Source organism: Zalophus californianus, chromosome 5 (assembly GCF_009762305.2).
Source record: "Zalophus californianus isolate mZalCal1 chromosome 5, mZalCal1.pri.v2, whole genome shotgun sequence".
In the NCBI taxonomy this organism is placed as follows: Eukaryota; Metazoa; Chordata; class Mammalia; order Carnivora; family Otariidae; genus Zalophus; species Zalophus californianus.
Window position 1 is genome coordinate 47,154,146 of NC_045599.1, and position 288,358 is coordinate 47,442,503.

The 288,358-nt window shown below is 39.1% G+C and overlaps 1 long non-coding RNA gene across 1 annotated transcript; it reads left to right on the top strand.

Annotated features, from left to right (window-relative positions):
• The first annotated feature begins 24,496 nt into the window (after positions 1 to 24,496).
• Positions 24,497 to 144,631, top strand: LOC113929567. The gene is made up of 6 exons (XR_003522242.1): positions 24,497 to 24,667; positions 62,897 to 63,080; positions 63,524 to 63,635; positions 131,622 to 131,770; positions 144,013 to 144,092; positions 144,500 to 144,631. It is a non-coding gene; the product is annotated as an uncharacterized LOC113929567 (long non-coding RNA).
• Positions 144,632 to 288,358: the final 143,727 nt, after the last annotated feature.

A 288,358-nucleotide genomic window follows, 5' to 3' on the forward strand; every position in this document is an offset into this window, starting at 1 on the left:
GAAGAAACTTGGAAAAATAGTCGTAATTTGAAATCCATAAAATCTTTGTGAAATCTTCATTGTCTGAGTCAGATTTGACCTGGTGCTTTTTATGCCTGATTTACAAGGGTGTAACAGATACGGCAGGGTTAAAAATACTACCTAACATTTTACCTGCCCAATGACTTCCATATTCTTTTAAGACAGGTTTCCAAAAAAGTCATGAATATGGGGCACAGGGCCCTGGCTTTTGCAATCCCAAGATATCATTATTCCATTTCTCTTATCCTAAGATTTAGAACTTAGCCAAAATGACCCAGAAAAAGCCATTAAAATATTGGATTTGCTAATGAAACATCTTTCTCCCATCATAGTTTTTATCATAATGAGATGATATGCGCTGGTCCCGTAGTAATTGATAGGGCCATCTGATTAAGTATGGCAGACTGAATGCAGTACGTTTATCTTGGCTACTTCCCACAATCTCATGAGAAGGGCAATAAAAGAGTAAGTATAAACTCACAAGGGCCCAAGAACAGAAAAGGAGAAGAGGAGAGCAAGTAGGCATTGTCAAAATTTTAGAATTGCCAGAATATGGAAACAGCCTATGTGTACATTAATGGGTGGACACACACACACACACACACACACACACACACACACACACAGGAACCTTATTCAGCCATAAAAAAGGAAATCCTGCCATTCATGACATGTATGACATTTGAGGACATTATGCTAGGTGAACTAAGCCAGACAGAGAGACAAATACTGTATGCTCTCATTTGTGTGTTAAATCTAAAAAAGTTGAACTTATAGAACCAGAGAGTAGAACTGTGGTCCTCTGGGGCAAGGGACAGGGTGGAGGGAGGATAGGGAGATGTTGGTCAAAGGGTACAAGCTTTCAGTTATAAGACGAAGAAGCTCCAGGGATCTAATGCACATCAGGGTGACTATAGTTGTTAATACTGTGTTGTATACTTGCAATTTGCCGAGATGTTAAGTGATCTCATACCACACACACACATACACACACGCACGCACACGTACGCATGCACGCAGCCATGTGAGGTAATGGATGTATTCATTAACTTGATTGTGATAGGCATTCACAATGTACACATGTATCAGATCACATTGTATACCTTAAGTATATACATTTTTTATCTGTCACAACTTGATAAAGTTGGAAAAATAGCAAGGCCAGAAAAAATTTTTAGAGCTGTGACTGTCCAACATAGCAGCCATTAACACATGTGGCTCTTTACATCTAAGTTAATTAAAATTAAATACAATTTAAACAATTTGGTCATCTAGTTTCATTAGCTGTGTTTGAACTTCTCAGTAGCTACATGTGGTTACCATATAGGACAGCACAAGATATAGAACATTTCCATCATGGTAGAAAATTCTGTTGGACAGTGCTGTTTAGAGATGGAAATTAGATGAATGAACAGGAACTGAGTCAGGTTTCAGGTTTCTTTGTGCTAAATGCCTGCATGAGGGTAGTTGAATGGTGGCTCCTCAAAAGATATGTCTATGTCCTAATTCGCAGGACATGTGAATACAGCCTCACTGGAGAATGTACCTTTGCAGATGCAGTAAGTAAAGGATCGTGAGATGAAATCATCCTAGATGACTGGGTGGACCCTTAATCTAAGGACAAGTGTCCTTGTCAGGGAACGCAGAATGCTATGTGAAAATGGAGTAGAAATTGGTATTGGGGGCTACGGGTGAAGAAATGCCTGGAGCCCCCAGGGGCTAGAAGAGGCAAGGGAGGATTCCCCTCCACGCCTCCCCCTCCCGGCACCCCAGAGCCTTCAGAGGCCATCTTGCCAACATCTCAACTTTGGATTTCTGGCCTTCAAATCTGTGAGGGAATAAATTGCTGTTGTTTTAAGCCACGGAGTTTCTGATGACTTTTTACAACAGCTGTAGGAAAGTCATACATGGGGGAAGTTAGGAAGACTGTTTCCTAAATGAAGAGTTTGAACTAGAAAGGCTCCAGATGGGGAAAAACGAGGCATGTCTGAGGGCAGGACACTGTGCCTTCCTGTGAGTGTCTGAGAATAAGACTTTCATCCCAAAGGGGGAATTTCTTGGCAGAGATAATGGTATCTCACAGACGATAGGGGTGTTGGCTTAGACACGAAGGGTTTTACATGGGGCAGGTACCCCAAACTGTGGCTACTATAAATTCCCCCCCCACCCCAACCCCCATCAGTATGAGGATTATCATGTCTGTCTTGTTCCCCAGGCCAGAGGGATAGCTGCTGTTTTCTCAGCTGTGGATCGAGGAGCCCACCGGCCTCACCTCCTGAGCATGTTTATTTCTCTCTGTGGAATTCTACAGAAATTTTGCATTGTACCTGATGCCTTCTTTGCACCCTGCTTTGGTCTCACCTGTTTATCCAGCCTCTTCACTCCTGATGGGTTTCTTCCCTCCCTCTGCACGGAACACAAAGATTACCAGGCCGATCCCAAGGAGCCCCTCTTAGCTCGCAGGGGACACGCATGGTGGCCTGTTGAACTTTCTCCCTTCTTAAGGCCTCGTGGCCCTTCAGAACTCCTGGTTCTTCTAGGGAGGATCTTGTAGGGGAGGATCTGAGTTTTATGAGCCCCCAAGACTTTATAATTTCAGGAGCATTGTTTGAGAAAAGGAATTCAAACTTGCAAATACAAAGTATGAAAATCGAGTTTTACTTAGAACATAAAAAGAAATTATATCAAAGTACTGTTATAAAAAACCTTGTAAGTAGCATAAGCATAGAAAAATCAGAAAAATAGCTTATATTTTAAAAATGTATTACCTCTTAATAAATATTATCAATATTGTTGTTTTCAACATCTTGAGGCTATATACCCTTTGATATCTTCTTCCTGTGACATTAATTTTATGATGTCTTTTCTACAGAGAGAATGGGCAGATCATTCAGTCTTTTTTCTAGCATATTGCTTTTAAGTTTTTCTGTTATTGATGATTAAGAGAAGTTTGTTTTTAGCTTCACAGCTCACTGATAATATACATTTTTAGTACTGTTGTCAAATGTTGGAAACTAAAATGAACCATTATAAGTATACTTGCTATTTAATATGTTATCATTTTTACTCTATCAATACAGGAATAGTATAGATTCTATATAGTATGTTTCCCAACAAAACATGGGAAAAAAAGGATGTTATAATTTCATAAATTGCCTTATTGAATATATTCCTAATAAGAGAAAAATTCCTTTGGGCCAGGTGTCAAAATTCCTATTAGCCACGAGAACCCAATCTTCTGTTTTATAATTTTTTAGATACTATGATTGGAAAAATTTTCCTCTTTCAGCTTCTTGCAGTCCTTATTTCTCCTTCCTTATCCACATACTTCTAGCCCTGTGTGCTCTAGGACCCATTTATATAGTAATCCAACCTCTGGTCCCTCATCTTCATGCTCCATTGCTGAGGGGGTCAGCAGAATGGCGGTAGGACTGTCCTTCCTAGAAGCTATTCCTAAACTGCATAACTATATCCCATTAAATTTAGCTAAATGCGTTTCCAACTCAACTTCCTCTCTTAGCTGGATCCCAAGATAACTGCAGCCACTTCAACACTCCTCTACTGCAGAGGGTTGATTAAGACTGTGGTTTCTTTCTACTCCACCATCTGAATGAGGAAGACGTGGGAGTGGAGAAGAATCGTGGTCCTCATCAACCCATACAATTCAAATATTTCGTTTTTGCCAATTTTACAGGAACATATAGTCATGTGACATTGCCAGCCTACCTTCCAGGGCCGTGGTGGGGCCAAGGCCAGCGAGGACCTTGAAACTTCAGACTCATTAGCCTGCCAGCAAATCTGCTTCTGCTAAAGCTAAGTGCTTTCTTGTGTCCCTGCAGGACCAGTATTTACAGACCAAATGATTTTATCCACTTCTTGGGAGAACTAGCATAAGTCAAAGGATTGTAAGTACAATGACCCAAGAGAGACATTCTCTTCTTAGAATCTGTTCCTCCAACTGACAAAAATGAAGTTCATACTTTACATCCTCTTTCAAACTGGATGAATGGCACAGTTTTGACTTTAAAGAAAACTTAAGAATGAAAAACTTAGCGGCTTTAATTAATCACATTTCCAAATCCTGCCCTGGCCCTTAGATCTATCTTTCCAAACATCATCTGGTTCCAATTCTTTTTTTTTTAAGATTTTATTTATTTATTTGAGAGAGAGAGCACGCAAGTGTGAGTGGGAAGAGGAATAGAGGAAGAGGGACAAGCAGACTCCGTGCTGAGCATGGCGCCAGGCACTGGGCTCGATCCCATGACCCTGACTGAGATCATGACCTGACCTGAAATCAAGAGTCGGACGTGTAACCGACTGAGTCACCCAGGCATCCCTATCTGGCTCTAATTCTACCATATTTCTTTTCACCTAACATGCTTACTCCCATTATTCTTGACCACATAGTTCTGTTTTTTGTCTCGAAGTGTGGTGTAAGGCTGCATGGTTGATTTTAAACCAATTACCAACAATCAAAGAATATCCTGCCATGCTTTTGCTATGTGTATCAATAGACAGAGGAATGCATTACTGGACAGAGACTATCAACAAGGTTTGCTATCTTATCTCATCAGAAAATGGTCATTTTGTTGGATCAAGTGAGCTTTCTGGTGCCACCCAGGCCCCAGATTTCATGATTCTGTGAATCCAAGGGGCGATGCAAGCCTGTGGTTCCAATTTACACATCTGTTATCGAGGCTTATGGAAATCTCACTCTTTGGGCCCTTCTGGTTCAGGATTTTAGCTGTACTTAGCATGGGGGGCACAAATAGAAGAATACCTCTTCTTTCTTTTCTATTTTTTTTAAAGATTTATTTATTTATTTTAAAGAGGGAGTGCGCATGAGTTGGGGGAGGGGCAAAGGGAGAGGGAGAGAGAGAATCTCAAGCAGACGCCCTGCTGAGCAGGGAGCCTGATGCGGGGCTCAGTCTTGCAAACCTGAGTCATGACCTGAGCCAAAATCAAGAGTCAGATGCTTAACTAACTGAGCCAGCCCGGCACCCAGCCACCATCTCTTCTTTTTAAAATTTTTATTTATTTTTTATTTTTTTTTAAGATTTTATTTATTCATTTGAGAGAGTGAGCGCATACGAGCAGGGCAGACAGGCAGAGGGAGAGGCAGAGGGAGAAGCAGGCCCCCGCTGAGCCGGGAACCAGACGTGGGACTCGATCCCAGGACCCTGGAATCATGACCTGAGCCGAAGGCAGACGCTCAACCAACTGAACTACCCAGGTGCGCCTCTTCTTTTTTTTTAAATGAAGAAGATAACTGTCCTCTGTGGTGGGCCTCTGTGACCACCTTGGGGTGGATAAGAAGACCAAACAGCCCCTCCTTGTGCTCCAGAAGGTAGTTAAACTCAGGTGCCAAGAGAGGCAAAGAAAAAGGAAGTCTTGGAAGTTTCTGAGAGTGAAAGCCCACTGACTGTTCCCTTGAGGTGCGATATGAAGTAAGTCACCAATACCCTGGGGCTCAGAATGTAGTGGGGGTTGTTGGGAGAAATAAATGAGAAGTTACTAGTCCAAGCTCATATTTATTCTTTTAAGTTTCAGTTCGGATATGAGGAAGATTGAGAAACTGAAAGTTTGTGGGGCTGTTGGATTAAAGTTATGTGTACATATATCTATGTATATATAAATGTATGAACATATGTGTACATATGTCTACACACACATACACATACATACATACAGATATGTAGTTATCTCTGGGCCCCAAGTAATTATACAATGTCAAGAAGAAAAACAATTCAAATAATGGCCACTCGCAGTCTTTTCTCTGTGACCTGGAGAATAGAGAATATCGATAACATCTGGCAGTGAAAATCCCTTTTACCTTCTGGTGCCACCAGAAATGCTGGGTTCTTTGGACACAGCATGGATTTGGGTCCCTGACGTGTCTCCTGTGCTCTGAAGGTTCTCTTTGCCCCTTATGAGCTTGGAGCATCTGCTGGTCTCTCAACCTATAAGAGATTTTAGTTAAACTTTGATTTCCCCACCGTGAGCCAACACAAGCACAGGAGGAACTGGGCTCTCTTAGGTTATTTTTGTTTTTGTTCTGACCTTGAAATTGTTTTTTTTTTAATTATATTTAAATGTGCACATCAATTACCTGGAATCAGTGAAAAGGTTTCCTTGAGAATTTTGAGATTTTACAGTCACTGCTGAGTTCTGATTTAACACATTCCCTTTTATTTCACAGAAAAGCCCCTGTCAGATTTTGTGCTAGAAAGTTCTTTGACTGTAGCTGCCTGAGAGCATTTTTTTTCTTAGGGGAAAAGGTGCTTTGTTATAGAGTGGAAGGACTTCATTATAATGTTGTCATCACTTTTAAAAATTACTTTAAATTTCAGTATATTTTCCCTTTTGTATTCCTATAATTTCTGGCTATGATTTATAAAAAATGATTTGTTTTCTGATGCGACAAAGTTTTCATAGGTAATTAAAAGTCCTCTCCAGATAGGGAGACCACCAGCAAGATTAACAAATTATGTAACTTCTTTAAGTTTTATAATATTCACAGCAGAGCACATGTGTTTCATATGCAGATAGAGCAACCTTTTGTATTTACTGGGCCCAGGAAATAAGGATGTTAGTGGATAATGACTTTCATTCTAACACTGAGAGAGATGAGACATTTCTATTAAAACTAGCTTGGAGCAAATCCTTCTATTAGAGCCTTTTTAGTCTTGTTTCTCAGTGTTCCACATTGCTTTTATAATTAGTTTCAAACTTAATCCTATGAAATTTGGCAGGAAAAAGAAAGAAGGACTTATTGAAAACTCAAATTTGCAACTGGATGCGTTTTAAGCTATTTAGCACAGACTTTTGATAACATACCAAGTCAGAGATGCCCAAATGAAGAAAGAAAGGGTTTTATAGTCCCGTTATAGATGTGTAATTATAGTAGCTTTCCCTTCAGAGGTAGATTGATAATCTGGAAGCTAGGAGGTTGTCCTTAAGAATAGAGAAAATGTCTGTGGGTGCACACTGAACTACATTTATTCTTTAGTATAAAAATCCTTAATGGACTATACCATGAGAAGAGGTAGCCTATCGCAGAGAAATGGTTAATAGTCTTAATATACACATAAAGAGTTGCTACCAATCAATAAAACAGGAATGCTCCATTAAGAAACCATGGCTTGATGGATGTCACTATTTGATATGTAAAGGAAGAAAGATACATGGTTAATAAACATAATGAACGATAGTCAGTTTTATTAGTAATCAACAAATGAAAATGAAAACAAAGTAAGATGTCACTTGGACTGTTAGATATGAAGAGATGGGATTGAAAATCCCCCATGTTAGTGAAAAGCAGCGAGAACCAAACATTTAGCCCATGAGCAGGACACTCGCAATGTCTGTAAACTTCTTGGAGGGCAGTGTGATGTGCATACAAGAAAATCTTTCTGAAACTTCCTTGATAGTCTTACTCCGCAATCCCATTTCTAGATTAAACTCAAAAAAATAACAAGACAAGTCTGAGAGTGTTAATGATGGCTTTTGAAACAACTGAAATTCCTCTTAAGACATAGGTTAAATGTATCGTAGGACACTAAGAGAAGTGAATGGGCAGCCACCAGAAAGAGTCGTTTGTACCCTGCTGGGAACAGGTTCTCCTTGAGTCTCTTGAACTTCTGCATGTTTTGAGAGCAGAAACATGGACTGCTTTTACTCCAGACTCTCTTTTCGTGTATGTTTGCATAACGAACAGCCTTGGAAAATAGGAATCTCTTCCTTTGAGTGTAAAGAACACACATGCCCAGTATAAAAGATTCAGATTCATAAAGTTAAAGGTTATTCTCTTGGATTACAACCCAGAGTGTGTCCAGCTCTCATCTAGCTCTCTTTACAATACTTGCAGGAGATGGGGATCGAGGAACTGGTATAAGAAAGTGCTGACACTCTCTCTGGCTGTTGCCGGTTTTACGAGAGTAATAGTCTTATCTCTGACCCAGGAGTCTTGTGTCTTTATGAAACTCTTCCATGTTAACTTGTTAGCTTGTAGTGTAAAAGGTCAGACCCTTTACAGTTCTTAACCTATACTTTTTCCTAATTAAAACTTTCCTGATTTATTTTTACCAGTGCCTTTATTGTTTTGTAGCTCTTTTTAATTATTTGTTAAGTCCAGTATAGTTAACATACTATATTAGTGTTATATTAGTTTCAGGTGTACAGTGTTATGATTCGACATTTTTATATATTACTCGGTGCTCATCATGATAGTGTACCCTTAATCCCCATCACCTATTTCACCCATCCCCCCCACCCACCTCCCCTCCAGTAACCACCAGTTTGTTCTCTACAGTTAAGAGCTTGTTTTTTGGTTTATCTCTCTCTCCCCAACTTTGTTCATTTGTTTATTTCTTAAATTCACATATGAGTGAATCATATGGGATTTGTCTTTCTCTGACTGACTTGTTCTGCTTAACGTTATACTTTCTAGCTACATCCATATTGTTGCAAATGGCAAGATTTTACTCTTTTAATGGCTCATAATATTGAATTGTGTATATATATCATATCTTCTTTATACATTCATCTATTGATGGACACTTGGGCTACTTCCCTAATTTGGCTATTAATGCTGCTATAAACATAGGGGTGCATGTATGCACTTTTGAATTTTTGAATTAGTGTTTTTGTATTCTATGGGTAAGTACCTGGTAGTGTAATTACTGGATCATATGGTAGTTCTATTTTCAATTTTTTGAGGAAATTCTATACTGTTTTCCATACTGGTTGCACCCGTTTACATTCCAACCAACAGTGCATGAGGGTTCCTGTTTCCCCGCATCCTAGCCAACACTTGTTGGTTTTGTGTTTTTGATTTTAGCTGTTCTGACAGGTGTGAGGGGACATCTCATTGTGGTTTTAATTTGTATTTCCTTATTTTTACCAGTGCTTTTTAAAAAATTTAAAGTAATATACAATGAGGGGTATAAAGATGAAAAACTAGAAATTATTACCAAGACCTCTTTCTCGAAGTACATACTATTCTGTAACTTGTTTTTTCACGAATCCATGAAGAAAAGATTTCTTTAAAGGTACAAATCACTCACAAAAAACTCTAGGCTCTCAGCTAAACTTATCCAAAGATGAAATTTTTGTTAAATACTGAGAAAGCTCTTAGGATAGCCATCTTTTTAATGGGTATCTACGATTCCTTTGTAGGGAGGCTTATAATTATAATTATAATTATTATAATTATCTAACCAGACTCCCATTGATACTCCCAGTTTTTTACTAATTCAAACGATAGATACCTTGGTGGATTGATAGGATATACTTATAAGTGAAAATAAGAACATTCTCACCCTTGTTGAAATGTTTTGACCACAGTGATCAGTTGGGAGCCACAGGCTCATTTCACAGTATTTGGTCAAAAATGTTTCTGGAGAACAAAACAAAAAGCTATAAGTGTGTGTAGTGTGTCTCATTTTGAATACACGAATAAAGAAAAGTTTGAAGGGAAGTTACTAAAATGTTAGCAGTGGTTAATTGTGAATTGTGGGAATAGCATTGACCTTTATTTTCTCTTTATAATCTTTCATATTTTCTGATTTTTTGCGCTGAGCATGAATTACTTTATTTTTCATTTTTTATTTCTATTTTTTTAAATATTTTGTTTATTTATTTGAGAGAGAGAGAGAGAGAGCACAAGCAGGGAAGGGGGGCAGAGGGAGAAGCAGACTTCCCACTGATGAGGGAGCCCTCTGCGGGGCTCGATCCCAGGACCCTGGGATCATGACCTGAGCCAAAGGCAGTTGCTTAACTGACTGAGCCACCCAGGTTCCCCATGAATTACTTTTTTTTATCAGGAGGGTAATAAAATAATACTAAAATTAAGGGCCAAGAGGCAAAAAGGCTGGGGTGAAAAATTAGGATAACACAAGACATCAAAAGATATGAATTAAAAATTTTGTGTCAGAGACATTTAAATAAAGTTCCAGTTTTATTTAGAATTGTTTGATGCAAACTTAACATTTCTTAAATCCAAAGGAAAGAAATGCTTCCCAGTAAAGATGTAGGCCTTTGTAAAAAACAGACATTTATTCTTTTATTTATTCTCATGCATGCTTAGCTTTTTCTTCTCTATATTTATTAATCAACTATATTTCCTATTTCCAGGACTCTGTGTCTAGTCCTGCTTTTGATGCTCTATCAGGTGTAATATCAAGAATATGCTTTATGTACTATGAAATAATAATATGCTTTACAGTGGTTTTACCTAGGAATTTCTCTCAGTGAGTGGTTGAAGGCTTTATTTCTCTTCAGTTTTATTATGTTAAGAATCATTTTATTGCTCAGTAGTCCGTGTACTAGAAGTGTGTGGATATGGGAAAGGATGCACGCATACAATTAAGAGTCATCAATTTAGTCACATACTGATCAAATGAGTGTCTTGCAGAGAAATTACAGTGACATAATATGTTAGCTGCCCATTTTTGGAAAGAACGTGTATGTGTGCATTAGATGATTTATCGATGAACAGATAGCTAATGGTTTAAATACAGTTTAGTCCCTTAGCTAGCAGTTCACGTGGAAACGCTAAAGTCCATAGTGGCAGGACTGAATGTGCACTTCCTGTGGTTAGTGGTCATTGGATTTAGACCATCCCACTTAGCCTCTATAATGGCGAGGTCGTTCCTATTAATACTCTTTCCTTTTTGTACCCTCTTTCCACTGTCCATTCTAAGGGATGCTGCATCTGCTATTTGTTTGGTCCAGAGTCTCATAGAGATAGTGTTGATGACTCTTCGACTGCTTTTGTAACATCTCTGACCTAGTAGCCTGGAAAGAATATATCCTTTCAGCTCAGAGAAATTCCTGGTAGGCCAGGAAGCATTTAAATTTATTGAAGGAGACTTTGAGCTCCTGCTGCGGGACGGCCGTTAATTTCTAAGTTTGGGGTGAGACTTTAAGTGCTGACATTAAGCTTGACAGCATAGTTGGTGCCATTGGGTCATGTTTTGGTCTCCTCAAAGCCTGTGGCTGACTTAAAAATAAATCATTAGAGACATACCATTAAATTTTATGAACTATGAATGTGCTTAATAGTCCACTGTAACAAAATGCTCTAAGTTTCTTCACAGGCCATTGTTTTTACTTGAGGCCACGCACACATTGCCAATACCACTGATGATGTAAAGGGTGATTATTCCAATGAGATGATAGCATGGAGGGGACCTTTATTTTATTTATTTTTTTAAAATTTTATTTTATTTTACTTTATTATGTTATGTTAGTTGCCATCATTAGTTTTTTTTTATTACGTTATATTAATCACCAGACATTACATCATTAGTTTTTGATGTAGGGATCCATGATTCATTGTTTGCGTATAACACCCAGTGCTCCATGCAGTACGTGCCCTCCTTAATACCCATCACCAAGCTAACCCATCCCCCCACCCCCTCCCCTCTAGAACGCTCAGTTTGTTTCTCAGAGTCCATGGTCTCTTATGGTTCGTCTCTCCCTCAAATTTCCCCCCCTTCATTTTTCCTTTCCTTCTCCTAATGTCCTAGCATGGAGGGGAACTTTAAAGCATTTGATTGTGTTTGACCTCATGGAAAAGTAAGGTTGAAACTTTGGTGGTATTACAGAGAGTGTTTATTAGTTCTAATGACAACTTGAGGTTTTGGTCAGTGTCTAATTAAAACTACTTCTGACTGTATATAGGCTATGGTTTATGAAAATTGTGATGAACCTGCTGAATTTTATCCACATTTTTTAAAAAAGTAATTCCAGTACAACTCTAATTTTCTCTAAAAGAGGATAACTCGTTTCCTAATTTTTTTATACTTATTATGCACAAGGTGACATAGGTTGTTATTTTATAAAGTTTCTGACAAAATGGCAAGGGATCCCTTGTGGTGGTTAGCAGTTGAGTAAGCCCACTTTTTAAGCTGCTGGACACGGATTCAGGTACTACACAGATCCTTTGAAACTTTATTTCCAAAATGAAATTAATATCACAGTTGTTGATTATTTTAAGTAAGGTAATGCCACAAAAGCAATCTTATAACTATGTGCACATGAAAATTCACTGCTGTTGTGATTTTCACTGATATTTCTATAGCACATGATAATTGCTTATACTATTCTAAGAGGCATAGGGATGGACATAGGATCTCCAGGCATCAAATCATTTTACAAAGAACCTTAATATGGTCTCTTTGTCCACTGGAAGCAGTGTAGATGAGGAATCCCCAAGGCCTAAGACTTTGGTATTGTTAAAAGAGCAGCCCCACTTTCTTTCTTTTTTCTTTTCCTTTTTGTTTGTTCTTTCTCATTAGTTTAAAAAAATACCTCTTACCAACCTTCCTTCTTTATCAAGACTGTGCGTGTGGCCAGGTAACTTTGTGTTAAGACCCTTTGACCATAGACCACTGGAAATATTTCTGCAGTCAAAAAAGTTTAAATCTAATAGTTTATTTCAGTAGGGAAGCATGCACATTATGGGTGACCCTGGGTGTCTCAAAAAGGAGTTAGGGAATCCTTGTAGGGTTTAGGAGACTAGAGTTAGCCATACAGTGGTCTCGGTGAGGACTGGTCAGAGTTGGTAAAATAGGTGAGTCCGTGCTCGTATCTGGGAATGTGTGGTCTGAATGAGATGCTGGTAGCGTGTCTGAATTGAGACTGTCTTTCGTGCCTCAGTCTGGTTCAGTTTATCTATTTCATGAGTCATGGTACAATTTTGCGTGTGATGCATTCTGTTTCTCTTTTCACTTACCCTCTTCTGGTCTTTCTTAAGCCTAAGCTGAAGGAGAGGCAGTGATTTTGGGGACACAGTCAAACCAGATCTGCACTGTCATCCTCAGCCTGCTGATCACAAATATGTACAGAGAACGTTTTCCAAGGTTGAACTAGAATTAGTCCCTCCTATCTCTTTAGGTGCAGGATGAGCTACTGAATCGCCTGATAGGACAGTGACTGCACAACAGCATTGAATACTCTGGAGACCACACAGTTGACATCTAGAAACAGGGAAACCTAAGACAAGAATTATTACTGGAGTTCAGGGCGCCTGGGTGGCTCAGTCGTTAAGTGTCTGCCTTCGGCCTCAGGTCATGATCCCAAGGCCCTGGGATCGAGCCCTGCATGGGGCTCCCTGCTCCGCGGGAAGCCTGCTGCTCCCTCTCCCACTCCCCCTGCTCCTGTTCCCTCTCTTGCTGTGTCTCTCTCTGTCAAATAAACAAATACAATCTTCATTAAAAAAAAAAAGATTTATTACTAGAGTTCAAAGCATGCCCCTATGTTCTCTAAGGTTCTGATATTCCCTTAAGCTGGTTATGGATTGTGTAGCTTTGTCAGTGTCTGCATAATTACTGTTTTGTGAGGGTTGAGGTCCTTGAGATGATCATGATTAAAAATAGAACTCTCTACTAACAATTTGTAATGCTGGACAAGCCTAGAGGCAAGAAAATAGCCAAGAAAATAAGGAACAAAACCACGAAAGGAGTGTATAACAATCAGTGGTTTCTGCCTCTGGAGAGGTGAGGTTTGGGAGGGAGAGGATGGAGGCCATCTGCCTCACAAAGTCTTCAGTTTCAGGACTGAGAAGCTCTGGAAATCATCAGTCAGTCACATCTGACTTTTTGTGCTCATGTCAGTGGTACCTGCCAATTATTTCTCTCTAGGGTCACTAGTCCAGGTTGCCTTGTACACTTCTTTACTAAGGTTCTTTCAGTGTTTATTCTAGAAGCTTCAGTTCCTGAGTTTAAGCTTATGGTAGGGGCTTTTAGGTGAATATAAGAAAAAAACAGATACCCTTTTGGATGATATGGTTACATGACTCTGGTTAAATTTTTATAATAACAATATTGGAGTGGGGAGGAGTGGAATTCTATATTAAATAATAAAACATAATTAGTATTTACCTAATAAAAATAGATAATTATTCACTGATCTTCCTAGATTTAGAACATGATCAGGACTATGAAAATCTTGACAAATCCCCAGGCCTTTACTTTATCCCCTGAAAATATACTGTGAATGTTTCCAGTTGACAAGCATGTTTTCACATACAGGCAAAAATATTTTGTATGAAGTTGTTGTAATAATCAGCCTTGTATATGGACATGAGGATGTTTCTATCTGAAAAGTACATGATTATGGAAACATATTTATATTAACTAACTTTCCCTGTATATCATTAACCTTGGAAGGCTGAACTTTTAATTGACACTCTTAAAGAAAATAAAATTGATGGCGGAGCATATGTTAGGATGACTTATCACCTGTTTGAGTAAACTTGGGACACTGTGTAGCGACTATATAGTCTTAGAAGAAGAATCTAACTTTTAACCCAAACTATTTCTTTGTTCTTTTTTTTTTTTTTTAAAGATTTTACTTATTTATTTGACAGAGAGAGACACAGCGAGAGAGGGAACACAAGCAGGGGGAATGGAAGAGGGAGAAGCAGGCTTCCCGCCGAGCAGGGAGCCCGATGCGGGGCTCGATCCCAGGACCCTGGGATCATGACCTGAGCCAAAGGGAGACGCTTAACGACTGAGCCACCCAGGCGCCCCTCTTTGTTCTTTTTTTTTTTATTTCCTAAGGATTCTAGTTAGACACCCTCACAAGCTTCGTGAGGTTCATATCCACATTACTTTTAAAATGTAAAATGTGGATTTATATTTGTTTTGATTGAAAAATACTATCAAAAATTTACGTATTATTGCTAGTTTTGAATAGAGGCTTCATATCTTGATCCTAATAGTTTTAAAAGCTGACTTCTCGTTCTATTTCTTCATTCCTTAGGAGCTGTCCAAGTCCCGGTGTTTGTTATTTGCTACTCAAGTGACACTTTTAGCAGAATGAAAGTTTTGTTCCTATAATAGCATGGAAGCATTTCGGAAATAAGTTCAATTTCATAGTGGTATTTATTTGACAGTGGGAGACCATCACTGGACTGCAGGCTCACATCTGTCTATTACCTTCTAATTAACCTGACATATGTTTCCCAGGGCATAATCTTCTCTATACCATTGGTCTCCCAACTTTTAAATTGTGCCTCCCATCAGCAAAATATTTTGAAACTGTTTCTCTCTAAAATGTGTGTGCGTATTACTTTTTCTCCAGTTGCACACATGTACTATTGTCATTGTGCATATTAAATATTAAGAGTCTAACTTCTAATTTTTGAGATAAAAATATAAACAGAATTTCTGTTTTTTTTTTTTTTTTAAAGATTTTACTTATTTATTTGACAGAGACACAGTGAGAGAGGGAACACAAGTAGGGGGAGTGGGAGAGGGAGAAGCAGGCTTCCCGCGGAGCAGGGAGCCCCATGCGGGGCTCGATCCCAGGACCCTGAGATCATGACCTGAGCCAAAGGCAGATGCTTAACGATTGAGCCACCCAGGTGCCCCCAGAACTTTTTATTTAAAAAAAAATTCTGGATGGACCTAGAGAGTATAATGCTGAGTGAAATAAGTCAGAGCAAGACAAATACCTTATGATTTCTCTCATTTGTGGAATTTAAGAAACAAAACAAGTGAGCAAATGAAGAAAAAGACAAAAAAACTAGCCTTTTAAAATTTATTTTTATTTTTTTAAAGATTTTATTTATTTGACAGAGAGAGACAGCTAGAGAGGGAACACAAGCAGGGGAAGCGGGAGAGGGAGACAGAAGCAGGCTCCCTGCTGAGCAGGGAGCCCAACGCGGGACTTGATCCCAGGACCCCGGGATCCTGGGAAGCTCTGGAAATCATCAGTCAGTCACATCTGACTTTTTGTGCTCATGTCAGTGGTACCTGATGCCCAACGACTGAGCCACCCAGGCGCCCAAAACCAGACTTTTAAATACCAAGAACAAACTGGTGGTTGCCGGGGGAGGTGGATTGGGGGTGGGGTGTGCCTGGATGAAACAGGTGAAGGGGATTAAGATTACACTTCATTATATTGAACACCTGAAACTAATATAACACTGCATCTTAACTATACCTGAGTAAAACAAAAACAGAACATTCTCTGGGGGTATGTAGTCCCATTTGGCAAACCGCAGTCTTATATTTCTGATGTTTAATAATTTTTCTGCTCTCCTATTTCTTCAGGCTCCATTGCACTTCCATTATTTGAACACTGTGGAGCAATGACTTTCACCTGAGGGGGGAATCTGAGAGGAGATGCCTGGAAGCTGTAATTTGAAAAGGCCCATTGGTGATCTTGAGGCAACCTCCCTGTGCCATGATACTTGTGTCATGAAAATGTTAACTGGTGGGAACAACATAGCCTCAGAATTCTTGACCCAAGTAAGACAATGGCATGACTTGTAATTTTTGTCATGCAGAGTGTATTTGGATTGATATGATAGCAAAACAGAGACACAGAATAGTAGCACAAGTATTTGGCAGCATAGTGAAAAGCAAAACTCTCACGAATTTTTTAATCAAAGTAGTGTTTTCCGTCTGGATGTGTTCAAAGTAGTGGTCACTGTGCAATGCCATATGTATTTGTGTCCTGTTGTGAGTCAGGAGTTTTCTTGAAAAGTTGCAAGTAAGCTAACTTGTTTTGTAGGTGGAATCATTTTTTAAATGTGCTAGGAGAATCTATGACTTAAGGGATTTTATGAAGAATCTCGTTTTGTGATATAAATAGTTACTTGCTTTTTGGGGAGGTAGAAATCCAGAGGCCATGTGTCCTTGCCTGTTAAGTTTCTGTAGCATAGAAAGATAAGGTGTTGGCATGGAGCTGATCACCAGAGACTCAAACTTTCATATTATACATGTCAATTAGAATGACTAATTGAAGCAAAGATTCAGATAATTCACACCAAATTCCCACTTTTTGTTTGAAATATATTGAGATGAATTGTTACTAAAAAAAAATCTCCAGTCTCTTCTTTCATTTCTTGACCACACTATCAGCAATATGAGCAATATTTCTGAGAGGATGTTCTTAAAACAGTCCCAAGAGAAAGTCCTAAGAAAAAGTTCTGTGGTCAAATAAGTTTGGGAAGTGCTTCCTACTTGTCCCTTCTTTCGGAGAGTCACCATGTATTAAAGATTATGAAAAGTCCTGCAGCAAAGAACACTTTAGAACTTAGTGTAACACAGTGTTTCTTCAACTTCTTTGGCAGGAGACCCTTTATTTGCATAAAATTTAACTTAGTGCAAAATTGGTTTTCTTTCAATTTAAAATTTATTATTATTATTTTTGAGAGAGAGAGAGAGAGAGAGAGAGCAGGAAGGGGCAGAGGCAGAGGGAGAGGGAAAGGGAATCTTAAGCAGGCTCCATGCCCAGAGCAGAGCCTGACAAGGAGCTCGATCTCAGAACCCTGAGATTACAACCTGAGCCAAAATCAAGAGTTGGCTGCTTAACCAACTGAACCACTCAGGTGCCCCAAGTTGGTTTTCTTTCAAATACACTTTGGGAAATGTGTATTTCAGGGTTTGAAATAATTTGGTTTATTAAGGGAGCTTGGTCAGAGGAGTTAGTCAGTATCATCCTATCTTCGAAATCCTACCTGTGTTTCCAGGAAGAAGAGGTTTAATGGGCTCCAGTCCCTTTAGGAATCTTTACTGGAAACTCATTTGGGTGCAGAAGTTTTACGGGTGCTCACAGATCCAGACATGCTTAATGAAATTCTAGATAAAATATACAGTGAATGATGGCTGAGTAATAGTCCATTGTATATATATACCACATCTTTTTAATCCATTTATCTGTTGATGAATATTGAGGAGGACACAGGATGTAGTGAGCACTGGGTGTTCCATGCAACTGATGAAATCACTGAACTCTACCTCTGAAACTAATAATGTACTATATGTAAATTAATTGAATTTAAGTAAAATTTAAAAAAGTAAATAAAAATGTACAGTGAATGATCCACACCTTATCCAAAACCTTAGTTAAACTTCTGATTCCCATTAGCCTCTAGAAAACCAGAATCTATGACCCAAACCATAATTAATCTAAGTGTAATGACACACAAAAGCATATTCATTCTTTCTTTTTTTCTTTAGTTTTTCTTTCCTTTACCAGCAAAGAATTTTAAACTGTGGCCCCAGCACTTAACTATGTGTATTTTGAATTGCGTAAGTGTGGAGAATAATGTGAATCATCAGCAGGATGATTCATTAGAATATTTTTATGAGAACTTTAAAAACATCTATAATAGAACTCTTTGACTTATTCTTTTGTCATCTATTGCTTAGAGTAATTCAGGATCATAATCAAATTAAAATAACAGAAATCATATTCTATAACCTATACTATGACTCTGGTATCAACCTCTCCACTTGTTACTGAGGACAGTGAGGTTTAGAAAAGACTAAGTAGCTGCCTAATTTCACATAGTAGTCGCCTTGGGAGGGAAGCCCATATATTTGCACAGCCAGTCGAGTTTTTCTACTCAACAATTTAGTTCTCTGCTGTTACGTTTTCAGTTTTGATTAATAGACATATTTGTTGCTACTTAAGATTTGATTGTCACATTTGGCTTGATGTTCTTGATGGCCTTCCAGTGGAGTGCCCTGGGCACTCACAAAGCTACCAGTGCCCAGCAGCTCATGCAAATGAGTGTGGGGGGCTGGGTGACAGAACAGGGTGTGGGGGGGACTGTGGCAAATTTGAAAGTCTACCCCCCCTTGAAAGAGAGTTCACTTCCTTGTCTCCACTGGGCATGCTGGCCTGGCATTGCCAAGTCTCTGAAATCTTTAAGGGGAGCCAGACATCTAGATTTTATGTGAAATCTCTCTTAAGTGTTGACAAATTAAAAAAAAAATTTTTTCTTTTAAACTCTGTAAGCCAAACAAAACACATCTATCAGATGGATTCAGCTCCTGACTGCCCATTTGTGACATGGGCTTTTTAAAAATTTGTATTTTTTAATATACATTGTGAGGAAGGAGTGAACGAGTAAGGGAAGTCAGCTTCGTTCACTTAGACTGTCACTGCTCACTCTTCCTCAAGCCAGGAAAGTCTGAGAAAAGCTGGAGATCTCCCCTGTGGGTTTCCAGGCTGCTTTAGTGTGGGCTATTTTGGGATTACTGTCTTCCTGCAGAACTGTCTGAGATGAGGGGGACTTCCTTGTGATTAGTTGCTCACCATCAAGCACGTACTTGGTCTCTGAGCACTGCCCACACTCCACTACTTGGCTGTGAGCATTGTTCACTATTTTTGCTGCTCTTCATGCCTGGCCTCTCCCTGGGGAATTGTACTTTCAGCTAATGATGATAATTGAAGTCAGTACCATTTGCAAACCTTCCAGACCAAAGGCTTCAGAAGGGCAAGGTTGTTGTTTCAAACTAGATTTCTTTTTGTTTCAGTCATCTATGGATTTTATTGATTTGGTTTCCTGTCTGTGCAAACACAGAAAATTGAAAACTAATTTGATTGAATTTTCCCAGGGGCAATCTCATGTGTATTTCATTTAGTTTAATTTAAAGTTTTTGAATTTTCATCAAATCTGGCACAAAGAGAATATGTCACTGTTATATACCCCCCACAAAAAGAAAGCACCATTGTGAGATTTTTCTCTGTTGTAAAATTCAGATCTTTGGTGTATGTCTGATGAAATTCCATCTAGTTAGTTTAACATGCACTATGGCCAAGAGATTCTTTTATTGTATCAGTATAATGGTTTGAACATTCTTGATCCTTGGAAGTGTGATGGAAAGGCAGAAAAGGTATGCTATGAAGAAGGTTCAAAAACTCTAGAATTAGAAACTGTTATTTGCTGGGCACTTGCTATTTGCCAGGCACTGTGCAGAGCACTTTACAGTCATTTTACGTGATCTCATTTAATCCATTAAGCTGCAAGGAAGATCAGTCACACTTTCAAGATGAGAAAACTGAGGGGCTTCCAAGTAGCTCAGTCAGTTAAGCGTCTGCCTTCAGCTCAGGTCATGATCCCAGGGTCCTGGGATCGAGCCCCACATCTGGCTCCCTGCTCAGTGAGGAGTCTGCTTCTCCCTCAGCACACTCCCCCATGTGCTCACTCTCTCTCAAGCTCTTGAGCTCTCTCTCTTTTAAATAAATAAATAAAATCTGTTAGAAAAAAAAAGATGAGAAAACTAAGTCTCGTAAAGGTTTAATACCTTGCTCCAGTCCTATGGCTAATCAGTGGTAGAAGTTAGATTCAAAATCAGGTTTATTTGATCCCCAAGTGCCACCATGTCATCTTCCTCAAAGAAAGGATTTTATCCACTGCTTCAGGAGCCACACATTAGAGTATGTGAAGCAAAAAGAACTAGTTAAAGTGATATGTGAAGATGACTTTGGCACTTGAGATGACATACGATATCGAGCAGCAGAGCTGTGGTCATAATTAGTGGGGCATGAAAGCCATATGCTTCCTAGGACTGAGGGACAAATAGGTTCTGGGAATGCTGACAAGGGCAACAAACTCATCTTGCTTGACCAGTGATGTGTTGGTGTATAATATGTGAGAATATTATGCCTTCTCCAGTCTAGGATGCTAATGTTGAATGATCATTGGAGGAAACTATGTCAAGTTTGTCATAAAGTTGAATATTGATTTGCATCATGTTTTGCATGAGTTCAGTGCCTCCTTAGCATTTCAGTATATGAATCCTCCTTAATTTATTTAACCAGTTTACTATTTACAGATCCTAAGAATTTAATACCTATATATTTTTTTCTCCAACAAGTTGTTGCTGTAACTAATCATCTTCCTTTGAACTTCGCCATCTATAGCCCCCCATTTAGATTCTAGAGTTTGGTACTACATCAGTCACGGTACACAGCATTGGGAAAAAAAAGGCTAAGTCTAAATGAATATCTCATCTTCAGCTTTCAAGATTTTCTGTGATGTGATGTTCCATGTAAGTACACGGCTGATTAACAAGATAGGAGGCAAGATCTGTGGTTGAAACTATTCCAGGTACTGCTTGTGCTCCCACACAAATTTATGCCTGGCCTGATGCCAAGATTGTTTGCTTCCATGCATCTAGACAGACTGCTGGAATTAATATAACTGGAAAATAGACAAGAATCAAGTTATTGTCTTGATACTTCTCCCTTTTGAGGCAGTTATTAAGTCACAGCTTTATCATTCTTCACTGGTCCAGTGTTTGCCATCTGTTGGCTGTTAAAACACTCATAGATTTTCAAGGCTATGGAAGGACAATCTGTATCTGTTTTCTTAATTGGATGTATTTAACTTTCAAAAGACATTAACAAAGCCATATTGAATAGATATTTTAGGGACATCTGGGTGCCTCAGTTAAGCATCCAGCTGTTGATTTCGACTCAGGTCATGAGCTTAGGGTTGTGCGATCCAGCCCCATGTCGAGCTCTGTGCTAAGCATGGAGCCTGCTTAAGATTCTCTCTTTCCCTCTCCCTTTCCCCTCCTCCCCTTGCTCATCTTTTCTTTTTCACACACACACACAGAAATATTTTGTGGCTGCTAATTTTTAATTTTTTTTGTGAATAGTTACTAACATAAGTAGCTAGCAAGATAAAGGGAACAAAGAGTTTAATATTACAGCCTTGGAATAAATTCCAGACAACCAGGAATGCTCTTATGTGATGAAGTTACTGGAGTTATTGTCATGTCAGCCTTTACCTCGTGATGAGGTATTAGTGTAGTTACTGTGATAACTTAAGTTTGCAGTAAATAATTTAAATGTTATAGAAGGGTGTCGTAGAATGCAAATACACCTTCACCCCCTTTGAGCACTCTTTGGAGGCAACTCTGTGTATTGAAAGATTTTTCTTTTCTAGCAACTTTCTGTGACTTTAGAACACCTAGTCACTTTATTATGTATGTTCCATATATTTGTTAAATATAACTATGGACAATGATTTTATAAAGATCTATCCTTTTTTTACAAATGAGATCATAATATTCTCATTTGTCCTCTAATTTGCTTTTCACTAAAAAGTACCACTTTAACATATTTTTCTATTATTATTATTATTATGGGATGGCCAATAAGTATAATCAGAGTTCTTTGTCCTTCAGAATATCTAGGTAGGGAAAGATGGGTCAGGAGTGTGATTGGACTTTGACTGGTCAGGAGTGTGATTGGTCAGGTGTGTGGTTGGACAGACCTCTGGACAACACTGTGCTCTTACTTCCTGGTAGATTGTGGGCTCAGCTGTAGTTAAACAGCTTCAATCCAGTTCTTAGCACATGTTATCTCTGTGATCTTGAGAAAGTTACCTAACCTTCTTGTGCCTCCATTTGTTTTCATTGTAAAGTGGGGTAATAATAGTACCTATTTCCTTGGTCATGAGAATTAAATAATATTGTAAAGTAGCATAATATCTGACACATAACAAGTGTTCAAGAAATATGAGGGCAGAGGACCGTAGGGGAAGGGAGGGAAAACTGAATGGGAAGTCATCTGAGAGGGAGAAAAACCATGGGAGACTCTTAGCTATAGGAAACAAACTGGGAATTTCTGGAGGGGAGGTGGGTGGGGAGATGGGGTAACCGGGGGATGGGTGTGAAGGAGGGCACACAATGTGATGAACACTGGGTGTTATGCGCAACTGATGAATTATTGAACACTACATCTGAAACTGATGATGTGCTGTAAGTTGGCTAATTGAATTTAAATAAAGAAATATTAGGTATTATTGTTATTATTGAGTCTGAGGTGTGTTTTAGCTTTGTATATGATTTCTGAGAATTTAAATGTGAAATTACTTTCTGTGCATATTAATATGGGTAATTTAAAGCACCTGCCTTAATGGGCCACTTAGTTTTTAAAAAGATCTTTAAAAATTAAGTGAGGTTAGCCCTCACATGCCAATCAAATTTGAAAAGGTTCATTTTCATGCAAATAAACCATTAACTTACAAATAAGTGGGATAAAAATTTTGTTTTATTTTATGTATTCAAAAAAATGGGGAGAAATTGAACAGGCTTTTTAGAAGACTAAAAATCTAAAAGAGAAAAATTTTATCTATGAAGAAAACTTGAAGTTGCTGAGATTTGTGAACTTAGTTAATGAAAGTATAAGGGATGACAATGGCTATTTTCAAAACAATAAACTATATTAGAGAAAATATACCTGGAAAATGGAGTCAGATTGTCCCACTGGAGAGACATAAGGAGGAAGTGAATGTGCAGTGGATATAACAGTAGATGAGACTATGAGGAAAAGTTGGGGAGTCCCTGGAATTCTTTTGGGCATATTTGGGCATGTTTTTATATACACATGCGCACATGCACACACGCCACAGAACATTAGCTCATGCCCTATATCTTCCAGTTGTCCCTCCAGACCCTCTCCACCTCTCCCTTGCCCTCTGCTTTCCAGAGGGGCCGGTGGCAGCAGTAGTAAGAGATTAGGGGTGGGATGACCCTGAGGTTGACCCTGAGGCCCTAGTTCCCTCCCTGTCTGCATTTATCTGCTGATTGTAGTTGGTGTGGTTGCTGTTCTCCATGGCACATCTTGTTTATTTCCATGGGGTATTTCTGTAATGATTTTGTCAATTTATTCATTGGCTCATTGTCTGTTTGCTTCATTAGAATCCAAGTTCCAAGGAAGGGACCAGATATATGTGTTCACCCCAATATCTATAGGCTAGCGTAGTACTGGTTCAAAGCAGGTGCCCAGTGACCAATTATTGCATAAATGCATGCAAATGCACAGAATTTTTTTTTAGTGATCTATTATTCTCCATCCTTAATCTTTTTGATATTGCTGATTACCTGTGCTCTCTCCAACTAGACTGTAAGCTCTCAGAGGACAGATAGTTTGTGCTAAAATGAAAATAAACAACAACCCCCCCACCAAACCTCCATACTGCCTAGGATTACATAGAACAAATACAAATGTACTTGTTGATTGGTTGATTAATAGCACATGCTAAATTATTAGAATCACTAGTTAATTAATTTAAAAAGATTTAAATGAACCCTTTGTTTCATGCCAGGGATGGTTTTAGGCTCCCTGGATATATCACTGAACAAAGTGAAGATCTTTGTCCTCACAGAGGGAGACAGGCAATATACATAAACATAAAAAATAACCAAGAATAGGTAGTATGTTAGGAGATAGTAAGTACAGTGGAAAAATTAAAAAACAGTACAGCCTGCTAGAGAAGATGGGGGTGGGTGGGTGCTGGGATGGTGGACAGCAGGTTGTGACAATAAAAAAGATGACTAGGGAAGGTCTTCTTGGGAAGATGACATTTGAGCAAAAAACATGAAGAAAGTGAGGGAGTTGAGCAGACTAACATATGCGGGAAGAGTTTTCCAAGCCATTTGAACAGCCACTGCAGTGCTGTAAGACAGGGGTATATTCAAGGAGCAGCAAGGAACCCACTGACTGGAACAAAGTGGGTGAGGGCCAGAGTAGCAGAAAAAGAAGTCTGTGAAGTAAGGGGAGGGACCTGCAGGTCATTGTGAACATCAGAACTTTCACTCTGAGTACCTGGGGAGATTTGCAGAGTTTTGAGCAGCATTGTGACATGATCTGACTTCAGTTTTAGAATGAAAGGGGCAAGTGTGGAGGTAGGTAAACCAGTCAGGGAGCCATGGTAGTAATGTAGTAGAGAAATATGGCAGCTCAGCCTGGGTGATGGCAGGTGGTGAGGTGTATCAGACTCTGGGCATGTTCTGAAGGTTTCTGTAGCTGCTTAACAACAAAGTTTAGCATATATTTCATCACCAAAGTGGGCAGGAGGTAAAGAGTAAGAAAGCATCTTCAGGTAGGTGTTTGTGGGCAGCAACTGAGACTAGCTCCTAAAAATGAGAACAGAGTGACTGCTTGGGGAAGGGGTAACTGAAGAGATAGGCCCAAAGCGAAAGTTTATTTGTTAAATAAACTGTGGGCAACTCTTTCTCTGACGTGTTGTACTTTTCAGGGTAAAACTTTTGATGAACACTTGGCGGAGAAAAGATGTGCAGCCGGACAGCAGTTATCTATCTTTTCCTTTTGGGGGGAAATACGCAAGTAAATATAATACTTTTTAACTTGATTTTTTTTGAGATTTTTGTTTATTTCAGAGAGAGAGAGATAGAGAGAGTGTGAGCGCACGCACGTGAGTGGGGGTGGGACAGAGGGAGAAGCAGATTCCCTGCTGAGCAAGGAGTCCAACATAGGGCTCCATCCCAGGACGCCTAGATCATGACCTGAGCTGAAGGCAGACACTTAACTGACTGAACCACCCAGGCGCCCCTTAACTTCCTTGATTTTTTTTTGAAATTTTATTATGTTATGTTAATCACCATACGTACATCATTAGTTTTTGATGTAGTGTTCCATGATTTATTGTTTGCGTTTAACACACAGTGCTCCATTTAATACGTGCCCTCTTTAATACCCGTTACCAGGCTAACCCATCCCCCCACCCCCCTCCCCTCTAGAACCCTCAGTTTGTTTCTCAGAGTCCATAGTCTCTCATGGTTTGTCTCCCCCTCCGATATCCCCCCCTTCATTTTTCCCTTCCTACTATCTTCTTTTTTTTAAACATATAATGTATTATTTGTTTCAGAGGTACAGGTCTGTGATTCAACAGTCTTACACAATTCACAGCAATCACCATAGCACATACCCTCCCCAATGTCTATCACCCAGCCACCCCCTGCCTCCCACCCCCCACCACTCCAGCAACCTTCAGTTTGTTTCCTGAGATTAAGAATTCCTCATATCAGTGAGATCATAAGATACATGTCTTTCTCTGATTGACTTATTTCACTCAGCATAATACCCTCCAGTTCCATACACGTCTTTGCAAATGGTAAGATTTCATTCCTTTTGATGGCTGCATAATATTTCATTGTGTATATATACCACAACTTCTTTATCCATTCATCTGTTGATGGACATCTTGCCTCTTTCCATAGTTTGGCTATTGTGGACATTGCTGCTATAAACATTGGGGTGCAATTACCCCTTTGGATCCCTACATTTGTAACTTTGGGGTAAATACCCAGTAGTGCAATTGCTGGATCATATGGTAGCTCTATTTTCAACTGTTTGAGGAACCTCCATACCGTTTTCCAGAGTGATTGCACCAACTTGCATTCCCACCAACAGTGTAGGAGGGTTCCCCTTTCTCCGCATCCCCGCCAACATCTGTCATTTCCTGACTTGTTAATTTTAGCCATTCTGACGGGTGTGAGGTGGTATCTCATTGAGGTTTTGATTTGGATTTCCCTGATGCCGAGCGATGTTGAGCACTTTTTCATGTGTCTGTTGGCCATTTGGATGTCTTCTTTGGAAAAATGTCTGTTTAAGTCTTCTGCCTATTTCTTGATTGGATTATTTGTTCTTTGGGTGTTGAGTTTGATAAGTTCTTTATAGACTTTGGATACTAGCCCTTTATCTGATATGTCATTTGCAAATATCTTCTCCCATTCTGTTGGTTGTCTTTTGGTTTTGTGGACTGTTTCTTTTGCTGTGCAAAAGCTTTTTATCTTGATGAAATCCCAATAGTTCATTTTTGCCCTCGCTTCCCTTGCCTTTGGCGGTGTTTCTAGGAAGAAGTTGCTGCAGCTGAGTTCGAAGAGGTTGCTGCCTGTGTTCTCCTTTAGGATTTTGATAGACTCCTGTCTCACATTGAGGTCTTTCAACCATTTTGAGTCTATTTTTGTGTGTGGTGTAAGGAAATGGTCCAGTTTCATTCTCCTGCATGTGGCTGTCCAATGGTGTTGGGAAAACTGGACAGCCACTTACTTGATTTTTAAATGGGTGAATGGCATCTAGGTAATCTAAGGTTTCCCAAATTTAAGCAGTTCAATGAACAATGATTTTTTTTTAAACTTCCATTTGAATATTCAAGTTTTAGAATTAGAATTTGAAATTCAAAATGGCTAGTGTTGATTTTTGTTTGGAAAATGGAAATATGGGTAGTATATTGTTCAGTCTACAACATTATAATATGACATAATTTATATGTTGATTTTATTGAAAAGTTTAACAGTGATTTCTTGGTATAGTACTGAAAAACTGAAGGTTGGATTTGGCACTGTTCACCAGTGGATGCTTTCATTTTCAAGGCTGAATTGTTGCATTAAAATAAGATGTATAACAGAAATAGTTACCTATCCTAGTAATTTTTGCATCAAGAGGCACTGTTAGGAAAGTATTTGTTGTGAGGAGATACAAACTACACTTAAAGAAAAATTCATCCATTTTACATCCATTTATTGCATGAGGGTCTACCAGATGCCAAGGTCTAGGCATGAGGGATCCATCAGAGAGCAAAATAACATTTCTGCCTCATGGAACTGACATTTCAGGGAAGGAGACAAGAAAACATTTTTTTTATAATGCCAGACAGTAAATTAAATGTGCAGTAAAATAAAGCATGCAAATACATGGAGAGTATACAGTGGAGAGGGTGCTCAAGGAAGGGGGTGCACTAAAACAGAGGCCTGAATGAAGTAGAGCTGTGAGCCACGCAGATGTCCAGGACATAAGCATCCTGGGAATAGGGAACGCCAAGGGCAAAGTGCTGCGTTGGAGGGTTATACCTCTCAGTGATAAACCCAAGGTCTGCCTGCCACTGCATGTGGGACCATAGTTCCGGTCTACTGCTTGCGTCAGACAGACAGCTGCACGTTCCTTGCGGAGCACAGGTGGCTGTTGGGATGGCTGGTGACTCTGCTTCCGGGCAGGTGCTCTTGGACTCAAAAATATTGGTCTCCTCTGTGACTGGCCGCCCTCTGCTCTGTCATCACTTTTTGATGGCATCTCTTTTAAATGAATCTGTCTGCTCACAATGATGATTGTTTTAGGTCCTCAACTATTCATACCTAAACTGTAACCCAGCGTATTTATTTTCAATCCTCTGGCCTTCCAAGGGATTGTAAGGAAGGTCATTCTGTTTTTCTAGTTGGTCTTCTAGAGCCATGAAGAACAAACTTGTGCTTTTTTTTTAAAAAAAAAGTTGTTTGTTTTTTAAACAGGGCAATTCAAGTGTTTGGAGGGGACAGCTCTTGTATAATGCCTATTGGTATTGTGTTTTCCAGCCTGAGTCATAAGACCTGCTGAGTCTCAGCGTGAAAGGGTGAAATCTCCCACAATCTGAAAATTGTGCTTCCTTGATAGGAACACTATACTTTTCATTGCTAAAGCCAAAACTTGCATCATATTTTTTATCTGTAGCCTCTTGCTAATTCATATGTAGATTGGAAGCAAATAAGGCTCAATCTTGCTCAAAAGATAGGTTAAATTCAGATTGTGCCATACATTAGTTATGTGTCTTTAGGCAAATTACACTTAACCTCTCAGAGCCTAAATTTTCTTAACATATTCTAATTTATTTCTTAGTTAGTTGTCATACATAAAAAAGTATGAGAGTTTTAGGAGGTATTGAGTAATGTTAGCTCCTTTCTAGTTATACCGGAGTCCATTCTTTAGGGTCAAGTTCTCCTGTCATTTAGTGTCTGAAAAGAAAAAAGCTAAAGTCAATCCGACTCTCTCATTATGTATGTACTGCCCACTGACCTGGAGAAGCTAGACCTGGCACACCATAGACCCTCACTAAATGCATATTCTTTGAATGATTTTATGGGATTTTATCTCAGGGAGGAAAGGTTGATTACTGTAGGTTGGCCTCTGAGACCCATGGGTGGGCGATCTCTTAGTCTGCAGAGTTGGCTTTGTCTGCTTATTGTTCTCACAGTTATGAAGGATTGGCAAGATGATCAAATGTCATAGTAAATTAGAAATAAAAGGTTGCTGCTTGCACGGCTGTTAAGTCAGCCTGGCCGCTGAGAGCCATTTAGTGCCTTGGAATGGGTAATTTGTTAAATGACACATAAGAAAGTTGGAAGAATTAATGTTCCTCTCCAAAGAGCAATTTTACTCCTTTTTTTTTTTAAATTCATTCAACCTAAATATTTATTCAGAGCTTTGGGTTCCTATAAGAGAGAAGCTATAAAAAAACAATACAATCATCTTCTCTTTACTTTCTTATTTAGAACCATAAGACCTGAGGAAGAAACATAATATGCAGAATGGATACTGGCACACCTAGAGGAGTTTCTGTAGATAATAGAAGCTTGCCAAACTGAATATGAGAAATCAGAGATGACATGTACACCATTGGGAGTATCTGAATTTGCATAGAACTTTGTCAGATGCGTGACAGTTAAACCTGTTGCACTTTTTGTAATCAAGAGCAATAAGTATGGCTGCCAGGGTGAATTTTAGTGCTGGTTCCCTGAAAGACTGGAATTCTTCCAGGTGGGTGGGGTGTAGTTTCTAACATGAGGTGTAGAGTCCTTCCCATCAGAAAGAGAGTTCTTGTATCTTTGCATCTCTTCTCACCCACACCAGTGTAGAATGTCTACGTTGGATCATCTGAGAACATTCAGTTGACAAAGAGCCTGAAGAGGAAGAATCTGTGGGTTTTTGCAGGCTTCTCAGACCTGTCCAGACTCTTTGGCTACAAGAAAAGTATTAGTACAAATCACAAAAGCTTGCAACCAAAATAATTCAGCAATAAGACGCCCAGTGACTGAAACAAATTTGGGCAACTTAAAAGGGCAAACTTTTCAATTAATACAGAGTAAAGCCTCCTTAACTCATTAGGAATTGGTCAGGCTTGTGAGACTCTAGTGAATATACATGAAGGGCAATACTCTGAGATCCAAAGTGAGGTTCAAGGCAAATTACATGAGATATAGTATATTTACCACTGTGGTTATTGAACCAACCCAGCATACAATGCTCACCCATTCAGCTGTTTCAATGTTTTGCCAGCCTGCATTGACAATCTTGTCCATGAGGTCATGAAAGAATAATCTGTGAAGCTTTGCCATCAAATGGATTTTTTCCCCAGGGGAGTCCAGTTTTCACTTCTCTTTTATTGGCATCAGTCCTTAGTCTAATAATGGCCTCAGGTAATAAGTGGGGTTTACAAGGACCATGCTCCTTGACCTAGAGGTCCTCAGGCACCATTATAGTGACCATTTATTTTGATCCTCGAACTAGATACATGGTCTAGTGACTGAGGGTCATATGGTTATTTGGTTTTCCTGGAATAAACCTACCCTGGATGCACTGCCTGGACACCATTGGCTTGGGTAAGCCAAGAGTGCTGGCTATCTTCAACATTTCAGTGAGTGCATGCTGCTGATTACATCAAGATAGACCAGTGGGCACCTAACCAATCTCTCCCCATGGAATGTTTGTCATCCCTATCCTCCCTTTCTTCTTCAGTTCCAGGCTGCATGGATGAAGAGCAAGCAGGGCAGAGCTAATTCTGCTCATCTTGGGCTTATCCACGTGCCAAATCCTGGCTTCTCGGACACATCCCTCTGATTGTTCCAACTCCTTTATCGTTTCCAATTTGGCATCTCTTTAATGAATATCTATTTGGAAACAACCAGAAAGTACACACAAGCCTTGAGTCAAGGTTTGTCAACTTTGGTGTGGTGATTGATGGAGGAAGGAACACTATCAGAAGGGGAGCGTTGAGGAGTGAGAGTAGCTGACGGTAGGTAGGAGGCGACTCTGCAGGTGGGAGAGTGGGGCTGAGTTTTTAGGTGGTGGCATTGGTGGCCATCGACAGCTTCTTTTGGGACAGGCCTCATACTGTAGTCAGACACCATGTCTTTTTTAGAAGGGTGGCAGCTCTTGACTCATTCTAAATTACAGGCATCCCTGATTTTTATGCCAAAAGACACTTTCTCCAGTATGCAGCAGGAAGGCCAGATGGCCCTGTCACTGCTAATCAGTGGCTCACGGGCCCTGGAGAGCATGCTGAGGACTCTGGCTTTAGCTAATTAACACAAGCTCCAACTCAGAAGCAAGAATTAAGCAATCAACTCCTTTTTCTAATTCTTAAACATTTTGGAAAGGTGCCCATGATTAGCTTGGTCTGAAAAGCCTCAAAATAGAGAAAAAAAAAAAAAAAAAAAAAAACAAACCCCAACACTTGGGCTAAGCAAGAAATGAAAGGAAAACTCCCCTTATGAGCTTGGAAAGAGAGCTTAAATGAGATACCTAATTAGGGCACAATCAATAAAACCAGATAGAGTCAAATCCATAGTACTTTTTTGTAGGGGGAATGTTTATTTCTACTGATAGAGATTGTGTTAGGTTTTAAGAGCTAGGTGGAATCTGATAGTCTATGATTAAGTTGCACCTTAATATTTGATACAATATTTGAGGAAAAGAAAAGCACTATTATTCAATTGCATCTTTTTTTAAAAAAGATTTCTTTATTTTTTAGAGAGAGAGAGCGCGTGTGAGTGGGAGGAGGAGCAGAGGGAGAGGGAGAGAATCTTAAACAGACTCCCTGCTGAGTGTGAAGCCTGACATGGGACTCGATCTCATGACCCTGAGATCATGACCTGAGCTGAAATCAAGAGTCAGACGCTTAACTGAGTCACCTAAGCACCCCTTTTTAAATGATGTAAATATGATTTTTTAAAAAAATTATTGAGAGCTTCATAAAGACATTTTTCCTTTCCCTACCATCCTTTTTATGTGTATTATTTTTACGTACACAGCATCTAATAGAGTGATTGGCACATAGTGAATACCTAAAAATGTCTGTTGAGAAGAATGAATGGCAGATTTGGAACACAACTCTGTGGTGTTATTGCTGTTGCCTGGCTATTGCATGGGAAACTATCAAGCTGTTTATTAGTTTGTTTGCTAAACAAATAATTGTTGGTCTCTTACTATGGGCCTGTGTCATAGGTTCTAGGGATATAGCAGTGAATAAAACAGACAAAATTTCCTGTCTTCTGGTAGCTGACAGGCTACTATCTTCAGTTAGCATGAATCTTTAAATTTGTGAAGATGATTGATATTGATATGACATTTCTTCTACTATGATATCTTTCTTCCAATTGGATAGTAATATGATGATTAAGCACAAAAACATACCAACAACATTTTAGACTCACAACCAAGGGAGTGCAGCTTCCTCATTTTCTTGTTGTCTTGCTCTACTCCCATTACTCTACCCATAGGGTGGAGCCCTTTGCAAAAGGGAGTGGCTTCTGCTTCCCAGATCGGTGTTCCTTTCAGGCATGAGGCCTGTAGGTAGAGAGCAGTGAGACAATGTGGATCTGTAACCTCTGCTGGCTTGGAGGGAGTCAGTTGGAGAGAAAAAATAGGTTTGCAATATCCAAAGGTCTCTTGGGAGTGCATGCTCAAACTCACTCTTGTTTTATACATAACTCTAATCCTTTCCTTTATCATGCAGCCTTTGTCAACAGCATAACTTTCTGACAAAATGCTCCAAGGCTTTTTCTTAGAGTGGTGCAAACTCTAGGCTTGTGCTGTCAAATATTGTCACCACTAGCTGCATATAGTTATTGACACTTGAAATGTGTTTAGTGTGATCGAGGAATGGAATTTTAAATTTTGGATTTTAATGAATTTAAACTGACAATTCAGTTTTGGAAATTTTTGTGAATATTTGGAACAATATGGTATTCTGGGAATCTATTTTTTCAACTGTTAATTTTATGAAATCTAAATACATGAGTATTTAGTGTCCGAATTAAGATGCCTTGTGTGGGTAAAATACAGACTAGATTTCAAAGACTTAGTACAGAAAAGGTAAATTACCTCATAAATAACTTAAAAACTATTGATTTCATATTTCAATGATGATACTTTAGATAAATTCAATGACAGAAAATATCTTAAAAATAAATTTCTCTCTTTTTTCTTTTTAAACATGTATCAGAAAATATAAAACCACATATGTGGTTTGCATTATATTTTTCTTAGAGTGACTCTCGACGAAGTGTTTCTTCTCTACCATTTATTTGATATTTCCTCATTGTAAAGTAGTTACTATAAGATGCGGGTGACTGAAGTCACTACCCCGGGGGAGCCAGGAGTGGCCTGCCTGGTGTCAATCTCACTGAGGTGTGAACTCTGCTTTGTTAAGCTCCCAGCAAGGTCTTCCTCATCTTCCCAGTCAAAAGAATTCTGTTGGCTGTCTCTCTTTCCTCTCCTTTCCATTCTTCTCCCTCTATTCTTTCTAGCTCTACTGACTTGCACTTTCTTCCTAAATAATTTTTTTTTTAAAGATCTTACCCATTCGCTTGAGAGAGACAGAGAGAGCACAAGTGGTGGGGAGGGGCAGAGGGAGAAGGAGAAGCAGACTCCCTGCTGAGCAGGGAGCCCAACATGGGACTTGATCTCAGGACTCCAGGATTCCAGGGCCCCAGGATCATGACCTGAGCTGAAGGCAGATGCTCAACTGACTGAGCCACCCAGGTACCCCTCCCTAAATACTTTAGCTCATATTATTTCAGCTGCCTAACTTTGACATCTTTTCCCCTTCCTATGTATCATAGATTTCTCCTTTGAAATCTTCCCCGGATCAATGCAGACTATGTGTTGATAAGTTTCTACTTGTTTGATAAGCAAAACATGCATTCAGTCATACTAGTTTGCCAGATCTGCCATAACCAAATACCACAGACTGGATGGCTTAAAAAACAGTTTATTGTTGCACAACAGTTAATTTTTTCAGAGTCCTTCAGATCAGAAGTCCAAGATCAAGGTGTTGCTAGGATTTATGATACTTTTCTCCTTGGCTAGCAGGTGGCTGCCTTCTTTCTGTGTCTTCATGTGACCTCTCCGTGGTGGTCATGTGAATTTCCTCTTCTTAGAAGGACACTAGTCAGTGTGGATTAGAGCTCACCTAATGGGCTTATTTTAACTTAATCATTGCTTTAAAGGCCCTCTCCAAATATAGTTATATTAGGTATTGAAGGTTAGGACTTCAACATATGAATTTGGGAGGGGACAAATTTAGCCTCTAACATATTTCAATTATATTATATTATACTAAGTTATTTTTAAAAAGTGAAAAGAAATAAGCTAGGACTTGACATTGAACTATGGCACTTAGCATTAGGATTTTATTTGATCAAAGATGGTTTCTGCTCATCCTCATTTTTAACTCAGAGAACCAAATGGTTTGACTCAGAGATGAAATAAATGGACAGTATTTTATTAAAAGGTTGAGGAAATGTGCCTTAGAAACAACTAGAATAAGTAGTTTGGCAAGGAATGGGACCCCACCTCTCAGGTCAAGCTCTCAGCAAATCTGAAAGCAAGACATTTTCTAGAATTATTTTCAGCTAAGTAGTGAGATGGTTTAGAGCAGTTACTTTTACTGGAAGGATCCTGTCAGTTATAAAGTGCAGAGCGTTTATTAGGGGTCCACATGAAAATAAGTGTTGAAAGAAGATCTCAATTACTCAAACAGTCTATTTTGAGAATGAAAATGTAAACATCAAAGCAAATTACTTGTTGGTAATTTCCTTTCCTGCTTTGGTCATTAGCCAGCATTATTCATAATTTATTTGTGAGTGAGTCTGTGTGTATAGATATTTGTTGCCCTTCATCTGTTTAAAGTGACAATTTAAATGAGACTGCTAGTTGTATGTCTTTACAGTAAAAAGATTTATTTTTATTTCTTGGAAAACGTACCCAATTTCAGTTAAGGCTCTTCAATTCTGAGTTGGATATGTGGTTCATTCTGCAGATTTGAACCAAAGGTACTGGTTTGCTTTGCCAAGTGTTTGTACTAGAGAGGCCAGTCATTTCACCTTAGTTCCTACACTCCTTCTTAAAAGACAGTCTGTGCCCCCACATCCTGGTGAGTGGGCCGTAGATCAAGTAATTGCTGTCCCCACTCTCCCATAAGAGAAAATTGGGTCAGGGATGGACAAAATAAATGAATCAGAGTCTTCTCCCTGGAAATTAGGAACTGGACTCAGAGATTGTAATCTCTGCGGATATCTGAGCTGAAGAAGGACAGAGGGAGATGGGGAGAGCGAAGAAACAGGCAGAGCTGAAAGACCATGTGGTTCCTGAAAGATGAGTAACTTGTTTCTAACTTCCTATTCCCCATACTGGTTTTCTGGAAGCTTGGTTTTACTTTCTGGGCTTGGGATTTATTAGATATTTCTTCATCCAGCCAGTAATGCCTCTTGTTTACTTAGGATGACTTGCCCTTTCTAACAGATTTCATAAAGGTAATTAAAGCAATAAATAGTTTCGCCAAGAGCGTACGCTCCTGTGTGTGTATCAACTGTAGAATTTTTGGTACTTAAAGTTGAGTTCAGAGGACTGATGTTTGCATTGAGTTATCCTTTTCAGGATGTGTGAGTGATAAATAAAACCATTAATGACCATTAAATCAATAAACAGACACATGTTGGTTATTATTTACTACCCACTGTGTGCTGGATGCTATGATCATATTTCAGATGCACTACATTCCTCCATCTCAACAAAACCAGGCGAGGTCAGTGCCATGATGATCTCCACTGCAGAGGTGAGGGAATGGAGGAAAAGCCTGTGTTCTCCCTGCTCCCTTCCTGTTGAACATGGCCCCTGGTGATTATTGTCTCCTGGTAGTCACACCCTTACATAGAATCAGGGCTAGTCTGTGTGACCAATATACTATAACAGAAGCGGGACGATAACTTCTGAGATGAGGTCATAAAGTGAATTGCAGTGTTTATCATGTTCTCTTGGGTTGCTTGCTCTGGGGGAAGCCAGTCGCCGTATTGTGAGGATGCTCACATTGCTCTGTGAAGAGGCTCCCATAGAAAAACTGAGGCCTCCCACCAACAGCCAGGACCAGCTCATTAGCCATACCAGTTAGCCTCTTTGGAAGTAGAGCCTCCATTTCCAGGAAAGCTTTGCGATGACTCCGGCTGCAGCCGACACCTGACTGTGATGTGATGTCCAGGGGGCCCTGAGCTGGAAATGCCCAGTCAAGCTGCTCCTGGATTCCTGGCCCGTTGGAACTGTGAGGAACAATAAATGTTTAGTGTTATTTTAAGCCTTTAGGTTTTGGACTCATCTGTTGTACTGTAGTAGGCAAATAATATAGTTTGTAGTTTGTAAACTTGATTGCAACTTTTTTGTGGGTAAAAAAATGTGGCCACCTCTGTCCTTTGTTTCTCATTTCATTTGAAGCTCAGCACCTGGTACATGCTTATTCAAGGGAATTCATAAGCATGGCTTTGGAAAATGCAGCTGAATAAGAGAGTGAGGGGTTGTCAAGTTTAGCCACCAGTTAACATGGTACTGCTCTGGGGCTGGTTATGTATTATGTGAAAATAGGTACAGACAAAACACCTTTTCATTTCTGAGGATCCAAGGAAGGTGTTGAATGATAGTAATTAAAAACGTACATGAAGTTAATGAAACTGCAAAGGAATGTCTAGAAATGCCCTGATTACTAAGTGAAAAGGAGCCTATATTTTGCCTGATTGCGATAAGCGATTCCCTGATTATGGGAAAGCCTGGGTGAAAGCAAACTTCTCACCCACCAGAGAAGGGGAGAGGGGGATTCAGCTGACAGGGTGTGAGCAGCAGATTCAAATAATTCTAATTTTGGTCCAAATGGTAGACTCTTCAGAAGACAAGCTGGATCTTTACTTCCCATCATTTATTAAAATAAATTTTACACATTGGCCAAATTCTTAGATAAGAATGCGATCTCCAGATAAGGAAGAACTTTCTCAAACTAACGACTCAATGGGAGAAGAATACTGATTTGAATAATAAAAATTTAAACTCTGTAAACTGAAAGCAAACGAAAAGACGAAGGGGAGAAGTATTTTTAGCACGTATCATAGAGGGTTACTATTCTTATAATAAGAGGCTTTACAAATCATAAGAGATTCTGAAGAACACTTAACACCACAAAAACTACAGAAAACCAATCGTACTTTTAAGAAATAAAAAAAAGTTATTTTTGTTAAAGAGTTATAAAACATTACTTGAAAATTATTTTAGCCAAGACAATTATGCTGTGGTAAGGTATGTTAGTAAATTTGATTAATTTTTGCGGTGAAATATTTATATTTAAGTCGCTCTTAAGTTTATTTACATGCATTTTACAATTAAATGTTTGACTTATCATAGAGCTTATCAGAGAGCATCTATCTGGTGCCATTGATTCTAACTCCCTCAGGAACACCTTTCCATGTTTCCTCCTTTGTGTGACAGTGCCATCCTGCCACAGGACCCATACCCTAGATGCTGTCATCCCCTGTGGTTGTCGAAAAGAAATCAAAGATCCAGGTGAGGGCTATGCTGGGGTTTCCGAGTGGATATCAGACAAACTTGTTCTGATCTTGTTCAAGTCTCTCAAGTTGCCCAAGAAAGAAGCCAGCCTTTCCACGATAAACCACATGACCTTGGGGGGACATCTGGGCTAACCAGGGCCTTCCCAGGAGTCAGGACAGAGACAGGTGAGCTTGTGTGGAAGTCTAAACTGATTCCGGATAATTAACTGACAAATTCCTCCTGAAGCTGGTTCACCAGTAGCAGGTGTTGCCCAGGGGCCAGACATGGGTCAGTATTGCAGGGACCTGGAGTCTTGCATCTTTCTAGTTCCCATGCCCTGTTTGGTACTAACCATGCACTCCCCATCAGAACACCACTTCAAACACAGGCTCTCAAGGTTTCTGAAAGTTGAAGGCAGAAGTTGATTTTCTTCCCTGCAGCAGGTTCCTCACCATCATAGCTGCTTCGTGTTGGAAGGCATGTGCATGAAGGGGGACGTCAGGCAGTGTGGCGAGAGAGGGTGGGACACTTGAGCCCCAGGAGCCCCGGGATGAGTCAGCTGAGCTTGGGCTTCCATGCCTCTGAGTCTTGGCTTGGTCGCATTTCCCTCCGGCTGACGTGTCCTCTGGAGCATTCTATGGAAACCACCAGGTGGAACAAAGTCCTTGGGAAATGTCTCTTTAACTGTGAATGTTTATAGTTGATAGGAAAAGCAGCTGTGAGAAAGCAGAATAAGGACTATTAACTCCCGTGCCCATCCCAAGCACTGGGGACCACGCTGGTGTCTGCTGGGGCTGGGGCCCTAATGTGCAGTGCTGAGGAAAGAGAAGGAAAATAGAAAGGCAGTGGCAGTGGGATAGAATCCCTCTGACTCTGAGGGCTTCTGTGCTTAATGAAGAACTTACTGAATTGGCTTCTGAGTCTCAGGATGGAGAGATGGAGGGAGATATGAAGACCCGGGCCACATTTACACAGAATTGCTTAGCACTTCCCCTGCCCTACTTGAACCATCATTTTATGAGGAATAGGTGATGCTCAGGGATTGAGGAAAGGGCAGAGCCAGCTATAGGATGCTCTTTTGGGGCCTTGGAGACTGTAGGAATTTACTGTCTGGTTGAGTCTCTGTCTTGCTCTCTGTCCTCCTGTGCCTGTTTATTTCCTTCAACCTGTTTCATTTCCTTTAATATAAGATCCTTGTTTTCTACCCTATCTATGAAAGCCTTAAGAAATCTAAAATTAGGGACACCTGGATGGCTCAGTAGGTTGAGCGGCTCTTTGTTTCCGCTTGGGTCATGATCTTAGGGCCATGAGATGGAGCCCTGTTGGGTCTGTGCTCATGGGGAGTCTGTTTGACACACACTCTCTCTCCCTCTGTCCCTCCCCCTGCTTGCATGCATGTGCTCTCTCAAATAAATAAAATATTTAAAAAAAATAAAAAAAACTGAATCTGAAAAGCAAAATGAGTCTTCAATACTTGAGAAAAAGTTGGTTGATGTGAGAAATATTCACTGAAATGGGTGTGCTAAGGGCTGCACAAATTGCAAACATTAAACAATTCTGGTTTTATGGCCAGAAACTTCCAGTGGAACATAGAGATCTCTAGCGAATGGTGAGTGCCAGAAGAGGGCACCACTGCGCTGCTCCGGGAGCATAAGGAAAGGCTGTGGCTGGGAACCTGGGTAGGCTTCATGGAAGAGGTGGGGAATTGACTTGGGCTTGTCAACTGGAAATATGGGGAGTTAACCTTCTGTGATAGGTCATCCTTCGTTATGAGGTGATTTCCTCTTCTGGCAGTGAGGTCGAATCTAGAATTTAAAGCCATAGTAAATGCTCTTTTTTTTTTTTTAAGATTTTCTTTTTAAGTAAACTCCTACACCTAACATGGAGCTCGAATTCACAACCTGGAGATCAGGAGTTGCGTGCTCTACTGACTGAGCCAGCCAGGTGCCCCAGGAAATGCCCTTTTATCCAGGATCTATACCAAACAACAAACAACATCTTCTCCTATACCCAAAATCCTCATGTATTTGTTTTCTTCCTATAGCATTTAATCATGTATGTAGTGTTCATAGTATGATACGTTGAGGCCAACAAGATCCTACAGGGCCTTCAGAATCAAAGGAGATTAAAAAAAATGTTAAAACAGTTTGCCAGTATAATGTAATCTTACTCTGATTAGTCATGGTTGAATATGGGGTGAGTATATGAATGGATGCCTTCCCAAACATTCTTGATAAATGGACTTTACTAAAATAGATCATAAATGGACTCTAAATGTGAGGAGTTTTCTACTTCAAATAGTTCTGCTCTCCAAGCCTGATTCCATGAAAAAGTGTGAAGAAGATTGTCTTCTTCACCTTTTTACTTCATTAAGACATTTAACAAACATTTGTTCTGTGCTAGGTGCTAGGGAGTACATCGGCAAATAAGACAAAATCCTTTTTTGACAGAGGCCCAGGGAAGTCAGATATGAAAGGAAGTATCTAAAAGTTGTGTTCACTACAAAATTCAGTTGAGAATCAAGTAAAATGAAAGGATATAAACAATATTAAAGATTGGGCTCAATTTGTTATTATTTTTGCAGGTTTAAATACCAAGGAATCCTGACAGTATTTACAATGGAGATGGGTCAAATTCAGACACGAACTGGGGGACCCTAAAGTCATGATGTGTTGTCAGCTCACAGGGAGTGTGAGTTCAGCCCACCCTTAGTTGGGGGGGCAGGCTTTGGGCACTGATGATCTGGGCGGACTCCCGTCCAGCCACAGAACAGCACAGGTCAAGCACTTTCATATTTTTTTACAAGTACATCATCGTGTTTTTCCCCAGCCATCCTTTTGTTGGTGGGGCAACTCTTTATTGGTTCTCAGCTCTATGCACGGGGCCTAATGGCAACTCCAACTTCTCTGAGTCCTGAGTTCCCTTCCTGTTTTTGGCATATCTGCACATGGTAGTTTTGTTTAGTTTTGTTTTGTTATCACTGTTTTGCTTTTAAGCCCAGCTATCTCTTTTTAAAGCGATGTTCTTGTAGCCAAGCATGCCTGTGTGTGGAGTCTCGGACACTCAATGTTTGCCATCTTGGCTGGAAGCCCCCACCTGATGCTTTTGGCACTGAGGGTTCTCATTCAAGTAAACTGGACTCTGATAATTTGACATTTTGTTCTGATAATCTCTACAAGGTTCCCAATTAATAACCCAAACCACAGATTGGCATTTTATTTCCTATAATTTTCTTCAAGTGCCAAGGTAGCAGGGGTTCCATAGAGTATGAGACCCTAAACTGTGTTCATGCTAGGGTTCAGACATTTTTTGCCATCCCAGATTTGATGCTTGGAGGATGAGTTTCTCAGGGATCTATCTGCAGGAATGTCCATCTCATGGCAAGAGAATAGAGGAGTTCAAGCTGGGGTCAGGGATGACAGACTGGCCTCAGGGGGGCTGGGCAATTCTGAGCATCACTCATATTGTCTACCCTGGGTCAAAGCAAAAACAGGCTGGGAGTGAAATCTGAAAATGCTGTTAGGAAGAAATTGCTGTAAGATGTTAGGTTCACAAGGAAACATTGTTTGGGGACATAGGTGACAGAATACACTACATGCGTGGGGAAGAAAGCTCCTTTGTGCTTTGGTGAAGAAAACGGAAGGACCTGGTCCCACCATGGGCCTCAGTGCAGTGGCCTCTATGTCTTCCTGTCGGCCTCCTGAGCAGCCTCTGCAGGGAACGGTCTGGGCACTGGCTTCCCCCTGAGGCCCTGGAGGAGAGAGGGGAGAGGAGATGAAGAAAATGTGGACATGGATGGGCACCTGCACACCCACACGGTCCACAGTTTTTGAGATGAAAGCATGAGGTGTCAGGGAAGGTGGTCGTGGCAGTGTGAAAAGGCCCCTCAGAAGCTGACTAGTGCGGTGATCCGGGACTCTTGTGGCCTGGGCAAGCATAAGGGTAGGCGGCAGGAGGGTGAAGACCATAAATGCTTCAGAACATGTTAGAAGGTGACTGTCTACACAAAGGAATTAAACTCACCTCCGCTTGTTCAGCCTTCCACAGATGAGCTTCACTTGTGATTTCTTTTCTCCCCTCTTAACTTTATTTTCTAAATGATTTGGGCTGTATATTATTATCATCTCTTTCCATCCTCAAAATAAGGCTTGCTTATTATCTTGATCTGGCATGCCTTCCAATAACACTATTTCCAAGTTAGCATATCATCATGGGGATACATCTCTCATGACAGATTGGTAGGAGCTTTAATGTAGGCAAACACTTACGAGTGAATAGAAGTTTTCTTAAAGCAAATTCCCTGCTTATGCAAAGTGGAAAAGTGCCTTTCAGTGGAAGAGATACATGCTTAATGCAGAATATGTTTCTAATGGAATCATACCTTACACGAGTTTTTCCAGTGGATGTTCTTCACATATTTAGAAAATGTGGCAAGATGTCTTGAAAAAAATCTGTGTAATCAGTATCCTAACTGTAAAAATTCTAGGAAGAAACCTTGGAAACTAGAATTAGAACATTGATGGAGATAGGAAAGTGTTGATGATTGTGGTTCAGTTGGGTAACCATTTATCTTCGGCACCCGCCTCGAGAGTCAGGTTGGATAAGACTATGGCCATCTGTCCTGATGTCTTCTTGAGCCATCTGAGAGCTTGGTCTTCCAATACCCTCATTCCTTTAATGACTGACTATGGACACTTTATCTGTGAATTTATCTAAACATGTGGATTTAAACATCTCATATGGATCCTCATTCCATCATGATCTTGAACCAATTATTTCATCTTCCACAATGGCATGGGAGGTACTCAGTACTTATTAGGTCCTGTAGCAGCCAGATTTTTATTAAAAGAATTCTGTTTAGCAAATACCTGCAAAATCACAGTAGCATGCAAAAATAAGTATTTATTTCTCACTCATGGGTCTGTGGGTGTCTCTGCTTTAGGTTGTGGGTCAAGTTCATATTTGCTCTATGCAAAGTTATTCTGGGACCATAATGGAGGGGCAGAAGGTTCCTGGGACACATTTTTCACTTGGTGGTGGTGAGAAACTTTAAAGGGATGAGGAGGTACATGCTATGCCCGGGAAGGTCTCTGTTCCCATTCCATCGGCCAAAGCAAATCCCATGACCAAAGCTAGAATCGTCGGGACAGAGAATACTGTCTCCATGGAAATGGGAGGTGGGGAGGAGTAAACATTTGCTAAATAAAACTTGAATATACCACACTTCCCTTCTTGCTCTTTTAAAGCTTTTAAACAATATATGAGTGGCTTGTTCTAAATCCAGTTCTAAGCCTGCCGTAAACATAGTAGATTCTTTAGAAAGCAGTGCTTCCTTTGTACTGTTGTAAAATTAAATCTCTCTTAAGGTGGATGGTATTTTGTTCACTTCCTTTGTGATGCCAGTCTGATCATTTTGGTTGGTAATTGCAATATTTGTTCGGTTTAATCTGGACCAGCTGGCCTGGTTATTGGCTGAGCATTATACCTATCCTGTCCCATATGGTAACCACAAACTCCAGGTAGCTATTTACATTTAGACGAAATTCAAAAATTTAGTTCCTCAATCACACTAGCCACATTTCAAGCGTTCAGTAGCTACACGTGGCTAGTGACTACCATGTTGGGTAGTCCATCATCACAGAAAGTTCGGTATAGCACTGGGTTGGATACCATAATTATAACTATAAGAGCCTTCATTTATCTAGCACTAACCATGTGCCAAGTGCTCTGCCATATGTGCTCTATGCCTCATTTAAGGTTGTCTTTGCAACCGTCTTGTGAGGTCAGTACTATTTTTTTCTCATTTTTCTAATAAGGAAGCTGATGCTTAGTGATGTTAAATACAGGAGCATGCTTGCCAATGGGTGACTGGCAGTGTCATACCTGTTTGACTAAAGATCTGCCTCTGATTCTCTAGCAACCTCTTTTTCCAATTTTAGGCTGTCTCAAGAACAAATGTCCTGATGTCCTCACACAGGGATGGTAGGGGCTGGCTACTTAGTTCCTAGTCTGGGACAAGGGGCAGGGGGCAGGCAGGACCTGGCTGATCAGATAGTACAGTAGTGGTCTCCTTCACCCACAGTTGGTCCGAGGAGCCAAAGAAAGTGGGGTTGTAGTTGATCCAACAGTTCCCAGAAAGATCTGCTACTTCTTCAAACAAAGCAGTTCATGATTCTGCCCGATTTTGCCCCAATAACTCCTGCAGAGTTAACTTATCTGTGCTCTTTACCGCTGAGGGGCTTTAGCAGGAGAAGTTGAGAACATGTGAGAAGCATCTGAACACTATGGTGTCCCTGGCCATCTCCTCATTACTGTGGTCCTAGTGAGTTCTCAGAGACAGTAGATTACTTAGTACTAATGATGAGTAGCTGGGAGCTGTCGTTGAGGGACCAGAGTTCAGATTCTGCCTGTGACATGGGGCCGTGAGCAGGTTATACATCTTTTTTGCTCCACTTTTCTTTTCTTCTTTCTTTCTTTCTCTCTCTTTCTTTCTTTCTTTCTTTCTTTCTTTCTTTCTTTCTTTCTTTCTTTCTTTCTTTCTTTCTTTCTTTCTCTCTTTCTCTCTTTCTCTCTCTCTCTTTCTTTCTTTCTCTCTTTCTCTCTTTCTTTCTCTCTTTCTTTCTTTCTCTCTTTCCTTTCTCTCTTTTTCTGTCTTTCTTTCTCTCTTTCTTTCTCTTTCTCTCTTTCTCTCTTTCTTTCTCTCTCTCTTTCTTTCTCTCTCTCTTTCTCTTTCTTTTCTTTTCTTTTTCTTTTTCTTTTCTTTCTTTCTGCAAATGGAGTTGAAATGGCATCCCTCAGCATTGTTGTCAGGGCTAAATGGATTCCATAGCACACCAGGCACCTTTATGGTAGGAACGAATTGACACATACAAGCTAAATGTTAGGGCCACCCTACTCCTGATATGTTATACAATCTGAAGACCTAAAGCAAAGAGAGTTCACGGCCCATCACGTTCACTTAATAACTGTTTCAAACCTTTTAATCTGAAACATTGTTTATGTTCAGCTAAGGTTATGTTCAACACTGATGTTGCCCTTGTAAATAATTTTTAAAGAAGATTTATTTATTTATTTGAGAGAGAAAAAGAGTGAGTGCAGGGGAGGGGGAGAGGGAGAGAGAGAGTCTTAAGCAGGTGCGGGTCACAATCTCATGACCCTGAGATCATGACCTGAGTCAGAACTAAGAGTCAGAAGCTTAACCAACTGAGCCACCCAGACACCCCTAATATTGCCCTTCTATAGCCACACCAACTTGCCTCACACCCTCACCCCTTCCTTAAGCCTTGACCACCACTAAATTTCTGTAATTTTATCTTTCCAAGAATGTTATACAGGGGCAATCTGTTCTGGTGTAAGAAACAAGCTAGTTACGGTACTAAAGAAAAATGGATATTGCTGATCTCTTTTATTACTTCTCCAGGAGGAAAGAACCTTTGTTACTCAGATACATCCAGTAGTGGACTGATAATTGTTTAATGGAAGTGATGGGCTCAGAGGAAAAAGCCCTGGAGAAGCCTGACATTGTCGCTGGATTCCCACTGGGAGGGGTGCAGTTACTGTCAGAAGACAATGGAACAGAGTAAATGGAAGGAGAGATTCTTCTGGGGCAAGGGCTTGGGGGATATTTAGGAGTTTGTAGAAATGAGAAACAGAGCACCTGCCATGAATAAGCAAAATTGAGAGAAGAGATGGCGAAAGGGAATTTTCAAAATTGGTGTATGTTATAGATGGAGAACTCCTTTGGTCATTTCAATAAAGCTATAGTTAGTTGTTTTTTTTTTTTTAATTTGTTTTTAACTGTCCAGACAATTCTTTCCTTGAGTGCAAGAGCATATACTAAGAATGGCCATGAAGTGGCTAAGCGGCTGAACTTTATACAAGAAAACTGACATTTGACATAAATAATAGTTTCAGTAGGAAAAGGTGATTTAAAGCTAGAGACTTACAGTAACAAAATTAGATTTCTTGTTGCAATTCAAGAAAATGATTGTATGGCTATCAGTGCTGAGCTTATTGAGCATTTACGTCTCGAATTTGCTCCCTGGGACTGACCTTTGTTTTCCTTCTCCAACTGCACTGTTACTGCACATTCTTGCCACTGTCACCTTCTTCGTCCACTACTGTGACTTGCAAGCTGATTTGCAAGCGCCACAGATCTTGCGTCTATTCTTCATGAGAAGTTTAAATTACAGCAGTGATTGGTAAAATGCAGGCTACTTGTATTATACTTCAATTGCATCTGGGAAACTTTTGATGTAGGAGAAATACCTGTATTGTGAAGAAAAAAGAGTTCTATGGTTCAGTATTCGGCACTTCTGCCTGCTCCCGTATATAGCCCATTCTGTGGGCTGCCTTTTTGCTCTGTTTATGGTGTATTTCAATGCACAAAAGTTGTTTATTTTGATGAAGTCCAGTTTATTTTTCTCTTTTGGCTTTGATGGGATATTGCTCAGTTTTTTCTTCAGGTTAGAATTAAGCTGGTTTTTTAAATGATTCATTGAATCGTCAAGTGTTCATATCTTTCTTTAGATGTGGAGCCTGACTACTTTTCCTTCTAGAAGCATTGTTACCTGGTTTGGTGTGTGAAAGAACTCTGATTAGAGGCTTATTACAGTATCTAGGAAAAAATAGTTATAAAACATCTTAATAGCATATATATATGCTATTGTATGTATATGTTTTTTACATACATGTATATGCTATTGTATGTGTCTATGTGTGTGTGTGTATGCATTGAGACTAATCAAGTTAAATATTCCTAAAAGTTAAAAGCATGGCTTTCCCCTAGGAAGTAATAACCACCATATAATCAAAATTTCATGTGTGGTATTATGAATATTCTATTACCTATGAAATGTATAGGCAAAATATATTTGACTAGACTAAGGCTTATATCTGCCTCTTTCATTTTTCTCTGTCATTTCGGTAAAAGGTTTACTATAGAAGTAATATTAAATTAAAAAAACCCAAACCTCTATGAGCCATTTTCAGTGATAGGCAGGGATTTCTTTTGGATGATTTGTCACAACTACTTTGAAAATATTTTCAGAAAACTTACCTGTGGGCTTAAATGAAATGAGGGCCTCCTTTATTGCTCTTGTGCAACCCCAAGCAGAAAGATCCTAATTGGTTTAAAAAATTATTCTGGCATCACACTCTGCTCATCTGCAGGGAGGGCAAGTGCTATGTCCTGATTAGCACCCTGTGGTCGAGTGTTAATGACTCTGAAAAAGTACTTACTGTGATCATGGGAAGCATCCAATCTCTGAATCTTATTGAAATTCTCCAGCAGGTGAATCCTGCTTAGGAAGTCTCCTGACTAAAACAGGCACAGAAAGTTGGATTAATCAGACGCCTGGTATCTTTTAGTAAAGGTCAGATTTACACCTGTGGAGGTTTATGCATCCTGTATTTAAATGAGTACAAGATGCATAAACCTCCCAAATGAGTCCTGTTTCCCTTTCAGTGTAGGGGTCAGGGCTGAGGGTGTGAGACACCAGTTTGACTGACAAAAACCATGGAAACACAGTTACTCAACATTATACAAGATAGAAGACCCAGACTCCAGGCACAAGGGCAGGAGCCATAAGACCTACAAGGACTGAAAGAACAGAAAGTTCCTGTAGAAATTCAATGCTGCAATAGCTTTTAACTGGCTTTCCCTTTTCTATCCCAAGGCTGACATTTTATGGTTCAGGTTCTTATTATTTCTTGATGATACAGTTTGGATAAGCTTTCACATGGTTTCTACCCTTCTCTCCTTTCTTGGATGCATCACGCCTCTCGAATCGAATTGGTCTTCCCCAAGTGAATAACCAGTTGAGCTGTCCCACTGCTCCTCATAACTTCCCAGATTAATCATTTATCTATGTTCTTTAGCTTGGCTTGAAGGACTTCTACTTTCACATTTCACACTATTTTTATAGTCTTCTATCTCCTTATCCTTTTATAATTACTTTAAGTGACATCTGAATGGCTGGTTTCTGAATATGCCCTGTGCGTTCCCTCTTCTGATTAATTTCTATTACTCTTTGCCCCTCTTCAGTCAAAAACCTACTCATTATTTAAGTCTTCTCAACTGCTATCTCCACTGAAGATAAATTCCCTTCTTTGGACGTTCTTTGTCTTTTTTGAATCAGTACTCTTGACTTCTTTTGTAGTACTTTTTTCATTTTATTTCCTGTGAAAATGATTGACTTACTTTCTCATATACCCTAATTAAGCCAGGGCTGTTTCATTTATGATAATCTACAAGTAGAACTCCTAGGACCTAAGAGCTTTGTTAAAGTTTTTTTTTTTTTTTTTTTTTTTTTTAAAGAACTTTAAAAATATACATCTGGGCCCACCCCGCTGCATCATCCCAGGGTGGCTGAACTCTGTACATGAGCGCTGGCATCTTGTGCGCATGAACCTGCTGACATAGGTGAACATGGGACTGATGAGCCGTCCTCCAGGACAGGGAGTTGGGATGGGGAAGGCTGGGTCTCTTAGGACAGATTGTTGCTCCATGAAAGGTGGGTGATCAGGGAGCTCATTGACATGGAGATCTCCTACCTGCACAAGCTCAGGCTCCGTCCCTCAGATGGCAGGAGCCACCTGCAACAGCTGCCCCAGGGAGATATGGATGTCCTGTTCTCAAATACAGAAGATACCCAGGTGAACAACACATTTCTTCATGATCTGCAAGAGACGGCCTCCAGGGAAGAGGAATAAACACACCTAATTGATGCTATTATCTCATTTTACAGTTGAAGAAACTAAGGCACAGAGAGAGAGAGAGAGAGGAAGTAACTTGCTCAAGGTCAAGGCGGCTAATGGTAGAGCCTGGATTTGAATTCGGGCCCTCCGCTTGGGGAGCCAGTGCTCTTAGCTGCTGCACTGGACAGCTTCCAAGTAGTAGAAAATGGGATTAAAGCCTGCATATTGTATGTTCTTTATTCCCTTGAAAATATAGTTCCTTATTCAAACAAAACAAACAAGAGAAAACAAAAACATCAGAAAGGAAGAAATTAAACCTAGAAACTATTCGGTTGTAAAGATGAATGGTAAGCAAAGAAATTCCTGAACATGTAGGTACTCTAAATATTTACTAAAAAAAACTAATAATGATAACTAATTTGGAGTGTTTAAAAAAGAAAGTTGAATAAAAATATTAGACATTTAAACACATGGAAGATGGATTCTAAGGTCCTTGTATGGTTCAGGAGGAGGGTAGAAATACAGATGAAAATTCAAGTACTTATGTTAAAAATTGAAGTATAACCACTGGAAGCAGGGAAATCAAATGATTACTTCTAACCAGTGAACAGAAGAAAAAGGAGTGGAGGGGTGCCTTGGTGGTGTAGTGGGTTAGGTGAACGACTGTTGGTTTTGGCTCAGGTCATGATCTCAGGGTGGTGCGACTGAGCCCTGTGTGGAGCTCTGCGCTCAGTGCAGAGTCTGCTTGAAATTCTCTTTCTCTGCCTCTTTCCCTGCTTGTGTGATCTCTCTCTTTCCCTAAAATAAATAAATATTTTAAAAAAAGAAAAGAAAAAGAAGTGGAGAATATTTGATTGGTCCAAAGAAGGGAAGAAAGAAGAACAAAAAAGTACTTCCCTCTGCAATTAAAAAATGTTAAATAGAACACATAAAATAAAATGTTAAGAGTAACTAAAAATATATTAGTGAGTTGGCTAAAAATACATAATCCCACTATGTTCATTTTATTCCTATTGCATAGCATATCAAAAATAAAATGTCATAAAAATATTGAAAAGCTATACAAGGCAAATATTAACACAAACTAATGCAAGGGAAGTTGGAATGGCCAAATTAATATCAGTCAAACGAGGTGTTAGGGCAAAAAAAAGTATTAATAGGAATAGAGAGTCATTCTATAATGCTGAAAGAAACAATTCATTATGAAGATATAATAATCTTCTGCTTTTAAGTTCTTAACATATTTCTAAATTATCTAAGTTAAAATTGCAAAGAATCACAAAACTAAAATGATAATTCTATGACAATAATGGAAACTTTTAGTAAATCTCTAATGGTAAGTCACCTAGAGAAGAAAATAAGAATTAAAAAAATTGAGTGTGACTTCCTGGTCAAATTCTGAGCCCTCAAATTAGAAAAGACATCTTTAAAAGCTTATCTAAAATATTTACAAAAAGTGATCATGTTCTAGGCTTTAATACAAGTCCCTACAAATATAATTCATGGTATTATATAGACCACAATCTTTTTTTTTTTTTTTTAAGATTTCACCCATTCATTTGACAGAGAGAGAGAGAGCACGCACAAGCTGGGGTAGCGGGAGAGGGAGAAGCAGGCTCCCCACTGAGCAGGGAGCCCGATGCGGGGCTTGATCCCAGGACTCTGGGATTGAGACCTGAGCTGAAGGCAGACACCCAACCCACTGAGCCACCCAGGTGCCCCTAGATCACAATCTTTGACAAAATGCAGAAAATAAAAAATTGATAACAGAAGAATAGACAGATAAATGAATGGAACAGAATAAAGAGTACAGGAATAGACTCACATAAATAGAGTCAACTGATATTTGACAAAGGAGCAAAGGAAACACAATGGAGAAAATATATTATCTTCAACAAATGGTGCTGGAACAAGTGGACATCACATGCCAAAAAAAAAAAAAGAATCTTTAGAAGATAACATAGGAGAAAGTGTAGATGACTTGAGTGTGGTGATGACTTTGAGGTTCAAAACCAAAGGCATGATTCATGAAAGAAATGATTGACAAGCTGGACTTCCTCAAAATTAAAAACTTCTGCTCTGCAGAAGAAACTGTTAAGAAAAGGAGAATACGAGCTACAGACTGGGAGCAAATATTTGCAAAAACATACTGGTAAAGGACTATTACGTGAAATAGCCGAAGAATTCTTGAAATACAATGATAAGAAAACAATGGACCAAAGACCTGAATAGATACTTCACCAGAGAAGATACACAGATGACAAAATAAGCTCATGAAAAGGTACTCCACACTAAACTGAATTTCAAATTAAAATAACAGTGAGATAACACTAGACATGTATTAGAATGGCCCAAATCCAGAATGCTGACAACACCAAACACTGACAAGGAAGTGAAACAATAGCAAGTCTCAGACATTGCCGATGGGAATGCAAAATGGTACAACCACTTTGGAAGACAGTTTAGCAATTTCTTACAAGACTCAACATACCTTTACCTTATAATCCAGCATTCATATTCCTTGGCATTTGCCTAAGGGAGTTGAAAACTTCTGTCCACACAAAAACCTGTTCATAGAAGATGTTCACAGAAGCTTTATTTGGATTGCCAAAACTTGAAAGCAACTAAGATGTCCTTTAGTAGGTAAAATGGATAAACAAACTGAGGTACATCCAGATAATGGGATATTTTTCAGCACTAGGAAGAAATGAGCTACCATGCTATGAAAAGACATGGAGGAATTTAAATGCATATGACTAAGTGAAAAAAATCCAACCTCAAAAGGCTACATACGATATGATTTCAACTATATGACATTCTAGAAAAGGCAAAAATATGGAGATGGTAAAAAGATCAGTGGCTGCTGGGTTTGGTGCAGGCAGGGAGGGATGAGTAGGCAGAGTACAGAGGATTTTTAGGGCAGTGAATCTATTCTGTATAATATTATAATGATTGATACATGTCATTATATATTTGTCAAAATGTAGAATGTACACGAAGAGTGAACCCTGATATAAACAATGGACTTTGGGTGATGACGTGTTGATGTAGGTTCACTGACTGTAACAACTGTACCACTCTGGTAGGGGATGTTGATAGTGGGGATGGCTGTGAGTGTGTGGGGTTAGGGTACATGAAAACTCTGTTTTTCTCTTTCAACTTGGCTGTACACCTAAAAGTGCTGCAAAAACTAAAGACATTTTAAAAAAAATGGTAACAGGCAGTTAAAGGAATTCTACTCTATATATTTGGAAACTAGTTATGAACTTAAATCTGGTTATAAAAATAAAAAATGAAATTACATTTTAAAGATTAATATTACCTTATTTAAAAATTATATATAATGAGAAAAAAACATCAGAAATATAAGAGACTGAGAAACAGGTGTAATATGGTATAAGAAGAGGGAGAGTAAAAGTGTTCTAGAATCCGTAGATTAAAAATGTGCCATTTTATACTTGATTGAAATGATTAGAGAAAACAAAGTTTTTGAAAAACTGGAAGAAGTTGGTTTTAGATAGAATCAACCAATTGACATTATAAAAATGTAAATTTTCCCTAAATCAGTCTATAAACATTAGAATGCCAAATTATCAACAGACTTTTTCTGAAATTTGACAATCTGGCTAATGATTATCTGAAAGAAACTACATGTGAGAAGAAACAAATTCTAAGTCAGAAGGAATATTAACAGGACTTGCCTTGGCGAATAGTAAAATGTGTCATGATAATGCGATCCTGAGGTACTCTGAAGGTAAATTTAACAATATATGGAAATTTATATGATGAAGATGGCAATTCAAATCTATGAGATAAAGTGGATTATTTAGAAAAAAAATAATGCTGGGAAAATTGTACAGTTATTTGGAAAATAATGAACCCCCATTCACTAGTATAAATTCTAGATAGACCACAGAGTTAGATGTATGCATACAAAAACAAAAAAACAAAAAACCAAAAAAAAACAAACCCTAACCAACCAAAGAAGAAACTGTAAAAGCAGTAGAAAGAAGCATAGTTGTCTGTTTTTAAATTATATTTGGGTGGATAAGTCTTCCTAATTATGAATTGACATGAAATCCAAGACCCATAAAGGAAATTTAGATGATGATGGACAATAATAGGAGTTATCAATATTTATGGAGAATTTTCTAAGCGCTAGGCATTGTTATGAGCTCTTTAAATGTTCTTTTACTCAGTTAATACCCAAACCCAAGGAGGTATACAGATTTTACTACTACACTTTTTCATAGGTTTGGAGAATGAGGCAGAGGGAGGTTAAGTAACAGTAAATAAATGGTAAAGTTGGAATTGTGGACCCCGTCAATTTGATTTTGGGCTCCAGTTTCTCTCTGTCACTACATATACTACACAACACCACCTCATATAACACAAAAAATGTGCACTGAAAAATTCTGTATAAAATTAAAAGAAAAATGACAAAATTGTTAAAATACCTACTGACAATCAAAGGCCATTATGCCTTACGTATGATAAACAGTTGAAAATTAATAAGGGGTGCCTGGGTGGCTCAGTCGGCTAAGGGTCCAACTCTTGGTTTTGGCTCAAGTTGTGAGCTCAGGGTCCTGAGATCAAGCCCCACATTGGGCTGCACGCTGGTTGTGGAGCCTGCTTGATTCTCTCTCTCCCTTTGCCCCCCACTCACACCCCAGCTCTCTCTCCCTCTCAAAAAAAATAAAAAAAGACACACCAGAATAGATAAATGAACAAATTTCATGAAGAAATAATTCATAAATAAGGAACACAAATGATAAATAAACATATGAAAAGATCTTCATTCCTGGCAATGAAGTAATACAAATTAAACAATTAGGTAGCTTTTATAATGTTAAATTATTAAGGATTACAATATTGGCAATATCATTGTGTCAAAAGTATGGAGAAGTAGTTCGTCTTTTACATATTATTAGTTGGTGGCAACTTATGTTGATACAATATTTAGAAGTGGCTGTTTACCTATATCAAAATCAAGTATTTAAAAAAGCATTTCCATATCTGGGAATCTATTTTATAGATATAATGCCACATATATACAGAAGTGTGTGTGTAGTTAATATATCACATATATATGATTATACCTTATAATATTGTTTATAATTGCAAAAAAGTTGAAGTCAACAAAACTTTCATCAATAGAGAATTAACTAAATTCACAATAAGCCAAAGAATTAATAGTGATGATTTTCAGAGGGAGAAATGGAGGGTCATGGGGGAATTCCAGTTTTTTTCTTCTTGCATGTTTTTATTTTAATATCTTACAATATTAAAGTAGTACTTCTGCAGTAAGAAAAATAAGATATTTTTTAGGAAATCAGAGGGGGAGACGAACTATGAGAGACTATGGACTCTGAGAAACAAACTGAGGGTTCTAGAGGGGAGGGGGGTGGGGAGATGGGTTAGCCTGGTGATGGGTATTAAGGAGGGCACGTACTGCATGGAGCACTGGGTGTTATATGCAAACAATGAATCATGGAACACTACATCAAAAACTAATGATGTAATGTATGGTGATTAACATAATAGAAAATGTAAAAAAAATAAAATAAAAAAATAAGTAAAGCATAATATAAAAAAGTTATTTTTAGAAAAATTCTACAGTTATTAAAACAGGCTAGTAATACCAACAAACACTCAAAGTGGATATAAGCACTATATTACAAAGATTAAATTATGGTGATGGAGGATAATTTTAGGAATTCAAGGTTGATTTGATATTAGAAAATTTGCTTGTGGTTTATCAAAAGTCAAAAGAAAACAGATTTTACCATTTTAGTAAATATCTAAAGATTTTAGATGTCACTTCCAATTTTAAAATATCTTAGTAGACATAGATGGGTATCTCACTAAAGTGATTATCTATTGGAAATGAAGAGCTAACATCATACATGATAAAAACCTCTGGAATCATTTCTTGGACATTTGTAAATAAAAAAAAAAAACAAAGATATCCCAAGGATGCCCAAAGATACCCACTATTCTCATTTGACAAGATTTTGGACATTTCAATAAGAAAATAATCAGGGCACCGGGTGACATATGCAAATGATAAATTATTGAACACTACATCTGAAACTAAGTACGTACTATATGTTGGCTAATTGAATTTAAATAAAAAAAAAAGAATCAGGGAAAAGAAAAATATTTGTTCAAATGATATCACTGCCTACTCAGAAACTTTAGAGAATAAAATTACAATAAGGGAGATGTTCAGCAAGATGTGCAGTTACCAAGTAGGCATATAAAATATCTACAGCTTTTCTATATACAGTGAAAACCAGTTAGAGGAAAAGGGAGATCCCATTTATCTTCATAAATAGTTCAATGGCTAGAAAGTGGTCTGCAAATACAATGAAAGAAGATATTAAACTGTTACACAAAAGGTGGTAATGATAACTTTCTAAATATTTACTGTAGTTATCGCTGGTGGGATAATGTTGCATACTAAAAAATGCTGTTTTAATTTTCCTTTTATCTTCTAAAAATCTCATTTGATCTGTGTTATTTTTTGTTTTATAAGCTTTCTATGTTCTACAATAAGAAAAATTACAAATAATTTTAAATGTGTTATAATCTGATTGCTAAATTCCCTAGAACATCACTTGTAAATCGATGATTGCACTGGTAATCCACATTTCAATTTGTACTGTCGAGAAAATATCAAAATTTGCATAACATTTTGCCCAACATATGTCAATTCATTCTGCTGTGTTTTCAAAAAAATAATCACGGGAGATGAGTGTGGCCGCCCGGTCGGAATGAGATTCAGCATTTGTTCTGTGTATTTCAAACATCTTAACACATTGGAAATGTGCTGCTCATTTACCAACGTGTCACAGCTACTTCTGCGGGCAATTTTTAGCAGACTAATCTTTTGAATATTTAACCATCCACAATAAAACAGAATGTTCCAAATTCTGTGTAGCTAATCTTTTAAATAAACAAAATGAAGTTCACGTGCTTTGACGTAGGGAGGAAAGGGCCTCTCCACAGTGGAGATGAATTCTGAATCGCCGTCGGAAGCCATGTTACCACCCTTGCATCGTGTTTTAAGGCAGATGCTAGTCCTAATGATCATATAATGTATACTTGTGGGGTTTGTGTGCCACCGTGCTGCAGAAAACCTTTATTTTCATAAATAGTGCCACAGGGTGGTCGGGAGAGATTCCGAGTCCTTCACCCCTTTCCCGGGGCTTTAAACATCAAGGGCAGCCATATAGAGTACTCTCTCTGCTATTGAGCTAAAACCCAGTGGGATATTAAGAGCAAGTTCTGAGGTAATTTCAGTTAAACCTTCTTTGCTAAAGCGGCTGACATGTGAGACAGACCCCGAAAGAAGGGCCAGAAGGGGAGGAGAAAGGAGGAGAATTGAATGTGATGCTTCGTATTTGAGAACGAAGCATTATAAACAAGTCCGCTCTTGAGTAAGTCAAGAAACATATAAAAACAGATTTCTGAGTGAGGCAGAATGGGAGCGAGATAGGGCCAAATCAAGTAGAGGGGAAGTAGAGACAAGGGTTAAAACCAGGGTTGTGGGGGTACTCTTTTGGGGTATGTGTTACAATGCAAGGAAGTTGCACTTGCCTGCCTTCTCTTCCGAGGCTGGGGCACCCCTCATGCTCTGCTCTCAGCTACAACTCTGATTTGCTCGACTGTGCCAATGATACCTGGAGAACCCAGTTATTTGGGCTATGGGTGGTCAGCAAGGAGACCCGGATTATCACTTTTTGTTTTTACTGCTCCCCTTGGTGGTAATAGGCTGGAGGTTGTAAAAGATCAGTGTGCTAAGAGTGACATAGGGACTTGTTAAAAATGGTGATTCCTGGCCACCTCTCCCGCTGTTTCTGATTTGGTAGGTCTGCCCTAGCACACGGGAATATGCATTTTTAATCAGACCTCTGGGTGATGTAGATGTGACTTCCGTGTCCTTGGAAAGCGAGAGGGAAAGCTGAATGGGATCAAGTGGCAAAACAGCATAGGAAATTGTGGGCAGTTTGCTTGCCTCAGCATGTTCTCTGCAATCCCTGATTTACTACGGTGACCTCTCAAGTGCGGAAGAGTGAGTGTGCGAGAGTGAGCCCACCGAGGAACATGAATGAATTGCGGCCCAGAGTCCTTCCCTCATGGGACGTGCTCTTTGTATTGGCGACCTCCAGAGGGGGAGTCAAGAGACAGTGACAATTTGAGAGGAATGGTTTCTACCAGAATCATGCCGTTTTCCTTCTTATCAGTTATCTCAGCATTTACAAGCCCCAGAGAGGAGAAAGTGGATGGGCAGATGGCTCAGTACACGGTACATTATGTTATTACCAAGGCTTAGTATGACTGTGGGTTGAGTCGAGTGATCATCTCACAGAGAGAAAAATAAACTTCCACAGAGCTAATCCTGACCCATTTGAGACTTCGTAAGTGAACTATAAAATTACAACTGTGCAAGAGGGACTCCACAGAAGCCATGTTTATAAATACATGTGTTTAGCAAAGCCTGAAAAGCACAGAGAGTCTCCAGCTCTAATCAGCCCATTTAAAAATTGTGCCTACCAAAGCTCTAGTATAATAGACCCATTTGATCTTTATTTTAAGAGAGCTAAAGACTGCATATTCTACACAGAACTTTGCTCTGTGAATAGGTCATTAGTGTGCAATTAGTCACTTTTTTAGCCATTAATTTTAAACCACTTATTGCGGAATTATTTCTCAACTCTGCCTGCCAAGAGTACATACGTGTTAAGGTACCTATTGTACCAATTCACAAAATTGCTGGGAATGGTGGAGCGAGCCGATTGAATGGCTCCATTTTCAGATTGTGGGCTCCCACTTGGGGGATTAATTCAAAGGTGGGTTTTTTACCATCATACACACAGTAAGACTTTTGAAAGTCTGGGAGTGCAGTGAAAAAGGATTTTAGAAGGCACTTCCCTGGGAGAAAAGACTAAGGAAGAAGACTAAGAGGGAAAGCAACCACCTAGCAGGGTCACCCTGCAGGGAGCTCTCTGCCATGACCTCCGGAGGCCTGGTCCTTGAGCTTAGTGGAGTTAACATAGAGCCAAGATGTTGGAATAATTCCAAGGAGGAAGAACAGATGTGTCAGATTTTAACTTGGAACCACCGATTTCATGATCAGAAGGGGATAATATTTGGTGATGGGGAATTTGCTCAAACTGTTCGATTGGGCCAGGTGGTGGGTAGGAGATGGCAAGCCCATCACTATAGGTGTATGGTGCTCTGTTAAGGTCTAGTTCATCCTCTTTCAAGTAGTTCTAGTTCAGGTGCGCCTGGGTGGTTCAGTTGGTTAAGCGTCCGACTCTGGATCTCAGCTCAGATCTTGATCTCAGGGTCGTGAGTTGAAGCCCTGTGTTGGGCTCCACGCTGGGTGTTGAACTAGTTCTAGTTCATAAGCTTGTTTTTATCAAGTGGTATGTTCTAGAGGTAAAAGTCTGGTATGGATTATAACTTGAGGAACTGCCAAAGCTTCTTTCCTGAGCCAGAACATCTGGAAGAAAAAAGATGCATCATTTGGACATGGAAGAACAATGTTCTAGAGTTTGAGGCATCACAGATTGTTTCCCTGAGATAACCCTGTATATGCAACGACATCAAAACTTTTACAGCCAATTTTTGATTAATACAGATATTTTGTGAAGCTAGAGCTACCTATAGGACTTCAGTAGATTCAGATGTTTATCAAACCCACAAAGTATCCTCAGTCATAACAGTATCACTCATTAGGGTCTTTAGAATGAGATAAAGTTAGACAATGACTAGCATTTTCCACATAGTTTTGATACAGTAACATCTGGTTGTGATGACTTGTTAGCTAATTGTTTGGGTTATGGGATTATAAAATTTGTGAAGTGTTACAAATTCTTTTTAATGAAAAAAGTCTAACGAGGGAATGGAAGGCAAATTTGGTTCCGTGAAGTACAACCAGGGGACAAGCAGGAAATGGAATGCTCCCAAGCAACATTTCATCTGTTGCACTTTTCATCCCCGTTAGCGTTTCACATGTTCATTTTCCAGTGCAAATTTAAAAGAAAGTTTACCTACATTAAAAATGAATTTAGGGCGCCTGGGTGGCTCAGTCGGTTAAACGACTGCCTTCGGCTCCGGTCATGATCCCGGAGTCCCGGGATGGAGTCCCACGTCGGGCTCCCTGCTCGGCAGGGTGTCTACTTCTCTCTGACCCTCTTCCCTCTCGTGCTCTCTCCCTCTCTCTTTCAAATAAACAAATAAAATCTTTATAAAAAATGAATTTAATAATTACTTAGGGTTGGTGTTCACAGCAACATTGCAGTAGATGTATTAGAGTAGAAATTTACCTGTTCCAGGGGTTTCCAGGCACTGGCATTTTCACATGATTAGACATTCCTTCCATTTCCCTCTCCTTTTTACCAGCTGTGTACCCAGACCAAACCCAAAGGACAAAAGCTTATTCTAGAACTTGGGAAAACCAGCATGACATCATAAAGATGATGAACCAGGAAAAAGCGAGAACCCCTGTCAGAACTCCAACAGTATGGTTCCTACAGTTTGCTTATTGTCATAATTATTTTTTTCCAAGGAACATCCACACTTTCCCACTGCATTCTCTTGGTAGAGTCCACATTTTACTTTGTTTTGGACAGGAAAAAAAATGATTATAGGTTTCTGTTTTCCTCATTGATGAGTCATCCTGACTTTGAAAGCTGAAGGGAGGATTGAAGAGTTTATCCTCAAATGAGATAAGACTCTTTCTGCCTGATAAGTATCGTCTTCCGTGTCTCCCAACTTTTAGACTATGCATTTGCCGTTGTTCAGAGAATAGTCTGTGGAATGATTCTCAAAGTGTATAAGTGCCTCAGGGAAACTTCTAAAGTGAAAGTTCCCTGATAATATTTTTTTAAATGTTTTTTAAAATTTTTATTTATTTTTTAAAAAGATTTTATTTATTTATTTGACAGAGAGAGACACAGCGAGAGAAAGAACACAAGCAAGGGGAGTGGGAGAGGGAGAAGCAGGCTTCCCGCCGAGCAGGGAGCCCGATGCGGGGCTCGATCCCAGGACCCTGGGATCATGACCTGAGCCGAGGGCAGACGCTTAACGACTGAGCCACCCAGGCACCCCCCTGATAATATTTAAAAAATCTTTTAAACATGAGTCATACAAATGATACGAATGTGTATGTCCTTTCTATAGTATAGGAATATCCCATGTTTAATCACATAGAAGAGGTTTCTCTGGAATCTGTGAATTTGGGAAGACTTTAGGTGGCTTGAAGGAAAGGGACATTTGGTGCAGTCAGAGCAGTGAACTGGGAATCACTCTAGTTGGCCACTCCTGGGGGGGGTGTACCCCACTTTCCCAGGCACAATCAGTCACTAGTATTGTTATCCCTGAGGGGTAGTATGACTAGGAGGGGGCTTCTCAGATGCTGGTCATATTCTGCTTCTTGATTTTGGTGCTGATTACATGGGTGGGTTCATTTTATGAAAAGCATTTATGTGCTTTTCTGCATGTGGGGAACACTTTCATAAAAAGTTAAAAGAATGTTTGGTGTCTGATATTAAGGGGGAGAATGCGGTCATGGTTTTGGTAATAGTAGCAACAACAAAATCCCTTCCCTCCTATTCCCACCACATCCTGTGCACACCTCCACTTTTGCATTTCCCACATTATGTTCCAATTATCTGTTATGTAACTGTCCCCACTATTAGACCATGAACACCACTAGAGTAGGGAAGAAGATAGTTGGCAGAAAATGTCTAGAGCGGTGCCTGGCTCTGGTTTGAGCTCCCTCGTTGACTGTTAGTACATCAGCAATTTAATGAAAAGGGAAATGGATTTTGGTTTTTACTCTGCATGTGGGTAACCACGTTGTATGGCTCCTAAAACCTTGCTAGGTCTACTTGTCATGTAGGAAAAGAAGAGATTTCAACACAGGATGGCTAAGACTTTTTCCTGTTTGAAAATTCTATGAGATCATATTAAAAATACAGTATAAACACCAGAAATATTTTAGAATGTTAAACATATCCCATGTTGATTGAAGTTAGTGAAAATAAGGATAACCTCCAAAATGAAAACTGCAAATAAAAGATGGTTTTAAAATGTAAGTAGGTCTTCTGATTTATGAAAATAAAAATTGAGTTAATCCTCTGAGTGTCATATTTCCCAGTTCAATCCAGTCTTTCATTTTCTTTGAGAGAAAAGCATTTTATATAACTTGAATTTGTGATGATAAAGCAAAAATAAAAGGTAAGAAACCACTTTCTCTCTCTCTCTCTCTCTCTTTTTTTTAAAATTTTATCCATTTATTTGACAGAGAGAGACACAGCGAGAGAGGAAACACAAGCAGGGGGAGTGGGAGAGGGAGAAGCAGAGTCCCCGCCGAGCAGGGAGCCCGCTGTGGGGCTCGATCCCAGGACCCTGGGATCATGACCTGAGCCGAAGGCAGACGCTCAATGACTGAGCCACCCAGACACCCCGAAACCACTTTCTCTCTTAAGAAAATGTGCTTCTAGACAAGAAAGAGTAATAGAGACTGGATTTTTCCTCCTCCCTAAAAATTGGATAAAATAGAGGAAACACCGATTTCCAGGCATTGTGTATGAGGTGGTGTAGGACTTACCTCTGAGAGTGGGAAGCCAGGTGTTATTCTTCAAGATGAGGGAGGAGTGACCCCCCCCAGGTGACTGAGAGACCATCAGGAATTCCACTCCCACCATAGGCCTGAGCAAGGGCTAGGAGCCTGAATGGTTTCAAAGGATGGACTGCCACTATAGTTCAGAGGACCAAGGTGCCCCCTCCAGTGTCTCGGTAGGGGTGGGGGGACCCCACAGAAAGCTGTGGCATGGGCAGGGCCCTGGAAGAGAGCTGTGATGTGGGCAGCACCCCATCCAGCCACAGGGATGATACTCCCACTCCAGTGGGTCCAGAAGACAGAGTACTGAGCGAGAGAGGGTTATTCTTGAGCCTCAAGGCCTAATGGAATTTGCCCTGTTAGATTTTGGACTTAGAATCTCTCTGTCACTCTTTTCTTCTTTCTTCTTTCTCCCTTTTAGAATGGGGATGTCTTTCCGAAGCCTGCCCCACATTGCATTTGGCAGCACATAACCTGTCCGGTTTCAAGGGTTGGCACCTGGAGGGGAGTTTTGCCTCAGGATGAATTGTCTTTCGAGTGTTATCCAGATCTGATGTGGATGACACATGCTTGAGACTTTGGACTTTAGACTTAGAGTTGATGCTGGAAAGAGCCAAGATTTTGAGGGATAATGAATGTAATAACATTAGTTATATATTAATGATGTGGGTGAAATGAATGTATTTTGCATCTGAGAAGGACATACATTTTGGGGTTCAGGGGTTGGAATGCTGTGGACTGAATGTTTGAAAATTTATGCCTTGAAGCCTAATCCCCAATGTGGTCGTATTAGGATGTGGGGCCTTTGGGAGGTGATGGTGGTGGAGCCCTTATGCATGAGATTAGTGCTCTTATCAAAGAAACCCTGAAAACTCTTTTGCCCCTTCTGCTGTGTGAGGACACAGCCAGAAGACAGCTGTTTATATGAGGAAGTAGGCTCTTACCACACACTGAATTCGCTGGTACCTTGATTTTGGATCTCCCAGCCTTCAGAACTGTGAGAAATAAATGTTTATTGTTTAAGCCTCTAAATATATAGTGTGTGTGTGTATCTATCTATCTACCTATCATCTATTCATTCATTAATTCATTCATTCATTCAGTAGCAGCCTGGATGGATGAAGACATCATTCCTTAAACATAGCAAGTGAGGCTCCTAGCCATGCTCTGGTCTTCTTCCCCATTCCCCTCCCCCACTACCCTTACCCTATAGGTTAATGGTTTTTTCCCCATGGCTGGCTTGGCTAGGAGTGGAAAGAATAGTTATATTGCTTTTAACTACCAACCAAGAGGGAAGGACAAAAATCACCCCATCAGCTGGAACTGAGTTAGACAATGGGTAATTTTTTCCCTGCATTTTATAAATATGTCCTTAAACCTGTTTCAGTATTAGAAAAACTAATGTGCTTTAGTATTTGACTGTCAGATGTTATCTTGTGTGCACGTTAGGGCTTTCCCCCCAGTATTTCTGGTTTTCTTCCCTTCCAGCCCATCACCTGTGATGATAAAGCAAAAGTTGTGCCTAGCTGGGGCCAAGTGATCAGTCTTGGCCAAAAAATTGTGAGAAGTGATGCGTGTCATTTCCAGGCTGGAACATTGAGCCATTGATGTGAGATCATCGGAACTCTTCATCCTCTGTGCACTGATCTGTAATTTTAGGGAAGGTAGCTGCTTTGCCAGCCTGAATTCCTGAGTGATGGTGATGAGCACAGCCTCCCTGCCTCTCTGTGGTTGGACACACAGTGTGACTGAAAAATGGACCTTTTTTGTTTTAAGCCACTAAAACTTCCTTCCACATAAGAAGCGTATTTGTAGGACTAGATGATAGGTTTTCATATATTTTTAAAAAATGTGAACATTTTAATAACATAAATGGTAGAGAAAATTTATAGCATTAGGTAATTTTTTTTTTTTTTTAAAGACGTGGTGTGGTAAAACAGAAAACACATTAGCTTTAGACTTAGACTGGGGTCAGGTCAGCTTTGTTACCTCAAGGTCAAGGCCGGTCATTCCCTGAGCTCCTCAGATGAAGAGGATATACCTGTATCCGCACTACTGTGATTTTTAAGTAAGACCATTCTATGTGAAGTGCCTGGTGCAAGAATAATAATAGTTAACCTGTATTTACTACTTAAAGCATTTTAGGCCCTGGTCTAAAGTCTTTATACAGACTGCTCTGGAGGAAGTTGCATTCCCTCAAAATTTATAACCTGCGATGTGACTGTATGTGCGGATGGGATCTTTGGAAGGTGATTAGGGTGAGATGAGGCCATGAGGGTGGGGCCCTTGTGATGGTATTAGGAGCTTTCCAGGAAGAGGGGCGGAGAGACGTGAGAAGACAGTGAAAAGGTGGCGGTCTGTAAGCCAGGAAGAGGGTCCTCACCAGGAAGCAAATCCGGTCAGAACCTCGGTCTCCGACTTCCCTGCCTCCAGAGCCATGAGAAAATAAACTTCTGTTGTTGAAAGCACCCAGTCTCTGGCGTTCTGTTACGGCAGCTCGAGCAAACTAACACATATTCATTCACTTCATCATTATAACAGCTCTCTGAAAGAAGTCCTATTATTATTCTCTTTCTACAGAGAGAAAAACTAAGGATGAAGAAGAAAGTGACTTGCCCAAGGTCACAGTGATTCCAGCCCATGCAGTCAGACTCCAGACACATGCTCTTAACCACCGCGCAATATATGAGAACACAAGAGGAAATTCTCAAACATAAGCCACCTGTTAGTACTGACAAGCTCATTGGAGGAGGCGCCCTGCCAGGTCAGTGAAATGCCCTCGTGTTCCATATTGTGGCTCCTCATGGGACAGGGTGTAGTGCAGCTGGTGTAGTTATCTGGTTGCTCACTTATAATTATAGGGTGCAAAACAATAACTGTTGGTTTTGAGCCCAGAGGATAGGCCTTTGGAGCTGTGGGGTTGGGGAATAGATAAGGACACTCAACTTGGCCCTTTAAAAATGAGATTGACCTGCAGTGTCTGAACATGAGTTCTTTGTCCCCCAGCGTGGGTAGCTGCAAGACACACCCCCAAACGGTGCCCATGACCTTGAAATCAAAATTCCCAGGGATGCACCTTTCTATACTCATGAGGCGCAGCCTACTGGGTAGCTGTGCATTCACTGGTTCCTTCATCCTGCCTCTAAATGCAGAGTTGGTCTTTGTGTGGACACGATACTAATGTCGTTCTCTTCCGCCTGCATACAGATGGAGCATACAAAGGACCCAGATGGATTTGTGGTGACTTGAGGACAAGGTTTCAGCAGGAGATTATACTAATCGCCGACTCGGTAGACCTGTGAGCTTGAGTTCTACGTAGGTAAGTATACAATGTTTTTCATAAAAACTAAATGAAATGCAAACTACTTTTATATTGTCATCACTTTGAAGAGTTTTATCTTTCAGAGCAAAGAATTATCTCTGACCCCGTAAATTCAGTCCATGCTTCACTTAGAAGAGTGTTTGTTTTCTAAATCTAATCCTCAGAAATCAGCCATGAGCTTCCCAAATATTTCAATCTTGTTAATGATGCTTGCTTTAAATTCAAATCCCATTTCTCAGTGTATATTTGAAATAGTCAAGAAGCCCTGTCATTTTTTAGCTATTCTTAGTATGTTAAGTGGATTTCGAAGCTATCTGTCAATGAGCCCTCCATCCCCCCTGTCTGTCCCCACTGCAATTCGCCACAGCAGGAAGGAGGGTGAACGCTTACTTGGCCCTGGGTTTGGGGAAGGAGGGTGGACAGAGCAAGTCTGAGATGCTCTCAGGGATTGAAATCGAGGGTGTTTGGGTTAGTGGCACAGACAGGATTTGAAGCCATCTGTCTGAGCACAGCATCTTAGTTTGCAGCTCCAGGCAATGCTCCATTTCCTCCCCATGGATGATTAAGGGGGGAGTCAAAGGAAGGCAACAGAAGGAAGCATTTCTCACTTCCATAGATGAAAAATGACAAGATGTTATTTTCCAACATTGATTCAGGGAACGTTTATTTTGCCCCCATGATATGTGGGACTCTTAGAAGGATACTATCTCTGAGAGGCCCTGTGTTAGGAGTACTGTGTTACGAGCACTCTGTAGGGGCAATGACATTTTCAGACATGGACTCTAGTGAGGCAGAATCTTCTCTCCTTTTGCTTATGTCAAGAGCCAGAGTGTAAACAAAAAGATCCCTCATCTAACCGGAACCGAAGTGCTGAGACAGTCACTCAAAGTTCTAGACAGTTTTCAGAGCTTCCCGAAGATTCCCTGGGGATATTTCAAAATTCAATTTGGTGAGTGTTAAATAAGTGTAGACAGTATGCTGAGCAGAGGGTTTGTACCAAGGAGACAGAGGTGATCAAGACGTCTCTCCTGTCCTTGAGGAGCTCTCAGTCTAATGGGGGCCGTTTTTCTGTCCCAGGTGTAAATACAGCGAATGTGTCACCCATGGAAATAGATAAATGTCTGAGTGCCTCTATTCCAAATAAGGTTTGAAAATCAGTATATAAACATCTGCAGTATAATACCCTGGGAAAATAAAGTTATCAGGGAAGGGGCTGGGGGGAAGAACAGGTCAGGGTGATAGAATTACTCCTGGAAAATTTTTAGTACCTGAGGCAATGCCTATGTTGTGCGCAGCTTTTCGAATCAGCTGGTCTTCAGCTTCCCAGCTGTCAAAGCAAACAGGGAAAGATGATCAATCACAGAAACATATCTGCTTCTCAAAAAAGGTACATGTGTTTCCTGGTTTTTGAAAACTGGGAAACTGTTTCGCTCTGAATCTTCCTAAAGGAGAGCCGTGTGAAAGAGGGACCCACGCCCTCCACTTCACAGCATGTTCCAGCAATAAACACAATTGCTTTTTCCAAGTGAAAGCTTCTTAGCACACCAGCTGAGTTCATAACGCCACAGTGAAATTCCAGAAATAAACATCCATTGGAGCCAAAGCGGTCAGTCCGGGGCCAGGTTGACTATTGCTCTGGTTTAACCTAGGGCTGGAAATTCACCTCCAGGGATGTATTCTGAGGTGATCTCTGGAAAGGAGGTAGCTGTTTTACTTTTTTTTTAGACCAGGTACATTCAACCTCAGGCTTATGGCAGCTCGATCCCCTATTGGCGGGATTTTTGAGGTTGGCATGTGTTTTAGAGTGAGGCAGACATTTGTCTCTGCTCTGTTACTCAAATTGTGTCACTATGAGTGATTTGCTTACCCCTCCTAAGCTTTGTTTTTCTTCTGAGTTGGGAGAGTAATATTTCCTTCACAGGTTCATTGGGAAAAACAGGGGAGACTATGTGCACAATCACAAAGCTCTGTGTTCAGGGCGAAGCAAACACTCACGTAAGAATGGTTAGCAAGTCACAATTACTGCTAATTTGGCTAAAAATGTCCCTTATTTTTTTTGTATTACAGAGGGATGGATGTCCTTTTTTCCTTTATGACTTTAGTGTCATCAAGAGCTTTTATTACATTAGTATATTTTGCAGCATTTTGTCGCTACTAGGGATTCAGTATAACGTTTCCAATGCTTTCTTTAATTTTGAGTAATTTTTTATATAATCCCAAAACTTTTTGTTAAAAACCAGTACATACACCTGATCATCTTAGGTTTATGAAAGAAATGTGAAACCAAATGAAACAAAAGCACTTCAGACCAACAGACGCTTCCCTAGGCTTTACCAAGACCCTGGGTTAGCATCTGATAGAAAACCACAACCAGGGGCACCTGGGTGGCTTGGTTGGTTAAGCGTCTGCTTTGGCTCAGGTTGTGATCTGGGGTCCTGAGATCGAGTGCCACACGGAGCCCCACATCAGGCTCCCTGCTCAGCGGGGAGTTTACTTCTCCCTCTGCCCCTCCCCGCAGCTGGTGTGCTCTCTCTCTTTTCTCTCTCTCTCTCTCTCTCATAAATAAATAAATAAATAAAATCTTAAAAAAAAAAAAAGAAATCCACATCCATAGCTTAAAGAAATGCACTGGAGACTTGTGAGTCTGTGGGTCTAATTTTAATTAAAATTAAGATTTTCAGAAGGAGTAATTTCATTAATGTCCTTGGTTAATAGACAAGTACTGATTTGCATATCTGGACAGTACAAACTCAAAGCAGGTGATGAAGGCTTGCAGTATAAAAGGCTCAGAAGGCAAATTGCTGGCTGACCTCCATCAGCCATGTGTTGGGTCCACATACCTGTGGACTTACAAAAGGCCTGTACCTCTTTAAATGCTCATAGCTGTAAATTTGTGCTCACTCTGTTTTTCTTTTTCTTTCTTTCTTTTTTTTTTTAGATTTTATTTATTCATTTGACAGAGAGAGACACAGCGAGAGAGGGAACACAAGCAGGGGGAGTTGGGGAGGGAGAAGCAGGCTTCCCGCGGAGCAGGGAGCCTGATGTGGGGCTCGATCCCAGGACCCTGGGATCATGACCGGAGCCGAAGGCAGACACTTAACGAATGAGCCACCCAGGCGCCCCTCGCTCTGTTTTTCTAATCGTGGCTTTTTCTTTCTCCCTCTCAGCATGAGTCTCTCGTGTAGCTCCCCTCAGGTTAGGTGACCCAGGGGCCAGCTAAGCCTCTGACTCACTCTCAATTCTCAGGGGCTCATCAGCAGATTTGTGTCGGTAGATACTCAGGGAGATGTGGGTCCACATTACGTGGCTTCTGTTGAGTTTCCCTAGGAATAAGTACAGTTTGAATTTCAGCAACTATTTGTTGGAAATCAGAGCCCTGTAGCTATGAATTGAATGCCTCCAGGATGGCATGTGGTATTGCATAAGGTCACACTGTCCCATTTCGTAGTCCTATTTCATAGTTTGATTTGGATGGTAGACGGGAGAACATCTCATTAAGTGTACAAATTAGATCATGATAAGTAAGTGGCTTGAGGACCTGGAGAGAATGATTAGATTTCAGAGTAACCTTAGAGAATGAGTCAGACATAGAGAAAGGTTAAGCAGGATTTTATGAATGTACACACACACATACACACACACACACACACACACACACACACACATGCACAGAGAGAGAGTGACGAGAGAGGGAGAGAGACTGACTGAGAGCATTAAAATCTGTATATCTCTCAGTGCTTGGCACAGAGTAATCACAGAATAAATATCACTTTTGTTGAATTTAACGAGGATTGCCTCAAAAAGATAGGACAGCCTTTCTAGCAACCTGGTTCACAAAGATATCTAAAGTTAAGGATTTTTTTAATCAACTAAAAAAAGCAAACTGATTTTCACTTATCTTCAGTGTTAGTTGTTCTAGTTGCTAAAACAACAACACTTTACAGAACAAAAAAGAAACCAAAGCTGGTGTTCTTTTTGTGCCTTTTATTTCCTCTTCCCTTTATCCTAAAGATGCAGTTGAAGCTCCAAAAGATGCTGATGTAACTTTTAATTTACATTTGTGGTAGATTTTTTCCCCACTTATTGTTTACACAAAATTCCCCCACCCACGAGGAAGCACCAGGTCCTTCCTTGGTAATTCTGGGCCATGCCCTCTCTCCCCTCCACTGCAAACATGGTTGGGATAGACAGACCTATTGAAATTATCAATATCTAAGATCTTCTAGAGTGCAGAGGATGACCAAGAACTGTCAGAAGATGGATTTCAGGTGGAAGGGTGTCTTTGTCCACAGTTTACCCTGCTGCATGACCTGAGAGACGTGGCTCTTAAAGCAATAGTACTTAGCCATGAAAAAGAATGAGGGGCGCTTGGGTGGCTCAGTCCTTTAAGGGTCTGATTCTTGATCTTGGCTCAGGTCATGATCTCAGGGTTGTGAGATGGATCCCCACATTGGGCTCCAGATGCACTCTCTCTCGGGGTGCCTGGGTGGCTCAGTCGGTTAAGCATCTGCCTTTAGCTTAGGTCATGACCGAGGGACCCTGGGATTGAGCCCTGCATGGGGCAGGGAGGGCAATCAGCAGGGAGTCTGCTTCTCCCTCTCTCTCTGCCCCTCCTCCAGCTTGTGCTCTCTCTCCTTTTCTCTCAAATAAATAAAATCTTTAAAAATAAAAAAAGAGAAAAGAAGATGCTCCCTCTTTCCCCTGACTACCCCCTCTGCTTGCATGCACTCTCTCTCTCTCTCACTCTCAAAAGAAAAAAAAATGAAATCTTGCCATTTCCAATGACATGGATGGAACTAGAGAGCATCATGCTAAGTGAAATAAGTCAGTCAGAGAAAGACAAATACCATATGATTTTACTCATATGTGGAATTTAAGAAATAAAACAAATTGAACAGAGGGAAAAGAAGAGAGAGGCGAACCAAGAAACAGACTTCTAACTACAGAGAACAAACTGATGGTCACTAGAGGGGAGGTGGGTAGGGGGGTGGGTGAAACAGGTGATGAGTATTAAGGAGTGCTCTTGTATGGAAGTGTTGAATCACTAAATTGTACACCCTAAACTTATGTTACACTGTATGTTAGCTAACTGGAATTTAAATAAAAACTTAAATAAATAAATAAAGGAGTGGCCTGCCTTGGGGGATGGCCTTCCCCAAAACAAGCCAGTTCATATTCATATTAAGTTCTGGAAGTTTCTTTTGCTGTGTGACCTCTGGCCACTGTCTCGAGCAGCTATTTCTCTCATTATCCCTCCTCCAACAGTGTTTTCTTTTAGTGTTTCACACTTTTTTTGGTAAGCTTTAAATAAAATCAACCCAGACTAGAGAACTTATAACTTGAAACAAAAAAATTCTCACTTACTTGGTGGATTTTCTCAGTGTCTTTAGATGTTTTCATTATTTTCAGCAGTTAGGCTAAATTTAGAGGAAAAAGAGATTTGAAACAATTAATTGTTAACTCTTCTTGGACTAGATAAAATTGTTGTTGTGCTTTTTTTTCTTACCTACCTTTGCTATTTGTTCGATGGTGAAGTCTCCTTGGAACTCTGGTGCTCTGGAAGCCAAATTTTGGGGAAAAACAAACCCAGGATTAAATATAGATAGACATTTTTCTCTTCCTGCTTGTGTGACTTCTGGCTGCTTCCCCCTCTGTAAAATTGAAATAATGAGACCTACTTCCCACGACTGAAATGCTGTTTAAAAACTCTGATCTACATGAAGCTCTTAGCATAGCCCATGGAAGATAAGGGGTAGTTATATCATCAACAAAATGAACAGGCAGCCTACTGAGTGGGAGAAAATATTTGCAAGTCATATATCTGATAAGGAGTTCATATCCAAAATATATAAAGAATTCATACAACTCAACAGCCAAAAAACCAACAATCTGATTAAAAAATGGGCAGAAATTCTGAATATTTTTCCACAGAAGACATAGAGATGACCAACAGGTACATGAAAAGATGCTCAGCATCACTAATCATCAGGGAAAAGCAAATCAAAACTACAGTGAGATATCACCTCACACCTGTTAGAATGGTTATAATAAAAAAGACAAGAGATGACAAATGCTGGAGATGATGTGAAGAAATGGGAACCACTGTGCGCTGATGGTGGGAATGTAAATTGGTGTGGTCAGCATGGAAAACAGTATGGAGTTTCCTCAAAAAATTAAAAACAGAGCTACCGTATGATCTAACAGTTCCACTTGTGGGTAAGAAAACACTAAATCAAAAAAATATATGCACCCTGATGTTCATTGTAGAATTATTACATTATCCAAGACTTGGAAACAAACTAAATATCCATTGATGGATAAGTGAATAAAGAAAATGTGGTATATACATAAAATGGAACATAATTTATCCATAAAAAGTAATTAAATCTTGGCATTTGAGACAAATAGATGACCTCATGGGCATAATGCCAACTGAAATCAGTCAGAGAAAGACAAATACTATATGATCCCTCTTATAATGTGTAATCTAGAACAACAACAAGAACAAAACTCAAAAACCAAGTTCATAGGTACAGTGAACAAACTGGTGGAGGGACAGGGGTAGGGGATGTGTGAAATGAGTGAAGGGGGTTGAAAGGTACAAACTTCCAGTTATAAAATACATAAGTCATAGGAAGGTAATATAAAGCATGGTGACTATAGTTAATAATGCTGTTGCATATTTGAAAGTTGCCAAGAGAGTACATTTTACAGGTCTTCATCACAAGAAAAAGATTTTTTGTAACTATGTATGGTGACGAATGTTAATTAGACTTATTGTGGTGATCATTTCACACTATATACAAATATTGGATCATTATGTTGTACACATGAAACTAATATTATATGTAGTTACACCTAAATAAAAAAATTACTGGCAACCCACAGTGAGAGAATAATTCTTTCAAGTGACTTTAGATAGTCTTTTTTGTTTTTAAATATTTTATTTATTTATTTGAAAAGGAGAGAGGGAAGCAGACTCCCCACTGAGCAGGGACCCCGACATGGGGCTCGATCCCAGGACCCTGGGATCATGACCCTGGGATCATGGCCCAAGCTGAAGGCAGCCGCTTGACTGACGGAGCCACCCATGTGCCCCACTTTAGATAGTCTTCTAATTATATAGTCTAATAAAATGTGTTCTAGATACAAAAAGAAAAAGCAAACAAACACAAAAACAATAAAAAATGGCAGTCATTTTTATTTAGTAATGGGTTAATTAGCCAGTAAGACTTGGAATTGTAGTCATAGTGAAAATAGTCACATTAAAGTATTATCAGATTTCAGACTTGTTTATGTTTGAACAATTACTCATTTAAATTCCCCGTTCCAGTTGGTACAGTCTGTCACAAGAAAGAATAGGGATGAGTTAAGACAGAGGAGAGGATGAAGTGATACCTATGTAGACCTGTAACAGCATTCCCATTCTGGGCTTCCCATCAGACACTGATGTTTTATGACTTGTTAGGAAGCAGCGGAAGAGGGTTCTGTGGTCAAACACATTTAGGAAATAGTTCCCATTGCAGGAAATGGACTGATGTTGCCTTGGGTGGTTTCGGTCAGAAACGGAGGAATCACTTTTGCTTCCCTCTTTCCCTTACCCCATGCTTTCCAATCCACCAGCAAGTCTTCTCATCCATTTCCAAAGTGTGTCCTTGGGCTCATTCCCTTCTCTCTGTATTCTCAGCTATCCCGATGCAAACAGTTTATCCTAAGCTATGATGCAACCTACCTGCCCACCTCCATGCTCCCCACTGTCTAGAGTGACCATTGAACAACGCAATCTCAGTGCTCCATTCCCCTGCTTAGAGCTCCCTGTAGCTTCCCATTGTGCTGAGAATAAATCCAAATGGTTTCCCCATCCCTGCTTGTCTCTCTGACCTCATCTGATACTACTGCTCCATTCACCCCATTCTGCCCCGCAGGCCTTATTTCTGTCCTTGAATATGACAGTCTTGCTTCCGCTGAGTGCCTTTGCCTGGGGAGCTCTTCCGGAGCTCCTTTCTGTAGCGACCTCTATACACCACCTACCATCACATGCTTTATCACATCTGCCTGTTGTGTGTTATTTAGTTTTAGAGATCATGCCACCATCAGAGATGATACTCTTCATTTATTTATAACTTGCTCCTAGCCTTGCCTGGAATGTCAGTCTTTTGAAGGCAGGAATGTTGTTTTATCACCAAGTGCCCAGGACAATGCCTGGTATCTCGTGCTCACCTGTTTATTGGATGAGTGCATGCAATTCTGGTTGAATAGCAGAAGGTGCTAGACCTCACGCAGCCTGAAAAATATGGCCATATTTTTGTTCACCAATTCTTTTAAGAAATACCCTTTAGCCATAAAATGAAGCACCCTTTGTCTTTCCTACAATGACCTCTTTAGATGAAATTTGCAAAGTTAAAACTTGTTTTCATCGACTTGGGGGCGCTTTTAAAATTTAAAGTAAGAAAGTTTACCTTGGTCGCCATGACTATAAAACTGGACTTGAAGTGTAATAAAGTGATATTTTTAGACATTCAATTAAATGCTTTTTTTCAGCCCTGGGGCAGCTGGTAAACATCACACACTAAACAAAAAGTCTTTTCTTCATTTTATGTTTTATTTTCTCATAGATGATATATATATATTTGATAAGTATAATACATATATTTCAAACCCTAAAAGCAATTTTAAAAGAATGAATGTCAGATGGAGATTTATTTTTCAAAATTCTTGGGATGGCTACATAGAATATTTTATTAGGTAGAGACTTTAATTTTTAATTAAAGTTAAAAAAAACCCTTTGTCATCAGAAACCAGGTTAGTGATATTTCAGTGTTCTTTCTTTTTTTTACTAGACTATTTCCTCTGTAGACTTGGGTTTTCAAAGCAACCGACATATTTTTTCCAAATGAAATATTCGAGAACATCAATATTTTAAAACAGAAATATCCCGACTCCAACAGTCATTAGGTATGTGAGCTTTGGAAAAATTACTTAACCCTTGAGTCTGTTTTCACGTCTGTAAAATGGGGATAGCAATATTTATTTTATTGATTTGTTGCAGAAATTAAATGTGATACTTCCAGCTAAGTGCTTGACATAAAATAGCCTCTCAGTAAGTGCTAGTTATTTTCTAGCTCTCCTTTTACTGCAGTCACACTCATTGAGTTCCTACTGCGGGTCTAGCCCTTGCTAGTTACTGACTAAAACTGCAGTGAGTAAGATCTGGCCGCTGACCTCAGGCTTAGAGAGCGCCCTTGCATTAAGAACTTTCTTGTGTGGCTTGGAGTTTGGTGATAGAAGATTTATAATACATATGTAAACTTATAATTATTATAAATAAAAGAACAAATAAAGAATATATACATACATAAATGCAAATATATAAAATCTATAAAAATATAAAATATATATGCATGTACATATACATACATATGTATTTTATATATGAGATTCATATAAAAATAAAAAATATATTTATACACATACATAAATATATATAAAACAAAAGTATAAATATATACATACATATATATGTATATATATAAAATTTACCATATATGGTAGTCAAAGTTCCAAAGTCAAGCTAAAAAAAAATAAGGTATAGAGTTGTAGAATCTCTGTGTTGTACTCCTGAAACTACTGTAACATTGAGTGCTAACTATACCTCAATTTGAAGAAACCCCAAAAATTGGGGTAGACAAGTGTGTCTTTGTGATAGTCACTAGGGTTTGGTACCCAGGGGTCCAAAGCCAAGTTTAAAAACATTGGGGTGCACCATGCTGTGTAGGTATCACTCTAAGACTTCTCAGAGTTTTACCTTGGGAAAGTGCAATCCGACTTTCTAAGAAAAGCTCTGGCAGTTTTGTGCACATATTAGGGTCTCAATATTTGATTTGTAAATATCGAGTCGGCATTGCACACACTTTATGGGACTTTCTAGGAGGAAAGGAAATTTGCAGTTGAGGCTACCATTCTTCTGTTGACTCCACTTCCCCGTGCGGGATTCATGTTGGACCTAAAGATGAATCCTATGTCAACAGGTAGAAAAGAGGGTAAGGAAGTCACTCTGGGAAGGAGAACGGGCATGAGATAGGTTCTTTGTTGTGGAGTACGCGTTAAGCAACTATTTTTTTCCCCTATGGAGTACTATGAATTACATGAATTTATATATAAATGTATATGTATATGATATGAATTTAATAAAAATTAACATAAGAAGAAAAGCTGGCATTCAGATAGAGCTCGAAAAGCTGCATAAAACCTCAACACACTTGTATTCTAAGATTTTCAACTTCTCCGTTGAGGAGTTCTGTAATAATTCTGGATTTCATTCTTCTTATTCCAACCTTGTGACCTTGATAGGGCAGTTTTGGCAATTGCATGATTTCAGTGCTCTTCCCGAGACTTGCTTGTCTGAAATCACTAACATTTTAGAACAAAACAAAAGCATGGCCAAGCTTGTGAAGATTCAAACATGTTTAGAAGTGGTTTTATGTGTGTATGGGAAAGGTGTTACTGACTGTACCTCCCGGTTTGCCATTCCCCCATCTTGTTTCTCCTCTCCTGTACCAGGTGTCTGAGCCACGAGCCCCACTGTCCTGTGTGTGTTCTCATGTGCTCTCACCCTGGCCCCCGAGTGTCCACTCCTCCCCATCTCCTTGCTAGAGGTAGGCCCTCATCAGTCTATTATATTCTCACAGGAGAAGCTTGGAGGAAACATGAGGGGCTCTCCTTTGCTTCCCTCAATTCTATACAATTCTAGGGGCTTTCTCAAGGCCAAACTCCATCTTTAAGGACTATAACCCAACGTTTCCCAGTGTTTCTGCTACTGAGAGTCTGTCTTACAATGTTCTTCCTTTGACCCCAAATTTTACTAGAATTTTATCTGATAAACAGATAAAACTAAGGATATGTTTTCCTATTAATTAGAGCTTCAATTTGGCTTGAAATAAGTATCAGCATCCTGAGTTCATATGACTATAATCACAAGGGAAGATACGTGGTGTTTTAGCCTGTGCATCATAAACATGTTATATTTCAAATAAATGAATAACATACAAAGAGAATTTTGAAAGTAAAAAGGCTCTAGAACCCCAGGAGGAATAGGGATTCAAGGCTAGAAAAATCATTAAAACTAAAAGAAAGATTCTAATGGTGAAGATTTCAGTAGGCGGTGTTATCTCTGGCTTGTTGGAAGATTTGAAGGGCAAACAGGATTTGATCTTTTGCTCATTTCATACATACAAATACTTGCCAGTGTTTATTAACACGTATCCTTGCACATTCTCTTGTATGCTTACACACCAGATGCATGAACAATTTCTCCCTGGAGAGATTTAGGGGGGAAATTCCTGAAATGTATTGATTCGTGTTGATAATTTATAATATGAACATATGTAATGGTCACTCTTCTCCAAAGTTAGCAAATAATACGGGGCAATCTTAAGCTAGTTCCAGACAGATTTCAAAAAAATATGCTAAGTGTCAAGGATTGAGTGACTAAGAAAAGAAGAAAGGGCAAATGCTAACTTCTTTTTTCTCCATTCTCACCAAAAGGTGGCTTTATCAGTGGCTTTACCCAGCAGGGAATATCCTTAACTATACAAGTCATGTTTGTCATTGAGAATGGACCTTTCTGTTCATGGAAATTTGAAGAAAGAGAGGAGCTCAGCTCTTTATAGTATTTAAGGAGAGGCCAGAGAGTTCTGTACTACTGGTGGAGAGAACAAACTGGAAAATCAATCAGGAGCTAAAGTGGAGGAATCTTGGTAAAGGGATGTGAAAAGCACCCAAGAGTTAATGTTGAAAGAGATAAATGAAGATGTTGCAAATCTATACTCCTGTCAGATCTTACAAATGGAATCCCAGTAATACTAGAGCACATTATGTGGTTTTCACACGTAATAACAAAGCAAAAGAGAGAAAAGTTCTGGTTTGAGAAGAAACAATCTCATTCCTTCTGTGAAATGCAATGGTGTGTTAACGCGAGAGAAAGACTTCTTGGAACAGGCAAGAAAGTAACTTTCAGGTATTTGGTAACCAAGAGAGTAGGTGTGAAGGAAGTCCCTGTTGAAGAAGAAAAGTAGTTTGATATATATATATTTTAAAGATTTTATTTGAGAGCAAGAGAGAGAGTGAGAGAGAGCGCATGCACATAAGTGGGGGGAGGGGCAGAGGGAGAGAGAATCCTAAGCAGACCCCCACTGAGTAGGGAGTTGGCTGCAGCGCTCAAACTCAGGACCCTAAGATCATGACCTGAGCCGAAACCAAGAGTTGGATGCCCAAATGACTAGCCACCCAGATGCCCTATATATATATATTTAAAAATTCTGCTGGTTCCAATTAAATTTTAAATTTTAATTAAGTTAGTTGGAACCAGCAGAATTTTTAAAAATATGTACTTAATTTTAGAATACTTTCTGATATACAGAAAACTTGCAAAGATAGTACAGGGCGTCCTCATATGCCCCACACCCAATTTCCTCTATTATTAACATATTAGTGTAGTACACTTGTAATTAATGAACCAATACTGAAACATTTTCATGAATTGAAGTCTGTACTTCATTCAGAGTTCCTAAGTTTTCCCCTGATGTCCTTTTTCTGTTCCAGGAGCCCATCAAAGTTATCACAGCACATTTAGTTGTCACATCTCCCTTTGTCTCCTCTTGGTTATGATGGCTTCTCAGACGTTGCTTGCTTTTGACGACCTCAAAAGTTTTGAGGAGTGAAATGTCCCTCAGTTGGGATTGGCTTGATGTGTTTCTCATGATGACACTGGGGTTCTAAGTTCTGGGGAGGAAGAGTGCACAGGTCAAGTGCCATTCTCCCCACACTTATTTATCACTGTTGATGTGAACCTTGACTACCTGGCTAAGGTAGTGTGTGTTCGTCTGGTAATGACGAAGTAACTCTCGAGTTACTCTTTTCTCCTTTCCCATACTCTTTGGAAGAAGACAGTATAAGCAGTCTACACTTAAGGAGTGGAAATTTGTACTCCCTCTCCTTGAGGGAAGAGTATCTACATCAATTATTTGAAATTATTCTGCAAGGGAGCTTTGTCTCTTCTTCCTTGTTTACTTATGTATTCAATCAGTATTCACATTAATATGGACTCATGGATATTTATTTTATACTTTGAATTATAACTCAATACTATTTTATTTATATTATTGCTCAAGTTTTTTGATGTTTGGTCATACAGAGTTCTTTCAGTTGGCTCCTATGTTCTGTTGATATACTCCCATTGCTTGCTTTTGATGACCTCAAAAGTTTTGTGGTTGTTAAGTTTTATTTTTAAAAGAATTTCCTTACTTCTGCTACTGTAAGAACCTCCAGGCTCATCTTGTTCATTTCTTGCTTTTGTCCTAGAATCAGCCATTTTTTCTAAAGAGTCTTGATTCTCTTCATTGGAGAATGGTTTTATAAACCAAGATATGGGCACTCACTGTGCACAAGCCTGAGTGTGGACAGGGGACAGGGAGTGACCTATTAGTAGCTGTCTCACTGTCCCCGCCCCCCACCCCGTTTTACGGGAAGCCCAGAAAACTATAGAAAGTGGTTGGTGAAAATGAAAACTGCCTTATTTATCTGCCCACAAAGCCTTTGTACCCAGAGATTCACTTGCAGGGGGCTCCAGACTTCAGTTTAACCTGCAGTCATGGTAAGATCTGTCAAACATGTATTAATGTTGCTAAAGATATACACAGCCTGGCATTTGCAATCTGCATTTCACCTCACCTTTGAAAATCTCTGGTAAGAAGTTGGCTTGCTCAGTCTAAATATGCGGGGGTTTATAGTTTGCAGTTTGAAGTTCGTTGCACAGAATTTCGTTGTGTGGAGCCACATTTCACTTTGTAGCTGAGCACCTGAATAAACTTGTTTTCTCATCAAACTAAATGAGCAAACAAAAATACCCCCCAGCTAAAAGGAATAGAATGCCTGCTATCCTTTGGTGCCGTGAACCCAACAGAACTCCCACTTGCCATTGCATGTATCCAAGCAGCAAGGAGCAAATCAACCATCACACATTTCTCTGCCAGGGGAGCAGCATGCATTGCTATGTGATCGGAAGTACATTGCAAGTGAAACTTAGCCAGCTGCTTTTCCAGAGCTATAATTCTCTCAGGAAAGTGAGAGAGAAAAAAGCAGGTTTTAAAATAGAACCAACAAAAAAGAAACAGGTACGCAAATTGGGTAGTAGTCATGGAGAGCATTGCGATCAACTGGTCTAACAGGTCAACTCGTCTCTGTCTCCAAGGCAGGTGCTGTTTTCATGCTGCCTTATATTTAATCATTAGATAAACTCATGGCTAGTTTATGTTCAATGTCCTTGACAAAGTCAAAACATAGATTACACATCTCTAAGGTTTCATTTCTTTTCCTAGGGAGAAGTATATAGTAGTAGAGAGCAGGGTACAATCTACAGAAATCTCATTCTTCAGTCCTCAAATAGGTTTCGGAAGTTATATTTTAAGCCTAAATTAGGGAAGCAAGGGTCAGCATAGGCAGAGGGGGTGTGGCACTGAACATTGTTTCTTGCACCCCACATTTTCAGCCTATCAGGGAATCTTTGATTAATGTCCAAACCCAGGATAACAGCATCATTTCAACAATTTTGTCAAAGCTTTTTGGGTACAAAGATGAAAAAGAGACTGGCACAAATTAAGGGAGATAATTAAAAGAATTAACAATGAGTGTCATATATTTAAGGACAGGAAATGACATACCGTCAAGCCTAAGAGAGGGGTTGGGATTAAAAGATTCTCAGTCCTGGAGTCAGCAAATATTTACTAAGTAACTGCCAGGTACTTGGGGGCACGAGAGTGAAAAGTTCAAAGTCATTGCCTCAAGGAGCTGACATTGCAGGGGGACAATTCAAACAGTAAACATGCAAATGGATTAATGGAGGAAATTTCAGATACTGATAGATTCTATGAAGAAAATAAAATAGGGAAATGTGATAAACAGGAATGGGGCAGGAGGTTCTGTTTCAGCTCTGGTAGTCAGGAAAGGCCTTTGGGAGGAGGTGATGTTTGAATTATGAGAGGAAGTTGGGCATGTGAAGATCTGGGGAAGATGCTTCTAACTAGAAGGAACATGAAGTACAAAGGTTCTGAAACAAAACTAAAAAAATGTCTGAGGGATAGAAATAAGGCTGGTGTGGCTCAAATTCAGGAATAGAGGAGAAAAGTAAGGGAGATAATGTTAAAGGAATAAGCAGAGAACTGATTATAGAGGGCCTTTTAGACTTGGGGAAGAAATTTGTATTTTAATGTGGATGCAGTAGAAATTCATCAATGAATAATAAGCAATGTGGTAACAGATCCTGCTGCTCTTTGTAGAACTGACTATCATTAAAAGGAGGGTGTAGAAATTGAGTGAGAGATGGTGACGAGATGGGGTGCAGGGTTGGTGAGTGGTGGTAGATTCAGGGTGATTCTGGAATAGACCTCACTGGACTTGCCATTGGTTTAGATACAGAATATGAGGAAGGAGAGGAATTAAGGATGACTTTGTAGGATTTTTGTTCTGATCAACTGAATGGATGTTGGTGCCATTTGCTGAAAAGAGGAAGACAAGGAAGACTGGGGAATCAAAAAATTCTTTTGTCCATGTTAAGAGTGAGATAATGATTAGATAGCCATAAGGAGATGTGGATTAGGTGGTTGGATATCTGAGTGTGAAGTTCCGGTACAAACTAAGATTGCTGGTGGAAAATTGAACTATCAGAATATATTCCCATTTTTAAAGCCAAGGGAGATTATCTAGGAAGAGAAGAGGGAGGGAGATCAGGAAGATAGTCAAAGGCAGAATTTTGGCAGCATGACAGTGATTAGAGGTCTGGTAGAAGAAAAGCCAGCCAAGGAAGACAAAGAGACCACAGAAGGTGGGAGGAAATCTCATGTGATAAAACTGTGAAAAAATTGTTTCAATGAGAAGTATCAATTTTTTTCAATTGCTGATGAGAGTTCAAATAAGCTGAGGACTTTGGTGGTCATTTGTGACCTTAATAAGGTCTATTTCAATAAAGCAGTGGGAAGAAATCCTTATTGCATTGGGTTGAGGAAAAAATCGGAGGCAAGAAAACAGGAACAGTGAGGACAGATAACCTCTTTAAAGAGCTGGAAGAGGGCAGAGATGATCGGTGGTTACTGGGGAGGACGTGGGCTCCAAGGACCGGTTCTGCAGAAGGGCAACACTAAGACATGTTTGAATGCCAATGTGAAGCATCCAGCAGAGATGGAGAATGGATGAAGAAAGAAAGAGGGTAATTGTAGGAGGGAAGTCCTTGAGCAGGCATGAGGAGTTGAGATCTATAACCTAGGTGAAAGGATTTTCTTTAGGGTCAGGGACAGTTTTTCCTTTGTAATGGGAAGAAAGCAGCATGTGTGGGCTTAGATCCAGTTTGGATGAGAGTTTGATGGTGGGAAAATATCATTCTCATCTAATTGCATTTAATTTCTCTGTGAAGTATGAGGTGAGGTCTTTGGTATCTTCTCAGCTCTTTATTTTACCATTTCCCAGATTACTTAGTGCTTTAACTCTTCTACAACATTAATTTGAAAATGACTTTGGTTTGCCTTGGGACCAACTCTAATCTCAAATTTATGTGAATCTACAGTTCTGATGACCAACATGGTCTTAACAATTGTTTTTATGTCTCTTAGTTCACATTCATGAGAGGGAAAATCTGAATGCCTCATGGTGGTATATTGGCTTTGGGTCACTGTATCATGGGCTATTCTAAAGAAGACAGTTGATTTCTAAAGAAGACAACATGGATTAGACCGTGCATTAACTTCCTGTGGCTCCTTTGACAAATTACCATATACTTGGTGTCTTAAAGCAACAGAAATCTGTTCTCTCACTGTTGCGGAGGCCAAATTTCAAAATAAAGATAGAAACAGAGTCATGCCCCCTCCTGAAGCTCTAGAAGAGAAATTGTTTCTTGCCTTTTCTAAGTGCCTGCTGGCATGTTTTGACCTTTCTTGGCTTGTGGCCTCATCACTAAAATCCCTGCCTCTCTCTTCACATTGCTTCTCCAGGTGGGTCTCTCTTCTGTGTGCCCGTTGCAAAACTCCATCTACCTCTGTCTTATAAAGGTATGTATGTTTAGGGCCCAATAGCATAATCCAGAGGGGACATCTTCTCAAGATCTTTAACTTAAGTACATCTTTTGCTACATAAGGTAGTATTCACTCTTCTACCATATAAGACAATGTTTATAGGTTTTGAAGATTAGGATGTGGGCCTAAAACCCCATTTTTCTGGGGACCACCATTCAGCACACAATAGACAGGTACTTGAGCTCTAGAGAATATTTTCCAGGGCTTTCCCCTATGACAAACATTTTCTAAAGGATGAGAATGGAGATAAAGGATGCGAGTTTTGGATTAAGATTTTGCCTAAATCAGTTTCTGAATAACCATCTCATGAAGAAAATTTGTGATAACTTAAATGTTTTGATTCATAATCCCACTGAAAAATAGCACTGATTGGCACCATTTTGGTTATGTAATGAAAGAATGCATTTGAACTAAACCTCTTTTCTCCTTCTTGATATCTGTATATACAGAATGAAAGCAGCAGATAACTGTGAAAGAGAAATTGACTAAATAGGTATTATTGTGAAGTGTGGTAAAACAGTTTATTAAAGAAACAGTCTGCCTTTACCTTGCTGTCTTGTCAGTCAAAAAGGGAAAATAGATACAAAAGCAGGAAGTAGCTTCTCGGCTTAGAAGGGGATGAGAAAAAATAGTTGTAGTTTTATTAAAGCTGTTGGAGTCATTTCCTCTGTCACGTTGTGTGTTCTCTGTGTAATTCCCTCACCCTGCTGTCTGAGCTCAAGAAAGCACAGTTATCCTGCTCTCCTCGAGTCAACCTTTCTTGAGGAAATCCTCTTTTTGTATAGTTACTCTTGTTAGAGCTTTTTTCTTCAGTCATCTAATTCCCAAGTCCCACCTACTGAATTAGTGGAGAGGAATTATTCGAAGCATCCTGTTAATAACTTTCTCTTCTGGGATGTCTGAAAACCCTAGAGTTATTTCCTGTGAGAAGCACTTTCTTCATGTTTCCATCTAGTCTGCCTAATTTGACTTTAAACAGGGACCTGTTTATTCTGTAATCTGTGCAGTGTTTAGCAGCATCTGCAATTACTAAGCCCAATTCTTTTGCCCCTGTTCTCACCCCTGGAAACAAGAATGGGCTCTAGAAATTGTGTGAGGGAAGACTCAGGCTTCCTGGAGGAAGAAAATGGGGGCTCCTCTTGGGCTTTTTTTTTTTTTTTTTTTTTTTAGCTCCTAGAGGGCTCATTGCTCACTTCCACCCTCAGACTGGTCTCTGGAATTGCTGGCCTGCTTCCCCATTCAGGGAGCAATGGACCACATCCACTGACAGTCTCCTTTATTCTATTCTTTTATTTTATTAAGTTTTTATTTAAATTCCGGTTAGTTAAAATACAGTGTAATGTTAGTTTCAGGTGTAGAATTTAGTGATTCAACACTTGCATGCAACACCCGATGCTCATCACAGCAAATGCCCTCCTTAATCCCCATCACGTGTTTCACACCTCCTCCCCCCCATCTCCCCTCTGGTGACCATCGGTTTGTTCTTTATAGCTAAGAGTCTGTTTCTTGGTTTTCCTCTCTTTTTCCGCCCCCATGTTCATTTGTTTTGTTTCACAAATTCCACATATAAGTGAACTCATATGGTATTTGTCTTTTTCTGATTGACTTACTTCAGTTAGCATAACACTCTAGCTCTACACACATCATTGCAAATGGCAAGATTTCATTTTTTTATGGCTGAGTAGTAGTCTATTGTGTGTGTGTGTATATATATATATATATATATATATATATATATATATGTATATACACCATATCTTCTTTATCCATTCATCACTCATCATCAGGGAAATACAAATCAAAACTACAATGAGATATCACCTCACACCAGCCATAATGACTAAAATTAACAACACAAGAAATAATAGGTGTTGGTGAGAATGTGGAGAAAGGGCAGTGCTCTTGCACTGTTGGTGGGAATGCAAACTGGTGCAGCCACTCTGGAAAACAGCATGGAGGTTCTTCAAAGAGTTAAAAATAGAACTATCCTCTCTTTTTAGAGGCAGCCATAAACTAGCTTTCAGTGGAACCTTCTGTGATGGATAAGACATCGGCTTATCTCCTTTCCACAGTGTCAGGTGGGGAGGATCTATTTGAAATAAACAATAGAATTACATCCCCAAAAGTATCTTTGACAGAATATGGTCTTAACACTTTGGTAATTTCTGAATCATCTAGAACTTAGTCTCCAGACTTGAATGGACCACTTTCAGATACCCAAGACTGGGTGACTTTGAAATTCTCTAGGTGTAGCCAAATATCCCTTGCTTTAATTGTTTTTCTCTGGCAGAATATTTCATAACAGCACTGACCGCCCAATACCTCTCTTTGGAAAAATCTTTATTTAAAGACAGTAATAAAATTGTTCTTTATTTTTCTCTTTTTCAAGCAACTTCCTTAATATTTCCTCTTTGGACACATTTTCTATTTCTTTAATCATTTATAATAGTTCTTCCCTGAGATTTCCTTGCCTTTACATTCATAAGTGAAACAACCCATGATGTTCATATATAGGTCTTCATGCCCCTCAGTATATAGTACAGAGTTTATCTTTAGACAAGATATTACCACTCTCATATTTGCTTAAATTGAATATTATGGAGAAATGGCTTTTTTTGATGATAGTTAATTTTATGTGTCAACTTGACTGGGCCATGGAATGAGCAAATATCTGCTTATATATTATTTCTGGGTGTGTCTCTGAAGGTGTTTCTGAATGGGATCAACATTTGAATCAGTAGACTAAGTAAAGCAGATTGCCTTCTCCAATGTAGGTGGGCCTCACACAGTCACTTGTAGGCCTGAATGAAATAACAGACTAAGAAAGAATTCTCTTTACTTGACTGTTTTCAAGGTGGGACATCAGTCTTCCCCTGCTTTCCACTCAAATTCAGACTGGAACTTGCACCATTAGCTCTTCTAGTTCTCAGGATTTCAGACTTGGACTAGAACTCTACCACTGGCTCTCTTCGGTCTCCAGTTTGCTGATTGCAGATCTTGGACTTCTCAGCCTCCATAATTGCATGAACCAGTTCTTAATACAACATTCATCTCTCTCTCTCTCTCTCTCTCTCTCTCTCTCTCTCATTCTGTTCTCTGGACAACCCAGACTAATACAGTTCTTTTAGGCAGAAAATAAATCTGAGACATGTACTTGTGCCTTGAAGCATAAGCCATCAACCACTTCTTGAGTCATGCCTAATAGGACATGGGACTCAACATCAAGGGCCTCTTACTGGTTAGAAATGGGAATATTTAAGCATTAAAAAATGATTGCTATAAAAAAAAGGATTACTATAGGTTATAGTGTCTCATATGATCTGGGAAGATTCCTCCCTTGGTGGACCAGGAAATAGCTGAAACTTGGTGATGGCAGTCCTGGACACCTTACTATGGTGCCCTCCTGGTAGACTGAACCAGGATGGCAGGCTCCAGGTCCTGAGGGATGGAGGTGTTTAGGATGTCCAGAAGCACCATGCAGGTGAGTTTTGTGTGCTGGTGCTGGAGCCAGTCCCTGAAATTGGACATGAGTTTCAAAATCCTAGAACACATCGCTGTTTGGGGGCTTACAGCTCCATTAAAAAAAAGAGAGAGATTGGTACAGATAGAAATAATAAAAATCTATGAATTCCTAATAATACTTTGGAAAGGAAAAAGTATACCATGTTGGATACCTTTGTAGGCTGCCAGTGCAAAAAATCAGTCCTCTGAAGGGAAAGAATGGAGTCTCTGTTGTCTTTCCTTTATAGATTATAATTTATGACAATCATACAGGTATAGATACCCTCTTCCCATCCTTCCCCCTGAGACCGACCACCAGGAACATAGCTGGACAGCTCAGCAAGTCAGGTTTTTTTGGTCGCAGAGAAGGAAACCGAACTGTGGGGACCTTGGGCATCTCAGTAAGATGGTGTTAGAAAGGAAACATTATAGGATTTGGACAGTGGGTAGATGATGTTGGGGAGGGTCCAAGGAAGAGGGACGTTAGGGACTTTGCTCTGGATTGGAAGGGAGGATAATTCTATGGCTGGAAATTTTAATCACTCTAATTGAAAGAATGATATGATTAGGTATTTGGTAAATCTTAAAAGGCAGGCTAGAGCAAGACTAAAACTGTAATTATTGCAGAAGCAGCAGTCATTCAGATCGGGAAAAGGTGGCTGGTATTTTTGTGGGCTGCACAGTGACCTTGTTTTTGCCTGTGGTTAAACAACATTATGAAATGGTCTTGGTTTGTTTGTTCTCCATTTTCTTTTTAATCTCACTTCTTCAAAGTCACAAGGTGATTTCATATTCTATGAATGTGTTTACATCCAGCAAAAGAACACTGAGGTTTAGTTATGAGTGTCAGGCCAGCTTTTAGAATTTAGGGGCTGCTTTTCTGTTTCTGTGAGAAAGGGCTTTTCTTGTCCCTTTTCCTTTTTAATATAGAATAACGGGAAGTAAAAGAGGAAGAAATGAAGGATTTGCCTAATCCCTTTTCAATCCCTAATGAAATAATGGATCTAGGCAATCTAGATGCTAAGTTATTAGGTGAAATATTATTTGGGTACTTTATTATGGGTGGTTCAGGCTGGTCTCCTTTGAACACCTGATCAATCTTAACATCACTAAAAGTGGGACAGAGAGGTACTATGTGCCTTGTGATGTGACTTGCAGCACCACCTTTGAAATGTTCTTGCCAAAAAATTTGAATCTGAATTTAGTTAAGTCTCACGTTTAACTATATATAAGAAACATGAGGGACAGAGTATCATCTTATATAATACCAGGGTGTATTATATAACTATAAGCCAAATCTAGAATCTTTAGCAAGTAAATGTCATGAAAAAGAAAAGAGGGGGAGTTGTTGTAGATTAAAAAGAGACTTACAAAATATATCAACAAAGATAGTATGTGAATTTTGTTGGGATTCTGATTCAAACCAATCATGTTAAAAGACATTTTTGTGATAGTCAGAGAAAACTGAGTAGATTTGGGGCTTAGATGATATTAAGAAATAATTAGAAATTGTGTTGGTTATGAAAATGGTACTGTTGTTATTTGAAAATAGTTTTATCTGTAGAGATACATTCTGTGAATGTATTGTGAATGAAAAGATACAATGTCTGATACTTTTCCAGAAAAAAAAAAAGGTTGGAAGGTGGATAGATGAAACAAAAAATGATAGAATGTTGCAAAGCTGGGTGGTGAGGCTATGTAGGTTGATCGTTCTTTATACTTTTGGGTTTACTTGAGAAGTTGCTGATCAAACAACCTTTAAAAAAAGATGAACATTTTGTTACACGTCATTTGTTTGTCCTCTCTTCGATAGGGCACTGTCCCCCACTATTTAGAGTCAAAGAGGGGAAGACTGTCATCCATCTCCCTTTCCAAATGCTCAAGCGTTGGCAATGCTTCTACTTCTCAAATAAATGGTTCTACTTCTTAAAGATTTATTCCGTAATTCCCAGGTACTGCTTTTGCTCAATCTCTATTTAATACGGCCTTTATAGGCTAGGGGTTCTCTTAAATGACAAGGTCTCTAATAGTTATTGATTTAAAACTTTATGTATTTTCTGCCTCATTCATTTCTTCAAGGTTATGTGTCCATCAGAATAAGAGGCCAGGTATAGAATGAATGGAATAGATTATAATATGGACTATAATTTTTATGTGGTGGCTGTCATATTCAGTATTTAAAGGCTGAGCTGAAAGTTGATGACCATAATATTACTTTGAAAATTTCTATGGAATTCAACATTTTATAGTACTTTCTACCCAGGAGCAAATCTTCTGTAAGTATTCAAATTTTTTGAATCCCCATGAGAATGGAATAATAGTCACTGCCTAAAATGGAGGAAATCTAAAAGCCAATACTAAACAAGTGTACCTCAACCTCTTGGGGTCTTTGTTTTTAGACCCAGTTTTGCTCCTAGACAACTTTGTCATCCATTTCTCCTCACTAAATATGCGTCTTCACCTTCTCTCTTTAGTTACTCACCAGATTGACATTTTTGGTATCTAATCCCTTTCAGACGTTCTATCTTTTTTTTTTTCTGACTATCTTAAAGATTTTTAATAATTGAAGGACACTTCCTCAATAAAATATGTGTGGACCTGGGAGTAGAATTCTGTGTTGTTATAGATTACATGCTGGATGGAATCATACACAGTAACTAGTTGCTGTTTTGTGGATTGTCTCTTCTGCAATTTCGTGGGAGGTTTTGTAAAATAGACTGGATATGTCTCCGGTCCCCTAAAATCTGTGGCATTTATTTACTTGTCAATCAAAATTATGTCTGATAAATGTCGTTATGATCTGAGGGTGACTCGTGGAAACATTTCAGATTGGCTTTTTTTAGGAAGTGATGCTAGTGATGGGAAGTGGAAAATGATTTATTCTGCATAAGGAAGGGGTCAACAGCACTGGCTCCGAAAGATGGAGTCCTCAACTCTTTTCATTTTCTTTGGAAGGTCTATCACACTTCCTTCTATTATTTCCATAAATGAGACCAGGCCTGTGTTTTAGGGTTTTCTGACAGAGAAATAACCAGATAAGGTTACTTGCTCTCCCACATGACTCAGTGAAGTAGAATTAAGGGAACAAAATGAAAGACTGAGGTGTGGGGTCTGTCACAACTCAGAGGAAAGAATGACTAGAGTCTGCCTGGAGGGAAGGAGAGAGGAGTGGTTTCACAGGTGAGGTAATGCTTAAACTGAGTCTTAAAAAATGAGGGGTGACATGCTAGGAAGGGAGAGGGATATGAACAAAGCTGGGGAGACATGAAATAGTATAGTATGTTCAGAGAACTGCAACTCATTCAGTAGTGCTGCAAGACTGTGTATAGGAATGCAAGCTGGTGCAGCCACTCTGGAAAACAGTATGGAGGTTCCTCAGGAAATTAAAATAGAGCTACCCTATGACCCAGCAATTGCATTCCTAGGTATTTACCCCAAAGATACAGATGTAGTGAAATGAAGGAACACCTGCACCCCAATGTTCATAGCAGCAATGTCCGCAATAGCCAAACTGTGAAGAAGCTGAGATGCTCTGTGACAGATGAATGGATAAAGAAGATGTGGTCCATACATACAATGCAATATTACTCAGCCATCAGAAAGGATGAATACCCAACTTTTACATCGACATGGATGGAACTGGAAGAGATTATGCTAAGTGAAATAAGTCAGTCGGAGAAAGCCAATTATCATATGGTTTCACTCATATGTGGAATATAAGAAACAGTGCAGAAGACCATAAGGGAATGGAGGGAAAACTGAATGGGAAGAAATCAGAGAGGGAGACAAACCATGAGAGACTCTTTTTTTTTTTTTTTTTTGATGTTTTCACAACTTTAATTATCGGGAAGATATAAATTGAATACACAATAGAATATTACTACGGTAGTCAAAATTGGCCAGTTGCCCAAATATCCATCACCATGTGAATGGATAAAGTGATCTATATTGATACAGCATAACGTTGAATCATGTTCATATCCTAACAACATGAACTACATACTTCTATATGCATCAAAGTAGAAAACTTTTTTCCTTAAATTTTTATTGTTATGTTAATCACCATACGTTACATCCTTAGTTTTTGATGTAGTGTTCCATGATTTATTGTTTGTGCATAACGCCCAGTGCTCCATGCAGAACGTGCCCTCTTTAATACCCATCACCAGGCTAACCCATCCCCCCATCCCCCTCCCCTCTAGAACCCTCAGTTTGTTTTTCAGAGTCCATCGTCTCTCACGGTTCGTCTCCCCCTCCGATTTCCCCCCCTTCATTCTTTCCCGTCCTGCTATCTTCTTCTTTTTTTTTTCTTAACATATATTGCATTATTTGTTTCAGAGGTACAGATGTGTGATTCAACAGTCTTGCACAATTCACAGTGCTCACCATAGCACATACCCTCCCCAATGTCTATCACCCAGCCACCCCATCCCTCCCACCCCAACTCCAGCACCATGAGAGACTCTTAACTATGGGAAACAAACGGAGGGTTGCTGAAGGGGAGGTGGGTGTGGGGATGGGGTAACTGGGTGATGGGCATTAAGGAGGGCACGTGATGTGATGAGCACTGTGTGTTATATGCAACTGATGAATTATTGAACACTACGTCAAAAACTAATGATGTTCTATATGTTGACTAATTGAATTTAAATGAATTTAAAAAAAGATTGCACATGTGTGCATGTGTGCATGTGCCCAGACAGGTATGTTGTAGAGGCAGGGTAAGGATAGTGATGATTAGAGAAGTTATAACAAGAAATGATGTTGGCGATGTGAGCAAGGGTGAGCTCACAGAAGGTTTTGTGTGTCTTGCTAAGAAAGTAGTCTGTAGGAGATGGGGAACCTTTAGGCTGTTGACCTCTTAATTTTGCCCTATGTCTATCACAGGCTTTCACCAATAGCTTAGGCACCCTTACACACAGTCAAAGTCCCTAATGACCTTTGGAGAGATCATCATGATCAAAGCAAGATATGAACAATGTGTACATTGCGTCAATGTTGCTTGGGGGTGGGTTGAGAAGGTTCAGATTTTGAGAATTTTGACACATTTCCTTTTTTCATAGGGCTAAGAGCAAGGGGCAGGACACCAACCTGGCATAAGTTTATCACACGTGGGATTTTTTCCAGATACAGGCTTTATAAGATGCCATCTTAATTAGTACTTCTAGAATAACTATACTTGGATTCTATGTAAAATCTTGATATATCCATATAGAACTCTTTTGCCTTCTTTCTGTCTTCATGTTTCAATGCAACTTCACTAGGTTTTTTTTTTGTCATTTAATTTATCTATTGCAGACACCCTGTTTATGATTTAAAAGGGGGAGTTCTTGCTACTGTTTCCATTTACAATTTAAGGTCTCCGATATAATAATTTAGTCTTTGATTTATATGGAAAAGCATAAAGAGTTTAGGCATCAAATATTCCTGAAATAACAGTTCCAGTTATTTCCTTGATGAACTTCAGAGCAAACAATTAACTCACTGTCCTTGAGAGAAGACAATGTTCATTCCCATTTATGCTCTAACAGGAGATACTGCTCTAAACTACTCCAGAGGGTTTGGAAGAGGAAGGTGTCATGATAATCCAGTTCTCTCAGTTAATCAAGCAAGTTGTCAGCTTCTTGAAGGGCTTAGATGCAATAAAAATATGTCTGGGGAAAAATCAGACAGCTACATTTTTGACAGTTCAGATTAAAAGCTACCTTCATGCAGCTGCATTTTTCTTTTATTAAAGTGATCCATTTTGCTCATCCTTGCTAGACTCTTAAACACAGAAGGCATCTTGAGATATTCTGTCCTTCAAGCTGTTTAGCCCTGAACTTATGCCTGGTTGCTGAAATCCCACTGAAAAGGACTCCTCTTTACTGAGCATTCCGATTATCTAGTCCTGCTTAGCACACTGTCCCCAAATGTACTACTTTTGTTTTGGTTTTGAGGGTTAGGAATTCAGATATGGCACAGTGGGCAAGCCCACTTCTGTTCCCAGGGTATTGGGCTTCACTTAGATTGACTCAAATGTCTGGAGCCTGGAACAGCTGGAGGTTGGTAGGTCATCGTTCTCTGTATGTAGTCTCAGGGCTTCTCCATGTGGTCTTTCCATGTGATCTCTGTAGCATGGTGGTCTTGGAGTAGCAAAACTTCACACACGGTCGTTCAGTGTTCTAATGACAAGTATTCCAAAACACCAGGGTAAACAACCTGCTCTTGAAGGTCATAAGGCATCACTCTGTCATACTTAATTTGTCCCTCAGGGCTAACCCCCATTCAATACGGGAGGGGACCTCACAAAGATGTGAATACTGGGTGGTGTGGAACATTGGGATAAGGGGTGGGGGTCATCGTGGAGGCTGGCTACCACACGGAGTCCTTACCAAGGATAGTGAGCCTCATTTCTTCTTTTCACTGGACTAACTCTTCTTAGAAATGAAAAAAAGCTAATTTTCTCCCAGGCATCCACTGTTGCCCAGCACACCTAGCCCCCTTCTCCCAGAACATTGTTTTCATGGGTAGCTGAAGAGACCTTAACAATTTCTATCTGATCATGAGTCTTCATGTTTAAAGCTTTTCAATGGCTTGCTATTGGTCTTAGGATAAAGACCTTCATTCATCAAATATTTATTGAATGCTAAATGTCTGAAGCAGGCCCCAGGGATACCACAGGGACCACACCTGACAGAAATTTCTGTCTTCATGGAGCTTACATTCTAGCATGTGTGTTGGACAAAGTAAATTAGGGCAAATATTTACTGTGATTTATTAGGGATAAAAATAAACCAGGTAAAGGAAAGGGGAAGAGTGATTTGCAACCCTAAATAGGATAGTTAAGGAAAGCCTTACTGAGAGGACAACATTTGAGCAAAGATTTGAAGTAGGTGAGGCTGAGAGCCATCTGGGTATTTGAAGAAAGAGAATATTGGCAGAGCAAATAGCAAGTGCAAAGGCCCTGAGTGGGAAGCATGTCTACCTCTCAAGGAAAGCTGGGATATTGGGTCTGGGGCACACGGAATGAGGAGAGAAATGGGGGATGAAGAAGTCAGAGGCTTACTAGTACACCAGATTATGTAAGATCGTGTGGGCCATAATAAGGAGAGACCAGGGGGTGGGCGTGGGAGCTCTGGAGACTCATGTTTTGAGAGCATCCTTCTAGGGGGTCATGGGAGAAATAGGAATACCTTTAAAGTAGGGCTATTTCAATAATCTAGGAGTGAGGAGATGGTGACTTGGGCTGGGATAGTATGGTGAAAATGATGAGAAGTAGTCCAGTAAAGAGTTTATTTTGAAGATAGAATGAAGTTTTGCTACAATCCATATAGGATATGAATGAAAGAGAAGAATCACAGATGATGTCAAGCAAATAACAAGATAAAGTTGCCATTTATTGAGATGGAGGAATCTATAGGCTGAGCAGATTAAGGGGAATGTTCAATTTAGGCATATTAAAAAAATCTTTAACATGACCTTCAAGGACATATTTACCTCCCCACATCCTGACCCCCTGACTCCATACCTCCATGCTTTGGTCCTGCTGATCTCTCACGTCCTCGAGTGACCAGTGCCCCTTCTCCCCATAGGGCTTTTGTACATATTTTTCCCCTCTCTCTGGAAAGTCCTCCCTACTCCCCCACAGCTAGTTAATCCCTAGTCTTTCAAGATCCAGGTCAACTATTACCTGCTCAAAGAAGCTTGCTCAATCTCTTTAACTAGCTTTATAACACCCTGTAAATAATGTTCAATGTCTGAAGATTACCTCTGGCAGGAATGTGTGCTTTGTGGGGAGAGGGACCCTTCTGGGCTGCTCATCTTCTTGTCCCCAGTGCCTACCTGGTGCCTGGAACTTGGTAGCACTCAATAATTAGTTTAATCTCCTCTATACTTGTTCAAAGATTATAACATAATCACTCCACTTTTTTTTTTTTTTTAGCGAACTGCTCACAAACCATTTTCTTTAATACAGAATCCTCCTTAATACAGATAGAAATTAGGCTAGTGGCTCTGGAAATCATCTCAAATGCCTGAGGATTTTTTTTTTTTTTAGTGTTAGCAAGGCCATATCGTATTCATATTATATTCAGACTTGCCCAAGGATTTTCTCCATCTGAAAACCCACTGAAGCCTTCAGTGGCAGATGAGTTAGTAAAGGGAGGGCAGCCCTGGTGTTTCCCACACTCTGGACCATCAGTTCCTAAAGCCTCCCTTCTCCCCCATATGGAGGCACTTAGGTCATATGTATGAAGAACTTAGGCTGTTTAAATGAGAAGAGATGCTGATTCACCGCTAGTGAAATGTCATTTCAGTTCTTTGCTACCTTTCACGGAGAATATTTGTAGAAGTGACTTTTTAGCACAGAAGGTAAGAAGGGAAACAGAAGTATCTGATAGATGGAAGGCAGTTTATTCCCAGCACATATTTAGTAACTTACTCTCCAGCTGCCCTGATGAAAGACATAGCAAAATATGCAGCACTGCTGTGGTAGGGTAAATCTGTGATGAGGCATAAAGTACTAGATGAGACAATGCATTTGGGTGAAACTTCACATTTTTAGTTACTTATAGTTGAGATGTAATGATTGTCAATGGATAGATTTATCTCTGTTTAATGTTTTAAAAATTAGTATACATTTTTAGTTATTTTTTAATTTAAATTCAATTAGCCAACATATAGTACATCATTCGTTTTTGATGTAGTGTTCAGTGGTTCATTAGTGTAACACCCAGTGCTCATCACATCACATGCCCTCCTTAATATACACTTTTAAATTAAACTTGTATAGCATAATTTTCTGGGACTATCAAGTGAAATATTTGGGGATGTGACATTTGTCCTGAAAATCCTCTAAAAATCATTATGGGCAAATTTAATTAACACCAAATCATTAGCCAGATGTAAATCCTCTAGTGGAGATAAGCAGTAGGCAGGAGTCCTCTTTGTCTGCTCCAGAGACTTGGGCTGTGACAGCAGGATGTGTTTTCAGGAAAATTGAAGGGGGCAGAGACAGTTCCCATATACCAGGCACCTCAAAGCAGCCTTCTTCCTAGTGTTTTTGTGATTCCTGACCTCTTCCCACTGGAGCTTGCCAGAGATATTAGCAGTTTATCTCTAGTTTTCGAATGAAAGCCTTATTCCTTTGTAAAGGGACTTTGGAACAGCAGGATCTTTTTATTGGTTAATGGTGCCTCTTAATACTCCAGAAATCTTATCATGCAGGCAAGTTTCTGCATAAGTTAGGGTAGGTTCAGGAGACAGTTCTTCATCTCTTGCCTTTCCAGTTCTCTACTGTGCCAACCATTCAGCTTCTAATCTCTCTATACTTGGCTTATTCCACCCACCAGCACTCCTGCTAGCATTTCCCTTCCAGTGAGGGTCGACATTAGGAAAACTTGTGAGGAAGGAGAAATATGCTCCTTTGGGATGTGTTCGGCAAAACTCTTTTGGTTGAAGGTGGTCGAAAATACCAACTTCAACTCAAATAAGTTTTTAAAAAAGAACTCATTGGTTCATTTAACCAGAAAGTCCAAAGGAGGAAGGCGTAGCTGAAGGTATCCAGAGTTTCAAATAATGGGGACTGGTTCCTTGGTGGTACGTTCAGGTTTGGGCTCTGCACAGGACAGTTCTCAGGCGTGGCTTGCGGTCTCAGCATGGGGGAGGCTCCCTCCTTCCCTCGCAGTATCTGTACCCTGAAAAGGACTGGTGATCCAGGGCAACAGAATATATTGTTTAACCAGCTTGGGTCATGTGCTTACTTTTGTGGCAGGGGAGGTGATTCTTAGGACATTTCTTCCCAAGTCACATACGGTGGTACATTCTTCTGGAGAAAGAAATTCACAACTAACATGTAATGGTGATGTCTTGCCTCGTGTGTAAGGACCACCCTGCTGCAAGCAATTTTTACACATCAGGCTGTGGTTCATTCATCACCACACAGTGGTTCCTCTCCACCCAGCAGCCTAACTCATGCTGCAGAATGCAGAGCAAGGATGGATAGACAGATGTTGCAGGGAAGTACATTTCAACTAAAAATAAGGAAGAACTTTTAACTAAGAAGAGTTTAAGGATGAACTGTCTTGAAAACAGTAGCTTCCATATCACTGGTTTTTAAACAAGGTTTGGCCCTCCACATGTAAAATATTTTTAGAGAGGATTTGCACAGTAGCTAGGAGTAAAAACAAACTATCAGCACTCCTGACTGTGGACAGAAGAGTTTTCCTGATCATGTCCGTGATTACCAATATAGTCAGGAGGATGACACCCTTGCTGAACAGGTTTGAAGCTTGGGTCGGGGAAACATGTCGATCCTGTCACACATTTTTCTCATTAAATTCCTAATTGTCACCTCTTAAAAGATTCTTAAGATGGTCTCTCCCCTGCCCCCTCACCCTTAGTTTCATTGAGATATAATTGGCATAACCTGGGAAAGTTGGTCTTTCTCTTGTAAAATTTTTTGTATATACATAAAAGACTAAATATTTTTCAGTTTTATATACTAAAAAAAATTTCCCCTTGAAATAGATCTCCATCTATTTATTTAGCCTTCATTGTTTCATTACTCATTTCTTTAGTATAATATGTAAACACCTAACCCACACATTTTCTGATCTACTCTAATATTTCTTGTGAATGCATTTTCATCTTCATATGAATGCCATCAAAAATTTATAACTTTTTTTACCACCTTATAGCCTCTAATTATTTTCCAAACATTTGAAATACAGATTTTTCCATTATATATTTCGTTTATCAAATGAGATGCTTTTTTTTTTTTTTAAAGCAAATTGTGCTGAGTGCATGGTATTTTTGTAATATAGAAACAACATATTGGAAAATTTGGGGTTCCTCCAAAAATAAAATTGTGTATGATTTGGGTTGTATTAAGTCTCTAGAGATTTAGAGCCTGCAGACTGGATCCAGACACCTGGGTTCATATCAAATGCTCGACCTGGAAGTGTGGCTTAGGAATGCTAACAACTATTTTATATCTCAGTTTCCAGCTCTGTAAAATACTGGCGATAAAAGTGGCTGCCTTTTAGGACTGTGATTTGTTTCAAAAGAGACAATGCAGGCAAAGTCTTTGGCCCAGCACCTAGCTCTTGGTGACAACTCAGCAAACTCTTGGCTGTTACAATGTTACTTTCTATGTAGTAACTTCCACAGGTGTGAACAAAGGTGTGTACCAGGGAAAAAGCTCTGCCTGGCATCAACAAATAGCAGTTTTAGTGGTTCACAACCATTGAACTTTTAAACTCTGATCATTTGCTTCATTTGAACTTTATTTTGAGGTGAGTTTAAGCCTTATTTCTTTCATGTCCAATAAGTGCAACAGTTGTTAGAGTGTTAAAAACCTTGGTGTTAAGGTTAGGATTATAGCAGAAACTAAAATCATTAAAACAAAATGACTAAAATAGTAAGATAATTTTTTAAGTGTAAGTGAGCTAAGAAATGATGCAGTGTAGGTCCCTGTGATTCAAGCCACATGGGAAAAGTTGTCAGGTCCTTCAAAAAGAGACAAGGGCTAGTGATCAAGTAGCCCTAAAATTTTGCAAATGGCTAGATAAATAAAAACGGGAAGCTAGGACTAATTGGAGGCAATGTTTGAAAACCAGTTGCATCCGAGGGGGTGCAGAGGGGCTTTCTGTTTTACCAAAGCTGACTGGTCGGAAGGCATTTGAGATTGCTAGCATAGTACCTTCTGACCATGAGCCAGATGGTAGATGGCTGATGTGAGAACTTAAAACAGCACAAGGAAGAACTGCTGGTGGAAAGTTCCTTTTGGTACTAAAAAGGGCTTATTAGGTTAAAGCCCTTTCTATTCTATACCACTTTAAGCTAGTCAGGGTTCATTAGTATACCCATCAAAGATGCCAACGAGTTCCCTTCAAATCTGCCTCAGTAAATTTTTTGTGTAGATGAAACTGGTAAATTTGGGGTGGGGGAGAGACAACAGATTATATAACTCCAGAGATAAGTAGGATATGACTTCAGTGCTTCAAAGGACTAATTTGTGCTCGCACTTTGAGGAAATGCATTTGGAAACTGAAAACTTAAACCTCTCTTAGTATGAAGTTACACATCTATAGATTAAATAAAACAATGTTTCAAAAGAAGAAAACTTCTACCTGATCCAAACAGTCTTATTTAGACAATATCCTTTGGAATTATTTCCATATAATTGGAAATGACGTAGGAAATATAATTTAGAAATATAATTTGAAACACCATAGTATTCAAGCCTTCTTGCTTGACCATAGGATGTGGAAAAAAAAATGTCATGCTAGGAAAAAAAAAAAATCACGCTAGAATTAATTTGATGGCCCTTTGCCACAAAGCAATCATAATACAATGTATTTCGCACCATTTTATTTATTTATTTATTTATTTATTTATTTATTTATTGTTACGTCAGTCACCATATATTACATCATTAGTTTTTGATGCGGTGTTCCACGATTCACTGTCTGCGCATGACAACCAGTGCTCTGTGCAGTACATGCCTTCCTTAATACCCATCACCAGGCTATTCTTTCCATTTGTTAATTTTTTTTTTGCATTATGAAATTAATTAAACAGCATTTTTAAAGGTCTCCAAGTCTCCCATGTGTCAAATATGTTACCAATTAATATAATTTCTTTATTTTAAATGATTTATAGTTTTTTGGGGAGAGTAGAGTAAGATATTGCAGCATATAAAGTACACTCAATAAATAGTTCACTATGATGGAGAAAGGCAAATGGGTCATAGTAAACAGTTCAATTTTCTTTTTCTTTTTTAAGGAAATATACCTTAAAGCATTTTAGAAAATAGATAATTTTATAGTGCAGATATAAAATCAGGTGAAGTAGACAAGTTAAAGGATAACGCTATACTTTGCATGTTATAGTAAAAATTCAACAATCACTAATCTGAAAGTTAAACATCACAGTTATTTTAAGGGAACTATTGGAATGATTTAAAAACTGAATTTTCCCGAAAGGGATATGATATAACTTACAGAAGGAATCTAAGAGTTCAGTATAAATATATAACTTGAAATTTCCTCAGTATAACTTTTCTTGCTGATGCAGGAGTTTTGGACCCAATTACCTCCCCATCCCCTCACCCCCACTTCCCACGTCAGTTCTTTTCCGGGACGTGCTCTGGTGGCTCACTTTTCCTCAGCTCAGGAATGGCACCTGCCATTTCCTCTTGTCTTCCTTTGGCACACTCTTCAGGGCCTGCTGCTCAGGTGTCTGCTGTTGAGGAAGCTGCCAGAAGAGCCCGCAGAGGAGCCATTTCTCCTGGGAATCACTGTCCCCCCCCCCCCCAGGGTGGGTCGCGTCTGCCTGGTGACGCTGCTGCTTCTGCTCAGTGCTTTGGTGCCCCATGGGTACCACACGGTAGCCTTCCTGGAGCCCTACGCTTAGTTCTGTGCAGATATGAGGAGCATGCTTCATGTTGGTACTAGTGTCATCAGAGTTTGCTTCCAATGTCCCTATAGAAACAGTACTGTCAGCTTTGTGGCCAGACGGCGCTGTATGTCACCCACCCCCACCCCTTAGGTCTCTGACCCAAGTTCACCAGGAGTGGAGTCTTCAGGCTGTTTCTCCTGATCTCTTCCCTATAGACTGTCACTTCTTCTTCTTTTTTAAAAAAAGATTTATTTATTTGTTGGGGGGAGGGGAAAGAGAGTGCCCACGCACACATGGGGAGGGGGAGGGGCAGGGGCAGGGGCAGAGGGAGAGAATCTTCAGTCGGACTCTGGGCTGATTGTGGAGCCCGAATTAGGGCTCGATCTCACCACCCACGAGACCATGACCTGAGCCAAAACCTGTCAGAAGGTTAATCAACTGAACGACCCAGGTGCCCCTAGACTGCCACTTCTAATATTACTTCTTTTGACGGCGAGTGTTTGATACAGGATAAATAGCAGACAGTTCAGGTTTTTTTTTTTTTTTTTAGGACCAAATGCACCAGGAAGGGGATGTACATTTTTGGGGTCCTTGGTTTATAAAATGTGATTCATGTTTAAATTGGACTCCCTTTCTTGTAAGCAGAAGTCTGAAAATTCATAAGGGAAAATATTACTTCACATTCATTAAATATTAGATAAACTTTAGCCAAATTTCCAAATCAACAAAGTTCAGATTAAGGAGACTTCCCTTATTTCTATTCTTTTGGGAAATTGGACCATTAATGCTTACCTCAGGTTTTTGTGTTGAGGACTTCGTAAGCCTATGTTAAAGTTCCTTACTGTTAGGGTGCCTGGTACTCTTTTTTTTCCTTTTCTTGGTACTGGGGCCTCTTTTTTTTTTTTTTCTCTTCTTTAAGTTTTTTATTGTTATGTTAATTACCATACATCATTAGTTTTTGATGTACTGTTCCATGATTCATTGTTTGCGTATAACACCCAGTGCTCCATTCAATACGTGCCCTCTTTAAGACCCATCACCAGGCTAACCCATCCCCCCACCCCCCTCCCTCTAGAACCCTCAGTTTGTTTCTCAGAGTCCATCATCTCTCATGGTTTGTCTCCCCCTCCGATTTACTCCCCTTCATTCTTCTCCTGCTATCTTCTTCTTCTTCTTTTTTTCTTAACATATATTGCATTATTTGTTTCAGAGGTACAGATCTGTGATTCAACAGTCTTGCACAATTCACAGCGCTCACCATAGCACATACCCTCCCCAATGTCTATCACCCAGCCACCCCTCCCTCCCACCCCCCACCACTCCAGCAACCCTCAGTTTGTTTCCTGAGATTAAGAATTCCTCATATCAGTGAGGTCATATGATACATGTCTTTCTCTGATTGACTTATTTCACTCAGCATAACACCCTCCAGTTCCATCCACGTCGTTGCAAATGGCAAGATATCTTTCCTTTTGATGGCTACATAATATTCCATTGTGTATATATACCACCTCTTCTTTATCCATTCATCTGTAGATGGACATCTTGCCTCTTTCCACAGTTTGGCTATTGTGGACATTGCTGCTATAAACATCGGGGTGCACGTACCCCTTCGGATCCCTACATTTGTATCTTTGTGGTAAATACCCAGTAGTGCAATTGCTGGATCGTGTGGTAGCTCTATTTTCAACTGTTTGAGGAACCTCCATACTGTTTTCCAGAGTGGTTGCACCAGCTTGCATTCCCACCAACAGTGTAGGAGGGTTTCCCTTTCTCCGCATCCCCGCCAACATCTGTGGTTTCCTGACTTGTTAATTTTAGCCATTCTGACGGGTGTGAAGTGGTATCTCATTGAGGTTTTGATTTGGATTTCCCTGATGCCGAGCGATGTTGAGCACTTTTTCATGTGTCTGTTGGCCATTTGGATGTCTTCTTTGGAAAAATGTCTGTTCATGTCTTCTGCCCATTTCTTGATTGGATTATTTGTTCTTTGGGTGTTGAGTTTGATAAGTTCTTTATAGATTTTGGATACTAGCCCTTTATCTGATATGTCATTTGCAAATATCTTCTCCCATTCTGTCGGTTGTCTTTTGGTTTTGTGGACTGTTTCTTTTGCTCTGCAAAAGCTTTTTATCTTGATGAAATCCCAATAGTTCATTTTTGCCCTGGCTTCCCTTGCCTTTGGCGATGTTTCTAGGAAGAAGTTGCTGCAGCTGAGGTCGAAGAGGTTGCTGCCTGTGTTCTCCTTTAGGATTTGGATGGACTCCTGTCTCACGTTTAGGTCTTTCAACCATTTGGAGTCTATTTGTGTGTGTAGTGTAAGGAAATGGTCCAGTTTCTTTCTTCTGCATGTGGCTGTCCAATTTTTCCAACACCATTTGTTGAAGAGACTGTCTTTTTTCCATTGGACATTCTTTCCTGCTTTGTCAAAGATGAGTTGACCATAGAGTTGAGGGTCCATTTATGGGCTCTCTATTCTGTTCCACTGATCGATGTGTCTGTTTTTGTGCCAGCACCATACTGTCTTGATGATGACAGCTTTGTAATAGAGCTGGAAGTCCAGAATTGTGATGCTGCCAGCTTTGCTTTTCTTTTTCAACATTCCTCTGGCTCTTTGGGGTCTCTTCTGGTTCCATACAAATTTTAGGATTATTTGTTCCATTTCTTTGAAAAAAGTGGATGGTATTTTGATGGGGATTGTGTAGATTGCTCTAGGTAGCATTGACATCTTCACAATGTTTGTTCTTCCAATCCTAGAGCATGGAACGTTTTTCCATTTCTTTATGTCTTCCTCAATTTTTTTCATGAGTATTTTATAGTTTTCAGAGTACAGATCCTTTGCCTCTTTGGTTAAATTTATTCCTAGGTATCTTATGGTTTTGGGTGCAATTGTAAATAGGATCGACTCCTTAATTTGTCTCTCTTCTGTCTTGTTGTTGGTGTATAGGAATACCACTGATTTCTGTGCACTGATTTTATATCCTGCCACTTTACTGAATTCCCATATGAGTTCTAGCAGTTTTCGGGTGGAGTCTTTTGGGTTTTCGACATACAGTATCATATCCTCTGCAAACAGTGAGAGTTTGACTTCCTCTTTGCCGATTTGGATGCCTTTGATTTCTTTTTGTTGTCTGATTGCTGTGGCTAGGACTTCTAGTACTATGTTGAATAGCAGTGGTGATAGTGGACATCCCTGCTGCGTTCCTGACTTTAGGGAGAAAGCTCTCAGCTTTTCCCCATTGAGAAATTTATTCGCTGTAGGTTTTTCATAGATGGCTTTTATGATATTGAGGTATGTACCCTCTATCCCTAAACTCTGAAGAGTTTTGATCAAGAAAGGATGCTGTACTTTGTCAAATGCTTTTTCTGCATCTATTGAGAGGATCATATGATTCTTGTTCTTTCTTATGTTAATATATTGTATCACATTGATTGATTTGCATATGTTGAACCAGCCTTGCAGCCCAGGGATAAATCCCACTTGGTCATGGTGAATAATCCTTTTAATGTACTGTTGGATCCTATTGGCTAGTATTTTGGTGAGAATTTTTGCATCCATTGTTCATCAAGGATATTGGTCTGTAATTCTCCTTTTTGATGGGGTCTTTGTCTGGTTTTGGGATCAAGGTAATGGTGGCCTCATAAAATGAGTTTGGCAGTTTTCCTTCCATTTCTATTTTTTGGAACAGTTTCAGGAGAATAGGTATTAATTCTTCTTTAAATGTTTGGTAGAATTCCCCTGGAAAGCCATCTGGCCCTGGGCTTTTGTTTTTTGGGAAATTTTTGATGAGTGCTTCAATTTCCTTAGTGGTTATAGGTCTGTTCAGGTTTTCTATTTCTTCCTGGTTCAATTTTGGTAGTTGATACATCTCTAGGAATGCATCCATTTCTTCCAGGTTATCTAATTTGCTGGCATAGAGTTGCTCATAATATGTTCTTATAATTGTTTGTATTTCTTTGGTGTTGGTTGTGATCTCTCCTCTTTCATTCGTGATTTTGTTGATTTGGGTCATTTCTCTTTTCTCTTTGATAAGTCTGGCCAGGGGTTTATCAATCTTGTTAATTCTTTCAAAGAACCAGCTCCTAGTTTCGTTGATCTGTTCTACTGTTCTTTTGGTTTCTGTTTCATTGATTTCTGCTCTGGTCTTTATTATTTCTCTTCTCCTGCTGGGCTTAGGCTTTATTTGCTGTTTTTCCTCTAGCTCCTTTAGGTGTAGGCTTAGGTTGTGTATTTGAGACCTTTCTTGTTTCTTGAGAAACGCTTGTATTGCTATATACTTTCCTCTTAGGACTGCTTTGCTGTATCCCAAAGATTTTGAACAGTTGTGTTTTCATTTTCATTGGTTTCCATGAACTTTTTAAATTCTTCTTTAATTTCCTGGTTGACCCATTCATTCTTTAGTAGGATGCTCTTTAGCCTCCATGTATTTGAGTTCTTTCCAACTTTCCTCTTGTGATTGAGTTCTAGTTTCAAAGCATTGTGGTCTGAAAATATGCAGGGAATGATCCCAATCTTTTGATACCAGTTGAGACCTGATTTGTGACCTAGGATGTGATCAATTCTGGAAAATGTTCCATGGGCACTAGAGAAGAATGTGTATTCCGTTGCTTTGGGATGGAATGCTCTGAATATGTCTGTGAAGTCCATTTGGTCCAGTGTGTCATTTAAAGTCCTTATTTCTTGTTGATCTTTTGCTTAGATGATCTGTCCATTTCAGTCAGGGGGTGTTAAAGTCCCCCACTATTATTGTATTGTTGTCAATGTGTTTCTTTGCTTTTGTTATTAATTGCCTTATATAATTGGCTGCTCCCATGTTAGGGGCATAGATATTTACAGTTGTTAGATCTTCTTGTTGGATAGACCGTTTAAGTAGGATATAGTGTCCTTCTTCATCTCTTATTACAGTCTTTGTTTTAAAATCTAATTTGTCTGATATAAGGATTGCCACCCCAGATTTCTTTTGGTGTCCATTAGCATGATAAATGGTTTTCCACCCCCTCACTTTCAATGTGGGGGTGTCTTTGGGTCTCAAGTGAGTCTCTTGCAGACAGCATATCGATGGGTCTTGTTTTTTAATCCATTCTGATAGCCTGTGTCTTTTGATTGGGGCCTTTAGCCCATTTACATTCAGGGTAACTATTGAAAGGTATGAATTTAGTGCCATTGTATTGCCTGTAAAGTGACTGTTACTGTATATTGTCTGTGTTCCTTTCTGCTCTGTGCTTTTAGGCTCTCTCTTTGCTTAGAGGACCCCTTTCAATATTTCCTGTAGGGCTGGTTTCGTGTTTGCAAATTCCTTTAGTTTTTGTTTGTCCTGGAAGCTTTTTATCTCTCCTTCTATTTTCAATGGCAGCCTAGCTGAATGTAGTATTCTTGGCTGCATATATTTCACGTTTAGTGCTCTGAAGGTATCATGCCAGTCCTTTCTGGCCTGCCAGGTCTCTGTGGATAGGTCTGTTGCCAATCTAATGTTTCTACCATTATAGTTTACATATCTCTTCTCCTGAGCTGTTATCAAGATTTTCTCTTTGTCTCTGAGACTTGTAAGTTTTACTATTAGATGTCGGGGTGTTGACCCATTTTTATTGATTTTGAGAGGGGTTCTCTGTGCCTCCTGGATTTTGATGTCTGTTTCCTTCCCCACATTAGGGAAGTTCTCTGCTATAATTTGCTCCAATATACCTTCTGCCCCTCTCTCTCTTTCTTCTTCTGAGATCCCAGTTATTCTAATGTTGTTTCATCTTATGGTATCGCTTATCTCTCGAATTCTGCCCTCGTGATCCAGTAGTTGTTTATCTCTCTTTTTCTCAGCTTCTTTATTTTCCATTATTTGGTTTTCTATATCGCTAATTCTCTCTTCTGCCTCATTTATCCTAGCAGTTAATGCCCCCATTTTAGATTGCACCTCATTAATAGCCTTTTTGATTTCAACTTGGTTAGATTTTAGTTCTTGTATTTGTCTAGGAAGGGTTCCTCTAATAACTTCCATGCTTTTTTCAAGCCCAGCTAGTATCTTTAAAATCATGATTCTGAACTCTAGGTCCGACATCTTACTAACGTCCCTATTGAGTAGGTCCCTGGCAGACGGTACTACCTCTTGTTCTTTTTGCTGAGGTGATTTTTTTCGTCTTGTCATTTTGTCCAGAGGAGAATAGATGAATGAGAGAACACAATGTTAACAGGTTAACAATGGCCCCAGAAAATATACTCTAAACAAATCAGAAAAGACCTGCAACCAGGGGAAAAGAAAGGGAAAAAAGAAAAAAGAAAGAGATAAAAAAAAAAAAGAAAATGAGAAAGATAAAAACAAAAACAGAACAAAACAAAAAAAACAGAATATGATCAAATATGATCAGGCTAGTTAATAGATCAGTGCCACACACTAGAATTTGGGTGTATTTTGGTGTGTTAGAAGAAAGTGCCTCCTAAATTTTAAAGAAAGAAAGACTTACATATGTACAAAATAAGGGTTGATACAATGAAGGGATGGAATATGATTGTAAAGATGAAAATTATAAAAGATTTTATAAAAGGAATTAAGATAAGCAGTTGTTTGAAAAAAGAGTAAGATTTAAAAAAAAAAGAAAAAGGGAGAGAATGTGATTAGGCAGGAGACTAGAACAAAGCCATACACTAGTGATTTAGGGTATATTTTGATTTGTTAGAAGAAACTGTATCTCAAAATTTTAAAGAGAGAACAACTTATATATATATATATGCCAAAAATAAGGGTAACTACTATGAAGGGATAGAATATGACTCTAAAAATGAAAAATGAAAATTTTTTTTAGAAAAGGGATTGATAAGATGTTGGTTGAAATAGGGAAAAAGAAAAATTCCAAGAAAAAACTGTTTAAAAAAAATTAACTTTGAAAGACTAATGAATCATGGTAAAAAAAGCCATGAATTATATGTGCAGTATTCCCCTAGCGCTGGAGTTCTCCCGTTCTCCTTGATCGGTAAACTTGATCTTGGCTGACTGTTCGTGCTGATCTTCTGGGGGAGGGGCCTGTTGCCATGGTTCACAAATGTCTTTGCCAGAAGTGGAATTGCCCCGCCCTTGTCAATCTGGGCTAAGCAATCTGCTTGGGTTTGCTCTCCGGAGCTTTTGTTCCCTGCAAGCTCTCGGTACAGCTTTGGAGGACGAGAGTGAAAATGGCGGCCTCCCAATCTCCGCCCAGAGGAGCCGAGAACTCGGGGACCCGCTCCTCAGTGTGCCCCCAGAGAAAAGCAGTCATTCACTCCCATCTCCCCGGTCTCCAGCCGCACTGCGTGCTCACCCGGCCTGTGACCGAGCGCTTCTATCTCTGGCACCCGACCCCGTGTGGAGTCTCCAAACCCAGCAGATCCCTGCGGTGCACTCCCGTGCCGCTCCTCCCAGGGGAGGAAGGGGAGTTTCCCCGGCTCTGCTGCTTCTTGGGTCCCTGCTGGAGGAGCAGTGGCCCGACTGGGCCGTGGATCACAGTTTATGGCAACCCCGAGCTGAGAGCCCATGCCTCGGCTCTGTCTCTGCAGCCGGCTTCCCCCCTCTAATACCTGGGAGCTCTGCTGCACTCAGGCACCCCCGGTCTTCTTGTGACCCCGAGGGTCCTGAGACCACACTGTCCCACGAGGGTTCCACCCCCAGCTTAGCCACTGGAGTGAAGTCCCTCAGCGGAGCCAACTTCTAAAAGTTCCGATTTTGTGCTCCGTGGCTCTATCACTTGCCGGTAGCGGCCGACGGAGGCCCCCTCCCCCGCCGTCTATCCGCCTGAATATTGCCTTGGATTCACTTCTCTGCACGTCCTACCTTCCAGAAAGTGGTCGGTTTTCTGTTCAGAGACTTGTTGCTATTCTTTTCTTCGATCTCCTGTTGAGTTTGTAGGTGTTCAGAATGGTTTGATCCTTATTCAGCTGAATTCCTGAGACCAGACGAAATTCAGGTCTCCTACTCCTCTGCCATCTTGCTCCGCCCCCTCAGGGTGCCTGGTACTCTTTATGGGAATCCCTCATGTGACTCGGAGATGCGCAGGAGGTCAGGGGCTGTGTAGCCAAGTATCTGAGAGCCCAGTCTCTGGAGCAGATAGTGTTTTTGAATCCAGCTTCTTTACTTAGTATCTTTGTGTTTTGACAAATGAACCTCTTTGCTTCCTTTTTCTTTTCTTTTTTTTTTTTTTAAAGATTTTATTTATTTATTTGACACAGAGAGATAGCCAGAGAGGGAACACAAGCAGGGGGAGTGGGAGAGGGAGAAGCAGGCTTCCTGCCAAGCAGGGAGCCTGATGTGGGGCTCGATCCCAGAACCCTGGGATCATGACCTGAGCCGAAGGCAGACGATTAGCAACTGAGCCACCCAGGGGCCCCTTTGCTTCCTTTTTCAAAGTGTAAATGGGAAAAATTATAACAGTAACTACGTCATCAGGTTCTTGTGAGGACTAAATGAGTTTAAAACTTGTAAAGAGCTTAAAACAGTACTTGGCTTATAGCAATACTTCAATAAGTATTAGCTACTCTTGCTAATAGATGCCAGTCCATTTATTTTATTTTACAGAGGGAATTTCCCATTTGATAACAAAACTCTGGGAAATATTGAAATGATTTAGATCAGTGGTTTTCACACTTTAGCCTTCATCAGAATCATCTGGAAGGCTTTTTACAATGTCACCCTCAGAGTTTCTGATTTAATGGGTCTGGGCTGGGGCTGAGGGAGTGTAGTGCAGATCTGCATTTCTAATGAGTTTCTGGCTGCTGCTGCTGTTGCTGGTCAGGACCACACTTGTATGTTTCTCAGGCAGCACCTGAGACAGGCAGGAGTGGAGGTAGACAAGGTTGTCCGTGGGGCTTTGTCAGCTGTACCAGAATGGAGAGCAGGCTGCTATGTCATGTGGAGGAACTGTAGGGCAAATTCAGAAAGAACAGATGCATGAGCTGGAAGGAGAGTATGGCACAGCTCAGTGGGCACCTCAGACTTTGAGGTAAGGATGTGAGATTCTAATAGCTACCAAATGCGGCAAGCAGCTGAGTGAGCAGTTGGACACATCAATGCCTGAAATTGAGCACAGCCAGGGAAGACAAAGTCTGATAAGTACCATATTTCTTCTTAGTTATTTTCTATCTTATTCCCCCCCTCACATTTACTTCCTGAAAATGGGATGTGTCTGACAATTAAATGTAGTGATTTTCACCTCCTCAGAAGGATTATTGTATTGCTAATGGCTTCTTAAAAATTGTTCTTATCATAGAATCAAAGAAATAATAAACCTCCTTAGGATGAATTTAATCCTTCAGATTGGATTTCATTTACAAAACCTCTTCTTGAATCCCTTTTATTTCTTTCCTCTCTTTCATTTGATTACCATTCATTTGTGCCTCAGAGCATGGCACTACTTTTCTTGACAATGAATTTTCTCTAGTTTGGGGCAGGAGCATCTCTCTAAATGGCTCTAGGTTGAATTGACCCTGGCATTCCTTATTTAATACCGTTTAAAGTCACAAAGGTAACGAGATCAGAAAAGTTTGTACAACTCTGGAACAGTTTCTTAGGACTGAAGCATGAAGCAGAAATATCATCATGTCTTTTCATATCAATATTAATGTTGCAATGTTGAAAAGAATAAAGGCTTGTTGGGATTTCTAAATTGAATAAATATGAGAGGCAGAGAGGAAATATATTTATGCCATTCCAAGTGTCATTTATACAAATGATCTCATATATAGGAGAAATGCTTTTAGATCAACAGATAGCATATTTCCATGGGTATGTTTCTAAGCCTACTGGCAATATATTTGATAAATATCTTTTAATATTAAGGAACTTCAGATATCTGCTCTGGGTGGCACAAGGTTCTTCTGCTCATTTTTCCTTCTTGCTTTTAATATCAGATCCCTCTGAAGTAACAGAAACACAAACATTAATACACAAAGGAAAATAACAATGCATGACTTGGAGCCATTTATCGAATTTGATGACACGAATGCAGCAAAAGATAACTTGGGCAAATGTTAGTGAAATAGTAGGGTTTTTTTGCATTATGATATAACATAGAACAATCTTATCTATCTATCTAAACATGTGCCAAAATGTATGTGTTACTGCAACTCTTCTTTTGTGTGATTGGAGGTAGTAGTAAGATGTTGTGCTAGAAATATACTCCCCCATGCATTAGAAACCAATGAACTATATTTATCCTTTTCAGAGTAGTAGTAAAAGTAGTATTGCTTTGTTTCTTTGTTGGAGGGGGTTCTTTTCAATATAATTAAAGATCTTAGAACATGGTAAGTTATTTTTCAATGTTGTTGAAATGACATTTGTGTTGTTGGCATTATCAAACAATGCAGAGACCACCAAAGGTGGTCCCTTAGTGCCTCATTAACACTCCTGGAAATAACTTGGAAAACACAAAAGGTTCCATGTAAGTAAATATGAAATGGCAATATAAAGTTGGCATGGAAGTTTCATAATTAAAATTTGGAAGGCTTTGTTGATATTTCTGCAAAGTGTCCTGAGATTTCTTGCTAAGTTTGCTGTTGTTGCTAAACTATGTCCTGAGATTTTATGGTGTATTTCTCTGGTTGCATGGCAAGTTGGGATAAATCTCTATGACCTTGTTGTGTCACAACATTAGACAAATAATCAAGATCCAAATTCCTTTTCCAGATCTGTCACTTTATCCATTATGAACTATGCTTAGCTAGTAACAGAGATAGATATAACATCAGCACCTTGCAAGTTTTTTTCTTCTATTTTTCATGTAACAGTAAGTCTGAGATGGGTAGTTGTTGATGTTGGGTTATTGACTCAAGAATTCCGGGCCAAAGTCTCTGCAGTTCTTTTGTTCTTTTCCTCGCGGTCCCAAGATGGCTGCTGGAGCTTCAGCTATTGTGCCTGCTTTCCTGTTAAACAGGAAGGAGGAAGGGCACAGAGGTAAAAGGGATTTCTGAGGAGGTCCAGTAAGAATTTTGCTTTTCTTTCATAGGCCATCCCTATCCCTTTCTTTAATAGGCCATCCCAATTCCCAAGGAGATTGGGAGCTGGAATTTTTCAGCTGGAAATATAACCAGCGTTTCCGTTACTAAGGAAGAAGTTGGCAGGCACCTCTGCCACATTGACTGACCTCCAAAGTGGTCTCTGAGTAATCAGGAGAGCATACCAGATGCTTCATATTCTGGCCCAGTCGCTTCCCAACATACTACTTCTAAGTCCCATCACTTCAGGCTTCTCTGCCTTTGTACACATTATCTACTGTTTTAGTCTGGCTGCTCTAGAAGCAGACCCTGAGACAAGGTTTTGAGTGTAAGTGGTTTATTTTGGAGGCACAGTAGGGGAATAGGGAGGTAAAACACAAAGGGAGGCAGCTAATAAAAGTTGCGTCTTTAAGGCTACAATGAGTCTTTTGTAGGCAGCATATTGTTTGATCTTATTTTTTGTAATCCATTCAGTCATTCTACATCTTTTAATTGGAGAAGTTAATCCATTTACATTTAAAGTAATTATTGAAAGGTAAAGACTTACTATTGACATTTTATTAATTGTTTTCTGGTTGTCATGTTCTGTAGTTTTATAAAAGCCTGGATGGACTCAGTCGGATTCTATACTGAGGTATCACAAGGCTGAAATCAAGGTGTCCAGTCTGTTCTTAGCTGAAGGCTCCGGGCAAGAATCTGTTCCAGGTTCATTCAAATTGTTGGCAGAATTCAGTTCCTTGTGTTTGTATGACTGAAGTCCTTCTTTTCTTGCTGGCTGTCAGCTGGGAACTGCCCTCAAATTCTAGAGGCTGCCCAACCTCCTAATCATGTGGCCCTCCCCATCTTTAAGTCAGTAATGACACATTACATCCATCTCATGCTTAGAATATCTCTGACTTCCTTTTCTGCCACCAGCCAGAGAAAGCTCTTTGCTTTTAAGAACTCATATGATTTGATCTGCCTCATCTGGATAATTTCCCTATCTTGGGATCAACTTTGTCATATAACTTAACCTAATTGTGTGAGCAATATGTCATTATATCTACAGGTTATAGGAATTAGGACATAGAATTTTGGGCAGGGATCATTTTCAAAATTCCACCTACCATACTGATAAAAGCTCTTTTCTATAAAACCTCCTTTTCCACCTTCCCCTGAATTTTTTGCCACCACAACCGAAGTTCCCATTGTACTCTGTTCTTTTATCAGCACATATAGAACTCATTGTTGCACTAATCATTATTCTCGAAGTCAAGCTTTTGAATCGTGCAGTGAGGATGCAAATATGATCTTGTGCTATAAGACTTAGAGCTAATTGCTGACCTCTCCAAATTTTTATTTTTCTTAACTGTAAAATTATCTTGCTGTGTTGTGAAATTTAAAGGAGATATTGTATGTAAGCTATTTGATACATCATATAAAGGTCTCCCTAAATGGTTGTTTTTATTTTTCTATGTTTATCTGTTTTATTTGTTTATCTGTTTTTTATGTTTATCTTTTATTTTTCTATGTTTATTCTTTCTTCATCATAAGCCCTTAGTGTGGATTATGTTTTTTGCATATTTGTATTTCTAGAGCTTTAGCATATTCCCTGTGTTCCTTCGTGTGTTTAAATATTTGTTGAATACATGAATACATTATCTCCTTGTCTATTTCCTTATCTAGTAAGTGAGAATATAAATATATTTCATCTACTTGCAGACTTGGTTGTTATGAACATATAGGAGAGTTGATATAAATGTACCTTGCTAAATATACAATAATACACCAATGGCATAGGTGGGGTTGATGTACCCAATTGTTGATAAAGGCAGAGGAAGGAGAAGGCAACTTTGATTTGTTAATGATTCTTATGCAGCTATTAGCTTTAGTTACATTTCTAGGTGTGGGGGTTGGTTCTGAGCCACAAACTTGCTATAACTGATTTTGCCAATAAGAATACATTTTTTTTCCTTTTCTCTCTCTCTCTCTCTCTTTCTTTCTTTCTATTTCTTTCTTTCTTTCTTTCTTTCTTTCTTTCTTTCTTTTTCTTTTTCTTTTTTTCTTTTTCTTTTTCTTTTTCTTTCCTTCTTTTTTGCAGCCTGGGATTATGAAGATCAAACCACATGCTACATAAAGACATATATTTTCAATGAATCAAAAACTCTTGAGAAGAGTCTCAATAGTTTATTTTTGCTTTTGTTTTCCTTGCCTTAGAAGGTATTTCTAGACAAATTTTCCTGTAGCTAATTACTGTCTGTGTTCTAGGATTTTTATGGTTTCAGGTCTCACATTTAGGCCTTTAATCCATTTTGAGTTTATTTTTGTGTATGGTTTTATTCTTTTGCATGTAGCTGTCTCGTTTTCCCAGCACCATTTATTGAAGAGACTGTCTTTTTCCCATTGCATATTTTTGCCTCATTGTTGTAGATTAATTGACCCTATAAATGTGGGCTTATTTCTGGACTCTTTTTTTTGTTCATTGACCTATATGCCTATTTTTGTGCCAGTACCATACTGTTTTGATTGCTACAGTTTCGTAATGTATCTTGAAACCTGGAATTGTGATACCTCCTTTGTTTTTCTTTCTCAAGATTGCTTTGGATATTCAGTCTTTTTCGGTTCCATACCAACTTTAATATTACTTGTTTAAGTTTTGTGAAAAATGCTGTTGGTATTTTGATAGGAATTGCATTTAATCTGTAGATTGCTTTGGGTAGTGTGGACGTTTTTATAATGTTGATTCTTCCAACCCATGAGCATGGAGTATCTTTCTATTCGTTTGTGTCATCTTTAATTTCTTTCATTAGTGTTTTATAGTTTTCAGAGTAAAGATCTTTCACCTCTTTGGTTAACTTTATTCCTAGGTGTTTTATCCTTTTTGGTGCAATTTTAAATGGGATTGTTTTCTTATTTCTCTTAAAGCTCCTCCATTTTAGTACATGGAAACCCTAACAATTTCTGTATATTCATTTAGTATCCTGTAACTTTATTGAATTCATTTATTTTGATAGCTTTTTTGGTGGCATCTTTAGGGTTTTATATGTATACTATTATGTCATCTGCAAATAGTGACAGTTGAACTTCTTCCTCACCAGTATGAATGCCTCTTATTTTTTGATCTTGTTTGATTGCTGCAGTTAGGTCCTCCAGTATTATTTTGAATAAACATGGTGAGAATGTACATCCTTGTCTTGTTCCTGATCTTCGAGAAAAAACTCTTAAGTTTTTCACCATTGAGTATGATGTTAGCTGTGGGTTTTTCGCATATGGCCTTTATTATGTTGAGGAATGTTTCCTCTACATCTAAATAAAAAGATTATTTATAGGAAAGGAAACCATCAAGAAGAAAAGACAATCTACTGAATGGGAGAAGATATTTGCAAATGAAACATTTGATAAGAGGCTAATATCCAAAATATATAAAAGACTTATATAATCAACACCAAAAAATCTAATTAAAATATAGGCAGAGGACCTGAATATACATTTTTCCAAAGAAAATATATAGATGGAAAACATAAGCAGAGGACCTGAATACACATTTTTCCAAAGAAGACATATAGATGGAAAACAGACACATGAAAAGATGCTCAGCATCACTAATCATCAGGGAATTGCAAATCAAACCACAATGAGATATCACTTTACACTTCTCAGGATGGTTAAAATAAAAAAAGATAAAACAATGAATCATGGAACAGTACATCAAAAACTAATGAAGTTTCTCAGAGAAACAAACTGAAGGTTTTAGAGGGGATGGGTTAGCCCGATGATGGTTATTAAGGAGGGCATGTACTGCATGGAGCACTGGGTGTTATATGAAAACAATGAATCGTGGATCACCACATCAAAAACTAATGATGTATTGTATGGTGACTAACATAACATAATAAAATTAAAAAAAAAACAAAACTAATGAAGTACTGAATGGTGACTAACATAATATAATAAAAAAAAGGGAATAAGAAAAATAACAAGTGTTGGGGAGTATGTGAAGAAAAAAGAATGCTTGTGTCCTGCTCTTGGGAATATAAATTGGTACAGACACTATGGAAAACAGTATGGAGATTCCTCAAAAATTTAAAAATAGAAATGCCCTATGATCCAATAATTTAATGACTGGGTATTTACCCAAAGCAAATGGAAACACTAATTTAAAAAGGAACTGATTTACAGATTGGAGAGACATTTGCTTGAAAATGGTTTAAACAAAGATGCTAATATTGGTAGCATAAATTAATATCTTAACTGATTCAGTAGTTTGGATTATACTGTCAGATTAATTTAGTCAGACAGCCTGTCAGTTAGATTCATTTTAATGAATTACTCCCACCTTTAAAATAATTCTCTATTAACTGGTTTTATTACCAATGGTAGGATGTTACTAAATGAACTCTTTAATTTAGACTAAATGATGGAAAAAATCTTATGTGCTAATTCAGCCCAGTATCCTGTTGTTCAACAACATCATCATTAGATCATTCCCTGTCAAAATATTTTTCCAGTTTTCAGTGGATGAACTATACAGTCTGGAAAATTCAGGCACAATGTTTGATTTTCTTAGGCAGCAGAACAGACACATACTCACCAAGGGGCTTCTGTTATTCATGAGATTATCCTAAACAGAAATTCTGAAAGGCATATGATGGGCTTGTCAGGTTTTAATGCGATATAGAGTTTATTTCCCTCATGAAGTGTTTAGATCGTCACATTGTAGGCTAGTGAAGGGACATGCAATAGATTCTGTTCTGCAAAGCGCATCATTTTTCAAAAGTTTTTATTTTTATTTATTATGATTTTTAATTGAACTATAATTAACATAATGTATTATATTGGTTTCAGGTGTATAACATAATGATACAACAATTCTGTACATTGCTCAGCGCTCACCAGGATAAGTGGACTCCACCAGTTACCAAACAACATTATTACAGTTTTATTATTGAGCACAATAATTGTGAAAGATATTTTGGAAAGAGAAGCACTCAGCTATTCAGGGATACCATTTTTTGTTATTTAAAGTGACCAAAGATTTTTTGAAGCCCACAAGATAAATATAATTTTTTCTAGAGGGAAGCTTGTGGAGAGCAAATGTGGTTAGTTTCCTCCCATTTACAGGGTAAGAAAAGAACTTTTAAAACAATGACATATAATAGCTTTCATGAAGATAATTTTCCTATTTTTGTTCCACTGAAACTTGAGTTTTCCAGCTCTAATTGGGATTTCCAGCCATGTTGAATTAATGTCTTAAATCCTTGTTGAGGGATGCGTCCCCATTCACTAATAAGTGATGTGAAAGTAACTCATCCCACACATTGAAGAGAACTATTTTTTTCTTCATGGTATTCTGTGTTCAGTCATTGGATCAGAAGTTTTTTCAAAGTAAAGTGTTATCAAAAGTGGGTTTATTCTCTCAAAATTTTACACAAGGGAAGAGAATTTGTAATGGTAAACTATGATTGATTAATTCATATCCTGTCTTCTTTTTCAAGTACCTCAGGTAGATGAGATCAGCTGATTGCCTTTCTTAGCTCATGGTACACCATTATCGTCAATTCATGCAAATATTGTCTTCAGTTTTATTATTATTATTTTTTAAATATTTTATTTATTCATTTGAGAGACAGAGAGCACAAGCATGGGGAGAGGCAGAGGGGGAGGGAGAAGCAGACTCCCTGCTGAGCTGGGGGCCCATTTGGGACTCAATCCCAGGACCTGGAGATCATGACCTAAGCCCAAAGCAAACACTTAACTGACTGAGCCACCCAGGAAGCCCAGTTTTATTATTTTTAAAAAATGATTATTTTTATCCTCAGTCTATCTTCAGATGCATTCATTCCTGCCCATAGACCTCCAGCATATTGTGTTTACTTAGATGTTTGTGTATGCTTTTGTCAATTTAGTGTTGGTTTTGTGTTTGTGTTTTAATGCACAAAATTATGTATTATCTGCAATTATATTATTACATAAATTTAATGTTTCACCTAACATTAATATTGATCTTCATCCATGCTATATATTACTTCTGACTACTGCATACTTTTCCATTGTGCAGATGTAACTACATTTTCCTTTTTTATTCCAAATTCATTGACTATCGTGCAACTCTTTCCTTCTGCAAATAATGCTGCAGCAAATGTTCTCATACTAGGACCCGTGTATTCCACAGCATTATGGACATATAAATGTTCTCCATTTCTACTTAATATTAAGTTCACATTGCTCCATTTTCTCATTAATTTTGCTTGCAGTAAATTCATTTTTCCAGTCAGTGACTTGTTTGGTTGTCTTTTTCAGTACAATGGAATTTTTCTTTGCACCTCAGCTTGAGTTGTATTTTCTCTCTCTCTGCATTCACACTTGCCCACCTAGCAGTTTTCTGGGTACCTTCGGTTCTTGAGCTTTTTGTCTCTCTCTGATTATCTGTATCACTGAGCGGTGGACCTGGGACTAAGGTCCCAGTTGGGAAGCTAATTTTGCTTCTTTCTGTTTCTTGAGTGTGCATACATGCTCAGGCTGTCATTTCAGCTTATATTGTGCCAGCTTCCCTTTAGAGGGAGGCAGCCCCTTCCAGTTGTGGTTTGAAGCAGTCAGCTGGGCTTAGATTCTTCTCTCATCTTGGGTTCCTTGGCACCCCATTATTCATCATACTAGTCCTTACTGGCTGCATATCATCCTTGTTACACAGCTTCTCTACCAGAAGAACACAGTCATGAATTTTTAAACCTTTTCTTTTATCTAACTCATTTTACTTCAGTACTTGACGTGCCATTAAAAATATACACATATTGTCAGTTCTTGAAGCTCTGGGTCTTTCTTCAGGTTGTTGTTGTTTTTTCTTTTTTCTTTCTTCTTTTTTTTTTTTAAGATGCTGAAGTTTTTCTTTTTAGATTCTCTTGGTTCAAATAACATGGAATTCAGACCTGGGTTGGAAGGTCCTGAAAATAGGCCTGTTTAATTCATATGCTTTGTTACTGCAAAAACACAGTCTTTGTTCTTTGTCCAAGTGTTCAGAGAATAAAAAGGCCATCTTTAAGGCACTCTGATATTAGAACTTTTCACTGCTTTAGTCTGATAAGATGTAGCCTGAATTATAATGAAATGACTTTTTGAATTCAAGGGATAGAAATGTACATGCATTTCTTGAGCTTTAACCTGGGTAGTCAAATATGTTCCTTTTAGTAATATTATTCACCACAGTGTTTTGGATGTGACTACTATAATCACACTGTAATTCCCTGATCAGCAAACTCCTGCAGGACTCCCTCTATGATTCTTCAATAAGTGAGCAGGTTTCTCCTCTAGTGAAGAGAAGCCAACACATTGGAGCCTGTTTTCACATCTTTCCAAGGGAGCTTCCTTTAACTGATTACAAATATCTACATGTTTTTTCTTTCTCCAAGGATTTAAAGTATCTTCACCTCAGTTTTTGGAAGCATTTTTGAAGGGAGGGGAGGCATCCCCAATAATGAGATTTGAAAATAGTCCTTTAGATGTAGACATCTTTGACTGTTTTTAGAAAATATGAAAGTTCAGCCCTGGTATTCATTCCACCATACTTTAGTGTATTAAAAAAAAAAAAAGCCTCCTGATGACAACTCTTAATTTTCAATGTATAATTCGATGAGTTTTGACAAATGTTGTTTAGAATCATGTAACCACCACCACACTAATATTATAGGGTATTTCCATCTGAAAAAGTATTCTTGTACCCTTTTGTATTCAGTATTCTACTTTGACTGTTTGGTATTTGGCAACCAATGATCTGCTTTATATCACTATATTTTTGCCTTTTCTAGAATTCAATATAAATGGAATATAAAGTAATAGTCTTCTTTTTTAAAAAGATTTTATTTATTTATTTTGCAGAGAAAGAGAGATAGTGAGAGAGCGAGCACAAGCAGGGGGAGCAGCAGAGGGTGAGGGAGAAGCAGCCTCCCCCCTCAACAGGGAGTCTGATGCGGGACTCGATCCCAGGACCCTGAGATCATGACAGTCCATCAGTTTTAGCAAAATGGGCATTCCTCATTCTTCCCTGAGACATACCTCTCAGGAATCAAAGTTAAATTGAGTCTAAGAGTCAATAAAGTAAAAATTACTGGAGGGAGAGACAGAGCGATAGAGAAACAGAGACAGAGAAAGGATATACTGAATCATTACCAGCTTTACAGCAAGGAGCAGTCTTTGTTGCCACTTTTAAGAAAAAAAGTAGTTTAAAAATTCTTATTTCAGTTTTTATTTTTAAGATTGTATTTATTTATTTGAGAGAGAGAGAGACAGCACGAGCGGTGGTGAAGGGCAGAGGGAGAGGAGAAGCAAATTCCTTGTTGAGCCAGGAGCCCAAGATGCGGGGCTCAATTCCAGGACCCTGAGATCATGACCTGAGCAGAAAAGGTAGACGCTTAAACGACGGAGCCACCCAGGCGCCCCTGAACAGTTCTTTTAATAGTGTATTTCCAATATCCTCTTTCCACCACCCTCAATGAATTTTTTAAGCTGTTAGTGATGGATGATAAATTATTGACATAAGCCTTGTATAAGTGCATTAAAAAGATCAATAATTTGAAACTAAGGACATCATTTAAATATCACTAATATTATTCTTCATTAATCCTGGTCAAAATATTTCTTAGCATTGAAGTTCCTTCTTCTGAAAGCGAAAGAATGGTTAATGAGTCCCACAGAAAGGTTGGCAACATGGGAGAATATGCCTTGGGGTGATTTTTTTTTTCAAATTGGAGGTTGAGTAAATAAGGCGAGAGATGTCACTCCAAGGCACTCAGCTGCTCAATGACATATTGTAGTTTCTTTGCAGTTTCTTCCAATTCTTTTGCTTATTGTTTTTTTTTTTTTTTTTTTTTTGTAGTTCATCATCTCTCTCCCATCCTTACAGATCACTGAAGTAGAAGAAATAATAGGCCAAGTTGAGTCCATTCTCAGTTGGACAATTGATGAAGTCCTTCTTGGCCGTCCACCCTGGGGTGAGGGCACAGGCTTCTGCCAAGGGAAAGTCTTGAATGTCAAGACTTAGTGGTTCTTGAGGTACAGGTGCCAGGCCAGAGGAAAGAATGGGCATCCATTTGGAGAATTTCTTTTATTATGTCTTCAAGTTCACTGATGTTTCATTCTGTTGTTATATATAGATAATTCCATGTTGGTTATTGTCATTTCATATTGTATATTTTGTCTCCAGAAGTTTATCTGGGGTGTTTTTATGTCTTCAGTATTTTTCTTTTCATGCTCTTAGTTTCTCCTAACTTCTTAAACATGGGATTATAGATATAACAGCTGATTATGTATATTATATATAGTTAAATGTTCTTAAATATATGGACCATAGGTACAGAGATATAATATCTGTCAATATCTGCTAATTCTATAATTTTTGTCATTTCTATTTTTTAAGATTTATTTATTTATTTTAGAGAAAGTGGGGGGGGGGCAGAGGGAGAGGGAAAGAGAGTCCCAAGCAGACTCCGTGCTGAGCACAAGTCCAAAGCAGAGCTTGATCCCATGACCCTGAGATCATGACCTGAGCTGAAACGAAGAGTCAGATGCTTAACTGACTGTGACATCCAGGTGCCCCTATTTTTTGTCATTTCTGGGTCTGTTTCTATTGATTGCTTTTTTTTTTTCATGGTTATGGGTCATACTTTTCTGGTATTTTTGCATGCCTGGTAATTTTAGATTAGATGTTGGGTATTATAAATTTTACATTGGTGCTTCATGGATTTTGTTGTATTCCTTTATATATTTTTGGGCTTTGTCCTGGGAAATAGGTAAATCATATAAAGTTAATTTGATCCTTCCAAAACTTCTTTTAAAACATTGTTAGTGTGGGTCAATTCAGCCCTTAGTCAAGGAATAATTTGTCCCCAAAACCAAAGTACCATCTTTTGGAGGATTCTACTCAAGCCCTAGGTATTAGGAGGTATTTCTACTCTGGGTGGTAGGAATAAAAACTATCTCTACTCCGGTGTGCACTCTAAAAATTTTTTGCCTACTTCTTCCAGAAAGTTGTTTTCTAAGGCCTTTGGCATTTTCTTATTACATACAAAAAGATCAGTACTCAGCTAAAGACTTTAGGAAACATGAAGACCTCTGCAGATAACTCTATATGCAGTTCCTTCCTTTCTTGTGTTTTGTCCCACAAATTCTGGACATGTTGGCCTCCACAAGATCATATTTCTCTCTTCTCAACTCAATGAGTTGGCTGGGATCTGTTTGATTTCTAATCTCATTTATTTCCCTTATATTAAGGACCAATGCCCTTTACTGCCTATTTTCCAATATCTAAAAGCTCTAGATTCTGTTTCATTTGGTTTTCTAGTTTAAAATATCATTTTAAGAATAAATCTGGTTCCTTTTACTCAGTTATAGACTGAAGGGTAACTTGGTGATTCTAACCCCAGTAAAGTTACCCTGGGGTTGAAACTGGGCCCTTGAGACAGTTTGAGACAATTGGTCATCTTTCTGATGATTACTTCTAATGGGTGCTCAGGGCCCGCAAAATTTGTCCCATTCAGAATTTTTATTGAAAACTATAAAAACTCAGAGAGGGGTGCCTGGGTGGTTCAGTTGGTTGAGCGTCTGCCTTCAGTTCCAGTCATGAACCCAGGGTCCTGGGATTGAGCCCTGCATTGGGCTCTCTGCCCAGCAGGGAGCCTCCTTCTCCTTCTCCCTCTGCCCGCTGCTCGGCCTACTTGTGTGCTCACTTGCTCGCTCTCTCCCTGTCAAATAAATAAAATCTTAAAAAAAAAAACTCAGAGAAACAAATTAGAAACATATATAAAAATAAACCGCACAGATAGCATTTCAAACTAATGTTTCTAAGCTCAAGGAAAATAGAAACACTTAGAAGTTATATTTAAACAATGAATCATGGAACACTACATCAAAAACTAATGATGTCATGTATGATGATTAACATAACATAATAAAAAAAAGTACAGCATATGACATAAGTTCAATTTGCTGAAATATTCGAAAGATTTGAAGAATTTTGTGGCTCCATTCAGCACAATCTTTCAAAGACATGTACTAACATGGAAGAATTATAAAAACATAAGGGGCAAAGAATGAAGTCCATATGATGTTAGGTGTTTATTTTTTATTCATGTATGTCAGTAACCCCATCATCTTTTGGTCAAGTTAAAAGGCAATACAATTAAAGTAGTGTTAAACTTAACTCTGTTGCTTAGTTGTAGAGCATCATAGCAAAGAGTTTGCTTTACTTTTCCAGGGACCTCTCTTTCTCTCTCTATTCCATTTCCAGGAAAGATTTCTTAGAAACTACCATAACTAGAGAAATCATAAGCTGAAATGCAATTTAACTCAATTTTGACATGCCTGCTGTGTTCATACTACTATATACTATTAACACTACAAAAGAAGTAGAACTCACAGTTTTTGCCTTCCAAACGTATGTGTTCTATTTGGTGAAACAAGATTCGTCTAAATGAAACAGAATAAAGACAAACCCAGTGCACATGTTGTAGTCCCCCATACAATAAAAATGATGGCAAAATGTAATATATGAGAGTTGGATTAATCAGAAAAGTGTTCACAAAAAAGAGGTGAGGTATCAGCTTTCATTTTTTTAATACTTTTTAAATATTTTATTTATTTATTTGACAGAGAGAGACAGCGAGAGAGGGAACACAAGCAGGGGGAGTAGGAGAGGGAGAAGCAGGCTTCCTGCCGAGCAGGGAGCACATGTGGGGACCCTGGGACCATGACCCGAGCCGATGGCAGACGCTTAACGACTGAGCCACCCAGGCACCACTTAGCTGACTTTTAAAGAAGAGTATTGTCGTGGATAATAATAAATAAAGGCTCATGTGCTAGAAGAGCCATGAGGAGAATAATTATAGCGAGTTATGAGTGTCAGTGAAGGGGATGATAGACTTCAGTGCTTGGGAATAACTTCAGATATTTGATCTGCAAAAGAGTAGGAGCCACAATAGTTTCTTAAAGAAGCTGGGATGAACATGTTATTATAGAGAGATTATTCTTAATGTGTATACAGGATTTCTACCTCTAATCCAGGTCTTTGGTCCGATTTTCACACCTACAGATCTAAGATAATTTGAACTCGTGATCTGCTTCCCCCAAACACATCTTCTTTTAGCATTTCCAGCACAGTGAAGAGAAACCTTTATCATCTTATTACATCCACCAGCCCTAATAATCTTTCTCGAGACCTCTATCTCCCTATTCTTTCCTTCCCATGTTGAATACATTGGTAAAGTCCTGTTAGCTTCATTGCCTAAAAAAGCTCTTGAACCCTCCATTTATTTCCATATTCATAACTAACATCATTTCTTACCTAGCCTCCATACAGTCACTCTGGCTTCCCTCTAATTGGTATTTTATACCTTTGTGTAGAGTGATCTCTTTGAGCTGCAAAACTGATCATTTTATCCCCTGCTTAAAATCCTTTAATGATTCCTCATTGCTTTTTGGAGAGTGACTCCATTCTTAATTTGACTTGGAGGTCCCTCAGACTCTGAGGGACCTCTAATATGCCTGTCCAACTTCAACTTGGATCTGTGCACTGAAATCACACAGATCTCCCAGTTCCTCAACTGTACCAGAGTTCCTCCTGTCATGGGGCCTTTTCTGTGTAATTTTCTATACCCTGACTGTTCTTTTTACAACCATGGTAGATTGAAGATGTGCACAAATTCCTTGACACTCCTCCCATTGAGAGATGGAGTCCATTTTCCTTCTGTTGTATCTGGGCTGGACTGCCATTACTTTGACCAAAGAAGTATAGTGATGTATGCCAGTTCTGGGACTAACCTTTAAGAGAACTGGTAGTTTCCACCTTAGTCTCATAAAGCCTTGAGCTTTATGAAACTTTAGAAGTCTGCCTGTCTGTAGAGAGAATGTGGAAGGGAAGAGTGAGAAGGGGAGGATGGAGAGGAGACCAGGTAAGCCCACTTCTCTAGCTGTCCTGGTAGAGAACGCAGCCATGTGAGTGAAGCCATTTTGGACCATCCAGACCAGCCCACCTTCCAGCTGCATATCATGGAGAAACCACATTTGATGCCACATGGTTCAGGAAGTTGTTTAGTTAAAGTCCTGACCCACAAATTTGTAAGACATAATTATTGACCAGGTTTATAACCAAATTGACTCATTGAGCAATTTAGTCCAAATGTCAGTTAATGCCAAAGTCACAAGTTGGTTTGTTCTGTGTCATAAAAATATGAGTCATGTTGGTTGTCCGGTTGAATAAAATAAAGAAATATGTAAAAGAGCATTTATCTTTATCACATTTATATTTTATATTAGAGAAAATGTATTTTAGATCATGAAGGAAGTGACAACTTTTATATGAAATTTGGCATCTGAAATGCTTCCTTTCCTGGAAACCTTAACATTTATGAAGAAATCAAAGTCAAATGAGTGAATTTTCTGGCAGTTCATATAATATTTATGGATGATATGACTCCAAAGGACTATGTCTGGAACATTTTAAGTTTCCTTCAATCACAAAACAATTGAATCGATCAACAAATATTTTAAAAGATATCTATAGTATTTTCTAGAACATGTTGGGCATACTATGACAATCCCTTCCCGCCCCATCTCTCCCTGAGGCTGGCTCAGCTATCGGTGTTGAAGGCCTCCCCCTGCAGGCTTGATGCTGGTTCCCCACCCCTCACATCTGCTCCACAAGGGCAAAGACCCTGTCTATTCAGCAGTCTGACCCTAACACCTAGCGCAATGTCAGTTGCATTAACAATGCCTAACACTTTTGTTCTTTCTTTCAAATTGTTCCCCATGGGTAAAACAAAGCCAGTCAAGGTGTCTGTCTGTGTAGAGATGTGTCACAATAGAAGTAGTGCTTAGTCTTGGAAGAGAAGGTGGCAAGATTGTTGGGGAGAACTCCAAGAACTCATCTCAGAGCCGACTGAGTTGCTTGTTTACTAACCTTGTCAATAAAAAGCTGAGAAATTTAGCCTAAAAATGTGTTGATTTGTGATGTGTATACTCTCAGATAACTTCTTTCAATTCTGTCAGGATAAATGAGAGGAAAATATTATGTGCTAAAACTGTTTCTTTTTAAAAAGAAGTGTTATATATGTGTGCTTGATGTAGTATGAACATGTGTTGGTTCTCTTGCTAAGAATTAGTGTTAATTAGTGTTATCCTTGCATCTTGTTTATCAATATGATCATATTTTGGGTCTCATTTCCCCAGAAATCACCTCACAGAAAATAAAAAAAAGAGACTACAGAAAACTTCAGTATGACCTTAGAAATAAATGCAGATGTCTGTATTGATGTATTTCAAGGAAACATTAAATAGACCACATAATAAAAGTGGTTCATATTCATGGACAAATTGCTGTTCAGTTCTGTTTTATCATTCATTCATGAGCTTGTGAAGTGACATGGGGTATTGCCAGAATTCCGTGTACTCTTCATAATAGAGAACTACCAACACAAAAATCCAGTATGCCCATGTGCCTCAGGCTGGACCTTCACACAGTAGTGGAACCATTCTGGAAATGATTACAATCTTAGGCTAAACCTTATGCTGGAACATTTGGGCTGTCTACTGAGCTGTAAGCCTAGGCAACCAAACAGCCATGTGATTTATAAACAGTGAATGAATTTGAGGTTAATGATACTTTTTAATGAGAAATATATTTTACTCAAAATTTTCTCTTGTGACATTTACTCAGCTTGCTACATGAAAATAATTTTTGTGGCAAGGGTTCTCACATTCTGGTTCCTGACCAGCAATATCAGCTAGATGTTAGAAATCCCAGTGCTAGAAGATCAGATTCTTGGGCCTTATCCCAGAACTACTGAGTAGGAAACTCAGGCTAGGTCCATCAGTCTTTATTTTAACAAGTCCTCTGCTGTGATTCTAATGTCTGCTTAAGTTTGAGAACCACTGGCCTATAGAATATGGGGGGGACAGTAAATTTAACAGAAAAATTTTTTTAGAAAGATCAGCTCTGTTAACAAAACTACCTAGATTTATATGTCTGAACTTTTTATTTATAGATATCTTATTGGCCCTATTTTTATAGTAAAAGTCACCATGTCCTTAAGTCACCATGTCTTAGTAGTTCATCAATTCATTGTGATAAGATAATACATTAAAGTATTGAAATACTAAATACACAAATATACACAGTGCAAAAAATAATACATTTGTATTAAAGTAGATGAGAAATAATGTTTCTTTCACCAAAGCTAAGCAATAAAGACCATTCTATAATTAAATTTGTACCTTATTAGCCTACCATTATTTAAATGGGATAAAACTCAGTGCTTCAAATTCCCCACCTGTTGGATATAGAACCAAATAACCTCAATGAGTTTTCAAATGTCCAGCTAGACAATTCTTTGAATCTTTCTTCCTATTCTTTAGTGCTTTTTACTGTCCTAATATCTAGCATTGACTTGTAGCACTCCCCCTGGGATGGCTTTCCACTAAAGTATCCAGTGACCTACACTTACATCCTCTCTTCTCTAATAATGTCTCTTAGGGCAAATCTCTGTTAGTTGAAGAAGAAAATGCCATAGAACCAAATTAATTCCTGTGAATTGCTTGTTTTTAAGTAGATACTTATTAACACTAATTTTTAACTGAAAGCAATTGAGGCATTAGGCAAAAGTGAGGAGAAATTCTGAAGCACTAAGGGGCAGATATTTTGAGTCATACAGAATTTTTCTGACTTTCTTTAAATCATATTGCATAGGTAACCTTAATTTTGTGTACTTTCCTATCATCATATGCTCACTTAGCTCTGGGCTGTTAAAGGGACAGCAATGGCCTCTCTCTCTGAGGACTTTCTTGGACATATGTTTAAAGAACACTTTCATGAAAGACCGCAGCAATTGTTTGGACAATGAGGCCAATTAAAACACTCATGTAACTTTAGAGAAAATTGTAACAACTACATAACAACTTATCATCATGAAACCATTTTTAAGTATAGAGTTCAGCAGTATGAAGTAGATGCATATTGTTGTGAAACAGATCTCCAGAACTTTTTCATCTTGCAAACCTGAAACTGTACCCATTAAACCCATTAAACTCCCCTTGCACCACTTCTCACAGCTCCTGTGAACCACCATTCTACTTTTTGTTTCTATGAATTTGCCTACTTTATGTACTTTATATAAGTATATATATATGAGTATATACCTTATACTTCATATAAGGAGAATCATACAGTGTTTGTCTTTTTGTGACTGGATTATTTCATTTAGCATGTGTTCAAGGTTCATCCATGCTATAGACAAGATTTGCTTCCTTTTTTATGACTAAGTAATATTCCATTATTTGTCTGTATTTGTTTTTCAATTTATCTTTCGATGGGTGTTTGAGTTGCTTTTACCTCTTAGCTATTGCGAATAGTACTGCTATGAACATTGTGTGCAAATATGTCTTTGAGATCCTGCAGTTCTTTTGGCTATTTGCCCAGAAGGATTGCTGGATCATATGGTAATTCTATTTTTAATTTTTTGAGGAGCCTCACTACTGTTTTTTATTGGTTGCACCATTTTACAATTCAATTGACAGTGCGCAAGGCACAAAAGCTCCACATTTTCTATATCCTCAACAACACTTACTACTTTCTGACTTTTTAAAAACATTAGCCATCCTAATGGATTTGGGGTGATATTTCCTTGTGGTTCTGATTTGCATTTCTTTGATGTTTAGTTATTTTGAATACATTTTCATATGCTCGTTGGCTATTTGTATATCGTCTTTAGAGAAAGTATCAAAACCCCTTCCTCATTTTTTTAAATTTACATTTTACTTAGTTAACATACAGTGCAATATTGGTTTCTGGGGTATAATTTAGTGAATTCATCTCTTACATACAACACCCAGTGCTCATCACCACAAGTGCCCTCTTTAATACCCATTACCCTTCCAGCCCATGCCCAACCCACCTCCCTCCATCAACCCTTAGTTTGTTCTCTGTTGTTGAGAGTCTCCCTATGGTTTGTTTCCCTCTTCCCTTCCTCTGCCCATTCCCATATGTTCATCTATTTTCCTTCTTAATTCCACATATGAATGAGACCATATGGTGTTTGTCTTTCTCTGACTGATTTCACTTAGCATAATGCACTCTAGCCCCATGCACGTTGTTGCAAATGGCAAGATTTCATTCTTTTTGATGGCTGAGTAATACTCCATTGCATATGTATATACCACATCTTATTTATCCATTCATCAGTCAGTGGTTGTGCTCTTTCCATAGTTTGGTTATTGTTCATAATGCTGCTATAAACATCAGGGTGAATTCCCTTCAAATCTGTATTTTTGTATCCTTTGGGTAAACATCTAGTAGTGGAAATCCTGGATCATCGGGTAGTTCTATTTTTAACTTTTTGAGGAACCTCCATACTGTTCATAGTGGCTGAACCTACAGTGTGAGGGGATTCCCCTTTCTCCACATCCTTGCCGACACCTGTTCTTTCTTGAGTTGTTCATTTGAGCCATGTGACAGGTGAGGGGTGGTATCTCATCATGGTTTTGATTTGTATTTCCCTGATGAATGACATTGAGCATCTCTTTTATGTGTCTGTTAGCCATATGGATGTCTTCTTTGGAGAAATGTCTGTTCATGTCTTCTTCCCATTTATTAACTGGATTATCTGTTTTTTGGGGTGTTGAGTTTGATAAGTTCTTTTTTTTTTTAAGATTTTATTCATTTATTTGACAGAGAGAGACAGGGAGAGAAGGAACACAAGCAGGGGGAGTGGGAGAGGGAGGAGCAGGCTTTCCACAGAGCAGGCCCAATGTGGGGTTCGATCCCAGGACCCTGGGACCATGACCTGAGCTGAAGGCAGATGCTTAATGACTGAGCCACCCAGGTGCCCCAAGTTTGTTAAGTTCTTAATAGATTTTGGATACTAACCCTTTATCCAATATGTCGTTTGCAAACATCTTCTCCTGTTCTGTAGGCTGCCTTTTAGTTTTGTTGTTTCCTTCGCAGTGCAGAAGCTTTTAATCTTGATGAAATCCAGTAATTCATTTTGGCTTTTGTTTCTCTTGCTGCTTTAGTAAGAGGTTGCTACAACTGAGGTCAAATAAGTTGCCTCCTATGTTCTCCTTTAGGATTTTGATGGTTTCCTGTCTCACATTTAGGTCTTTCATCCATTTTGAATTTATTTTTGTGTGTGGTGTAAGAAAGTGGTCCAGTTTCATTCTTCTGCATGTGGCTGTCCAGTTTTCCCAACACCATTTGTTGAAGAGACTGTCGTTTTTACATTGGATATTCTTTCCTGCTTTGTTGAAGATTAGTTGACCATAGAGTTGTGGGTCCAATTCTGGGTCCTCTGCTCTGTTCCATTGATTTATGTGTCTGTTTCTGTGCCAGTACCATACTGTCTTGATGATGACAGCTTTGTAATATAGCTTGAAATCCAGAATCATGAATGCCTCCAGTTTTGTTTTCCCTTTACAGGATTGCTTTGGCTATTTGGGGTCTTTTGTGGTTCCATATGAATTTTAGGATTGTTTGTTCTAGCTCTGTGAAAAATGCTGGTAGTATTTTGATAGGGATTGCATTAAATGTGTAGATTACTTTGGGTAGTATAGACATTTTTAACAATATTTGTTCTTCCAGTCCATGAGCATGGATTGTTTTTTCATTTCATTGTGTCCTCTTCAATTTCTTTGATAAGTGTTCTATAGTTTTCAGAGTACAAATCTTTTACTTCTCAGTTAGGTTTATTCCTAGGTATCTTCTTGTTTTTGGTGCAATTGCAAATGGGATCAATTCCTTGATATCTTTTTCTGCTGCTTCATTATTTCTGTATAGAAGTGCAAAAGATTTCTTCATATTGACTTTATATCCTGCAACTTTGCTAAATTCATGTATTAGTTCTAGCAACTTTTTGGTGGAGTCTTTCATGTTTTCTACATAGAGTATCTGCAAATAGTGAAAGTTTGAACTTCTTCCTTGTCAATTTGGATGCCTTTTGTTTCTTTTTGTTGTCTGATTGCTGAGGTTAAGACTTCTAGTACTATGTTAAATAGTAATGATGAAAGTGGACATCCTTGTCTTGTTCCTGACTGTGGTGGAAAGGCTCTCAGTTTTTTCCCCATTAAGGATGATATTAACTGTGGTCTTTTGTATATGGCCTCCATGATGCTGAGGTGTGTTCCATCTATCCCTGCTTTGTTGAGGGTTTTTATCAAGAAAGAATGCTGTATTTTGTCAAATGCTTTTTCTGCATCTATTGATAGGATCATATGGGTATTATCCTTTCTTTTATTAATGTGGTGTATCACATTGTTTGATTTGTGAATATTGAAACACCCCTGCAGCCCAGGAGTAAATACCACTTGATTGTGGCGAATAATTCTTTTAATGTACTGTTGAATTTGATTTGCTAGTATTTTATTGAGAACTTTTGCATCCATGTTCATCAGGAACACTGGCCTGTAATTCTCCTTTTTAGTGGGGTCTTTGGTTTTAGAATCAAGACAATACTGGTTTCATAGAATGAGTTTGGAAGTTTTCCTTCTATTTCTATTTTTTGGAACAGTTTGAGAAGAATAGGCATTAACTCTTCTTTAAATGTCTGGTGGAATTCCCCTGGGAAGCCATCAGACAAACTTTTGTTTGTTGGGAGATTTTTGATGACTGATTCAATTTCTTTGCTGGTTATGGGTCTGTTCAAATTTTCTGTTTCTTCCTGTTTCAGTATTGGTAGTTTGTAAATTTCTAGGAATTTGTCCAGATTGCCAGTTTGTTGGCATATAATATTTCATAGTATTCTCTTACAATTATTTGTATTTCTGTCTTGTCGATCGTGGTCTCTCCTCTTTCATTCGTGATTTCTCTTTTCTTTTTGATAAGTCTGGCTAGGGGTTTATCAATTTTATTAATTGTTTCAAAGAACCAGCTCTTAGTTTCTTTGATCTTTTCTGTTTTTGTTGTTGTTGTTTGTTTGTTTCTGTATCATTTATTTTTGCTCTAATCTTCATTATTTCCCTTCCTCTGCTGGCTTTAGACTTTATTTGCTGTTCCTTTTCTAGCTTCTTTAGGTAAGGTTAGTTTGTGTATTTGAGACTTTTCTTGATTCTTGAAGTAGCCCTGTATTGCAATAAACTTCTCTCTTAGGACTACTTTTGTTGCATCCCAAAGGTTTTGGACTGTCATCTCATTTTCATTGGGTTCCATGTTTTGTTTTGTTTTTTTAAATTTCTTCTTTAATTTCCTAGTTTACCCAGTCCTTCTTTAGTAGGTGTTCTTTAACCTCCATGTACTTTGGGTGATAATGATGTGTTAATATAGGTTCATCAATTACAACAGACTTACCACTCTGGTGGGGCATATTAATAATGGGGGAGGTTTTGTATAAGTAGAAGCAGGGCATACATGAGAAATCAATTTTATTGTGAACCTAATTCTGGTCTAAAGAATATAGTCTATTAAATTTTTTCTTTTGGTTGACTTCAAGTTTCATAGAGTTGTCTGAAAATATGCATGGTATGATCTTGATCATTTTGTATTTGTTGAGGGCTGATTTGTGACCCAGTATATGATCTTTTCTGGAGAATGTTCCATGTGCACTTGAAAAGAATGTGTATTTTGCTGCTTTAGGATGAAATGTTCTGAATATATCTGTTAAGTCCATTTGGTCCTGTGTGTCATTCAGAGCCATTGTTCCCTTGTTGATTTTCTGTTTAGATGATCTGTCCATTGCTGTAAGTGGGGGTATTAAAGTCCCCTACTATTGTTGTATTATTATCAATGAGTTTCTTTATGTTCATTATTAATTGATTTATATATTTGGGTGCTCCCAAGTTGGGGGCATAAATATTTACAATTGTTAAATCTTCTTGATGTATAAATCCCCTAATTATGGTATAATCCCCTTCTTCATTTCTTGTTACAGTCTGTTTTAAAACCTATTTTTTTCTGGTATAAGTATGGCTACTCTGGCTTTCTTTTGACATCCATTAGCATGATAGAGGGTTCTCCATCCCCTTACTTTTTAATGAGGGTGTCTTTAGGTCTAAAATGAGTCTCTTATAGGCAGCATATAGATGGATCTTTTGTTTTTTTTTCCCCTCCATTCTGATAACCTATGTCTTTTGATTGGAGTATTTAGTCCATTTACATTCAGAGTAACTATCGAAAGATATGAAGTTAGTGTTATTGTGTTACCTGGAGAGCTGGTGTTTCTGGTGATGTTCTCTGGTCCTTCCTAGTCTTTGTTACTTCTGGTCTTTTTTCCCCACTCAGAGAGACCCCCTTAATATTTCTTGCAGGGCTGGCTTAGTGGTCACAAACTCCTTTAGTTTTTGTTTGTCTGGAAAAGTCTTTAACTCTCCTTGTATTTGGAATGACAGCCTTGCTGGAGAAAGAATTCTTGGGTGCATATTTTTCCCATTTAGCATGTTGAATATTTCCTGCCACTCTCTTCTGGCTTGCTGTATTTCTGTGGGCGGATCTGCTATGAACCTGATCTGTCTTCCCTTGGAGGTTAAGGACTTTTTTTCCCTTGCTTCTTTCAGAATTCTCTCCTCATTTTTGTATTTTGTGAATTGGACTATGATATGCCATGGTGATGGTTGGCTTTTGTTGAACTGAATGGGAGTTCTCTGTGCTTCTTGGATTTTAATGTCTGTGTCATTCTCCAGATTAGGGAAGTTTTCAGCTATAATTTGTTCAAATATACCTTCTGCTCCCTTTTGTCTCTCTTCTTCTGGGACCCATATGATACAAATATTATTCCATTTTAATAAGTTGCTGAGTCCCCTAAGTCTACCTTTGTGGTCCATTACTTCTTTCCCTTTCTTTTCAGTTTCATTATTTTCCATAATTTTATCTTCTATATCACCTACTCTCTCTTCTGTCTTGCTTATCCTCATTTTTAGAGCCTCATTTGAGACTGCATCTTGGTAATAGTATTTTTAATTTTGGCCTGGCTAGATTTTAGTTATTTTACCTCTGCGGTAAGAGGTTCTCTAGTGTCCTCTATGCTTTTTTCAAAACCAGCTAGTATCCTTATTTTTTTTTAAGATTTTATTTATTTGAGAGGGGGAGAGAAAGCATGAGCACAGAGGAAGAGGGAGCAGCAGACTCCCTGCTTAGCAGAGAGCCCAACGTGGGGCTCAATCCCAGTACCCTGAGATCACGACCTGAGCCAAAGGCAGACACTTAACTGACTGAGCCACCCAGGCACCCCTCAGCTAGTATCCTTATAATTGCTTTAAATTCTAATTCAGACATCTTACTTATCTCTGTATTGATTAAATCTCTGGCTGTCATTTATTCCTGTTCTTTCTTTTGGGGTGAATTCCTCCATCTTGTCATATTTGGAGAGGAAAAAAAATAAAATAAAAATTTAAAAATTGAAGAAAATTTCTAAAAAATAAAATAAAATACAAGAAGCTAGATCCTAGTTGTGTTTTGGTCTGCTTGTTATGAGAAGCTTGATAGAAAAAAGGTAGAAAGAAAGAGAAGAAAAAGAAAAGAAGTAAAGAAAAAATTAAAAATTAAAAAATATAAAATATATATAATAAAATAAAATAAATAAAAAATAAAAAAATATTCTTTCTGTATCCAAAAAAACCCCCAAACAAAACAAAAACAAAACAAATGAACAAAAAAACCCCCAAAGGATGCTAGATCCTGTTTCCCCTAGAGCTGAAGCTTTGCAGCACTCTATGATTAGTGAACTTGGTGTGGGCAAGGGGTTTGCCCTGGTCTTCTGGGCGAGGGACATGGGGCCCTGATTCTCAAGTGGATTTGCCCTAGTGGAGATGTGCTCCCCAGGGTGCGGGGTTTGGTGTAGTGCCTCCGTTCTCCACTTGGTGGCGCTGTTTAGTTTACTGAGGTGGACCAAGCTGGTGGGACAGGGGAGAAAATGGCTGCGCCCTGTTCTCTTGTGTCCCAAGGGAGAAATGCCTAGCACCGCTCTTCAGTAAGCCCTCCAGACACACAAACAGTGACCTGGCCTGTGTCCCTGGTTTCCGTCAGAATCACACCTTCACCCAGTGTCCGATATGTCTACCTTCCAAACGGCAGAACACTCCTGTGTTTTATTTCAGGTGAGGCTGTTTCAAAAAAGCCATTACTTCAGAGACCCCTGTGTTGCGGACCCACACTGATCCTCTGCGGAGGGTTTCCCTGCACTGTTGTCGGTGACAGCTTGTTGCAGAAGACAGCCACGTGATGATGCAGCGGTTCAGAGTTTATGGTAAATCATAGCACAGCCTGCGCCAGGGTTTGCAGTGCTCTGCCAGTGTCCTTTCCGATACTGGTAAGCAAGATGGTTTGATGGCGCCCACACGGTCCTTTGCCCGCAGAGAGGCTGCATCACCTCTACCAAATGCACTCCACATAGGAGAACTGCTGCTCCCCAGGGGACCTTGGGGATCCTCAGGCTGCCCGCTGCTGGGGCTCAGCTCTGCTCTCCCGCCTGAGCACCGCTCAGCTCCCAGGTGGGAATGTGGCCATGTTGCAGACCTCTGAAACTTCGGAATCTGCACTCTGCCGTTTATAGAAAACTGGTGGTATTGTAATAACCCTCTCCTTTTTCCCCGTCAAAGATTTTGGGGAATAGCTTTTTTGTTTAGGCTCCTGCGTGTGTTTTCACTCTTTTTTTTTTTTTTCCTGCTCTTTTTCTCTCTCTTTCCCTTCTCTCTCGCTACTCCCTCCACAATCAGGGCTCCCTCCCTGAGGCAGCACCCATGGCTCTTTTCTCCCAGGAACTCTCTGCACTTCCTACCTTCCACGGGTTTTTGTTTTGTTTTTGTTTTTTTTGTTTGTTTGTTTGTAGATGTGTAGCTTTGTTCTCTAAGACTTATGATTGACTTCTTGGATGTTTAGAATGATTTGATATTTATCTAGTTGTGTTCAAGGGAGGAGGCAAGCCTAGGGTCACCCTACTCCTCCACCATGCCCTCCCCATATTTTAATTAGCTTATTAGGTTTTGTTGTTGTTGAGTTGTAGGAGTTATTTATATATTCTGGTTATCAACCTCTTATCAGATGTATGATATGCAAATATTTTCTCCCAATCCATAGTTTGCCTTTTCACTCTGTTGGTTTTATCCTTTGATCTACAAGGTTTTTACTTTGATGTCCCATTTGTATGCCTTAGCTTTTGTTTGCTGTGCTTTTGGTGTCATATTCAAGCAGTCATTGCCAAGTCCAATGTCATGAAGCTTTTTCCTTATCTTTTCTTTTAATTGCTCATGTAATTTTAACTTAAGGAGCTAAATTGTTACCCTCAGGAACTTTTTTTTTTTTTTTGGCGGGGTATGTAATTTTAACCACAAGTTGTGATGTTATGGATGAAATAAAAGAAAACATTTATTTGAGATAGTAGTTTGAAGAAAGAAAGGCACAATTCTAAAATTTGTCCATTCTTGAGAAACTTTATAACATGAGTGAACTATTGCAAGTCTTCTTTATAACAAAGGCACAATATTGCTTTTTAAACTTAAAATGAAAATATCTTTTAAAACTAGGAATATACCTTGATATATTGTTTCAAGCAAGGAAGACAGACTTCATTTTTTTATTAAACTTTAAGACATCTCCTATTTATAAAATGCCTGGCTTTGAGACTTTTTGCATTTCATTCTGGCCAACTTAAAATTGCTAAAATTTCATATTTGGAATATGGTACAATTGAAAAGATAATCAGTGATCTCAGAACTAGCAATTTCTTAGGGAAAAGATTGGCTATTTGGCAATGAAGAGATGACATTTCAAAGTTTAACATTTGTCTATAAATCTGGAAGAAAGCATCAAACCACCAATTGAAGAGCTTCAGATTTAACAAATGTGGCTTTATACTTATTCCTTCTTCAAGCAAAATGTAGGTTCCAAGGCACAAAGAATTGGCTTATGACAAGCTATTTTCAGAATAAAATGAAATTAAAGTAATTTAATTCTGAAGATATGATGGGATGAGAATGCAGTGATTTTCTAAAATGGGCTCTCTTGAATTCTGTGAAATATGTCTAAAATAAATGGCTAAGCATACCTCACCACCCCCCCCAAAACCCCCACAGAAATCAAAGAAGCACTCTTGTTTTTTGTTCAAAATGTAATCTCTTCATAAAATAACCAGTGTTGCAAAAAGAAAGTATAGGAGGACGATTTAAAGTTCATTGACAAGGAACAATAGGCTGAATAACATTTAATAATATTTTAATAACACAGAAGTAAATAACTTCAGCAAATTTAGTATGTATTTAAGTCTCCTCTCTCTTTTCACTAGGGAGGAAGGAAATTGAGATTTTTCACAATTCACTGGTAGCAGGAGGAGGGCTGAGTAGCTATTGTTCACCTGATCCAACAAGAGTGAAGGACCAAGTAATGGGCTGACCAAGACAAAGGAGATGATGAAAGTTACTTGTGACTTTCTGAGTGGCATGATGAAAATAATTATATTTTGTGCATTGATCCCACAACAATTTGAATACCTACTATGTGCCAGATTCTATTTTAGGGCCTAGGGATTCACCAGTGAAAAAAACCAGCCAACCAACCAACCAACCAACCAACCAACCAACCAGTGCCCATTCTCATTGAATATAGAGAGAGAAGGTGAGAGAGGGGAGAAGGTTTAATCAATTGATTGAGATAAGCACTATGGTAATAATAATAATAATAGTAAAAAGCAGTGCCAGGGGGCCTGTTACCTTAGATAGGGTGGTCCCAGAAGACCTCCCTAAAGGAACAAAGTTTGGGTGGAGACCTGAGTAAAGGAGACAGCAAGCCCTGTGATATCTGAGGGAAGGGAATTCTAGACAAAGCAAACAGCAAACGCAAGGGTCCTGAGACTGGCATGTGCTTTAAGGAACAGCAAGAAGGTCATTATGGTTGGAGTACAGGGATCAAGGGAGAGCACAGAAGGATTGAAGGCAGAGAGTGAGGCACAGGTAGGACCACAAAGTCTTAATAGGCTTTCGATTTTATTCTAAGGTTGTTGGGAAGGCCCTGGATGTTTTGAGCAGAGGCTGACGTGAACAAATTTGCTTTTTAAAAGTCCTGTGGAGAATAGGTTGTATAGGGATAAGAGTGTCTGTTTCTCAAGATTCATCTATGCTTCTATATGGATAAAATAAACATTTAAAATTTTTATACAGAGAAGAAACTGACAGTTGACAGAGGGAGAAAAGTAGGAGGATGGGCAAAAGGAGTGAAGGGGAGTGGGAGGTACAGGCTTCTACTTGTAGAATGAATAAGTCACAGGATTAAAATTTGGTGCAGGACAGGGAATGTAGTCAATACTGTAATGGCTGTATGGAGACAGATGGCAGCTACGCTTGTGGTGAGCATAGCATAACCTACAGAGAAGTTGAGTCACTATGTTGTACACCTGAAACTAACATTGTCTGTAACATTGTATGTCAGCTATACTCAAATTTTAAACAAGTAAAAAAATTAAAATTTTAATATACAGTAATACATTAACATTTTGGAAGGGGTATAGAATTCCATGAGTTTTTTCTTTTAAAGATTTTATTTATTTGACAGAGTGAGAGAGCAAGAGAGAGAGCATGAGCAGGGGGAGGAGTAGAGGGGAGGGAGAAGCAGACTCCTGCTGAGCAGGGAGCTCGATGCGGGACTTAATCCCAGAACCCTGGGACCATGACCTGAGCCAAAAGCAGATGCTTAACCAACTGAGCCACCTCGGTGCCCCGAATTCTATGAGTTTTAACATATGAGTTGATTCATGAAGTCATCACTACAGTCACGATGGACAACCAGGATAAACTCTCTCCTGTTATACCTTTATCATTACATCTTCCTCCCACCTCTAACCATCCAGCAGATGGATCTCTTCTGCATTTCTATAGTTTTATCTTTTGAACAGTACTGTATAAATGAAATCATATAAGGTGTAACCTTTTGAAGTGGGCTTCTCTCTTTGAGCTCATCCAGGCTATTGCATGTTTCAGCATTTCCTTTTTCTTTACTGACTAGTTTTCCACTGAATGTATATGCTGTAATTTGTTTATCCATTGACTGGTTATGAGACATTTGGGTTGTTTCCAGTTTTTGGTGATTATGAGTAAAGCTTCTACATGCATTCTTGCACAGGTTTTTGTGTGCACATGAGTTTACATTTCTTCAGGGTAAATACCCAGTGATGGTGTTGCTGAATCATATGGTATGTGTAAGTTCTACTTTTTAGAAACTGACAAACTGTCTTTCAGAGTGTTTGTACAATTGTGCATCCCTACTAGCAATGATTGAGAGTTCTAGATGTTCCATATCTTTGTCAGCACTTTGTATTGCCAGTATATTTCATTTTAGCCTTTCTAAAGAATGTATAGTGGCATATTATGATAGTTTTAATTTGCATTTCCTAATGGCTAATAATGTTGAACAACTTTTCCTATACTTAGTTAACATCCTTATATCCTTTTGTTGAATTGTCTTTTGCCCTCCTGTTGTCTTTGCTCATTTATTAATTGGGTTGTTATCATACAAGTTTTGAGAATTCCTTATATATTCTGGATAAAAGCCCTTTGTTAGATATGTGACTTGTAAATATTTTCTTCAGTCTTTGGCTTGACTTTTAGTTCTCTTAACACTAAGTAACATTTACAGAAAAAAAGTTGTTAATTTTGATTAAATTAATCATTCTTTTCTTTTATAGATTATGCTTTTAGAATCATGTCTGAGAACTCTGCCTAACCCTTAGGTCACTACTGGTTTTTCTAAAAATTTTATAATATTGTGTTTTAAATTTAGATCTATAATCCTTTAGTTATCATGTCATATTTTTTACATATATTTTCTTTTATTCTTTTTTTTAAGTTTTTATCGTTAATCACCATACATTACATCATTAGTTTTTGATGTAGTGTGTTCCATGATTCATTGTTTGTGTATAACACCCAGTGCTCCATGCAGAGCGTGCGCTCTTTAATACCCATCACCAGGCTAACCCATCCCCCCACCCCCCTCCCCTCTAGAACCCTCAGTTTGTTTCTCAGAGTCCACAGTCTCTCATAGTTTGTCCCCCCTCCAATTCCCCCCCTTCATTTTTCCCTTCCTTCTCCTAATGTCCTCCATGCTATTTCTTATGTTCCACAAATAAGTGAAACCATATGATAATTGACTTTCTGTGCTTGACTTATTTCACTTAGCATCATCTCCTCCAGTCCCATCCATGTTGATGTAAAAGTTGGGTATTCATCCTTTCTGATGGCTGAGTAATATTCCATTGTGTGTATGGACCACATCTTCTTTATCCATTCGTCTGTTGAAGGGCATCTCGGCTCTTTCCACAGTTTGGCTATTGCAGACATTGCTGCTATGAACACTGGGGTACATACGGCCCTTCTTTTCACTACATCTGTGTCTTTGGGGTAAATACCCAGGAGTGCAATTGCTGGGTCATAGGGTAGTTCTATTTTTAATTTTCTGAGGCACCTCCACACTGTTTTCCAAAGTGGCTGTACCAACTTGCATTCCCACCAACAGTGTAAGAGGGTTCCCCTTTCTCCACAACCTCTCCAACATTTGTTGTTTCTTGCCTTGTCACTTTTTGTCCTTCTAACTGGTGTAAGGTGGTATCTCAATGTGGTTTTGATTTGAATTTCCCTGATGGCTAATGATGATGAACATTTTTTCATGTGTCTGTTAGCCATTTGTATGTTTTCTTTGGAGAAGTGTCTTTCATATCTTCTGCCCATTTTTTGACTTGATTATTTGTTTTTGGGGTGTTGAGTTTGAGAAGTTCTTTATAGATCTTGGATACCAGCCCTTTATCTTTAGTGTCATTTGCAAATATCTTCTCCCATTCTGTGGGTTGCCTCTTTGTTTTGTTGACTGTTTCCTTTGCTGTACAGAAGCTTTTTATCTTGATGAAGTCCCAAAAGTTCATTTTTGCTTTTGTTTCACTAGCCTTTGGAGATGTATCTTGAAAGAATTTGTTGTGGCCGATGTTAAGAGGTTACTGCCTATGTTCTCCTCTTGGGTTTGGATGGATTCCTGTCTCACATTGAGGTCTTTCATCCATTTTGAGTTTATCTTTGTGTATGGTGTTAGAGAATGGTCGAGTTTCATTCTTCTGTATATAGCTGTCCAATTTTCCCAGCGCCATTTATTGAAGAGACTGTCTTTTTTCCATTGGATATTTTTTCCTGCTTTGTCGAAGATTATTTGACCATAGAGCTGAGGGTCCATATCTGGGCTCTCTATTCTGTTCCATTGTTCTATATGTCTGTTTTTGTGCCAGTACCATGCCATCTTGGTCACCGCTTTGTAATATAGCTTGAAATCGGGCAATGTGATGGCCCCAGCTTTGTTTTCCTTTTTCAACATTTCCTTGGTGATTTGGGGTCTTTTCTGATTCCATAGAAATTTTAGGATTGTTTGTCCCAGCACTTTGAAAAATGTCATTGGAATTTTGATCGGGATGGCATTGAAGGTATAGATTGCTCTGGGCAGCATAGACATTTTAACAATGTTTATTCTTCCAATCCATGGACATGGAATGTTTTTCCATCTTTTTGTGTCTTCTTCAATTTCTTTCATGAGTGTTCTGTAGTTCCTAGAGTATAGATCCCTTACCTCTTTGGTTAGGTTCATTCTGAGGTATCTGAAATGCACATTTAAAGTAAACAGAGATTTGATTTCCAACTTATTGCCCCCTCTTCCTGCACCAGCATTTACTATTGGTTATAGCTCTCATCTATATCTGAGCATGCCCTACCTTTCTAGCTCATGGGCTCTCCTAACTCTTGAATTCTTCCTCCAGATGTTTCAACAAAAAGCACAATTTGAGGCATTGATGCCAAGTATCAAAACAATACCCGCCCCAGCTGTCACCAAAAAGCCTCTGTCCAGCTGCCACTAACTATGTTTTTAAATGCTAGGCAGGGCATGCGAGAGCAAAGTCTGTGGCAGTTTGCTGGGACTCATAGTGATAAGTTAAAGTTACAGTTAAATTAAAAAATATCATCCTTGATATTCATCAAGGATGAAAAGTGAGACAGAGTTTTAAATACAAATCAGAAATTCACTTAGAAAAACAAGCGGTGCTTCTGAGGCAGCTTTTGAAATTAAAACACAGAATAAGATGGTGGGAGCAAAAAAACTATTTGGAAAAAATTACTTCAGAATTTTTGGATTTATCAACACATAATCCACCAACTCCTGGAATCTAGAAAGTGTAAGAGACCCATACAGAAGGTAGAGATGGGTACATCAAGTCAGAATGATGTTGACATGAATTGGATTCTTCAGGAAACTTTGAATCAGATCAATAAAGCTTCACCAAGAAGGTTGCCCAGGAAACGCGCACAGAAGAGATCAGTGGGATCTGATGAGTAAATGTCCCTTTGTGCAACAATTCAGTCTTTACTTAACCTGCCCTAATGTTTTTCGGCCTGATGGGAGTTAGTGCAGAGAAGCCATATCACCATAGAAGGCAACTACTGCTTATGTGTGGACTGAGCCATCAGAGTCTGTGGTGATAATATTACTGAAAATGCACTGCATTCATTTTTCTAAAGTAACAAATTTGGGTTTTTTTAAGCCATTAAAATCTATGTGTGTGTGTGTGTGAAAAAAATTGTTTTCTTTTTGTTTTTTTTAGCATGTTCTGTTACTAAATCAAAGCTCAAGGGATCATAGTTCAGGCTGGTTTGCAAAGTATGATCTGAAATTGGAGGAGATGTGATCACCATCACCACTTTTTCTTTGTTTCTTCCTCCCTCCCACTTACATTCCTATAAACTCCCTTTGCCAAAAATAACTGTTTGTGCTGATTGAATCTGCTTCCTGAAAACGAGGAATGATATGTCTTGTGATTCAAGACTAGATACACACCTCTGTGGCCAGGGGTGTTTCTAGAAACTTACATGTGCTTTTAGAAGCCCTGGCATCATCAGCAATTAGTAATGGTAGTAATAGCATATGTGCACACAGTGCTTATGCTGTGTAAGGCACAGTATTTAGTATTTTACGTATATTAACTGATTTTATACTTGGCAAACTCTATTACTGATGAGGAAACCAGTTGATAATGAAGTTAGGTTACTTGCCAGTAGTTGTTGAGTAGCAGATCTAGGGTTTGAACTAGATGATCTAGCTCTCCGAGTTCAGCCTCTCGCCCTCTGTTCCACGCTAAGGGGTGGATGGTGTTGTAGTCTAGCCTTCACTGAGAATTTGGCAGGGTGGCAATGTCCACCACCCCAAATTAAGCTCTCGTGGCTCCATCCCACACTGCCGGGAGCCCCGCCTTGCCCACGCCCATCTTTGCAGGGCTTGAATTCTAGCAGTGCTTTCCACACTCCCTAAGTATTGGCAGATTAGAATGTATTTGAATCGTCTTTTGTTACTGTTGCTCTTTAACTGTATCATGGGCCTGTTTTCTCCTCCTGCTTAGAGTATAACATTTGGAAGCTAGAGACTGTGTCTTACACCTTTATATTGTTACCAATCTTTAGCACCTTTCTCTAGTCCTATTGCCTAGAAACTATGTTATATTTGTAAATAAATGAAAGGAGTAATTGAAAACAAGAATTGAAAAATTGCATGAATATCTAGGAGAGAAAAGTTTAGCCCAAACTGGGATAAGGATGGAAAAAAACAAAAATTTAAAAATTTTATTTTAAAAAAGTAAAAGAAAGAAAGAAACTATCAACTTCCACATGGACGCATTTCAGATCAGAAAAATAGTAGGATGAGTTAATCTGACAGTCAGAATTCTTTCTACTTGAGAGAGGGACAAAGCTAGATTTGGATTTTCCTCTGTGATTTTATTTTCCCTCATGTATATGTTGTACCCACGTATCTACTCATCCCTGCAATACAGCCATTTTTCCTGGACTCAGGAAGACCAGCCCGACAGTAATATTGCTGTGATAAAGAGTCACTGTGAAGATGAATAAAAGGATCTATAAGGGAATGGGCCGATTCTAAGGTCAGAGCCACAAGGAAAATCCAAAACTCTTGGAAACAGCAACGAAATTAGGAACTTTGCTAAATCATCCCATTAACCCCTTTGTTCACAGAAAATTCCTCCAGAGATCTTGAAGTTTCTGGCAGAGTGGGTATCCTGACCTCATTAGCAGACAGCAGAGCTCATTACCTTAAATTGATTTTTTTTAAAAGATTTATTTATTCATCTGAGGCAGAGGACGAAGGGCAGAGGGAGAGGGAGAGGGAGAGGGAGAGGGAGAGGGAGAGAGAGAGTTGTTAAGCGGACTCTGCACTGAATGCAGAGCCCTACACAGGCCTCAGTCTCAGGACCCTGAATTCACAACCTGAGCAGAAACCAAAAGTCAGCCCCTTAACTGACTGAGCTACCCAGGAGCCTCTCTATTGATATTTTTATCATTACATCAGAATAGGGTAAGTGGAAGTGTGTTTTAATTAGACAGATGAAAACTTTGAAAACACCTAAAAGGTCCAAGTCAAGCTTAGAGAAATGATAAAAACATCTGGTCAAACGTCACATTATGAGATTTTGCAGAGGCTATGTATGGTTTTTAACTGGATGTACATATTTGTGCCGTTAATTTTAATAGTACACTTTAAATAAATCCAACTGAATGAAGTATCTGTTTTTGTATTTTAATCTAATGTTCTTTTGTAAATCATGTTTATAAGCAGTATTACAGAGTCTGCTTTTTCTCTAATAATGTTGTGTGTTTCTCCCTCTCCAGACTTCCCATTAGATTTTACTATATTACTCTCTAAACTATTACTGAAATAGCAATTTTAAGCAAGTCCCGCTCCCACCACAATCTTCTGGAAGACTGTTTTTCCAAGATAACTGCAATTAATTCACTCATTTCCTTCATAGTCTAATTAGCAGCTGTTATCATATTAATCTGAAATTACTTGGAAAGAGTTCATAGAATAGTTTTAACAAACATGAACTTTCAGCCAAGTAAAATTTTGCTTTGAGTATTTTTAACCCACTTACCATGTTAAGATTCTAATTGCACCTCCTACATAGTTGCTTATAATTGCTCAAAAATCTAACTCAGAGTTTTGTTGTTGTTTATGGAATAGTTTGTGAAAAAAAAATTTAAAACAGTTCGCTTCAGCCCTCACCAGTGAACGAGAGCATTCTCTCCCACATGGCAGATCTCTGTTGATGTGCATGTGGGTGCCTGAGGCTGTCATTGACCCTTGAGCTTTAAGGTCATTTGCATAGTTCTCCTTCCTGTGCCTCCATGCACACCTCATGATTTTCGGATTATGTTTGACTTCCTAAATGGATTATCAAAGAGAATGTATGCATTGATGAGTGACCCTGGATATTGTGGTCCAATTTCTCTCATTAGCCTCTTGGTGATTGAAGCAGGGTTTTATGAGTCTGGTTAACAAGAGAGAAGAGTATTAGTTCCTTAAAGAATGAAGAACTTTGGGTATATTGACAAAATAATAATTTTAGACTTTAAAATCCAGACTGCACCAAGGAAATGCCACTCTGGTGAGGTCTCCCTAAGGCACTAGATCATTGCATCAGGTGGCATCTTCCGTTAAAGCTCTAAATCCAAATGGGTCTGATTGCTCTGAAATGCTACATGTGACAGTGAAGGATCGGCTTCCTTGAACACCTGGGGAGTCTTCACTGACCCTCTTCCTAGCTTGCCAGATCATGGGGAGGAAAGGATTTTCTTGCTTGGCAACTCCCTTCCTGGGAAAAACAGAGTAGAACTCTATCTTGGTCCAGCTTCATGGAATAATTCCACTATCCTCTGCATGACTTAGCCTTTCCTGCTCCTTTTTCCAATCTTATTTTCAGAGATGAACCACACATACTGTTTGCATTTTAACTCTGCAAATGCCTACTAAGTATTACCAAGTACTACTTTAATAGTTATATCACAAAAGAGAGATATGAATTACCTCTGGTACTTTGTTATATACTGAATAACATATATAAAGTTACTATTTCAGCAAACACTGATCCCGCATTAGTCATTCATTGTGCCTAAATACAGATCCTTTCTTCATGGAGTTGCACAAAAAAAATTCCTTTCCTTCTATTTCTTTCTTTCTTTTTATTTTATTTTATTTTATTTATTTATTTGACAGAGATAGTGAGAGCAGGAACACAAGCAGGGGGTGTGGGAGAGGGAGAAGCAGGCTTCCTGCTGAGCGGGGAGCCCGATGCCAGGCTGGATCCCAGGACCCTGGGATCATGACCTGAGCCGAAGGCAGACGCTTAACGACTGAGCCACCCAGGCGCCCTGACCTTCTATTTCTTTTACTACCTCATAGACCCAGCAAGGTCATGGACTACTGACTATTGCGGTATCCATCATATTATTTTTTAAATGCCTTTAGTGCTACAAGGATATAGTCCTAAGAACTTTGGCCTGGGAACCAGGAGATACTGGTAGTGAATAAATGTGAATGTGAACAGATAAGTCATCTACCCGGACCTCAGTTTTTGAACATGAAAGAATGGGGATAGACGAGAATGTGTTCAAGAGCTCTTGCTGCACCAAAGGAGAATTGCTTTGGCATTCCCCTAGCCCCCACCTGCCCCCAAACTCTCCAATGGCTCTTCACTCTTTAAAGAAGAAACTTGAAGATCTTAGGTCTTTATAATCTTTATATTCTGGGCAATGCTAATTTAGAATACTTTTCTCCTCTTTGACCTAATGTTACTCATATTTCTACACACATGGTTTACATTGATGGCTTTTTCCTCTTTGCTGTTGCTGCTCTTCCCATCTCTTGCCTCTTCTCTGCTTAATTGTCTTACGCTTCCTTTGGTGTCTAAATCAGGCTGTGTACCCATGACACCATCGCTGATCCTCTTCCAATACCCAGCGATTTGCCTCCCTTGAGTTCCCATTTGGCCTGTATATCTGTTCCTGGAAGACCTCATATTCTGCACAATCGTGCCCTAAAAAGGAGAATGGGTTTGGGGCAGATCATTAGAAACCTATGCAACTTTGTGACCACAGCACTAACGAGAACAAAAATAATCTTACTATAACTTTCAGTATAGTTTCAAAAGACACGTTGCATTTCTGAAAAATGAGAAATGCTGCAGTAAATGTAGGATTTTACGTAAAAACCAAACCAAACAAAAGGTACTCTGATGGAGGGGGAGTAGGAGAAGATATGAGGCAAGGTCAAGGCTGCTGAGTTAGAGAGACAAGAACAAAATGTACAAGATCTGGAAGAATCTACAACAAGGTCTTCTAAGACAAAGTACTTGACTACTGAGTCAAGAGGAAGGACCTGGGGCATGTGCCCAGCACCTTGCTTTTACTCCTTTTACTCTGCTTTGTTAGTGTTGTGTGAATTCATCTACGAGTACTTGCTGGCACAGATCGTTAATGGGCTAAAAAAGAAAAAGACATGTATAAATCAGTGCAACTTTAATGCTATCCTGATATCATTCTTTCATTTATCAATCCCATATAAGCTAATTTGCATTATGGTAACAGACATTGTACTAACACACATTATTCTCTTCTTTTATTTCAGGTATTTTATGTGTCACCAGACATTTTAACTTATTTTAATAGTAATGAAAAAGGACTCAGACCTATGAAGAACTTCACCAGGTGCTAAGCTTTTTCATCTGTTTTCCATACAAACTATTTCTGAAAACAATTACTTTCAGGGTAGAAGTCTCTTTTACTCTCTCGTAAGTTCCTTGAAGAGGACCATGGCTGAGAACCGTTTGGTTTTCTTCATGTACCGTGTTTTGACCTAGAAATTGTGGAGTATCTTCTTGATTAATGACTGATTGCTGGAAACACAGACACTAGTATAATTAGAAGTAAATATTTAAACCTTATTTCTCCAACACATTTGTCTTTAAACCATCATTTGAAATATTTCTCTAACTAGTCATGGATAAAATGATGGAAGTAAGTGAGCAAGGTTTGTATTCAGTAAATTGTGGAAGGAGAAGCTATACCATTATCTGTATATCATGGCTTGTTGAATTTGTTATTGTTCTGATTAGCAACGAAATGCAGCTCCAGAGGAAGACAACCCACGGTATACCAGCACCTCTTCTCCCATTGTGGACCTATAGACAGAAGTATTCTAAGCATGTCCACAGTTCTACCCTAAGAAAATTAAAAGTGTTGATCACAAGAGAATGGAGTAGCAGCTATTGAGGACAGAATGTGTCTGTTCTGCATCTGCGTGCGGGATCAAGCACGTGGCCGGTGCTTAATAGACATATGGTGTCTGTGGGGGCAGCTCTTCGATGAATGCATGATGACACCACCATATGCTTTGTACATGGGGTAAAAGCCTTTGCCTAAAGGTTCTGTGTTGCCAGTGAACATGTTGTTAAAACTGCATTACTCTGCAAATAATCAGAATAAGAAAATATGTTTCCTCTCTCCATTTGCTAACAGAATGCCAGCAGAGTGCTCCCTAGGGTCTCTCACAAGCTATGTGGAAGTCAGTATATTCCAAAGTGAGAGAAAGGAGAAAACAGAGCACACTCTTTTTGAATCTGGGGATTTTTTGGTGTTCCTGAGAAGCCACTTTAGCAGAAGAGAATTTGATGTCAGGGCAGCTGAAATTATTAGCTTGTCTCTCTGGGAAAGGGTTATTGCTGTAGGAAATAGATGAAAGTTACTCTATGGGGCACATACTGCCAAGGAGCCACTGTTGGTGAGCAGGGATACTAATAAAAGATGACACCTTCTTTTTAAAGTGAGTCTCATGGTAAAGGGGGTGTATTTCCAGGAGTAGTTGGAGTCATCGAGAATGGAACTTAAGAGTTCCAAATAGTTACTTGGTTTTACTGTGGCAATTAGCTACCAGCGTCTTTTATCTGCTAGATGTGACTAAAAATTTGACACTAATTATGTCAAATGACAAATATACTGAAAGTTAGAGTCCAGGGTTGAGTGCTGGAGGTCCTAGTAGTTATTAATGTTATTCTGGTTCTTAGAAGAATTCATTTCAAACCTATTAATTCTATGGTCATTTCTTCTCTTTTAAACACATCAGGGAAGTGGTGACTTTTATTAGGCTATTTTTCCCTTGTGCTTTATAAATTTTGGGAAGTGTTATCTCTTTTGATTGGAAAGAATATGATGTGAGTCAGTGTAGCTTCTGTTCCAAGAGCTTGCTGCTGGTTGGCAGCAGTATAGAAAAACATGTACTTACTGTGCATCAGAATCACTTGGAGAGATGTAAAGAATATGGATGTCCACGCCTCACCCTAACAGATTCGGAAATAGTTGGTCTGTAATGGGTCTGGATGGCTATATTTTTTATAGCTCTTGAAATTCCAGGTTGCAGCTGGGATTGAGGACACATAGCTTTAAATCACTCATGTAAAGGTAAGATGTTACCAGGACAGTGCCTGCTACAAGCGGTTGTTCAGTTAATGGTAGGGCTGATGATGATGCAGATGATATGGTGGGAGAGGAGCAGAACGGAGAGGAGGAAGAGGAAGAAGAGCAAGTGCCATTCTGACTGACAGTGTCTTGAGGCACAACTCACTTTGGGCAAGAAATGACATTACCACTGTTTTCTGTCAGCTTATTCTTCTTCTAAATCAACTACCTTTGTTCCTTTTGGTTACAAATAGGTTCATCTATATTCTTGGATTTTAAGTCCCTTTTCATTCCATGGTGATCAGCAAATTGATAGGAGCTCTTTTTCAAGGGCGGGGGACCATGGGTAAAAGATACACTCAATTAATTTACACGTCACTGCAAATCACATTCTGATTTCAGAAATAAGTAATGTGTGGGAAAAGAGTTTGTCAAAATGAGAAAATAGGCTGTGACTTTCCCTTCCTATTCAAGTCTGAAGAACCATCACCCTGTAAAATTAGTTTAATTAATGAGGAGAGTGTCCAAGAAAGTTTTTCCTTTTACAAGTATGAAATCATCTTATTCAAGAAAAAATAAATTTCCTCTATCTTTGCATTTCAGTAAAGTCCAAATCACTTGTCTCTTACAAGTACTACTTTCAAACTTCAAATATGGTCTACTATTGGTATTGTTGCTACAAGTCATCAAAATAGTTTTGTCACTCACCTTCAATCATGTTTGGCTATTATGTTTATGAATACCAGCTACTAAAAACACTAAACCAGCAGACTAAAATTTTGAATTGGTTAGAAGTGTTCTTAAAGTACAACTGGTCTACTGAGAAAAAAATGTTACACAATCCCTACAGATTGAATTATGTAGTGACTCACTAGATCAACACAGTTTATCTGATATGAAAACACAAATTACATTTCAAATCTTGAAAGATCTAATTTAGTCATACATTTTGATACAGAATTTCTCTCTCTTTTTACCTTTCTCTTTTTCTCCTTCATGTTGAGAAAATAATTGTCAAGAGGATGTTAAATTTCTTAGAAATGAACATTATTACCTGTGAATGGTATCTTATCAAATGAATTTTTATTAACCATTTGATCTTTTTCCTTCCTTGGAGTATTCTCCTTTTACAATTGTTCTTGTAATTCACATGTAATATTAGAAAAAAGGGAGCCACTGGACTTCCTCTTTCTGAACTACATAGACCAGATAAAGCTATCGGTCTCTTCAGGAGTAGATAAACTAGCTAATGGTATTATTCTATCTCTGATTGTACAAGGAAGCTAGAGAGATTCCTAATATTGTTTTGGGAAACACTAATTTTCTAGACATACTCTTGTGTATTTGCTATTAAGCAATTTTACCCCTCCTGCAAATATAAAATCGGAATAGCCAATAAACAATGTCAGGGTACATGCACATTAAATTTTTGCTGTCCCCCATCACTCCCATGTTTTTATTTTTGAAAGGCATTGAAATATAAGAGATTTGAACTTTTGATGTAAGCTTTTCATTATGAGCATGACAGGTGGAGAAAACAAAACGGGCAAAGATCGTATCTGCAAATTTTCTGCAAGTTGCCTAATGTGAGAGCATCTCTCCCACCCCCCCGGTCAGCTTTACTGAGATATAATTCATATTTAATGTTATTTAACTTGAACAAGGTGTTGATTTGATACATTTAAATACTGTAAAATGGCAACTACCATTGTGTTAGCTAACATCTCTGTCCATAGTTACCATTTTTTTTTGTATGTGTGTGGTGAGAACTTTTAATATCTACCCTCTTAGCAACTTTCAAGTATATAATATAGTATTATTAACTGTAATTGCCATGGTGTACAGTAGATCTCCACAACTTACTCATAACTGGAAGCTGTTCTATCCTTTGAACAACATCTCTCTATTTCCCCCACCTCACTCCCAGTCCCTGGTAACCACTTCTTTGTTTCTGTTTCTATGAGTTTGGCTTTTTTAGATTCTACATATAAGTGATATCATATAGTATTTGTCTTTCTCTGTTTGACTTATTTCACTTAGTTCTCAGGGTCCATCCATGTTGTTGCAAATGGCAGAATTTCCTTCTTTCTCATAGCTCAATAATATTCCATTGCGCATATATACCACATCTTGTTTATCCATTCACCCATTGACAGACACAGCTTGCTTCCATATCTTGGCTATTGTGAATAGTGCTGCAATAAGCATGGGGAGTATAGATATCTATTCAAGGTCCTATTTTCATTTCCTTTGTATATGTACCCAGAAGTGGAATCACTGGATTATAGGATAGCTCTATGTTTTCTTTTAGGAGTTTTATGGTTTCAGATCTTACATTCAAATCTTTAATCCATTTTGAGTTGATTTTTGTGTACAGTGTACAATGATGGACTGCATCGCATGCATGTAAGATGCATGTGGCTGTCCAGTTTTCCTGGTACCATTTATTGGAGAGACTGTCCTTTCCCCACTGTATATTCTTAGCTCCTTTGTTGTAAATTAATTGATCATGTATATGTTGTTTATTTCTGGACTCTCTATTCTGTTACATTGATCTGTGTGTCTTTTTAAATGCCATTTCCATACTGTTGTAATTACTATAGCTTTGTAATATAGTTGGAAATCAGAAAACATAATTGCCTCCAACATTGTTCTTCTTTCTCAAGATTCCTGTATCTCTTCTGGTTCTTGTATGATTCCATTCAAATTTTAGGATTGTTTATTCTATTTCTGTGGAAAATGCCATTGGAATTTTGATAGGGTTTGGGGTGACTCAGTGGGTGGCTTTGGATAGTATGGATATTTTAATATGAATTCTTCCAATTCATGATCATGAAGTGTATTTCCATTTATTTGTGTCTTCTTCAGTTTCTTTCATCAGTGTCTTTGAATTTTCATTGTATAAGTCTTTCACCTCCTGGGTTAAGTTTATTGTTAAGTATTTTGTTCTTTTTGGTGCAGTTGCAAATGGAAATGTTTCCTTAATTTCTCTTCCTGATAGTTCATTATTAGTACCTAAAAATATTGCATATATAGCATAAAAATTTGCATATTGATTTTGTATCCTACAGCTTTATTGAATTCATTTATTAGTTCTAAGAGTTAGGTCACTTGGGCTCTGACAAAACCCCAGTAGGTTAGGGTCTGGTAAAATAGCTTCTCTTGAGGGCAGATTTTGTTCAGAATAACGGAATTCTCTGGTGTATAAAAAATTATTACTTTTCCTTTCCCCTCTCTGGAAGGTATATTTTGTCTGATTTTTACTGTGAGAACCTGGCAGGGCTCCTGGAGGTAGACCCCACAAAACTGTGGGGTCCCCCATATGAGTTGAGCCCCCTAGAGTTTTTAACTCTCAGACTTTTGTACACTGAGCTTCCTGCATTTTGTCAGTTACAGTTTGGGTTTTCCTACCTTGATACTCTGTTCTGGGGAACTTTCTTCTCCTGGTTTTCTGCTCTGGTAAATTGTGATTCTCTATATTCTGTGTATCTCTTCCATTTGCCGGTGGGGGTTGGGGGGAATGTAGTGATTTGCTCTTGTTACCTTATTTCTCTGACAGATCTAAGAAGAGTTGCTGAATTTCAGTTTGTTCAGCTTTTTACTTGTTAGGGCCGAGTGACAACTTTGAGCTCCTTATATGCTGGACTGGAAACCAGAGTCTTATGTTACCCTTTCCATGTTAGGTTTATTCCTGTCTTTAATAGTTTTTGTTGCTATTCTTTTCTACCATTACATATTTTAACTACTGATGTTTTATACATGAAAGCTATTGTTTTCTGTATATTTTTATAGCCACCTTACTAAATGGTCTTACTTTTATAATAGTTTTTCAGTAGATTCTCTTGGTTTTCCAGGTGTGCAGTCATGCCAGTTTTCTACACTGCACAACCAGACTGCAGTAGTGGTGATGGTCCCTGGGGTAGTGAAACATGATGGTCCTGCAGATTCATGGCACCTGGAGGAGAGATAATTCTAGCTTCCCCTTTATAATTTTTATGCATCTCATTTGTTTGTCTTGCCTAATTGTGTGGGCTAGTTCCTCCAGAACAGTGTAAAAATGACAGTGGAATTATTCACTGTGTTTACCTTGTTCTTGACTTCAACGGGCCAGTGCCACTATTGTTTCCTTTTAAGCACGACCATGTTCGAGATAGCTTGAGTTCTATTTATTTTAAATTTTTTCTTTTTTTAAATCAGATATAGGAGAGAATTTTGAGTACAGGTGACATTTGAAACCACAGGTGTCACCATGGTTGCAAGAAAGACAACTGTCTATATAGGAAAAGGAAAGGGCCAGGAGTTAAACCTGAGGAAACACCTGTAATTAAAGGTGGAAGGAGAAAGGAAATAAAGAAGCAATGAGAGGAGAGTGCAGGCTGAGAAAAAATTGCATGATGGTGTTTTGAAAACCCGTCGGCACTCTTTATAGAAAGAAATGTGAGCTATTTATGTTTGAATGGAAGGCCCAGCGACCAGGAGAATAACAAAATCAGGATAGTGCTTCTTTGGTTTGGAAGAATGATGTGTATTGGTTTTATAGAATGGCTATAGAAGTTATAAATGATGTTTGAAATAAAAAAATATCTCTGTGTGCTGCAACATTACATTCAGAGGCAATCAGATATGTCTGTTGAGCTCAGAGCCCAAGATAATGTAGAATGCAGCCCTTTCCTCCATATTCAGAAACATTGAACTATTTCTGGTTTTCCTAATGTTTCACAAAATTGAATCTGTTACTCTAGGGAGACACTTCATATCAGTTCTCTGTTAACAGCGATAAAAAAAAGTGATTCTCAGTTGTGCAAAGTTTCCTCAAAAATATTCTGCATAATGCATATTTCAGTGATGTTCTTTGAAGAAATGGTCAGTTGACTAAATTGGAAAGTATAGATGGAGGCAGCGGCATAATTGCATCACAAGTGAGATCTTGAATATATTGGACATACAGAAACACATAAAATACAATATTAAGGAAAGAATCCAGAGAGTAGCTTAGTTTACTTTGAGAATGTTCCTATGACTGGTTTTCTATTTTCCTTCTTTATCTAATATTTATCTATCTAGGGAGTTTATTTGTTATCTGAAGATACATTTTTGACAGGTAATATAAATCTAAGGCATTACCGTTTCAACTCATTCTTTTACCTAATTATTGAACTGTTGGTGGGCCCACTAGAAGTTGATTTGCAAGAGTCTACTCTCATGAGGATTTTCTTTTGGTGGAAGGAGAGGGGACAGACACGGAAAGACACAAAGCCAGTGGAAGAGAAGAAGCATGGAGAGTATGGAAGGGATTGTTCCCATATATCAGCCCAGCCCCCGTGATTTCTACCAAACTGTAGGAAGAAAGGCTGCCTGAATAAGCTCTTTGTATAAAACATTTTTTGAGATTCTGGGACACAGACATCATGGGTTTGCTGCTGCCCGGAAGATAAATTGATAGAGTGAGTGCTTTACCCTAGTAGCCAAGAGAGAGTTCTGGAGACATTTCCTTGAGTTCTAATCCCAGCCCTATAAATTTCTGGAAAATGTGACCTTAGACAAATTAGTTCACTAAGCCTCAGTTTCCCAGCTGTATTATTTTTCTGTGGTTGCCATAGCAAATTATTACAAACCTGGCAAACAGAATTTTACTGTCCCACAGTTCTGGAGGCCAGAATTTCAAAATTAAGGGGTTGGTGTGGCCATGCTTCCTTAGGCTCTTGGGGAGAATTTGTTCTTTTGCCTCTTTTAGCTTCTAGTGGTTACTGGTATTTTCCAGAATTCCTTGGTTTGTGGTTGCATCATTTCAAGCTCTGCCTGTCTTTACATCCCTTTCCTTCTCTGTCTCTGTCTCTCTTGTGTGAAATCTCCCTCTGCCTCTTTCTTACAGTAATAACTTATGATTGGATTTAGAACACATGTAGATAATCTAGGATAATCTCCCCATGTCAAGAACCTTGACTTAATCACATCTGCAAAGAGTCTTTTCCTTTATAAGGTAACATTTGCAGGTTCCTGCAATTAGGACCTAAAATTTTTGAGTGGTCATTATTCATTATACTACAACACATTATAAAGTAGTGACAATACAAATGCCTATCTCCTGGTCTTGTAACGATGAAGGAGCAAACACAGATAACATATTTAGCATAATTTCTGGAATACTGTCAGTAAATGTTAGATATTCTTCTCACTAAACTCTCAGCTCTTTGGAAGCAGTTACTCTGTCCATCTTCACAAACCACTGTAGCCCTAGTGACCAGCACAGTGCTAATCAACAATAAACATTTGTTGGAAAAAGTAGAATAAAAAGGGTCATTGTTTCCGAATTTGTTTGCTTAAAATGTGTCATGGGCATACTGAGGAATCTGGAGAGTACAGCAATACTTTGGAGAGTTGGTATTTGCAGCCTTGGGGCCACTGGGAGATAACACCTGGGGGACGAATATGAATGTTATCAAGTGGGGACCACATGGCTCGTAGTGGCAAGGAGGCTATCTCCAAGTGGCTGGGAATGAGAGAGCAGTGTTCATAAATACCCTGGGCAGTCTTAGACAAATCATGATGAATGGTCACCCTAGGTAGAGGTCCCGGGTTGCTACTTTAGAGAGATGTGGGTGTATTTCCTCTTATCTCAGGATATATCTGGCCATGGATGGGGATACCAGAGCCCAGAATCAGACTTACCTACAAACTCAGGGAATACCTCAGCTGGAGATGCCAAGGTAATAATCAGTTCAGCAAGCATGTCTAGCATTCAGATAGTGTAGCAACGTTTTCCAGATAAACAGATCATCTATGATAAGAGACCAAGATAGTGTTATTAAGTTAGAAAAGGTGAACAGAAAACAGAAATGGGGAATCCAGATAGTTGTCAATAAAAACAGACAGGTTACGCACTCAACAAAAACATGCATGTTATGATTTCAATCTTCTTAATTTATTGACGCTTGTTTTATGGACTAATGTGTGATCTCTTATGGAGAATGTTCTATGTGCACTTGAAAAGAACATGTATTCTCTTATTTTTTGATGGAATGTTCTGTATATATCTATAAAGTCTATCTGGACTAAAGTGTTTTTCAAAGCCATTGTTTCCTTATTGATTTTCTGTCTGGGTGGTCTATCCATTGATGTAAGTGGAGTGTTAAAGTCCCCTACTATTATTGTATTACCATGAATTTCTCCATTTATGTCCCCTAATATTTGCTTTATGTATTTAGGTGCTCCAGCATTGGGTATGTAGATATTTACAATAGTTATATCCTCTTGTTGGATTGATCCCTTTAGCATTATGTAATGCCCCTCTTTGTCTCTTGTTACACTCTTTGTTTTAAAGTCTATTTTATCTGGTGTAGTATTGTTACTCTGGCTTTTTTTCCATTTCCATTTGCATGGTCAGTGTTTTTCCATCCCTTCACTTTCAGTCTGTAGGCATCTTTCGGTCTGAGGTGAATCTTTTATAGGCAGCATATAGATAGATGGGTCTTATGATTTTTATCCATTCTGCCAATCTATGTCTTTTGATTGGAGCGTTTAGGCCATTTATATTTAATGTAATTATTGATAGGCATATACTTATTGCCATTTTAAAAATTTGTTTTCTGGTTGCTTTTGTAGTTCTTCTTTGTTCCTCTTTTCTTCGCTTGCTCTCTTTATAATTGATGAGTAGCTGCAATGGTTTTGTTTTGTTTGTTTTTTGGCTTTCTTTCTCTTTCTTTTTTGTGTATCTCTCATAGGTTTGGGGTTTGTGGTTACCATGAGGTTCATGTATAATATCTTAAGTAAATAACGGTCCATATTAATTTGAGGGTCATTTCAGTTCAAATACATTCTTAAAAAAAAAGGAACAGAAAAAACCTTTTTCTTTTTCTCTTTCTCTTCCCTTTTTGCTTCCTTCTCCACATCTTTTGTATATATTGTCATATTTCACAACTTTTTATTCATATTTTTCTTATGTGAAATTATGGCCATTGCCTTTCCACTTAAAGAAATCTCTTTAACATTTCTTGTAATTCTGGTTTATTGGTTCATATAAACTCCTTTACCTGGGGTCTGGGAAACACTTTGTCTCTCCTTCAACTCTGAATGATAAACTTGCCGGGTAGAATATTCTTGGTTGTAGGTTTCTTCCTTCCAGCCCTCTGAATATATATATCATGGCACTCCCATCTGGCTTGCAAAGTTTCTGCTGAAAAGTCAGCCTATAGTTTTACAGGGAAACTTTTATATTTATATTTTATGTTTATATTTTATAGGAAACTTTTTATTTCTTGCTGCTTTTAAGATTCTCTCTTAATTTTTAAACTTTGACATTTTAATTATTATGTGCTGTGGTCTGGACTTCTTTGGGTTCATATTGTTTGGAACTCTGTGCTTCTTGGACTTAGATGTCTATTTCTCTCCCCAGGTTAGGAAAGTTTTCAGTTATCATTTCTTCACAAGTTTTCTACACCTTTTCTCTCTCTTCTTCTAGGACCCTCATAATGTGAATGTTTATTTGCTTGATGTTGTCTGAAAGATCTCTTAATCTGTCCTCATTAAAAAAAAGAATCTTCCCTTTTTGCTGTTCAGCTTGTGTGCTTCCCATTGCTCTGTCTTCCCAATCACTGATATATTCTTATGCAACCTCTAATCTACTGTTGATTTCCTCTAGTGTATTTTTTTATTTCTGTTATTATATTCTTCAACTCTGATTCTTTTTAATATTTTCTATCTCTTTATTGAAGATCTCACTGAGTTCTCCTATTCTTCCATACCTGTATCTTTATGATCATTACTTTAAAATTTTTAGCAGGTTTATTGCTTATCTCTGTTTCATTTAGTTCTTTTTCTGACATTTTTTTCTTGTTCTTTCTTTTGGAGCATATTCCCCCATATTCCCACTTTGCTTGACTTTCTGTGTTTGTTTCTATGGTTTAGAAGAAATGGCTACTTCTCCAAAAGTTGAAGGAATGGTCTTTTGTTTGATGTCCCCTATGAGCATTATGTATGCTTGGTGACTTTTGCTGGCTGGCTGGAGCTGTGGTTGTATATGCTCACCACTCTTTTAAACTGTAGGATGTCTCCATCTGTCTTGCTCTCCTCTTGCCATTCTTTCCATCTTCGGTTGTTCAGTAGCTGATCAGTCGGCCCTCAGTTCTTCAGGAAGGATTGTTCTATTAATAGGTGTAATTTGGTGTATTCTGTGGAGGTGAGCTGAGAGTCTTCTTACATCACCATTTTCTTTTCTTTTTTTAAAGATTTTATTTATTTATTCGACAAAGAAAGAGACAGCAAGAGAGGGAACACAAGCAGGGGGAGCGGGAGAGGGAGAAGCAGGCTTCCCGTGGAGCAGGGAGCCCGATGCGGGGCTCGATCCCAGGACCCTGGGATCATGACCTGAGCCGAAGGCAGACACTTAACGACTGAGCCACCCAGGTGCCCCTTACATCACCATTTTCAGCTGGAACTCAGGAAGGGAGAGGTTTTTATATAAAGCACGTGGAGGCTGCAAATGAGTCCGGATGTGTATTGTGATTCCAGTTTTCTCTCTTTCATAACTAAGGGCCTCTTGCATGTTTTCTCTGTGCTTATTTTATTTGTAGGTGCTGCTTTGTATGTGCATGGATGATCCTTCTCTGCATGTTTCTCTTTAGGACCAATGACTCACTTTTCTTCTATATGTGTCCTTTTGTCCCTGTTACTCTACTTACCCCTTTTCCCTTCTTCTATTTTATCACCTCCTTCTCTCTCCTTGCTCTTTTTCTTTTATCTAAAAATAATACAAAATGGAAGTTTAGTTTGTATTTATTGGATACCATTTAATGTTTCTTGTTAATCTAAAAAAGTGCAACAAATAGAATGTTTGTTTTACTCTGTTTAATAAGAGAGCAACAAAAGAAGATGAACTGCATCACTTTTAAGTCATATGACCTTCAGTTGATTTTTTTCTTGCTCCTGTAGATTAGTGGTTCTTTACGAGAGGGAAGAAAGATTTTTCTTCTTGATTTAAGTGTTTTATTTCTACATAGAACTTGATGTGCTTTATAGTTATTGTTGCTGTAACCAATTACCATCTGTGTAAAGTGAGGAAGGACAAATATTAACATTTTCATTTTACTGAGAACAAATAAAGTAAGGAATGTGTTTCAGATCAAATCGGAACATTAACATCAACATTAGAATTTAGTGCTTTGGATGATTATTTTAGTGATTTAAAAAAAAAATGCTGAAAAAATACCAAGGTACAAAAATTAGCATAACAAATATTCATGAAACTATCACCCGGTATCTTTTCATCCTAACCCTTTGCAAGTTTGGGCTATATTTTTCTTTTTGTTTGGAAGAATAAATATTTCAGATACAGTTGAAATACATACTCCCCTATACTCCTTAATTTTCTCATATGTCTTCTTCTCTTCCCTGAGGTAACCATTTGTGAATTGAGTTTTAATCATTTCCACGTATTCTTCTATACTTCTAATTCATATGTATTCGCTCTTGTTACACAGTATACAGCACTGTTCTGAGATTGCAAATACTTATGTAGATTGATTAGTAAGTACCATTTTGCAACTTGCTTTTAATTGCTCTTATCATATTTTTGATATTTATCTATATTGATACATGTATTTCGAATTCATTTATTATAATTGTACTGTAACATTTTATATATTGTATGAATATGCATGATTTATAGATTCATTTCAGCCTAGAAGTCTTTCCATTAGATTTCATAGCACAATGTTTGCATGATTTTGTTATAAGTTGTAAGGGGAAACATTCAATCCGTATTATTATACCAGTAAACCTTTTTCTAGTATTTCCTGAAGTATTCAATTATATCCAAGTTTCTGCTTCATTTTAGCAACAAGGACTATTTCATTAAGTGTATCTACACTGGTATGGATTTTAGGAAGTAAAACTAAAGGTATAGAGTAGAGTTTCATTTGTTGTGACATCATTTAGGTCACATGGTAAAGACTGTGAGTTCAACAAAGGTGTCTATGCCTGAACATTTTAGTGAAAAATAATGAAATATTTAGGATTCTGGGATATTTACTTTTATTTTCTTTATTGACCCAAACAGAGATAGTATTGTACAAGCTCATAACAAAATGAGGGAAAACAAAGAATAGTTAAGTAAGTTGTGCTACATTCATCCATAAGATGGAATATAATGCAGGTAATAAATTGGCATTTAAAAGACATTTTAATTAACAGAAGGGACAAATGTTAAGGGTAAAGATACATAAGTGAAAATTATATACAATACTGTTTTTAAAAATCAAGATGGAAAAGTCAGTAAGGAAAGCATTATAAAACCTACTTTCTATTTTCCTATATTTTTCATATGTTCTTAATCTTGGCTGTGCATCAAAATTACTTGTAAGGAAAAGGATATGGTCACAGATCACCCCACATTTGTTAAATTAGAATCAGTAGATTTAGGGCTTGGGCTCTATATTTTTGAGGAACTCCGCAGGTAATTCTGATGCTCAGACATGTGAACTAATTGGTTAAAACATACATTCACAGCATGAATGAAAATATAAAATAAGATTAATCTAAATAAAAACTAGACAGGATCCCTGTTGGGGGAAAATGAAAGTTGTACTATATTCAAGATGAGGGACGTCAATATAGGAAAGATGCTCATCCTTCCCAAATTAATGTACGTGTTGAATTCAGTAAAATACCAGCTAAATTTATTGGAACTTGGCAGAGTTATTCTGGAAGAATATGGAAGTTTATATAGAGGAATCATCAAGTCAGGCAGAGTAACAAAGACAAAAAAACCCAAATTGTTGTTTTATAAACTTCAGTGTTGTATGTTGATCAAGCAGAAATAACACATTTTTAAGTGACTAAGCTCATCTGCAAATTGGAAGGCAAGCGATGACCAACCAGAATGATCTTTTGAAAGTTAAAAATACTGAAGTAATTAGAAACACAAAAATTGTGTTAAACAATGAGTTCAGATTAAAAAAACTGAACTGAGATCAAGAGCTCATATGTGTAATACCACTACTGTCAAATTCCCATGGAAATGATCAAAGGTTAAAAAAAGAGGGTAAAACTTTTTATCAATATTGAAAATTAGATGTGTGGATTCTTATTTCATACCATGAACTGGAAGAACAGTGCAAAAAAAAACTGATTAAGAGATACATGTCTTACAACATATTAATATATTATAAAGCAGTATCTCTAAATAATTTACTAGAGCTTGAATAGAAAGTCAGATCAAAGGATTAGAATAGAAAGTCTGGAGGCAGTTCTAAGTATATAAATGCCTGTCTTATAGTTTAAAGCAGTGGGCAAAGGATGAATTATTCAACACATGTGTTGAGAACCATGGTAAAGCATGTTTAAAAAAGAAAAAAAAACCCCTGCTATCCTACCTTTCTTCATTGAACAAAGTACATCCTAGGTGTATCAAGACAGAAAATCCAGGAGATTTGATGCCTTTATGACATTGAATTGGGCCCTTCAAAACAGCCTAGCGATTTTGCTATATTTGTCTAACCAGCTTCCTTTTCCCTTTCTTAAACCTTCCTTAATCCTTTCAGGGTCTCCAAATGTCTGTGTCCATTACTCAAATGATGATCTGTCTCTCACAGAAAAAGAGAAGCCACCATTTGGGTACAATTTACTTATTTATTTATTATTATTTTTTAAAGATTTCTTTATTTAATGTAGAGAGAGAGAGAGAGAGCTCAAGTGGGAGGGGCAGAGGGAGAGGGAGAGAATCTCAAGCAGACTCTGAGCTGAGCAGGGAGCCGGACTCGGGCCTTGATCTCAGGACTGTGAAATCATGACCTGAACTGAAATCAAGAGTCAGACCCTTAAATGACTGAGCCACCCTGGCGCCCCCATTTGGGTACTATTTAAACTGTTGGAAATAGCAAAATGAAAAACAACCCAAAAAATAAAACAGAAAACACAATAAACAAATTATCAGTTTACCTATACATACTCCCATGTAGTTTTACTCTTTTCTTTTGCTTTCATGGAACTGGTGTCTCTCTTTTCACAGGTCAAAGTTTTTTCTACGCTTTGAGTCTCATCTCTTCCTATAGTCTGAGGTATTTAATGGTATTCATCCCTCCCCTTTCTATCTTCAATATCTTTTTCTCTGTTAAATTTTTCCCATCGGCATCATATGCTTTAGTCACTTCCCTCCTAAGTAAATTATCTGTATATGCGTCTCCTGTTTCTCTCTTCCCACTTACACATTTTGGGGAAAGAATTTTCTCAATGTTCTCTCTCTTTCATGCCTGCGCCCACTTGAATCTCCCCATGCTGCACTTCACCACCAAATGCTCTCACTAAAGATAACTTCTCGTTTGCTAAATCTAATGAACACTTTGTTCTTACAAATTATCTTTTTGTTTTCTTTTTTTGTAGACTTGTTTTTAAGTTAAAAAATGTAACATATGTGGTATAAAGATCACCCATTTTTGAGTCTACTGCTAAAAAAGTTTCAGAAAGTGATTATACCAGTGTGACCACCATTCAGAAAAATTTATAAAACATTACTTGTTGCCTGGAATCCTGCTGTCCATTCCCATTTCCTAGTGGTAACCACTGTTAGGCCTTTTCTCACCACATATTACTTTTGCATATTTATAAAATATGAATCTTAACAATATGCACTCCCCAGAATCTAGCTTCTTTCATTCAGTGTGTCTAGGAGAGTCATCCATATTGTAGGTTTCATTTTTATTGCTGAATAGTATTGAGCTGCATGAAAATCTCACAATTTATTTATCTGTCGACACATCGTGGGTTATTTCCAGTTCTTAGCTACTATAAATAAAGCTTCTATAATGGAATTGGAACCTTTGAGAACCCAAGATTAAGCTTTTGTGCCTTTCTCTTCCAGGCTCCAATAGCTCTTTGGTTGTGTATTTCAGTTTCTGCCTTCCTAAAAGAAACAGTACAATTTCAAAGATGTGATCCGTTTAGTTCTGTGTTTTGTAAGGCTGGCTTACAAAAGAATTTTTTTTCTGTTCAATTGTTCACTTCCTTTCCTTTTCCAACTTCTTTGTTTCATGCTCTTTTTCATAGCATTTCCAACAGGAGTAGAACCCCATTGTAAAAAAAAAAAAAAGAAATCCTATAGGTTAAAAAAAAAGTGCTATTGGACAAGACTGGAATTATAATTAAATATTAAAAAAATTCTCTTCTATTGTAGATTGCTTCTGTCTCTAATATCAGTATTATAATGGGGTTTTCTGTATTTATTTGAAAATGGGACTGAATGAAATTCTAATTCTGTTGTATATAGTCTTCTTGCTTAGTCATACCTGTTTCTAATACTTTGCCCTTTGTTCAGTTTGCCTTAGGAATTTTTTTTCCTATAGATGAGACAAAAAATTTTATCAAAATTTTCATTTGTCTTTTTTCTCATTTCTGTAGAAGATATGAAGAAAAGGAATTATTTTTAATTTTTTAACTCTCAAGAGGAAGGCTAACCCACAGTGGGTCTGAGTCTATGCTCTTGTCTTAGAGATATATTAAAAAACTTTTCTGTTTCACTGCCACATCAGAAGTTATCAAGCATCTGAGGACAATCCCACACACAAGTTTTTGGGGGATGTGAAGGGCCTTTGAGAAGGGTCACTGGGGCTCATATTGGGGGTTGTGGAGGAGGAAGACAGCCCTGCATAACGGAGAGACAGTTAGAACTTTTCTGAGACTGGGAAGGAGATGGGTTTGGAGGATCCATGAGTGACAGAGATATAAGCCCTGTGTGCTGCAGGGCCCCCTCTAGGCCAGTGGCTCAAGGATGGTTCCAGACCATTGGTGGCCTACTGAAGATAGGATCTGAGGCTGAGCCTGTTTGAGTAGAGAGAGTCACGATGAAGGGCTTCTGTGGACAGCCAGGACAACATGTCTGATGGGCAGCGGGGAGTGAATGTCAGCAGTGGTATCAGAGTAGAAGGTGACAAAGATGTCCATGTTCCAGTACCAGAAATTGTGGCTATGATACTTTACATGGCAAAAGGGACTTTACAGATGTGATTGGTGAAGGATCTCAAGATGGGGAGTTGATGTTGGGTTTATCTGAGTGGGTCCAGTGTCATGACAAGGGTGCTAATGAGGGAAAGAAGCAGCAGGAGAGGCAGGGGTGGAGATGTAAGGATAGAAACAAAGGTAGGAGTGATTTGATTCCTGGCTTTGAAGGTAGAAGAGGGCCTTGAGCCAGAGAGTATGGGCAGCCTCTAGGAGCTGGAAAAGGCAAGGCAAGGCCTCCTAAAGTGATGCAGCCCCACCAACACCTTGAGTTTGGCCCTGGGACCCATTCTGGCCTTCTGACCTCCAAACCTGTAATATAATAAATTTGTGTTGTTTTAATCCACTAAGTTTGTGGTCCTCTATTATAATGGTAGTAGGAAATTAATACAGTGGTCACAGTGGCCTAAGGGTCAGACTTGTCTCTCATTTTTTGGGTTTCCCGGAGGTTCTTCTGAGTTTGAGTTTATCCTAAGGAAATAGACCTTTCCCCAACCTCCAAAACAAACAAACAAACACAAAAACCAAAAAATGCCACACACACAACAATAACAACAGATCAAAGATCTTATCATTCTAATGACTGGAGCTTAGAGTCAGATATAATTTTATTAAAGAAAAAAAGTGATGTTTTGTGCAATGGTATTGTGACTCATGTGTGCTTCTCAGTGTGCATGATTGCTTTAATTATGACTCAAAGCAAGCATCATATGAGTCTCAAAAGGTTAATCCTATTTCCTTAAAATTTCTCTATATTAAAAGTTTAACCTGTATGTACTGGTAAGAAATATTTTACTAAAGCAGAGAAAGTCAGTATTCATATGGTTTCACTTATTTGTGGAACATAAGGAATACCATGGAGGACATTAGGAGAAGGAAGGGAAAAATGAAGGGGGGAATCAGAGGGAGAGACAAACCATGAGAGACTGTGGACTCTGAGAAACAAACTGAGGGTTTTGGGGGGGTTGGGGGATGGGTTAGCCCGGTGATGGGTATAGAAGAGGGCACGTATTGAATGGAGCACTGGGTGTTATACACAAACAATGAATCATGGAACCCTATATCAAAAACTAATGATGTACTGTATGATGACTAATATGACATAATAAAATAAAATTAAGTTAAAAAATATTTGACTAATTACAGTGATGAGGTCTCTAACAGGTGTAGCCATAATCTTAGGGGCAGAAAGTTCTCTTTCCCTGCCGTATCATTTCTGCAAAATATTTTCAATGGGAAACATGAAGGGCAGTTTGCAGCACTTACTTGGATTTCAGGGGAAAAAAAAGGGGGAAGTCCTTTCAAAGAAACTTCTGGAAGCTAAGGAGATAATACATAGTTTCACCATAGCAGAACAAAAATAGTTCTTCTTCCTACCAGGGAGAAAGAATCATTGTTTTCCTCTTGTAGGAGTAAGCAGTCCTGGCCTAGTGCAGAGTAAGCAGGTGCAGAGGGTGGAAGAGGCAGAGAAGAGAGACCAGAGGCACCAATAACAAGACTGCCAAGAGCACATGTTCTGCAGTTTGTTGAGAGCCCTTTGAATTGACTAATTTCAGGGGAAGCCTAGGCCATGAAACAGGTGTGTAGCCAAGGTGTATATTGTGTCTGGAGAAAATTGTCCAGAGAGAAAGTTTTAGAAGACAGTGTGTCAGGAAAAATGGAGATCGTGCATGAGGAGATGAAGAAACGACGGTAAGCCTTGGACATAGTCTATGTCCCTGAAGATAGTGACTAAGTGAAAAACCAGGTCCATAAGGACAAACCCTAGGAATTTAATCAGCAAGAAGTTGTCATTAAGCTTTGTAATTATGGGTGACTGCTTTTTCCCGTTTTCAAATGTTCTGAAAGTGGTCATAAATTTTTTTTAAAATTAAAAAGTTGATTGGGAAAACTGTCTTTCAGAAGACATGGCCCCCTATTCCTCCACCTCTTTCTTCCATCTACCAGTGGTTTCTTTGCAACCAGTCTTCAGTTTCCTTGCCTGAATCTCCCTTTTCCTCATTGCCCTGAATCTTTTCTAGAGAGAGGCTCATAGAAGCAGACTCGGATTTCACAGTGCGAGAGCCACAGAATCCTCTCTGTAGACATTATCAGATGTTTATTGGGGTGTTCTGCTGAATCTGCCTAGGCATTTGCAGATAGCCATGCTGGTCTTCCTACTTACAGATCTCTGGTGAAATAATGGAGTGTTAGGAAGGATACAGAAGTTGAACAGCAATGAGGGCACCTCTCTGTGGTTGTTGCCTCCCACCATGCAGAGCAAGAGCAGTTGGAGTCCTTCCTGACTGGATGATTTGGAGCTTACAGCTGATTTTTAGGGGGGATGGCACAACAGATAAGGTAGATGAAGAGATTAATAACCGAGGGTGCTCCTGCTGTCTTTACCTTTCTTCCCTTAGTGAATCCTGGCCCACCTGCCCATTTCCCATAACTTCAGCAGTGGAGGAACCCAGTGCCAGACAGGAATTCAAATAGATACTCTCAGGCTTTTTGTTCCCAGAATCCTGCACCTTCCAAGGGAGTAAATGACGAAGATTTGACTTGGCAATGTTTTTTCAGCCATGGTCTTATCTTTTTTTTCGGATTCAATGTCCAAATAAAATGTCACTTAGGATTTTGTCCTGATGGGTATGGTTTGATGATTAGTCTGAGACATTATTTGTTTTATTTGGCATTCCATTCAAGGGTGGTGAGTATGCCATAGGAGAATAAGGTGAGACTTCATATCCTTACCCATGATGGGGAGGGGGATCCTTCACTGTAAAAACACATCAAAGTTGTGCTAGGTGAGGTCATTTATTTTAAGCAAGAGAGAGGTTCATATTTTCTGTAAGTGCCACTTTGAAACGTCCAAGGGTAGAGCCAGTAATAGAACCAGGAATGGTGATCTTCTTGACCTTATTACAGAGGTAGTGTCAGGACAAAGACCCCAGAGCCAATCACTTGATGAGAAGGATGGATTTGAGACTGGCTTGGAGTTGATTTTCTGTGAACTGAGAGACAACTTGATGGGAAAAATAGAGGTATGTTCTTAATCTTTATCTTATTACTTGCATCTTGTGTCTGCTCAGCTGCTAGCAAGATTCTGACCTTTTTTGGTGTGGGGCTGAACCCAGACCCCCTTGTGGATGTGTGGTGCTCTGGGTAAATGTTGCAGTACTGAGAAAGAGCTGAGCTCCAGTCATGACCCCAAGGACAGAGCTCGAGGAGAGAGCTGGGACACACTTCCCGCCGCTCTGGTAGGGCCCATGAAATCTGCTTGTAAGCCCCTGCCAAATTTTGTCATCTTTCCCAAGGCAGCCCTCAGAGTTGGAGGGAACTGGGCTGAGCACGTTCTGGGAACAAAATATATAAGAATGACAGTGGCTGTTTACTAAATTCCTGAGACGTCAAGGAGAAACTGACACTAGTTTTTTGTTGTTGTTGTTGCTGCCCTTGTCTCAGAATGTGAGCATTCAACTTTGATTAAAATGTGCCCTTTCTAACCATCAGTTTATTTGTGCTTTAGTCAAGACAGACAAATCCCTTAGAAGATGTTATCAGGCCGGTGCAGTAAGAACTATTATGGATGTGTGACAATTTCAAGACACAGAGGTCTGACGGAGCTGACGCATTGTTGCTCATCATTCAAGAGCATTGGTGCAAGTCTGGAAAAATGAACAGATTCTTAACCTTATTACTTGCATCAGCATTAATAAGCACCTCCCCCTTTCCTCTTTTTCTTTTTAAGATGGCGCATTCATCCCATATTCATGTGCAAAATGTTTTTCCAGGACTCCTATTACAACTCTTGCTAGGCACTCATGCGATAAGCCCAAGATAATTCTGAGTGCAGTTTTTATTTAGAAATGAACTAGTTCTAATTTGTATATAGGACTGTACAGCCTATATAGGAAGAGCAAAGGACTATGAAAGAAATGACCGGACTCCATTCCCATTGTCTCCACTTATGGATTTGACGTCCAGCTGTTCGCGGTGACCCATACTTTCTGGTATATTGTTATCCATATTTGTAAATAGGGTAAGTGATGCTTCCACTACACAGAGTAAATAAAAAGGAGGTTTGTTGAAAGCGAGGCATCTGGTAATTGCTTTTCATAGATAAAGCAGCAAAACCAATCCAACGCTCATCATGTCAGTCCTTGAAAGAACATAGACTGGTGTTCTAGAATTTCCCTGTTAAAATAGGCAGTGTTCAAAATCACAGGTGTGTACTTTTCAGTGGAATAGTTGGGGGCCAATCCAAAGTTCTTTCAGAACTTCAATTGAAAAGGGCCAAATTTGATTTTCAGTGTTCTTATGGACTAATCATCTGGAGAATATATCCTGTCAAAAATGACAAAAAATGCCTATTAAAATATATTTTTAAATGGCTAAACTAATAGCAAAGTAAGGAAAATTATAGTAGCCTAGAATCAATGAGAAAGCATGAGTCTAGGCAGGTAGTGAATATTGTTTCTGGACTTTGCCTCGTGGCATTTATCATGTTGGGTCACACTTTACAGGGTCACACTTAACGCATGGATAGATAAAGGCTGGCTGTGAGGAGGGTTGAGGTCAGATGAGAGACCCCTGAATGAAGCTAATTCTTCCATAAATGTACTAGGAGAAAGCCCACAACACACAGGCAGATGGTGGAAATAACTGTCTGTTTTTACCTTAGTTCTGGGTAGAGTGTGGAAAACATATCTTTCTGGAAATTGCTAATTTCATTCCCACAGTCACATGAGTCTGGGAATGGAAATCACATTCCCTGTGGAACCTGTAGAGGAATTAGTCTAGTGTCCTGCTGGTTTGGCTGTGCCTCCAGACACCTGAAAGAAGGAAACTGGAGGAAAACATTTTAGACTGACTTCAAAGGATTCTTACAGATACATTTCTGAGAAACGTGCAATTAAAAAAAAATCACAAAACATATGAAGAGTAAGCCACCATAAGCAAGAGTCAGTTGGAAGAATAATTAACAGAATCAAACTTTCAAGAATAGAGATTTTAGAATATTCACATACCAAATATAAAATAACAATGTTATAATGTGGTCTAAGGAAATAAGCCATTGAAAGTATGGCAAAAGAATGCATGTTTATTGAAAATAATTAGGGCTATTTGAAAAAGAACCAAGAGAGAACTTTTAGGAATAAAAAAATACATATAACTCAAATTAGAAATGTGGTACAACCTAAACAGGTTAGACATAGCTAAAGAGAAATAAACCAGTTAGCAAACTGGAGGGCATCCCTGGAGAAATTTCTCAGAATGCAGCACCAAGAAACAAAGAGATGGAACTATTATTATAGAAAGATTTCATACATGTTGGGATCACATGTCTAATGTAATATCTAGTTTATTGGATTAAGAGTAAAAATAGAGCTAAATCATTGGACAACAATTTATAAATCAGGAAGGGGAATAATAGGAGTAAAAACATTCTGAGGTCTTTCTGTTTTTTTTTGTTTTGTTTTGTTTTGTTTTTGCAAATACTGGTTTACTTTAGACTTTAGTAAATTAAATATTCACATTAAAATTTTCAAGGTAGTCATTGAAGAATGAAAGAACAGTGATATCTTCCATCCTAGGATTGAAAATGTAGAATAAGGAATAAGAAATAAGCCTCACTAATTCCTCAAGAAAGCAAGATAGAAACAGGAGAAGAAAACAAAGATATAGAAAATATTGAGGCAAAGAGGAAACAAAATAAGGTAGTAAAAAGTACTTCAGTTACATTAAATGTAAATGGAATAAATACCTACTTAAGTTACAAATATTTTCAAACTGGATTTTTTTTTTTTAATAAAAAAAATCCCAATTTGCTGTTTACGAGAGACAGAGTGTCTTGTGCTGTTCATAAGGACCCAGAAAGAGTAAAAGTAAAGGAATGGAAAAAGATTACCAGGAAATATAAAGCAGAGAAGAAAGTTGGTATAACTGTATTAACTAGAAAAAAGTAGACTTCATGGTGGAAAGCATTACTAGAAATAAAGGTTTATTACATGTTGATAAAAGTGTCACTTTTTCAGAAAGATACTCATAATTTCTATTTTGGAAGTACTTGATAACATAGGCTCCAAATATGTAAATTGAATGAAATAGAAAAATCAGACTAAAATGTGAGCAGAAACTGACAAACCAATTATCATAATGGGAGAATTTAATTTCTCTTAGTAACTTATAAGTAGAGCAGACAAATACCAATAAAGATATAGAAGATTTGAAAAATATAATCAACTGTCTTGATCTAATGGTTATCTTTTTTATTTTTTAAAGCAGTTTTAGGTTCACAGAAAAATTGTGTGGAAGGTACAAAGATGTCCCATATACCTTTGTCCCCACAGCTACATAGCTTCCCCCATTATGAACAGGAGAGGTCCTGTAGTGCTATGAATGTTACAATTAATGAACCTATATTGAAATAGCATGGTTACCCAAGTCTCTAGTTTACATTAATGTTCCTTCTCAGTGTTGTACATTCTCTGGGTTTAGACAACTGTATAATGTCATGTATTCAATTAGTTATTTTTTGAACACTGCTCCCAACATTTGGAGAAGATACATATTTATAGATATTTAAAAATACAAATATTTCCTAGCTCATGAAGTATTTACAAAAAATGGACGTGTTCTAGGGGCGCCTGAGCGACTCAGTCTGTTAAGCTTCTGTCTTCAGCTCAGAGCATGATCCCAGTGTCCTGGGATTGAACCTCACACTGGGCTCCCTGCTGAGGCAGGGAGCCTGCTTCTCCCTCTACCTTTGCCTGCTGCTCCACCTGCTTGTGCTCTCTCTCTCTCTCTCAAATAACTAAATAAAATCTTTAAAAAAAATGGACATGTTCTAAAACATTTTAGTGTTTCAACAAATTTCCAAGACACTTCCTTATAGGCCACATTCGCTGACCTCATCTTAGAAGCACTTAGAAGAGAAACTCATGTACTGATGCTACAAAGGACTCAAGCTTTTTTATATAGTTCCCTCCATTTCTTAATACCTGGTTCTATTAAGAAGAGAAGGCATAGTCCATTTTTTTTGAAAACAGTATGAAATATTAGATCAAAGGAAAGAACATGTTTATGAGAAGGTGAGGAGAAAAACAGTGCTAGAATCCTCCCTGTGATCCAGGCATATTATCAGTTTCTGAAGTTCCTGGTGCTACATAGATATTTTGACATTTTGCTGCCTTCCTGCTGTACAAAACCAAACATGTTAATGTTTTCAAGTTATTTTTAAATTTTGTTGTTGTTTACATACATTTTGGTGTCCTCCATTCTGAGGAACTTGAAGGGGAGAAGGTATTTGGGTACGAGAAATAATATCTGAAACACCCCAAAGAATAACCAAAAAGAATGGTTAATGAATTTCTCTTATGAGACTTCATCATTTATTATTTCAGTCAGGCTGATCTTTTTTTTTTTTTAATTTTAGCCATTTTTCATGGCAGCTTGAAAAGAATTATATTTAAATAGGTTTAGTGCAATTCTTAATTGAGGAGTTGTTTAAGTTTGTTTGTTTTTGACATTCTGCAAATAACATTCTGCCTTTGCATTGCTCTGCTGATTTGATGTAGTCTTCCAAATCTTAAAGCCTTTGGAATTGCATTTTCTTTAAGTGCTACATTTATGAATTCAATAGATATATTTTTTAACTTCTTATGTTTTACAGAGATTTGATTGTTCAAAAAATTTTCAAAACCTTAAATATAGAGGTTAAGACAAAATTAGATTATCTTTAAGTTAACTACTCTAATTCTCAGTTTTTCAGCTTTGAACAAATATTGTGTCGCTTTTGTGGCATAAACTGTCCCGCTGATATGACATAGCTTTAAAATTTTTCATTGTAAAAATTTGAAAAACTAATGAATTATCATTTCAGCGGAAATCAGGTAACAATAGGGAATAAAACGACTCCCGTAGAATCCTAGCTCTAAAGTAACTTGAAAAGAAAAAAAGGGGAATGGAAGAAAATATTTCAAATACAGATTCAGGAAAATATTAAATAAAGTCTCACAGTTCTGCGTTCAGCATCATTCTAGCTTCTATGAGTCTTATTTAGAAAGTAAGACATGGTCCTTATGTTATATAAGGAATAACCCAGTATTAAATGGGGTTCATGAGAACAGCAAGACTCAGAGTGAGTGAAGTTGACATGGGTTGGAGAAGTTAGGAAGTTACCCAAAATAAATAGGGGCCCTTGAAGGACAATGAGGCATGTGGGAAAGAAGAGGCCAGAGGAGGAAGAATGAGGTCTGGGAAACAGAATGAGAATGGGGTGTTTTGTGTGGAATAGTCATTTTCTTCAAATTCATTCATTCTCAGAGAGCATCTGTTAAAAATAATTTCCTTCCAAAGGCGAGTTACTTCCAAATACATTTGAATTTATATGCAAGGTACATTACTTTGATATGACACGTGAGCCATCATAGTTGCAAAGTATCATAAGGATTTTTATGTTGGTCATTTCTTGTTTTGATTTTGAAGGTGGGACACACTGGTTGAAGATTTCTCATTTGTCTAGTAGTGCTTGGACAGTCATTGCTTTTATTAGATATTCCTTGGTAGGTAAATAAAATAAAAGGAGTGGCTGCTGGATTTTTTCCTTTTCCCCAGCTTGCTTTAGAAGATGTAGTAACTGGAGGGCAATTCAAAGATGAAAGCAGCCTTGATGTATGAAATGTCACCCTCTTGATCAGCAAGCACTGCTGTTCCTCTTGAGGGTCGAATTTTCATCTGAGTAAGAGCTGATTCATCATAAGAGATAGGTTTTTGTCTGAGAACCAACATAGAACAGAAACTTCATTATTTTGTTCTTTTTGTTTTTGTTTTTGTTTGGTTGTTTGGCTTATCTGAAAAATTTGTAAAGGTGAACTATGTTCTTCTATGTTGTGCTGAGTCCCGGGGCATAGAGCTTCTCAATTCTGCTCCCTAGCTGGATTGCCCTTTTGCTCCTGTGAGTTCTAGACATTTCTAGGGCAGTTATTGAGAATTTATTAGTGGCCTAGAATTTGATCAATTTTTGTAAATATTTAAAAGTAATCTATATGTCTGCAGATACAAAGTTTGGTATATACCTCTTTCTAATTCTACAATTATATTTCTCTGTTAAGAAATAACATAATACATAAAATCTTCTACTTTAATTGGGGCTATTGAGTTTATAATTTATCATTGTTTTTCTGATAATTTGGTTTTATATATACCTTTCCTATTTTATTCAGCCTTCTGGTTTTTAAGTGTTTTCTCGTTTCCCTTTTATTTTTCTGTTGTTTAGATTTTCTTTGCAATTTTCTATTTTTACTTGACATTTATTTTCTTCTAATGGTTATATGAACTCATACTCCTCTCTCCATATTAAAAATTTGGCAATTTTTTTCACAACTTGAGTGCCTACTATGTTCCAGGTAGCAAGCTGAGTGCTTTGCATATGTTATTTAATATTTGCAGCAGCCCTGTAGATATTAACATCCCCCTTTTTTGATGAGAAAATAGATTCCTTGACATTAAGTCTCTTGCTTTAGAGAACAAAGCTTGTAATTGGCAGCATCAGAATTTGAACCCAGGCTGTTGGCTTAAAATATTTTTCTCTCTGTCTTTTTTGCCATCTTAACTTGTTTACTTGTTTCAACTAATATGAGTTATTAGATATAGATTTTTGTTACTAGCTCCTTTTCTAGGTATGAATTTGTATTTTAAGGTTCATTTGCATTTCCTTTAAATTTCACAATAATGTTGGTGGTCCAACTACTTAAACAGAAGCTGACATTTTACTGATTACATTGCATTTTTTCTGTGTAGTTAATTTTTTTTTTTTTTGCTGTCCTTGAGAGACACTTTTCTACTTAAAATTTAAAACTTTGTTCAAGATCTGTAGAGATGCAGTTCTTTAGTTTTTTTATAATTAAATGTATAAGGGCACTAAATGGACCCTTTCAATCTGAAACCTAATGTCTTTCTTTTTTCTTTCAAATTAAGAATATTTTCTTCCATTATTTACTTGATTCTTACTTCTCACCCAGCCCTTCTCTCCTCCTCCAGTACTTTATACTCTGGACATCTCGCAGGTTGCTAGTGTTTCATTCATTTTATTTATCCCTGTAATTTCCCTCTGTATTCTGGGAGAGTGGTCAAACATGTCCACTAGTTCATTAGCCTGTTTTAGTGTCACCTAACTAATTTCACTTTACTACCTCCAGTAAAATTTATCTCCCTTGATTTTCATCTGAAAACAATCTTTCCTAACTTATATGATTTCTTTTTCATGCATGCAAATACAATTGAAAACATGAGTAAATTACTTTTTTCAAACGTTACAGTATTTGCCACAGTACATTGCAGTTATTTGTTATGATTCCCTAAATTGTTCACTTTCTTTTAAACTACGAAAATGTTTCTATTGTCTAGTAATTTTTGTCATTTGTCATCTTCACAGATGCATGTCTTAAATGTCTAGTAATTAAAGTTGAGCTGTGTTCTGTCAGAAATTGTTCCTTTCATTCCTTTGGTTCCAGATAAAGGGGAAAGTAGAGGTGTATATTTTCTGATGTTCTGATTTTGTCTGTTTTGGAACAGAAGCACTTCTGTGTCTACACACTTCATTACTCTAGCAAAGAATGAAATTATCTGTTCAACATATATTTATTAAGGGCCAGCTCTGTGTTTGACCCTGCTGAACACGAGGATATGATGATGAATATGATGATGGATCCTTGCTCTCATACCCTTTACAAGCTCCTGGGGAAGTCATATATCAAATAATTACACAAAATCTTAATTACCAGTAATTACCAGTAACAGTTACAAAAACTTACTGGGTTCCTGGTCAATTGGACTGACAGGAAAATATTGTTCAGAGTGTAGTGAGCATACAGAAGAGTCTAGAGAGATAGGAGGAGCCTGATCACGCAGGACCATGCGGCCACATTGGGGACACTGAAAATAATCCAAAAGCACTAGAAAGCCATTGATGAATATAAGGTGGGTGAATAGTGTACTTATATTTGTGTTTTAAAGGCTCACTGTAGCTTCCATTGTGGAGGACAGATTGCAGAGGCCAAGTGGATAGGGGGAGACCACCTAGAATGCTCTTGCATCCATCCAGAAAAGACATGATTGTAGCTTGGATCAGGCTTGTAATGGAGATGGAACTAAGTGAATATATTGAGGAAATACTTAGGTGGGCTAATACCATGAAGAGGAATGGATGACTGATACATTCTCATGTGAAAAAAGGATTTCATTTTCTTATTTGTCACACTAGCCTGGAGTTATCTGGTAGCACCCTTCTCTGTCTGGCACACTGCCTGCTTAGAAGCTATGACCTCATTTAGCATACCATTTACTCCAGGGGGAAATGAGACGAAAGATGGGTTCCTCTACTCATGCCACTCTTCATGCTGGCATTCTTAATGAAGTTCACGGTAGATTCTAAATGTTCTGCCAACTGCTGCTTCTAGGACTCATGAGGTAATATGGGATTGAGAATGCAGATTCTAAGGCCAGATTCTAGGTTCACTTTTGATTCTGCCACTAACTGTCAGAGTGGTTTGGAGTAAATTGCTTAATTGTTTTTAGGTCACTTTTCTATACCTCTAAAATGATAATTCTAGCACCTACTTCACTGGAGTGTTGCCAAGCTTGAGTTGTAATTTACAAAGTACTTAAAAAGCACCTGGCACATTGTAAATGCTCTAATGTTAGTTACAATTATTAATCTGACTTTGTGGTGGCTGGAGATCTAGGCATCTTATTTACTCACTTACTGACAATCACTTCCAATTTCAAGAAATCTTTTTCTAGTATGGTTCCATATGTGCCACAGATTGTGTACTTAAAATTTTTTTTTCCTGGCTTATGAGTATTATCCAAGTAAACAAAATTAATATTTTCCTCTATAAAAAATTATTTGCTCACTTAATTGGGAAATTGGGCTATGACCTCTGATATTTTCCCCTATTAGAACATTTTATTTTCCTCTATTATAAAAATTCTTTGCTCACTTAGTCAAGAAATTGGGCAAGGGGCGCCTGGGTGGCTGAGTTGTTAAGCGTCTGCCTTCGGCTCAGGTCATGATCCCAGGGTCCTGGGATCAAGCCCCGCATCGGGCTCTCTGCCCAGCGGGAAGCCTGCTTCTCCCTCTCCCACTCCCTCTGCCTGCATTCCCTCTCTCGCTATCTCTGTCTCTGTCAAATAAGTAAATAAATAAAATCTTTTAAAAAAATAAAGAAATTGGGCTAGGACCACTGCCCTTAAACAGAAATTCTCCACTAACTCTTTTTTTTCTTTAAATTTTTTTATTCTTATGTTAATCACCATACATTACATCATTAGTTTTTGATGTAGCGTTCCATGATTCATTGTTTGTGCATAACACCCAGTGCTCCACGCAGAACATGCCCTCTTTAATACCCACCACCAGGCTAACCCATCCCCCCACCCCATCCCCTCTAGAACCCTCAGTTTGTTTTTCAGAGTCCATCGTCTCTCATGGTTCGTCTCCCCCTCCGATTTACTCCCCTTCATTCTTCCCCTCCTGCTATCTTCTTCTTCTTTTTTTTTTCTTAACATATATTGCATTATTGGTTTCAGAAGTATAGATCTGTGATTCAACAGTCTTGCACACTTCACAGTGCTCACCACAGCACATTCCCTCCCCAATGTCTATCACCCAGCCACCCCATCCCTCCCACCCCCCCACCACTCCAACAACCCTCAGTTTGTTTCCTGAGATTAAGAATTCCTCATATCAGTGAAGTCAGATGATACATGTCTTTCTCTGATTGACTTATTTCACTCAGCATAACATCCGCCAGTTCCATCCATGTCGTTGCAAATGGCAAGATCCCATTCCTTTTGATGGCTGCATCATATTCCATTGTGTATATATACCACATCTTTTTTTTTTACTTTTTAAAAATTTTTATTGTTATGTTAATCACCATATATTACATCATTTGTTTTGGTGTAGTGTTCCATGATTCATTGTTTGTTCATAACACCCAGTGCTCCATGCAGAACGTGCCCTCTTTAGTACCCATCACCAGGCTAACCCATCCCCCTACCCTCCTCCCCTCTAGAACCCTCAGTTTGTTTTTCAGAGTCCATCATCTCTCATGGTTCGTCTCCCCCTCTGCCTTACTCCCCTTCATTCTTCCTCTCCTGCTATCTTCTTCTTTTTCTTTTTTCTTAAAATATGTTGCGTTATTTGTTTCAGAAGTACAGATCTGTGATTCAACAGTCTTGCACAATTCACAGCGCTCACCGTAGCACATACCCTCCCCAATGTCTATCACCCAGCCACCCCATCCCTCCCACCCCCAACCACTCCAGTAACACTCAGTTTGTTTCCTGAGATTAAGAATTCCTCATATCAGTGAGGTCATATGATACATGTATTTCTCTGATTGACTTATTTCACTAAGCATAACACCCGCCAGTTCCATCCACGTCATTGCAAATGGCAAGATCTCATTCCTTTTGATGGCTGCATAATATTCCATTGTGTATATATACCACTTCTTCTTTATCCATTCATCTGTCAGTGGACATCTTGGCTCTTTCCACAGTTTGGCTATTGTGGACATTGCTGCTGTAAACATCGGGGTGCACGTACCCCTTTGGATCCCTACATTTGTATCTTTGTGGTAAGTACCCAGTAGTGCAATTGCTGGATCATATGGTAGCTCTATTTTCAACTGTTTGAGGAACCTCCATACTGTTTTCCAGAGTGGTTGCACCAGCTTGCATTCCCACCAACAGTGTAGGAGGGTTCCTTTCTCCGCATCCCTGCCAACATCTGTGGTTTCCTGACTTGTTAATTTTAGCCATTCTGACTGGTGTGAGGTGGTATCTCATGGAGGTTTTGATTTGGATTTCCCTGATGCTGAGCGATGTTGAGCACTTTTTCATGTGTCTGTTGGCCATTTGGATGTCTTCTTTGGAAAAATGTCTGTTCATGTCTTCTGCCCAAGAAATTCTCCACTAACTCTTAATGGTTACCAGGTGTGCCTTTCTGGTCTATTCATTCTGGTTTACTCCTGATGTAGTGTATCTAAGAAGCTGGCCTATGGACATGAGCAGGAGGCTGACTTGTGACATAATGAATGGTTATAAAGGAAAATGTATCAGTCAGGATTCAACCAGAGAAATAGAGCCAGTGGCGATATATATATCAGGAGATTTATTACATGGCATTGTGATTGGCTTATGTGATTGTGAGGGCTGGCTGGGCAAACCTGAAATCCACAAGACAGGCCAGCAGGAAGGGTTGCTGGGACTCTCAGGCCCAAGCGAAGCTGCAGTCCACAGGTAGTATTTCCTTCTCAGGAAAGCATCAGTTCTAATCTTAAAGTCTATCAGCTGATTGAGTTGGAACCACCCAGATTATTTAAAAATAATCTTCTTTGTTTAAAGTCAACTGATTATAGACTTTTCATCATATCTACAAAATATCTTCTGGAACACTTAGACTGAGCATCACAGAAAACAGTACATAAAAGCTCTTAGAAACGGGTTTGTTTCTTTTTGGGGGGTAGGGGAAGAGGTTATATGGTCTAGGAATACAGTCTTTGAGAAATCAATTTCAAGTGGCTGGAAAACAGTTTTCTAACACTTGAACGTACCATTTGAATTTTAAAAATAACTGATGAGTTTTGCTCTTTCAGATGTATTTATGCTGTATTAATTTCTTATCTTTCTTCCTCCCACTGTTCCCTTTCCCAATACAATTTACTGCATTCTGAACGAGGTGACAGAAGCACCAATGAATTTTTGGTTGTGCAAGCTTCTATATAGCTTTGATTTCCAGCTCATTATTTAAAATTTCACAAACCTATTTACCTTTATTCTTTTGTTAACTCTTCTCAAAAACAAACAAACAGTTACAATGCCTTCTCTCTCTTTTTGTAATCTTAGATCCCCGAATGGGCTTCTAGGTAGTACTACCCCACCTTATCCATTACCACCTCATGCAGGAGGCTGGTCAAAATTCACTGTTCTTCAGGTTTCTCTGGCTAGGAGGTGAGCCAGTCAAGTAAATACTGTGTGGGTGGACTTTGTGGACCCTACACAAATAAGATGGGGCACATTCTGATGTAAGCCTTTCCCATTTATGTGACTTTAGTTGTCTGATTTTAGAGTGTTGACTTCTAGTTAGCCTGATCTTCATGAAGTTGAAATCAGCTGGGGGTAGAACCAAAACAACAGAAAAAATCTAGGGGAGTCAGCAACTCACTGATGCCAGTCAGAACAGCTTGCTGTGTGGAGAGGAGTTTCAAGAACAGAGGAAAAAGAGGGCCAGAACTAGTAGCAGTCAATCGAATGAAGGTGATGTTAAGAGAAAGGGAGATATCAGGGAAATGGCAAAAGCCACAAAAGCCAAGCAAATGGGGTGCAGACTGTAAAACGAATGATGTGATGTCTGGAAAAATATGGCAGAAGGACTGAGAAAGGCAAGTTTACTATCTTCACCTGTGATGTACTGACTTCAGTAACGTTATGTTTGGTCAAAAGCTCCTAAGAATTATTTCATCAGGATTTTTTTTTTAAACTTGCCATTTATCTGTTTCCCCTTCATTAACTCAAGTAAGTATTTTCCCATTGGTTTCTTTCATTTTTTTAGAGATACTTTCAGATATACTTCAGATATACTTTCAGATGTACAAACCAGAGGTTCTCAAAATATTGTCCTTGAACTGCCATGTTAATATTGTCTTATAGAACTTATAGAAATGGAAATTCTCAGGCTGAGTCTCAGAACTATTGGACTAGGAACACTGGGAGTGGGGCCCAGCAATCTGTTTTATCAAGGCCTCCAGAAAACTCTGATGTAAGCTCAAGTGTTTTCTTTTTAAGATTTCATTTATTTTATTTTATTTTTTAAAAAGATTTTATTTATTTATTTTAGAGATAGAGCATGTGCACATAAGTGTAAGTGGGGGAGGGGCAGAGGGAGAGAGAATCTGAAGTGGACTCTGAACTCAGCTTGGAGCCCCACGTGGGGCTCAATCCTACCACTGTGAGATCACACCTGAGCCAAAACCAAGAGTCCGATGCTTAACTGACTGAGCCACCTAGGCACCCCAAAGATTTTATTTATTTTAGAGAGGAGGGGTGGGGAGGGGCAGAGGGAAATGTAGAGAGAGAGAGAGACTCTTTTTTTTTATTATGTTATGTTATTCACCATACATTACATCATTAGTTTTTGATATAGTGTTCCATGATTTGTTTTTGCGTATAACACCCAGTGCTCCATGCAGAACGTGCCCTCTTTAATACCCATCACCAGGCTAACCCATCCCCCCACCCCTCTCCTCTAGAACCCTCAGTTTGTTTTTCAGAGTTCATCCTCTCTCATGGTTCATCTCCCCCCTCTGATGAGAGAGAGACTCTTAAGTGGAGCCTGATGCAGGGCTTGATGTCATGACCCTGAGATCATGACCTGAGCCAAAATCAAGAGTCAGACGCTTAACTGACTGAGGCACCCAGGTGCCCCGATGTAAGCCCAAGCTTAAGAACTACTGGTTAAAATATAAAATCTGTCTTCACGGATGCCAACGTTCAGTGTTCCATACCAAAAGTTTCATTTCTTGAGTTCCTATTAGAGAATGCTGAGCCCAGTGCTGAGTCCATTGCGTCTTGTAGGTCTGTTTATTTGCAGTGTCATCTAGACTCACTTGTGGTACATGAATATCTTTCCTATTCCTGAAGAAATAAACAGAATTTTTATCCTTGTCTTCTAAGTGCAAGTACAAAAAGTTTTCCTAGCATTTCTGGTCCTTTGTACCTTTGTGCTATCCTTAAAATAAATTCAATTTCTTTCCCGGTCTGAAGCACACATAAGTTATATGTTTAGGGATTTGATATATTGCAAGTGTCCCTTGGGTTCATTTCAGTTGAATTTATAATCAGGTTCCCTAATACCCTCATGCTGGAAGTGACTCTCTCAAGCTTTTGAAGTGATGCACAGCAAATCTTCCTCAAAGGGATCCTCTTACAGAAGTCATGTATATTTGGTCATTCTTGTTCACACTATCCTGTAGTTTTCATGAAACATAAAATAGAATCACCGGTGGTATTGACTTCCTTTCAGTGTCCCTACCTTCTCTCTGTATTACTGTACAATTTTATCTCCATCTTGTCTTTTTTTTTCTTCTGATATCCTGTTTGTAATACATGTCAGATACACTGTCCGTGTGTATTACAGATTTCTTTCTACATCCAGGAATGAGGAGAGGATGGGGTAAATGCAGTAGGAGGATAGATTTGTTAGTTGAAAGCTAAGGGATTTCTGATGGCTTTAATTTTCCCTGTGGAGTTGGAAGTGAGGTCCTTTGTTGGAGATTGGAGCAGGGGGTGGTAGAATGAGTGAATTGGAGACATGGAGAAATATGGCCATATAAGGTGGTTAAAATATGGAAATACTCCTAAATTGTGCTGAGTCCCCATTTCCTCTATTCCTGTGCCCTACTTTTATGCAGGACCTCTAGGCCTTCCCAAGATCCAGGATCTAGAGGATAGCTCTGTCTGGCCCCAGTGCTACCTATGACCTCTTTTCTGATCAGTGGATGCCCATTTTTTACTGGTAGTTAAATCTTTTGAAGATTACCATGATCAGAGATTTCATGAGAGAGGAAAATATTTGACATAGATGTTATATAGAGTGGGACAGTGAAATGACCATGGAAATGCAGTAGAATTCCTGAAGGCTGTATCACTGGTTCAGTTGCTGGTGGTCGTTATGAATTTATGGACTTCATCATTATGGGATTTTCTCAGGTGCAGGCAAGGAGAAAGCAGATAGTTGAGTCCATGAGGGGTTGGGGTTTTAGAAGAAGAGTTCAATAAAAAGATAAAGAGGCAGAAAGTAATTCTTATCTCTATTATATCAAGAAAATTTGTAAAAAAAATGAACACAAAAGTAGGGTGTTCTTTCAATGGAAGCTTGAAGATGTCTAGAGTACTCTTCTAGGGTTTTTCTCAATCCATGAATTTGTATCTTTCCTTGTCTTTGAGCTACTTCATAACTCTGTAAGTTGTATAAAACTGACAGTAATGAATATTATTTTTGTCCATAAAGATGCAAACTAATTTTGTTCATTGGAGTTGTAATTGGTGCTTATCCTGCGGATATTTATTAGTTTTACATCTTTTACCAAATTCATTTCAGCATTCTTGATTGCCCCCATATATGTTTATTCTCCAGATTCCCCTTTGAATTTGTTTTGTATATCTTACTGGATTCCTTGTGAATTGATGAGTTAAATAAAATCTCTGACCCATGTTCATTTTATGTTTGCGTATGAGTCACAAATATATATATTATATAAAATATACCTATGAAATATATATAGAAAAATTACATAAAATATGTTAATATGTATAAATAGAATAACAAACAGTTTAAGCTTCTCTTTCTGCTACTGGTCAGGCTGGCATTGTCTATCAACAGATTCGTTCATTCATTCATTCATTCATTCACTTGCTCATTTAGTAGATATTTACAGAACACTTATGTGCTGGGTCCTGAGTTTGGTTTAATGTCTTTATGGACAGCTAGCTCATGCCCTGGCCTCTTAAACCCATTCACTGTGCTGGCATCTTCTTACATCCATCTCTTGCTAGTGTAACTTATTTGGTACATTTTTCCATGGGGGTTGTGATGACCATGTATTGTTTTTCTTAATGTTTTAGAAGGAAACACTTTTTTGGGGAAATAGTCTGGGGACCAGAACCTAGGCCTCTTTGCTTAAGGCTGAGTGCCTTCTCCATTCCTCCAAGGAGCACCCCATCCTGGGGTGGGCCATGCCATGTATTTATTTATTTACCTTGCCTTCTTAAAAGGGTGACAGGAGCTCTAGTGGTCAGGGGAAGTTTACATGAATAAAATAAGTAAAAGAGTTCTTTCAAGTTTACCAAGACCATGACAGAAAGTGCCGTGAAGTAAGAATAGCTGAGCAGAGGGGTTTGTGTGTACTTTCTCAACGTTTGCTCTTTTGCCATTTTTCCTTAGAGACTTATTTGCTTCTCCTTGCAGTCTGGCTCCATCCATTTATATTCATTTGAATGTTTGTTTCTCTTTTTCCTTGTTCATTTTCTCTGTAGCCTTCAGTCATTTCTGACAAGGGGATTTTAGCCTCATTTTTTATTGGTTCTTATTTCATTTTCTTTCCAGAGATGAAAAATTCTACTTTACAGGAAAGAAAAGTAGAGTACTTTCCAAAACTTTCGGTCCTGCAGATTGGAGAAAAGATTTGTGGTTCTTTATTATGAAAGATGGAAAGACTCTTGAACATAGAATAGAGATCACTTATATTAAGAGAAAGAAAAAAAAGAAATGTGCTCTAATGAGAACCACTGTCACCAAAATAAAATCTGAATATATTGGGATGCCTGGGTGGCTCAGTTGGTTAAGCGGCTGCCTTCGGCTCAGGTCATGATCCCAGGGTCCTGGGATCGAGTCCCACATCGGGCTCTTTGCTCAGCAGGGAGCCTGCTTCTCCCTCTGCCTGCAGCTCCCCCTGCTTGTACTCTCGCTCACTCTCTCTCACCTATGCTCGCTCTCTCTCTCTAGCAAATAAATAAAATCTTTAAAAAGAAAAAAAATCTGAATATATTATCTTCAAATTAAAATACTCTAGAAATCTTAAAATAAGTGTCCCTATTCCATCCTGTAGTACTGACATTTATCTGATTTGTTCAAACAAATAAAAATGAAATCCTCCTGGGTGTTTCTGATGAAAGCACTGAAAATAAATTGCACTTGAGAATTGTGTTCTTTTACAAATAGAGAAACAGACTCTTCAAAGACGTACAACATGGTTTGACTATTTCACCCAAGTGCAAATTGTTTTTTGAAAAAAAATATTAGCTACTCAGAAATGAATTTAAGAAGTGAGTTTCATTGAGAATTTAAAGAATTTTGCAGTCAGACCTGTTCTGATTTTCCTTTGGTGGCAATTTCATATATATTTGGAAAATATATATGAAAATTTAAACTTAAGATAGTAGGGAATTTATTTAATAAAAAGACTAGCCAAAAAAGAAAAAGAAGAAGATAGCAGGAGGGGAAGAATAAAGGGGAGTAAGTCAGAGGGGGAGACGAACCATGAGAGACGATGGACTCTCAAAAACAAACTGAGGGTTCTAGAGGGGAGGAGGGTGGGGGGATGGGTTAGCCTGGTGATGGGTATTAAAGAGGGCACATTCTGCGTGGAGCACTGGGTGTTATGCACAAACAATGAATCATGGAACGCTACATCAAAAACTAATGATGTAATGTATGGTGATTAACATAACAATAAAAAAATAAAAAAAAAAGACTAGCCAGTTTAAAGAGTTTATGGAAAACATGTTTTGGGGAAAACATGTCTTATGTTGTAAAACTTAGAAATTATTTGGGAAGAATGAGTATAAAAAGAAAAGCCAGTGGCCACTGTCAAACTTATCCAAGGCCCCCCAGATTGATTTTTCAAGTGCTCAGCTGAGATAGGTAGGGCATTACATGTGGCACTGACAAGGCTGCAGCTGGGAAAGTCAACTAATCACATCTCCTCTGTAGTTTTCCTTTTCCTGAAACAGCTCACCTCCTTCCCTACATACTCCCTGCAATCTCTGATGGTCAGGCATGTGCCCAGCGAGAGCCTCACAGCCATGGATCCCGGGTCAGATAGATTAATTCTGCCTTCTTTAAAATGGATGTAGCAATTCCTTCAAGAGAACTAGGTTCCAAGAACTCGAACCCAGATGTTCTGAACAATCCCTGTTGTCACTGAGTTACTTACCCATTACCCTCTTCCATCTGCTAGTTTAATTGGAAAAAAAAGATTTACTCATGTATCCTTTTCCTTTGGTGACAGATTTTATATATAGGTAAAGTCTGATTTAAATATTTAAATAGACAAAGAGTGGCGGGGGTATGGGGAATCAGGTATGAGAGACACCGAGATGGAGGAGCAGTGAAAATTGGTACTTGGCCTATGTAGGTTGGAAGAGCTACCTCTAAGGGTTTAAAGGCTTGAGATCTCGGAGGGGTTTTATGACAGAGTAGGTGGTTGCCAGTTTCAGATAATGCAAAGAAATCAAACGACTACACTTTAGAAAATAATCACCATATTTGTTCATTTTGAGGTTATTGGTAATATTTGAGATGAACATTTCGGTAGAACTGTGAGACAATTATTCTACTTCAGGAGATGCTGATAGGGTAGCCCCGAGGAAGCAGAATCAGAGATTATAAGTGACACACTTACTAATGTGTGTTAAAAGAATAAGGAATGAGGAAAACCTCAGTATGGCCAGAAGGGGCTGATGGAGTGAACTTAGTTTGGGCTCCTATTACAGAATATTATAGATGGGGTGACTTAAGAAACAGAAATTTATTTCTCACCGTTCTGGAGGCTGAGAAATCTAAGATCAAGGCGCCCATAGATTTGACATCTGGTGAGGGACTGCTTCTTGGTTCATAGATGGCTGTCTTTCCGCTATGTCCACATGTGGCAGAGGGACCGAGGAGCTCTCTGGGACCTCTTTTATAAGAGCACTAATTCCATTCATGAGGGCTCTATCCTCATGACCTCATCACCTTCCCAAGACCCCATCTCCAAGTGCCATCACATTGGGGATTAGTTTTCAACATGAATTTTGGCAGGACACAAACTTTCAGGCTATAGCAGGAGTCTAGTAAGGTTTTGTCCTGATATTGAAGACTAGAACATAATTGCAGAGAGTGGGAAGAAGTTGATGAAAGGCGTGGGAGGGAGAGAATATTAAGGAAGAAATGACCATGAAAGAAGGAGAGAAAAGCAAAGGTAACCTGGAAGGTAAGATGGGACATGATGTCCGCTGCTGTAGGAGGGAAGAACGGTAAAGTGCCTGTTGTTTTGCGGAGTGCTTCACCTTTATCCTTTCACTTAATCCTCTTACCATATATAAAACACTCAGATCACTGTTGCTATTTTATAGTTGGGGAAACTGAGGCTTAGAGAGTATAAATCACACAGCCAATAAATTCTGAGACAGAGTTTAAACCCAGGTTTCTTTGGTTCCAGAGTATGTGCGTCATAGCCTTAACATAAAACTGCCAGTATTTAACTGTTTTTGACCTATAAAAACGTCAATTTCATAGGATCCCACCTAATAGAATTAGTTGAAGTCTGTAAGAAATAAAGTAGGAAAAGCTTTGCTTGATCGCTTTTTATTGCCCAAAAGTCATAGTGACAATCAACAGAGTACGCTCTGGCTACTCCATGACGAGAAATTATGTGATAAATGATATTATTTGGCTTACAGAATTCCTAGGGGGACACAGAGCAAAGCCATGAAGCCACACAGCCGGGAGCAAGGCTTTCCTACACTCTGAGGGCTTTTCCAGAAATCTCAAACTCTAGATGATGGAAAGTAACCATTTCTCGCCCCCAAAGTTCCCCTCTCTGATTTTTCTTAATGCCGTCAAGGGTTACCACTATGAGCATAGCCCGACCATCACGAAGTTTTGGTGCTATCATTTCGTCATGTTGCAGTTGATTCACTATGACTCAGGTTGGTTAACTTATTCACCTCCCCCTCTACCCTGTCTCTTTTAGTTGAATACATCTGCCATTTGTTTTCCCATAATTCTACCAGACCCTTTCCCCCTCTAATCCTGCCTGTGTAACACTTGCCTGTTTTTCTAGTTTCTTTTCAAACACTCTGTCTTTCAGATGGGTTTTCATAACCTCCACAGGCAGAATCTTCTGCCCCACTTGTGCCCTCTCCGAACACTGCTCTTCAGGATGCTATGGATCTCATGTGTCCTTACGTTAAAGTGTTGGTGTGACAACTTTCTCCTTCTTTTCTTCCAAAGGTCAGTGCCAGGCTCCCTCCCATGGTTTGTGTTTCCTGTGGCACCCAAAACTGTCATGTATAGCAGGTGTTTAGTACTTGTTTTAAAAGTTCAGCGAACTTTTAGCTCCACAGGCCAACCGAGTGCTTAGTGACAGTGATTGGCTTACTACTTAGTCAAAGAAATAATGGATAAAGCAAGAAAGCAGAAAAAATGGTGGGTTTAAGAGTTACAGGAAAAGTGGATGGGAGTCAAATGGAGAGAAAGCAAGGCAAGAAAGCCATTTAAAGTATTTATTTAACAAACTTTTATCGAGTGCCTACAATGAACAAGGCAGTATTCGAGGCCCTGGGAGAGGGCACTGAACAATTAGACAAGGTTTCTGCTCTCAAGGACCCTGTGTTTTAGTGGGGAAAGGGAGAGAGACAGGAAGCAGATACGTATCTAAAATGGCAGGCTGTGGCAAGTGCTGTAAGAAAGGTAAATCAGGGCGGGAAACTAGTGGATGGTGGGGATGAGAGACACAACAGTGCATGGTCAGGGAGGGTATCATTTGAGCAGAGATCTGAGTGAAGTCAGGGATTTCTGGACAAATGACATTGTACCAGAGGATGTATAAGAGCTGAAGCTTGTGCTGGAATGTTTGACGCATGCTTCGCACAGTAGAGGAACAACAAGTAGACCAGTGTGACTGGAGCAGAATGAAGGGCAAAGGGAATGGTAGGAGACAGGGTCAAAGTTACAGTTGACTTAAGAGAACCACAAAGAACTGCCTTGCACCACTGGGCCTGCACACTGCTGTGTTATTCCTGTATGAACAGGCTTTTGGCATAAATGTGATTTGGTGATTAGGAATAATACTTACTCCTCCATACACCATGTTTCCGTACAGTGGAGTGCTACCTCCCAGGAGTAAAGTATGGAAGTATGGAAGCCATACTTTAGCATGGCAGTGGTGACCGTGCTAGTCCCTGCACACCTCCTGGGTAGCTAGGATAGTTCAGGTTTGCTCTGTGTGACCAGCTGAGCAAATTTGGATTTGGCCTCAGTTCCTCGTGGCATTCTTCAAACCAACTTTGTAGAGCTCTGTCCTCTAAGAAGATTGTACTTGGTCACGTCTTTGGGTACCTCAGACTTCCAGGGGAACCAGTTAGAGGCATTACCCCAGCAGTCAGCTTTTTGTGTCAGCCTTCCTTTTTCACATCTCATTCTCATCTCTCTTTGCAGGGTTTTCTAACCTCGGCATTACTGATATTTTGTGCCAGATAATTCTTTGTTGTGAAGGGTGGTCCACACAGGGGGTGGATGTCTAAGCTGTATCCCTGGTCTCTACCCCCTAGATGCTGGGAGCAACCCCAGTCCCCAGGCATTTGCCAAATGTCTCCTGGGGATCAAAATTGCTGACGTTAGAAGCCAGTGTCTTAATGAATACAGGGACTTTGGGGAATGGAAGATTCCAGAAAGAGAGCAATGAATATGTGCTCCATAATGACACAAACAATTACCTTTCTTCCTGAGAAATCAGAAATTTTCTGCAGCATACTATTATCTTCCTCCCAAAACTATAGATAGGCCCTTTATTTTTTATTTTTTTAAAGTTCCTTTTTTGATTGTTTACAAAGTTGTGGCTCAGATGAATCAATACATTTGAAAATAATTTTCTCCCCCAAGTGAGAATAAGAAGTCAACAACAACAACAACAACAAAAAGAATAGCAAGACTTGGCTTTTTTCCTCTTATGACCAGGCAGTTTTTCTATAGTCATGATGGTAAATGGCTTGTGCACAAAGATGATTTTAACTATAGGGTGTTGATGCATCCAGGTCAAATAGCTATCTTTGAGGTATATTCATCCTTCCTCTGTAGGCATTTCAGAGTGCAGAATAGCTTCCCTTTTTATCTTTCTGTTGTATTCTTTATGGCACCAACAGTTATAGAATTTATAAAGCTTTCCAGATGGCAAAGAGCAAATAATGCTGCAGTTACTTTGAACTTGAATCTATCCAATAGTTTTTTCCACTTGAAGAGATGGAACATAGTGTGTTATTTGTAGTAAAACCTAGCATTTTTAGAAAGAATGCCAGTCCTAAGAACCAAATAGGTTAAATGATCTATTGTCTTTATTTTTTTTTTCTTAAATCATTTTTCTCTTCAAGTGCTTTCTCGTCTTCTGGTCTCTGGGGAAAACTCTGGATCCTCTGGTCCACTTTTTTTGGGTTCCGAAATGAAGGTGTTCTGATATAGATGATTTAATCATTTGACTGACATATGTTTACAGCACCTGCTTCCTGCTAGGTACTAAGCTCTGCTTTCATACTACAATGGTGAGCAAACCAGAAGAGGTTCAACGTTCCTGCCCTCATGGGGCTTAGACTAGACGGGGAGACAGACATATTTATACATTCGCACGATATTAAATTATAAATTGTGACAAATGTTATGAAGGAAAGTATAGAAAAGAATAAAATTGTGTACTAGAGACACAGAGAAGGTCTTTAGGAATGACCTGGAGTCTGGAATCCCCCCATTGTACATTTCTAATCTATGTAAGAAATAATAGAAGCTACTTTTTGAGACAGTGAGGAGTCCAAATGGGTTGTGATTTTTTTTCTTCCAACATATGGGAATCATAATGTCACAATAAACCTGTTGATAGGAAATTCCTCCCGAATGAATTTAGTGTTGGCATATGCTAGACTCCAGACTGCACACTCATGAAGGTGAAACTGTAGCATATTTTTTTTTTCTGTTCCTTTTGTCCTACCACCTTCATATAGATGACACTGTGTTTATTTAGATGTGGCCTATGGCTCTAAATTCCAATGTGGTCTAGGTTCTAATCTGTGCTTTTGTTTGAGAAATGATTTTGTTTGAGAAACGATATGTTGGTTGATTCTTGAATTGTAAATTTCTTCCATCTTTACCTATAGGGTAGTTCTAGGGATTTGCTTGGGTTTGTTAAATTCTGTAAGAGGGGAGCCAAGGCTATGATAAATTTATGTTTTCTATTGACTCTTTTCAAATTGAGCAAATGGATCATGGAAGAGTTAGGGTTAGAAAAATCATGACTGGAGGAGCTGAAGGAACATATTTTTGACAGAAAATGTCCTTGCCTTTATCTGCTGAAGGTAGAACCTAGACATTAGCTAGCCAAGGTTAAATGCTTTGATGGAACCAAGCAGAGTAAGTAGTACAAAGAACTAGGGGAAGGGATATGTTTTCATATATATTTTAGGATTTTCATTTTCTGTGGGTCAATAGAAGAGGAATTTAATTTAGAAAAAAATTAAATTGATAATGTAAAATTTTTTTATTGTTAAAATTTCAGGCATTTGGACAAATGTAATGAGATTAAGGCATTTACATTCTTGAGGTTATATTTTCTGAGTTGTCGTCATACTCGGTTCACATCATTTAACCCTTTTAGGTATGCTTAGGATATGGGAGAAAACATGTCTTAGACTGTGAACAATGTGGGCTTCAGTCCTGACTCATCTTGCAGACTTCTACAACAATATGAAAACATGTTTTTTTTTATTTTTTAAGATTTTATTTATTTATTTGAGAGAGAGAGAATGAGAGATAGAGAGCACGAGAGGGAAGAGGGTCAGAGGGAGAAGCAGACTCCCTGCTGAGCAGGGAGCCCAATGTGGGACTCGATCCCGGGACTCCAGGATCATGACCTGAGCCGAAGGCAGTCGCTTAACCAACTGAGCCACCCAGGCGCCCTGAAAACATGTTTTTAAATCAAGAGTGTTTCTACCTAGTTGTTTTCTTGGTTCCAACAGATAGATGGGGTCAGTGTCAGGATTTGGAAAATTAGGCATAAGTTTTTTGACTGACTGCCCCTGAGGTTTACAGGAAAAAGGACAAAATGTGATATATTACTGGCCTTAAGGCCACCTTTCATCCCTTTGCCAAGGATGGGTCAAAATTACAGACAAGGACGTTTACTGAACCAAAGGGTTACAGGTTTTTGGTGGAGTGCTGACTTGGGCTTCTGTTGGGCTTGTCATAAGGATACCTGACAGCTTCGTCCAGCATCCATGTCCTCCCCCTTCTGCAACGAGATTCTCCTCTCCCAAAGGTAATTACTCTTCATCGATTCCTTATGATCTGGGTAAGACAATCGCTCAAGATGCACCAGTGCTCTGTCCATTGTTGAGCAGTGACTCAAGCAAGACCAGTGGAATCCCTCCTCAGAATTTGAGTTTAAGCCAATGCTCCTTTTCCTGCATCATGAAGACCCACATGATTGCAGGTGCAGGGCCCTCTCTTTGGGAAATGTTATTAACTAGATTTTAAAATCAGTTCAGAAAAGAATGATTGTGGGATGGAAGAGTGTTGGAGTGGAGTCATTTTTAAATGTTAGAGATGGAAAGAGACCCTCTCTGAGATGCTGCTCCCCAGATCCTCAGGGCTGTTCTAGTTCTTGTCCTTCCTAAGGATTTTATGCAGTTCTTCATCTCCCTACTGTTGTGGTTATGTTAGGCAGACTATGTTCTGGTTCTCGTGATGAGAGCCCTAACTAACTAGTATGCTTTTGTTATTTCCGTTGAGATGGACTGTCTTTGGATGGACCCCTTTGGCTTGCTCTCCTTATGCCTCTGGAATGTATGCCCTTCTGGGAGAGGGCTGTGGCGAGGGGCAAAGGAGGCTGCCAGACTTGAATTTAGTGTAGACTCCTTTGGTACCTCTGGGCCTCCACATAATCCAGTCTTGTTCATCTGGCCTAGAGGTTCTTCATCAGGACTTGAGGTAAATCTATTTAGCAACAAAAAAAAAATGAGCATTTTGCCCTCCCTGTCCTCTGCATATATCTTGCTCCTGAACCTATAGTGGTACTAGGTGGCCAGTTGAGGTGGAAGAATTCTAACAAAACGTGGCTGAAGGTGGCACAAAATAAAACCGTGATCTTAAATGATTTCACAAAACTTGATGAGATCAGGAGGACCCATATTTTCGCCTTACATATGCATAGACTACTGCTCGGAGCCTCTGGTACGATGGCGTTGGGATAGAACTCAGACCACTTCGTCTGGTGCTCTGTCTCCTGCATTATTGAGGCCACATCCTATATTTTGATTCACTGTGGATTAAGGTTCTATTTTAGAGATTTTAAAATTAGACTGGCTTCTGGGAAGAAATTGCTTGTTGAGTGTGCTTAGTCCCTGCCCTCACATATTTGTGAATAATCCATTTATATTGTTCTAAGTACTTGATTGCAAATGTTAACTTGAGCTATATAAATTTGCCGTTTGGAAGGTGAAAACCTGCCGAGTGTTCCATGTGATTCAAGTCGTACTGTTGAGAGGCTGGTCTCCTCCCTTACTACTGTCGCCTCTCACTAAGCTACACTGGTGTCCCCAGTACCATCACACAGATCGTTCCTGCCTCAGGACCTTTGAACTTTCTATTGTCTTTGCCTTGATTGCTCTTCTTTCAGGTAATGACCCCTGTCCTTGCTTTCTTCAGAACTTTTCTGCAAATATTACTTTCTCAAAGAGGCCTTCATTTACTATACCGTCTAAAATTTCAGTCCCCTGTCCTGACCAAGTACACATTTTCTAACCCTTTCTCTGCTTTACTCTTTCCCGTTACAGCCCGGCACTATGTTATAAACTAGGTATAGCTGTTATTTGTGTGTATTGTGTATCTCTGTCTTATAATGTAAGTTCCAAGTGGGTAGGGGTTTTAGTTTATTTTGTTCACTGCTGTATCTCCAGCATCTAAAATAGTGCCCTGACACACAGTGAATGTTCCACAGTGTATGCTGAATAAATGAGTGTGAAGTAACAGGGAGCTGACGGTATCCATGGGCCCAGATCTTTGAAAACACCACGCTGGGAATTTTCACTCTGTTTTGTGGCAAAAAAGGCATCGTGGAGGTCTCTATAGTAGCTATGGCACAGAGAATGAGGGAGAGGCCGAGGAGACGAAATTACCTACTTCTTTCCTGTTCAAACAGGAATACTCAGCTTCTGTCTCTCTTATATGTTGGGTTTCTGGTAAGATTTCATCAGGAAAAATGTTTGTGCAAACGATAACAATTTGAAGCCACTGATTTGGGATAATAGGAAAAAAATGTTTACAGATCATCATGTAGTTGCGAGCCTAAAATACTGTGATTATCAGTGTTTCTTCACCATCCCACAAGGAGAGTGTGATAAGGGGGCTGTTGTCAGGAGTTAGCTGCAGAAGTCCCAAAGTCAAGGAGCGTCATCTTTGACAGAGTTCAAAAATCGTTCTTAAAATATGAAAGTTATTTTGTTCTAAGGAATTGTTCAAAGGCCCCTCTCCTTCATTTCTAAGTTTATTAGTTTATATTAACCAGGTGTTGAAAATCCTTAGCGGGAAAAAGGGGGCAACTGTGTTATTCATGTAGTTACTTTTTGCTTGGAAATTGACCTGAGGGCTCTACTAGCCAGGAGCAAGGGAGGTAGGTATGAGGAATAGCAGGTCTTAGTCTGCATTCCCCCAAATTCATGAATTTTCAACACATTTCTAAACATATAATGACATGAAAATTGTTACGGCCACGATATAAAGTTTTTAGGACAATCTACGTGAAGCAAGATGGTGAATCATGCAGAGAAAATAATCGACAGATGTCTTTCTCTGTTTGTTCTCCCAGTAACCTGGCCCAGAACCCCACCAGGGGGCTGCCTCTGAGCCACCTGACAAGCTGGTTTCACATCTGAGGGGATACCGGCCACAGATGTACAATCCAGGGTCACACAGCCAAATACTTGGCAAGGTTAGGATTAGAACACAGATCCCCAAGTGCTGCCTTAATCCCCTGTTTCTTCATCATGAGCTGTTTCCCTCTTAAAAGTCCTTCAGAACGGCGATGCACATTATATGTCAGCATCCAGCTGTGCTTTCTTAAAAATGCAAACATATAAAGCAAACATTAGAAACTCTCACTGACCTATCTGTGTTTGCAAATTCAAAGGAAACATGCTAGCCACGGTAAGCATTAGTTAGATCATAACTCGTGATTCTTAGAAGAATAATTGACTAATATTTAACTAATCATACATAATTCTTAGGATGGAAGAAATACCATTTATCATGCAACTGAGAACTTGTAAGTAAGACTACCAGGGAAAAAACTGATGGGGACAGAAAAAAGAAACGTCTCCACGTCAGTGACAGCAGGGTGAACAAAATCCTGATGAGTGACGATGAGAGCCTCCAGGTCAGTAAGAAAGGGGGAGGAAAGGGGCCCAGTGCTCTCACAACATGGAAAATACAGCTGCTGTAGTGAAATGAACTTCTCCAAGTATTGTTTTCTTGCCCTCACATTGTTTCTGGTAAACAAACATAGTGGTTCTTAACCCGTTTTGATCAAGCAGTCTTTTGGAAATCTGGCTAAAATTATAGACTATCTTCCCAGAAAAAATGCCCCCAGGCACAGTGTTCTCAAAGGCCACACACAAGTGGTGTGCAGATATAGAACTTTCCTCATTTACCTACAATTGCGTTCCATCTCTATCTCAAGCCTGCATCCTGCCCGATAGCAGGCACCTAATCCAGCTCCCGGCAATGCGCCATCCCTTTGGTGACTTCTCGGTGATTTGGGGTGTAAAATAACAACAACAACAACAGCAACAACAACATCTGTTTTTTCCCCCCTCTTCTTTCTTCTTCTGGGGTTTAATTCTAAAGTCTGGGGCCCTGCTTCTTGTTTTTGATCTGCCTTGAGCAGGTACCGCCAAGACATCTGGCCAGCATGTTGGGGCTCCTGGTCCTCGGTTCCTTCAGCACTCGCTTCCCTTGCCAAGGCAGCTGTGTCCCCGTCGTGCTCCTGCAGGACAGTCCCTGCTGCTGTTGACTGCCGTGGGTTTGTGTGCTATCCGATTCTCTCTCTCAGGGCCTGGGAAGGTAGGGCTGCTTTCCTGCTTCTGTGGAACTGAGGAGCCTGGGGGCTTGTCCAGGCTCTCTCTGCCCATCACCCCTGCTCACTGCGCATACGTGCAGCTTGCGGCTCTCCCCCTTCACGGGTAATCCTTAAACCCCTGACCTCAAGACACAGTTTCTTTTCCAGTCCTTGGGGGGTGGGCAGGTGCAGGACTTCCGACAGCTCCGCCCTTCTTCCAATTCCCTTTCCCCATGGCAGTGTGGAGGCTCAGGATGGGACAGGAGAAATAAGTTGGTCATCAAGTATTCTTCAAGGAATTGAGGAATATGTATATGTATTTCCTTATTTAAAAAACAGTAAGAGTAAATGAAAAAGTAACAACATTAATTACAATAGGGGATGAGTGGCCATGGAGTAAAAGGGATGGGGAAGTGAATGAGACATCCGAGTGTACGTTTTTTAATAATTTGGACTTTTAAACTGTATTAACAACTTGTGTATTCAAAAATAAAATCAAATGAAAGGGGATTACAAAAGTCAAACCCTAAAATTGTTTATAACAGAAACAAATAATCCTAACTGTATATCAAATTGATAACATAACAACAGAAAGGATATTTAATTGGATATATTTGAACACGTATTTGTTTACTGGCATATAATCTAAGATACCAAAGAACTGCAGGGAAATCTTAAACTATATTTAATAGTCTGCTCTGGGCCATGGTACTGTTATTATAATTCTAAAACTGTTTTATGTGTCCTTTAGGATAGAATACATGAATCTCTGAACTGAAATTGTTGGCAACCAGGATCCTCCCTAGGAGAAGGGAGTTACATGGGTGGGTTGAGGGACAGTAAGGAAGAACTCTGTGGTATTAAATGGGGATTGGAGATATTAATATAAATTCATGATTTTCAAATATCTGTATGTAGATATAAGTATATATTTATATTATATAAATTCTAGAGAACTAATGTTCATATTTAGGGATAACTAGCTAACCATATGCATCAGTCTTACAGGACAGACCTAAAGCACTGATACACTAGTGGCAGTGAGTATTCCTAGCATCCAGATTTTGGTTGTAAATAAAACTGGAATTTCTTAAAGAAACTGCAAATGTGGGGGAAATTACAAAGTGAGTTTTGAACTTCTTGTGCCAGGAAACACTGAAGCGTTCAAACATAAACTGGATTTTGTCAAGAATACACCATGAATAGTAATGGTAATACATATTAAAAAGTCCATGTTTGGGGCACCTGGGTGGCTCAGTCAGTTGAGCATCTGACTCTTGATTTCGGCTCAGGTCATGATCTCAGGGTCATGGGCTGGAGTGCCATGTCTGGCTCTGTGCTCAGTGGGGAATCTGCTTGAGGATTCTCTCCCTCTGCCCCCACCCCCGCAGAATAAATAAATAAATCTTAATAATAAAAGAAAAGTCCACGTTTCACAGTGATACCCAGGAATAGAGGCGGAGGGAGAGAGAGAGGTTGAAAGAATAATTTTCCCCTTTTAAATAGGATAAATGCAGAATGAATGCTAAAACCCAGTCATGACTTTGTAACCTCCAACATGGTAACATTGATTTAGGCAAGATCAGCAATAGATGCTGTGGTGTATGGTAGCCGAATTACAGCCGCCAAAGATATTCACAGTCTCATCCCAGGAACGTGTTACTTGACATGATAAGAGGAACTTTGCACATGGAGCAAGGGTAAGGACCTTGAGGTGGAGAGATTACCCTGGGTTATTGGGTGGGCCCAATATTGTGAGTGGAAGAGGAAGAGGAAGAGAAAGGCCGGAGAGAGAACTAGGGAGATGGCAGTGTGAGAGGGACTTAGCCTCCAGTTACTGGCTCTGGAGGCTGTGGACCATGAGCCACAGGAAGCAATGGTTAGAAGGAGTGAAGCCAGATGTTAACACCTGGCGGCCCTTGGTGAGGGATATGCAAGGGTCCATTGTCATCATCTATAGGTTTGACAGTGTTCAAGGTTAAAAAAAAATTAATTAAAAAGAAAAAAGAAAGCCTACACCCTGAGTTAATCTAGACCTGGATGATTTTTGTCGTTTTGTACATAGGAAGGTGAAAAATAGGAACGTAGACACAGATACCAGAGAGTGGCAGGGATGGCGTGAAACGGTGTTCCAGCCACACATCTGTTGTATGTTTCATTAGATCAATGTTTAACCCCTGCTGGGCCCTTGTAGCTTCAGGATCTACTGTAGAAAGTGTGGCCTGCAAAAAGGCCTTTAAGCGTTCAGCTTCATCTGTAGATTGAACAGTGCCTCACAAATATTCTATAACTTTGCAATGCCAAGTCAGCTGTTTTTATTTTTAAGATATTTAAAAATGAAAGTATTCTTTCTATTAACCATGTACATGAAGGGTTTTTAAAAACGGAAGAGCCATGAATTTAGAATCTTTTTTTTTTTCTAGCTACTTTTTCACAGCTTGTTTTCACCCATCAGCATAGGACAATATTGATCCCAAGTCTTTTTTCACCAGAAGAACTTCTTTGAGGGTGGAGAATTTGATCTGTTTTGTTCTGTGCTATATTTTTAGAGTCTAGAGCAGTACATTGTATTTAGCATGCATCCAAGAAATACTGCTTTGTGTTAGCAAAAAAATCCGTTCTTACCTCCTGTGTCTCCTTCATTTCACAGAGCACTTCACTTCTGACACCAGATATGTGGATTTTTTCACCACCAAGCAATTCTCTGTGACACCTGCTGGGTGTCCTACAATTTAACTCAATACTGACTCTACTTGGAGATAGTGTCAAATCTCGCAGGTTAAGGACTCAGTCCCACAAGACGGCTCCTCACTTCAGTTGCCAATCACAGTTAGTAGGTCCCTGGGCTACCCGCAACTTCTGTTTCACTGACTAACTACGAGTTGGAAATTCCCCTAACTTCCTCCCATTTTGGATTCCATTAATTGCTAGAGCAGTTCACAGAATTTCAGGAAACGTTTACTACCATTCATCGGCTTGTTAAAGGACTTAAGAAAGGATACAGATGAAGAGATACATAGGACAGTTCTGGGAAAGTCCTAAGGGCAGGGGTCTCTGTCCCCATGGACTTGGAATGCATCATCCTCCCAGATACGTAGATGTACTCACCTATCTGGCAGCTCTCTGAGCCCCATGCTATTGGAAAATTTATGGAGGCTTCATCAGGTAAACATGACTGATCATTCATTCCATTTCCAGCCCTTCTCCTTTCTTAAAAGAATGGCGAGAGCGGGGCGGGAGCTGATAGTTCTAAGCTTCTAATCATGGCGTGGTCTTTCTGGTGACTAGCACCATCCAGGAGCCCTCTAGAGGCTGCCCAGAGTTACCTCTTTAGAACAAAAAAAAATACCCCTGTCACCCAGGACATGATAAGGGTTTTAGGAGCTCTGTGCCAGGGACTGGGGGCAGAGACCAATATGGATTTTCTCTTATCTCACAGCTTGCATAAAGGCATGGGACAGAACTGCAAATAGGGAACCATATTAGCTGAAGTGTTGTGTATTATCCATTCACACACACACATAAAATTCCGTCTATGTTTTAGAGCCACTGCACAGCTCCCCAAAGTCCATCCATCGGCTGTAAATTAAAACCCCCCTCTCTACGGTTCCTCCTTCCCTCACAGTAATTTTTCTATTGATCTTCTGGTCTTTATTTCTACATTACTACACTGTCATTTCTAAATAGGACCCCCCATCTTAGCTGAGGACCTTGTTTTGCTTGCATTATTTTTGGGAACACATTTTAAGCTCATAAGGATGGAAACTACTTCTTATGTATTTTTTGTTACTCTCTTTTCAAACCTGGAACCTGACACAGGGCTCTTTTTTTTTCGGTGGGCATTTGTTATTTTTGGCTCTTTCAGTTCATTCATTCCTCCTCTGGTGGGAATAACCTCCCACTTTCTCTCTGGGAAATTATCTTACCTCCATTATGTGAAGAACTGTGGGTAAAACAATGAAGTTGTCCTGCCGTCTCCTAGCCAAGCTGGGTAGAGGGAGTCTGTGAGAAAAAAAGAAGTTAGCAGCTAGACTGTGATCTTCCTCAGCATCGTAATTAATTGAGAAAAGATAGACCATTGTCAAGCTTCTTACGATATCAAGGAATTTCCTCATTGCTAGTAAATGAGAATCTTTCTAGGGCTGCTATGAATGGATTGCTGATCCATGAAGATTCTTGCACACTGTACTTGGTTGTCAGGATAATTTATTATACAACCTGTAATTTTTGATTGGTAGCTGTACAAAAGAAAGGAAGCTAGGCAGCCTCTCCCTCAGTTCCCCAGTGACAGTCAAGTTACAAGATATTTCAGCCGATGGGCCCTAGACCCTGCAGTTTTCTTGTGTTTATGTGATTCACACTCATGTCAGTACTTGTAGATTGTATCCCATGTAGTGACTGGGGCATCGGAAGATGTGTGTGAGGTGTCCAGTGTCTCCATGAAATTGTTGTCACTGCTGTACCCTTTCTTAGAGCCATGTGAATTTAGTGTGGGGTCGACCTGTTGTATCCTATGCATTTGTTTGACAATTCTGCCCCATGGGACCCAGATTCAGTCAATGACACTTGCTCTTGGGACTTTGAATATTAGGTTGGTGGCACATGTTCTAAATGAATTTTTTTTTTTTTTAATTTTACTGCCAGCAGAGCACTCTGACAAAACAACAGGATAGTTCTTGCTGTCTAGACTTCAGGGCTACTTGTGTTTCTATTTCCGAGCTTTCCCATTGATTTTGTTAGTGCATTCTTTCCAGCGACTTACTGTTCACTGACATTAACCAGAGATGGTTTCTGTTGGCTGCAACCAAACAATTCTGACTGATAGAGCTATGCATAAGGTAAGTCCTTGATACATTTTAATTATATGGTTAGTGTCTCCGTTAATTACTGCTGTGTAATAAGCCACCTCTAAACCTAGAGCTTGAAGCAGCGACCATCTATTTAGCTCACAGTTGTACAGTTCTGCAGATTAGATTGGGTTCAGCTGGATGGTTCTTTTGGTCTCAACTGGATTTTCTCATGTATTCATGATGAGGTGCAGGCCATTGGGGCAGCTTTACTTCTGGGTTGGCTGACCATCTATAAAGTTGGCTTGCTCTTGTTAGATGGTGGCAGTGGGGTCTCAAGAGAATGATGGATGAATAATGGGTTGAATTATGTTTTCTCCAAACTCCTATGTTGAGGCCCTAATTCCCAGTATCTCAGATTGTGACTCTGTTTAGAGACAGGATCTTTAATGAAGCTGATAGGGTGGGCACTAATCTCATCTGACTGATGTTCTTATCAGAAGAGGAAATTTGGACACAGAAACACTCGGGGTGCACACACACAGAGGAAAGACCATGTGAGGACGCAGCAAGAGGATGGCCCTCTGCGAGCCAAGGAGAGAGGTCTCAGAAGAAAGCAAACCTGCCAGCACCTCAATCCTGGACTCCTACCTTGTGGAACTGGGAGAAAATAAATTTCTGTTGGCTAAGCCACCCTGTCTGTGGTTATAGCAGCCCTACCAAACTAATATAGGCTGCATATAAGGTCTTTTGTGGCTTATGCTCAAAATTGGTACGTCACTTCACATGCATTATATTAATTACTCTAAGGCACAAGTCCAGCCCAGCTGGGCAATTACATTACAAATGGGTATAAATATAGGGAGGAGATTAATTGTGGCCATATTTGCAAATAGTCTTGTCACAGTAGCTTAAATGGAAGGAAGCATACAAAACAGAAATAGATATTAATGTGGAAAACGTTATTAGGTACTTTAATGTTGAATTGAAGTGTTTTATATAAGGCATGTTTCTATTTCTTAGAGTGGAGTAGGCTAACTCATGGTTATCCCATAGCCTGCACAAGGAAAATATGCCCCCCTGCTTCAAGGAGGCCCTGTTCTTTGTAGTATGAACCAGAAGGTCTTGACAAATGACCAGAAGGGTGGGATTAAAGGTAGTCTTTCCTTTACAGATCAAGTTATATCATTAGGTCTTAAAAATTAAATCTTTTCTTCCCTTCCCTCCCCTGCCCTCCCCCTCCTCGCCCCTCCCTCCCTCCCTTCCTCCCTCCCTCCCTCCCTTCCTTTCTTTCTTCCTTTCTTTCTTTTTCTATTTTACTTTCTCCCAAATAAAACTTCACTTCGGTGAGAGCATGAGGGGACACTGAAGTATTCCCGAGGCCACACAGAGGTGCCCAGGCAGGTGGTTGCCCTGTGCGGTGCTGGCTCTCTTGCTCATTGCACACCAAGCTCAGTGAGTTAATCCCTCTTCACCTTTCTTAGGCAGCACAATTTAGTTACGCAACAGTTCTAACTTCAAACTCACAAGTTTAATCTGCCTGCAGTAACATCAAGGGCCATTATATGAAGGAGAGAAGTTTTCTTCTGTTTAACAAATAGAAGTTCTTCTACATACCAGAATTCGCTTTCCTCAGAAGGCAATGGGAAATAAAACATCTACTGTGACCAAATTTCTATAGTAAAATACAAAATAAGCAATTTCTTACATGGTCGGCATAGGAATGGGGGCCTGTTTACATTTTTCCATTTCATAAAGAGGTGTTTTGGTGTGTCAGCTTGAGTTAAAATGATTCCTGTGATACTGTAGCATCCTTCTAGAGTGGAGTCCTGGAGGTATTGAACTTGTCTAACCCTCAACACACCCTCAGTTATTGTGGTAATGGAATTAACCATATCTGTTGAAAGATCATTGGCAGCATTAATTGGGATATGAAAGCTCTAAGCTACATCTGCCCCTGTCGCTGTAGCACTTAGCCAGTCACATTGGCTACCCTAAGTTATTCTGGTGCCAGAGAGCTGTGGCCTGAAAATATCACCGGCTTTGTACTAATATGGTCATCATTTGCTATAGGAATACTATTTTGGGACCTAACATTACCTTAAGATAATTTTATTTTCCTCACATTTGGAGGAATTAAAAAGGATATCAACACAATTTCTCATTTAAAAAATACCTCTCAAAAAGGCATCCCTTGGGAAACTTCTAGATTGCTCTCTACCTTATATCCCCACACAAAAATCATCAGGGCCATCTTGGTAATGGAAAGAAATGACTTAGACAAACACACACACATATGCATGAATGGGTAGTGTAGGATGCTGACAAGAAGGGGGATTTGAAGTGTGTATTTTAAAACTGGCATTGCATGGAATATTAATCTGCTTGTCCATCTCACTCTGACTTGGAACTTTAATTACTTCATGATTTTCAGGGAGGACTCTGAAAATTCAAAAGACCAAGTCACTTTTAGATACCTCATCAGATTCTTTTGGCATCAGCTGATCTTATGCCCGTTGCTGCTGTGGAACCAGCTCTCTGCAGATGCACCCTGACCACACTTCACCTCAGGCCTCTAGCTTCCTGTGTCAGGGCTGCCCTGCTGATGCTACACTGTGTGTGTGTTGCGGGGGGGAAGGGGAGGGAGGGAAGAGTGGGGTCCAGGGGGAAGGGGAGGGAGGGAAGAGTGGGGTCCAGAGACATTGCAGGAACTCAGAAGTGGAGGGAATTCGGGGTCTTACAGGGTGAAATAAGAAACCAGATGTTGAATGAATGCTTCCTCCCTTATCCCCTCCTCCCCTTAGATGCTCCTGAAATGCATTTCCTGTGACCCCCCCTCAGGAGATCCTGTGAACAGAGCAGCCAGTTTCTCTGGCAGTAGCCACCACCCTCATGCATCTCTTTCTGTTGCTTCTCCCAGCTTTCCACTTCATTTCACTTCCCCTCATGCCTCCTCCCTGGATCAGAGTCCCTGACAACTTGGTCTTTGTTTCCCACTCTATTTTCTAGGAAACCCAAGCTCAGATACTCATCAAAAAAGAGGATAAGATTGGGAAAATAAGAAAACTTTAAACTCAAACTTTGCTTTCTTGGGAGTGTTTTATGTATATGGGGGTAAAGACCTGTTCCCCTTCTAGGCAGCATTCTTTGGCATATTAGAAAAAGACTTGGTATTTCTATCTTTACCCCGAAGACTGACTAAATCCATAAGTGCACTGGAAAATAAGAAAAATGTGAAGAGTACTTAAAGACAGAAAGCAACTGAGGTTCTTTTGCAAGGCAGTCAAAAGCAGAGAAATCCGTGTCTCAAGATCCATGTCAAACTTTTCCATATCTTTCCATCTCCACTGCCACCTTCTTAGCGCAGAGTCCCTTCCTGTCTTCCTGGGGTTCCTCCTGGTCTCTCTGCTTCACTCTTGTCCTCCTTCGACTCTTTCCCCATGCTTCTACACCCGAAGGCTTTCACCGTTGCTGTTCTCTTTGCCTAGGATGTCCCTTACCTACTTCTTCCCATGGCTGGCTCCTTCTCATTTTGCAGATCTTTCTCAAGTTGGAGGGTCTTCTGATTTCTTGATCTATTCACCCCCTCTTTCTACTCACCTCCCATCACCCTTTAACCCATTTTTGCTGTTACTCCCTCCCTGGCACTTATCAAATCTGTTACAGTGTTGTTTTTTGTTTGCCTCCATGCTAGTGGATGTTCCTCCCATTAGAATCTCAGCACCATGAGGGCGGGGACCTGGTCGGTTATCTTCATTGCCTTACCTGGGGGTTGCAGCTCAGTTAATGATACACGGGGTAGAAAGAATGACACTTTCCTTTGGGATCTTCATTCAGCCAACAATCTCTTTGCCAGCCATGGAGCTAGATACTGGGAATCAAGAGGAGTAAGATAGGGTCCTGTCTTTGAGCAGCTCTGAGTGGAGAAGAGCATGGACTTCCGATTTTCTGATTCATAGTTTGGTCATTTGTGCTACATATTTTATTTTTACTACTAGACTTTAGCATTCTTTTTAAAAATTTTTTTTATTATTATGTTACATTAATCACCCTACATTACATGTTAGTTTTTGATGTAGTGTTCCAAGATTCATTCTTTGCGTAAAACACCCAGTGCTCCACGCAGAACATGCCCTCTTGAATACCCATCGCCAGGCTAACCCATCCCCCGCCACCTCCCCTCTAGAACCCTCAGTTTGTTTCCAGAGTCCATATAGACTTTAGCATTCTGAGTGCAGGATGTCAATCATCTTTGTATCTCTGTGGAGATGAACATGTACCAGGAAATTAATATTTTTGGAAGCACTTAAAAAGTTTTAGGGAGCTTTATAAACATGATTAATAATAATTACTATTATTAATTGTCCAGTAACTTTTTAATAATTGATCATTAACTATTCGTTGTCAGTTGACTCGATGATGAGGGAGACTATCCACCTGAGAGTGAGAGGGAGACAGTGATGTTGGTGAAAAGATAAAGTCAGAGTGGGGGACAGGCAAAGGAAGCAAAAGAAAAATTGGATTTGAAAGCCAAATCCCATATGAGGGATACTCCACTACTGTCTATTTTCTTTTCTGGGACTTTAGAATAATTTAGTAATAATTATTTCTTTACATGTCTACAGGAAGTGAAAAAATGAGTCTGATGCAATTTTAACACCGTAAGAACAAAAAGCTCACAAACCGTAGCATGTTTCTCTACTTGCAGATTTGCCTCATTATTTTCCAGCTTCAGCATGAGAAGGTCACACAAATTAATTAAAAACATACATTCAGCAGCATTCATTTAATTGTGATCTTTTGGGAGAAGGCAGTTGTGTACTGGTTTCACTGATGTGAGCTGGGTAGCCTGGAAATCTGATATACTTGTCATTTTATTAAGTATTAATGAAGACCAATATAAATAATGCATTTCCTGTTGTGTTTACTAAGACAGAGTGGCTCGGTATAGGCTTAGATAATATCCCTGCCTAGGACAAAGAAAACTCTAGCAGCTCATTACTGGGTAGTTTGCCAAAAAGGGATCTGGCTACTATAACTGAACTTACAAAAAGGCTGTCTCTGTTCTGACACTTAATAAATACAATTTGATGATGATGAAGTGGGCTTTTGGGATGAAATTCTCTGTAAGGTGAGACCTGGTGCCTTTTCAGATTGGGCATGCCCCCCAGATGTCATATACAATTCAGAAAGAAAATTAAAGGAAATTTCTGTGTGTGCGTGGTCCCATGTAAATCCTCACCAAATCAACTTCATCAGAGGAGAGTTTTAATAATCAAATGGCTAGGATGACCCATTCTGTAGATACCAGTCAGCTTCTTTTCCCAGCCAACCCTGTCATCGCCCAATAGCCACATGAAGAAAGTGGCCACAATGGCAGGGATGGAGGTTATGCATGGGCTCAGCAACATAGAATTCCATTCACCAATGCTGACTTTGCTATGGTCACCACTGAGTACCCAGTCTGCCAGCTGAGGCCCTTATATGGTACCATCCATTGGAATGATCAGCCAGCTACCTCGTGGCAAGTTGATTCCATTGGACCACCTTCATCCGGAAGTGGCGGTGCTTTGTTCTTACTGGAATAGACACTCTGCATACAGATTTACATCCAGCATTGCTTCTGATAAAGGAACTCATCTCAAAGCAAAATAAATGTAGCGATGGGACACATTCATGGAATTCATTGGTCTTACCATGTTCCCCACCATTCTAAAGCACCTGGCTCGATAGATTGGTAGAATGCCTTTGTGAAGATTCAGTTTTAGAGCCAGCTAGGCGGCAGTACCTTGCAGGGCTGAGGAAAAGTTCTCCAGAAGGCTGTATATGCTCTGAATCAGAATATAATATGTGGTTCTGTGTCTTTCATAGGTAGGATTCATGGTTCTAGGAATTAAGGGTGAAAATGGGAGTGGCACCACTCACTATTACCTGTGGTAACCCACTAGTGGAATTTTTGCTTACTGTTCCTGTGGCTTTAGTGGTTTAATTCCAAAGAGAGGAATGCTTCCACTGGGGGACACGACAGGGCTTCCATTGAACAGAACCTTAAGACCTGGCCATTTTGGACTCCTCATGCCTCTGATTCAGTAGGCAAAGAAAAGAGTTATAGTACTAGCTGGGATAATTGATTCTGTTTATCAAGGGGAAATTGGACTGCTACTTTACAAGGGGTATAAGGAAGAGTATGTGTGGAATGCAAGAGGTCCCTTAGGGGACCTGTGAATAAGATCAATGGAAAACCACAACAACCCAATTCTGGCAGAACTACTAATGGCCCAGACCCTTCAGGAATGAAGGTTTGGGCCAGTCTGCCAGGTAAAAAATCATAACCAGCTGAGATACCTGCTGATGGCAAAGGAAACAAAGAATGGATAGTACTAGAAAGTAGTTATGAATATCAACTACAAGCACATGACCAATTATAGAAATGAGGACTGTAATTGTCATGAGTATTTCCTCCTTATTTTTTATGAATACGTTTGTGTGTATATATCCATATGTTAAGTAAATGTCTTTTTTCCTCTCTTATTCTCTTATCATGTAAGGTAAGATGCATTGACTTGATATCAGTATTTATGTATTGTTGATTCTACATCATAGTATTTAAGTTACAGAATATCAGTAGAAGAATAAACATCACTCAAGGACTTTCCATCCTCTTCTGGGGAACGTATTAATACACTTTTGGTTATACATGGGAGAGATGTATCATGTTACGTGGAATTATGACCTTGTTATTGTGTTTATCTGGAGATTAAGTATGGCTTGAAGAGATGCATATGGATGCCAGGTTGAAAAGGATAGACTCATGATGGTTAATTTTATGTGTCAACTTGATTGGGCTAAAGGGATGGTCAGATACCTGGTAAAACATGATTTTTGGGTGTGTCTGTGAGGATGCTTTTGAATTAGTAGACTGAGTTGAGAAGATTGCCCTCCTCAGTGTGGGTGGGCCTGAATAGAATAGAGGGAGAGGAAGGGTGGATTCACTCTCTCTGCTTGAGCTGAGATATCCATCTTTTGCCCTTGAACACTGGTACTCTTGGTTCTTTGGCTTTTGGACTAGAAACTAGGACTTACACCATCAGTCCCTGGGTTCTGAGACCTTCAGATTCATATTGAATTATACCACCAGTGTTCCTGGGTCTCCACATTGTAGACAGCTGATAGTGGAACTTCGTAGCCTTTATAAGCCAATTCTTATAATAAATCTTTATATATATATACACACATGGATTTATATGTATATATATTTATATATTTATATATATATATGTGAGTGTATGTGTGACATATTGGTTCTGTTTCTCTGGAGAATTGTTACTAATACAGTGTGTGTATGTGTGTGTGTGTATGGCTGTGTGTGTGTGTTTATGGAGCTAATATTTGATATAAGAAAAAACCCACTGAAGAGTACAGAAACAAAATATAAATAAAGAATAAAAAGTGATCCTAGGGAATAAATAAAAACATATTATCCAGGCCAGAATTCATATCTGGAAGAATAATAAATGGTCATTTGAATCAAAAGAACCTGAATACAACCTAAAAATTAAAAACGTGGGGAAAAGAGTCCATTCTTTCTTCATTCATTCTGTACCCTTCCCAGGTGATTTCATTCACCTCCAGCATTTCAGCCCAGATGTGAGCATATACATGTTGACCAGAAGAGAAATTTTTGGCAAAGTTTACCAGATAATGTCCTACCAGCGACGCCTTCACCTGAGCCCCATACATTCAGCTGCCTCTAGATATTCCCCATGGGTACTCTAGCCTCTCACATTCAGCATACCCCAAAGTGGACCCGTCACTTCCCTTTGAAACCTGTTCCTCACTGCCATCAGTATCCAACCAAATCTCCCATAATAAGCCCGAGAATCATCCTCTTTTTCTCCTTTTCATTGACTCCTCATGTTTGGTTGTTCATGGAATCCTGTTGCTTCTCCCTCTAAACAGTTGTTTGGATGCAAATCGCTCTTCTCTCTGCCACCCTTCCCACCGCCTTAGAGCAGATGCTCATCTGCGGGTCTGTCCTAATCCAGGCCTTCCGAATTTCTCTTTATCTTCCATTATGCTGCCAGAGCCACCTCCCACTCTGCAGGCCACAGGTGATGCTCAAACTCCTCATCACGCCATACAAGGTCTCTCATAGCCAGGTCCCAATATACCACTCCCCCTTCTTAAGTCCAGCTCCTTGGAACTCCCTCGTTGCCCCACCCACCTGGCTCCTCTGTACTTCCACTTATTTGTACACCAACTGCCTCTACCTTGAATTCCTTTATCCCTCCTCCTGCATCATCTTTGTAGCTGCCTCTGAATGGGTGGAAGTCTTCGGTATTGGTTATGGGTAAGGGCTATGGAGACAGTCTAGGTTGGAATCATCCATTAACTTACAGTGTGATCTTGGGCAAGTCACTTAACTTTTCTCATTTTGGTTTCCATGTCCGTAAGATGGGAAGATGAATGCTGATGGTTATGTGAGTTAAATGGTAAAATATGTGTAAAGCGGGAAGAGAAAAATGGTGGAGGAGTAGGAGACCTAAATTTCATCTGGTCCCAGGAATTCAGCTAGATAGGGATCAAACCATTCTGAACACCTACGAACTCAACAGGAGATCGAAGAAAAGAATAGCAGCAACTCTCTGAACAGAAAAGCGACCACTTTCTGGAAGGTAGGATGTGCGGAGAAGTGAATCCGAGGCGATATTCGGGAGGATAGACGGCGGGGGAGGGGGCCTCCATCAGCTGCTACTGGCAAGTGATAGAGCCGTGGAGCACAAAATTGGAACTTTTAGAAGTTGGCTCCGCTGAGGGAGTCACTCCAGTGGCTAAGCAGGGGATGGAACCCTCGCTGGGACAGTGTGGTCTCAGGACCCTTGGGGTCACAGAAAGACCGGGGGTGCCTGAGTGCGGCAGAGCTCCCAGGGACCGGAGCAGGGAAGCCGGCTGCAGAGACGGAGCCAAGCTGCGGACTCTCAGCCTGGGGTTGCCATAAACTGTGATCCATGGCACAGTTGGGCCACTGCTCTCCAGTAGGGACCCAATAAGCGGCAGATCCTGGGAGACTCCCCTTCCTCCCCCGGGAGGAGTGGCGTGGGAGCACACCGCAGGGATCTGCTGGGTTTGGAGACTCCACATGGGGTCGGGTGCCAGAAATTATCAGTCACAGGCTGCCTGAGCACGGAGTGCAGCCAGAGATGGGGAAGATGGGAGTGAATGACTGCTTTTCTCTGGGGCTCACTCAGTAGTGGGGCCCTGAGTTCTCGGTTCCTCCGGGGTGGAGATTGGGAGGCTGCCATTTTCACTCTCGTCCTCCAAAGCTGTACGAAAAGCTTGCAGGGAACAAAAGCTCCCGAGAGCAAACCCGGGCAGATTACTTAGCCGGGACCCGGCAAGGGTGGGGCAATTCTGCCTCCGGCAAAGACATTTGGGAACCACGGCAACAGGCCCCTCCCCGAGAAGATCAGCAAGAACAGCGAGCCAAGACAAAGTTTATCAATGAGAACAGCAGAACTCCAGCGCTAGGGTAATACTACACACAGAATTCATGACTTTTTCCCCCCGATTCTTTAGTGTTTCAAAGGTAATTTTTAAAATTTTCATTTTTTCTTTTATTATTTTTTCTTCAGTTTTTTCTTTTTCCCTTTTTCAATCAACATCTTATCAATCCCTTTTTTAAAAAATCTTTTTTATTTTTCATTTTTAGAGTCATATTCTATCCCTTCATAGTAGTTAACCTTATTTTTGAGATATATATATATATATATATATATATATATATATATATATATATATATATATATAAGTTGTTCTCTCTTTAAAATTTTGGGATACAGTTTCTTCTAACAGACCAAAATGTACCCTAAATCTCTAGTGTATGGCTTTGTTCTAGTCTCCTGCCTCATCACATTCTCTCCCTTTTTTTGTTGTTCTTTTTTAATTTCTCTTCTTTCTTTTTTCAACCAACTTATCTTATCAATTCCTTCTATAAAAATCTTTCATAATTTTCATCTTTACAGTCATATTCCATCACTTCATCATATTTACCCTTATTTTTCTACATATATAAGTTTTTCTTTCTTTAAAATTTTGGGAGGCAGTTTCTTCTAACAGACCAAAATATGCCCAAAATCTAGTGTGTGGCACGGATCTATTCACCAGCCTGATCATATTTGATCATATTCTTTTTTTTTCTTTCTTTTTTTTTTTAAGATTTTATTTATTTATTTGACAGAGAGATAGAGCAAGAGCATGAATAGGAAGAGCAGCAGGCAGAGGGAGAGAGAGAAGCAGGCTCCCTGCTGACGTGGGGCTGGATCCCAGGACTCTGGGATCATGACCTGAGCCAAAGGCAGATGCTTAACTGACTGAGCCACCCAGGAGTCCCTTTTTTCTTTCTTTCTTTCCCTTTCTTTTCCCCCCAGTTTCAGGTCTCTTCTGATTTGTTTAGTGTATATTTTTCTGGGGTCGTTGTTACCTGTTAACATTTTGTTCTCTCATTCATTTATTCTCCTTTGGACAAAGTGACAAGATGGAAAAATTCACCGCAAAAAAAGAACAAGAGGCAGTACCAACTGCCAGGGACCTAATCAATGTGGACATTATTAAAATGTCAGAACTAGAGTTCAGAATGACGATTATAAAGATACTAGCTGGGCTTGAAAAAAGCATGGAACATACTAGAGAGTCCCTTTCTGGAAAATAAAAGAACTGAAATCTAACCAAGTTGAAATCAAAAAGGCTATTAATGAGGTGCAATCAAAAATGGAGCGTCTAACTGCTAGGATAAATGAAGCACAAGAGAGAATTAGTGATATAGAAGGCCAAATGATGGAAAATAAAGAAGATGAGAAAAAGAGAGATAACAACTACTGGATCAGAAGGGCAGAATTCGAGAGATAAGTGATAACATAAGACAAAACAATATTAGAATACTTGGGATCCTAGAAGAAAAAAAGAGAGAGAGGGGCAGAAGATATATTGGAGCAAATTATGGCAGAGAACTCCCCTAATTTGGGGAAGGAAACAGGCATCAAAATCCAGGCGGCACAGAGAATCCCATCAAAATCAATAAAAATAGGTCAACACCCTGACATCTAATAGTAAAACTTACAAGTCTCAGGGACAAAGAGAAAATCCTGAAAGCAGCTTGGGACAGGGTCTCATAACCTACAATGGTAGAAACATTAGATTGGCAACAGACCTATCCACAGAGACCTGGCAGGCCAGAAAGGACTGGCATGATATCTTCAGAGCATTATATGAGAAAATTATGCATCCAAGAATACTATATCCAGCTAGGCTGTCATTGAAAATAGAAGGAGAGATAAAAATCTTCCAGGACAAACAAAAACTAAGGGAATTTGCAAACACAAAACCAGCCCTACAAGAAATATTGGAAGGGGTCCTCTAAGCAAAGAGAGAGCCTAAAAGTAACATAGACCAGAGAGGAATAGAGACAACATACAGTAACAGTCCCCTTATAGGCAATACAATGGCACTGAATTCATATCTTTCAATAGTTACCTTGAATGTAAATGGGCTAAATGTCCCAATCAAAAGATACAGGGTATCAGACTGGATAAAAAAAACAAGACCCATCGATATGCTGCCTGCAAGAGGCTCATTTTAGACCCAAAGACACCTCCAGATTGAAAGTGAGGGGGTAGAAAACCATTTACTATGCTAATGGGCATCAAAAGAAAGCTGGGGTGGCAATCCTTATATCAGACAAATTAGATTTTAAAACAAAGACTTTAATAAGAGATGAGGAAGAACACTATATCATACTTAAAGTGTCTATCCAACAAGAAGATCTAATAATTGTAAATATCTATGCCCCTAACATGGGAGCGGCCAATTATATAAGCCAATTAATAAGAAAATCAAAGAAACACATCCACAACAATACAATAATAGTGGGGGACTTTAACACCCCCCTCACTGAAATGGACGGACCATCTAAGCAAAAGATCAACAAGGAAATGAAGACTTTAAATGACACACTGGACCAGATGGACTTCAGAACATTCCATCCCAAAGCAACAGAATACACATTTTTCTCTAGTGGCCGTGGAACATTGTCCAGAATAGATCACATCCTAGGTCACAAATCAGTTCTCAACTGGTACCAAAAGACTGAGAGCGTTCCCTGCATGTTTTAGGACCACAATACCTTGAAACTAGAACTCTATCACCAGAGGAAAGTCAGAAAGAACTCAAAACCTGGAGACTAAGAACTCATCCTACTAAAGAATGAATGGGTTAACCAGGAAATTAAAGAAGAATTAAAAAATTTCATGGAAACAGATGAAAATGAAAACACAACTGTTCAATCTTTGGGATGCAGCAAAGGCAGTCCTAAGAGGAAGCAATGCAAACCTTTCTCAAGAAACAAGAAAGGTCTCAAATACACAACCTAACCCTACACCTAAAGGAGCTGGAAAGAGAACAGCAAATAGAGCCTAAATCCAGCAGGAGAAGAGAAATAATAAAGATCAGAGCAGAAATCAATGAAATAGAAACCAAAAGAAGAGTAGAACAGATCAATGAAACAAGGAGCTGGTTCTTGGAAAGAATTAACAAGATTGATAAACCCCTGGCCAGACTTATCAAAAAGAAAAGAGAAATGACCCAAATCAACAAAATCACGAATGAAAGAGGAGAGATCACAACCAACACCAAAGAAATACAAACAATTATAAGAACATATTATGAGCAACTCTATGCCAGCAAATTAGATAACCTCGAAGAAATGGGTGCATTCCTAGAGATGTATCAACTACCAAAATTGAACCAGGAAGAAATAGAAAACCTGAACAGACCTATAACCACTAAGGAAATTGAAGCAGTCATCAAAAATCTCCCAGCAAACCACAGCCCAGGGCCAGATGGCTTCCCAGGGGAATTCTACCAGACATTTAAAGAAGAATTAATACCAATTCTCCTGAAACTGTTCCAAAAAATAGAAATGGAAGGAAAACTTCCAAACTCATTTTATGAGGCCACCATTACCTTGATCCCAACACCAGACAAAGACCCCATCAAAAAGGAGAATGGCAGACGAATATCCTTGATGAACATGGATGCAAAAATTCTCACCAAAATACTAGCCAATAGGATCCAACAGTACATTAAAAGGATTATTCACAATGACCAAGTGGGATTTATCCCTGGGCTGCAAGGCTGGTTCAACATCTGCAAATCAAACAACGTGTTACAATACATTAACAAAAGAAAGAACAAGAATCATATGATCCTCTCAATAGATGCAGAAAAAGCATTTGACAAAGTACAGCATCCTTTCTTGATCAAAACTCTTCAGAGTATAGGGATAGAGGGTACCTACCTCAATATCATAAAAGCCATCTATGCAAAACCTACGGCGAAATTCATTCTCAACAGGGAAAAGCTGAGAGCTTTCCCCCTAAGGTCAGGAACGCGGCAGGGATGTCCACTGTCACCACTGCTATTCAACATAGTATTAGAAGTCCTAGCCACAGCAATCAGACAACAAAAAGAAATCAAAGGCATCCAAATGGGCAAAGAGGAAGTCAAACTCTCACTCTTTGCAGATGATATGATACTTTATGTGGAGAACCCAAAAGACTCCACCCCAAAACTGCTAGAACTTATACAGGAATTCAGTAAAGTGGCAGGATATAATATCAATGCACAGAAATCAGTGGCATTCCTATACACCAACAACAAGACAGAAGAGAGACAAATTAAGGAGTTGATCCCATTTACCATTGCACCCCAAACCATAAGATACCTAGGAATAAATTTAACCAAAGAGGCAAAGGATCTGTACTCAGAAAACTATAAAATACTCATGAAAGAAATTGAGGAAGACACAAAGAAATGGAAAACCGTTCCATGCTCATGGATTGGAAGAACAAACATTGTGAAGATGTCAATGCTACCTAGAGCAATCTACACATTCAGTGCAATTCCCATCAAAATACCATCCACTTTTTTCAAAGAAATGGAACAAATAATCCTAAAATTTGTATGGAACCAGAAGACACCCCGAATAGCCAGAGGAACATTGATAAAGAAAAGCAAAGCTGACGGCATCACAATTCTGGACTTCCAGCTCTATTACAAAGCTGTCATCATCAAGACAGTATGGTACTAGCACAGAGACAGACACATACATCAATGGAACAGAATAGAGAGCCCAGAAATGGACCCTAAACTCTATGGTCAACTCATCTTTGACAAAGCAGGAAAGAATGTCCAATGGAAAAAAGACAGTCTCTTCAACAAATGGTGTTGGGAAAATTGGACAGCCACATGCAGAAGAATGAAACTGGACCATTTCCTTACACCACACACAAAAATAGCCTCAGAATGGTTGAAAGACCTAAACGTGAGACAGGAGTCCATCCAAATCCTAAAGGAGAACACAGGCAGCAACCTCTTCGACCTCAGCCACAGCAACTTCTTCCTAGAAACATCGCCAAAAGCAAGGGAAGCAAGGGCAAAAATGAACTATTGGGACTTCATCAAGATAAAAAGCTTTTGCACAGCAAAAGAAACAGTCCACAAAACCAAAAGACAACCGACAGAATGGGAGAAAATATTTGCAAATGACATATCAGATAAAGGGCTAGTATCCAAAATCTATAAAGAATTTATCAAACTCAACACCCAAAGAACAAATGATCCAATCAAGAAATGGGCAGAAGACATGAACAGACATTTTCCAAAGAAGACATCCAAATGGCCAACAGACACATGAAAAAGTGCTCAACATCGCTCAGCATCAGGGAAATCCAAATCCAAACCTCAATGAGATACCACCTCACACCCGTCAGAATGGCTAAAATTAACAAGTCAGGAAACGACAGATGTTGGCAGGGATGCGGAGAAGGGGGAACCCTCCTACACGGTTGGTGGGAATGCAAGCTGGTGCAACCCCTCTGGAAAACAGTATGGAGGTTCCTCAAACAGTTGAAAATAGAGCTACCCTACGATCCAGCAATTGCACTACTGGGTATTACCCCAAAGATACAAATGTAGGGATCCAAAGGGGTACGTGCACCCCAATGTTTATAGCAGCAATGTCCACAATAGCCAAACTGTGGAAAGAGCCAAGATGTCCATTGACAGATGAATGGGTAAATAAGATGTGGCATATACACAATGGAATATTATGCAGCCATCAAAAGGAATGAGATCTTGCCATTTGCAATGACGTGGATGGAACTGGCGGGTGTTATGCTGAGTGAAATAAGTCAATCAGAGAAAGACATGTATCATATGACCTCACTGATATGAGGAATTCTTAATCTCAGGAAACAAACTGAGGGTTGCTGGAGTGGTGGGGGGGGTGGGAGGGATGGGGTGGCTGGGTGATAAACATTGGGGAGGGTATGTGCTATGGTGAGTACTGTGAATTGTGCAGGACTGTTGAATCACAGATCTGTACCTCTGAAACCAATAATGCAATATATGTTAAGAAAATAAAAAGAAGAAGAAGGTAGCAGGAGGGGAAGAATGAAGGGGGGAAATCGGAGGGGGAGATGAACCATGAGAGACGATGGACTCTGAAAAACAATCTGAGGGTTCCAGAGGGGAGGCGGAGTGGGGGGATGGGTTAGCCTGGTGATGGGTATTAAAGAGGGCATGTTCTGCATGGAGCACTGGGTTTTATGCACAAACAATGAATCATGGAACACTACATCTAAAACTAATGATGTAATGTATGGTGGTTAACATAACAATAAGAAAATATTAAAAAAATCTCCCAACAACCAAGAGCCCAGGGCCAGATGGCTTCCTAGGAGAATTCTACCAAACATTTAAAGAAGAATTAATACCTATTTTTCTGAAACTGTTCCAAAAATTAGAAATGGAAGGAAAACTTCCAAACTCATCAGGCCAGCATTACCTTGATCCCCAAACCAGAAAAAGACCCCATCAAAAGGTAGAATTATAGACCAGTATCCCTGGTGAACAGGGTGCAAAAATTCTCACCAAAATACTAGCCCACGGGATCCAACAGTACATTAAAAGGATTATTCACAACAACGACGTGGGATTTATTCCTGGGCTGCAAGGTTGGTTCAACATCTGCAAATCAATGTTCTACAATACATTAATAAAAGAAAGAACAAGAACCATATGATCCTCTCAATAGATGCAGAAAAGGCATTTGACAAAGTACAGCATCCTTTCTTGATCAAAACTCTTCAGAGTGTAGGGATAGAGGGTACATACCTCAATATCATAAAAGCCATCTATGAAAAACCCACAGTGAATATCATTCTCAATGGGGAAAACTGAGAGCTTTTCCCCTAATGTCAGGAACGTGGCAGGGATGTCCACTGCTATTCAACATTGTACTAGAAGTCCTACGCACAGCAATCAGACAACAAAAAGAAATTAAAGGCATCTGAATCAGCAAAGAAGTAGTCATACTTTCACTCTTTGCAGATGATATGATATTTTATGTGGAAAACCCAAAAGGGTCCACCCCAAAACTTCTAGATCTCATACAGGAATTCAGTAAAGTGGCAGGATATAAAATCAATGCACAGAAATCAGTGGCATTCCTATACACTAACAACAGGATGGAAGAAAGAGAAATTAAGGAGTCGATCCCATTTACAATTGCACCCAAAACCGTAAGATACCTAGGAATAAATCTAACCAAAGAGGCAAAGGATCTGTACTCAGAAAACTATAGAATACTCATGAAAGAAATTGAGGAAGGCACAAAGAAATGGAAAACCGTTCCATGCTCATGGATTGGAAGAACAAATGTGAAAATATCTATGCTACCTAGAGCAATCTACACATTCAAAGCAATCCCTATCAAAATACCATCCACTTTTTTTCAAAGAAATGGAACAATTGATCGTAAAATTTGTATGGAAGCAGAAAGGACCCTGAATAGCCAGAGGAATGTTGAAAAAGAAAAGCAAAGCTGATGCATTCAGGACTTCCAGCTCTATTACAAAGCTGTCATCATCAAGACAGTATGGTACTGGCACAAAAACAGACACGTAGATCAGTGGAACAGAATAGAGAGTCTAGAAATGGACCTTCAACTCTATGGCCAACTAATTTTCGACACAGCAGGAAAGAATGTCCAATGGAAAAACGACAGTCTCTTCAACAAATGGTGTTGGGAAAACTGGACAGCCCCATGCAGAAGAATGAAATTGGACAGCCGCATGCAGAAGAATGAAACTGGACCATTTCCTTACACCATACACAAAAATAGCCTCAGAATGGATGAAAGACCTAAATATGAGTTGGGAATCCATCAAAATCCTTGAGGAGAACACAGGCAGCAACCTCTTCGACCTCAGCCGCAGCAACTTCTTCCTAGAAACATTGACAAAGGCAAGAGAAGCAAGGGCAAAAATGAACTATTGGAATTTTATCAAGATAAAAAGCTTTTGCACAGCCGAGGAAACAGTCAACAAAACCAAAAGACAACCGACAGAATGGGAGAAGATATTTGCAAATGACATATCAGATAAAGGGCTAGTATCCAAAATCTATAAAGAATTTATTAAACTCAACACCCAAAGAACAAATAATCCAATCAACAAATGGGCAGAAGACATGAACAGACATTTCTGCAAAGAAGACATCCAGATTGCCAAGAGACTTATGAAAAAGTGCTCAACATCATTCGGCATCAGGGAAATCCAAATCCAAACCTCAGTGAGATACCACCTCACACCAGTCAGAATGGCTAAAATTAACAAGTCAGGAAACGACAGATGTTGGCGGGGATGAGGAGAAGGGGGAACCCTCCTACACTGTTGGTGGGAATGCAAGCTGGTGCAACCACTCTGGAAAACAGTATGGAGGTTCCTCAAAGAGTTGAAAATAGAGCTACCCTATGACCCAGCAATTGCACTACTGGGTATTTACCCCAAAGATATAAATGTAGTGATCTGAAGGGGTACGTGCACCCCAATGTTTATAGTAGCAATGTCCACAAGAGCCAAACTGTGGTTATAGCCTAGATGTCCATCGACAGATGAATGGATAAAGAAGAAGTGGTATATATATACAATGGAATATTATGCAGCCATCAAAAAACCTGAAATCTTGCCATTTGCAACGACATGGATGGAACTAGAGAGTATTATGCTGAGCGAAATAAGTCAATCAGAGAAATACAAATATCATATGATCTCACTGATATGAGGAATTCTTAATCTCAGGAAACAAACTGAGGGTTGCTGGAGTGGTGGGGGGTGGGAGGGATGGGGTGGCTGGGTGATGGACATTGGGGAGGCTGGGTGATGGACATTGGGGAGGGTATGTGCTATGGTGAGCCCTGTGAAGTGTGTAAGACTGATGTATCACAGATCTATACCTCTGAAACAAGATAGTAGGAAGGGAAAAATGAATTGGGGAAATCAGAGGGGGAGAGGAACCATGAGAGACTATGGACTCTGAGAAACAAACTGAGGGTTTTAGAGGAAAGGAGAGTGGCAGATGGGTTAGCCCAGTGATGGGTATTAGGAAGGGCACGTATTGAATGGAGCACTGGTGTTATATGCAAACAATGAATCATGGAACATTACATCAAAAACTAATGTTGTAATGTATGGTGACTAACATAACATAATAAAATAAAATTTAAAAAAGTATGTGTAAAGCTCCTTATCATGCTCTACAGCACCCTTCACAAGCAGGCCTCCCCATCCCTTCTCAGCACATAATCAATATGCTATACAAGTTAGCTACTAGGACCAACATTTCTTAAGGCAAATTTAATTCCTTCTACCACTGAAGTCTCTAAAGTTGTGGGCTCCGGTGTCTAGAAAATTTGCTTACTTAGAGGCATGAGTGATGTCCTACATTTCTTGGAAATTACTAGGGAAGCCTTCATAGTTAAGACGTGAAAAATCATTTCTTTTTTTTCTTCAGTGTCTTAGGCACTAGTGATGCAAAATGACTAGTTTCGTGAGCGAGCCTGATGCACCTAAATGCAAAATTCTGTTTTTGTTTCCTCTGGTCTTTAAACTTTCTCAGCCACAGGATAAAAATCCATTAAGTCCTACGATGTGATGTTCAGTCTTGAGTAATAGACATTCTTTCTGCCACCTACGTCACAAACTGAGTCCAAATTCAGTAGAATTTCCAGTCTAATTCATAACTAAAGCCCTAAACTTGATTTAGTGTTAAATCTTTTCCTTTTTCCAATTCTGCCTGTTTCAGGCTAGAAGCCTACAGGGGGAAAGTGAGTGTGGTGCTTGACAATGAGGAACAAAATACAGCCCTACTTGTCAAGGATCCTGCTCCGTGGCTTTTAGAGGGATAGAGAAATTAGACTGTAGTGTGATCTATGCTGTGGTACAGGTATGCTTAGGGGCATATCAAAGCAGGGGAAGGGTGCTGAGATCAAGCTGTGGAAAGGGGAAGGCTTCCTGTAAGAGAGGAAACACAACCAAAGCTGAGTCTTGGAAGACTAGCAGGATTGTTTCTGATGGAGGAGCTGTGCAAGGCATGAAAAGGATCATGAACCTAAGTATCACTTGTCAAAGGGATCACTTTTGCCAGTTGTGCTAGTAATCACATCTGTCCATATAACGTAGGAATGGGGTATGGATTAGATTAGTTATGGAAAAGATTGTGGATTGATATTTGGGGTTCTGCCATTTACTAGCTGCATGATCTTGGGCAAGTTGCTGAACCTCTTCGAGCCTGAGTTTTTTCACCTAAAATGGGGAGATTATCACTCACTTCAAAGAGTATAATTTTAAATGAGAAAATACATCTGTAAAGTCCTTTGAACTGAGCCTGGCACTTAGTTTGGGCTTAATAATTATTAGTTTATTTACTGAAACTTCTCACTCACTGCTTTTACTTTATATTGAGGGTAAATTGGAGGAACAAAAGCTATAAGGCAGAATCAGGAACATCATTTTTGGGTATGAGACAGCAGGAGCCTGAATTAGCATGTTGGTGGAAATGGGAGGAAAACCACATACAGGTGGAAAACACTGTTTTAAAAGAGTCAGAGAAAGACAGATACCGTATGATTTCACTCATATGTGGAATTTAAACAAAACAAACCAGGAAAGGGAAAGAAAGAGAGAGAGAGAGGGAGACAAACCAAGAAACAGATTCTTCACTATAGAGAATAAACTGGTGGTTGCCAGACAGGAGGTGGGTGGAGGGATGGGTCAACTAGGGTGATGGGGATTAAGGAGGGCACCTGTGATAAGCACCAGGTGATGTATGGAAGTGTTGAATCCCTACATTGTACACCTGAAACTAATATTACACTGTATTTTAACTAGAATTTATATAAAAACTTTAAAAAATAAAAGAAACAGACTAGCTGCGTCTGTTGTCAGTGTTAATTTTCCATCACATTTTGCCCACTCACTGATTGTGTTTGGGCTGCCTTCACGGTCCATGATCATTTTCATAGTATTTTAAATATAGCTTTGTACATAGTTTGAGATCTCCAAATAGATTTTTTTTTCTGTAAAAATGATTTCCACATTAAAATGAGCTGTCACCTGGGATCTTGTAACCTAGGGGCATCGTTACTTTATTAGTTGAGCCAGTAATCGTTGGGGCAAGATTACCTTACATAAATAGATGGTGTGTGCTTCTTAATTGCTTTTGATTTCTAACACAGGTTGTTTTGTTTTAATTGAATTGGTTGTCCATTTATTTGGAGTACTCTGCCTAGAAAGGTAGGGGCTGTGAATTCATTCCAAATAAAGGAGAATCAGCAGATGAAATGTAGGGGAATTAGCACCAGAGGACTAAGACAGCCTTGATTTGTTTCTGGCTCTGTCACTGACTAGCTGGGTAACTGGGACGTAGCTTTGTTTCTCTGATAAATGAGTATGGACTCCCTTCCGGTGAAGCAATTGCTGGTGTATTTTCTTCCCTCCCACCTCTTATCCCTTTGTCTACCCCATTGCCTTTTACCTGTTCAAACCACTAAGCCTCACCTGCTGCAGAAGTTTAAATATAAATAAAAAAGGATTTCCTAAGTGTGAAAGGGCTCTACCACCATGTGGGCCTGATTGTGTTATTGGTCCTTTCTTCTTGTGACCTGTTGTTAATGCAAAAACAGAATTTCTTTTAGTGACTTTGATCTAGAAACTATTATTATTCTTAGTGAAAAGTCTTTCACACAGATTATGTCATTTTTAAAAATCACGAATATTTACCAGTATTTTTCATATTTACTAATGACACTGTCAGGGCTTTTGATGACAGAGTAGCTTGAAGCAGGACAATGTTTTGGGATAATTTTTGGCGTGTTACCTGTTGCTGGATTTGTTCAGCACGTAGGACCATTTTGGGTACACAGGAGAGTGTCGGTAAGTGGTGTGATTTGAATGTGAAAACAAGCAAGTGTTCATTTCCTAGTTGATTGCTTTAGTTGTGATTTAATTTCTTTATACCAAAGTTAGTAAACATGTATCCTTATAGAAATTTACTATCCTGACTATGTAGTAAAAACTGGAGTGGGAAACTGAAGTATTTTGGAAAACATCCCATATAAAATCATACCAAAAATGTTTTCGCTGAATGTTGCAAAATACGATCCTGGTGTAAGATTTGGTATACAAAGAGCTGTCCCAACCCAAATACGTGTTTTCAACATATATTTTCATGATGGGAGCTTTAAAAAAAGAAGAGGAAAGATTTCTTAGCTAATAGTAGCAACTGAGAAATTTGTGGCATTTGAAACAGTATTGAACGCCCTGCTCATTAATAACTACTCTCTGTTTACTCTCACCGAATACCATAGGAGGTTGGGACATGACATTGAGTTAATTATGGGTGCGGGACTTCGCAAAATAACATTGAGTTGAAGACAGGTTGACATTTCCAGTAATGTTATGGGTCAGGAAGGTAAGCTAATTTGGGCTCATGTAAATCTGGAAAGCAGCTTTATGTTTTACTCAGTAGAAGGAAGAAAACACTCGCTAGAGTCACATTACAGCACTGCATTGGAAGGGCCCCACAGGCCAGCTGGCTTAGTCTGCAGCTCCTCTGGTCACATCGGTTGGATCTAGAACTCCAAGGAGTGCTTGACCTGGAAGGTCTAGGCTAGTTACAGAATCACGGGACCAACTGAAGCATTTTGAGCCAAACAGGCCCAGCTGCTCAGTGAGCCACTTCCTATCCTCAAGGTACCCATGTGTATACTCACCTGTGTGCGTGTGCCCGAATGAACACAAACAGGCGCGCGCGCATGTGCACACACACAGCGGCATGCAAAGAAAAGGCTTGAGAATAAGAAAGCCTGTGTTTTTATGTCCTTTCTATTACCTATCAGCTCTGTGCTCTAGGGCAGAGCACCTCAAATGTGAGGTAACTGCCTGTTGCCCTCTGTATGGCCTTCCCATCTCTTCTCTAACCCCTTTCTGTCCCAGGTGGCTGAACTTTATAACTACATCAGTGGCTTCCTAGCTTTCTGGTTTCCTCTGGGATTTGGTAAGGGCTGATCCCCAGCAGGAGCTTGGAGGGAGAGTCATGGCGAGCTCAGATCTTTCTGTGAGGTCACTTTGGGCCGACTTTGTCTTTCAACTGAAGGTCATAACTCCTATTAAGTAGACCCGCACCCCCATGACTCCCTCTGCTGTTTCCCTTGCCCTGACTTCCCATTTTTAAAAAATTTAAGTATAATTAAAATACAGTGTTATAGGAGCCTCAGATATACGATGGAATGATTCAACAGTTCAACTGTTTTAGAATTTCAGAAGCTATTATATAACATTCCGATATTGTAATTCATGGTGTAGGGAAACAGATCATGGTCTAATGTTAAGAGTGCATGAAGATAACTTGCCCTAAATACTGCTCCAGTTAAGATATGTGTTGGGTGCAAACACATCTGCAGAGAAAACAGTGTCAAAGAAGGGAAAACATAGATGGTTGTTTTCTATCTGTCTTAGACACAGAGTGTGAAAATTCAGGCCTATATTGTATAAGAAAAGGTTCAAAGGATGGTGAACACTTTTATGGCCCTGGTTAAGGGCACTGGTTATGTTGGTTCTAGTTCCTTTATCTTTCAAAGGTAAACCAAGTTCTGATAGAGAAATAGGAGAGTGAATAGAAATAACTGGTTTGTTGAAAGTTTCTCCTAGCAGGATACAAACATGCAAGGGTGTTGTTTTTTTTTAACCCAGTGCATTTAACCTCATTCTGCTGAATTGGATTTTCCTGGACATTACTGACATTTTGGTCACATCTCTTTCAAATAAATTCCAGTTACTCAGTCCAGTCCAATCTAAAACTCCAATCACACCTACCCTCTTTTCCTAGCTCAGGATTTATCATTGGCTCAGGGTTGATCGTTGGCCTATGGGGACAGGCACTGGGGGGAGGGACACTTGCTATTAAATTGCACTTTCCACCTTTCTTCTCCCTTTGGTCTGTTGGGCTGGGGAGGAGGGAGATGAAAAGTGAAGGGGAAGATAGAAATGGATGTTTGGACACATGTGTAAACTCCTTAGGTGGCCCTGTGGGAGGGAGTTCTAGTTCATACTCTCACAGGTGATCTGCCTCTGACTCAAACTCCTCCTAATTGCCTATGGTCTTTTGAATAATCTCTGTGAGTAGAAAATGGAGGAAAATAAATGACTCTAAAAGCCCAGACTATTGGGAGAAAAAAAGAAAGACATTTTTAGGGAGGTGTGGAGAAGAAATGTATGTCTTTGCATGCAAATGTCTCTTTTCTCAAATAATATAAGGCCTCTGATCTTTCTCCCTTATTCAGCACAAGTAAGAACATTGTAATGTAGCAGTTCCGAATCCCAGGAAAGTGAAACACATTTCACATATAGTTTTGAAAAAGATAGCCAATTCTCTGCATTTTATTATCCATGGAAGCTTTTTATTCCCCCAGTATTATTTGCAATCAACTCAGTAGAGGTTGCCTAGAGGTCTCCAGGTCTCTCATGCTGGGTAGTTGCTCACCGACTATCTTTTTAAGATGGGACACAGGGACCCTGACACTTATGCTGTTCAGTTGGAGAAGGCAAGGTCATTTGCATGGGGAACTTCTCCTACTCGCCCCCTTCCTCAGAGATTAGGCTAGATCTAACAGGTGAAAGAGCCCCAGCTTCCTCTTCGGTAGCCTGGATATTCCCTCCAAAATGTGCTTCAGGATTAGTCCGTTTTCCTGAGTGCAGAAATTAAAAGGAGCACATTTTTAGTAATTTGCAAGAGTGTATATGATTACAGGTCAATCTTCCTATTGTAATTTCAATTTGTGTCCTATCTTCATTTTTACAATCATTATATGCATAGGATAAGCTGGTGACCCTCATATTCACTGGAACCCAAGAGACCACTACCCAGAAGAAAAGCATTTGTAATGTGAGAATGGCTTACTTGCCATGGGGCTGCTCTCAGCACAGGGGGTCACATATCAGGAGCCCAAATGGAGAGATGGCAGAAGCCAGTGGGCACTCTCTGGTGATATCCTGAAATGGTCAGTATAATTCCTCATTTCACAAGATACTGACTATGATTGGATTCCCTGGGAGTACTGGAGAAAGGGCAGAAAATTCTGTATAGCTGATAGGGTGCCTAATGGAGATGACCTCCGTGGATGTTGGAGGAGTTACAGAGAGCTTTGAGGAACTAAGTTTGGAAATTTGGAGAGAGCTCCTGACTTACAAACGGGTTTGCCAACAAAGTTAATTAAGATTTCTGGGGGCAAAGGAGCTCAGTGGAAATGTGAGTTCTATTTATTAGAAACCCTTACTGTAACTAGCACTTGAACTGTGCTTTACAGCATACAAAGAGTTCTTATATACATCAGATCTCATTTCATCCTCCCAAACAGTGTATGAAGAAACTATTATTGTTCCTATATTTCTTATGAGGAAATGTAAGCTAAACTTTCTTGTTTATTTTTCTTCAGCTCACACAGTGAGTGAGTGTCAGAGATAGATCATGTGACCTTGACTAGAGCCCTTTTTTGGTATCCCTGCTCTCTTGAGGACTTTATTTTTTATTTGATTTTTTTTACATCACAAGGATTCTCATTTCAGGCTAAGAAACTGAGGCTTCTGATGTTCTGCATTATAGTTCTAAGGCGAAAAGCATAGATTCTTTATTCCTTTCCAGTTTTCTTGACTAAAATTGACATTATTTGATGTTATGTGCTATTTGTCAAATTATTTAAGTCAACCCATGGAAAAAACTCTAAGTTTAAAATGACTCTGGTAATCTCTTTCTTGTTTCTCTTCCAGGAATGATTTCTTCCTTCACAGTTGGTAGGCCTGCTTGTTACTGTAAAAATCACCTGTGGAAAGCTCTTTTTTTTTAAGAAGCTGATTTTTTTACTATAATGGAAAAATGCTATTTTCAGAAGCACTAATCTGATTCAGTGTTAGATTACCAGAGCCCCAAAGAGCCGACTCAGTAATAGACGTAGCTACTACTGTCAACTGGTTGATGCTATAATGGAAAATAAAATTTTGGTAAATAATAAGAAAGATCAAACAAGTCTAGAAACAGACGAATGGAATTTATTCCCTAAAGGCAATAGTATAAACTGAGAAAGAATCCTAGTTGGCTTCCTCAGGAGGAAGTTCATCGCCTTGTCGTGATGGAATGTCAGGGAACGGCATGTGTTTCTGGACACATGTCTAGATCATGGAAGTGTGTTTACCCAGGGACAGGTGAAATGTTCAAAACTTCAGAGGATTTTAAGCCATAATGTACATCAGTTCAATGGTTACATTCATAGTAAAAGGCTTTGACTAGGTTAGAATTATTGGGAAATGCAGGACGCAGGACTCTGGACAGTTAAAGATGTAGGGTGACAGCATTCCTAGGGTGATAACAAGGGTTGTGGTGAGGGGCCTGGCCCCTCATCTTTCTGAAGACAGTCCAACAATACTCCTGCTCAATTTCTTCTCTAACGAAGGCAGACTGACTATCCTGCAAACAAATTAAGAGATTAAAAAATATATAACCTTTTATCTTACTTGGGTTCCTGATACAACTGATGTGGTTGGGTAAGAATACCGAGCTGGAAAGTCCACTAGAAATTATTTGTTCATGCTGAACTTTGTCTCCTGGAAGAAGAGTACCAGCTTATGCAAAATGATGCTATAGACAAAATCAGTCTTGGGTTTTTCTTACTCCCACTGGCCTCCTATGACCCTGTGCCCAGACCTTTCCCACATTTCCCATTTCTTTGGTGCCCATGCACATCCTCTGGCTCCCCAAGACTTCATACTGGTACCCCTGCTGGGGGTGTTCCTGGCCTTGTCCATGCTCCAGCCCTTTCCTTTCTACATAGCTCCCATTTAAACTTACACATTCTCAGTCTCACGATCCCAGGACCCTGTTTGCTGTTAGGTAAGAGTTTATCTGGTGACCTGTCCTTTCCCAAATTACTGCTAGTGTTCCTCCAGATTTTAGTAGATACACAACTTAGGGGAATACAAAAAGGGTTTTTGACAAAATAAGTTTGGAAAATCCTGCATCCTATACCATCCTCTTGAAGATTCACGATGCTCATTAGCTCATGACGTCTTTCAGATAGAAGTTTTTGTGATGGATTCAATATGGGAAGCACCATTATAGCAAAATACCAACTGAGATGCAAATTTTTATTCTTCCCAGATGTTGTATTTATTTTTTTAAGTTTTTTAAAAGATTTTATTTATTCACTTGAGACACAGAGATACAGGGAGAGAGAGAGAGAGAGAGAGAGAGCGCATGAACAGGGAGGGAGGCAGACGGAGAGGGAGAAGCAGGCTCCTCGCTGAGCCAGGAGCCCGATGTGGGGCTTGATCCCAGGACCCTAGGATCATGACCTGAGCCAAAGGCAGATGCTTAACCATCTGAGCCACCCAGGCGCCCCATGTTATATTTATTCTAACATGAGTCTATGGAAAAAAAATGTCTTGACCTTGAGGAATGACCCCAGTTACCGGTATGTCAGGTGCTACAGTGGGTACGATGGGTGATATTTGGCATGAGGATTCTGGTGATGGAATTCAAATTATTTTTCATTGCTTTTGGTTACTTTCTGCTCTGCTAAACTAAGCCATAGTTTCAGGATAATTGAATACGTCTCCATTTGGAAGAAAACGTACAATTTGGGTAAGTCTAGGTCTCTAGTTTTTGCAATTTCTTTATTCCTTTGTGTCCAGATTTTCTTTTGAGAAGTGAAATGTACTTCTTTTCCCATCAGGGCACTAGCATTAGGCCACTCAAAATTTAAAAAACGGGTGAGATTGGAATCTTTGTCCTGTTGTTATGGGCACACTGGGTCAGGAGCAGAGCTCTCTGATAATCAGATCAGATGACTCAGCTGCAATCTACTTCCATCCAGTCCTCTGCTAATGAAAACGTTTCTGCTTACCTGGGAACTGGGCTGTTTGGGAAATTATATTTTAAAGTGCTTATATTAAGAAGATGCCTTCTGGAAAGCCTCAAAATGAGGTCACAGACCTGAAGGAAATGCATGCCGCCTTAGGAATTTAGGCTGTCAAATGGAATCTGGAGAAACGCTGTCAATTTAGTTTCCTCCTTCTCCGTGCCTGGAGCACAAGATCGATCTCTCTCTCTCACTTTGTCTCCATGTCTCTTTCTTCATTTCTCTCTCTCTGTCTCATACTCTCTGTCTGGATGCCAGCTCTTCCCCCCCCCCCTTAATATACACATTTGTTAGTTCTCTGGTCTAATAACATTTTAAATCAGACCTTCTTTTCATCTTTGATTATGGCGTTTATTTTTGATGCAGAATCTCCTATTTCCACCAGTTTGGTGTCTCACATGGTTGCAGTGGGTTTAACTGGAAGCCTCTCTCTGCTCATACCTTTCCCTTTCCTTAGTTTTTATTATGTGTGAATAGAGATGAGAGTATTTTTACTAAGCCATCCTATAAATCCGGCCATAGTGATGTCTTAGATACATGACTTGGGGAGTTCCATGCATATCATTTGGGGAGTTCCACGGTTTTATCAAATACTTATTCAATCATACACTGCAAGATTCTACTGCCAACCATGGTAAATGCTAGAGCAGAAACGTGTTTTTGAAATTCCAAGTTCCTTAAGCATGCCATGTATGATTTTAAAAATTCCTTGCTAATGGAGATATACCATTGATAATATAGCTTAACTTTCTAATTAAAAATGTCTCATTTCTGAACAATAGGCAATCGTAATTCCTGTCATCTCCTCAGAAATGGAATTCTTGGTCTGTTGTTGTTGACCTATATTATTTCTCCTAACCACTTGGCTAAACTTGAGCCAGGTGTCAGCAAAGGGCTGGGAAGCAAAATAGCGCAGAGACTCATCCAAATGTTATAATCTAAGGCAATCTATAAAAACATCAGGAAGATATGCTGTATCCTCTCCTAGACCTGGGAATTTTTCCCATGTAGCAGTGGTCAGTAGGTAAGAAAAGTCAAAGATTTATGAATTTGCTTGTTTATTATATCGACTGTGTTTATGTCGTAGGGAAAATCTTAGATCTGCTCTACCCCATACTTGACCTCCCAGATTCAGCAAAATCACCCTTATTTTTAACTGAGGACTACCAAAGTTTCCATCCTTTGTGGGCACACTCGTCTCAAATTTCTTTCCTTCCATAACATGTCAAGTCAGATGTAGGCAATTGTGTTGTCCTGCCCCTGTTTATGGATTAATTCTTTTTCTAGTGGTTTTTTGTTTTTTTAAGATTTTATTTATTTATTTGACAGATGGAGACATGATGAGAGAGGGAATACCAGCAGGGGGAGTGGGAGAGGGAGAAGCAGGCTCCTGGCTAAGCAGGGAGCCCGATGTGCGGTTCGATCCCAGGAGCCCGGGATCATGACCTGAGCCAAAGGCAGACACTTAATGACTGAGCCACCCAGGCACCCCACTCTAGTGGTTTTCTAATTATAATGTGAATAGCATTAGGTGGGTGGCCCCTAAACTGGGACAACTGAGAGCACTGTTTGTGGAATATAATCTTGGTAGGATCTTCTACTCTAGATGAACTGCAAATCTATTCTTCCCACTCTAGCGGCTGAAAGAATGTAAACTGTCTTCTATCTCCTCCTCTTTCTTCGGCCTCTCTTTCCCAAAGTAGCCAGTGAATTAATCATTGTTCTGTTTTACTAATAAAGCCTAATGCTTTTTCCCTCCCCAATTGGATAAATTTTCCTTCTAATAAGTACCACTCAATATATATAATCGAAGAACAATAATTATCAAGTGAAACACTTTTCAACTTGTATTAGGAGATATTAACAGATATTTCACTAAAGAATTTTATGAGAATAAACATGTATGAAAAATAATATGCAACATATCCCTCTCTTGGATTAAATTATATTAAGGACCTCCGAAAGTCTTCTAATATAAAAACCTGTTTAATTTTTTTTATTCTTACATTTATAAAACCTATTTGAGCTCTTATCTATTTTTGTTACTCTACCATATGTCAATACCACATGCAACAGCACTGCATGAAGCAAATAAAGAATTATTATTCTGTTTTCTATTATTAGAGGTAGTTTTGGAGTCAGACAGAGTAGGTCTGCCACCTACTAGCTGTGTTAACATTTCTGTGCCTCATTTTTCTCTTGGGGCTTATATTCCTGGGGGAATGGGGATTATATTCCTGACTTACTAGTGTTGACATAAAGACTATTAATTAGGGTTCTCAAGAGAAACAGAACCAATAGAATGTGTTTGTGTGTGTGTGTGTGTGTGTGTGTGTGTGTTTGTATATATACACATATATAGAGCAAGAGCAAGAGTTAGAAATTGATTGATTTATTCTAAGGAATTGGCTCATACAATTATGAAAGATGAGAATTTCCAACTGCAGACAGCAAGCTGGAGACCCAAGAGAATCAATGTGTAGTTACAGTCCAAAATTTGACAGGCTTGACTCAAGAAGAACTGAGGTTTCAGTTTGAGTCTCAAGGCTGGAAAAGGCTACTGTCTCAGCTCAAAGCAGTCACTGAGGAAAAGTTCCCTCTTACTCAGTCTTTTTTCCATTTGGGTCTTTAATTGATTGGACAAGGCCACCCACTTTAGGGAGGGCAATCTACCTTACTCACTCTACTGATTCAAATGCTCGTCTCATACAGAAACACTCTCATAGATATACCTAGAATTTTGTTTGGTCAAATGTCTGGGTGCCCCATGGCCCAGGTAAGTTGACACATATAATTAATTATCATAAGGACCTATTGAGAAAATGTGGATAATTGCTTTGCCCAATGCCTTAAACAGAGTTAAGTAGGGGATGTTGGACACCAGTCATGATCATTATCACCACCATCATTGTCATTATTATCCTAAAGACTATTGGGTTCCTATTCTCAGAATCTTTTCTACTTCAAAGAAGAAAACTTTGATTAATGAGGGATAAAAACTAACAGATAAATGCTCTCTTCTTTGTCTCTTGACAAAGTTATGAAACTCACTTTACAAAACTCTTCAGAGGGTCTCCAGTAAGATAGAGTCCCTATTGCCCATGGCAGTGACTAGCTTAAAAATTCATCTTTGAATTGGCTTTCCCTCCTTCCTTATTCCCAGTCCCAACTCCTATTCCTTGGGATCATTTCCTAAAATAAACTCTCTGTACGCAAGCCCTTGGCTCAGGCTCTGCTTCCTTTCAGAACCCAAACTAATACGAATAGCAAAATTTCAAAAGAATTAATAAATAATTTTCCCCCTAGTTACAGTCATTGCAATAAGGATACAGAAAATTTTATAGTACAATATACTAAATGACTTCCTGGTACAAGAAAATCATTTTTCAAGTAACATTCAGCCTAAATTATATTTTCCTTTCCTCTCTTTATCTTTCTCTCCCTTTCTTTTTTCTTTTCTTTCTTTCTTTCTTTCTTTCTTTCTTTCTTTCTTTCTTTCTTTCTTTCTTTCTTCTTTCTTTCTTTCTTTCTTTCTTTCTTTCTTTCTTTCTTTCTTTCTTTCTTTCTTTCTTTCTTTCTTTCTTTCTTTCTTTCTTTCTTTCTTTCTTTCTTTCTTTCTTTCTTTCTTTCTTTCTTTCTTTCTTTCTTTCTTTCTTTCCTTCTTCCTTCCTTCCTTCCTTCCTTCCTTCTTTTTGTTTAGACTTACACTTTTCTAAGAAAAGTCTATAAAAGTTTTGTGGACATGAAACCCAGGTTATTCCCAAGTGGTTACAGCAGAACTACTTGTAAAAATGAGAAGTTGCACTTACAGATTTTGTGTGAACTTGTGGTTTTTTGAATTGATAAAAGCTCTGCCTTTGCAGTCTGATCTTTGAATAATTGTGGACAGATTAAAACAAAATTTTACAGTGTATGTATTAGTTCTGATCTGAGGCAGAGACCAATCTGGAGTGGATTAATATGGATTTGTATTGGAATGGTATCTGAACATAGAAGATGATCAGTGAATTGTACACAACTTAAATGACAATAGAAAGAGAGGAATTTTTTTAGAAGCCACTAAAGATATAGGCTTTTACTCATGTTCTTATGAGGGGATATTGGCAACAAAAGACATTAGACTTGTCAGCTGCACATTATATCTTGGTATGTGCATATTTAAGTTCAATTATTTAATAAAACACGTCAATTCATCCCATATATTGCTTTATTTTTTCTCAGTTGCTTCTTCTCCTTCCTTCTCCTTCTCCCACTCCTCCTCTCTACCCCGCTTCCCTTTCTCCTTGTCTTTCTCCTTCTTCTTGTTCTTCTTCTTCAAAGATGCAAGTTAAAAGAAGCCTTCCGGATTTTGACGAACATCCAGTGACCACGGAGGTCATGACAGTGGTGCCCAGGGAAGGTAAGCGGTCCCTTTCCATATAATACCTGGCCACAGCTTACTCCCGCTGGGGTCTGCCACGTAGCAGTGATGGAGAAAAGAACACTACATGGAACTATTCTGTACCAGTTTTTGTGTTGTTCCGGAGGAGAAGTAAAAGCAGTACAGTTTTTTCCATAAGGGACAAGTGATCTGTTGCACCGTTAAAAAGTATCTAATCTGGGAGAGTTGGTCAAGAGGTGGAACAAAAATAGGATTCAGAAGTTATTTTTCTCTTTGGATTCAGGTTTCTGAAACTGCTTACTGGTATCTAAGGAGGGCATAAAGGGAAAAGGGGAAATGGGGAGAGGATGAAAAAGGGGAGAGGGAATTTTTAAAAAGAAAAAGTGAAATTGGAGAAAAATGGAAATTTGTCTGACGATAATAGCAATGCCACTTTCTCTTTTTCTTAATCCTCCTCTGCTGTCTCCCTCTCTTCTTTTACTCATTGTCCGCTTCTGCATTGCTAAATGCTGTTTTCTCATCCCTCTAAGACTAGGACTGAGTTAGGTTATCCTGAATTACAGGAGAAAACCCTCAGCCACTTTCTGCCATGGTGTTGTGTACAAATGTGCTTTCTTTTCTTTCTTTCTTTTTTTTTAAAGATTTTATTTATTTATTTGAGAGAGTGAGAATGAGAGAGAGAGAGAGAATGAGAGAGAGAGAGCACATGAGAGGGGGAAGGGCCAGAGGGAGAAGCAGATTCCCCGCGGAGCAGGGAGCCCGATGCGGGACTCGATCCCGGGACTCCAGGATCATGACCTGAGCCGGAGGCAGTCGCTCAACCAACTGAGCCACCCAGGCGCCCCCAAATGTGCTTTCTTAACAGGATGGGATCTTCCATATGATTTTAAGGCCATTTCTTTTCTTTCAAAAACCTTTGTGATTGATTATTCCACTACACTACTACTATACACCAATGTAGAAAATAGAGGTAAGAAAAAAAAAATGATCTGCAAAGATGATAATGATAAACTCTTTCAAAATTTTATTATTTATCCTCCAGGCTGAAGGGTGCCATATGGGGGTGTGGTTGTGAATGGTGGTTCACAGACTATCTCCAAGTTATTTGGAGTAATTTTTAAAAATGCAACTTCTTGGGTTCTCCCTAAATCCCACTAAATCCAGATTCCTGGAGTGTATGTCTTGGGAGTATATATTTTTAATAAGTGAAGCAGGAATGACATGCACCAAAGATGGAGAATCACTGTTTTAGGCTTTTTGGGAGGTGGGTGGGGTGCTACAAATCAATTTAAAAAGAAAATTGATACTGGACTCCCTGTTTTGAATATTTATTATGGGAAGTTTTTCCTTGCAGTGCTTGAGGGAAATATTGTGCCACAGACCCCAGGAATATTAGATATATTAACTCATGATCCTTCCTTTTGGGGCATTATTTAAGCCAGATATATGCCTGATATGAGGGAGAACTTCCACATACCTCGTGGTCTTTAGGGAAAACATTTCACCCAGCCCTCTTCAAATCTGAAATGACTTTCCCCAAGCACAAACAGTAGACTAGGGCGAGGGCCATCATTTGAACCAAGGTCTCGGGGTAGCTGTCTCTGGGCTCTCCCCATTCCTACCAGTTAAACGTCATGCTTTTCCTGTCTATGATGTTGTTTTACTGATTGGAGAAGTAGTCTACTGATCATAAATTTCCAGGGCAAGAAGAAATGCAATCATGTAGTGTTACTTGTCAGAGGACATCATTCAATTCTTCCACTTTTTTACCCAGAACACATTTCTGCTCCTCTACTCTCAACTTGTTGGGGCAAAGGAAATGTCTTTTGGTCACATCTATAGCATGCATTTTATAGAAATAGTTTCAAAGCACTGTATTTTTTCAAGTATATTTGCACATAGTTTATTTTTCCAGGATATTCTGATCTGGGAATGGATAAAGTGGCTTTTGTTGTAATTGTTCTTGTTATATTAATCATACTTCAAATACAACACTCCTCCCACTCCTTTGAATAAGTGTGTAGGCTGAAAAAATGTCCCCCCTAAGTAATTTGTTAAGTGTTTTTAGAGTGACTGCTCTATAATAAATGTATCCTCACACCCATCATACTATAGCCTCTTTTGTTCTTGGTACTTAATCTGTTGGTTTTGTACAAATATTGTATGAATGTATGTTTTAATTACTGGAATTTATCACCAGGAGTGCCATTAACAATTGTTTAGCCACTCTTGGCAAATTTGAATAAACGAAACAAAACAAAATGAAACAAAACCAAAAAAAAAAACAAAACCAGAGATGACAACTTAGAATTTCCTGCCTAAGAATTCCCATTTCATAAAAGTTTATTTTTTTGTTTTTGCTTTTTTTTTAAGTTCAGTTTTATACAAGAGACAGACTCCTGTGTGGTCTAGAACTCTTAATTCTTTCTTTTTTTACAAGTAAAGCATCTGGATAAAGACAGTTTAGCAGTATAAGCAAAATCTGGTTGACTAACTTCTAAGCATAAAGGTGGGACTCATGAATTTGAGAGTTTCCCTCATAGGCAAAGCAGCAGGAATATTTTAGATTGCATGAGGTAAGTAATTGCACTTTATTTATTTAGTAAATGAAAAGTACCCTTGAAGCATATAAACTTGCATAATGGTATTTTTCATAAATTTAACAAGTAATGAGCAATTGAAATATTAGTGCCTTGTAGAAAGTCAATGCAAAAAGAGCAGTGCCCTGGTTATTATCTCCTGGACCTGGACCTTACTTTTTTGGGGGCTCCTCTTCTGGGATTTGGCAGCTGTTTTCAAAATGGACTTTTTCTTCTTCCCAGTAGATTTATCTCTTGTTATGTTGCCTTTCACACAATTGAGAAATACAATGAAAAGCATGCGTGCATATGGAAGATAGGCTCAGTTGCTCAAGGTTATTCAGAGGCAGGAGAAAAAGAACAGTTTTAGAAGACTAGGAAATATCTTTTTTTATGAGGACGTAGCTCCCCGAAGAATGATAATATTAAAAATTTTTGTATTGTATTAAGTAGCTATTACTACAGTAATGCAGTATAATTATCAGCCATGACAATATCTCTGGCATACAGGAATAACCATACATTTCTTCTTTATGCATCTGCAGGTTGGCTGAGGCTCATGTGATCTAGTCTAGGCATGTGTGAGCTTTACTTGTTGCTTATTCTTCTGGAACCACTGGGCTCCTCAAGGCATGTTCTTTCCTTGGCAATAACAGAGAACCAAGGCAGAAAGCCCACCTGAGCAGATTCGAAGGCTCTGCTTGTGACAAATTCACTAAAAGTCTTAGTGGCCAAAGGAAGCCCTACTTCAGTAGGGATGGGAATGTGTAATCCTTCTATAGAAATGGTGTGTGAGTGTGTGTGTGTGTGTGTGTGTGTGTGTGTGTGTGTGTGTGTGTGTGTGTGTGTCTATTCACTGAAAAATAATATGGTCTTCTACACTTTTATTGTCAACACTTATCCACACCTCTTCCAATTTAGGTTAGTTGTGCTCTGTGGAACTATTGAAGAGAAATCTTTCTCTAGCAAAACTAAAAATTACAAAGTTCCTCTGTCCTTCAAGGCCATTGGCTACTATGGATGTTTAATGAGATCCGAAAGGCAAAGAGTAAGCTTTTAATGGAGCTTTTAATAGTTACATGGTAGTAGTCATACAGAATACAATACTGGGGATTCATCCCTCCCCATGAAAGAATACTTGAAGAGGTCTCATAAATCTAGGCACCTGAGTAGTATTTACACAGGTGGTAGATAATGGCTAAGCCTTTGACTCAGTTCTCAAATCTTCCCCAGGGAATGCAGTGCACGTTCATGAATTCAGAAGCTACTTGAGAAATCAACACTCAACTGAAATGCCTTCATTTCTGACTACAACCATGTAGGGATTATTACTAATTGTGGGTTGTGTTTTTGTGGAAAGCGCACCGAAATTTCTTCGCGTGGGCTCAAATCCTGATCTTGCCACTGGCAGGCAAGTTGCTTCATTTTCTGAGGTTCACTTTCACAGTGTGTAAGCTACAACCCTTAATGCCTACCTCATAGAATAAGACAAAATAAAAATGAGATAATGGATGTGATTGTGGAGACTGTACCTCACTGTGATTTTTGGCATGAGCCCTGGAGTGTGTCTGCTGGGGTCAAATTCCTTTCTTTACTACCTACTCAATGGCTGACGTTACCCTTGTCTCTCTGAAGTTATTTCCTAGAGCTGCCATGGAAAGTTACCATAAACTGGATGGATTTAAACAACACAAAATTATTCTTTCATTGTTCAGGAGGCTAGAAGTCTGAAATCAAGATGTCACCAGTTGGTTCCATGTGGGGGTTATGAGGGAGAATCTGTCCTATGCCTGTCTCTTAGCTTCCATAGTTGCCAGCAGTCTTGGGCTTCCTTGGCTTGTGGCTAGTCCATACCTCTATTTTTACATGTTGCTCCTCCCTGTGACTTGTGTATTTTGGGATTGTTGTGAGGATTAAATGCAATAATCCACAAAAATTGCTGAGCCCAGGAAATGGCACTTTGCAAATGATAATGACAATTGGCTTTTGTTTGTTAGGTTGAACCATAGAAAGTTGATATCTTATAGTTTTTCAAATGGTTGAATATCAGCACATTCTTGTGGCATAGATTTGGATTATATGGAATTGCCATTTTGGTAGGTCAAAACAACCAAATTTCAATAATTTCATATGGTTTAATCTTAAACTGTGTATTAAATGAAATGTTGATATATCAAGATAAGGCATCCTTATTAAGCCATGGTATGTTCTTCTTGAAAAGCATCCTGAGGAAAACTATGTTCAAGCTAAAACTGGTTATTGTTAGTTTTATTAATTATTATATAATTGAATTGTTAGATTAGATTGTTATATTAATGCTTTATTATACTCTTTGTAAAAACAGGTGAAATTAAACTTTTTGGAAATCAAATATATAGTGAAGAAATATGAAGCATACATCTCATCTATTATTTAATGATTAGTAATTATCTGTCACTTCTCAAATTAAATAAATATTTAAATTAGGATGAGAGCTGCCATCACTCTACTCCATGGGCATATAGTAGTTCCATACTCTGATCTTCATCACTTTTTAAAACTTAAATTCACATGGTGAAAATCAGGTAACCAAAACACAATACTGTTCCAGTGGTCAACTAGATTATTTTACAGAGGCTGTCCCTAGGAGAGAGGAGAACTGTCATTAGCAGAAAAATTCAATGCTACTGTAATTTTCTGTGGAGATAGTGGTACAAATAGAACAATTAGTTGGGGGTTACTTTTGAAAATTAAACTGTTTTTCTTAGTGTCCCTTAGGCAACAGTGCAGACCAAAATCAGAAATTGAAATGAGAGTGTAAAAAAGTAGGAAATGAAGCATATTAGGAAAAGTGTGTATACATTAAAAGGCTTGCCAGAGAGCCAATCAGAAGGATGCATAAGTAGCATTCAAGAATTTTAAAAGACCGACGCCTGGGTGGCTCAGTTGGTTTAGCGTCTGCCTTCAGCTCAGGTCATGATTCCGGGGTCCTGGGATCGAGTCCCACATCGGGCTCCCTGCTCAGTGGGGAGTTGGCTTCTCCCTCTGCCCCTCCTCCCTGCTCATGCTTGCTCTCTTTCACTCTCAAATAAATAGATAAGATCTTTTTTTTTAAGATTTTTATTTATGTATTTGAGAAAGAGAGAGTGAGCGTGCTTGAGCATGGGGGAGGGGCAGAGGGAGAGGGAGAAGCAGACTCCCCGCTGAGCAGGGAGTCCCATATGGGGCTTGATCCCAGGACCCTGGGATCATGACCTGAGCCAAAGGCAGAAGCTTAACCATCTGAGCCACCCAGGTGCCCTCAAATAAATAGATAAAATCTTTAAAAAAAGAATCTTAAAAGATTACTGGTTTAAAAAAAAAAAAAAAACTTGTAAGGCCTAAGGCAAGATGGATGAAAGGATTGGAAGGCACCTAAGGCCCTATAAAGAGGACTAAGAAGCAGCCGAGAAAACACTTATTCTTTCAACAAAATTTCTTGAATGTCTTTGGTGTGCTAGCTGACTAGTTTAGCTTCTGCATATAACAGGTTCTCCAAAAAATGTTTGTTGAGAATTTGAATAATGAAAAAGGATAATATTAATCTGACTCTGGACAAACTTCTCAGAGATTTTGAATAATGAGAACTTTCCATCCCTAGTTTCAAAATAGGTAGCCAGAGATTCAGGTAGGATTGTACAGTGGAAAAGAACTATATCTAGACTCAGACATATTTGAGTTCAAATCCTAGACCCCTTTCCCAAAGGGTGTGTGATCTAGTATAGTTACTGATTCCACTACTGATAGCATCCCTAGTGAAATGGGTGGGTCACATCTTTCAATAACTTTCTTTTTTAAATATACTTTAAGGCAAGAACACTTACCTTTTTTAATTTTTAAAGATTTTTTTCCTCATGCCTTTCATACCATTCCTCTTTATTAGTTGCTATTTCTTGCAAATTCTTTCTATGACCACTTTCACTGGATCACCAATGACAATGACAATAGAAATATACTTGTTATATCTGCCCGTGTGTTTTTCCATCCTTGAAAGAGGAAGCTTTTCATGGTTTGAGGTATACTCAACTCATTGGGTTATGAAGTATAAGTCTTGAATCAGCCTTGCAAATCTATCTACCAAATGTTCTAACATGGTGTTTGAAGTGGTTACGAGGAATTAAATAGCTATCAACTTGAACTTAGAACACTTTCTAATAATAATGCCAATTTAGTAATTGACTTAATGAGTGTCAATCAAAAGAGGGAGTGACTAGCCAGACAGCCTAGAAAAACAACAGTTATAGTAACTGGGAATAGTTGTATATAGAATTTTAACATCAGTCAATAGCAACATGTCACAGTAACTTGTCTAGGGGCTTTAGTCATATTCAGAGGTTTATTTCTGCTTGTGACATAGCCTGCCTCTGAAGAGAACATCTTGGGCAGTTGAGTTATTCTCTGAAAAAGTTTCTCATTCAACGTTCAAGTTGAATTTTTTTATTAAAATATAATGTATTATTTGTTTCAGAGGTACAGGTCTGTGATTCAACAGTCTTACACAATTCACAGCGCTCACCATAGCACACACCCTCCCCAGGGTCTGTCACCCAGCCACCCCATCCCTCCCACCCCACCACTCCAGCAAGCCTCAGTTTGTTTCTTGAGATTAAGAGTCTCTTATGGTTTGTCTCCCTCTCTGGTTTCATCCTGTTTCATTTTTTCCTCTCTTCCCCCGTGATCCTCTGCCTTGTTTCTCAAATTCCACATATGAGTGAGAGCATATGATAATTGTCTTTCTCTGATTGACTTATTTCACTTCACATAATACCCTCTAGTTCCATCCACATCATTGCAAATGGCAAGATTTCATTTTTTGATGGCTGCATAATATTCCATTATATATATGTGTGTATGTGTGTATGTGTGTGTGTTACACACACACACCACATCTTCTTTATCCATTCATCTATCAATGGACATCTAGGCTTTTTCCATAGTTTGGCTATTGTGGACATTACTGCTATAAACATTGGGGTGCACGTGCCCCTTTGGATCACTACATTTGTATCTTTGGGGTAAATACCCAGTAGTACAATTGCTGGGTCATAGGGTAGCTCTATTTTCAACTTGTTTTTTAAAGATTTTATTTATTTGACAGAGAGAGATACAGCAAGAGAGGGAAAACAAGCAGGGGGAGTGGGAGAGGGAGAACAAGGCTCCCCGCTGAGCAGGGAGCCTGATGTGGGGCTCGATCCCAGGATCCTGGGATCATGACCTGAGCCGAAGGCAGATGCTTACTGACTGAGCCACCCAGGCGCCCTATTTTCAACTTTTTGAGGAACCTTCATACTGTTTTCCAGAGTGGCTGCACCAGCTTGCATTCCCACCAACAGTGCAGGAGGGTTCCCCTTTCTCCGCATCCTTGCCAACATCTGTCGTTTCCTGACTTGTTAATTTTAGCCATTCTGACTGGTGTGAGGTGGTATCTAAAATTGAATTTTGTCTGCATGGTCCCTGTAATTTCAGCTTCATATTTCTTTAGGAGAGATAACTTAGTAATAAGCATCCAAGCTAAGAGGCATCTGGCAGGATATTATCAATTATCTATTCACCCAGAAAGTTCTATGGTTGGAGGGCCACTGATGAGGGCCAGTTGTAGGGAAAGTGGCAAATTGTACCTACTGCAAACTAACTTCTAATTGGGAATCCTTTTCTACCTAAGAAACTATAACGTGTTTTTGAGGCAGTAAAGATACTTACTTTGAAGTCCAGCCATTTGTCCTTTTTTGGATCTATCTCATATTCTCTTTGTCTTTTATCTGCAAATCCCTTCCCCCAAATGCCAATTCAAACTCACCTTCTAGGACTTGTTCCCCAAGCTTAGTCTGTCTTTTCTATAATAACCATTAATTACTGTCTAATTCATGTAGTCTCAGGCATAAGGCATGCCGGGATTCCCTTAGCAATGTAGTGGGGTAGCTTGCATGTCAGTCAGAGTGGATCTGGGGAAAATGACAGGCCTGATGTCCTGGGGACAGCTATAATGTTCATGGGTGTGTTATATCTGGAGGGGAGGAGTGAACGCAGGTATGATTAAGTTAGTCATCTCCTGGATGAAATAATTTCTTTTTCCTCAAAAGAAAAGTTTATGAGTTTTCAATTATTTCATTTCCTGGGGAGACAAATTAATATAAGTGAATTGTAACATGTTCAGGTGGAAGAGTTATAGTTGTAGTGTACAGATTAATTTAACAAAGATAAGACCATGAAGGCTCACTAAGCCACTCTATTTGTACTTAAGATAAAGAATAAAAGTGTGGTTTTGTAATATTGCCTTTAAAGTAATTATGGTGGTTGGAAAGACATACAAAGCCCTAGACATATGTATTTTGATCATAGTGACATGTTACTGTAATAATCTTTACTAGATACACAGTGTTTAATGGGAATTATTGGTGAGTTTAGCATCTAATAATAGAATTCATAGGAAGAAATACAAGCTTTTAATATTCAAGATTACTTTACATGCCTTCTCAAATAAAGTATCTATGAATTGATACGAAGTTGATAAACATGTGTTTATTTTAAGAGTCCTCATTTATTTATGCACTATGATCTATTTGGCTTTTAACAGTTATTAAGAATAAGGGCTTATTTCAATATTCTTCTAAATATTTTTAAATACCTTGTACCTTTTTAAGATTGTGATTGCAACAAAAGACAAAATGCTCATTTATATGTAATTTTACAAGAGGATGAATGCAGATAGAATTCTAATTAGAACCATATTCATAAAGTAAATTGATGTAGGTTTGCTTTCTTGGTGAAGCAATATGCGGGACAACTCAGGACCTACAGTCTTACAAAGACACAAATGTTCTGCTGGAGGATGCCATGATCTCATTACGTGGGGAGGAGGGACTCGGCAAAGATGTATGGCACATGTTGTTTGTGAACACCTTTAAATGCTTCCTTACCCTAAGCCAGTGTAGGGCCATTTGGCAATGCCAGAATGGGAGCCGTGCCTGAGGTAGAACTAGAAGAGTTTATTTTGCCTCTTAAGATTGTTATGTGTTTTCTGGTCTGCAAAAATTTGTCCCTCCAGATTTCTTCAGAGAGGTGACTGTTCTCTTATTCTGTTGGAACCCTCTTTTCCAAACTTTTCCCATACCTACATCTCTCGAGCCCCAGTGGAGCCCCAGGTTTGAATTTCAAGAAGTAGGTGGAGATCACAGAATTAATTTTCTTTATTATTAAGTCCTGAAATGTTAAATGAACTTTGTATCTGCTCTGAGGGATATCCAAAAACTAGTTGTTCTCTTGTGTTTGTGGTTTTGTTTTAATAGAAGTTTTCTTCCCAAAGAAAGCCAAGGTAACTTCTTGTATATGCATGTGTAAATTCATCCTCTGTATCAGGAGGCCAGGGAAATCCAGTTAATTAATTTGGTTTTGACAGGTTGCAGGAACAGATGGATGATGGTTACCAAAAGCCGTCCATGGGCTGCTAATATGCAGATAGGCCAGTAAATTATTCCTGTTCTTGTTTTTGAGAATACATATTGGCTTCCCACCCTCTATAGATTCAAATAAAGAATAGTTTGAGTATTTGTATTCAGTATGTTTATTTTAGAGTCACATGACCGTTGATTTCTTTAGATTTCACAACATAAATAAATCCTGTTGATTTGTGGATCTGAGGTTTTCACTAATTCTCCAATCAGTGGTGACTTAGCTGACTTTAATTCTACTCATTCATTGCACCCTATCGGAAGCTAGCATGTAGTTGACTGATTTTGATTTCATGCTTCTGATTGGAAATTGCATTGTGGAAATCAACTCATCATAACCATAAATTTGACGAAGACATTAAGTGGGCATGTCTAACATACCTAATACGATACAGATGTCTTCTCTGGGTTGCACAGGCATCTGTGACAGTTAAAATGAGTCCCCTTGTTCCCTGGTGCCTCAGCATCTAATTTTCACTAACCCCGAAACAAAAGTTGGGAAAGCTGTGTATGCTGCCCTGAGAATCAGGAGAGACCAGTTCATCTCTGCTTAGAGGGCAATGAGTCCACTGAGCTTGGAATGCAGTGATTAGTCTAGGCTTGGAATGCAATGAGTAAAATTTTCATAGCAATTAAGGATGGATGCCTTCCATAGGATGCTTACTATGTAGACTGTTGATATGAAGTCACTATATAGTAAGGTATGTGGGAAAATCTATTAATTTTTAGAAGTAGCAATTTTTGGAAGTTTGAAAGATGACCTTATGTTTTTTAAACCTATATATAAACAGTCCTGCTCCCTTTCTCTTTCTAATTTTTTTAGTCTTTGTATTTTTTTCTCTCTTCTTTCAACCCTGATTTTGTCCTTTTTGTACTTCCAGAGTAAAGAGATGGTGGATGGGGAGATATATTCCAATAAAAGAGAGGTCACAATAAGAGACTATAGTATGGGGGTGGCTGGGTGATAGACATTGGGGAGGGTACATGCTATGGTGAGCGCTGTGAATTGTGCAAGACTGTTGAATCACAGATCTGTACTTCTGAAACAAATAGTGCAACATATGTTAAGAAAAAAAAAAGAAGAAGAAGTTAGCAGGAGGGGAAGAATGAGGGGGAGTAAATCGGAGGGGGAGATGAACCATGAGAGACGATGGACTCTGAAAAGCAAACTGGGGGTTCTAGAGGGGAGGGGGGTGGGGGGATGGGTTAGCCTGGTGATGGGTATTAAAGAGGGCACGTTCTGCATGGAGCACTGGGTGTTATGCACAAACAATGAATCATGGAACACTACATCAAAAACTAATGATGTAATGTATGGTGATTAACATAACAATAAAAAAATTTAAAAAAAGAGACTATAGCATGTATTTTAATTTTGTATTTGGATTTCATTGCATATTTTCACATAGTTATTTTGAAAATTTGGCAAGCTGAATTTTTATTATTTTTCCCAATTTTTTTTCCTCACAGAAAATCAGTAACATATTTAGAATCAGTGTCGGGAATATTTGTTTCTGGATTGAGCTAACTTTTATATATTAATGATCTCTGTATTTTCATTTTAAAGGGTTTTTTTTGGGGGGGCCCTAAAGTAAGGAGGAAGAAGTTGGCTCATCAGATAGTTTATAGGTGAGGCAGAGAACTGAATGCAAGGCATGAGGCCAAAATGGAGTGTGGGCTCGGTCACCAGGACAGAAGAGATTTAGGTTTAGTGAATAGAAAAATAGGGAGTGGCCTGGAGGAACCATAGATTAGGTGCCAACATGTCTTCTCATATTTGAGAGATTGGATTCATTTAAAGGTCCTAGAACAGGCTAGAAACCATGATTTTCACATCCCTTTCATGCAACTCTTTTATTAAATGAAATCTTGGACAGATTGCACTCTGTTAAATAGATAAAAGTGGTCATAGTCAGGTGACACCCCACTTTCTTGGCCTCGTATGAACATGGTCTCTGAGTGAACCTTTGTCTTTGCAGAGCACAGCTTGAAAACTGCTGTGTTAGCCATGCATTCTGACTGTGTTTTGGAAAGCAAGGTCAGGCTGACTAATTTTGGTTGTCACCTATTAGTGTGTTCTCTATGCATGTGAGATTCAGCACCTGGGGGAGGGGCGCCTTGCTGGACACCAGATGGAGGGCCTCTGAGGGCAGTGTGAGAATGCACCTGAGTCATGGTGTAGTGTGTTCTGGGATGGTACAGCAGGGTGACAGAGGAGGGCCTTGGGGAGACAGAAATGGGGTCATGTCGAAGCCATCTAGCCTTCTTTCCTCAATGCCTCCAGCTATTTGCACAGTTGCTTCTTCTTGTTCTTCAAGTGTTAGATCACCCGTCACCTGCTCAAAATGACCTTTCCCAACTGCTCCCCCTCTCATAGGTCCTCGTCTGCCAGTTGCATTACTAATCTCCATCACAACACCCTGCTCATCTTTTTAGAGACTTGAAGAGTTTTAGCTTGCTTAGTTTGAGTCTTTCTCGCTAGAATGTAATTTCTGTGGGACCATTTCTGTCTTACTCACTCTTGTGAGTTCAGTACCTGGTGGGTACAGTACTTGGTACATGGTAGACCTTCGTAACTGTTGAATGAATGCATGAGTTATTTTATGTGAGAGGTATGAAACATAATAGGGGCCTCTAGAGTACTCAGTGGGAACATTTCTTTTTTGCATTTTCCCATAACAGTGAAGTATTAATGTTTTGCAATATTTCTATTAAAGAAAATAGTGGAACTTTGTGCATTAGAGTGTTTGTAATAAATAAGTAAATACTTGTAAAGCAGAGTATATATATATATATAGGTTTTTAATCAGTCGTCCATGGTAAAGGAGATAAGTGGTCTTGGGAAACACAATAAATAAGATAAGGCTATGAGGTAGAGATGTAGGTTATAGATTTTCCCTCCTTTTGTTATTATAGCTAAGTGATATTAAAACTAACAACATATATATTTATCCTGAAGGTAGTGCCATTTTGTACTGTCATGATACTTGATAGCAATTGGGAGTAAATGTGCCCTTTCTGAGTGATGATACTTGGATCCCTAGCAATCTCCTGTGGATCCCTGCAAGGCTAATGTGGGAGATTCTGATGAGGGGGACATCACGCTGTGTGCAGAGAGGATGCAGAGGACCGTGATGGTGACCTGCTGGTAGACGGGTGTTAGAGCTAAGGAAATGGTTTTTATAGGCACACGACACTTAAAAGAGATTGGGAAGAGTCGGGTCTTATAGTTTATGCATATTTTTTTCGACAGTGGAGTTTGTTCATGTTTCATTTCAAGCTCCAATGCCTCGAGGAAACAAGGCTTAATTACAATCAGGCGAGTTAGTAATGTTGGAAGGAGGATGGGGCGAGAAAATAATAGTTATGGAGTGCCTGCTGGGTTATATGCTAAGTACATTTATGCCCATTATCTTCTAGAAAGTCCGGATGGAGGCTCAAGTATGGAATAGCAGACACCTAGATCCCACATTTCTGGCAGAGAGGTACAGAGTGGGAAGAAGGCTTATCTGTTACCATCACACCCTAGTTATAAATGACGGTAGTGTTTGACTTTCTCTACTAACCAAGAAACAAGAGTTAGAATTTTTGCCTAGGAAGCTTTTGGTCTGAACTCTGAATTAGCATTCGTTTAGGTGCTTTTTCCCCATTATTCTGAAGAGGGTTGGGGAAATGATGAGTCGTGACAGTACACCGTATCTGCACACGATTGTACGTTTTTCTTATCTGATAGATGTTACAATTATATTTATTGCTTCAATTTTATTTATTAGACAACTGTTGTTAAAGAAGCATGGATCATTACTTTTGTAAATATGAGAGCTTTGTGAAGTTTACTCATCTCCATTGTGCACTGAAAGCAAAGTTAAATCGTGTGTATGTGTTTTAAATTATGCCCGTGTGAGTTATTAGTGATTAAGTGATGTTTGAATGTGAGGGCTTCTGATTTACAATGACAGAATCCAGATTATGAAATTGAGAAAATGTAGTCTGGAATGTAGGTTGATAAAAATCAGTCCCTAAGAGTAAAATAAACGAGGATATCATAAATATGACATTGCCTCTGATTATGTATGTGGCTATGGAGGGTTGGCATTTGAGTTAGCTTATTTAATATGAAAGTATTCAGTATTTGACTATCCCATGGATATGGGATAGCTTTCTCCCTGTCCACAATGCCTCCCTTCTCTGTCACAAATTCCTGCCGGCCCCCAAATCGTTATATGGCTATGTGAAGGTTTAAAAGTAAATCAAATTGATCCTTTTTTACTTTTGAAAAAATTGTGGCACCCCTTGAGCCCTTGAGTCCTACCGCTGATGTGTGGCCAGAGGCACAGTGCGGAGTCCTAGGACCAGGCGATGCCACTTCTGCAGGCTCTGGGGTGGCCAGCAGCTTAACGTGTCCCATTGTCACCCTGGTCAGTCGGCCTAGTCCAGGCCAGGCGAGTGCCTTTGATCCAAAGGTTGTTCATCAGTGCATCCTGCCGTTGGAAGAGAAGTCATCCCTTTCACCCTATAAGCCTCCTTTCTGCACTCATTTTACCCAAGGATGCACTAAGGCACAGGGTTCTGGAAGGTACTGTCCATAGAATCGTTTGTTGAATCAAAATACCGCCCGCCCCCGACTCTGGTTTTCTTGCCTTAGCAGCTCGGACACAGTCCGTTCGGGAGGGTCCCGTACATCGTGCTCTGTGCTCTCCTCTCAGCCCCTCACATCCCCGGCTGCCACTCCTCCAGGGCGCCAGGCCCCCAGAATGCTCGTGGTTCCGGTCTGCTGTGAGCAACGCACTTCAAGGGGGGAGAAAAATGCACCAGACCTGGTGTTCAGAGCCTTCTCTCCTGCTCTAACATAGAACTTGGTTCATCCTGAAACTGTCTCAGACTCAGATTTCTTGGTCAGTGGGACTGCTTTGCAGCCTTTCTTCCCTCTGACACCTAAAATTTCCTCAGAGTGGGGAGTGGGTAGCCCAGGATTCTTCCATTTTAACCCAGCTCGGCTGAGGACCGTGTGGGGGTTGTGAGTCCATGGTTCAGCTGAACAGGTTCCAGTGAACAATCCATTTGGCTTAGGCTTGTGTATTGATTCTTAAAAACCCATTCTGCTTCTCTTAGATCCTGAGAATGTAACAAGTGATTATATTCAGTACTGCATACGCTTGTTTGTATGTGTTTTTAAATCAACCATTATGACACAAATTACCTTGAAAATATAACAGTACCTGGTCAGACGTTAGTATCCTTTTGGAGGTTGTCATCAATTACATGTTCAGATTACAGGCTGAGTAAAGGTGAGTCCTACTCTCGAATTCTGCCAGATGTACTGTCAGGTGGGAGAGTTGCTTTAGAATGCAGTTTAGTTTAAGGACAGGGCATCCTCTTAACAAACCATCTCTGAGGTGGGAGCTATTTGCATTAACATATTTATTTATTCATGAATTTTCCAAAGCACAGTGAGGATGATTGAAGTTTCCCTTCTCCTAAAGAATGCATGAATTTAGCTTCATCGCTGTTATATGCTTCTTGTTTTTTATTTGGAATAATTGAGAGGCCCTTGATTTCTTGCTCTCAAGAAGCGGGCCCTTGGCTCATCTGTCAAAGGCAGTTAGCCACCTTTGGGGAATTTGAAGAAGCCTAGGGAAGGTCAGGACACCAATTCTCACCAGGGTGCCCCTGTTCAGAGATCATCTCCAGTCCCATTGACGGAAGTCCTCCCTGGTGGCCTCAAGAGGAGGAAACTTTTGCGTCCACCATCTCCTTTGAACAGATGACTGGCCTCACGCTCCCAGCGAGTAGGATCACAGGGGCACATCAGCCGAGACCCGGACAGAACGTCAGTAGGGTTAAAAGAACAAATTTCTGAGACAGCCTTGCATAGATTGGAAGGTTCTGACATTGCCATGACATCAGGGGCTTAATGACCACAGAGAAGACATCAGTCCCAGAAAGAGGTGACACTTAAAGTTGGAGACAAATCTGCAGAATGAAAGAGATACCCGAAGTAGGAAAATGCTGGCCTCTAGCTACATCGTGTACCTTATTTACTTTTTTCAGTGGTTTATGCTCCAAAGATGAGCAGTTACCAGATGGACTGAAATTGCTCTAGCTGTTATGGTGATTGATGCTCCATGGCTCCTAAGTTCTGATTTAGGAATAGTGCTATGTTGTGTATATTTGTCCGGGCAGGAGTAAGTGGGGGTAGCAGATAGGAAAAGCCAGTGAGGGGAGAGTTCTCTAATTCGTTCTTCTTCCTTTATGGAGGTCCCTGAAAGTCAGGGAATTGAGGGCTTTGTGCTCCTAAAATGGCCATGGTGGATCCAAGATGGTTGGAAAATCTCAGTTCTGGCTTGGCCAGAGCTGGTTCCTGAAGCCACAGGCAGGAAGAAGAGTTTCCCCACACTGCAGGTGTCTGGGAGCTTTCTGTGATCTCCTAAGACAAGTGCCAGGTGGGTCTGTGCCTCTCGGGCTCTGCAGATAGATGTCCCTAAGAGAAAGATCAGTGACTTGAATTTCTCTGACATCTTGTAGTTAAGCTTCTGAATCTCTGAATCACTTCTTGGGGAGTCCATACCAGGGTGGTGGAAGGTTTATCCCTGTTCTTCCGTGATACCGAAGGACTGAGTAAATGCTTGACCTAAACCTAAAATGCCACAGGTTCGTATTCATGAGGTGATTTGTACAGCATGTCTCTGTGCCAGAAGATACTTTGCTCATTATGAAAGCATTTTGTTATGGACTCACAAAACCCAAAGTCAGACATAATGTCAATATAAAAATGTGGTGTATCTATTTCATTACTGAAAAGGTGGGACAGTTTTGGTTCAGAATGCAGTTTCTGAAGAGACCTGAAGGAATCTGAGGTTGAATTTAGTACTAATCACACTGTCTGCCACAGTCTCATGAGCTGGTCTCATGTTTCAGGGTTGAAAACAAAGGCCAAAGGCCAACTCTAGACTCTGAAGCACAAATTCCAAAAAAGCCTTATGCCCCTCCTTGCAAAGAAAATATGGTTTCTCGAGAGGGACAGACCAACTAGGAAGTTTTCAAAATATGGTTATTCGGTATCTTCCTCTGGTTCTCCAGTTTGGCCAAGAAACCCTGGCATTATCATAGGCTCCACAGGGCAGGAATCTCCAAGGGGATGCACAAAGGAGGTCGTTCCCATTTCCCAGAAGCCCGGAGATCACTGTGGGGAGTGGGAGCTGCAGACACTGAGAGGGAAGATCCTGAATGGGAAGGATATTGGTACATGGGCATGAGTATGGATGCATCTAGAGGCGAGAAAGCAGTTAGGGGCTGCTGAAGTAGTTCAGCATGGATAAGAGTCTCACCTCAGGCCGTAGAGTGGGGATGAAGAAGACAGAGACTATTTGAGCCATGTTCCAAGGGTGAAATCCCCAGTACGACCATCCCTCTTATTAAAGTTTAGAGTTTCAGTCTCCCCTTACGGTGAGGTGTGGGATCTTCAAGTGTGAGCGTGGGAAGGTTCAGGATGGATGTCCGGAAATTGGACGGAACCTCACCCTGGTCACACAGCTTGTAGTTTACAGCCCCTATGCTCACTGCTACCAGCACCAAGTTACTTCCAGCTCCAGAGTCCTGAGTTCAGCTTTCTCTGGCGTTCTCCTCAGTCTCCACAGCCCCCAGGAAACCCTGTGTCCCAGTATGAACTATCCCATTTTATAAGTAATTGTGATTCACTGTGCCATAGTTTTATTAATTTTTTGTTTTGTTTTTGTTTTTAAATCAACTCTCCTCCCCCTAGGAGACACAGCAGTGATCGAAAAGAAATGAAACCTGTGCTTATTACAACTTTCCTGACATAAATCATCTCACCCGGGGTGGATGGGCACATGGCCATCTGGGAGGCTGCAAAGTGACTCTATTCAGGCTTGTGAGGGAACAGAAGTCAAAGAGTATGAAATGAAAATATTCAAGAAGGTTGTTTTAAGAAATTTTGGGTTCGTTTTTCCCCTTCAGCTCTAAAATACTCTGTGTACTTAGAACTTGCCCAGGAGTCGGGGGGAGCAGCTTCTCCAGTATAAGGCTCAGTGTGAATATGCTGGGCATGCTAAGCAGGTCCACGGGATTCTTAGCATTTTTCTCAGGATGCGAGAAGACATTGTAATCATCACACAGGGCTGGGGCCAAGTGGAATTAGAAGCAGATCAAAGGTCATAGGTCTCTGGGCAGAATTGTTTCCACAGTGGTTCCAAACCTCACTGCATGGCCAAATCTCCCCCAGAGTTTAACTACAGATCCTTGAACCAAACTTGAGATTTGAAACAGAATTTTTAAGTTTGAGCCCTGGAAATGTGCATTTTTAGAAAAGCTCTTCAGGTAACTAGGAGACATGATCAGGCTCTTAAGCTCCCTTTCCGCTGGTTGGAGTGAGAAGGTAAGAAACCCAGAAACGAAGTTGAGTTTTCCCACTCATTGCAACCTTGGTGAAGTACCTCTAGGTTTCACTTCTTTCTTATAAAATATGAGCCTCCCAGGTCCCTCCAGGCTCTAAAATGTTATGATTCAATAAATGAGATTTTCGAGCATAGTTTCAGCAGTTATGTTTCTGTTTTTGTACCTTTGGGCTTAGAAACTCATTTTCAGAGCCCACCATTAACGTAGATGGAGTTGGTGGCAGACTGTGGAGTCCATTGGAAGGGTGCCAAGGAGGACTTTCTTCCTCAGAACATCTTCCACACCAAATTGCTTTGAGTCTCAGAGATTTCTCCATTAGAGGAATGGGTTAAGGCGAGGTCTCTTTATTTACACATTTAGGTCCCCTTTAGTAAGGGTTAGTAAGTGTATTAGCAATTATTACTAGATTTGTATCACATTTTAGGTTTTCTCAACCATATTTTCTATTATGACACTATGACAAATCATTATGTATGCTTCACCCTCTTAAGGATAGGGCCACGCTTGTGGATGATGCCAGTTGTATCTCTGCTCTTTTCCTTCCTTCTATGAAAACATCTCAGAATGCAGATACCGACTGTGACATAATTAAAATAACCTAGAATTTGGTCAAGTTTTACAAGAATAAAAGTACAACTAATTTTCTAAGTTTGATATGAGTAAAAAAAAAAATTACGCGGGCCATACCTCTTCTGACGGTGACTGTGTGTGTTTGCTTGGGTTGCCACAACAACGTGCCCCAGACTGGATGGCTCAAACAATAGACATTTATTATCTCATGGTTCTGGGGGCCAGAAAGTCTGAAATCAAGGGGTTGGCAGGGTTGGTTCCTTTTGAGGAAAGATGTATTCCAGGCCTCTGTCCTTGGCTTGTGGATGGCTGTCTTCTCTCTGGGTCTCTTCACATTGTCTTCTCTCCAGACATGCCTGGTTCTGTGTCCAAATTTCCTCTTTTCACAAGGACGCCTATTATATTGCATGAGAACCCATCCTGATTACCTCATTTTCACTTGATCCTATGCAATGACTGTATTTCCAAATGAGGTCACGTTAACCGGTATGGAGAGTTAGGACCTCAGCATCTTTGGGGAACATCGAATTAAACCCCTAACAGTGGCATTCCATTGTCTTGTGGCATTGATGCTGAAAAATCAGTGAATTAATTTAGGAGGTAGCTCATGGTCTTTAGTAAATTAATAAAAATTTAAACAAGTTATTTTTTTCTGGTGTGAGATGGAGAGATTAAAGATGGAGCACAGGAACTGCCGGGGGCATGACTGGCCGAGATGGAAAGGCCTTGAACTTGCCAACAAAAAGCAATTGGTAATGAATGGTGGTAGGTGGGTTGCTGTAACGAGGGAGACTATCTTATAGTAGTTGTAAAGACACCAAACACAGAGTTAGCCTTCTTCATTGGGTGCTCCTTACAGACAAGTATGGGAAGGGTAAGCTTTAAATTTTTTTTTTTTTTTTTAAGAGAGGGAAGGGGGGAAGGGGCAGGGGAGAGGTACAGAGAATCTTGTGGTGGAGCTCAACATGGGGCTCTGTGGGCCTCAATCTCATGATCCTGAGATCATGACCTGAGCTGAAATCAAGAGTCAGACACTTAATCGACTGAGCCACCCAGGCGTGCCCCGAGGGTAAGCTTTTTAGAGTAAGTTTTGAGTCAACTGCTGTTTCACATCTATGCCCCTGAAAGTTTCATACAAAGTAGCATTAAGTTTTTATGATAGATAACCATCTTACTGTTATGAGAAAAACATTAATCCCATCATTAATAAAAGTGGTACTTTCCCCCCAAATTGGTAGTTCTGTTTCAGGGTGTATTAAGATTGTGCAGTTGTGTAGCACACATATGGTACACCGACATGTATTTTGAAGCTAATAAGGAAACAGCTTGGGAAACGGGGGTGGGTATTTGGTAGTATTTTGGAAATATCTAGTGGTCCCTGTCTGCACTGCCATGAGGCAATTGTGTACATCTCTTGGGGCGCCTGAGTGGCTCAGTCGTTAAGCGCCTGCCTTCAGCTCAGGTCACGATCCCAGGGTCCTGGGATCAAGCCCCGCATTGGGCTTCCTACTTCCTGCTCTGCAGGAAGCCTGCTTCTCCCTCTTCCACTCTTCCTGCTTGTGTTCCCTCTCTCGCTGTGTCTTTCTCTGTCAAATAAATAAAATCTCTAAAAAAAAAAAAATTGTGTACATCTCTTCCCAACTCTGATCATGTCGATATCTTGGAATTATTCAGGATGGGATGTGTACACTTAGAAATTGGCAAATGCTACAAATTGGGGTTTCACCTTTTTTTGTTGTTGTTGAAAGCTGGTTATTAAAGAACTCAAACACCACTGGAAATGAACTACAGTTTTAAATTAATATACTCTGTTTTGGGGGGGCGGGATTACAAGAAAAAATGTCTTTCCTGATGAACGAAAATGTCTGTTTCTTTGTACCATGCTGGAGAATCATTTGTGAAGAAAAACTGTAGTCAGTTTAGCAAACAGTTGAAATGCATTTGAATTCAATTTAGTAATGGCTTCTAGCCCTGCCAAGCAAATTGCTGAGATAATTTTGGTATGTGAAATATATTCAATAAGAAGAGTTAAAATTCAAAGTCCCTGCTTCCCTGACAGCAGGATGATGATTAATAGGAGGGCTAGAAGGATTGGCATTTTCATGGAAACCCCTGGAAATCAGAGTTTCAAAGCTGTCATTAGTGGAGTTTTAAAAGTTTAAAAGGAAAAAAAAAGTGACTACTTGAACATTTGTTAATTTAATCTGTATATTTTATGAGTAGTTGCACCATGTGTAGTAACGTGCAGAAAAATTAGCTTAGGAACTTAGCACCTAGAACTGTGTCCTGGGTGGTGGCTGCTTTAGGGTGGGTTCCCTTTCCCCACCTGGACTTACTAGAGAAAATCCAAAGACAGCACTAAAATGTCCACTTTCCGAATGAGCCAGACTACAGTGCTTCTCAAATTTTAATGTTTATAGATCACCTGGGGAACCTTCTTGAAATTTAGGTTCTCACCCAGCAACTCTGGGTGGCGGGGGGGCTCCGCTATGGTCCCCCCAGAACATGCTCAATGATGAGCTAGAAACCCCTCCCAGGATGTGAGCGTGGAGACACTCCTGCGCATGTGCTTTTCCGTCTTGCCTGCCTTGCCCTCTGTGGTTACGTTAACGTGATTTGCAAGTTTTCCTATTTTCTGTTTTTCTACACTTGCTTTCAACTTGGACTTACTAACTAAATGGTTGCGAATAACATTACTGTCCTTGGAGATTCCTCCGAGGTCACTCTAACGTTTAAATCTGTTCTCTCTAAGGCTTGAGACTTACTGGGATCTCTGTAATTCGGCGCAGCTTCCACTAGAGGTCACGGTCTTGTTATAGAATTATTTTCTTTCTTTCTCGAAGGTAGTCCAGTGGCTGGGATGATTTTGCATTCTGTGCGGGAGTTGGGGGTCAGCCTAAAGTGTCATTTATCTCCAGGGCCACCGGTTTGCACATAATAGCACCTCCATCCAAGAATGGGAGCCCCTCTCCCTCCTCTCATCAGTTAATCCGAGTGCCAAAGATGGGCAGACTTTTCCACTGAACCATGGGCAAAGTGTTACAAAGTTTATGTGCCGTGTACTATTTTGCTGGATGGAGCTGGTGATTTAAACAAGTGCGGTTTATTTTCTCAGGATTCTGGAGGCTGGAATCTGAGATTAAGGCATTGGCAGGGTTGGTTCCTTATGTCCCAGGCCTTTCTCTTTGGCTTCTCCTGTGTCTTCTCATCGTTTTCCTTCTGTACCTATCTGTGCCCCAAGTTCCTCTTCTTATAAGGACATCAGTCGTATTGCATTAGGGCCCACCTAATGAGCTCATTTCAACTTTGTTACCTCTTTAAAGACCCTATCTTCAAATATAGTTAAATTCTGAGGTCCTAGGGGTTAGGACTTTAATATATGAAATTTTAAGGGGACACAGTTCAGTCCACAACATATAGTAAACAAACTGTCCTAAGGGAACAGGACTTCAACAGATATAGCTATGTTGACAGCTGTAATTTATCTGGAAAATTCAAATCTAATCTTTATCTTCTTCTTCCATGAACTGAATATGTCTGCAAAAGTTGAATTAATATAAAAATCATCTCCACCTGTCTTATAATTTATTTTCTTGTAGGTGCCACATATTGAAGGCTGGTCTAGCAAAAGGTCATAGGGAAGGAAAACTCTGTGAATTAGGAGACAGGATGGAAAGTTCCTGGTTGTGTTATCCAGGCTAGAGGCATTTTCCTCTAAATTATCTCCCACTATGATTTCTTTCTACCATAATCTTTGTGGCCGAGTTGCCTTAATCTTGAAATCTTTCCAGATCACATGAACTGAAAGTTAGTCTCTGTCCTCTGAATTCTTTCATTCATTCCAAAAACATACTCCAAAGCACCCACCATATTTATAATACTGTGGGAATGCAAACTTGAACATGTCAGTCCCTTCTCCCTAGTAACTAATTACTATAGAGTGGAAATGTTTGTAAGAGATATGTGGCCAAATGCCATTACAAAACAGCTAAGGGAACAGCTTCTGGGGGAATCAGGAGATTTCGATCTATCATTCACTTGGTATTTATTTGTATGCCTTTGCAACCTTCTCCTTACCCACCCACAAATTATCATCTTTTTATTTCTCAGAAGGCAGTACACATTGTAAGTGCTCAGTGAACGCTTTCCAAAGAATGAATAAAATCAGGTGTTATAGTTCTCGTATTCAGCAATAAATGTTAAGGTGCTGTTCTGTAAGGTGAGGCTTGCATGACCTGCCCATTCTGAGCACACACCTCACAAGGGCCACATCATGATTCATCCTACTTCTGGAAGGGCTTCATGTGAACAATAAAATGAACATAAGTGGTAGACCTGGAACATTATAGACTTTAGTTATTCTGTAGATCTGACAACTGTAATGTTGTAGGCTAGGGTTTTGAGATTAACATGGAAATAGTGAAAACCTTAGCTCTAGCTAAGAGAATTGTCTCTGACTTGACCTTTAGATTTTTAGGTTTATTACCTTAATTCCTTTGTAAGTATTCTACTCTGTTCTACCCCATGCCTTTGGTGTCTTACAATGGAGCTTTTTTTAATTATAATGAAGATTCTCAATTTTCTTTTGGTCCATTTTAAGTGCACAGACTTCATTAATTGCGCCAGGAAGGGGTTTCCCAATACTTGCATTTAGGAGCCTTTGAAAAATGAATCTGAAAAGTTTTTGTCCTTATTGTGGGGTCTTGTACTTTTATGTTTTCTCTTGAGTATTCTGATGATGGCTGTATCCTTTTTTTTTTTTTTTTTTAAATCCAGCTTGCTTTAGAGAATGAAGAGTCTGTTCATTTGATCCCAAATGAGATATAAGCCTCACAGCCAAGAACCATGAATACCAGAACATCCTGTCTGGTTTCAGCCACCAGGGGAAATTACTATTTAACCAAATATTGAAGTGACTCAACAGTAATTTATGAGCCCATTGCTTTCTGCTGTTTTAAGGTAGTTGTCACATCTTGGAGGAAGACTGATGAAAAGAGAAGCTTGAGGGGATTTCTCCAGCAGTGGTTTTCTGCTTAACTTCAGAGGCTAGTTGACTTTTTCTTCCCTTTACTAACCCACCCTCATGGAGGCAAATGAGCTTGGTCTTTAGTTTTAGTTTTTCCTGATTCCCTTTCAGGAGAATATTCTTGGCTTTGAGGTAACATGATGGAGTGAATTCCTGGTTTGGGAGTCCAGAACATGAGCAGCTGGGAAAGCCCCATCACCAGGACATCAACTGCTTACACAGGAAGAGCTAAAGCAGCAATCATCAGATTGTTCCCAGGCACCCTGTCTTGGAAGAGATTTAGCATTCTGTTCAGTATTTGGCCAAACAGACTATTCCACAGGCATCTCAAATTCAAAGTAGTTGTGAATTAGGTATAGAAACTTACATGTGGTGCTTTAAGTCATTTGAACACAGACGTTGTTCAGGTGGATTCTCTTTCTGCTTGGTTTGCACTTGGGCCCGTTTTGTCCTGGCAGTTTTGTTTTGTTGTTGTTGTTGTTGTTGTTGTTGTGTGTGTGTGTGAGGGGGCGGTTGTTGTTTGTTTGTTTTCTTGGCATAGGTTAAAGGTTTGGATCATAATAAGGACTGCAGAGGAGTTATTCATGAGGGTTGTTTGTCACTTTATCATAAACTGCATCTCTCTCCCCAGGGAGAACACATTCTCTGTTTCCTTTAATCCCTTTTACAAGGGATGACAGCATATATTAGCAAAGGGCAAGAATAAGTCATTGGGTTTAAGTGTTAATGATCATCTAATAATAAAATGTGATAAGATTATATTAGAATTGCAGAACTGGTCTATTTATTAGGAGTGGTGTGCTATCAAATTGTAAGTCTCAGAGGACATAGGGATAATTATAATCTTCTAGAAATGCAAAATGTTAAAGTCTTTTTGAAAGTTTATTTTATAATTTTGCTATAAATTATGGCCAAATAAGGTTAACTCTGAAAATGTCTGATATGTGAAAAAATAAATTATTAGCATTTATACAAGACCTCATCTTCTAACACTTTCTTGGTAATTTTTTATTTATTTTTATTTTATTTATTTATTTTTTTAAAGATTTTATTTACTTGACAGAGAGAGACACAGCGAGAGAGGGAACACAAGCAGGGGGAGCAGAAGAGGGAGAAGCAAGCTTCCCACAGAGCAGGGAGCCCAATGTGGACCTCGATCCCTGGACCCTGGGATCCTGACCTGAGCTGAAGGCAGATGCGTAACAACTGAGCCACCCAGGTGCCCCTCTTGGTAATTTTTAGAGGAATTCCACATTTTTGATATCTTAATTATGCATAAAAGTGTTAAGGCCTAATTTGTACTATAGAAATTGACATGCTTTTAAAAATATTTAAGTCAGTGTTATAAAATGAGCATAGCTGCAGTTATATTACATTCTCCAAGAGCTCATTACAAAACACGTTAGAAATATATTAATTATGGGGAACCTGGGTGGCTCAGTTGGTTAAGTGTCCGACTATTGATTTCAGTTCAGGTCATGATCTCAGGGGCATGGGAGCTCTCCCCCATCAGGCTCCGTGCTCAGCAGAGAGTTTTTTTGAGATTTTCTTTCTCCCTCTATCATCCCCATGGTCCCACCATCTCTTTCTCTCCCTCAAATAAATAAATAAACCTTTTTTAAAAAAAATATATTAATTTTAAAAAAGCTTTACTTTCAGCGTGTGATGTCTTGAAAGACGGGGTAGTATGACCAATAAGCTAAACACAAGAACCCAAAGGTAGGAATTTAAAGTTCATCTGGACCCTTTTACTGACTACTTACAGAATTTCTTCTACAAAACTGAACAAATCACTTCTTTGATAATATCAACTAACTGGATATTCTTTAAACCAGTTGAGTGACCTTGATCTGCCTCATTGTCTTTCATCATCTCCAACCTTGCTTTCCATTTTGAGTATTTTCCACTTTTCTTTCTTAGTTTCCTATCAGAGCATCTAATTTGAGCTCCCATCCAGTTTCTTGTCTTCCTTTCTGGAATATTCTTGGAGTGTTCTATACTAATTAGTTTAATTTATTTGTAATTTTTCAACTCAATTCATCTTGGCATTATTTCCTACCATTTTGCCAAAACTTTTCCTAATTGCTAGACCTGGCAATATTTTTTCTTGTCATTGTGTTTTTAAATATATGAACTTGATATAATTAACCCATCCCTCTTTCCCAAAACTTTCTTGGCTTCTGCTGTATAACACTTTCATTACTAGGGGGGTATGCTATTGGCTCTCTTGAGATGGTAGGGTAAGTAATACTTTCTTGGCTTTAGATACAATTCTGATCCCACAGGATAAATTCCCACTCAAAAATATTATTAAAATATTTTAAAATATTAAATTAATATAAGTATTATAAACATATTTAATAGAAAATATTACATAAATATTACAATATTGTTAACATATTAAATATTGTTTACCCAATATTTAAGTCCGGTAAATATGGAATCATTACGTTACTAGTCCAGTTCACCAAACTTCCCAAATCCAATTAAATTGTAGAGGTATTTTAGGTCTTAAATTGTATAGATACTTTGAGGGCTTATGTAAATTTAATTGCTATATGAGCACTCTGCACTTTAGAGAATTAAAGGGACTTTTTAGCTTCCCTCTCGGGTTTAACAACCTATTATTCAAATTAAAGATAGTCTGATGCATGTGGTTTAGACATTGGCTTTGAATATAAAATATTGTTTCATACCTGCAGATCAACTTGTTGGAACAGGATGTCACCAAAAATAGTGGCAACATCTGCGTCTCTAAAAATTGGGGGGATTAGAAGACTCTAACACCTTTTCCCTAAAAACTCTAGCCAAGCCCTGAATGGTTTCTCAGGATGGTCAAAGAATATAATCTATACATTAATTGTTCACTCTCTTTTATGAAAGTGGAATTGCTGTAATTTTTAACCACTGATAAAATGGAGTAATCAAATTTCAGTGTACCGACAGAGGGATAATAAGCATTGGCTATTATCCTCAGAGCTTCGCTTCAAATTTCTGAATCCTGGAAGCTCAGTGTGTGTCTACATAATGGTAACTTTGCTCTCTCTTATCTCTACATGGATCATTTAGTGTAAAGAGATTGCAGCTAATGGTACCCTAAAAATAGGAACTGGAGAAGTTAAGAAAGGCCTTACACAGGGTATGTCAATAAGTACATTTGGGCAGTTTGACATAAATAAACAGCTTGGGTGCCCAGGAAAAATATAGAAAGTTCTAGAGAAATAAATAGCCATGGTGAACATGGCCTCATGATTTTTTTTAAAGATTTTCGATATTTATTTTTTTATGTTTATTATGTTATGTTAATCACCATACATTACATCATTAGTTTTTGATGTCGTGTTCCATGATTCATTGTTTGTGTATAACACCCAGTGCTCCATGCAATATGTGCCCTCTTTAATACCCATCACCAGGCTAACCCATCCCCTTACCCCTTATTTGAGAGAGAGCAAGAGCAAGAGAGATCACAGAGGGAGAAGAAGAGGGAGAAGCAAACTTGCTGTTGAGCAGGGAGCCTGATGAGGGGCTTGATCCCAGAATCCTGAGATCATGACCTGAGTCAAAGGCAGACGCCTAACCAACTGAACCACCCAGGCTCCCCAGCCTCATGATTTTCATGATTAATATAATGAAGTAAGATAAAGAAGGCCTCTGACATGTTACCTGGGTTTCTTGTTAGTTAAAATCAATGCCTAAAATTTGTTCATCCTAATAGGGTTTAGTCTCCTTACTACATAGCTATACCAGGAAAAAGCAGGACGCTCCTTCATGACTAAAAGTTACACCAAAATATGTGGAGAGGTAGAAATCATAATACCTGAATTATACAGAAAAAGTTGGTCTACCTTTCCTACCAATGTGGCTGTGTCTCCCTAGAAGTATAAATAATAGGATTTGGGAGTTTTTAAATTCCATTATCTGCTCTACCTATATTGATGGTCCAGAAGTCTTTATAAGAATCATTGAACTAATCAGGTTTAGAAAAAGTTACTTTTGCCTTAAATATATAAATACCCTAGACAACTGAGAGGATAGACTCATTTTTAGGACCCTAGATATATCAATTATTATTGCTGCATAATAAGCCATCTTAGATTTAGTGGCATAAAAAATTACTTTAATCTGCTCACAGACTCTTTACATCAGGAATTCAGAAAGAGCACAGTAGGGACAGCTTTTCTCTGCTCCATGATCTCTGTCTGGGTCCTTTGTTGAGAATACTTAAAGGATGGGGGCAGTGACTCAATTGCTAGGGGCAAAAATAACCTGAAGACCCATTTATTCGCATCTTGCACTTCGGATGGAAGATTCAAAGGCTAGGACTGCTACCTGGGATACCTCCAGTGGCCTCTGACTGGAGTACCACTTATGTGGCCTCACTGTGTAACATGATTTCCTCACAACATGGCAGCCTTAGGGTAATCAGACTTCTTATATGGCAAGTACCCCAACAGACAAGGTGGAAGCTACATAGCCTTTTATTACTGAGTGTTAGAAGTCCCATGAGTCATATCTGCCACAATATTTATTCTGTTAGTCACAGAGTGAAGGCCAGAGGTCATAGACTCCACCTCTTAACCAGAGAAGTGTCAAGGCTATATTGTAGGTAATATATTGTTGGGATATCTTTGGAAAATAGAATCTGTAAAACCAAGACTAAGCTTATTTAAATTATGTACCCAGAGAACTACAAGGTTGGGAGTCCTCAGCTCAGGGTAAGTTCAGGTAGTAGCCCATGTATATAATTACAGTGATCCTCCAGTAAGGGCAGAGTGTAAGTGCTGAAATAAGGCTTCATAATCAAAAGAGACAGAAAAGTTAAGGAACCTGGTCAAGATGTCATTGAAGAACCTAGTATTTAGTGGAAGAAAAGGTTCATCAGGGCACAACTGGGAGTCAGTTATTGGAAAAGTAAGTGTTACTTGTTTTTTTTCCCCTAAAATACTGACTCCTCAGTAAGCTGGTTTCAAGCATCTTGACTCCTTAAAACTCCATATACCACTTATTTTTGAAAATAATACAATCTGCATCACACACATTTTCCCTGATAAATGAATATTATTTAAATTTTAGGTGATTTTTTTTTTTTTTTTTTAGTCTTAGATTTTAAATAGTCTATAGGCCTAAAGCAATGTCAGTCCTAAAACATTTAAGAATGATGAACATATGGAAATCCAAGCTCCTGAGAATACCAGTATGGTGGTGCCAGGGCCTTATCAGCCTTAAGGCAGTTCCAGACAGCTAACACTTAAATGTCACATAATGAATGCTGGGAGCTTGAGAAAGCAGGGGGGATTTAAGCCTTTTTTAGAAGACTAAAATGTTTAGCCAAGGTCAATTTCAGACACCTGTGTAGGCTTCTTGCTCTGAAGGAGGCAAGGTGACATACTGTCCCCTGGAGACTAGGCAAAGGAACAACGACCTAAATTACAGATGCCTGCCATTTGCACCATCAAGGTCAGTCTCCATCTACTCTAATTGTTCCATATATCCAGTTCTCTGCAGTGCTCCTTACTGAACATCCTTCTCCTTTGGAATGTTCTCATAAGTTGGTGTTCTGCTAATATGGTTACTAATTTCATCTGAGATTTTATAATACCCCTGGTTTTGATTAGCAGAATAACTTTTCCTCAAGAATGCAGAAAGGCCGCTATTAATTTGCATCTGGAGTGGCTGGGACTTTTGATGGAAGAATCTGTTAGGAAACATGGTTGTTCTTTTTCTGCCAGAGAGAATACTTTTTACTAACAGAAGAGAAAGTTACAATGGATTCATGCCTGTCTTGGCTAAGATCTCCCATGACTATATGTGGGGCCTATCATGGGCCTACTCATAGAAAAATGAAAATCAGACTTACTATATGTGTTATTAGGAGTCTACAAACTAGAGAGAATTGGAGAATTGCCTTTATAATTGTGAGAGAAGTGAGGGATTTGGTTAATAATAATGTACCAATGTGATTTTCTTTGTTTTGACAATTATAATATGGTAATATAAAATGTTAGTAGTATGGGAAACCGAATGATGGAGACATGGGGAACTCTCTAAACTGTCTTTGCAACTTTTCTGTAAATTTAAATTTTTACAAAATGAAAAGTTTATCTAAAAATTTGTGACAAAAAGTAATTTTTAATTAGTGTTCTAAATCTGGCCAAACTATCAAGTAACTATGAAGACAAAATCAAGATATATATTGAGATACTCATTCATGCATTAAGCAGATATTCTCTGAGTACCTACTAACTGCCAGGTAATATTCTAACTGGGAATTCTGGTGGACAGACAAAAATCTTTGGCTTCATGGAGGTTATATTTTAGTAGGGGAATCAGAAAATAAGAATAAAGAAAAATACACAGCATGATAGAAAGTACTGTGGACAAAGGCAAAGCAAGGTAGGGGGATTGAAAATGTTGGAGAATTGTAGCTGTTAAAAGAAAGTTTAGGATCAGTTTCAATGACTGAATATTTAATAGAGACCTGAGGAGACCAGGAGGTGAGCCCTGCAGATATTTGAGGAAAGAGAATCCCAGGGAAAAGGAACAGCAAGTGCAAATGCCCTGAGACAGAACAGCATCTGCATTGTTCAGGAAGGAGCAGGAGGCCAGTCTGGCTTGAGAAGAGTGAGAAAAGGAGGAATCCATAGTAAAAGATGAGGTCAGGAAGATAATGGAGGAGGGTAGTTCAGTTAGAATCTTGCAGGTCTTTGTAAGGATTTTGGCTTTAACACACATTCTTTATGTGACACCCAAAATATAATTTATAGAAGAAAAAATTGATAAATTACTTCATCAAAGTTAAGAACAGCTTTTTGAAATACATGTTAAAAGAATGACAATGTAAGTCATGAATAGGGAGAACATATTGGCAAATCAAATTTCTGATGAGGGATTTCTATTCAGAATACACAAAGAATTTTAATATCTTGATAGTTAGCAAGACAAACTACCTCCCCCAGAATGGGCAAAAGTTTTGAAGGGACATTTTACCAAAGAAGATAAGTAAGCACATAAAAAAGATAGTATCATTCATCAGGGAAATGGAATATAATACCATTCTCTGTGTATTAGATACCACTACATACCTATTAGAATGTCTACAATTAAAAAGACTGATGGAGTAATTTGAAGATGGCAGAGGAGTAGGAAACCTAAATTTCCTCTGATCCCAGGAATTCAGCTAGATAGGGATCAAACCATTCTAAACACCTATGAACTCAACAGGAGATCGAAGAAAAGAATAGCAGCAACTCTCGGAACAGAAAAGCGACCACTTTCTGGAAGGTAGGATGTGTGGAGAAGTGAATCTGAGGTGATACTCGGGAGAATAGATGGTGGGGGGGGCCTCCATCGGCCGCTTCTGGCAAGTGATAGAGCAGGAGAGCACAAAATCAGAACTTTTAGAAGTTGGCTCTGCTGAGGGACGTCGCTCCAGCGACTAAGCGGGGGATGGGACCCTCACTGGGACAGTGTGGTTTGAGGACCCTCAAAGAGAGACCGGGGGTGCCTGAGTGCGGCAGAGCTCCCAGGTATCGGAGCAGGGAAGCCGGCTGCAGGGACAGAGCTGAGGCGGGGGCTCTCATTTTGGGGTTGCCATAAATCATGATCCGTGGCACAGTCGGGCCACTGCTCTTCCAGCAGGGACCCAAAAAGTGGCAGATCCGGGGAGACTCCCCTTCCTCCCCCGGGAGGAGTGGCGTGGGAGCGCACCACAGGGATCTGCTCGGTTGGGAGACTCCACATGGGGTCATGTGCCAGAGATAGAAATGCTCAGTCACAGGCCAGGTGAGCACAGAGTGCAGCCGGAGACCGGGGAGATGGGAGTGTTTGACTGCTTTCCTCTGGGGGTGCACTGAGCAGTGGGGCCCCGAGCTCTCAGCTCCTCCGGGCTGGAGATTGGGAGGCCACCATTTTCACTCTCCTCCAAAGCTGTAGGAAAAGCTTGCAGGGAACAAAAGCTCCCGAGAGCAAACCCGAGCAGATGACTTAGCCCAGACCCGGCAAGGGCAGGGCAATTCCACCTCCAGCAAAGACATTTGGGAACCACGCAACAGGCCCCTCCCCCAGAAGATCAGCACGAACAGCCAGCCAGGACCAAGTTTACCGATCAATGAGGGTGGCAGAACTCCAGCGCTAGGGGAATACTGCTTGTAGAATTCATGGCTTCCCCCCCCCCCGATTCTTTAGTCTTTCAAAGTTAATTTTTTAAATTTTCCTTTTCTTTTTTTTTTTTTTGAATTTTTCTTTTTCCCTTTTTCAACCAACATCTTATCAATCCCTTTTTTTAAAAAACTTTTTATTTTTCATTTTTAGAGTCATATTCTATCCCTTCATAGTAGATAACCTTATTTTTTATATATATGAGTTGTTTTCTCTTTAAAATTTTGGGATACAGTTTCTTCTAACAGACCAAAATAAACCCTAAATCTCTAGTGTATGGCTCTTAGTCTCCTGCCTGATCACATTCTCTCCCTTTTTTATTGTTGTTTCTTTAAAAATTTTTCTTTCTTTTTTCAACCAACTTCTTATCAATTCCTTTTATAAAAATCTTTTATAATTTTCATCTTTACAGTCATAGTCTATCCCTTCATCATATTTACCCTTTGTTTTGTACATGTATGTTTCTCTTTCTTTAAAATTTTGGGAGGCACTTTCTTCTAACAGACCAAAATATGCCCCAAATCTAGTGTCTGGCACTGATCTATTCACCAGCCTGATCATATTTGATTATATTATTATTTTTTCTTTTTTCTTTCTTTCCCTTTCTTTCCCCCTAGTTTTGGGTCTCTTCTGATTTGTTTAGTGTTTATTTTTCTGGGGTTGTTTTTTACCCTCTTAGCATTTTATTCTCTCATCTGTCTATTCTCCTCTGGACAAAATGATAAGATGGAAAAAATCACCTCAAAAAAAAAAAAAAAAGAACAAGAGGCGGTACCGACTGCCAGGGACCAAATCAATATGGACATTAGTAAGATGTTGGACCTAGAGTTCAGAATGACGATTATAAAGATACTAGCTGGGCTTGAAAAAAGCATGGAACATACTAGAGAGTCCCTTTCTGGAGAAATAAAAGAACTAAAATCTAACCAAGTTGAAGTCAAAAAGGCTATTAATGAATCAAAAACTAATGATGTAATGTATGGTGATTAACATAATAATAAAAAAATGAAAAGAAAAGGCTATTAATAAGGTGCAGTAAAAAGTGGAGGCTCTAACTGCTAGGATAAATGAGGCAGAAGAGAGAATTACTGATATAGAAGACCAAATGATGGAGAATAAAAAAGCTGAGAAAAAGAGAGATAACTACTGGATTACGAGGGCAGAATTTGAGAGATAAAAGATACCATAAGATGAAACAATATTAGAATAGTTGGGATCCCAGAAGAAGAAAAAAGGGAGAGAGGGGCAGAAGGTATATTGGAGCAAATTATAGCAGAGAACTTCCCTAATGTGGGGAAGGAAAAAGGCATCAAAATCCAGAAGGCACAGAGAACCCCTCTCAAAATCAATAAAAATAGATCAACACCCCAGCATCTAATAGTAAAACTTACGAGTCTCAGAGACAAAGAGAAAATCCTGAAAGCAGCTTGGGACAAGAGGTCGATAACCTACAACAGTAGAAACATTAGATTGGCAGCAGACCTATCCACAGAGACCTGGCAGGCCAGAAAGGACTGGCATGATATATTCAGAAAAATAAATGAGAAAAATATGCAGCCAAGAATACTATATCCAGTTAGGCTGTCACTGAAGATAGAAGGAGAGAGAAAAAGCATCCAGGAGAAACAAAAATAAAAGAATTTGGGAACATGAAACCAGCCCTACAAGAAATATTGTAAGGGGTCCTCTAAGCAAAGAGAGAGCCTAAAAGTAACATAGACCAGAGAGGAATAGAGACAACATACACTAACAGTCACCTTATAGGCAATACAATGGCACTAAATTCATATCTTTCAATCGTTACCCTGAATGTAAATGGGCCAAATGCCCCAATCAAAAGACACAAGGTATCAGATTGGATTAAAAAATAAGACCCATCAATATACTGCCTGCAAGAGACTTATCTTAGACGCAGAGACACCTCCAGGTTGAAAGTGAGGGGGTGGAAAACCATTTACCATGCTAATTTACATCTAAAGAAAGCTGGGGTGGCAATCCTTATATCAGACAAACTAGATTTTAAAACAAAGACTATAATAAGAGATGAGGAAGGACACTATATCCTACTTAAAGGGTCTATCCAATAAGAAGATCTAACAATTGTAAATATCTATGCCCCGAACATGGGAGCAGCCAATTATACAAGGCAGTTAATAACAAAAGCAAAGAAACACATTGACAACAATACAGTAATAGTGGGGGACTTTAACACCCCCTCACTGAAATGGACAGATCATCTAAGCAAAAGATCAACAAGGAAATAAAGACTTTAAATGAAACACTGGACCAAATGGACTTCACATCATATTCAGAACATTCTATCCCAAAGCAACAGAATACACATTCTTCTCTAGTGCCCATGGAACATTCTCCAGAATTGATCACATCCTAGGTCACAAATCAGTTCTCAACTGGTACCAAGAGATTGGGATCATTCCCTGTATATTTTCAGACCACAATGCGTTGAAACTAGAACTCAATCACAAGAGGAAAGTCGGAAAGAACTCAAATACATGGAGGCTAAAGAGCATCCTACGAAAGAATGAATGGGTCAACAAGGAAATTAAAGAAGAATTAAAAAAATTCATGGAAACCAATGAAAATGAAAACACAACTGTATAAAATCTTTGGGATGCAGCCAAGGTGGTCCTATGAGGAAAGTATATAGCAATACAAGCCTTTCCCAAGAAACAAGGTCTCAAATACACAACCTAACCCTACACCTAAAGGAGCTGGAGAAAGAACAGCAAATAAAGCCTAAACCCAGCAGGAGAAGAGAAATCATAAAGATCAGAGCAGAAATCAATGAAATAGAAACCAAAAGAACAGTAGAACAGATCAACGAAACTAGGAGCTCGTTCTTTGAAAGAATTAATAAGATTGATAAACCCCTGGCCAGACTTATCAAAAAGAAAAGAGAAATGACCCAAATAAATAAAATCATGAATGGAAGAGGAGAGATCACAACCAACACCAAAGAAATACAAACAATTATAAGAACATATTATGAGCAACTCTATGCCAGCAAATTAGACAATCTGGAAGGAATGGATGCATTCCTAGAGATTTATAAACTACCAAAACTGAACCAGGAAGAATTAGAAACCCTGAACAGACCCACAATCAGTAAGGAAATTGAAGCAGTAATCAAAAATCTCCCAAAAAACAAGAACTCAGGGCCCAATGGCTTTCCAGGGGAATTCTACCAAACATTTAAAGACGAATTAAGACCTATTCTTCTGAAACTGTTCCAAAAAATAGAGATGTAAGGAAAACTTCCAAACTCATTTTATGAGGCCACCATTACCTTGATCCCAAAACCAGACAAAGACCCCATCAAAAAGGAGAATTACAGACCAATATCCTTGATGAACATGGATGCAAAAATTCTCACCAAAATACTAGCCCACAGGATCCAACAGTACATTAAAAGGATTATTCACTACCACCAAGTGTGATTTATTCCTGGGCTGCAAGGTTGATTCAACATCTGCAAATCAATCAATGTGATACAATACATTAATAAAAGAAAGAACAAGAACCATATGATCCTCTCAATAGATGCAGAAAAAGCATTTGACAAAGTACAGCATCCTTTCTTGATTAAAACTCTTCAGAGTGTAGGGGTAGAGGGTACATACCTCAATATCATAAAAGCTGTCTATGAAAAACCCACAGTGAATATCATTCTCAATGGGGAAAAACTGAGAACTTTTCTCCTAAGGTCAGGAACAAGGCAGGTATATCCACTATCAACACTGCTATTCAACATAGTACTAGAAGTCCTAGCCTCAGCAATCAGACAACAAAAAGAAATAAAAGGCATCCAAATTGGCAAAGAAGAAGTCAAACTCTCACTGTTTGCAGATGATATGATACTTTATGTGGTGAACCCAAAAGAGTCTACCCCCAAATTGCTAGAATTCATACAGGAATTCAGTAAAGTGGCCGGATATAAAATCAATGCACAGAAATCAGTGGCATTCCTATACACCAACAACAAGACAGAAGAGAGAGAAATTAAGGAGTTGATCCCATTTACAATTGCACCCCAAACCATAAGATACCTAGGAATAAATCTAACCAAAGAGGCCAAGAATCTGTACTCAGAAAACTATAGAATACTCATGAAAGAAAGTGAGGAAGGCACAAAGAAATGGAAAAACGTTCCATGCTCATGGATTGGAAGAACAAATATTGTGAAGATGTCAATGCTACCTAGAGCAATCTACACATTCATTGCAATCCCTATGGAAATACCATCCACTTTTTTCAAAAAAATGGAACAAATAATCCTAAAATTTGTATGGAACCAGAAAAGACCCTGAATAGCCAGAGGAATGTTGAAAAAGAAAAAGCTGGTGGCATCACAATTCTGGACTTCAAGCTCCATTACAAAGCTATAATCATCAAGACAGTATGGTACTGGCACAAAAACAGACACATAGATCAATGGAACAGAATAGAGAGCCCAGAAATGTACCCTCAACTCTAGGGTCAACTTAATCTTCGACAAAGCAGGAAAGAATGTCCAATGGAAAAAAGGTTGTCTCTTCATGAAATGGTGTTGGGAAAATTGGACATCCACATGCAGAAGAATGAAACTGGACCATTTCCTTACACCACACCCAAAAATAGCCTCAAAATGGATGAAAGACCTAAATGTGAGCCAGGAATCCATCAAAATCCTAGAGGAGAACACAGGCAACAACCTCTTTGACATCAGCTGCAGCAACTTCTTCCTAGACACATCACCAAAGGCCAGGGAAGGGCAAAAATGAACTATTGGGACTTCATCAAGATAAAAACTTGCACAGCAAAGGGAACAGTCAACAAAACCAAAAGGCACCTGACAGAATGGGAGAAGAGAATTGCAAATGACATATCAGATAAAGGGCTAGTATCCAAAATCTATAAAGAACTTATCAAACTTAATACCCAAAGAACAAATAATCTAATCAAGAAATGGGCAGAAGACATGATCAGACATTTCTAAAAGAAGACATATAAATGGTCAACAGACACATGAAAAAGTGCTCAACATTCTTGGCATCAGGGAAATACAAATCAAAACCTCAATGAGATACCACCTCACACCAGTCAGAATGGCTAAAATCAACAAGTCAGGAAACGACAGGTGTTGGTGAGGATGTGGAGAAAGGGGAACCCTCCTACACTGCTGGTGGGAATGCAAGCTGGGGCAGCCACTCTGGAAAACAGTATGGAGGTTTCTCAAAAAGTTGAAAATAGAGCTACCCTATGACCCAGCAATTGTACTACTGGGTATTTACCCCAATGATACAAATGTAGTGATCTGAAGGGGCACATGAACTCCGGTGTTTATAGCAGCAATGTCCACAGTAGCCAAACTATGGAAAGAGCCAAGATGTCCATCGACAGATGGATGGATAAAGATGTTGGGGTCTCCTTGGACTAGAGACTGGGGCGGATGGCAGGTACAGAGAGCTGAGCATCCGGCCACAGGAGTATTCCCATGCCTTGAAACCTAATGGAATTTGCCTCACTGTGTTTGAGATGTTTTGGAACCATGACTCCTTTATTCCTTCCAATGTCTCCATTTTGGAATGGGAATGTCTGTCCTATATCTGTCCCACCATTTTATTTTGGAAGCAGATAACTTTTCTTCTTTCATAGGCCCACCGAGGGAGAAGAATTTTACCCCAGGATGAGCCAAACCCAGCTCCTCACATCTGAGATAGATGATTTAGAAGGTGAGATTTGGAACTTTTTGAACTGGTGATATTTAGATGAGGTTTTGAACTTAAGTTCATGCTGGAATGGGTTAGGGCTTTTGAGAAGGTTGTAAAGGGGTGAATGCATTTTGTATTTGGGAAGGACATGAATTCTGGGTGGCCGGATGATGGACTATTGTGGGTTGAATTGTGATTTCAAAAAGATATATTGGAGTCGTCGCCCCAGTACTTGTGAATGTGACCTTATTTGGAGACAGAGTCTTTGCTGGAATATCCAATGATTCATATCCTCACAAGGAGAGAGAGATTTGGGGACAAGCAGAGACATAGAGAAGACACAGGGAAGAAAACCATGTTAAGGCAGAGGCAGATACTGGAGTTAAGCTACCACAAGCCAAGAAATGTGAAGGATTCCAGTAACCATCAGAAGCTAGAAGAGACAAGGGGGGAATCCTTTAGATCCTAGAGGAGCGTGGCCTTGCTAACGCTTCTGATTTCAGACTTCAAGTCCTAGAATTGTTAGATAATAAATTTCTGTTGTTTTAAGACACTTGGCCAGTGGTGATTTGTTATGGAAGTCCTAGGAAAGTAATGCAATGTAAGATTCTAGAAAAAACAAACTAATCTCTAGTGACAGAAATTAGATCAGTAACTGGCTGGAAATATGGGGGGGTGGGTAGTATGCTGGGGATGGGAGGGAGCAGGAAAGGGGACCTTTTGAAGCTTTTTGGGGTAAGGGATACGTTTGTTATTCTGACACAGTGATGGTTTCATGTGTGTATGAATATATCAAAATTTAGCAAAGTGTACCTTGTAAATATGTGCGGTTTATTGTATGTCAATTTTACCTTGATTAAAATGGTAAAGAAAAGTCATTTGTGGGGACTAGGATTGGGTTTGGAATGGAATTGAGTGAGGCTGCTGAAACAATAATGTAGAATCTATTTTCCTTCTTTTATCAGTGTTTCAGTTTCTTTTTTTCCGAAGAAAAAGAAAGAGAAAACATTGCACTTCTTTAAATTCTTGGAAATTAGCTCTTAAGTGGATTTAAATCAGTTCACATTAATCTCCCTTGGGCACTTTAGCCGTTGTCCACTTAGGGCACCTTTATCCTAACTTCGCTTTGGTTGTGTTCTATTCTCCCTTTTATCAAGCCCAGTAATTGGAAGTCTGCTTGGAATTGCATTTGTATTATTTGTCTCATTTTCTGTGAAAAGCCCCTTCCAATGCATTCTTAAACATTTTTAGAGTTGATAGAAACTTTGTCCTAACAACTGCTTACTTGTGACAACTATTTTATTCTGCTGTGGGGCAGATAAAGCTAACTAGCTTTCTTTCTTTTTTTTTTTTTTGAGTTTTTAAAAATTAATTAATTTGAGAGAGAGCATGCGCACAAGTTGGCGGGGGGGGAGGGAGAGAGACAGAGAATCTGAAGCAGACTCCTTGCTGAGCATGGAGCCTGATGTAGGGCTTGATCTCACAACCCTGAGATCATGACCTGAGCCAAAACCAAGAGTCAGATGCTCAACTGACTGCACCATCCAGGCGCCCCTAACTAGCTTTCTATTAAAGCAAGGTAAGAGTTGGGAATACACATCTACTTTTTTCTTGACTTGGTCTGGTAGTGCTGGATCACCTATATACATTAATGGTCTTTGCAAAAGATCCTGTGTGATTTGATGAAGTGTGATTGGTGAAAAGGAGGTAACAAAAGGAATTTACAGCTTTGTAGTCTTTTACATTGTTGAACAGTTTCTTCTTAAAACTTTTAATGACAAGTCTTTGGTTCTCTGATTTCCCTGGCCCTTCATTTCCGGTTTCTTTTTGTGCTCTTCTTTTTTTTATTTTTCTTCTATCTTTTAATAGTACCTCTGTACTTTTACTTTGGATGACATTGTATAAATGATCTAAATTAATGGGCATCAAGCATATACTTACCAGCCCCTGTTCTGCTGAGCCTTATACTTGTACATAGAGTTGCCTAAAGGGTATTTTCATTTGCATGTCCCACCTCCATGTAGTGAGACTCACCCATCCTGCCAGTATCCACTTCATAAATCTAAACATTGTAGCCACTTCTGCTCCTCCTCCCTTCCCAGGCAACACTTTACAGTCTTTTACCTTGAGTATCTCTTATTCCTTTCCTTTCCAAACCTACCATTTCCTCTGCATTTCAATCACACGTTACAATTCAATCACTAGATTGCAGACTGTTACCTATAATCTTATTTCCTTCTAGCATATTCCATAGAAATATCTTTTCAAAATCAACATATGATCTGTTGAAATCTTTCAATGTTTTCCACAATGTTCCTGAAAATTTTGAAGTTCTCATCTTAACCCATATGATAAAAGCCCCTGACCACACTTCTAGCCATATTTCTGTTGTTATACAGTTTTGAAAATACCATGCTACCATTTTATCAAGTTAAGATATTTCCCTTACTTTACTAGATGATTTTTTTTGGTTTGTATGTTTATTTATCATAAAGTATATTGAATTTTATTGAATGATGTTCCTTCATTATTGATGAAATACTATTGTTTTCTGCTTTAATCTGTTAAGGTGATAAAGTCAATTAATTGGATTTTTATTTTTATTTATTTTTATTTTTTAAAGAGTTTATTTATTTATTTGACAGAGAGCACAAGTACACAGAAAGGCAGGCACAGGGAGAGTGAGAAGCAGGCTCCCCACTGAGCAGGGAGCCCGACGTGGGGCTTGATCCCACGATTCTGGGATCATGACCTGAGCCGAAGGCAGATGCTTAACCAAGTGAGCCACCCAGGTGCCCCAATTAATTGGATTTTTAAAAAGTTACACCAGCTTTGCATTCCTATGTAAGAAAAAACTTTTCTATGATGTATTATGTTTTTTAAATAATTCAGCTTTTGTTTGTCTATATTTTGTTTTGATTTGGATCTATGTTCATGAGTGAGATTAGTGTATGATTTGTTTTTCTCATATTGTACTTGTCTGGTTTTGGTATCTAGTTCCATTTAGCCTCAAACAATTCCAGAAGTTGGGACTCTTTTTCATAAAATTCTTTGGAAAGTTTTGAAAACTGGAATTATCTATTTCATTTTTTAAGATTTTATTTATTTTAGGGAGAGAGAAAGTGAGCAAGAGAGAGAAAGCACAAGCAAGGGGGAGAGGCAGAGGGAGAAGCAGACTCCCCTTTGAACAGGGAGCCTGATATGGTGCTCAATCCCAAGACCCTGGAATCATGACCTGAGCTAAAGGCAGACACTTAATGGACTGAGCCACCCAGGCGCCCCTGGAATTATCTATTTTTTCAAAGTTTGGTTGGAATCACCTATTGCACTAGCTGGGTCTGGAACTTTCTTTGTGGTTGGAGACATGTTTTAAACTTCTCATTCAAATTATGTAATGTCTTATGGAAATAGAAGGGCCTTCCATTTCTTCTTGAGCCAGGTTTTAAAAGTTACATATATTTTTGTATTTTAACATCTCATCTGTATTTTTATGTTTGTTTGTCTGGTATATTAAATAGAATCATCTTACATTAAAATTTTTACTTTGTCTGTAATTAACCCATTTTTTATTCCAAATGTGTTCATTTGTGACTTCTATTTTTTTTCTGGTAATTTCACCAGAGTTTTGTCTGTTTTATTTGTCTTTTTAGAGTACTAACATCTACCTTTTTAAAACTTTTCTGTTGGCTTATCATTTTATATTCCACTAATATTAATTTTAGTCTTATCTTTATTATATTCTTCCATATACTTTGGATTTATTCTTAGTTTTTTCCTTATGTCTCAGCTTCAGTGCTTAGCTTTGTGAGCTTAACATGTTCATGTTTATCTTTATAACTATCATACCTGGGTTTATATTTGTATCTTAGTATGTGATTTCTACTTGTCTAACTTTCTGTTGGGTCCCATTTTTTTCCATTCACACTTTCTTTTGGATTGATTGTTTTCTTCCATTCTATTTAGTTTTCTTGTTTGGGTTTGCAATTTATATATTATGTTTCTATGCTTTAATGATTTACAAAACAACCACTATCTATCAACTTAAAAAGCTCAAACTTATGAAATGATGTTAGGATAAAAACAGGGGACATAACTCATAGATTCATATATAATGAGAGAACAGTGGTAACAACTTTGTGGTGATAAATTAGTAACAGAATAAAATGGAAAATATTCTAGAAAAATAGAATTTATTAAACCTGAGTTAAGAATAATTTGCATATATTTATATCCATTAAAATATTGAACAGTAGTTAAAATTTACATATCAAAATATCATCAGGTTCAAATGATTTTCTGAAAGCAATGTCTCTGTCATACACATATTATTCTTAAGAATTAAATATAGGAAAAGTTTTCCCAACATTTTATTACATTAGTATAATCTTTTTTTATTATGTTATCTTAGTCACCATACAGTAGTTCATTAGTTTTTGTTGTATTGTTCCATGAGTCACTGTGTGTAACACCTAAGTGCTCATTGTAATGCCCATCACCGGGCCAACCCATCTCCCCCCCCCCCCCCATCCCCTCTGAAACCCTCAGTCTGTTTCCTGGAGTCCATAGTCTCTTAATATAAAACATTAGAAGAGTATAGTTAAAGAAAGGAAAATTGTGGGGATATTTTAAATATCCTTAAAAAGTGACTACATACCCAAAGAAGCAATGTATAAGTAACTTAAACTAGTATGACCAAGTTGGATTTAACTCAGGACCCTATGTCTTTTGATTGAAACATTTAATCCATTTACAGTCAAAGGAATTATTGATAGGTATGTACTTATTGCTATTTTGTTACTTGTTTTATGGTTGCATTTGTAGTTCTTCTCAGTTCCTTTTTTCCCTTGCTCTCTTCTTTCATGATTAGTTGGCTTTCTTTAGTGATACACTTGGATTCTTTTCTCTTTAGTTTTTGCATATCTATTACTGGCTTTTGATTTGTGGTTACTATTATGTTTGTATATATCATCTGCATATAGCAGTCTATCTTAAGTTGATGTTTGCTTAAGTTTGAACCCATTCTTTACTCTTCTCCCCCTCTTGTTTTAAGTATATGGTATCATACTTTACATCCTTTTCTGTGAGTCCCTTGACTTATTTTTACAGTTATACTTATTTTTACTGCTTTTGTGCTTCCTATTTTTCTTACTCTTACTTATGGTCTTTCCTTTCCACTTAGAGTCCCCTTTCACATTTCTTGTAGGGCTGGTTTCCACTCAGAATCCCTTTTCATATTTCTTGTAGGGTTGGTTTAGTATCCATAAATTCCTTTAGCTTTTGTTTATCTGGGAAATTATCTCTCCCTCTATTCTTAATGGTAGCTTTGCTTGATAGAATATTCTTTTTATTTATTTATTTATTTATTTGTGCACAATGGTGGTTTATTAAAGCACGGGTACAGGACCCGTGGGCAGAAAAAGCTGCTGCCCCTGGGTTGTGAGCGGTGGCTGATTATATACTATGGGGTTGGGGGGAGGTAAGGAAAAAAGGAGGTTTCTGAAAGAACTTTTATACGCTAAAGAAGACTCACAGGATACTGGAGGCCTTGCCATTGTCAAGTTAAGGTTTTTTACCCCTCTAGTAAGGCATTAACATGAAGATAGTTGGGAACTTCCTGGAGGAACATTACACTCTGCCCACTTCAAGTATCTGTCGATGGGCCGCAGGTTATAAAGTCTTTAACTGTATCTACATTTCCTTCTGGAAGCTAGGTTATTGATGATAGTATCGAATGCTTTGTTCTTGTAGATTGCTAAGACATTTGTAAACTGAGGGAGACTCTATAAGTTAGTTTTTCCTTTAGGGCAGCCAGAAATGCCTGAGGAATGTCACATATCTATCCCATGGCGGGGGGCAGGTTGTGGGGTGTCAGCTTCTGCTTTGTCCTCAGCTTGCCTTCTGTTCCCTCATCATTCCCCCCTGAACAATTTGACCCTTAAATCTTTAAGGTTGTTGAAAGTGGAAGGTCTCATCTTCTGTAATGTCTTCCTGCTGAACAGGGGTGTAGAGATGTCCCTACCTATGGGTCAATATTGGTCAGTTGGGGAACGTATAGGGGAATTACAAAAGGGGGAGGCAGCTGAATCCAACGTGGTCAACATCGATGAGCCTCCTTGAGTAGAAAGGATCATCTGTTAGCTGGAAGTTATGGCAGTGAAGAAGTCTTGACACTGAGACACTGGTGGGGAAATCTGGAGTAGGTGGTGCTAGGTCCAGGAGGTGCTCTTCTTGCTCCTTGACAATGAAGGGAGGAGCCATGGTGCCTGAGACACAATTTTCCACTGAAGCTCAGAGTCCAGATGTAAGACTCAAAGCCCCACGTTCAGGCGCCATATGATGGGGTTTTGGGATATAGGCGAGTTCAATGGGGTGGAGTCCAGAGCCGATGACTAAGAAAGAATTCTTGAGACGACTTTGGTGCAAAATGGTGGTTTATTAAAGCACGGGGACAGGATCCGTGGGCAGAAAGAGCTGCTGCCTAGAATATTCTTTCTTTTTAAAGATTTTATCTATTTATTTGACAGAGAGAGAGAGCACAAGCAGGGGCAGCAGCAGGTAGAAGGAGAGGGAGAAGCAGTCTCCCCACTGAGCAAGGAGCCCCATGCGGGGCTCCATTCCAGGACCCTGAGATCATGACCTGAGCCAAAGGGAGATGCTCAACGATAGAATACTCTTGATTGAAGGCTTTTTTTTTTTCAGCAGTTTGAATGTGTCATGCCATTATCTTCTGGCCTGAAGAGTTTCTGCTGAAAAATCAGCTAATAGCCTTATGGGGTTTCCTTTGTATGTAACTGTGTTCTTTTCTCTTACTGCTTTAAAAAAACTGTCCTAATCATTGATTTTTGCCATTTTAATTATTATGTGTCTTGGTGTTGACCTCCTTAGATTGATTTGTTGGGAGCTTTCTGTACCTCCTGGATCTGGATTTCTGTTTCCTTCCCCAGCTTAGGGAAGTTTTCAGCTATTATTTCTTCAAATAAATTTTCTGCCCTATTCTCTCTCTTCTTCTGGACTCCCTGTAATGTGAATGTTATTAGGCTTGATGGTGTTGCTGAGCCCCTGAGTCTATTTTTGTCTTTTATTCGGTTTTCTCTCTCCTCTTTAGCTTGATTGCTTTCCATTACACTCTCCTCCAGGTCACTAATCTGTTCTTTTGCTCCCTCTAGTCTACTTCCTAATTCCATCTAGTGTATTTTTAATTTCGCTTATTTTTTCATCTCTCATTCATTCTTTTTAATAATTTCTATCTCTTTGTGTCTCACTCCGGTCTTCCACTCTTTTCTCAAGTCCAGTGAGTATCTTTATAACCATTACTTTAAATTCTCTATCAGGCATATTACTTACCTTCATTTCTTGTAGTTCTCTGGCTGTAATTTTGTCCTGTTCTTTCATTTGGGACCTATTCCTCCTCATTTTTTAACTCTCTGTGTCTGTTTGTATGTGTTAGGAAAGTCAGCTATGTCTCCTGCTCTTAGAAGTATTAGCCTCATGAAGAAGATGTCCTGGAATTCCCTGCAGTAAAATGTACTCTGTCACTAGAACCTGGTGCTTGCAATGTCTTCCATGTATGTTTTGTGCACCCTACTGTTGTGGCTGAGCTAATTTGCTTTCAGTCTGGTCATCTACAATGGCTCTCTTTGTCTGTTGTTGGTAGGCTTTCGTCCTTATGTTGTTAGTGTAGGCCAGTCTAGGGTCATGCTAGATTTGAGTTGAGTGAGACCAACTGTTTCCCACAAATGCAGTAGCGTGGAATTGTAGGGTGCTTTCCCTGTGTTGCCCCCCCGAGAAGGTCTTGTTGGTGGGTGGGGTCTGCCATCAGACCGGATGACCACCTCTAGCTCATTGCAGGAGCTGCAGTCAGGCTGGTTTGTTTGGGTATCTCCCTCTCTCCCCAGGGCAGGAGAAACTTTGGGGTGGTCCTGGCCCCCATCAGGGCTTGCACCCTGCCAGGCTTGTGGCATCACTTTGGATGAGCTCTGGCCAAGGGCATACTGGGGGGGCAGTCCACAGGAGAGCACCAGTGCAGAGCACACTATGCCAGCAAGGTGCATGGGTCTGATCTGGCAGGAGACCTGCAAACAAGGCCTCGCTGGAGGAGCCAGATCACAGAAGTGTGTGTGGCAGGGTGTGCTGTTGGTAAGTTAGGTGGAGAGTATTTGTGCTGCACTGGTTCCTGCAGTTGTCTGTATATGTAGGCTGGGCATGGGGGGGCAAGGGAGGGAAATGGTGCCTGCCAGGTCTTTTGTTCTTGGAGAAGTCTCCCAATGATCCCTACCCCTCCAGCGCATGCTTTGAGATTAATAAACAAATCTCACAAGTCCATTTGGCTTCCAACTTTGTCTCTGCCCTTCCTACCCTCTTTGATGTGGACTCTACTCTACATTTAGCTGTGGAGAATCTGTTCTCTCAATCTTTGGTTTGTTTTCTGGGTATTTGCACTGATGTGCATGTTATCTACTTGTATCTGTGGGATGAAGTGAGAATAGGATCTTCTTACTCTGCCATCTTCCCCAGAAGTCTTGAACAAGGAATTCTTATACCTAGAATTTATAAAGAACTTCTACAAGTTAATAAAAACAGATAATCCAATGGTATAAAAAAAAAAACATAGCAGGAGCTTCACAAAGGACGATATTCAAGTGCCAGTGAACATATAAAAAGATCATTTATTTCATAAGCCATTAAGAAAATGAAAAGTCAAAACTGCACAACCAAATTTGCTTAAGTAAAAAAGACAGAGAATACTAAGTATTTACTCACATATGGAGCAATTGGAATTCTCCTGTGCTGTGGTGGGAGTATAAATCAGTACATTTGGTTTATGAAATTGGCAGTGTGTACTAAAGCTAAAACATCCATTCCTCTGATCCTATATTTGTATTTGTAGGTATATGCCCAACAGAAGTAAGGACAAATTTTCACCTAAGGACATGTACATGAATTTTCATAGCAGTACTTTTGATAAAAGCAAAGAAATGGAAACTACCCAAATGTCTTCCAAACATAGGATGGGTAACTAAATTGTAAGAAATGGATAGATTGTGGAATTTTCTACAGCAATGAGATTGAACCATTTACAACAATTAAAGAAGCTAGATAGCAAAGATACTATATGATTCATTTATAAAGATACAAAGCCAGGCAAACCTAATTTATGCTCTTGTCAGGTGGTAGTTATCTTGGATGAAATGGGTCAGGACAGTGATAGGAAGGGAACATAAGCGTGCCTCCCGGGATGGTGTAATGTTTTCTTTCTTGATCTGTGTGTTATTTACATGAGTTTGTTCGGTTTGTAAAAATTCATTGAGTTTATGCTTATGATTTACATACCTTACTGCATTATTCTTCTATCAATATTAAAAAACACCTGCTTGTGGTAATCCACCTAATATCTATGTGATTTGAAGCAGGAAGTCTTTTTAACGTACCACTTCTGCTATATTACCAAAGGCTATAGTACCCCTGGGGCACCTTTCTTCATGTTGGCTTATTCCAGCTCTTTGGGACAAAGAACAGAATACATTTGTTGTTTCTAAACTTGGCTGTGTATCAGAAAACCTTAGGGGAGTTTTAATAAAATACAGATTTACATTCTTGGGTAGACCTGGGAAACTATAATTAAAAAAACAAACTTTTTCGGGAGAACTTCATATACATACAGGTTTGGAAAACTAGGTTAAACTACTCCAAAGAGTCCCAGAGGGATTCATGAGGCATAATGTTAATTTATAATTACATTGACAAAGTTCTGACCTTGGTTATTTCATGCCTTTTTTGCTGATGGAATCCATTTTAAATAGATAAAACTCAACTTGTTTTGCTTAGCATCATCCTAATAAGTCAGGTCCTTTTTTTTAGAAAAAAAATTTCAAGTTATAATCAAATTAAGTTGCCTAATCTCTGTTGCCTGTAATTGGAGGATAATACCTATCTTACATAGTTGTTATAAGGATTAAATGGAGAATACAATCACTTAGTGTAGATAGTGTATGGTACATAATGAATTTGTTGAATGAATTTCAAGGATCTCTGTAAAAGTGGCATTTCTCAGTCAAGTCAGAGCTCTTTTTTCAAATGGTGCTGTAATTAGAATACCAAAATGATACAGCTGCCCACTGGCACTAGGCACATCTTTAAGCTGTTTATTCCAGCCATGGTACTGTGGTAATGAATTTGTGCTCATCAGCCATGATCTCTTCATGTTCCTGTGTTGGATCATCACCACACTTTTGTAAAATGCCTGGCATTTTAGTGTTAGGGGGAAATTCCAGAGTCTGTGGACATGAGCAGAACCAGTCTTTTCAAGTGTAAAATTAAATCTCCTCTCCATTCTTTCTTAGCATCATGATTTAACCAATGAGCCAACCAGCCACAGGGAATTAATTTAACAACAATCATGTAATTGGTATGAAATGCTCCACTAATTCAGAAGACCAGTTTTGTCACATATCCTTAATTTTTTCAATTAATCACTTCGGTACCCATCTTCCTTATTTATCGGGAAACCTAGAATCTTCCCCTTGGGGTTTCCCCTTACCCTGAATTTACCTAAGAACGTCAGAGTCTCACACAGCCACAAAGCAGTTCATATTTTTGCACCAACAAGAAGGAATCTTAGGGTCTTACTAGTCTACGGCCATGGCATCTTTTGCTTTATGGTGGGCTTGACTTTTGAGTTTAGTCCTGCTGTTGTGGAATTAGTACAGAATCATTGATCTTGTGACATCTACATAATCCAGAGTCCTGCAGAGTCTATTGTGTTTTTGTGAAGATGGGTAATCCTTTAGTGCTAAGCTGCTGTCATGGTTCCTGGTAATGCTGAGACAAGATCAGTTAGGTATTTTGGTCACTTCACAGATCCGAAGCCACTGTCTTCTTTCCCTACAGAGGGATCAACTCTTTAACTCCAGAATGTCTGCTATTATTTCTTTTCTCCAGACTGTGGTTCTACTCACTCAGCCTTCTAAATAAGACTAACTTTTATGACTTCAGGAGTTCATCTCTATACTTTCTGTATACTTTCTGTATTCATCTTCTAATAGCCATGACATTCAAGGAGGGGGATCTGTCTTGCTGCTTCACCATACTTTATAATTTGTGGCTTGCCTTCCTTATGCCCATGTCCTGCTCCCAAACCTCTCTCTTCTCAAAATGGTAGTGGAAATATTCTCTACGTTCCTGATAAAACCACATTATTCACTCAGAGGATCATGTCTTTGTTCCCTGAAAGATACACATGGAATGGTATTCTCCATAATCGGTACATTCATACCTGGGAATTCCAACCGAAATTGTACTGCCAATGGGAGAATACTAACTTTACAGTTAGATTGGTTTAGTATCACTGGTATTACATTTAACACTACATTGGTATTAACTTTCTGGAAATGGAAACTCTTGGACCTCATCCCCAGATTATATATGGAGTTAGAAAGTTTGGGGATGAATAGAAGCAATCTATTTCAACCAGTTCTCTGGGAGATTGTGATCAAGGATAGAGTTTGGGTGTTGGGGGAGATCATCGAAAAGACATGACTGCTGGTTGACTTGTGAGTGGGACCTGGGCGCTTGGAGGCTCCTCACCCCCTCTCCTGTTCTTGGAATATGGGTTCTGCTTGTGTTTCCTGTTCCTAGAAGTTGCTCCAAGGACATAGTTTTGAGATAGTAATGTGGTGTTAAGAATACCTACATGGTACACATGACTAAATGTAGTTAAGACCTCTATATAAACTTTTAAGGTTTGGGAGGTGGATATAAGAATCCATTCATCTTGTTGCAACCCAAGATAACCTTGTATGTAAGTCCCATTTACTTTCTAAAAGTACCACCTGCCAACCTGGAGTGGCCTGCCTCTTTCTTGGTTTCTCTCTGCCCTCTGCTTTCAGAGACAGTTTCAGATTGTACCCTGAAAACTCCCCTGGGGCTTGCAAACCAACACCGAGAACTGCTGGTCTAGACAGAAACATACTTCATGATTGTTTTTCAAATGGGAAGTGAGGAGCTAACTTCTATGTTCTTGCTGATGTCTTCTGAGTGTCAGCAGTTCTTCAAACATGAACACACAGAGACATCTCCTCTAGAATAAATAACAGTTGGTAGAAAATGTGTGGGATAAACAGGCTTTTCTTGGAGTTTAAAAAAAGATCTGTTCCTGTTGGTGGTCCTGAATTGAAGGCTCAGTGTTCTATATCTGGGATACAGGAGGAAGCACTGAAGAAACCCAGGGAACTCACTATGCTGTTCCTTAGATTCCCCAGGTGCCTTAGGCTGTCTGCCTTGTCTTTATAGATTTCAGCACTTCTTTGCTTGTTTGTGATGTTACATCTACAGTGTTTTTGTTATAAGAGGACAGAACTGGGAGGAATGGAGCTATTACATCTTGGCAGAACTAGAAATCTTGTGAAGCTCTGGATGGTCAAGTCACCATGACCTTGTTGTAGTGTTTCATGTCTTTTCCAATGTAGATATATTTTTGTTAATGGGATTAGGAACGGATATTTTGATATATGCTGAGATAATTTCAGTTCAGATATACTATATAATATTATTGGGCAATAGGAATAATAAATTTTTAAGAACTTTGTACTTGTACCCTGTGATCTCTTGTCAAAGAATGTGTTCCACCTGGGAAAATGTATCATAAGAACAGAACAAAGAGAGCCCCAAAGAAATAGTGACAGTGGCAGATTTTACTTCATCTGGGTGACAAACTCATGGCAAGGTTACACATCTTCTATATGTACCCTATCCATCTAACTCAGAAATAGAATTTCAAGATTTGGAAAATGTTGGGAAGTACATTCTGCAATGCGGTGTGCTTTTGCCACAGTCATCATTTCTCAGAAATGAGAAAGAGCTTGAGGAGCACTTTTATATTTTCAGGTCTTAGTTTGCACTTGAATTGCATGGTTGGCGTGAATTCGATCAGGAAGAGATTTACCTGCAACAGATAAGAGCTAAAAAGGAGCATGTGTCCGAACTCAGTTACAGTGTGATAGTTTCATCATTTAAATTACAAAAGATAAACTTTTATTAAATGTTTTCAGAAAATTATTTGAGAATATAAATGCATATTCATTTTAATGATACCTATGCACAAATCTGCTCATATCACTCATCAACCACTTTTCTTGTTTATTTCCTAAATACTCATTTATTCTTCCATTACTTACATGATTTAAATTAACCAAGCTGGTTGTGGGATTATATTGTGGGTTCTGTTGTAAATAATGTACTTAACCCTAATCATTATTACAACAACTTGTGTGAACTCTATGGTTGACTGCTTTCTAGTCCTTTTGCATAATGTAGTATAAGCTTTAAAAACACATCTACTTAGATAGATATCTATGACAAAATGTTTCTAAAATGCTATATACTCTGTTTAATTAAGGTTAATTTCTTTCTTTCTCTTTGATGTTCATATGCTAATTCTCTAGAATCTATTTCTCTGTTCATCTGTCACATTTTTAGGGTACTGTGAGATAATCTAGAAAATTTAAAATTTGGCATGCATACTTTGATATTTATTTAAACAAGAAAAATCCATTGTTCAACTTTTTGTTTTACGGGGGGTGTTTTAAAACACAGTTTTGTCTAATTTTAGATTGCATGAATGTAATATCTCAAAGTGAGGAGTAGTAGGTGTAATTAACAGTCACTTGTTAAATGTTGCTAAAACCTTTTTTTGTGTTATACTGTAGAACTCGATCTTTCCAGGAATGATGACTGATAACACTCATGGAGCATTGCCATGGAATGCTCACCCAAGGCTTGGTGTGCAGGGTTTTTATTGGGGATCAGTTATGTAGGCAAGGCTGCCTGCCTGCCTGCCTGATCTTAGTATCCAGCCCTATTAAGGGGTCAAGCTGGTATTATTGTATAGTTCAAGGTCCACAACGTAAGTAGTACTGTTAGTATAGACTCTCTAGAGTGGCCCACATTTCCCAGGTAAACAAAAATACTCTTACCAGGCAGGATATTCCAAGAACAAAGACGTTACCTTCTAGGAGCTGGGCAAGGGACAAAGCTTTCTTTGGATTATTAAGGGTTTAGACAACCTAGATTTGCTGAATTAATCCTTTGTTACACAGTTTTATGTTGAAAATTAAGTACTTTAGTGACTGTGTAGCAAATCCTTTTGCAGGTCATGTAGTTTCCATTTTTTTTTTAAATAATTGTGAGCTGATGAATCATTAAAACCATTTTGGATGATGATCATGTAACAAGTCTTTTTGTAAGTCATGTGGTTTCTATTTTTTTCTTTTAAACAATTTAAATATTTGTGAGCACATAGATCATTAAAACTGTTTTTAAAATCAGTATGTGGTGTCCGCCATTCAACTCTTTCTTTTCAGTTTAATTTTTATGTATGTAGGATTTTATATATTTATTTATGAAATATGAAATATCAGAATAGAACTGGTCTTGAACATGTTTTATCTAACAATGGGTGATACATGGACTAATTTTTAAAGTCTCATTCATCTCTTCAAAAGTCCATGTCCAGTATAATTTTAACTTTATATGTATTAATGTTTATTAAGAATTTTATTACAATCATATAGTAGTAGTATAATTACAATGATAATTTCAGAGTATTTTTAACCCTTAGAATATTATTGCCATAGTAAATAACAAAATAAATTTCAGTTACAAATAAGCATGATAGAATCATTAATAAAATATTTTCAGGTTTAAAGTTATAATGGGTAAATTTTGTGTTGGAAGTGGAATGAAAATATTAATTCAAGGAGGAAAATGAATATTTAAAATCTTTGTTGTAAGTTTGTATAATTTTTAAATGGATGACAGTGGGTATCATGTTATGACACTATTTAGATTACATTAGATACATTTCAAAGAGGTATATAACAATGTTATTTTAAAATATACATAATTATAATATGCATAAATTTGGAAGACACTTCTCTGTAAATCTCAGATTTCTACTGTCTAGGCATTACAAGCCAAGTGCTCCATACCTATTTTTCAGAGATGTTTGTATAAGCAGATGGCATGGAAAGATGGAGCCAGTGACTCCGGCAGAAATTTATTTAAATTCCCTCCATTAAAGATGGAGACACCTTCCTCCTTTCCCCAGAGATACTTGCTTATATTCCAGGGTAATAAGGACAAGGCCTCTCTCCAGAGGAGATTGTGGGCAGATTTTCCAATTGTCCTGATAGAAGATCAGAGTCTGCAAATCCAGGGGTTTCCCTCCTGTAATGCATCCCCAATGTGTGTGCAGGCAATACCCAGCCCTAGTCACATCACCATGTAGAAACTGGGGCTTGGGATCAATGGCATGATGGTACTATTGCTGAAAGTAATAAACTCTCTAAATCCCCTTGGACTCCTTGTTTCCTTACTGACTGAATTTGTGGTAGTGTGACAAGCCAACCTTGCAGCTGCAACCATAGCCCTGCTTAGGTACTGCTTGATTACTTGTCAGTGACACACTTTGCAAATAATTAAACATATGAAACAATTCAGAAGTGAACTTAAACATCAAAACCCGAGGCTTTTTCTTTAGCTCCTATGATAGTGTTTGGCATATATTGGGCACTAAAATATATTTACTAAATGGATGAGTGGAAAAGTAAATAATTGAATTCATGAATGTAAAATTTTCTAATCCATTTTTCTTCCAGACTGCTGTGGGCTGGAAAGGATGCTAAATATGTTGATTATGCCTAAGGGAAGAAGTATTTTAAGAATTTAGTTTCACTCATTCATACATTTCTTTAAAAATATGTATTCAATTCCTACTCTATTTAGTGGGTACTGGAAAGCAAAAGGGAATAAGAGGCAATCTTTTTTTTCAAGGAAGTCTAGTGAAAAAATGCACAAATATAATGCAATATTATTTGTTCAAATGAAGGAATATGCAAAATATCAGGTGACTATGGAGTTTAGAATGTTTTCTTTTGTCTGAGGGACTTCCCCAAAGAGGTGATACTTTGAACTGACTCTTGAATTAGAGGTAGGAGTTTGTTAGGATGTGCGTGTTTATCACAAGAGCAAAGGAGTGAGATATTCAAGATATTAGTAGAGATGTGGCATATATAATTTAATCCTAAGTGAAGAACTAAATCATTTTCAATATATTAAAAATATTACACCAAACCTCTGAGGAATATATGGAATCACTGTATTGTATACCTGAAACTAACATAACACCATATGCTAACTACATTGGAATTAAAATTTAAAAAAGAACATCAATAATAATAACCAAATTATGATGGATTGACTTGAAATCTGAAACTGTCAAAAATAATCATTTTTGATTTTTTGATAATCCATTTTTTGGTAAAGCATTGAGGAGGTCAACCTCCAAGCTTTGGGTTTGATGACCTGTTTCCTAAACTGAATGTGTTAATGGCCTTCCACGCATCATTTTTTGCCTTTTGAGAAGTTTTACAGGGCAACTTAGGTTCCCTTGGAAAGAGCTCAGAGTTAAGAAGCAGTCAGCCAAATGAAATACATTCTAAGTCAACTGTGGACACTTTGGTAGAGCCAAAATAGATGAGTAGCTCTGAGCTAAGTATTGTTAATTCCTATAATGCCACCCAGATCCTTATATTTAGCTTTGAGCTGTTATTGATCTAAAACATTGTGCTAAGTCAGACTTTATAACGCAAAAGGAAATTTTTTAAGAATGGAAGATACTTGAGACAAGAAATATTACCTTAGACCTCTGGGTTTGTGTTGTATTTTGTTAGAATGACATTTTTCATAACATTTTTCAAGGGCTCAGTAATGGCATTTTATGTAGCATTTAATTATGATTTTCTGTAAAGACTTTAAGGTTACTTTTTTAAAAAAAAAATTGAGTTTAACACAGTAGTTATGTTGCATTCTGGCATCCTGACCTTTTAAAAACATGTCATTTCATTATGTTCCAGATATGTAAGTGATGTGCTCTTTTATGGCTTTGCCCAAGGGAGAACTCATAATGAAGACAAGAGCCAGCTAGAGCTCATACCCTCTGAATCTCTGACATTCTCCTTTCCAGGTAAACTGTACTTGTCAACAGAGGGGAGGCTTTCTAGTTCCCAGTACCGGATATAATTATGGATGCTGTTGTATAGAAGAGAGGCAAAAATAAACTGTGTAGGGTACAGGAAAAGTTGAATCAGATCTGGTTCAGTGTTTGTCCCTGCCCTATGGCTTCCTGAAGTGTCTTTTGACAGATGCACTTCACAGTGATCTCCTCCATCTCTGACCCAACCGAGGCCTATATTATCTATATAGTATGTTTTGGCACCTAATCATTTACTGTCCTGTAATATAAATATTTATGTGTATGACTTGTGTCTCTAATTAGGCCACAAGCCTTAGTGGGAAAGAATTTTGCCTTCTGTTTTTTGGTATCCTCTTTAACTCTTAATATTCAGCATGTAGCAGATGCTCTATAAATTTTTATTTGATTCAACCTAGCTTATCATCTTTAATGTATGGTAGCAGAAGAACCATGGAAGTATCACTCACCTGGGGATGCTTACTGGTCATGCTAGTGAGCCAGCTGGATTCCCTGTCCAACCCTCCCAACCCTTCTTTCCTCCTTTCAGTGTAGCTGTATTCTTTGCACTGCTCCCTTGTATACTGTTGAACCACGGGACTTACTCTGGGAACAAACAAAATGTCCTCTTTTTCTTTAGACAAACTCAAAAGTAATGAAAAGTATATCATAAAACATTACCAGTTGTTCAGGTTATATGAGGCAAATGAGATACATTTCAGAATGCCAGGTAAGAAGAGCTCTATCAGTAAAACATTGCTGGTAACAATGAAATTATCAACAAAGTATTAAAAGTATAAGGTTTAAGTCCTAGGGCAGAAGAAGAAAAGGGCTTAAATTGGAAATAGGGATAACGAGAGTTGGTCTGTGGTTGGACAGGGAAAATGGGGAAGATATCGAGGAGGAGTTCTGCGGGGAGCATTTAGACTTGACAACGCAAAAATCCAGGTTAAATCTGACATAAGTTCCCTCTACTTGTAAAGCTTAGGGGAGAACTATCTCAAGTAGCTAGAGATGATTTAGTTCTTTGACTATGCCTTCTAAGGAATCAATCTCTAAGAATACCACGTGCAAGTGGGCATGACTAAATTTAGATCCTCCACATGTAGGACAGTGTATTAGTTAGATTAGGCTAATTGCTGTCACAGATAGACCCAAGTCTGTACAGTGGCTCAAGCCAAAAGAGCTTTATTTCTTGCTAAGAGTACCAAGTGTTTGCCCAGGTTGGCATGGTGGTCTTCCTCCATGTCGCTATCTAGGGTCCTGGTTGATGGGGGCTCTGGCTTCTTTAATATGTAGCCTCCAAGGTCTCTACAGCGTTGAAATATATCGTCTGTATTTCAGCCAGCCGTAAGGGGAGAAAGGCAGAGGCGAACAACTGTGGGATGTTTTCGGGTCAGGTCTTGCCGGGGCATATATTTCCATTGACGTTTATTCCAATGTCTAGAACTCAGTACATGGTCACATCTAAATGCTTGGAGAATTCAGAGAAAGTGATGGGGGAGGCATACCTGCTCAGGGAGAAAAGGATGAGAATCCTGGAAACTTCCCAGTTTCCTTTTATTGGTTGTACCTGTAACACTGTGTGTGTGTTCAGGTATACGTGTAGTTATGTCAGGTATGATTATGCATAGATGCATCTTATAAACATCTCTGGGCCGGAGGCATGTGAACCATGCCAAAGTGACTTTCCCTGATTCATAAGGATTATTGTTTATTTGACTTAAAGTGATTTTCCTGACTATAAAAAAACTTTGTCCCCAGAGCTTTATTGATTAAGGTGCCCTTATGGTGGCATCTTAATAGCACATCTTACACTTGATGCCTTTGATAATCTTTTTAAAATTAGAAAATGCTCATTGAAATTTATCCAAGGTGAGATTTTTTTGGTGTTACAGTGAAGAATTATATAGAATATGAATAATTTAGTGCTAAACTAATCGAATTTTGCATTACATAGTCTATAAAATATAAAAGCCTTCCAGTGCCTTTCTGAAACTTTAATGGATTTGTACATTTCAGTTTTTGTTTTTTTTTAACTTGGTAGTGTGCTGGCACCATTGCCCAAAATTACTCCACAGGAACAGCTGTGGGCAATAGCATTAACATAACCTGTTAATGAATTAGTCTTTAATGTTCTGAAGTGTTCTTCCTTTGTTTTAATACTTCCTTAACATTCAAAGGGAATCACTAAAATGATTTCTTCCTAGTTCAATTATAAATGTTTGTGTAACTTCATTTGGCAACAGTTTATAAAATATCAGAAATTTGATAGGAACTGTGGTAACCCTGGAGAAATGAAATTACATGCCACATAGTGGGCGCTAAAATATTTGTTGACAAATGAATGAAAACATCCAAGATCTGATCACCTCTCTTTTGATCTAATATATCACTTCTTATCTGAATAATGAATTACTCATTGAAACACCTACGTATCAAGAATGCTGTCCCTGTACTGGCACAACCACCAAACTTACTGAGTAGTAGACCCATTGTAGGCTGTGACTGACTTGGCTGAACTGTTAAAAGTCAATTCTGAATCAAGGTAGAGTCTGAAAGTAGATATTTTATTTTGAATTATATATTTTATTTGTTTATTAGTTATGTCTTAATTAAATAATTACAGCCTTGCTCCCACATGTTATATAGTTTGCAAGTTTATGCTACAGCAGGCAGACTAAATCACAGTGTAATAAAACACGGGTGTCTGAATTGGAAAACTACAAGACATATATCAGATCTTAGAAGAAAAAGTAGGATAGAATTTCATAGTCAACTTTCCCTCTGATTATAGAAACCTGGTTTCAATCATTTGCTATACTGTCAACACTTGATTGGTTCTTTTTACAGGTTATTTTGGGTAACCTGAATCCTTGGCTTATACAAAAAAATCACCTTACTGTGTTTTAGAATGAAGCTCCTAAATCAATACAAAAATAAATTAATTGAGCATTTACTTTATACCAGCCAATTCAATGAAATAATTCAATTTTATTCAATTCAGTAAACATATTGATTGCTCTCTATTGAAAGACACTGAGCTAGTTTTGTAAATATTCATATGTAATTGAATTAAGAGATATGTCTATAATTAGTGAGTTTTTGGCCTTGTTAAATATTATGATTGTGAAAACTCATCAGTCTGTTTGATATATATCATCTCTGGAAGAAACCTCCTTGATTGGCATCTGAAAATGCTACTGTGTGTGTGTGTGTGTGTGTGTGTGTGTGTGTGTGTGTGTGTGTTTTAAGATTTTATTTATTTATTTGAGAGAGAGAGCGTGCAGGTAGGGGGAGGGGCAGAGGGAGAAGCAGACTCCTTACTGTGCAGGGAGCCCGATGTGGGGCTCCATCCCAGGACCCTGGGATCATGACCTGAGCCAAAGGCACACGCTTAATGACTGAGCCACCCAGGCGCCCCTGAAAATGCTATTATTGATGCATCAAAATGTAACAGCTGTATTTATGTTTCCTCTTCTAATCATTTATGATTGGGGAACATGGTCATCTTGAGTTAGAGATGCATGTTTTGTCAAACAGATACATGTGCACACACTCCTTTTAGTTCCTGTTTAGCATGTACCTTAAACTGCCCCTTCTGAGCAAGTTTTGATAGAAAATAGAAAATGAGGTTGGAATATTTGGGCTTCAGAAGAACAGTGGACTTAGGTGATATTCCCAGGTTCCAGTGGGAAGAGGGAGAATGTCTGCAAACAACTGGAAGTCTTTTTTGGCAGAGCGACCTTAAAGAGGAGTTTTTTTGGTGTCTCCCCTCCTCCCTTCCAGCCCTCTAGCCTTGGCAGAGAGTGATCTTTCCCAGTGCTCTTGAGCTTACCTGCTGCCCATGGAAAGTCCCACACGGTCTTATCTTCTGGCAAGACTTCCACACTTTAGAACTTACTCTTCCCATCAGGCATTCAAGAAAATCATTACCTATGCTCAGCTTAGCAGGATGTACTCAAGGTCTGTTACTTGTAGGTTTTGCTCCACTTGATTCCAAAATCAGTGAGAACAAAATAAAAGTGTCATGGCCTTTTTTCCTCTCAGAATATGGTTTGGAACATCCACAAAATATCTAACGAGACTGGGGTTGGGGAGGGAACACCAACAATTGATGGGCTTGGTTCTGTAGTCTCTATTTCTTTTTTTTTTAAATTTTTTATTGTTATGTTAATCACCATACATTACATCATTAGTTCTTGATGTAGTGTTCCATGATTCCTTGTTTGTGCATGACACCCAGTGCTCCACGCACACTTGCCCTCTTTAATACCCATCCCCAGGCTAAACCATACCCCACCCTCCTCTCCTCTAGAACCCTCAGTTTGTTTTTCAGAGTCCATCGTCTCTCATGGTTTGTCTCCCCCTCTGACTTACTCCCCTTCATTCTTCCCCTCCTGCTATCTTCTTCTTTTTCTTTTTTCTTAACATATGTTGCATTCTTTGTTTCAGAAGTACAGATCTGTGATTCAACAGTCTTGCACAATTCACAGCGCTCACCATAGCACATACCCTCCCCAATGTCTATCACCCAGCCACCCCATCACTCCCACCCCCCACCACTCCAGCAACCCTCAGTTTGTTTCCTGAGGTTAAAAATTCCTCATATCAGTGAGGTCATATGATACATGTCTTTCTCTGATGGACTTATTTCACTCAGCATAACACCCTCCAGTTCCATCCACGTCGTTGCAAATGGCAAGATCTCATTCCTTTTGATGGCTGCATAATATTCCATTGTGTATATATACCACCTCTTCTTTATCCATCCATCTGTCGATGGACATCTTGGCTCTTTCCACAGTTTGGCTATTGTGGACATTGCTGCTATAAACATTGGGGTGCACATACCCCTTCGGATCCCTACATTTGTATCTTAGGGGTAATACCCAGTAGTGCAATGGCTGGATCGTAGGGTAGCTCTATTTTCAACTGTTTGAGGAACCTCCCTACTGTTTTCCAGAGTGGTTGCACCAGCTTGCATTCCCACCAACAGTGTAGGAGGGTTCCCCCTTTTCCACATCCCCGCCAACATCTGTCGTTTCCTGACTTGTTAATTTTAGCCATTCTGATGGGTGTGAGGTGGTATCTCATTGAGGTTTTGATTTGGATTTCCCTGATGCTGAGCGATGTTGAGCACTTTTTCATGTGTCTGTTGGCCATTTGGATGTCTTCTTTGGAAAAATGTCTGTTCACGTCTTCTGCCCATTTCTTGATTGGATCATTTGTTCTTTGGGTGTTGAGTTGGATAAGTTCTTTATAGATTTTGGATACTAGCCCTTTATCTGATATGTCATTTGCAAATATTTTCTCCCATTCTGTCGGTTGTCTTTTGGTTTTGTGGACTGTTTCTTTTGCTGT